The sequence below is a fragment of the Archocentrus centrarchus genome, chromosome 24 (genome assembly GCF_007364275.1).
Source record: "Archocentrus centrarchus isolate MPI-CPG fArcCen1 chromosome 24, fArcCen1, whole genome shotgun sequence".
NCBI classification, from domain to species: Eukaryota; Metazoa; Chordata; class Actinopteri; order Cichliformes; family Cichlidae; genus Archocentrus; species Archocentrus centrarchus.
The window spans coordinates 6052806-6341163 of record NC_044369.1 but is presented as its reverse complement, the minus strand read 5'-3'; the positions used below and the strand labels follow the sequence as shown (position 1 = coordinate 6341163).

Below are 288358 nucleotides of genomic sequence, written 5' to 3'. Positions count from 1 at the left end.
TGTAAAATTGATGGCCAACCATAATTGACCTCTGTAACCACTACAGGACTGAAAGCTGTTCTTTCACTTTCAGGGAAAAGAGGAGTTCTTCTCTTTTTTGACGTGGGGGGAGTGTTTGATTTATGTAACTCTGCTGCAGGTTGGCGTTTCAACATCGCACACTTTTGATGGATTTTTCTGCGGAAGCAAAAGGGAAAAAGATGGACGAGGAATAGATGAGAAAAGACAGAAGACGAGGGAGGAAGGGACAGGAAGGAAGAATAAATAGAGTCGAAATGGGGGGAGATAAAAGGAAAGGAGGACAAGGAGAGAAGAATGAGAAATCAAGAGAAATAGAACTGTGGAGAGCAGAGAAACAGTGAAAATGGATGACAAGAGAGGAAAATATATTGAAAGGAGAAGTGCAAGATTCTGAGAAGAATAGAATGGGGAGGAGATGCAGGAAAATATATCTGCAGTAGCCAGAGGATATTTGTTAACATGCTAACCTCGCCAAGGTTACAACTATATGGGATAATCATATTGGATATGTTTCTTGGCCAAGATGTCAACCACTACTGCTCTGTGTGACTAGAATCCAGACCCTTACTGTCAACAAACTCAACTATATTATCATATTTTTCTCAATACTGTATATACTGTAGGGAAACACAGACATGCTCAGATTCCATTTTGTAGCAGAAGCTCCATACCTGAAACCTAGTTTTTAAAGAGCTGCATTTTGAAGAACTTCAACATTTTTTTTTTTTTTTTAGTGTGACAGTATCAGATAAATTCTTTATCTTTCACTGCTTGATTGAAGCTGCACCATTAAATCAAATGGATATGTTCCAGCTGTCTCGTGCATCATTTCTTGCACATTTTCTATTGTTTACCCTGACATATTTGGAAGCCCTAGCGTCTTGACAGTTGTAAATCACTTCATGTGAGTTTTCATCCGTGCTTTTCTGCACAACAGTTTACAAAAATAGTTATCTCTAAGAGCTTTATACTGTAAGGTAAATGCGTGTTACATGTTCTGAAACTGCAACTATGTTAAAACCCTTGGGCCCAAGTATCACCACCAGGCTCCGTATGGACATCCGCATAGCTGCCAGAGATACTACACTAAAACCACCAATTACGCATGCACCCTTCAGGCAGACTACAAAGTACAACAGGAATGACTACACGTTTGTGGTGTCTGCAGCTGTTCTCGTCTATGTCTGCAACAAAGATTAATTCCTGCCTTACAGAGAAAACCCCAAAGATATTACGATCCTCTATTGAGCAAACAACAGTGCAGAGGAAGGCCACCTTTTTAACAGCAATACACCTCCAGCAGAGCCACAGCCATGGGCCACAAATGGTTGGGCAATTAGGGAAAAGAGAAGGGAGAAGAAAGGAGCATACAGAGACCACAAACAGCAAACGGGATAAAACACAGCAACTGACCCGTCATGCTACAGGGGGGCATTTTGGTTTGGTGGTTTGGCTCCACTCAAAAGGTAAGGGTCACTTGAAATTATCACAAAATTGTTCTGAGTGATAACCTTCATCGTGTAATGAAACATTCCTATCCTAATGGGAGTAATTCCAGAGTGACAATGTCCTATTCATTGGGTATGGGGGGTGGGGGGTGTCACTGAATGGTTTGATGGTATGAAAATGATGTGAATCATATCATATTGTAGTCACACAAGAATGCCACCAGCAGATTTCCAGTAACATGCACCCTAAAACTACATAATGGCCATTCAGACACTTTAAGCACTTTATGGCTTTTCTAGTTTAGGATATTTTAGGTATAGGCCACCCAGGTAGTCATCAAGGGTGCCAAGGGTGAGGAAAAATATTTTGTAATTTCTCCTCATCTATTAACCAAAATGTGTCACTCACCCAGTGGATCTACTACAACTACTGACTGCAATGAACACCTGATACTATGAGGACACTACAGACAGATGGCAGAAGGACACACGGTCACATGACGTGCTGCCTGCCACTTTTCCAACCTTGTTGTTCATTTGCTCATGCCTGCCTTCTTGCCCCTGCTGGCAATGATGTGCAAATGATGTGTGGCTGTTTTTTCTACTCTCCCCTCAGGTGTTATCTGGTTCAGCCTATTAGAAATGAAGAGCAATACAAAGGAGGCAGAAGGCCAGTTCTCTATTCCCTCCACTTTTCGGCCACTGTAGCAGAAGTTTGCGTTTGATTGTTTCAGAGAGGCCTGTTAGTCCCATTTTCATGTCTTCCTTTCTGTGTGATTTAATTCTGATATTGGTTTAGCTGAGAAGGGAGAAGCCACATACATATACATCTTTGTAGGAAAAGTTGAGTGGCTTCCCTCCTTTTTTTAACTGTGGCCACCTCTAATGGAACCAGATTTCTTATGTTCAACACCATTATCCACACCAGGTTAAATCATAATCAGCATACAGATTACTACTGCTACTATACTGGTAATGCAGTAGCAATCAGTAATTTGAGAGGTTTAATAAAAGAATCCCTATAATAATGTCCATGATCTCACAAGGCAGGTAAATGCAGGCATTTTGATATCGGTAGCCTATGAGTGATGAATCCAGATGTCTGCTCCTGAAAAGGAAGCTGTTAGAATTGTCCATCTGTGCTCTATTAAACACTGAAGGCACGGCTTTGAGAACTAGTAACCCACTGAGCTAGAAATGCAGTGAAAGTGGTAGTTTCAGTTATATAACAGTGAGCAGCAGTGAGTACTGACAGCATGTGTTCATTCTGCATCTGCTTTAGTGCTAACAAGCGATTGAACACCCCCCCCAAAGTTGCTGCTGTTAAATCCTGCATGCAAATAGTTAATATGTAATAGATGTCTGTGAAAATGACAAATCTCTGCAGAATATCTACGCGTGTTACGTATGTGTTAGGTGAGAGCTGTAAAAACATACTGTTTGGTAGGGCAAATAGCATCACTGTGTCTTTATTTTTTTTTTTTAATACAATGTTTAAAACAGTTGCTGACTTCCTACATCTAATACTAAAAGCAGGAAGAAGCTAGTGCAAAATGAAATTTAATAACACAGCAGCAACAAACATATTGCCTGCTGTAGGCTAATTTATAATGAGAAACTGGTGGGGCTCAGCACGCTAACCTGACAGAGCTACTTTGTTGCCATGACAACATAGGAAGCCTTTTAGGTGTAGGCTAGGCTAAAGAAAATACAAGTAAACAGCAGGAAGATGTTACCATATACTGAAAATAAAGGCATACTGCCCAGGTGCACCTGCTCGTTTCAACCAAAAGTACTACCGTATACACAAAAGCCAGCTGTGTTGTACATAATGTAACTTTAGCTACAAATAATACTAATTGCACCATTTGGGTGCACCACAGCGAAATGTCAAATTCAGGTTCCTTAAAGGCCTCTGGGTCAGCTGTGGATCCGAGCCAACGTGTTCAGTCAGATGGAGTTTAACCAGAGCTGGCAGGGTGGAGGAGGTGTGTGCGCGCACACCTTTGTAATTTTCTGTTGGACGGTTGAACAGATGGCAGAAAGGTTGCTGCCTAATAATCTTGGACTCTATGTGTGGCGCTCTTCTCCTGAGCTGTTGTCGTGCTGAGCCGCAGTGTAAAAAGGAGGGTAAGCAAAGCTGCTCTGCAGTGAGATGAAAGTGTGTCAGGGCTGTACAGCTACTCCAACGTTTTCATTTGCATGAAGTTGATGTCGCTGATGTTGCACTCAAAAAAAGATTGTTTGTACTCGTAAACATGAAGCAATAATTTTGAGTAAATGCACCCTGAGATATATAAAATCAAAGGTTATTTATTCAAATAATTAATTTAATATGCTTGTTATAAACTCAGTGCACACCAATCAAGTAAATTTCATTTGACTAGATTCCATTCCCTGTTCTTCATTGTACTTATGTAACAAAATTAGATGGAAAATTTACATGTAGTTATATTACTTAAAGTCAGCATTTTGGGCATAAAGTTGAGTGTGGTTAATTATGGCAAAGAACTTCCTGATGTGCTTATGGTCACAGTGATAACATGTTTAATTTCAAATAAATAAAAATTTTAAAAAGTCAAGTCTGTATCAGAAATGTTTTGATTGTACCAGTTTTTGTAGAAGACTAATCCTGCTGCCAGTTTGGCACAGATGCACACATACAAAAAAAAAAAAAAATCTTGTTTACTAGAGTTAGTTGACTCTCTTGACTTTCATTGGAAATGAAAATAATAACGTTTTACTTTTACTTTGAAAATGACCAGCAGTTTCCTGTGTTAATGTCCCATGGTCTGTTGACCATAAAGTCACCCTGACCTCCTTACTACCCCTTTAGGAATTACCACTTACCACTGGCCCCTTACAGAGAGATTCTTTTCAAGCTGCTTGTTTGTTTTTTCTTGTTATCCAATTCTCTCCTTTGTGCCAAAAAACCAAGAAGTCTTTGTTATGAAAAATGCCTGGAACTGGCATTAAGGTCTAACATCATTTGACACGACAGCTAACATATGTCGCGACATGATCAGGTAATAAGGCGTATCCCATAATTGCTCAGTTCAAAAATATTCCACAAAATGTGGAATTGACTTGTCGAGCACAGTGAGGAGTCAGAACAGCCATGATTGGGATTTAATGGTAGATGTGGATGAAAGGGGATGAAGGACACCATCAGGAAGTGATCAAACACGAGAACAAAACAATAAAAATAATAATTTTATGCTACTAACAAAATTGGGATGGTGCACTGGTGATGAAAACCTGAAGCAAAAACCTGACAGCAGCCTCAGATCACCTTCAGACTCTTTGGCTGGTGTACAGAAATGAACCAAATGCAATCTGAAAACTGCTACGTAATATACACCAATATGTCTACAAGTGCAAAGTACAACCAAACTATTTTTATTTCATAATTATTTTTGTAAAGTAGAAATGATCTGCAACCCTGTGCCCCTAATGAAGCACCCCCCCCAGCAGGTGGGTGCAGAGTCCACATCAGCTTTGTTTGAGCAGAAACCAAACTACAAACACCATTCCCACTAAGTCCTGCAGATTAACTTCCCAGTGCTCCTTGCCCCACATGCTACTTGTTCTGTGTATGACATTCAGTCAGAGCCTCATCACAAATAGAGAGCAAATACACAGTTTTTCAGGCCTGATAACCTGCAGCTGGGTCCGTTCGTTGGTACGTGCGGCAGTGACTGTTCACCGGCTTAACACTAGAAACAAAAATAAACATGTGCTTCGGTGCTTTTGAACATACTGTTTTGTCACCTTTAACTGCAAAGTTTAATGCAAAAGGAAAAACAATATCTGCGTTTTTTTTTTTTTGTTTTTTTTTTACAATTACCCAAAGAAAAATGCCAAATCCTGTGTTTTCCATTACATTTTCATTTTACAGCAAAATTTAACAAGAACAATGCTCAATTCTCACCTGTGTGACCCACTCAGATTGTTTTCTCAGCTGGAGACAAAACAGAAATTTGTGTGTGATTTACAATAACACTGAAAACAACCAGATGTGGTGAGGAGAAATTACCTCCATAGCACTGATTGTTTTTCTTGCAACAGATTCTGAACAAAGCAGATGGTTAATCTAGGATTACCTTACCTTGTAAGAGAATTGTAAAATGATGACCTCCATACTACTAGTACTACTAGTAACAGCATCAACAGCAAAAGCAGCAGCATTACGGGACAGTTGCACTGCTTAGGATTGCAGCTGGACATCACAGGAATAGGCAGGGGGAAGGGAGGGCTGGGAAATGGCCGCGAGTGGAGGGAGGAGAGAGAGAGAGAGAGAGAGAGAGAGAGAGAGAGATAGAGAGAGATAGAGAGAAGAGAAGAGAAAGAGAGAGAAAAGAGAGAGAAGAGAAAGAGAGAGAGAGAGAGAGATAGAGAGAGAGATAGAGAGAGAGAGAAAATAGAGATGAAAGTATAGAGGAATATAGAATATAGATAGATATAGAGATAAGAGATATATAAATAGAGAAAATATATATATAGAATATATATATAGATATAAAAAATATATAAATATATATAAATATATATATATATATATTTTATATATCTCAAACTGCTTCACAATACAAGCCACATACATCAGTTTTCAGACATTTATACAGCACTTTTTATACATACAGCACTCTCTCTCTCTCTGTCACACACCAGTGATACGCTCTTCAATACGTAGGCGGGTTGGGAAGCAAACCACCACTGCTGCCCTTCTTGCTTTATTACATGGAAATGCTGAATGGATGTTAATTTTAGACAACAGCTTAGAAATTCCACAAATCTCACACTGCTTCTAAAAATTACAAGACATTCGGAGAGAACATTCGTCACCAAGGTTGTTCCAGTTTGTTTTAGAAGTAATTTTATCTTTATTAGTGATCTGGAGCCACAACAAAATTCACAGGGTTCTTCCTTTGCCCATGTCCCAGCTCTCCACCAGAAAAAATTTGGCATAGTGGTTTTCGCATAATGTTGTTGCCAGACAAGCGGAAATGATTGGGTCTTGCCTTAGCGGATGAACAAATGGCAGTAATGGCAGATAATTCAGCTCGCAAATAGAAAAATGTTGAATTTCAGGTGCTACAAAATGTGATTATAGCCTGAAAGCTGAAAGAAACCCTCTGTCACTTTGGCAGTCCTTTCAATAGTTTTCACAGCAACCACCAGTTATCCACCTGCTCCATGTTGGTTAAAATGGCCCTACCATCACCATCTGCAGTCCCAAACAGTCAAGCTGGAACACCTCCCACCACAGGACAAGAAACTCTCTGGAGAAACAGATGACTGAATTTTGAGGCCTGCCACAACAGAAATCTACCCAGCAAGCCTGCCAGTAAGGAACACACAAGATGGAAAGGACTGGATGAAATTAACTGTTTGTCACGGGTAGTACCCAGATATACTTTTTAAACTTGTCCCATTTTTCTTTTCCAGCAAAACCTTGCTTTTCTCCTTCAAGTCAAATACTCTATTACTGGTTCAGATTTGTGTCTTAGTGCAAAGTAGCGGTTTCAGAGGGAGAATATTGATGAAAGGATTATTGTTTGTGATGAAGGTGGACAAAGAAGGCAACGACCTGATAAACAAACATTAAAACGGGAGAAAACTGCCAGGTCGGAAGATGGTATGCTTCAACTGCATTTTCCTTTGAAAATACTTTGGTGTGGTGTGGTGCTGGCTTGAGTAAAGCAGGAGGTAGGATGACCACTCACTGGCTAAGTATACTGGACTCTGAACTTTATTTTAGAGTAGGGAGCTGGCAGATTAGGCCCCAGTCATGAAGGCCCACAGATTGGTCAGTGAACCCCTGATAAATGTGTATTCCCTGACCAGCTCCAAGTCATTGCTGGAGGTTGGTTGGTCTTACTGGATGAAACTGGTTGCAGAGAGGTATACATTGCTGCACAAAAACCTCTTTGTGATTGCTCTGGTTGCTGGCAGATTGCTCGTAGTCTGTATGGAAGAAGTTAATTTATCTGCAAAAATTTGCCAACTATGCACCGAGCATCAGTGAAACCCTGCCTCATGAACAACTTGGACTCAAACCTGCTGCTGACCTTCTACCCGCTCATCCATTGAGAGCCTGCTGACGTACTGTATCACAGTATGGTACGGCAGCTGCACTGAGGCAGACAGGGTCAGGCTTCAGAGGGTAGTCAAGACAGCACAAAGAATCGTGGCTGCCCTCTCCCCTCCATGATGGACATCTACACCTCCCGCTGCATCAGCAGAGCCAGGAACATCATCAAGGACAGCTCACAACCCTTGCTTTGACCTGTTTGACCTGCTGCCCTCTGGCAGGCGCTACAGGTGCATCAAAGCCAGAACAAACAGACTCAAGAAACAGTTTCTTCTTCGCCAGAGCAATCACCACCCTGAACTCACACACTCACCCACTGTAACTGTGCAATATTATATTATTCATACTGAACAATATCTGACATTCCTATATTGTGTAATATCCAGTATTCATTCACTAGTGCAATATTCATTCACCAAGTGCAATATTCATCATCTTCATTATTATATGTATACACATATTTACTTTTCTTACAATGTACAGATGCACCAATGTATGTATATATTTTTATACATTCTATTTTTTGTATATTTTACACATTGTTTTATTTCTGTATATCTCTTGATTATATTGATCATACTAGATTATAATATTTTCATAATATTTTTATTTTAGAGAGTTTGATTTTCTGTTACATGGCACGGAACAGGAGTGGCCCTCCAATCTCATTGTACATCCTGTATAATGACAATAAAGGCATTCTATTCTATTCTATTCTATGAATGTGTCGATTGCAGTGGTAAGACAACTTTTACTTTGAAAACCAACATTCTCCCAATTCTATGCTGTGTGACAGAGGCCTTAAAGATTGTTTGCACCTGATCAGACTGCACTTGACATCTGTATTAGCACACGCACCCGGTTCATTAGTGTCTGGAAATTTTTAGAGCTGCAGTGCATTTGAGCCTTGATCCCATTTTTCAAGTCGATTAATTAATTAAACATTTGTTCTTTAACGTAGACCACAAAACTGTGTGCTATCAACTTTTACTAAGGTAAACTGCAGAAACACACACACACACACCACTCTTCAACAAAACACCTATTGGGTATGCACTCCCAATCTGAATACTGCACCTCTAAATAAAAAACTGCTTTGTCAGCTCCATCTTGTCATTTCCATGCACGGATTTCGCTGGCGCAGTTTTAAAGTTCCTGTGCCCTTTGAATGTGACACAGTTTCACTGTCAGCGGCAGGTAGAGACTGGTAAGAGTTTAACATTCAATGTTTATTTAATAGAGTTGGTGAGTTTAAGACTGTGTCCTCTGACTTACGTCAAGGACACGCTTTTGAATTAGCTTGATCAGTCTGCTGGCACGCATACATGAGGCCGCCTCGTAGATTTAAAAGAGTTTGACTCACTTGAGGGAAACCTATTGTTCCTGCCAGTCAGAAATTAAATAGCTACACAATATACAGAAGGCAGCGAAGGTCACATTTGAGGTACTTTCAAAGGCTATATATTTTTTTTAATACTCTTAAGTCTTTACTGTTATAAACTAAATAAGGTCCTACATGCTAAATGTAAAGATCTCAACACAAGTCAAAACCATACATCTGCATTATAAAATAAAGGAACTATCAGCAGACATTATATAATAATATTTCTATCTATATTTTAAATTATAGTTACATGTCCATGCTACAGTATTTGGTCTGTTCATGCTTTTGACAAACTAATATACTTAATCACACTGAGAATGTCACGGTTTCTGTGATTCCTGGACCCAAATTCAAACTCAGACAGAATTAATAAGCAGAAAACAAACCTTTATTCAGGTGTAGCAGAAAGTCCAAGTGGCAGCTAAAAACAAAGGGGGAAACACACAAGCAGACAATCAGCACAACATAAATAGAAGATAAATATGGAAATAACTGAATAAAAATTAAACCATTTTGTGGGTCATTGCAATGCTGAAGTCCTGCTCAAAGGTTGATTGCTCAACTGTTGGGAGAGTTTGTAGTATTAGATTTAAAAACCTCACAGTGTGCATTTTGGATCTTAGTACTTTCTAAAACGCAGACTGAAATAAGTCACCGCCATCCAGTGCGAACACTTGTCTGATGAAGGTTTGCATCATATGCTTAGTTAGATTCATAAGGAGCTATTTTAGTGGCGGAACTCAAATTCAACCGTTGTTACAGCTTGTGAAAGTCAGGCGTGTCAAACTCATTTTAGTTCACAGTCCACATACAGTCCAATTTAATCACAAGCGAGCCGGATCATTAAAATCTGCATAATAACCTATAAATTATATGCCTTAAAATTGTTCTTTTTCTTTCGAGTGAGGAAAAGTACTAGAACTTTCCGAAAATCTTCTTATTTATTGAACTATCTGTTCACAAAACAGATGATGAATATCCTGGGATGTCTTAAGCAAGTGCCATTTCAAAAAGACGTCTTAATTTTTTGCACATTCAGTCAGCATGCTGTCGTAAATCAGAGAAACGCACCAGCATGGCTCCTTGGGTTTACAGTCTTTACTTTGGTGTAGTGGGTAATGTCTTTGTCAGTAAGAAGGCTATAAAACTGACAGTGATTAAGACCTCTGGCTCGGATTTAATTACCGGTTGTACAAACGCTCTCATGACGTGATTCATTCTGAACTCAAGTCTTACTGATGCAAATACTGTGAGAAGCCAGTGTATGCTCCTTCTCAAAGCCATTCAGTGGGCAGGATGGGACCATTTGGTGAGCCAGTTCCAGCCTATGGAAGTGCTCCTACCTGCACAGGCAAACAGGAAGTGAGAATTAGCTCAGTTAGAAAAACGCAGAGTTGAACACACCGGAGAACACACGGCACAATGAATGTGAGACAAAATTAGACTGCATTTTTTAAATAAACGGTGGCCATACAAGACAAAATAACCATGATTAACCAAAGATATTTTTGGTGTATTTGGTATATGTTCAAGATTATGAAAACTAGTGCTAGAACATGTATCAGTTGTAGCTAAATTATAGTCATTTTTATATTGATTGCTCAGATATATCTGCAAATATGTATTTTATATTTTAAGTGCAGCAAATTTCATCTCAGGCCACCTGTTTGCAGCCATTACAAACCTGTAGATTGATCAGGTTGGTGTATATATATATGAAAAAGGTTTGTGGAAGAACATTTAGACTGAAACTTGGGTAGTTTATCACACTGGCAGTGATATCAAAAATTCCTTTGTAGTTTTTCTGTGTAACACTACACACTACTTTCTTATCTGGTTGTTGCAGCTTCCCTTTAAAGTGATTTGGAAAAACATTTTCATGCTCCGAGAACACTTTTCACCCTGATGCTGGTTAATAAAACTTTTACATTTACTGTTTTTACCTCCCAGCTGTTCACTGGGCTCTAGGCTGAGATTTAGTTCTCTTCCTTCTATGCAAGGTCGTTTTGTAAGAACACTTTACATCATCTACCGTTTTTTGAAACAGTTGGCTTTTATTTTGTAAAGGCATCTCATTTGTGCTCATTTCACTGTGTGACTCTAAATCTCTACACAGGATCAAATCTGCATGTTCTGCATTGTTTTACCGCTCGATCATCAGCACAGTGAATCTTAATAGTTTCATATGAAGAGCAGCAAAAGTTGGACGTGCTCCAAAAAGTCTGAGCGTGGAAGACTTTAATGAAGTTTTCATAGTGAGTGAAGAGGCAGTCGCGAGCAGGACAAACAGATCTGAGATGAATCAAGTGGACCTGAAGCAAAAACAATTGTGAATTTGATGTGGAGATAACAGGATGAGCTGACACGCCAACGACCGCTGCTGCTGACTGGGAGAGTGAACAAATTTAATGAATAGAGGGAAGGAGTTTTTACTTGACAAGACTCCATTTTGTCAACACAATTGGTTTTTTTTGCAAATACATCTCGCCTCTAAGGAAGGTGTCAGGCAATTCTTTTTCATGGCAAATCTCACTTGAGGAAAGACAGCACGGAGAAATAAACGTAATACCTGGAGAAGCCTGGCAATGCCAAGGATAAGATATTGCAAGGGAAAACAGAGCTTAAAAATATCGGTGCAAAATTCAGATGTTGGAGTATTGTGGTGTTGTCAAAGACCTGCTGTTCATAGAGGTAGTCAGGGACTAATTATTCCAGTACATTTCCAGAAAAATCAGCTCAGCTGTTCTATGGCAGTATATTCATCCATTCATCCATCCATCCATCCATCCATTCGCTTCCGCTCATCCTGTTCAGGGCTGTCATAGGGCGAAAAGGCAGGGTACACCCTGAACAGGTCGCCAGCCTGTCACAGGGCCCACACAGAGAGACGAACAGCCACTCACACTCTCATTCACACCTATGGGCAATTTAGTGTAGCCAATTAACCTAACCCCAGTAAGTGCATGTCTTTGGAATGTGGGAGGAAACCGGAGTACCCGGAGGAAACCCACGCAAGCACGGGAGAACATGCAAACTCCACACAGAGAGAGGGAGAGGCCTGGGCCAAGGTGGAATCAAACCCAGGCCTTCCAGATGGTATTCTAACTGTGAGGCAGCAGTGCTAACCACTGCGCCACCTGCCATGAGAAAGTTTATCCAATTAGACCATAAACCATTTTTTCCTGTAGGCACACAGACGTTCACCAAGATAGGCTGAAGATGGGCGCCGGCCTTTAACCTCCTAACTAAAGGCATCTTTAATCACTCATTAAGGGATTGAATTACAAATCAGTGGACAAGATATGTTAAGAAGCTGTTGCATTGTATTGTGAAAACAAGTTACTGCAATAACAAGAAAACTGGAACAAAGGCAGTGATGTGCAGCATGTGGTTATTTATATTTGTCCTCATGCCAGGAAGAAAACCCGGTAGAATAGGTCCTCATAGGATACAGAATACAATACGATAATTAACATACCGTCCACAAGAGTACAAATACACAGCTGCTGAGTTATTCAGCTGTAATTTTTGCACCTATAAAACACAGCTCATTGCACACTGAGGGTCTGCTGCAGAAAATGTGTGCAGGATAAGTGGATAAATGTATATAATCTGTGTTCAGACACAACTCGCAAGCAATTTTAACAAAACAAAGCATAAACTAAAAGCCAATAGCTCCAGAAACACATGTCAACATGTGTGTGTGTGTGTGTGTGTGGTGTGTGTGTGTGTGTGTGTGTGTGTGTGTGTGTGTGGTGTGTGTGTGTGTGTGTGTTGTGTGTGTGTGTGTGTGTGTAGGAAACTTCTTCCTAGTTTCCTCCACCTTCCTTATATTACTTTTTCCCTGTGGATACAGTAACATTTCTTGAAACTATGGGTTTCAGCTTGCCAGAACTAACAGAAACTGATTTTTTTTTTTTTTTTTAAGTATCCAATGCGAGGATGAGTGTTGCATATAAATTCACCTCTTAACTAAATTTTCAGTTAGCTGCTTATTGTTGAAAATGCCCACATGACTTTGTTTGTAAAGAAAAAGAGAAAATTCTAAGAATTTGGAGATCTAGTATACTACACCACATTTAAACATCAGCAATTGTGTAAGCAGTGACTGCTATAGTGTTCTATTAAAACTAAAAGTATTCTCAGCTCAACCTTGCTTTAATCTAGGAGGCACATACAGAGTTCTTGTGAGGCCACTTATAAACTAAATGCCTGATGCAGTTTAAAAAAAAAAAAAAAAAAAAAAAAAAACTATCTGAGCATTTTGCAACATACAATATGTCAACCAAGGGGTATTAAGCAACACGTAGACAGGTAGAGGCCAGCAAACAGTGGTTGGTGTAAATAAAGTGAACCCAAATGCTTCAGTTTGATAGCAGTTGTGAAATTAGCCACAATAAGTCCTGTAAACTCAGATGCTGAAGAAAATAAGTGGCACAAACTGACAGGCAAGCTTGAATAAGCAGTGGTTTAGCTGTCCACCAATATTTGGGCAATACAGTTCCTGTGGATTGAGAAAGCGCTTAAAAATGACAGATTTAGATTCCATTCTCCCCACACATAAGAACAACCCTAAGTACTTGAACTTCTCCATTTTTATTTCTTTTGCTGATGACCTTAAGTATTACTCATTCTCCTGAGCAGAAAGCCTTAGGCCTCCACTTCTTGCCTCGCTGTTTATTTTTCCCTTCCAGTGATCTTGTCTGTTTGTTTCTCGTTCTCTCAGTTAAGTCTGATTCCACGGCTGATCGTCCATGCCTCGCCGGCACTTGTTTGCGTCCCGGCATCTTTGCCACTCTGTACAGCATGTCCTCATTACTAAAACATCAAGCGTGTTGCATTAACGCTCCCTGACAGCCCCGCCTTGCCTCCATTGATGTATGCTTAGCTTGACATTTCACGAGGTTCCCCAACCAAACACTCTCACATCTTCCCACTGGCCTTCTGCACCACGGGGTGAAATTGTTTGTTTTCATCTGTTTGTCTTTTTGCCAACATCTGTCTGGACTCTGTCCCCCTGTTCCTGTATGTGAAAGTCAACTTCCCAACACCCTTAATATCACAATAGCAGTTTTCCTTCGATGGATCTGTTGGCCTGCCATCTCCAAGATCACATGATTTTGCTAAAGCAATCTCTGAAATACGTCTGCCAGGTGTAATTTGATGCATCTTTAAGATTGGAGATGGTGTGAGAAAGTAAAGCACATTCAGTGGAACCCGGTGTTTCAATATTCTTTGAGAAAGCTGCACACAGCTGTGATCAACAGCATCCCTTACTTGGATAAACCAAAATTGTGGCGATCAAAGGCTGTTATCGGCTGCATACCTTGCTTTGGTCATACTGTAAGCTATCTACCGATGAATTTTAGTATAGTTCATTTCGGGCCACGGACTGGCCAAGGTCCCGTCACAAAACGGCCAGCCATTTTGAGTGGCTTTATCTGTAAGTGTAGGCTGAACGCTTCTCGAATTATTGAGCGGACACTTCAATGGACGCCCTCTGCCTGCCCACCATGGGTGTTCACATAATGTGTCGCATCTTCAGCGGGCGTTTAAAAAGAAAAAATTAAGTTTTTAAGACTAGTGCAAAAAAAACCAAAACAAAAACAAAACAAAACAAAAAACAATCAAATAGTCAAAACAGAGTTGATAAGGCAGGAGGCCACTGTTTCTGTCTACGTGATACTGCTTAATCTGGGACATTAAGGCAAACCTAACACTTTTTTTAGACACCAGTAATTAAGCTATTTGGATAACTCACTCAAATTTACTCATTAACAATAAATTGGGAATGAAAAAAAAGAGTTAGGTATTAATTTAATAATTTATCCTGGAGTCTCCGCAGATGCTCTGACCGGCATTTGTTTGTAGTAAGTGTAGCCTGTCAGATCGCCGTTTACCTCAGGCATTAAACTTCCGGGTCCTTGTGTCTAGGCTGGTGGGAGACGTACACTTTGTGAAAGTCAGTGACGCTCACCTGTGACCTGTGACCGAGCCCTGTTGTTTTTGCCAGTGTTGGCTGCTTTTAGCCGGTGTTACGGAAACTTTCTTTGAAGTGGCGCTAACATCGACAGAATCAGGCAGTTAGGCAATTAATTCTTGCATAATGAGGCATGAATTAATCAAACTGTTTATCACAGGGAAAGCGTGACTTCCTTCAACTTAGCTGTTGTTGCTGTAGCCGGCTGGTTGACAGCAGGGGAGGGTCACATGTCTAATCTGCTGATAGTAATTAACTGGTAACTAAATGTTCTTCTAAATAGTTGTTTGCATCATAGACATTTTTCATACAAAACAATACAGACATTCGACTGAGCATTTTTACTTGTATTTTTGATCTTTCAGACTAAATTACTGACTGAATGAAAATGGAAGATAATAAATGACATCCCTGAATATACGCAGAAGCAGGAAATTTGAATTCTTACTTCATGCTTGATAAATGGGGTCCAGAAAAACCACAAACATTTATCATTCCATTTGACTGAGACCTTCTTGTACATTCTGTACCGCTGCGATCGTCTGCTGTGCCGTTATTATCTATGTCAGTGTGCTGGTTGTTTACCTCTGCCAAACGCACCTGGTTACTAATTGCTTCAGTTACTGCCTGCTGTCTTTAAAACACATGATGGCATGATGAACAAAGCCTTGAGCCAAAATGTCTGTCATCCTCTTTCTCCTCTCTTTGGTAAAAACTGTTTAAAGGGATTTTGTGTAAATCATTTCCTTGCAAAATACTTTTTTTAAAATTAATTTTAAAAATGTAAACATTATTTGTGCTGTCAGAGAGGGGATGAGCCACTGTGCATTTCTTATATCTATACATTAACATTTTTATAAATGAAATCAAAGGAGTTATTTCGCATGTGGACAAACCGTTGCGACAAACATTTCCATATATTAAACTCAGACAGAAGGACAGAAACAAGAGTTCTGATAGTGCAGGTTTAGATTATTTACATGGAATTAAAGCACTGGCTGGAGATATGAATTTGAGATTTTTTACCAATAAGCGCAGAGACTAAAACCTCAGTTTCTGACTGACTTGCGCTATACACCATGATGATGTTGGTGTGCAATTCCAAGGTGCATGTGGTTGAGTGAAAAGCTCTGCTGCAGTGAAAAGAGAGATGAACACATGTACTCACTTCAATACTTCTATCTTGCTAGTATCAGTTTGAAACCCATTTTGCCTTCAGAGCTACCTTAATTATTTGTGGCATAAATTCAACAAGGTGCTGGAAACATTCCTCTGAGATTTTGCTCCATATTGACCGGAAAAAAACATTGCACAGTTGCTGCAGATTTGTTAGCAGCACATCCATTATGCGAATCTCCTTTCCCACCACATCCCAAAGGTGCTCTATTGGATTGAGATCTGGTGACTGTGGGGGCTATTTGAGTGCAGTGAACTCATTATCATATTCAAGAAGCCAGTTTAAGATGATCTGAGCTTTGTGACATGGCGAGTTATCCTGCTGGAAGCAGGTATCAGGAGATGGGTGCACTGTGGTCATAAAGCGATGAACTGTTAATACAGGGCAGGATGGATCCATGCTTTCATGTTTACATCCAATTCTGACCCTACCATCTGAATGTTACAGGAGAAATGGAGAGTGGTCAGTCTGCACAACAATTTTCCAATCTTCTATCATTCAATTTTGGTTTCCTGTTCTAGCTGACAGGAGTGGTACCAGGTGTGGTCTTCTGCTGCTATAGCTCATCAAGGATTGATGTGCTGTGCATTCAGGGATGCTCTTCCACACACCTTGGTTGTGTCAAGCGGTTATTTGAGTTACTGTTGTCTTCCTATCAACTCAAAGCAGTCTGGGTGAAAATACCTTGAAGATGTTAGAGGTCAGAAGAGAATGGCCACATGTTTTTCTCTTTTTCAGACCACTCTCTGTAAATCCAAGAGATGGCTGTGTGGGAAAGTTGCAGTAGATATTATATTCAGACCAAGTCGTGTGGCACCAACAGTCACTTAAATCACCTTTCTTTCCATTCTGATGCTCGATTTGAACTTCAGCAGGTCATCTTGATCATGTCTATGTGCCTAAATGCACTGAGTTGCTGCCATGTGATTGGCATATTTGCATTAACGTGCAGTTCGACATGTTTACCTAGTGAAGTGACCAGTGAGTGTAGAATTTGGCAATTTAACAAATGTAGCTGAACAAACTCATCACTGTAATTTGTATTTAGCAATTGGCAAGGTTATTTTTAACTCTTAAAAGGCCTGTGTGACACATTACAGTCACATTTCCTCCATTCTATTCACAGGAACTGGATTTTAATAGATATTCTCCTGGAAAGACACAAATCCCAAATGTTTTTAATTTCAAAGAGGCAACTGCGGATCTAAAAATAATTTCTCAGTTGGCTTAACAAATGTAATGTCGGGAAGCAGCTTCGAGCGACAACTAACGTAGCTGCCAACAACCATGGTTTTGTTTAGTTAGTTCTTTCTTTGTCATTTCTGTCAAAGAAATAAATCTTTATAATAAATACTGTCAAAATCTTTCAGGTCTTTATCACAGTATCTCTCAGCATTCATAAATTCATGTGGCATAACACAACTCTGACAGCAGACACATTTCAGCAGCACTGACAAATGTTGTGTGAGCCTGACGTGGCCTACAAGTCATTAAGAGGGCTTGACATGGATTATGGTGAATGTTACATGGTCCAGATGTGGATCAGATATCATGGTGCAATTGACATCTGCACACCAAAGTCTGAAGAAGGGTACTCTGGCCCGAAACGTCACTGTTTAACGTTATGATGGATTAAAACGTTTCAAGAGCTGTTTGGTATGCGGACCTCCTTTTTTGCAATTGACATGTGCCCCATAAAAGGTGGGCCTGTGACCGAGGCAGCCAGACTTGCAGTGAGTCAGTGCTGTCAGTTAAAGTCAAACGTGGCCCATAAAAGAACTCCAGGTGTAGGTTACTTCTGGGCCAAACTTAGCTTGCTCTCAGGAAAAACACTGGCCACTGCCAATAGGAAAGTTTAGCTTCTTTGATGAAAGGCTGATTGACATATCAATCCATAATTTAGAAATACTGTATTATTTGTAGACAAATAATATGATTAATAAAGAGGGGTTTTAAAGGAGGTTTTGATGCTACTGTGTTGTTTACCTCGTGTCCTCTAGCAGCCACAGTCATGTGCATCTTGCAGCTTTAATAGTCACTGTTATTTTCCCAAAAGCAATATGTGGCTCAACTAAAGTCAGTGACTCTACTAAATCACTCATATGTCTATTTAATACATCCATAGAAAAACAGCTGTATACCTCCAGCATATGCGTCCTGCCAGATCTCTGGAGCCATTGTTCCGCAGCTGGTAGGGAAATGTCATTGTTCACTGCAGTGCCTAGAGGAGGGATGTCATACACTATACCGATCTCTGTTTGTTTGGCTTATCCTGACAGGCCCAATTCATCACTGCTGGGCATGTTGGCTTAGCCTTCAGCACAACCACAGCAAGCACAGCAACTTTTCCACGGGATGAATGCTCATACGCTTAGCCCCATCTCCTTTGGCTCACTGCCGCTTTCTTTTTATGTGCCCTTCATGCTTTTTATTCTTCTATCTTGCTTCTCATTGTTCTGGTTCTTTGCTGGTCTTTTTTGTCGGTTGCCTTTCTCAGTTGTATTGTTTGGGTTTTTTTTGTTGTTGTTCCCCTTTTTCCTCAATTTTGTATAAATCTCCCTCCTTTGTTTCTCCTAATTTAGCACAGAACCGCAGTGCTGAGAATTTACAGACATTAGTAACAGCCACGATTTACCCTTGTGATTCAATGTCTCTTTACTAGCAACTGTAACCACGTTCATAAGAATAAATCTGATTACAGTAATCTAAACAAATGCAGCCTAAAATCTAGCCCCACCTGCTGCCACATTATATTGACATTCAAACACTGGGTAGCCAGGGAGACAAAACAGACATGATAAATCAATAATCATATGTATCTCAGGGTTTCTGCCACGCCTGGCCTAAGTTGACCAAAGCTGGAAAGATGGGTGGGTGTGCATACAATATTTATTACATATATTATGCACAAACACTAAAACTGTAGAGCTAGTCAATGTGTCATTATGCCATTAGTTTAGCGGTTTTCACACATCAAAACAGCTTTAGAAAACTATTAAAAAAACTATGAAATGCAATCAAGAACCAGGCAAGTGTTATTACTTTATACTGATATCAGCCCCCTTGTGTTCACTAATTACAATGGCAGGCTGTCGGTTTCTTTGGCATATGTGAATAATGTTGATCAGGATTCTGTGCTCTCTTGTATAGCCTGAAACTCCCTGATCTCTGTTTCTCTTTCTGTGTATTTCTCTCTCTAAACACTGTTCATTGTGTGCAGAGCTGCACCCAGGCCAACACAGCTCCACTGTTCCTTCTGTAGCTCACATTAACCCCACCGCCTGGGTTAACAACCTTTCTGCTGGAGACCCTGTATGTTTTATTACAAAGCAGAAAGCATGGTGAAAAACACCCCCCACCCCCCCTCGGCTCTCTCTCTTTAGTGTTATTGATGACCCCGCATTGAAAAACTGGTTTGAAAAAAGGTACATATTGCACTATAACAGGGACCGGTTGTATTTGTGAGTTTGTGCGTCATGTCAGCATTTAGGTGCCTGCATGTCTGTTTACCCACCGCCTGTATTTGATAACAGATTAATATTCTAAAGTATCAGTGCTTTCAAAGAAAAAAAAAGAAAAAAAGTCACAATAATCTTAAATTAATCTCTTGTCTATCACAGCCACTCTCATGTTCAGCACACTGTACTTTACAATGACAAGTAAATCTGTCCCTCAGCGCTGCACTGTGGCTTGAAAAGAAGGTCGTGAAGTTGTAACTTCACGTTTCAATTTTATGGTCTTTACAGTGGACCTACTATTCTTTTCCTTACTTTTTTGTCTCAAATATATCTTCACAATGATGGATCCTAATATTAAATGACCTAATAATCAAATAATAAGGTCAGCACTTGGTTTCAAACTTTTTTTTTTTATTCTCCAATCTGTATGACATCAAAGAGAGGAGACAGTCCTAATATGGTCATCTCAGGCACACAGTTCTGGCTGTGAGCATAACCCCGCCCACCTGATGTTCAAGCTTTCTGTTTAACAGGTGCAGCCAATCAGAACAAATTTTGCTTAAAGGAAGAGATATAGTCTTTTTTTTTTTTTTGCCCTGTGCAGAAAGTCAGTTCTTTGAAGACATTTACTTCTCATGATATACCCACATCTAAATGAAAGTTGTGTGTGCCAACCAGCAAAAGCAGCACTTGAATTTATTTATTAATTTATGAAGCTAATTGCATTGCGCTGTGTGACTTTTCTCACTAATACAATGTACATAAAATCGTCTCCTGCAAAAAAAATATCACTCTGAAAGTCCTTGAAAGCAGAAACCACATTTGCACCCCTCTATATTTATACTTTCAGTGCAAATCTTCAAGGTTGCCCCCTTGCTAATTAGTTCTTTGATAATGGAGGCATCTAACCATTATTAATGAGAAACATGCTGTAAATTTGTGTAGAAAAATCACAGTTCACAAATCAGCAGTTAGTAGCGCACTCTCCACTGTGTATGCACAATATTGTGTTGCTTTGTATTACTGAGCTTGCAAACCAGATAGTTTTTCTTGCTGTCAGTTTGCATTAAAGCCAAACAGAAAGTGTCAAACAAGAAAGAATGGCTTTAGCACTTGTTCAGTATAGCTGCAAAGAAAAGCCAGAGAAATAATTTGATACAAAACAACGGTTATGCAATAATGCTGGCAGTTACAATCACTTTACTGCAGCACTTCATTTAACGGTTTGATGCTTTTACAAGTAAGAAAGACCAAATAGTTGCTTGATGTGAGGATTTGCTGCTCTTCTTTCTAATATGTGGCAAATGTGGATCCATAATCCTTCATATGTGGAACACATGCATTTTTCATTTTTCAGAAATTCTCACCAGGTAATGAGTTTACTTTTACAGAACTGTTTGCTAACTAATCTTGAGGTACTGTTTCCTGTTATTCTTGTTTTATGTGATTCCTAAAATTCCTGATAACAGAGAGGTGTGTGAAGTCTTTGAATGTGCAGTAAGTTTCAAATATAATCAGAAATCTTGTTGAAACACAGAAACTGTTTGGATCTTTTTTAAATAGCTGAAAAAGAAAAAAAGAGGGCCAGCCTATTTTACATTTTCAGCGTGGAGCTTGGCAGCGCGTTTAAGTACTGACCTCATGCTCAGTGTAGCCACTTTCATTGATTATCATGACGGTGAAGCATCCACTCCATCCACTAACGCTACAGTGACACTAGGCTCAAGACTGCGACATGACCAAATCTGTAATAAACTTGCTATCTTGGTGCCTTTGAAACGGCTGCTTTGAAAACGGGGATCAGGTGTGTGACCACTCGCAGCCAGTTGCTGTCCTCAAAAGTTCATCAAGATGGTGATAAAACAACAATAAGCCTGCTGTCAGTTTGAAATTGAACAGACTGTGATTGCATGCAATGTGTTCATGATAAAATGGCAATTAACGGTGATAAATCAGCAAAATCCTTTTGTTGTCTGTTGCAAATTGTTACCATCTACATAAGCAGAAATTCGAATTAGCTACTTATGTTCAGAGTACAACCAGAACCACATAGATCTGAAACTGAATTGCCAGAAATAGGGATGTAGTTGCTGCAAACAGTGATTCAACTGCAAAATGACAGCAGCCCTGCTTTTATACAACTAGAATACAGCGGGTTGCTGAGTAGAGTCTCCTATTTTAAAGAGACATGTCACAGACGAGGTGTGCTCATCAGCGCAGAGTGACTCAAATTGATTGCAACATCTTGGCAATCTGTGTTTATAATTTAGACAGCAGTTATTTGCAAACCTTTGCCAATCTGAGAGTGACTGCAGCCCGTCCGAGTCGGACCACAATTACTCACCGGCCAACCACCAATTTTCCCCAGTTGAAAGAGGTTGCTATCCTAATTTTACTCTGGTGGGCCTGAGACATAAGAGTAAATGAACACGCATTTATCATTGAGTACTATCAAACGTCGCACAGCCTCATTAGATGATTTTGCAGATCTGTTGGTTTTACTTCAGCAAAGTTTGTCATTTCAGCTATTTCACCTCTGCCTTTCCAGCTCTTTTGGAGAAAAGTTGCTCAAACAGCACTTTCAGACATGTGCCTTGGAAAATCTTATCATATACCCACAAAAGAAAAAAAAAAATTATGAGAAAATTATTCTCTTCACAACTTTTATTTTCAAACATTTTTGCACCTGCAGGCCCTCTGTCACTGTTTAAGAAAGTTTTTTGACGAAGGTATTTTCAGCTGAAGTACTGCTTGTATAACTTCTTTTAAGACGCACAATGTTTTCCTTTTGGGAAAAGAACTTATCAGAAGTTTATATAAAGTGATATTTTGCTGTGCATGCTGCATTGTATTTGGCAGATACTTGACAGCACCAATGATGCTCACAATTCTCAACACAAAAACATAAAAACAATAAAAGCAGCAAGCAAGGAAAAAAAAAAACATAAAATCGAGAACAGGAACATCAAAGCAAAAGATAAAAAGAAAAAGAGACGTGAACAATTAATTAAAGATCATTACCTGAATGTTTTTCTATACCAGCGGGGTTTAAAAATCATTACACAGATTTAGCAGCCAGAGATGCTCAGACAGTTTCATTTAAAGTCTAGGCGCCCTGCTGGCACACAACCAATCACTGCTCGTTTCTAATCTAAACTTGGTGTCAACACTATATCGTGAAGAAAATCTGAAGCTAAAGCTGCGAAAATGCAGTGAGTGTAAACTATAAAATTATTTAAGTTTTAGATTGATGAATATTTGATGCACAGAGCAGTGTGTACAATGAAACCAGAATAAATTACCTGAGCTCTTTAATATTGATTATCTCTGATACTGAACCCGCTTCAGTGCTGTTTTCTTACTTGATGATTAAATATGAAGACGGGGGGGGGGGGGGGGGGGGGGGTGGGGGGCCAGCAGCGGTCGTCTACTAAATTAGACACGTTCTTCAAGAAGCTGCTAGAGAACATACTGAAGATGTGTTTAATACTAGTTAGCTGATGAGATTAAACATTTTATTTGAAATTTAAAAAAAAAAAAAAATCACAATCAGCTGGAGAGAACACATCTGTCTCGGGAGTCGAGAAACAGAGCTCGGTGACGCACAGTGTGACAATGTGATGCGTCTTTTACCTCGTTAAAGGTTGCTGGGAGTACGCACTTTGGCCCGTCATCAAGTTAGACATAGAATTAAGGATAATTAGCTACAGCTGATTGTTGACTAAACCTTTTTTTTTTTCCACATCCCCGCATTCTATGCAGTCTAATACTTAGATGCTTTGAAATGATGACAGAGCTCAGAGACATTATGGCGAGCAGTAATACAGTACCAGTGTCCAAACCTTTGACTGGTACTGTAGGTGGATTATACAGTTGGATAAAGTAAAGACAGGCTTAGATTTTAATTGGCTTTGTTTTATCTGATACTCATGTACAAAAACGTGTCTGGATCAGTGTGGGAGGCCATAAGAAACCATATGAAGCTACACTACTGACTGTGACTGAGATCTGTGAACAGTTTTTGTCTGTTGCCATCTTGGGTCCTTTTTTTTTTTTTTTTTTCACTGAGGGGTGAGCAATGAATCTGGCTAAGAAACAAGACAGTGTGTGTGCACCCAGTGACTTCACAACATATCCTACTTCATGATCCCTTTATGCTAATCCAAGCCATAATTTATAACACCGGCATCACTCTGTAATAAATAAGACTTAAACGTAGTGACTGAGAGCAGAAATTCATCAGGAATTTCTATCGAGGCAGACGTTGGGTCATTTTATTACAGATTTCAATACAGTCAGACTTTTCTTAAACCAGAGGGGTCACCCCCTTCTGGCCATTTGGTTTTGCAGTTTTGAAGTGCTTCTACATTGATTTTGCATTTCAGACATTCATCTTTTATTCTGTTTACAGTCTATGAGCTACAAAGAAAGTTGTTAGTCACATGTTAGGTTTGTAGCATTTTTTGTGTTACAACACGTAGCCCCTTAACTGGCAAGGGCCCGGTGACGGGCCGTTTGTAGTCCCTTTTATATGGCAGGCTAGACCCTCCCATTTTTATTGACACGTCATTCGGCCAATCATGTAACTGGCTGCACCAAATCACCTGACAAAGCTACGTGACGCCCTCTGAGTATTATTGGCTCTGGGAAACCCATTTCTTAACATTATTGGCCGAATGAGGTGTCAGTCAAAATGGGCGGGTCTAGCCTGCCATATAAATGCACTTCATTCGGCCCGCGGACCAGACGCAGCCGATTAATAGGCTATGAAATGGGTTGTTCAGAGCCAATAATAACCAGAGGGTGTTATGTAGTTGTTTCAGGTGATTTTATTTGCTGCCAGTTAAGGGGTTAAAGAATCTCAGTAGATTAAATTTTTTTTTTTATTTGACTCACGTTTTATTCTTTCATGCCCTCTCTTTGTCCAAGTCTCTCTTCATCTCAGCTGCTCACATGGCTATCCTTAAAATGCAGCTGGGCAAGAGGACCAGACAGGCAAGTCCCGCAGCATGTCACAGCCTGCCAAGGTTCATGTCTGCAGGACGGGTGCCAGCTTTACTCCTTGCCTTGTTCTCAACCCTTCTGGCTTCATCGTGCATAGAAAAAAAGCTTTGGTCTGGTCATTTTATTCATCTTTCTTCAAAATAAAATGTCTCTCTGTATTCTTAGAGCAGGTAGAAGGAAAATGGCAAAAAGAGATTTTTGTCCAGTTTCTGTTACGGCAAAGCCCAGACAGAGACTCTGATACAGACGAGTTTACTTTACCTGAATAAAATTAATCTAGGAGAAAATAAGTGCTGGCACATGAGCTGCTGCCACAGTTGGTGTTTGCAAAACATATGCTATTCAGCTGGAACATTTTTAGACCCCTTTGGTGACTTTTATGAAGCAGGGACCCATCACTGGTAACATTTATTATTTTTCCTGCTTAATCTCAATAGTTCTGAATCAGCAATTTTGAGACAACTTACTTTAGTTCAGTCAATCAGTTTCCAATATTAATGCAAATTAAATATAGCTGTACATAGCAATAAAGTCATGTTTTTTTTTTCTGTGTAGTCAAAGCCGTCTGTCATGCCGCCTCCTCACCTCTCACATCCATTTTCAGTCATCCATCCCTCCTGTCTTTTACACAGTCCACAGCATCATCAATTTGCTTGTTTTCTGCAGTCGACACAGCAGGTCAATCTGACAAGGACAAACAAGACACTGAATTCTGTGGCAGCTTGACAGTGTGTGTGTGTGTGTGTACTGTATGTATACCGAAATATACACGTTCAAAACCCAGTCTTCACTCAGTTTACTTCCTTTTGATAAACTCTGCATAGCCAAGGTTATGTATTACATTTTTTTTTTGCTACCAAAAATGCATTTCATTGTCATCATATTCCTCATCCTCATCAATAGACTGCATATAATTTTTCATCTGCCAATCAGGTGTTCTCAATTATGAAGTGTAAAAGCAATAATCCTGTCGGGCAGGGCAGAGCATTGCCATGCCAGCATGCACGTGTCAGAAATATGCTTAAGGTGCCCTTTGGTGTTTGCGCCTCGACAGGGACGCAGGATGTGTGGCGGTGGGGGAAAAATATCAAATTTGTTAACCAGGATTTGTGTTTTGTTCTTTTGTTGTCTCACCTTCAATATTTGGTTAGGTTTAACAAAAGATTATGATTATTATTTCTTGCACGTTAAAACATGATAAACTCCTGTGGGTCTAGAGCAAGCATCCATATGCAACAAGCCGGGTGTGTCTCACCATTGCAGCAGCTGTTGCACTGCAGCACCAATGCAAAAGGATTCCTTATGCACATCTCTCAGAGCTTTGATGAAACTGCAGCATGTTAACACCCCTGGTACGTGGTCTTGCAAAGTCAGCTGTCAAACTTTGTGTTAAATTCACTTGTGATGCACGTTTAGACAACAGCAGCTTTGAAATGAGCAGTTAAGTAAGACAACTATAAAAAAATAATAGAAAGCAAAGGCTCTGGTGAACACAAAAGGCACTACAAACCAACTCATCACTGTCTGACTCCACAATGTAACCGCTAAATTACCTGAAGAAATTATCTCAGCGGGCTACTACCCTGATATTTTCATTCCTCAACCAATGTTCAGCGAACTGGCATAAAAGTCCATTGTTCATTGCTTTGTAAATTTGGAGCTTTACTAAATCGGTAATTCTGATTAAAGGGCAAAAGATGCTTGTTTAATCTGGGGAGAGGGGGGGGGGGATCCATAATTCACAGCACTAAGATTCAACTGTTTTTTTGTTTTCTCCTGTTTAAAAGACACTGTTTAAACTTTTCACAATCAATTCTGCAGATACATTTCTGACAAATGAATCGCATCGCCAGCCTTCCTGGATCGTCAAAATGTCTCATCTATTTTTGCATGAGCTCACCCCCTATGTGACATTTTCTAGCTTCCAGAATAGTCAAAATCATTTCAAGTACTGCAGGTGTCTTCCTTGTTCTGTTTAATAACTGCAGGAGCTTTTCCTGAAATCACAGCAGCAGACTGATACTAACGCCAAAAGCTCCATGAAGTTCCATCTTTGTCTAAGTCCTATCCATCTGGCTGCAGGTGGAAACCAGGAGAACACAGACAGGCAATGTAAACACTTTCAAACTATGATTTGCACAGGCTGCAATGCTGCACTGCTGAACATTCAAGGCCCTGCTGGTCTGATGTTCATGAGATTCATGCAGAGACAGACTTCAATTTGATTCGAGCCGGGCTGGGATGGGAAGGGAAGGGAAGGGAAGAGCGAGCATATATGTTTACGTAGGTATGTGTGATTTCTTAATGAAATTTTTAAACAAAAGCCTGCAATTTTTCTGAAGGACAGAGAGGACACAATATAAATTGTTCAAAAATATGAACTATGTAACCCGTAAGAAAGGATTTGCATTTTTAATAACATCTAAAAGGTACTTAAGCAACTCAAAGCATGCTAAAAAGCCATTCACACACTGAATCAGAAATCAATAAAGAGGTGTGCAACAGGCCTTTCTGTGAAAGAGAGGAAATTATGAAGTGAGTTGAGAGGATGATGAATGGAGGGTGCTGAAATGGGTCCCAGGTGTACAGCTGTATGGCAGGTAAGGACAAAGGCAGACAGAATGATCTGTGATGATGGGAAACAGATGACGGAGCACCGCAAGGAGAGATATGACAAGCTGAAAGAAAGACGAAGGGAGCGATCTGATCACTGCTCGCATTGTTGCCAACGCAAGGCGTATTCTTATGTAAGATTCAGTATCATCAGCCGAGGCCAACGGGGGAAATGGCAACAGAGAGCTGCATGCTGGCGAAACAAATTGAGGTCCTCTAGGATTTGTTTTTCCCTCCCAAACAGAAAGTTATCTCCAAGATGGACAGCAAAGTCAAAAATCCCCACAACAACTGCTCTAAATAGGAAGAGTGTGTTCTTGATTTGCATGGTGACACCCCCCCCCCCCCAAAATAAAAGGATACAGTCAAGGTCGAGAGAAACAGTGCACAGCTAACACTGTAGGAAGGCATAATGAAATGTGGGTGAATTCCAAGGCACTGCTACAAGCCCATTATCATGTAGGACGCTCGGCTGATTATTTCTGCTCCTCACGGTGTCGCCACCTTTTCTTTAACTCTGAAAGCGTATATGTACACTTTACAGAAAACATGCTGTGGAATCTGAAACCAACAGCTGTGCAAATGGTAACTCAGTTTAAACTGGAGGAAAAGATACAAGGAGCTGGAAATGGAGATATTCTATGTGACTGATTGCAGGCAGACATCTGTGTGTTTATGCCTGCTATGTGCCCTGTGTGTCAGTGAGAGATATTGTGTCTATTGTTGCTATTTTGGTAGCACAGTCCAAACACGCAACAAACCGATTATTCAACTGACAAACGAATATTCGGATGAAATGTTCTTTTTCCTTATGAGCAGGAAAAGCCGAGCACAGAACAGATTTGAGTGTGAAATCCCAGAATTGAAATTTAATAGGAAAAACTCGACTTATTTGGGCAGCGAGTGTGTGCTGGAAATTGCGTGTTTACCCACTGTGTAAAAGTTTAATAGCAGGAGTATATTTGTGGAAAGTAACAAAGCCAAGACGCCATAAGAAAACACACTGGACCAGAAGAGAAAAGGAGGGAGAGCACAATGAACATCCATCCATACACATGCATGAATGAACAGATACAGAATATACTGCTTGTGAGAAAGACTGAGGTGAAGAGAGCTACAGTATAGGCAGGCAGAATCTCAGAGAGAGCGAGAGGTGGCAGTCGGGGATAGATAGGGGTGTATATCCCAAAAGACGGGCTTATTCTGTGAGGTAAAACAGCGCGGGCTGGTCATCCAGAAAATAGAAAGTGAAAGGTGTTTTAGAGAGAGACACTGGATAAAAGGTGATCCTCTCTCGCTCTCAATCCCCACTGGTCGCCCAAGCCAAAATAAAAGCTGAGTGCTGAGACAGGAGCAGGGCCTGCTGGAAAAAAAAAAAAAAAAAAAGAAAGGGAGGGAGGCTCAGTGCTAAAATGTGAGCACTGTTGACATGTAGACTTCCACGTATACTAGATAATTCCAAGAGTGGAGTTATGCTTCAGGATTACAAGGAAACTTGTGTAACTTGAAAATTTCATTTCAAGTTACACAGACTTGAAGCAGTTCTAGAAAGGTTGCTCTTTTTGGCAATAATGTGGAAAATGTACCAGATCTCAACAGACCTAAACCAGGATGCATAAACAACAGATTTTAGGAAACATTACATCACTTCCTTTAAGGTTAATGCAGTATACCGACAACATATAACACGTTTGATATTCAGGACTTCTTATCTAGCTATTCATATCTACAATATGACAGGAGTGGAAAATGAGGAGACTTGAAAGAGAAACCATGATATGACAAACTACTGCAGTGGTGCGTTTAAAGTTGAGATGGAGAAAAGGCTTTTCAACACGTGGTAGGAATACAGCTTCCTTTACAGCTACCAGTGTAGCTCAGCAACAATACACATTCTAGTGCTTGAAGATAATGTTAGTTTGCATGCTACTGATGACAAATACGGACGATCTGTAACCTCAGGATTTGTTTTTATTCCTCTCAATGACATGGGTCATTCTTACAGCTCCATTTTCTTTTTTACTCCCCGTACTGTCAAAATCACCTCATTCAACATGATGTCTCTCTATATATTTATAATCTGCCCACATTCTCTGAGCCACTCAGCCCCTACTTCCTGTTCTTTAAATTCATTATGATCTGCCACTCTTCCTTTCAGGTCTTCTATGGTGAAACCCTCCTCCTCTGCACCTCCAAGCTTGTGTGGGTTGTCCACGTCGTCTCATCCAAAGTTTCCGTCAACCATCTGCTCATTCTGCTTAACCTCTACGGGCTCAAGTTGCTGCCTCCTACATTCATTAGTGATTCTTCTCTGTGATGTCACATCTCTTTGTCTAACAAACAAAAACACATTTTTTTCCCCCTTCCAAATCATCCGTCCTTCGTGAAATTATATTCCATGATGTGTGCAGTGGTGTTATTTTCAAGCCTTGTAGTGTCCGCATGTTTGAGATTTGAGGGAGGAAAGGATGTGAAGTTTCTCCTCGTGTGTCTGATGGAACCCAATTTCAAAATTAGTCAGGATTTTAAGAATCCTGTAGTCTGAGCCGGCCATATAACAGATGTCTGGTTTGTTTTTTCTGCTCATCCTCTCTGCTTTTTTTGTTCGTCACCATTGTTCCTGTGTTTGCACCAGGTGGTTTACATGTAAAAAAACAAACAAACAAACAAAAAAAACATTTATTAGGTTGTACTGCATTACAGCAGGTTTCCATTGAGACTGTAAATTCTCAGCCAAAACACCCTCTCACCAGATGTTTTTATATCAGGACACTCAGGCTGTTACATATCTGAAAAACAGCACATGGACAATCATGACGCTATCAATTCTGCTTCCAGGCTAACAATTACCTTTTCTATTCACCAGAATCAAAACCCATTTGGTTGTTCAGACAGAGATTCAGACTGGGGACAAAAAGACTGGAAAGCCAGCAATGGGCAGAGAAACAAATGATGTAAGCCGGGGATTATAATTTAAATAACTGTGACCCTCAGTTGGTGTTTCTCATCGCCCGCTCGTCGATCTGGATCTCACAGAAACAATAAATAAGCATCAAAGTGCGACTCTGTGGACAGTTCTCTCGTTCACTCTCCCCTGAAATACCTAACTCTTCCCGCTTTGCTCACCATTATGACTGCTTCACAGTAAATCAGTGAAGCGAAGTGACTTTCCAATTCAAATCATTTCTAAAGCAACACGTTCAATTTTATGATTAAATAAGCCGGAAATATCCTCCCAGCGGGGATCCTGCAGAAATTAGATTTTTACAGAGCAAAGGTTTCCTATAAAGGAATAAAAAAGCTGCTGTTTGTCATCTCTGATTAGGACGGTGAGAGTTTGTCTTCTCCTGGTGTGACATGTTGTTATGTCAGGCAAAGCTGCGATCAGTGTTGTACATGTAAATACTGTCACATTGCAGAAGTGGAGAAGATGCTTCTTCAAAGGCGAGCAGCAATGCCTATGTCTAATGAATTATTTAAGACAACAAGGCAAACATGATGCGCGCAGCACTCAAATATAGGCACACTGAACGGGAGCGCGTGCACACCGACACATACGCAGAGAAGCATCAGAGTGCAGCCAGTCAAAAACCAGCGGGTGCATCACACATGTACTTAATCTGTACAACACGAGACACGCACCTTGTGTTGTACAGACTGCGAAGTGCAGCTGGCAATATAACATTCAAGACATGTGTAGGGAGTTTAATTGTCCCTGAAATGGCTCATTTGACAACATAATTGTAGTGTTTCCATAAATTCCTCACATTAAATAAAGAGATTTCCCACGGTGTGAGGCAACCACCGGTGGTGCTTATTGAGCTTACAAGGGAAGACTTAACTCCACTTGATTTTTGATTGACAGTAGTTTGACAAAGACTTGTTAGTTAGCACTCTCTTTTTCAGGATGTGGCAGACTTAATTATCTCTGACATACAATCACAACATATTCAATTTCAGCCTTAAAACCTCATATCGGGCTTTAATGCAAAGCATGAGAATGCTCAGTGTGACCCAAACAATTACAGCCAGTTTTATAAGACTATGCAGTCCTGTGCTGGAAGTTCTATAGCATAAATTAAACTCGCAGTGTTGTGGCAGTACATCGGTTCTTGTCTAGAGTATAGGATGAAAAAATTATTTCAAAAGCTCAAAAATTAGCAAAGGATTGAGCACAATGCACACACGTCCCAATATTGTGTGGGTATTTAAGAGTCATTTGAACTCATTAATCAAACAATTTTCAATAACCCAGTTTTATTTTATGTGGCACTTTTTATAAAAATGTCCTCATTATTTTGATGCAAGTGGTTAATATTAGCAATTAGCTACAGTAATCTTGCAGGTTAACATCCAACAAGGTTTTGACTTAAATAAAATGTTACAATACACACAAAATGTGTGTGTGTGTTTCTTTCTACAAGATCAGCAGTTTGGCACACAGGTACAGTATATAATATCCTTTGATTAAGTACATTAAAAATGTTCTCTTGTGTAATGAAGAAAAACTTGTTGCTTCATTATGCTGTAAAATGGGGGTGGGGGGTTTAACCCTAACCATGATTTTTTACATTTTTTTTATTATTTGTCATCCTACCCAAGTAGCATTGGTGCAAAAATGTAAGGTTCGAGTGGGGGTGACAGAAAAGACTCAAACTCCAGTCTCACAGTTGAATGTTGGGTCTATTTGCCTTCTAACAGACTGTCAGTCCTAGTACGTAGAAACACTGCTACCTTTTGTTTTCTGGAAGCTTATGTGGGTTGTTGCAGGTGGTAGCTGGAAGACTTTGCTGTTGTTTACACTCCAGCAGCCACCATGTGGAGCTCTGAGTGAACATAAGCACTACGCTCCTGCCCAATTTTGTCCAAAAAAAGTTTTAATAAACTTTCAGTGCTGACAGAAATTAAGAAAGGCAGCACTACTCTGTGCAGTTTTAAAGATTTATCAGCTCTCAAAGGCAAAATGTGTGTTAACATTACTGACCACAACTAATAATCCCTTTTTATAATTCCAAGCCCAATGACAAGTAATACTGATCGCTATTGATATAATAGCCAATTAGGTAATAGCTACCAGCTTACAAACAACAACGAGTTGATCTCATTCAATGATCCCATGCATGAATCCCTATAATAAACCTTACACTGACCCAAACCTGAAATAATCCCAAGAAGAAGTCAGATTCTTAACTGTGGCACATTTCTTTTTTAAATCTAATCAAAAGTAATAGCCATGGTATGAACTAAACCATCTGGTGCTGAGGGCACTTACTAATCAGGTTTTTCAGGATGAAAGATTAGGGCAGCACGGTGATTTTCTCTGAGTTATGAGAGAAGAGGCTGAGAAATGATTTTCCATACGCTGGAATACTCTATAATGATCCCAGATGATTTAAGCTAATCTAGCATCAGAAACGGGCCATGACAGAGACAGCAGGCAATCAGAGGCATTCAAACATAGATGACACAAAACTACTGAGGAGACATTTGTCACACAATTTTGACTTCTGGACTTTCAGCCCATCCCTAAAATGGAGCAGTCTGAAATTTCATCTTAAATGAATAATCCAGTTGTAACACAGGTACAGCTCCCAAGAAAGACATGATTGAAGCGTAGTCCTTAATGTAATTTAAGGCGCCACCAATTTTTGTTATATTGGTAATGAATCAAAACACTTCATGATATGACAGAGGATGAACTGAGTGACACTAATAATTCAGGTGAGTTGGTGAGAAGCTCACAGTACCCAGTCCATAAAAAAAAAAAAAAAAACTTAAACTATTAAGAAAAAAATTTTAGTTTTGGTGGATGGATGGAGAAAAAAATTTTATTTATTAATATTTTGGGGGTTTTTTTGTTTGTTTTGTTTTTTGAGCCAGAAGTAACAATGCTTGGGCTCAATGATGGTTCTAACCTGCAGCCATATCATTTGTCAAAAAGGTCCTGGTTCGAATCCACCACAGGGGCCCTTTCTGTGTGAAGTTTGCATGTTACTCTGGTTTCCTCTAACAGTCCAAAGACATGCAGTTGGAGGGGTTAGGTTAATTGGTGATTCTAAATTGGCCATAGGTGTGTGTGTGAATGGTTGTCTGGCTCTCTGTGTTAGCCCTCTGACAGGCTGTCCAGGGCGTACCCTGCCTCTCGCCCTATGACAGCTGGGATTGGCTCCAGCCTATGAATTATTTAATTCAGCTGTTATGAAGGGAGAAAATAGCTTCAGTGACCCAAACCATATTTTGTACAAGGGTGTAAAAATCTTACTTTTATGGCTGATGTTGAGCATTTTAAACATGTCAGTGTATAGGGATTGATTCACTTTTGGAGTGAGCCTCCAGTGGGCATCAAAGAAACTGCAGTTTTTGGTGCTTCCAGGTGCAAACAGATGCCTAACATTTTTATCCAACAACTTAATCCTTTCTTTTCCTCCCCTTCCTCACACAGAAACATGGGCTCAAATAACCCATGACATTGCTGTAATAAATCTGTGATCCACAGACACTTATTTTGTCTCATGAGACTTTCTGATCATACGAAAGCAGCTTAAAAACCTTACAGGCATTGCAGAATCTTCTTTGGACAAATTGAATTGCTCCTTATGTGGCCAACAGCGTGCACATTCTGCATAAAGATAAATCATTTCTTCCTCCACTTCCTGTGCACTTCAAGCAATGATTTCCCAGCATGCACTGAAAAGCTCACTTCATCATATAAAATTAATAGAGATGGAACTGGTCACTTGCTAGAATTTGTTGGTGTGGTTTCCCTCAAAATTGGGGCAGCCACGGATGGTTGCCAGTGCTCTGCCTGATTCATTTTGAAGACTGTGTAATTTGTGAAACCTCATCTTCAATCTCCAATGCTTGGACATGCATCATACTTTGAGTACTTTAAATAGCTGAGCATATGATAATGGCCCGAGGCTGTTGAACCTGTGTAAAACCACCTATGAATTGTAACCAGAGCCACAAGGACATTGAGTGCATTTAAGGGTAAAAATGAACAAGTTATATTCATCATCCAGTGGAACATAACTATCTCCCATTGCCAGGTAAAATATTCATGTATCCTCATCTGACATTTTCTTCACACAGACTCATACCAGCATCGAACTGATATGAACAAAACTGAGCCATTTAATATGTTATGTGCATGGATGCACTTTAAACAGAGTACAAAGTAAGAGGAGCTGATGTAAAGGTTTCAGTTTATTTATCTGTGTGTTACTGAGATAATGCTAAGGGGTGATTAGTAAGGAAATGTACACTGACATGATGAAGAAATAGCTCAGCCTTTAGTATAAGCTTCTTTGCTGCACAACAGTTTTATAATTCAAATGATGGTTAATTTATGACATGAAACTAACAGGTCAAAACCAACAGAATCTAGAATGCCTTTACATCCATTAAACACAGGATTAAATCCACTGCTGATTAGCTCCTTACAGCGATATGTTCTGATGGGAAACCTTCAGTGTTACTTTAGCATGTACCACCCACGTAAACTGTGCAGGTTGATTGGCATTTGGCAGAGAACACCAGAACTGGGATTGCCATTTTCTTCACAGATGACTCAGTACATGGGAAAGATGTGAAAATGTCTGGAGACACTGTGGCCAAAGTTATGGTGCCTGCAACATGATCCAGTATGACCAGTTTGGCACTGGGTCAGTGATGATCTGGGGAGGCAGGTGCTGGGATGTGAGCACAGGTAAAGGATGTCAGGACCTCATGCCACCCTCATGGAGTCTGTTTTTGACAGTGTGGTCAGACACATCTATGAGCAGCCTGCTGGAGGTTATTTAGTCCTCCTCTTGTTCCTCCTCACACAAAAGAGCAGATAGATACAACCAGTACAGATTTAATGCACTGGTTGAAACCCTTCTACTGCCCTATCCAGCTCTCCTCATGTAACAGTCCATTCCCCTGATCTCTCCTCCACACTTTTGAGACTGTGCCAGGAGACAGCAAACCTTCTAGTGATAGCATGTTAGATGTGCCATTTCAGAGGAACTGGACTAATTGTACATCCTGCAGGTTCCGTCTCATGCTACCAGCAGTGACGAGGACACTAACAAAAAGGATAAGGGATAAGGAGAGCGCAATGATCTATGGCCACCACCTGCAAAAACCACTCACTTTTTGGGGGTTGTCTTGTTGTTGCTTCTCCGGTGTGTCTGTTGTCACTTTCATTTGCAACCAAAACAGGTGTAATGCATTAACAATGGCTTATGTTTCCTAACTAAACAACTGATTTCCATGATGTCTACCTGATTTTATGTTATACTGTGATATCAAGTGTTCCCTTAATTTTTCTGGGTATATTGCATATTGGGATTATCATCAAGTATTTCTTTTATTTTGATCTACTAGCAGAACATTAAATAAATATAAATACCCACATTAGTATTAGGGTATTGTTGCCAAAATCATATAAAAAATTATAAATTTTAGTACTTTATATGTTTACATGGTCAGAAATCATGGCTGATGTATCATAAGCTCATATTTTACTCCCAAAAATCAAATAAATCAATATGGCCTCTAAATCTCCACTATCTGTATAGCTATCATAATAATCAACAGTATACGCTGTAAAGCTTTTCCATTTAAAGATTGAATCAATCATCTTTCAAGGGAATGTCAAATTAAAAAAGAAAAAATACCAGAAAAAAGCACTTAGCTTAGAGACCAATTTTCTTAAAAGATCACCAATCACAGCTTATGGCCATTTCATTTTTCACACATGGCTCGACATGTAGGAGCCGCAGATCTCTGTGGCTTAAAATGCTGCTGCACTGCCCTCTTTGGCCATTTTGCTACAATATTACAAATTTTTTAGTGCTTAGAGAAATATCAGTTTTTATGCATTTATTAGCATTTATCGAGTGCACAGGATTTCTTTGACTTACTACATGTCAGAACTTTTTGTGTTGAAGTTTTATTTGAGTTCTTTTTTTTGTATGTTTGTTTCTTTTTTGGGGGGGGGGGGGGGGGGGGGGGGGGGGGGGGATTTGGCCTGATTTTATCTGGCTCTGCTTTTGCTGCATCCTATGAAACAGTAATCATGTAATTGTCAAGTTGGATAAGCTGCCTTCTTTGCCAAGAATCCTGCACACTGAAAGATTGCTAGAAAGCAATGTGTACAGTATAAAGCTAAGCACAAGCGTGCAGTCATATCTGGTACACTGTAGATGCTATGCGTGTACACACAAATCTAGAGCTTGGCCAGTTGCCAAGCACAACTCCAAACCTGAGTGTGCATCAGTGTAGAGGTTAAAAAATCTTAATGGAGGGGGGAGCCATCAAACAGACTTCCTAATCGCCAACACAAAGGGCTTCTTTCTTGGTCTGCTGCCATCACATTTCACTTTGTGTATAATGTAATCTGTTTAATATCCCGGGTAGTCCTTTCCACCCCAGGAATGCTTAGACAGACGTTTTTACCATAATTGCCTCATAGATCAGGGTTGACTGCGGGAGGCCACGATATCCAGGTGCTGTACATCAGCTGATCACAGCTTCAGATAAGAGCTTATCCTGCCTCTCAAGGTGAGTCAGGGTGGCATGTGTGAGTGTGTGAAGCAGCGAGTGTGTCCACTTAAACTCAACAGGAATGATGCATAGAAAACTGCTGCTGCTCAATGTCAGGCACTCTTAAATCCTCCTGCTTGGTTTGAAAAAACATAAACGAGGGTGTCCTACATCTTTTATACCCAGGTCAGCCTCATCATGCTACTGAAGACTAGCGAGGTTAGGACCCTTTAAAAAAAAAAATTTTTAAAAAGAAGTTATATATACAAATATGTCTTTACTAGAGATTGTATGGTATTATATCAGCCAGTGTTAGATTACTCAGTACTGAGGCAAACGGTGCTGCTACCAATACTTACACAATGTTAGGCCTCCGTCACACAGGCACTGCACCAAAAGCCTCCTTGCGATTGCTTTGGTCACTAGCAGATTGCCACTGTCACCTCTTTGGCAGCACTGTGTACTTCTTTGTGGGCAATTTCACCTGACAACGTCAAACATCGTCCCAACCAACCACTCACCAACCAGTCAGGGAGTACAGATTTTTCCCTAGCAGCCAATAGTTACTATGGGGTCTCTGAATAACAGAAAAAAAGGCAAGTTTTTATTAAGAAACACAAAGTGTAGAAGGTGTCTCTGAAAATAAAAAAAAAAGGCAGAAAACCAGATGGCAAGCAGGAGCTCAAAGTGATCACTGACTGGAAAAGAAAGAAAACCACACACACACACACACACACACACACACACACACACACACACACACACACACACACCACACACACACACACACACACACACACACACACACAATAAGAACTGGACACAGGTGAAACTGAGGGCAGGACAAACAAAAGAAGTAAAAATACAGGGGACAAACAAAGAAAGCCACTACCAAAATAAAACAGGAAGTGGGAACAAGGGAGGCCAAGGAAAATGTGCCACTTATAAAACAAGTAAGAGTATCAATTAATCAACCAATCAATCAGGAATCAAAATTTTGATATTATTCAGAAAACCAAGACCATGATAGATACCTATATTGAATCTTTATGCTGCAAAATTTTGTGCAGAGTTAATTCTTTATTGTAGCAAAAATAAATGAGTTTGATCAATTTTGTTCATAAACTTTATGAACATTTAAATGCATATTTTAAAAATGCCGAGATAGAGCCAAAAAGAGCAGGTGGGCTGTTATGCTTAAAACACAAGAAGCAAATCCAAAGGATGTTCATTTTCCCTTGTTTCATTTCAGTTTTTGGCAACAAGCTCTCATTATTCATCACAGCGTTTCAGGACTTGTATGTCAATCAGTTGTTTTCTGTTGGTCAACATTCTTCCTGTGCTGCTCATTTGTTTGTACAGTGCAACAACAAATCAGCAGATTTAGCTTGCAGTCGTGCCTTGACATGACATTTAAAACAATATGAATCCAAATTGCTTGTACAATGAAAATTATTCTACTTATTTTATATATAATGGATCTTTACAGTTGATATAGCTTACTGTTTATGCTGTCAGACAGTCAGGGAAACTTGGGTTAGCATTGAAAGCTGAGGTGGACTGTATTTTGCAGTAGTATGTGGGGAAAAAATAGCAATGGTTTCAAATGCATAATAATCCAAGCATCATTACTCGGTCATCAGTCTTCCCCACAGGTCCTGTCTGTGTGACTTATAGTAACTGCTTTCTTTAAACCTCAGCATTTCATACTGCTCACTGGCACAGTCTAAAATGAAATTTAGTCCAGAGAGACATAACCCTGCCGGAACAGGGCTGTCTTGGGATTTCACAGGTTTCAAAACTGTATAAATCAGCTCGACTCAGCTGACTCCCCCTGCTAGGTTTTAAGAACAACCTTGAGCTGAGCTTATAGAGTAAGAGACATTTAGCTGAATCTATGCAGCTACAAATAAAAGTTAAGAGTAAGGATAAATAAAAGCACTTCAGCAAATGGTAAAACACTGCAGCCCTGACTATACACTGTAAAGCAGGGCTTTTTTTTTTTTTTTCCCCTCTTAAAGATTTCAATGACTCATTGCCAATTTACAGAGCCAGCATATGGTAAAGGATGTCAGGAAAAAAATGCATTAACCAAGAAGTTTGATCTCTGTCATTTGTGTGCTAACTGGATGTCAATGGATGCTGTAATTGTCATTGATAACTTCTAAATCTTTTTAGTTAAGTAGAAATTACATTTCTTGACATTAGCTGTTTATCAGTGGATTTCTTGGAAATGATAAATAGAGCCAAAGAGAAGTACACACACACATCCATGCCCCAAAAGGAGCCAGTGATGGGGCCATCAGTCATATGCTCCAGTCGCATAGTTGTAAAATTAGCACAAAACGTAAGGAAATTTGTGTTCAGTTGATCATTGCTTCTTGGCAATAAATTGTATTCTGCTAGAAAGCCTGTTTATTTCCCCTTAAATGGTGCCACATTTGTAAGGAAAGTTTATAGGTTGAGCAGCAGAGTTGAGTATGTGGGTTGTGCCCATAGAAAACTTGCCAAATCTTCTCTGCCAATGCCAAACAGCTTACTCTGCTATGGACTCTTCTTTTTTGTTTGCTGGACTGGATGACTGAAGGTTGAAGAAACAAGACATTTTGGCAATTTAGCAGTTTATTCATTTAATAAACAGGGCCCTCAGTAGCATGTGGAAGAACCATCCACAGCAACAACAGCCTGGCACCTCCTCATGCTGGTCATCAGCTAAGTGGGATGGTATCCAATTCCTCAACCCAACATTTGTCACAAGTCAGCCAGTGTGGTTGTGTTGGTCACTCTGGCACAAACAGCGCACCCAAGCTGATCCCACAAGTGTTCAATGGGGAGGTCATTCCATCCTCTCCACTTCCAAATTAGTAGTCTCTGATAAACCCCGCTCTGTGGGGGCGAGCGTGGTCATCTTGGAGCATAGACTTCAGTCCCAGAGTGTGGAGATATGGGATTGCCACTGTAGAGATTCCCTCCAGTAGTGACACTGCCTTGTTTTCCTATTGCAGGGGATGCCATCTCTTCTACGCAGAAACTGGACTCATCGCTGAACACAATGTTCCTCCACATGTTCAGGTTCGAGTGCACATGTTGCAGACATCAGTTCAAATGGGCCTGATAGTGAAGGGCAGTCCTCCTGGCAGCCAGGAGATTGGGTGTGTGCAGTCTGTTCTGGATTGTCTGCATATAGAGTGATCAGCCATTTTGTTCTGCAAACCTTGACTGCAAATCTCTAGAAGACTGCCCATGGTTCCTACAGTAAGTACTGACAGGGTGAGGAAACGTCTTCTTGGGAATCAGAATCAGAATCAGAATCAGAATCAGAAGGTTTTTATTGCCATATGGGTGAACAGGTTCACAGCATTAGGAAATTGCTGCGGTACTTCGTGCTTACAGAAAAAAAAAAACAAATAAGTATAAAAACTATAAGACAATATACAAGTATACAAATTGCAAATATACAGAGATATTAGAGCTTACAAAATATACAGTGCAGAGACTAATTAAAAGATAAAAGAATGTAAACTATATTCCACTAATATGTACATCAGTGCAATCAGACAGGTGCATAGACATAGGGTCATCAGCGTTTGTGGAGGGTGGTGGTAACAGTCTTAGGGTAATTGTTCATGAGTCCAACAGCAGAGGGGAAGAAACTGTTCTTATGGCGGGAGGTTCTGGTCTGTATGGACCGTAGCCTCCTGCCTGAGGGGAGAGGGTCAAAAAGTCTGTGCCCAGGGTGAGAGTGGTCGGCTGTGATCCGACCTGCACGCCCCAGTGTCCTGGAGGTGTACAGGTCCTGGAGAGATGGGAGGTTACAGCCAATCACCTTCTCAGCAGAGTGCACAACGCGCTGTAGTCTCTGTTTGTCCCTAGTGGTGGCTCCAGCGTACCACACAGTGATGGAGGAGGTAAGGATGGACTCAATGATGGCAGTATAGAACTGCACCATGGTCCTTGCTGGCAAGTTGAATTTCTTCAACTGCTGCAGGAAGTACATCCTCTGCTGGGCCTTTTTGACGACAGAGGTGATGGTGGGCTCCCACTTGAGGTCCTGGGTGATGGTAGTTCCCAGGAAGCGAAAAGAGTCCACTGTGGTGATGGGGGTGTCAGTCAGGATGATGGAGGGTAGAGGGGCTGTGTGCTTCCTAAAGTCCACTATAATCTCCACTGTCTTCTGGGCGTTCAGTACCAGGTTATTGTGGCTGCACCAGGACACCAGACGTTTGACCTCCATCCTGTAGGCCGACTCGTCCCCGTCTGAGATGAGTCCGATGAGAGTCATGTCGTCTGCAAACTTAATAAGCTTAACAGACTGGTGGTCAGAGGTGCAGCAGTTGGTATACAGGGAGAAGAGCAGAGGAGAGAGGACACAGCCCTGAGGAGTGCCAGTGCTGATGGTCCGGGAGTCCGAGACATTCTTCCCCAGCCTCACGTGCTGCTTCCTGTTCATCAGGAAGCAGCAACCCAAATGCATTTTCCTTACAAATGGCACCATTTAAGGGGAATTAAACAGACTTTCCAATGGTATAAGATTTATTGCCAAGAAACAACAAACTACAACAAAGAAATAATCAACCAAACAGAAATTTCCTTACTTTTTCTGCAAATTTTAGTTCCATATTTGACCACGAGGATTAAGAGGTAAATACATTCATCTTCCTAACTGACCTGAGATTGATTTATGTGATTCAAGATTGCACTTACAGTATGTGAAATTTTGTTTGATGCGGAACAGTCATACTTGAAACATAACATTTATTGTGGTGTAATAAAAAGGTAAAGATCCCTGTTGTGAGCCGTTAGTGTGAGCTATTGATCTTTTTCTTTTGTAGAACTGAAGATTTGATTTTTAGGAAAAAATGCTCCCTTGGTCATGTTCTGTGCCATTATATAATAGTTTGACATGTAATGAAAAGAGCCTCCAGCAGCTTGGGAGCTACATGTAACCCTGGTTACAATTAATCAATAAGAATAAGGAAGGTATCACTGGACCAATATCAGAAGTACTAGAAACAGCAGGAGCCCAGGGATCGAATATCAGTGAAACCAACACCAGTGAATTTTGCACAAAATGTGTATTTAAACACAATTTTTAATGCAGTAACATACTAAAATAATAAAATGCACACATTAAATAAACTGTATCTCTCAGTCAAGTGTGTATGTGAGTGTTTGTTTCAAAACAGATTCAAAGGAGTCTGGACAATCTCATCAAAACTCATATATATAATAAAAAAAATAGGCTGACTCGCCATCCAGTTAACTGGAACTGAGGAATCTCTGCTTTTCATTGGAGGCTTTGCACCGGACTGGATTTGTCCTTCAATCTGTTGTTTTACCAGAAGAAGAAAGCCTGACTTATCAACAGGTCACATAATCCATACAGTCACATAGACAGTAATGAAGCAGTCACACTCAGAACTGAAGTTCTGAACAATAACCCATACAACGGAGCCGCTTCCAACTTCAACACATACTTAACACAACCATTTGGTGAGCACATAGCGTTTCACATGAAAACAATGGCAACTGCAGTAAGTCACATGATCAAGGTCAACAGCAGGGATTGCTGGGAGCCAATTGATTCAGCAATTTCTTCACCATAGATTACTACTACTACTACTACTTCTTTTGATTGCTCCCTTTTGGGGTCACCACAATGAATCATCTAACTCCACCTCTCCTCATCCTCCTTTGGCACACCAACCTTCTGCATGTCCTTTTTCACTACATCTATGAATCTTCCTCTTTTCCTCCTGCCTGGCAGCTCAATCTTCAACAATATATATCAAAAATATATCCACTATCCCTCCTCTGCACATGTCCAAACCATCTCAGCCTTGCCTCTCTAACTTTGTCTCCAAACTGCTCAACCTGAGCTGTCCCTCTGATGTGCTCATTTCTAATCCTGTCCATTCTGGTTACTCCCAATGAAAATCAGTTTCAGCTCTGCACTATACATCATAGCAGGTCTCACTGCCATCTTGCAAACCTTCCCTTTCACTCTTGGTGCAATCCTTCTGTTACAAATCCCCCCTGACACTCGTCTCCACCCACTCCAACCTGCTTGCACTCTCTTGGGTACAGTCCATTGCTTTGGATGGTTGACCCCAGGTATTTAAACTCATCTATTTTCACTGCCTTTTTTCCTTGCAGCTTCACTATTGCACCCTCTCATTCACATGCATGTAGTCTGTTCATGTTCATGTTATTTAGACACATTAAAACATCAAACATGAATTACTACTGCTTTTTCTAGCCATGGTACATGCACCTTAAGAACGGTGTCCACACAAAGATCTGTGGACACAGAGTACTACAGTGATGTCCTGGGAAGGAGAACATTGAGAGGGAATGATCTGAGTTGTTCTGCATGCCAGCAGGCCATCTTGTGCCTGCTCACACATGAAAATGCTGGGTTTTTGTTTGTTTGTTTTGGAGTTCGTTTGGGGTTTTTTTTTTCATTTTTTGCACACATCCACACTGCACAGACTGCTCTCAAGGTTTTCCTCTTTGTATCTTTGTTTCCTGTAACTAAAAATCAAGTTAAAGGAGCATCGCTGGGACACACTAGAAGAGATCTAACACATCACAGAAGCTTAAGTATAAGGGAGCATCACAGTGTTTCCACTGAGAGATCTAAAAATAACAAAGACACTGAAAATGATCAAAGGGGCGCAAGAAGATGACCTTGAATTTTTTTTATTCATGTAGGGCTTTATACTTTTATGAACCTGTTCTCAGGATTTTATGATGATACCATTAATTGACAACCATCCAATGGGCAGGCTGGTTTTGGTTGCTGTTGTGACTGGGCTCAACTACTGTCACAAAGGCAATGCAATTCAATGGGAAACACTGGAATGTTATGCAAAGTGGAAATAAGTATGACAGTAGAAGCAGCAAAGCAATTTTTTAAATGTGGGCATTCATGAGTAATCAAGAGAAATATGGACAAAATAAGGAATAATGTAGAAAAAAAGAAAAACTAATGTCTGTGAAAGGGGAAGGAAGCAAAATAATCCTTGATTAATTACACACTTAAACTGAAGCAAAGCACTGGCCAACCATTGAACTCCTTGAGGGAGAAACAGATACAAACCTTTGTCTCTTTTGTTCTTCCTCATTTCTTTCTTATACATTTTTTTATTCCTCTCATTCTATAGCTATCATCATTGTGTGCTTTCCTTTAACTCTTCACTCACCGTTTTGCCTTTCTGTTCTGGACTCCTTCCCATTCATTTTCAGTCATTCTTTTCTTATACTTCTCTTAAAAGTCCTTCGTCCTCACTCATTTCTTTGTTCCTTTTGCCTCCTTGTCTTTCTCAATCCACTACTGAGAAGGTTAACCTGTTCTCAAAGCCCTGAGAACATCCTACACTAATACCAATACCCTCCCACTAACACACACAGACATGCATGTGCACTAGTACACACAGACAATTGTTAATTCCCCAAACCCTTGAGCTTTCCTTTTAAAGGCTACATCTACAAAGGCTCAAACTGAGGATGTTCCTGCACTGCAAACACTGCCTGATTGTATTGCCCTCACAGCAACCTTGAGAAAACTGGTTGTTGAAACATCAAGGTGAAAGAATCCATTGCTGAATTCTCAATGAAGCCAAGTCCAAGTCCCTGGACACGACAGCTGATCTGAGAGGATTCGAATGGATATTAGCCATAAAGAGGGGAACACGTTTGAAGAGTCCAACAGGTGAACCAAAAGGATGACGTGCAGTTGCACTGTCAAGGACTTTTAACTGTCAAGTGAAATCAATTTTTGTAGGTCCAGGCATGTCAGGTCAAAGAAAATTTAACACAGATGGCTCCACCGTGGCAGAAACTTACATACCTGCAGAATTTTGAGCTGTTGGTGTGAGAGCTGAAGAGGCATTAAGAAGTGAGCAGCATCCAGCTGTGAGCAATTTCAGTATCTTCAACTGTAAAGCTGACTCACAGCTCTCTGCTGGTTTTATACCAAATATTCAGATTAAGATGGTAATGTGCTGTAATCATTCCCATTGATATTTATGTGTTGAAAGCTTTTTCCACAGTAGGGAGATTCTCTGCTGGATTCTCATCAATTTCTGGTACAAAAATCAAAATGAAAGAAAGGTAAAGCTGATTATGCTTTCAGCAGATTTTGTTTGAGCCTTAAGGAGAAGCATTTAACATGAACATTTGTACCAAAATTGTCATGGTCCTGGGCCGTCTGCCCAGCATTTTGTGTTTAGTTCTGTCTTCCCTGAGTTTTGTTGTTTTTCAGTTGTTTTTGTTCCCCTCGTCCCTGTCTCCCCTGCTCCATGGTCTTGTCATGATGTCTTGTCCCTGACCTCCTGTGTTTTCATGTTGAGTTTATTCCTAGTGTTGTGACTAGTCTGTGTCTCTGCCCCGTGTCTGTGTGCCAGTCCCCCGTATGTAGTCTGCGTGCGCCTTGGTTAGTCACTTCCTGTATTATTTTGACAGTCGTATGTTCCCTGTGCTTTGTGTTTAGTTTTGCTTCCCATGTTAGTTTCATTTGCTTCACCTGTTTTGCCCTGCTGTTTCTTCTTGCCCTAATTACCTGCTGTGTATTTAAGCCCTCAGTGTTCGTCTGTTTCTTGTCGCGTCGTCTTCAGTGTTCCCTCGCTGTGTGTCTCCCTGCTCCTCCTCAGGTTTTGGTTTAGTCCCTTCCCAGTATAGGTTTGTTTTGTATTTTTCCAATAAATCCTGTTTTTTGAGTCTGCATCCTGGGGTCCAATTCTGCCTGCCACACACACACGCCATGACACAAAATCAATTCATTTCAACAAAAATCCCAAAATCAGCGGATTATCCTTTCTTGCCCTATGCAAATTTTCAGATGGCCAAAGTTGATCCACAGCAGACAGTTTTGACAGTGCTGACCGTGGTGCATTAGCTGTTCTGCACTCTTAGAGTGGAAGAGGTAGAGTGGTACATCTACATATCCTGAAATATTAGATACAGCATAGTTGGTTAGAGGCTTCCTTAGTTCAGAAGTCATTATGATCCAGCTGCTATTAGAAAAGTCTACTTGTTCATCACCAAAATGAAATCCCACATCACAAGGTCAGCTTGTATTTGTAGTTTTAGTTGTTCTTCCTCATCTAGAGTGTCCTCTCTCTCTTTTTTATCATCTTGTACAATGGTCTAAGTTAAACTACACACTTAAGTCCAGAATCTAATTTGTCACTACTCACACACTAGACAATGACCAGTGGTGATGGCTTGCAAGCTGCATCCACCGACTACAGTACTGTGCAAAAGTCTGAGTTGGAAAAAAGGCAATAGGTGCAGGGATTTAGTGAAATGTGCAAAGATACATGGAAATACAGTATATATGGAAACAACAGAGTTTGTCCAATTCTAACAAGCCTGAAAGACAATATTTGGCACGAATATCTTTATTCTTTAACACAGCCTGAACTCTTTTAGGCAGCTTTCTAGTCTTTAAGTAGTCTTCAGGAATGGTTCTCTTCTTGAAGGACACCCAAAGCTGCTCTTTGAATGTTGGCTGCCTTTCGCTCTTTCTCTGTCAGGATGATCTCACACTGCTTCAGTAATGTTGAGGTCCAGGGTCTGGGGAGGCCAATCCATGACTGATAATGTTCCACTGTGTGCTTTCCTATCCAGGTATGCTTTTACTGCACTGACAGTGTGTTTGTGGCCATTGTCATGCTGAAAAATGAAGCTATTGACAATGTACACATTGACAATGATTTGAACCAAAAACTTAAAATTTGGTTTAGTCACTACACAAGACCTGCTGTCACTGATTTTCAGTTCAGTTCTTGTGTGACTTAACATACCTCAGCCTCTTGCTTTTGCTTCATACATCAGTGTTAAGTGACTTAAACTAAAAAGCATTTCTTTGAAGATGATCAGGTGCAAGGACTGGACAGAAACTTAAGGTTAAAAAAAAAGCAGCAAATGAGATCATTAAGGTCTGCTTCCCAATCACTCTTGGCCATCCCACAGTCAAAGCTTATTTCAAAAGAGGGTTGTGCCTTTGCTGTTGTTGCACCAAGCCTCTGGGATGAGCTCCAAATGACCTCAAACGATCAGCAACTTTAAATCTAAGCTGAAAATGTACCTTTTTGTCAAGCCTTTGGAAGCTGCCGATCTGTGGAACTGTGACTGGAAGATAAAATAGTGTAAATGTGTATAACGTGAATTTTTAGAAACCCTTTTATGTTTATTTTATTTCTTATAAATGTGTTTAAAATGTACTTACTGCAAAGTAACCATCTATGTGTGAATGTAGTTTTGGATAGCTAGTGTGGCTGTATTAGCCATTGCTCTACATTAAGAAATCTAACATTGTCATGTATTAATGCTATTAATTTCAAGGCATTAAAGAGTTATATTTTCTGTTTGGGATTTTTTTTTTTTTTGGAAGGTTAAGAGAAACTGATTTAAATACTTTGTCCTGCACAGTGATGTGCAGTCAGGGTAGACCGGTGAGGCAGTGCCTCCCCTGTCTTCATGACAAGTAAAATACTAACAATGATAAGAAAAATACATTTGACCAATTGACTGTTCTATAAAACGCTTTTATAAAACTGTTTTCTGAATTATTTCAACACTTTAATGGTCAGAATCGCGGAATTTACGCATCGTGTGTTCAAATACATGGAAGAAATGCGGGGTGAGCCAGTGCAGTGCTGTGGCTCACCTCTGGTGGCGCTGTGTCACATACAACAAATGAAGCAGGCGGTTGGTGCATGCCCATTGCTGTCTCTCGCTATATCGCCAATATACAGATTGATTACATATGTGCTACACATGGTGAAAATACACAGGGGGAGGCAGAAAGTACCGTGCCCGCCAATAGGGGGCAGTGCTGCCCCCATCTTCAAACAAAGATAACTTTTTTTTTTTTTTTAATTTAAAGACCCCCCCCCCCCCCCCCCCCCCCAAAAAAAAAAAAAAAAGTTTGACCTTACATTAAATATTTGGTTTTTCTTTCCATCATTGTTGAACAGTATGGAGTTGATTAAAGCATAATTAATCATTAGTATAATTAAAATTGAAATCTAGGCTTCTATTTTGGGTTCATATATGTGAGCATCCAACTCCAGACGAGTCAGTGCCTCATCACATGTCACTGGTCCTGCATGTTATCCTGTTGAGGTGCTTATCATTTGCTCATTTTAAGGCATTACACCGACTGGGACATAAAATCTCTTGTAGTCAACATGATCTTAAAAGGATGCTGCCTGCAGCTTATTGAGATTCACATATCAGCCCCGCGGCCCTACCCTCTGACTTTCTGCTGCATACACAATACTTGGCCACCATTGTTTCTTTGACTTTGGCTAATACAATTCAGAGATCCGAGGGCACTGAAAACCTGATTATGCTGCTCCGGCTTTCCACAACACTGCCTGACAGTCTGATGCTAAGTAAGTAAAGTGATTTGCTGCTGAATTAATATAGTCGTTGAATAATCTAATTAGGATGCGGTTACAATGACTGTCAGACTCCGTTAGACTTTCCTCCTTGTGCTCCCAGAGGACAGGAGGTTGTAAGCTGCCATAAGACACAGTGAGAGAAGCAGCGGTATTAATCAAACACACACCTGCATTTCATCAACCTATATTTCGCTCTGAGGAGTGGATGTAAATCTAAATGCACTTTAAACCAGTTATTTACAGTGTGGTGTTACTATTACAGCATAGCTGAAAGGGTTCAAATACTCCACCATTTCTATAAATCACAGTGTTAATATCATGCATGAGTACATTTTTCACTGTTGGAAATGTGTGTATAAATTTAAAACATGATGCACTATTCCTTGACCTGTTGGGATTTACAGTGCGAAACCAAAATTAAATATAACTTCAGTAAATTTTGGATGTGAAAGTTATGATTTGTTATTATATCAAAGCACATTTACTATTTTTTTTTTCCTCCCTTTAACCTTTCAGATTTTTACTTGAATTTTTGTTTGCGGTATGCAGCTCGGCTGCCTGCACTACATTTATTGTAGAGGTCTTTCAAAGCTTTTTGATGGAAAAGCTAAAACCACTTTACTTAGAAAAAAACAGCATAAAATGATGCTTTTTGTTGTTTATCTATTGTAGCTGTTACAGAAAAATAAGAGAAACAGACTTTTTTAGTTTTTTTTTTTAGGTGTTTTCCACAGATTTAAATTCTATTTAAACATGTGTGCATACATGTGCAAGTGCAAACCACATTTTAATGCATTTTTTAAATAACTGCATTTACAAGTTTCTCCTACTTGGCAAATATTTATTTTGCCAAGTACTCTATAGTAAGTATCTGACCTATAAGGCAGCTTCAACACTAGTCAGCCTGTGGAGGGACTCCAACTAGATATCTATCCTACAAGTTTGAAGTCAATATGTTGCACGATTACTGGGATACTGAAAGCGTGATGTAGAGACAGCCCGACGACAGAAAAGTGAGCCATGCCTCTTTGCCTCTCAGCAGGTGACACAAAAACTTAACCTTTAACCTTCAACCTTCAGGTCAAGGTTGCAGAGATTTTTAGTAGCTACATCTATGGTGTGAATTTGAATCTACCCTCCAAGTTTGGAGTCAATATGATGCACAGTTACTGAGTTACTGAAAGCGTGACGGGCAGATGGATGACAGAAAAGTGATCCCCAAGTGTCTCCCTGCCTCGCGGCAAGAGGCAACCCACCCAAGTAAAACCTATGTGGAGACAACCTATATTTGATTGACAAAAAGTAATGTGGAGCTACATTTGTATTTATTTCTGTTTTGATAAACCAACAGTGTTATTTGCTTTTCATTCAAGCATTTGGCCTCATATTGAATTCATGTTTGTCACCTGCAAGCTAACCGCTGGTGCTAGCCACAGTCTGTGTGTAGTGTCACGCTTTCTAGCAGCATCTCATTTCTCACTGTTGTTTCTTTTCCCTTTAAAAATCAACGAGGGAATTAGCTGCAAAAATAACTTTAAGACTTCAAAGACCCTTTCAAGATTTTTTTTATCATGATTTTAATGAATGCAGACAAGCAGATGTGTAGGAAGATGCTCTCCCCTGTTCTTAATTCCACTTAATAAAATGCTGACTGTGTCACTGTTTCTTTAATTGAGGAAAACCATCAGCAGTGGGAAAACCATAAAACATACAGCAGAATTTTAAACAGCTGGAATTGCATGCGTTTAAATCAAATGTATGCATTAATTTTGGTGATGGGACATTTTTAAAATAGTGACATGTTAAACTTTATATTCAACACTGTAGGGACTATCAATAATAGGTGGTAAACTCTCTGAATTGCTTTGAATTACTTTGTCAGAACTCAAATTGGAAATATAAACAGAGAAAGCACCATTTCTGTGTAAAATTAATGACAGAAGGCTTGAAGGCTGAGGCAATCTTCAAATATCAAACTCAGATTCTCCTCAGCCACTCTGCACTTCATGCACTACACGCCACTAACACGTTGTTGTGATGAAGCACAACAACATTTTGTGCAGCAACGAGCTATTTTGTTGTCCTCTTAAAATAAATGCAGAGCTCTCAAAACACTGTTCAGAAATGTAGTACATTTCTGAACAGTTTTAGTTATTTCCACAATATAACACAAAGATAGGGAAAAACGCGCTCGCACGCAGAGGGTTCATAGATTGTTCAGTGTAGATAATAAAAAAGCCCAGAGGCAACAGTGGATTTCTCACTTCCAAGTAGTTCAAAACAAAGAAAAACTCCAGGATAGCAAAAACATGAGAGGAGTGCAGCAATCGGGAAAATATGTTTATATTACATCTACAGTATGTGCCACTCTTGCAAAGAACATCACCATGAATACTTAAAGAACTTTATGAAGAAAAAATGCCAAAAACTCCCCTAAAAGTCGAAGGTGGAGGAGGAAAAGCAACAATAACATTTTTCAGGAAAGGGAACAAAACTAAACTATATGTTATGCAACAAAGACTACATCAGATATTTACGTCTCTCTTTTTTTTAAGATTAGATTACGCATCGTCCATAATGCCCAGTAGTTTGTCCACAGTCCTCTTCTCTGCCACCATCAGAGAGTCCAGTTTCATTAGATGAGGCAACGTTTCTCTAATCTTCTACTGTTCAGTTTTGGTGAGTGTGTGTGAATTGTAGCCTCAGTTTCCCCATTCTTAGCTGACAGGAGTGGCACCCTGTGTGGTCTTCTGCAGCCATAGATCATCTTATTCTCAGCAGCTGGTTGTAACAAGTGGTTATCTGAGCTACTGCTGCCATCCTAACCACTTGAAGCAGGCTAGCCATTTTCCTCTGACCTTTGACATCAACAAGTCTTTTTCATGCAGAGGACTGCTGCTCACTAGATATTTTCTCCTCGCAGTTTTTAAAATACTCAGACCAGCCCGTCTGGCACCAATAACCTTGTCATGTTTAAAGTCACCTTAATCAGCTCGGTTTGATCTTCACCAGGTCATCTTGACCATGTCTATATGCCTCAGTGCAGTAGAGTTGCTGCCATGTGATTGACTGATTAGACATTTACATTAACAAGCAGTTGAACATGTGCATCTGATGAAATGGCCAGTGACTATATATTAGGTCACATATTGTATTGTTTTATCATCTTATTATGATAAGGTTATCTATATATTATGATATGGGTTATAGCATACAAATACTAAGTAAGGCTGAAAGGTTTCAAAAACAGACTTCTCACAATCAAATCTAGCAATCAAAAGGACAACTTCAGAAATACTGAAACTTAATTTAAAAAATAAAGTTTATGCAAAGAATATTTTACAAGCTTTATATACTCTTGTGCAAAAAATATTTAAGTTCATGCAGGATTTTTTTTTTTTTTGCGAGAGACACAGCTATCGTTGCTGCAGTCCTATTATTTAAATTAGTATTTTTACTTTTGACATTTGCAGATATTCTGCCTGTATCAATATGGGTGGGAGAACTACACAACAGTTCTGTGCTTGAATCCCAAGTAAAGACTGACAGAAGACTGAAGCTGTACTTTGCATGTTGACACAGCATTAAACACAATGAAAGTGACATTTATTTAATATGACTCAGTATTATATTCTACATGCAGATGACGCAGGCCATTAAAATATCTGAGTAGGTAGTAATCCTCTTAATGCAAACTCAGTTTTGAATGGACGTAACGTTAGCGGTTGTCAGTCTTTCTGCTTTGCATTTGGCTGCCACTGAGATTCGTGAAGCATTTAAGGTGAGAGGGATTTCTTTCCACCTGTCACTCAGCTCGAGAGACTGTCAAGAAGAAAAAAAACATAAAATAGGGAAGTTATTCTCCTCACAGACGAAGGAAACTTTTGCCTCCACTTCTGAAAAAAATGCAAGGACACCTCTCAAGGTGAGGGAGTGTCCGCGAGAAGAATTTCATTAAATGAAAAAAGCAATTACTGAGTGTAGGTAGCAGAGTGTTTTCAGCCCACTGCAACTGAGGTCAGACATCCTCATTATGACCCATCTTCTTCATTAGTGTCCATCAGGGAAGTTTGTATCACATACAACTTTGTTCTGTTTAAAATGCATAGATGGAAAGTAAGATGGAGTAATTGGTTGTCTATAGGGAAGGAATTTTTAAAGTAAACCACAAGGGTACTGAAACTCATTCACATTTATCCCATGTGCCAGCGTGGCTCCAGTGTCAATGCAGACACTGCTACATTTATCTGAAACCAGCTGCTAGCAAAAAATAAATAAATAAATAAATAAAGTTTTAAGGCATTCTTTTCTTGCTTAACATGCAATAACAGGATCTGCAACACGGCCTCCAGATCAATTTAATGTTAAACTCTCTTAACGCAGCGCTATCACACGACTTCAGCACTAATTGGTAACTGGGTGGTGGCACAGACAGAAGAGTGGGGCTGCTTATGTTGAGCCAATTAAGGAAGAGAAGAGTTTATTTGCCACTTTCAGCATGAAGAAAAAAATAACATGCATGTATGCTGGGAGCGTAACAAGATATATTTAACTTTGTTTTCAGTTGTGAATGTTTTAGCCAGCTTCAATAAGTGGACATAAGTGGATGAATATCAGCTGACCAGGTAAAAGTGTATTGTGTTATAATAGCTGGCTGACACATTTCTGTGTCAGCCAGCTATTATAATAAAATAACTAAATAACAATAAATAAATAATTGCCGGTGTTTTAGATCTGTGGGGAGGTCAATTTAAGGCCCAGTGGGCTGCTGGGCTTGTAATACACAGGCAGAAATCATGTATGGACAAAATGTGTCCAGTAATTATGTCACTGTAGAACAGATATATAAGCTACTGGACCAGTTCTGGGCTCGTATGAGTGCTTGAATAAAAAAAAACAGCACTTTTAACACACACACACACACACAAAAAAAAACATTCACCACCACCTTTAAGTAGGTTACACTTAGCTTTCTACAGCTCAAAATACTCAACCCGACTTTGTTTGGAATTCCACACCAAGGCTGTTTTTCTTTAAAGATTTAGTTCTTAGTTTAAGAATCAGATCTCATCTAAAAACTGTCTTTTCAGTTTCCAGAATCTATTTATCTCCAGTCCGGTCTGTCCCAGTCAGGGTTAATAAATTAACTCATACTACTAAACTGAGTTTATCTTATGTTCACAACTAATCACCCTGAACAGAGCATTTGTCTTTTCCTTGTATGAGCAATCAAATGTAATGAAAATCACCTTTTGGTGTACTGACCCTTTAACTTACGAGTTTCTATAGAACACCAACAAAATCCACTTTAGCTTGAAGCAAGAAAATAACATTAGAACATGACATCACTCAATATTATAGTCCAGAATATCACACATTCAGTTCAGCTCAGTGTCAGTCTGCTGGTTCAAACCAGACAAAAAAAAGAAAACCCAAAATCCTGCTGCAACAAAGCAGTGAAACAGCAGCGCACCAAAACCAAATTGTCTCTTTATGAGCAATATCAAACCGCATGCCCCTGCTGTGCCTTTAAGCTCGAGTCTCCTGGGCATTTGGTTACTCACGTTAACAGTTTACCATCAAAGCATTTAGTTTTCCAATTTTACAGATCAAAGTTGAACACTCTTATTTAATGCCATTTACTTTTGGGGTGGGGTGGGGGGGTCCATCCATGTTGCAGGGGCAGCAGTCCAACAGGCTACCTCCTCCTGATTTTCAGGGGGGGGGGGGGGGGGGGGGGGGGGGAATCCCTGGACCTCCCTCCAGTAGGACATGGGAGTAGGAGATATCCTAGGAGACATCCTAGGCAGATATCCAAACCAGCTCAAGTGGTTCCTTTTGATGTGAAAGATCTACTCTGAGTCCCTCACAAATGACCAAACTCCTCACTCCATCTCTAAGATAAAGCCCAGCCACCTTTCAAAGGAAGCTCATTTCTACCACTTACATCCGCCATCCCATTCATTCATTCATTCATTCATTCATTCTTTACCCAGTGCCCGTGACACTAGGTCAGAGCAGGAACATAGAGTGACTGGTAAATTGACAGCTTCTCTTTCACACTCGGCTCTCTCTTCACCACAATAGACCATTACAGCATGCTCATGACTGCTGTTGCTGTAACCCTCAGATACTTAAAATCCTCCAAATAAAAAAAAGAGAGAAATAATAATAATGATAATAAAACAAATCAGTCATTTTCCCTGATTGTTGTCAGTAGCTTTTAAGTAAAAAGCTGAATAAAACTGTCCAAATGACCCATGAACACAACCTGCAAGTAAGTGTCTCTTTCCAACAAGAAAGTTGTACAAGATGACTTGGAAAAACTTGCTGTGACTGGAAATAGAAAATATTAACATATTCTAACAGCTGCAGACACCCATGTCCCATCTCTTTTAGACAAGCTGATACAGTAAGAGTCACGGAGCAATCTACATCTGCAACTGCAGTCCGCTCACAATAACGCAAACCAATCTACTACACTGTTATTGCCTATATGGCTGGGATTGCCTATATGGCTCGGTAATTTATATATTCTGCAGACATGGGCATGAGCTCTTCACTGTATGACAGACCCAAATACACCACACAGATGCTGGAAAGAGTTGAAGCGATTTGTTTAGACAAACCATAGAAGCCAAATCTTAAAATTGCACTTTTCAGGAGAACATGCACATCCTCAGTTTGGAATTAGAGGATTTTCTTGCTCTCCTATTGGTCCAAACCGTTACCCTCAGCATCACCACTGTCCTCATACATCATTTGTGATAATAAAAAAAGATGGCTGGCTAAATTATTACTGCCATCTGTGTACAGCTGCAGATTTGACTGGGAATGCAACTGCTGTTTGTCATTCATAGGTGAACTTGCAGGAAGCTTTTGAAACTTCAACATCACATTACAGGTAAGTTCTTGAAAGCAGGATACTCTGAGAACCCAAATGTGTTCTGTGAAAGAAAAATGTTACTCAAGCTGCAGCTCTCTGCACTTCTAACAGCATTTGAAAACACTGACTCAAGAGGTTGAAGTGCTTTTTTTATTCAGTGACATAAAATCCAGTGCATGAAATGTCTGCAGAATTTTATTCCAACTAAACAGGTCATAGTAGCAGATTTCTCCAATTTTAGTTTCTCTAATATGAGCTGCTAATGCTTGATTATGCAATGTCTTCAAATTTCTGCTCAATATCAATCTACCACAAAGGTCCAATCAAAACTGAGATGTTTGTGAGGAAATGCCACCTCACATTTTTGCTCCTCTCTGCCTTTTCTTCAATTACTGATGCCTTTCAGGTTTTAAATAAATAACAAATGGTCTGTACTTACACATAGTGCTTTTATAGCACTCAAAAGGCTTTCTTACTACATTCACGCCTTGTTCAGACATTCACACAAGCACTTTTTTCTATGCCTAAATGCTTTTAAACTGACATTCATACACTCTCTCTCCAATGGATGCATCAGAGGCAATGCGGGGTTCAGTATCTCGCCCAAGGATACTTTGACATGCACACTTGAGGAGTCAGGGACCGAAGCACCGACCTTCCTATCGGTGGATGGCCCCCTCTACACCCTGAGCTGCCTCAGTAAATAGAGAATATTCACTGTAAATATAAAAAATTAACAGATCAAATGTAAAAGAAGTCAGACAATTCTATTAACACTTCGTTGCATGGCTTTGGAAGCAAAACATGGGCTAGAAAAGGGCTGCAAGCATCAGTATTTTTCATTTCCTTCTTGATAGAAAGAGAACACTGATTGGAGAGATTTTAACTGTGAAATCAGGGCTAAAAAATACAAAAACATGCCTAATGGAAATTGGCTTCAAATAATATGGCTGGTAAAAAGTAAACAAAATTTTGCTAATTTAAGTTTAATGCACATTTGTATTCTTTGTGATGAGGCCTGTGACAAAGAAAAGCCGGTGACACAAACATTGCTCAGTATTTGCTGGTTGGTTAAATGCAAAATGCTGCAAATGAAAATCATAATGAGCACCATTTCCTCAAAGAAGCCATTATACCGAGTATTAATCTTCGATGAGAGCCAACTATAATTCATGCGTTAGTAAAAAGAATCTGGCCAGCATTGCTCCACTGAAAGTTCACTTTACTCTGCAGTTTGAGGACTATTAGCTCAGAACTAATTATTTGCATTGGTTTTCACTTTCTTGGGTTCCCTGGCCTTTTCCCTAGGATCTGTTTCATCACAGTGAGTCTAGCCTCAGGCATTTCTTTTCTCCACTCAAGTGTATGAGAGACTAAGCAAGCATTTTATGCAGTGGAGTTTCAGAGGGGTAGAGAAGAGGGGGGGGGGGGTTTGCTGTTCAAAAAAAGAAGAAACTTTTTTCCTGTCAGAACATAATGCCTCAAAGCCTCCCAACCAATGTGCTCTAATGCCACCATTCACCTCGTGCAGAGCTGAAAGCAAAAGTTAAATAAATTATGACATTCATGAGATGCACACCTGTGAACCCCCAATATATTTGTCATTCAGAGACTAGAGAAATAAACATGCCACTGCCAAGGCTAGTATGTCTTCTTGAAACTAGAAAAATAATCACATTAGTCTTTTTCATTTGTCCTCCCACCACCTCCATCTCCGTCTTCTTCACCACAGTCATTATGTCTCAATGATCCCCTCTCAGTCCAATTCTCCCTCTTGTCTCACCCTCCCTGCCAAAGTGCCTCTCTCGGCAACAGTAATTCTCATTAATTATCACTGCAAGCATGTTCCAGTGCCAGAGAGCCCCAGGTGTCGAGCCTCGGTCAAATCTCCCCGTTCCTGTTAGGGGCAGTCGAGCTTTTCTGGACCAGGCAGGGGGTTAGACATCTTTACCACCCATCAGTGCAACAGAGCTTAACTTTATCTAAGAAATGGAGGCAGATTAATGAGCTGGCTTCACTGATTATACAACTAAAGTGTGATTGTGGAGGTCACGGTCAGTCCCCCCACCCCCACCCCACCCCCAATGGGAGATACATATAGAGATAGGGTTAGGAGCTCAGACATCCGGAAAAAACTGGCAGTAGAGTCGTTGCTCCTTCACATCAAAAGGAGCCAGCTGAGGTGGTTCAGGCAGAAAACTGGATTAAAACCAGAACTCACTGGAAAAATGATGCCATTTGTTTGCCCTGGGAGTACCTGGATCTGGAATTCCCTGCTCAGCCTGCTACCGCTGCATCCTGATTCCAGCTAAAAAAAAATGGGTGGATGGATGGAGTTTGAAGGGAATGCTCATTTCATCTTAAACTTTCTTTACAAATAGGTTATTTATTCAGTCAGTCCTCACAAATTTGACTAATACTTTGAGTCTCCACTGCATTTTGCTGGAAAAGCAACTTTCTCACCTCTCCTCTGCTGTCAGCTTCACTATGTGTATATATGTGTGTCCATGTGCAAAGGCCCCCTGTTTAGCCCACACCTAGCAGAAGCATGTCGACCTGAGGAGAGAACGGTGAAGTGAAACTAACTTTCCTTGAGTTCAATTCAACTTCTTGCCGTGTGTCGGGAGAATTTTCTTCACTTCGTTAACATGGTGTCCGTTTGGTGGCGAATCTGAATATATGACCAGTAAATGTAACATTAAGTAAGTTACACCTAGCAGTCTCCATCAGCTTGGGTTATCTCAAACATTCTGTTCCAGTCACAGTCCAACACAATGGATTCATCGAAAGCTGCTCGATTACACCATAAATCTTTATTGTCATTATTTTGGCCAGTTTTTCCTAAATGTAACATTTATTTAAATTTTAAAAAGCACCGACTAGTTGGTGTTTATGGCTATAAAGCCAGTGTCGCACAGGTACAGGGGTTGGACAATGAAACTGAAACACCTGGTTTTAGACCACAATAATTTATTAGTATGGTGTAGGGCCTCCTTTTGCGGCCAATACAGCGTCAATTCGTCTTGGGAATGACATATACAAGTCCTGCACAGTGGTCAGAGGGATTTTAAACCATTCTTCTTGCAATATTTTGAGCAAAACTGTGCTCTTACCCTGCTAATTGAACCTTCACACTCTGCTCTTACTGGTGCAATGTGCAATTAATGAAGATTGGCCACCAGGCTGGTCCAATTTAGCCATGAAACCTCCCACACTAAAATGACAGGTGTTTCAGTTTCATTGTCCAACCCCTGTAGCTGCTGGTCCTTTCTGGGTCAAAGAGAGCCCCAGGCTGCAGGCTGTCGCACACTACAGAAAACGTAACTCTGAGCACCTGAAAAGACAGCTGCAGGCCACCATTAATAATCCTTCCAAGGATTCACTGATGGAAACCTTGTGAATTTTAGATTCCTCTTGTTGACCATAGGGTCTCTTGTAGTCATTTGTCTCAAGCTGAACTAAACAGTGAGAGAGTGAGCTTTTAGAGACACTGCTGTAAAAACAAGAGGTCCACTTGATCTGTAACAAGAAAAAAAATGAGAGCTTCATACTGAATTATGCAAAAAAAATATATAATCAGTTTATACAGATTATTTTCATAATCACTGGAAACTAAAATCCTAATTGAAATTAAAATTTGATTAATCTCCCAGCCCAAGATTAATCCTGGAAGACTGTTGGAATTTCCTCTTATAAAAATAACCACAGATCCTTTATCAACCAGTCTAATCTGAGACTCCAAACCTGCTTTTGACAACTTATTTTTAAAAAATTTAAGCAAAAGGGTAAGATATTCTGCAGATTTGTTATCATATTTGTCTGAATGGCTGTCATAGTTTAAATTTTCTTGGTTCTTGATCCAACAGTAGTCCTAACACAGCATTTTTCAGGCAATTTGCAGTTATTGTGCGTTCTGCCTTTCCAACTGTTCCAATATAGTGTACCAAAATGAGACCTAAATACTGAAAAATATGAGGAACGCACTTGAACAACTACTACTATTGTCCTATTTTGATATTTTCTCATTTAAATGTGAATAGAAGATCTGTTTTTAGATATGATTAGTGATTTCTAAATGCTCATATAGTTTTATTTACCAAATGTGAGGTAAAGCTGCATGTCTTTGAAGTTCCTACTAAATCAAAATGGATTTAATATTACAGCTCTTGGTTGGTTTGCAGAACCAAAAGGTCGACAACCCAAACCATATAGATACACTTCATAAATAAGCATGTGTTTAAGAGTTCCAGCACTGATGAGTGTCCTTGTGTATTAATGTGCTTAAGAAGTCATTCTGCAGTATCAAATAAACTATCCCATATTAACTACATGTAGGTGTGTGTGCAAAACACCTCTGCAAGTGCATCATCCCAGACTAACACACTTGACTATAAAATAACCAGACTGGACGAGCACAAAGCCTCTCCCTGGGCCAAATAGTGTGACGGTGGATAGGAGTGCGACGACACAAACTACAAGGATCAGACAAACACTCCCTCTAGCCAAAATGGCAGATAACACAGAGGGGGGGGCAGCCTTGGAGGATTAGAAATGTCTACGGTCTCCTGGGAAAATGAGGAAGCTCTGGATAATAGAGTAATCCAATCTGCATCAGCACAGCTTTATAATCCTTCACCTTTTTGGCCTCTATCCCACCACGAGGGGATGTTTTTCTTCATCACTATGACAACACAGCGTCTTCCAAATACAATACGTGATTGAGAGGCCGCAGTGTCTCGTTAACGGTTAATGAAAAATGTGATGACATGAGGTGTTGTTTATCACATTTTTGCAAGATATACTTACGGCAACAGTGTGCTAAAGATTGTTCGGTTTTAACAAAAGTCGTTAGTCCGCTAACTTCACCCTGAAACGTCATTAGACACAGATTCAGAACCAGCTGTAGTGTAGCAAATACTCTGTTAGGGCTCTGCACAAGCCACAGTGTGGCCATTCCACCACATGTCACCTCCAGCATAGTGAAATTAGATGTATAAATCTAAACTCAGCACTCCAACATATATGCAGCAGAAGATAATTATTCCATTGTGCATATTTAAAAAAAAAATACATGGCTCAGAGCAGACAATCTCTTCTTGTGAGGCCTTATGTAGCATTGATAAGCAGAAGAGGACCATCAGTATGTGGATATGATCTTAAGGTGTGCGGCTGAGTGTAGCAACAGCAAATGGTAGAAAGGCAGCTCAGCAGTGTAGATGTAATTATGATATGCCATATAATCATACTGCTGAAATATCTTTTAAAGCATGACAAGAATGAATAATGAGCGTGAGCACAAACAAGAATGAGAATGAAATCATTTGTAGGCTGCATGCAACAAAAAAAAAAACAAAACAATGATATTGTCATTCTTGAAGCAAACATACAGTATCATGACCTGGGTGTAGTCTACATATTATCGCCTGTGCTGACTGATTGATGCTGCGTCCTGGGTCACTGACCAGACTCTTGGCCTGTGTGACGGGGACGTAAATGAAAGAAAAACCCAAACTACAATCAGCATTTCCCGGTCAGATCAGATGATTTCCTGAATCGGCATACCATCGGCCACTTTTGGATTTCGGCACTGCTGATAAGATTCTGCAACTTCTTATCTCAACTTGTTGATCTGCAGTCATGCACTGGAGTTACTGTCTGTGGCATCCTGCTACAAACCCTTGATATGCAGGTCATCTCTGATGAAATGTTTTGCTCACGGCTTGCTGGCTTTGTAACCTATGGCGCAGCTGTTATGATGAGCTGATACTGTGGAGCAGCCACACTCCTTCATGAAAAGAGCCTGTCCTCATTCACTGCATGAATAAGTTAGAACCAGAGATCCACGATCCTCTAAAACAGGAGTTTGCCTCCTTCTCTGTCTGGAGGTTTGCACAGATGTGGATAAAAGAGGAAACCAGAAAAAGAATATGTGGGAATACGCTGCTCTTTATACTTCAATTAAGTTGGAAAACATTGACAGATTTTAACTTCTGTTATTTATTTATTCAATTATTTGTTTAACAGGTTGTACTGTTGCATTTTGAGATTTCTCAATAAATATTGAAGTTAAGAGGCTGGTAAAGCCAAATGGTGCTAGGTGAAAGGGGGATATAATTCTGCCATGTTTAAATGTGTCCTCTGTGTCTCCAAGAGGGAAATGTGTTTGAAAATATTGTTCAGATTATGCAATTTGATTTTAACTAAAGATATTAAATGATTCTTGTAAATGCAGCACTTAGGTTTAGGTTCCCAACTATTTTTTTAGTTGAAATTCATAATTACCTATAAACACTGCACTGACCCCCCCCCCCCAAAAAAAAACCCTCAAAATAATGACAACAGTGAGCAGCAAGAGAACACCACGTGTCACAAGCTAAGCAGCCAGCAGAAGAAAAATGAGCCGAACAACTACAAGAGACTCATTCGCTATCAATAATAATATTCCACACAATGCACTTAGATTGGCAGCAGTATAATTTAGTGGAATATTAGCCATAAAACACATCAGAGAGTAGCAACAGCCAGCCAGCCATATCACCTGACACATAAATGATGAACACAGCCAATATCCATTCACAAAGTGCATTTAGAGGAAGCTGCAAACATTTACCTCCATACTCTGTATCCCAGTGGAGAATAAATGTGGTGACAACCTCCAACATCCACAAAAACAGCAGGCTTATTGCAAAAGCAGCCACAGTTCAGTTTTATATAAAACATGACTTCCTAAAGGCAAACAATCATTACACCTTACTTGCAGCCCAATAATAAATTCATTAAAACACACTTCGAGACGAAACACAGCACAGGCAAAAACAAACTGCCTTACCTGTATAGTATGTCGGATTTCGGCTTCTCCAGGAGTCCATTTCTCTGCAACCTGCTTCTCAAACTACGCTTTATAAACTTTCACAGACCACCTGTACTGGATGATGCTGTCCTGGTTCCGCTGGGGCTTATTACATTTTCTGAACTCCACGCATTTCCGGGTTTACGAGCATTTTAAAATGGAAAAAAATAAATTGTAAATGGTTATTTAAAAAAATAACTCCTTGTAGGTGAGTTTACTCCAGAGCGCAGGTACTGTGCAGGTTTTTTTTTTTAAGCTATATTTATCGTCTAAGTGTCACAGTAACAGTAGTCATGAAAGAACAGTGTACAATAATAAACAAGGACATAAAATGAAAGAGGAATATAGTCGTAAAATATAGAGATAGAAAACTGTCAAAACGGAACAGAAGGGGAAAAAAAAAAAAAAAAAAAGAAAAAGAAATTACACAAATAAATGCGAGTTACAACAATAAGTTATAGTCTTTCCAAATACTTATTGTTTTTATAGCCTTTTTGTTAACTGAGTTTGAGATTGAGTCAAGATACAATTTTACATCTGTTACGAAGAGGTCAAAAAGTGGTTTCCTGTGCATTATTTTACTTTTATGAATATGAAATTTAGCAAGCAACAATATTAGATTGATAAGGTATGTGGGAGAGGAATTTTTCACCTTGAAATCTGTGATACCAAGCAAAACATTTTCAAAAAAAAGGAGGAAATCTGGTTGAATATAGTTGGATATCAGAGTGACAATGTCCTTCCAAAACTTCTTCGAGCATGTACAGTTCCAAAACAGATGAAGAGAAGTTTCTGGGTAGAGCTTAGAAAAAGAGCAGGAAATATCAATATCAGCTTTGTATTTCTGAAGAAAGTGCTTAGTTGGATAAAATTTATGAATTAATTTAAAAGAAACTTCTTTGATTTTATTAGTGAGAAAAAACTTGTGTGGGAGAGACCAAACTTTTTTCCAATTAACATTCTGCACAAAGGAGTTCCAATAAGATACACAAGATGGGGATGAAACCAGATTTTCTTGGAAGGTACTGTGCAGGTTGACAAGCCAACGTTAATGACTTTTGCGTCACTTCCTGTCATGCAAACCAGCTAATGCTGTGAAAGGTAGCCTAGCAAGACTGGCAGCATATTCAGAGAAACAAAGAATCAAACAAAGATAAATTTGCTATAAAAAACAACTTTGTTCTTGTCTGCATGAAAGTTTGGTTCTCTGTAAGTCACAGTTTCAGGTTAATATCTTGAAATCTCAAGTTACTCAGAAGTAACTCAAAATTTTCTGAATTTTGACTTAGCGCTGCTGCGCGTTCAAATTTCTCTGACATTAAAGTGTTTAAAAAAATAGAAGAATTTAAGGAAGTTACATTTGTTGAGGAGCCATTTTAGATCATCATAAAGCTGTAAGTATATAAGAACAAGCTCAAATATTAAAGTGGCAAATATGAGGAAACTTACAAGATGAAAACAGAAGATTCTTTGACCTGTTTAGTCCTAAATTTGAAAGAAAAAATTGGAATTTTGAGACTAATTAAAAAATTAAAAAAAAAAAAAAAAAAAAAAAAATATATATATATATATATATATATATATATATATATATATATATATATATATATATGTGTGTGTGTGTGTGTGTGTGTGTGTGTGTGTGTGTGTGTGTGTGTGTGTGTATGTGTGTGTGTGTGTGTGTGTGTCAGGGTTTCCATAAATGTTTGCCCCATTGTCTTTTTTATGTCTAGAATAGCCCAAGTATCCATAGAAGTTACCAGCTTACTGCAAAAAAATAAACATCCACCAGTTGGTTTTCAAACAATGTAACCTATGTTTTTTGTTTCACACCAGCAGTTTTAGTGTCCTCCCCAAGCTTAGAGTTTGTCATACCGTGTAAAAAAGACCAAAGTTAAACCTTAAAATATGAAGTAAAAATCAAAGCAACCTTAAAGATCAGCCGATTTAAGTAGCGTTGTTCTGATTCTTGAAGACTCTTTAAATCGTGATTAATTATCAAGCTAGTGTGTAACAAGAGAGTTGAAAAAAAGCAGCATAAAATGAAGATTTTACAACTTCCATTTTTGTTGGGGAGTTTGTGTTGTGAGTTTGTTTCTTTAGTCACTGCTCTCCCTGTCCTTGTGTGGTAGTGTAATTGTGTGACTCCCAATCCAGTGCCCACTGCCTGAGCCCTGCTACCCATGGAAAGTGCCCAGAGGTGCCAATTTAAGTAATACACACTTATTTAGTCAACTATAAATGCACACACACATATTCATACACAGACTTGTGCATGCCCTGTATAAATGCTTTAAGCAGTTATTATTATGGGTCCTGGCACTGGTCTGGCAGGGACTAAGGTCGCCTCATGCAATCCGTCACCCTCACAGACTTTAAGTTATGGTGACAAGCGCTTCAGGCACATCACGCCTCCCATAATATGCTATATCTAAAGATTACCGTATTTTCCGGAGTATAAGTCGCACTTTTTTTCATAGTTTGGCTGGGGGTGCGACCTATACTCCGGAGCGACATATATGTGAAATTTATAACACATGAACCAAAATACTCCAGCCACTTGACATCTCCGTGAACTGCAGCTTTAAGGCAGTCTTGCGTAACCTGTGGGCACCATCTTGAATGTTTTTCAAGATGGCGGCGCGCATAGTCGCAGCGGCTCAGTGCTCTCCTTTTCGGTGCTCTGTGAAATTGTGTATGTTGTTATGTGTGCTTCAACTGTGGCTCAACACATCACCATTATGTCGGGCGGACATTATAACATACAGACGGCACGAACTCCTACATATAGGAGCACAAAGTGAGCAGGCGGTTATGGCTGACTTCCTCCACTCTCACAACATCCCGGTGGACATCGCCAGACCACCTGGCTCTTTGTGGTTCATCATCCCTGTGAGGGGGGGTCGCAGACGGAGACGGCGCAGAGAAAGGAGGCAGAAAAGAGGCGGCAGAGCTGGCGTTTTGGAGAGGCTACGTAAACGGCCTCATAGACCTCCGTTACCCAGTGTTTTCCTCGCCAATGTAAGATCACTCCCGAATAAAATGGATGAGTTGAGACTGCTGGTGGCTACAAACAGGACCGTGAAGGACTGCTGCGTTTTGCTCTTCACTGAGACCTGGCTTCATTCATCCATTCCTGATACAGCCATCGAGCTAGCCGGCAGGACAACGCACCGGCATGACAGAATGCGGACCTCCGGTAAGAGCAGAGGAGGGGGTGTGTGCTTGTATGTAAACAACAGCTGGTGTACAGACAGTATGACTGTGAACAGCCACTGCTCTCCGGACCTGGAGTACATGACTGTTAAATGCAGGCCCATCTATCTGCCCCGTGAGTTTACAGCTGTTTTGATCACTGTTGTTTATCTTCCCCCTGATGCTAATGCTAACTCGGCTGTTAGTCTCTTACATGACACGGTTTGCAGTCAACAGAGCAGATATCCTGAGGCTGTACACATCATTGCAGGAGACTTTAACCATGTCGATTTAAAGACTGTTCTACCCAAGTTCCATCAGCATGTTAAATGCCCTACAAGAGGGAACAGCACACTGGATAAAGTCTACTCTAACATCAAGCTGGGTTTCAGGGCTGTGCCACTGCCACATCTGGGCCAGTCAGACCATCTGTCCCTGCTTATGATTCCAGCATACACCCCCCTCAGCAAAACTGCTCTTTCTACATCTAAGACTGTTCAGACCTGGCCTGAAGGTGCCTCTCAACAGCTGCAGGACTGCTTTGAAACAACTGACTGGGACGTATTCAAGCACCAGGACCTGGAGCAGTACACCTCGGCTGTTCTGGACTACATCAAGTTCTGCACCGACACTGTAACTGTGGACAAGAATATCCGGGTTTTTCCAAATAGAAAGCCATGGATGAATGGAAAGGTGCAGAGCTTACTCAGAGAAAGGAACATCGCCTTCAGAGCTGGTGATGGGGCGCTTTACAGCGCTGCCAGAGCCAACCTGAAGAGGGGCATCAGGGAGGCCAAGGCTGTGTATAAGAGGAGGATTGAGGACTGTTTCCAGAGCCACGACTTCAGGCAGGTGTGGCAAGGGGTTCGGCATATTTTGAACTACAAACCCAGCCTGTTAGTTGATCAGCGTAACATCAATCTGGCAGAGGAGCTGAACAGCTTCTTTGCACGCTTTGAGGTACAGCAACCAGAGACAGCCATCCAACATCCCTCAGCAGGCAGCAGCAGCATCCTCAGGCTGCAAGAGCAAGAGGTGAGGCGTATGCTGGAAACTGTGAACCCCAGGAAAGCTGTGGGGCCCGATGGTGTCTCTGGACGGATACTGAAGGTCTGTGCGGCTCAGCTGGCTGGTATTTTTCCCAGCATTTTTAACCAGTCCCTGAGCCAGGCTGCTGTCCCTTCCTGCCTGAAGTCCTCCATTATCGTCCCCATCCCCAAGAAGAACACTATCAGAGGTTTGAATGACTACAGGCCAGTAGCACTAACACCAATTGTTATGAAGTGCTTTGAAAAGCTTGTCCGGGCTCACGTCATCTCCAGTCTCTCTCCCAGACTAGACCCCCACCAGTTTGCCTACAGAGCCAACCGGTCCACAGAGGACGCCATTGCCACGGCCCTCCACTCTGCCTTCTCTCACCTGGAGCAGGGGGGGAACTACGCTCGGCTGCTCTTTGTGGACTTCAGCTCGGCGTTTAACACCATCCTTCCTGGCAGACTGGTGACTAAAACTGTCAGATCTGGGGATACCACGCTCCACCTGTCTTTGGATCAAGGACTTCCTGACAGACCGTTCCCAGAGGGTAAGAGTAGGTCCCCACCTCTCTTCAGCCATCAGCCTCAGCACCGGCTCTCCACAGGGCTGTGTGCTGAGTCCCCTACTCTTCACCCTCTACACACATGACTGCACCTCCATACATGCCAGTAACTGCATCATTAAGTTTGCGGATGACACCACTGTGGTGGGGCTCATATCAGGCGGGGATGAGTCAGCATACCGGGACGAGGTGCAGCGGCTGTCAAGGTGGTGCAGTGAGAATAACTTGATCCTGAACACCACTAAGACAAAGGAGATGGTAGTAGACTTTAGGAGGACAACACATGTCATTCAACCTCTGTTCATCGAGGGGGATGAAGTGGAGCTGGTTTCAGATTTTAGGTTCCTGGGAGTACATCTGCAGGATGATTTGACCTGGAGTATCAATACGACCAGCATTGTCAGGAAGGCCCAACAGAGACTGCATTTCCTGAGGGTTCTTAGGAGCAACTATCTGACCCAGAATCTGCTGGTGTCCTTCTACCGTTGCTGTGTAGAGAGCATCCTGACCTACTGTCTGTGCGTGTGGTTCAACAGCTGCACAGCAGCAGACAGGAAAACACTCCAGCGAATCATCAACACGGCTCAAAAGATCATAGGCTGTCCCCTGCCCTCCCTCCAGGAACTGTTCAATGCCCGCTGCCAGAGGAGGGCACAGAACATCCTCCAGGACCCCTCACACCCTGGACACTCCTTGTTTCAGCTACTGCCATCAGGCAGACGTTTCAGGACAATGAAGGCCAGAACAAACAGACTGAGGAACAGCTTTTATGCCAGGGCTATCATTGAACTGAACTCTGTGTGGTTTGGACAGTGATGTGGGGTGGTAGTGCTGACTGTGTGCGTGCGTTGGTGTGTGTATTGGGGCTAGATTCATCTTAATTTACTATTGTGCACTGTATTTTAGTAATCATTTTTATCACTCGTATTTTTATTATTTTATTATTTATTGTCTGAGGCACCTAAAAGGAATGCATTTTAAATTTCGTTGTGCAACTTCTGTGTACAATGACAATAAAGATTCTGATTCTGATTCTGATTCTGATTCAGTGGATGATGGATGGAGAGCACAGCTTAACGGCAACTGGGAGAATGCGCCACCCAACTTTCCTGGAAGTCATTGGATGGATCAAGAAAACATGGGCTTCAGTAACAACCAAACCATCCTGTTGGGATTCAGAAAGGCTGGAATAATTGGAACTGCAGCTGACGACGAGTCTGACGAAAGCGACACAGAAGAGGAAGCGGCGCTTCGTCTACCTACGGAGTGTGTGGAGTTGTTTAGAAGTGACACCGAGGATGAAGAATTCAATGGATTGATGGTTTGGTTAACTTGTTAGCATGTTCTTTATGCTATGGTTATCTGAATAACTGTTAATGTTACGTTAACATACCAAACACGTACTCTGTTCGTTGTGCGTCATGTAGGTGAATGTGTTACGTTAGCATAACGTAGGCGTAACCGTGTTCACCCTGTTCTTTAATTCAATTCAATTCAATTCAATTCAATTCAATTTTATTTATATAGCGCCAAATCACAACAAACTGTCGCCTCAAGGCACTTTGTATTGTGGGTAAAGACCCTACAATAAAATCCATTATTATTTTAAATTGCCTTTCAAGATGGAATTTCTGCTCTGGGTCTCGGATTCTATCAAATAACCCCCCCCCCCCCCCCCCCAAAAAAAGTGCGACTTATGTATGTTTTTTTCTTCTTTATTATGCATTTTTTGGCTGGTGCGACCTATACTTAGGAGCGACTTATAGTCCGAAAAATACGGTATGTTTAGCAGTATATGAATCTGATCACGAGCCCAAAACTGGAAAGTTATACTTTCCATTTTTTTGTTTTGTTTTGTTTTTTTGAAAATGTTGCATTTTCATTACATCATATAAAGCTGAAACGAGAAGCAGGGTTATGCTTTCACAGCATAAATAACATCTCAAGCTGCAAAATCCACAGCAGGACCAGATAATTCTTACTTTGCATAAACCCCTCTTTAAGCAATAACACACTTGTTTATGTGCTCTCACAGAAATTATGCTTTTCACTGTCTCTCTAAAATCATGTTTGTTTTACAACTAGAGCCAGAATGGGACTGAAGATGAACAGCTTTTCTTCCTAAATCTTTCTTGTCTGGTGCATGAATTTTACTTTTTTTTTTTTGTTGTTGTTCTTGTTGAAATGTTGATTTTAAATTTAAATGAAGATTTAGTGAAATTATGAGGTGATAAATCAAGTAATTTACAAATCTGCATGTTGTAGGATCACTTGTATAACCTGCAGTATCAGTCCACTGGCTTTAATCATAAAAAGCAGATACCAGATTGAGTCACAATTGTAAGATCTTTGGCCACAGCAGATCACTCGTATCTCTAGCATCCTCCTCTGTCACACCAACCTTCTGCATGTCCTCCTTGACTACATCCATGAACTTCATCTGTGGTCTTCTTTTCCTCGTGTCTGGCTGCTCCACCTTCAACATCCTTTCTCTAGTATATCCACTATCCCTCCTCTGCACATGTCCAAAACATCTCAGCCTTGCCTCTCTAACTTTGTCTCCAAAGTGCTCGACCTGAGCTATGCCTCTGATATACTCATTTCTAATTTTTTTGATTCTGGTCACTCTTAATGAAAACCTTAACTGCAGGTTGGCCTTCTGTCTTTTTGTCAGTGCCACTGTTTCCAAACCATACTTTACTGCAGGTCTCACTAAACCTTCTCTTTCACTCTTGCTTCTATCCTTCTGTCACAAATCACCCCTGACACTCATCTCCATCCACGTCACTACTGATTGTGTTATTTTAACTTGTACTGCCACCAGTAGATAAATAGAAACTGCTCAAAAAAACTTAAAGGAACACTTTTCAATCAGAGTATAGTGTCAAGTCAGTTAAACTTCTGGGATATTGATCTGGTCACAGAGGGGGTTAATCATGATCAGCTGCTCAGCTCAGGATTAATGAAATTAACAACAGGTGCACTAGAGGGGCAACAATGAGACAACCCCCAAAACAGAAGTGGTTTACAGGTAGAGGCCACTGATATTTTTTTTCCCTCCTCATCTTTTCTGACTGGTTTTTCACTAGTTTTTCATTTGGCTAGGGTCACTGTCACTACTGGTAGCATGAGGTGATATCTGGATCTTATGGTAGTGCAACTCCTCCAGGATGGCACATCAATACGTGCCACTGCCAGAAGGTTTGCTGTGTGGAGATTACATGAGACAGGCAGTTACTCCAGAAGAGCTAGACAGGGCTGTAGTAGGTCCTTAACCCATCAGCAGGACCAGTATCTGCTCCTTTTTGCAAGGAGGAACATGATGAGCACTGCCAGAGCCCTACAAAATAACCTTGAGCAGACCGCTGGTGTGAATGTCTCTGGCCAAACAATAAGAAACAGACTTCATGAGGGTGGCCTGAGGGTCTGATGTCCTCTAGTGGCCCCTGTGCTCACTACCTGGCACTGTGGAACCCGATTGGCATTTGCCATAGAATACCAGAATTGGCAGGTCCACCACTGGCACCCTGTGCTTTTCACAGATGAGAGCAGGTTTACCCTGAGCACATGTGACAGATGTGAAACGGTCTGGAGAAGCTGGGGAGCACATGATGCTGCCTGTAAAATTGGTAAGCATGACTGGTTTGGTAGTGGATAAGTGATGGTCTGGGGAGGCATATTCATGGAGGGACGCACAGACCCCCACAGGCCAGGCAACGACACCCTGACTCCCATTAGATATTGGGATGAAATACTTGGACCCACTGTCAGATCCTGCAGCGGGTCCTGGGTTCCTCCTGGTGCACAACAATGCCCGGCCTGATGTAGCAATATACAGGCAGTTCCTGGAGGATGAAGGAATTGATACCATTGACTGGCCCCACGCTCATCTGACCTAAATCCAACAGAACATCTCTGGAACATTACGTTTTGGTCCATTCCACCACAAGTTTGCAACACAGACTGTCCAGGAGCTCAGTAATGCCCTGGTCCAGGTCTTGAGGAGATCCCCCAGGTTACCATCCTTCATCTCATTAAGAGCATGACCTGATGTTGTCAGGTATGCATGCAAGCATACGGGGGCCATACAAAGTACTGAATACCATTTTGAGTTGCTGCAATGAAATTTCAGCAGAATAAACTAGCTTTCTGCATCATTTTTGCAGTTTTCAGGGTATCTTTGAATTCAGCTTTCTACAGGTTGATAATTTTGATTACCTAGTCCATATCAGTATTCAGTACCAGCCAAAGGTTTGGACACACTGAATATGTCCAAACTTTTGGCTGGTACTGTAGATATCCAGCATTATTTTTTTTTCATATTGAGATAAAAAAAAAAAATTCCATTGAGATCCATTGTCTCAACACCTGGCCTGCAATTGCCGTGTTATCGTGGTGGATGAGTTTGTGTGTCCCAAGGATCCCAGTGACTATGTTGTCTTGGGGCTTTGGCCCCCTGGTAGGGTCTCCCAGGGCAAGTTGGTCCTGGGTGAGGGGCCAGATGAAGAGTGATTCAGACAGCCCTTATGAGAGGAAGAGCAAAGGGAACAGTTTACCCTGCCCGGGATAGGTTACCAAGACCCCATCCTGGGGCCATTCCTGGGAAGGGTGCTCAAGGGTGAACACCTGGGGGCCAGGCTTTAGCCCATGGGGACCAGCTGGGAGCAGCCTGAAGAGGAGACATGGGCTCACTCTCCTATATGCCCACCACCCATAGGAGGTGTCATAGGAGTCGGTGCAGTGTATGCCAGGAGGAGGCTCTGGTGGACTGATCCCCACCTATCAAGGCTGGTTATTGAGACATGGAATGGCATCTTTCTGGTGAGGAAGGAGTATGAGTTAGTGTATACGGTTGAGCGATACTGGCTAGATGCAGCTATAGCTCAAACCGTCTCCTGGAGAGGGGCTGGACTCTTTTCCAGTCTGGAGTTGCCCTCGACGACAGGTGGCGACCTTGGGTGGGTATCCTTGTATCCCCTTGGCTTGGTGACTGTACTTTGGAGTTTTCACCAGTGGACGAGAGGGTTGTTTCCCTGCACCTTCGGGCCGGGGAATGTGTTCTGACTGTCGTTTGCGTTTATGTGTCAAATGACAGTTCAGTCTACCCAGCCTTCTTGGAGTTGCTGGGTGGGATGCTCAAGGGTCCTCCATCCAGTGACTTTATCATCTTTCCATGTTTTTAAGCAGTGTAATTTTTAACTACAAAGCTGCATGGTCATACGAGCTTCATATAAAACGGCCCAGCCTAATAAACATTGAGATACATCATAATATAATCAGCAGCCATACACCCAAGGGATGCATTACTACAAAGGCTCATTAAAACCCTTGACAGCTACAGGAACATATTACCTCCATGAACTGCTGAATGTAATATTTTGGCAACATACTCTTTTTTGTTTTACAACTTCTAGTTGTGTGTGAATTTACTGCAAACAAAAATCAAAATTATGACACATTATGGCAGCAGAAGTTTTAAACTGGGTGTTTAGTGATGTTACTGATGTCAGTGATGAGAGATGATAGCTGTTGTTTCATAGCCATAGATCCTGTGTTTAGGAAATGGAAAGGGATCACATAGGGTTGTAGTAAATTTGTTTTCATGGCCCAAGCAGCGAGGTCACTCCACTGCTTTTGTGGATTGGAAATAAATTAATTTTAAGATGAAAGAAAGGAGCTTAAATGGTTGTTTAAGGTGGGCTGGGAGTCTGAATGTTTGCATCACAACCCAAAAAAAAAAAAAATCAGGTGACTTCAGGAGCTTATTGTTAAAATCACATGGTTTATAATCCATTTAATCCCTCATGGCCTCAAAAGGAAAATTCACCCCCAAGTCATTTGGATTTTTTTTTTGTTGCTTTTTTTTTTTTTTTGTCAATTTCTTCAAGATTTGTGTGTTTTGTGCTGGGAGAGAAAACCTCTGTTAACACAGGAATATGTGTTATGCACACATGCAGTCCAAAGACATCTGTTTCTAAATTGGCCTTATGTGGTTAGATAGAAGAAGCACTTAAAGTGCACAGGATATAATGATTTATGAATGTGTGTGCAAATGGGTTGATGTAAACCACTTTAAATTGCAAGACTACAAATATCAGTGCATTTAAATTTTTGAATACCAATAGAGTAAGAGCAGGCAGTTATAAGAATTCTGGTGCCAGGGACCTTCTTACAGAGGGGAAACTTATCCAAGAACCCTCTCGTAATAGCACTTCCAGTTTAGCTGGTTTGGCCTTAGTATCACACACAAAGCGTCCTCCCTTTCACCTTGTGTAAATTTAGAAATTTCATGACAGATTAACATGATGTGTCACATATCATATCTCACATTATATGAGAACATTGCCGAAAGTAGGGAAGTATTGGACACAGTTTACCTCTTCTGTTCATTTAAATAGTCACCATTTGATGGTAGCAATAAATAATAACCCTCAAGCAACTACACTGTTTTAGTGACTAAATGATGGAGTGGGGAAATTTATGACTGCATTTTAGTGTTGCTAGCTAAACAGTTTTCTTTATCCATGACAGAAATTCTAAAATATTCTTATCAACTAGTTTATGGTTTTCAATCATTGTTATGCAAAAAGACGTTTCAGCTCCACCAGAACTTCATGCCAAACTTGGCTGGTTTCAAAGGGATGTGTAAGCCTCAAACTGCATCTGCCTCTAAAAGCCACTAACTTTCATCTACACTGACATCACTACAAGGGATACTGTGTTTGTGTAACTGGGCTACAAACCTTGTCAAAATAGCCATTAAACTGCAGGTTTGTCCATGACCTGCCTGTCTCCTCTGATTGCTCATAAAATACTACAACAAGTTGTAGGAGAAGTAGTTTGACAAAGTCATGGTTAGAAGCATTGGCACAAATAAATATAGAGCTGGGGTCATAAATGGCTCTGCTTGGTCACTTTGAAGGTTAAAGACAGCACAATTTTATGAACCCCAGCAAATTATTTCAAGGAGCCCTTAGTTATGAGTTGTAGACTTCGTTCTGAGAACCACAGGTCTTGAGAGGAAACTGAAGGTGGAGAAACTGGCATCCTTCTATTTTCTTTGGTGAATTTAGCTCAGTGCAACTGCTGAAGATCAGTGTTTGATGGTTAACCAAGAGAGGAGGATGACAACAAACTCCAAAATTCAGCCTCAAGCCTTTGATCACCAGCACATACATTCTCTCATCGTACTCCAAAGTAGCTGCACTGCAAACATCTCAGGTTAGACTTGTCTGCAATGGACGTGGGAGCAAAGACAATGTAAAAATCGTCTGACAACAAATCAACCAAATCAACTCGTGAGATTTAGGGTGAACGGGTTGACCCTCGAAACTGCAGTCTGACAAAGAAAAAACTTTGACTCATGCTCTCCTGAGCTTCTTGTCTGATCTGGTGGAATTACAGCAGACATAACAAAGAGCTTTTATTTCTGAGTAAATGAACATGGAGGAAGAAAACCCTCAGACGTTTCCATGTTTCTTAGTAATTAGTAAAAAGATTTTTTCCTGCACCTCTGATACCAGAGGCTGTTTACACACCGAGAAGAACAAACTGCTGTTTGACTTGATTTCTAATCATGAATTTTAAAATCTTCACTGACCTTTTTAAGAGGACAAAAAAAAAAAAGTGCAGAACATTAAATTGCAGATAATCTGAATAATAAAACAATTTTGCAGTAAGTTTGCTTTACTTGTGTTGTCTCGAGGCTTTTTAAAAAAGATACGATTGCAGAAATGGACGATTATTGTGTTTGTGTTTTTAAGTCCTGAGAGGAGCTGTACATCAGTGAAGCCAATATTTAAGCTATGAGTCATTGCTGTGTCACTTTGACCTGGAAGACATTTGTTTATCCGTCTATTTTATCTGAATATCTAAATGAATAATAGCAGCAAACCTTCGCATGTCGACGGAAATCGTGTTAGCCCTGTAGAACTGGGAAGGAGGAAGTCTCACACGATACATGAAAGCAGAGATACTCAAGCGTGAGTCTGCCCGTGGACCGATGGTCACAGGTGCTCGTTGCGCTGCAGAGCTATAAAATTAGCATTCAGTTCCTTTTACTTGAAAGGAATATGTGTCCTGGCTTCAAATGCATCAATTTCAAATCCAACTCCAGAAGCTGTTTTTTTTTGCATTGTGCAATGAATTATCTGTCAGGCGTGTGAATATTGTTTACATCTAGGCCCTGAAATTGGCCCCTGAATTGGCCCTTTCTATCCGTAGAGGTCAGGTCCATTTTTTAAGACCAATAGATTCTCCTGTATTTTTAACCAACTCCCACATATTGTAACAAATAACATACTTGTTTTCTTCATGTGGTATACAAAGTTAGCATTTTAATCACTTGCACACAGTGTGTTGTTTTTTTTTTTTTCTGCAGGTTGATTAAGTTATGAAAAAAATGACCTTTCAGTTAAAGTTGGCACATTTAAATAACTACTGCTGTGGAAATGTTTATTAACGCTGAAGGTAATTTATCAGGCTCGGACGCCCTGTGCAGGAACATTTATGGCAATAAGTTCCATATTAGGGAAGCAAAGATGACCACGTGCCACCCAAACTGGAAGGATGACCTTTCGGTTCGTGTTTTTGTTCGGTCTCTACATCTGCAATCTGTTTGTGTCAACTTATCTATCCAGGAAAGTTCACGTCATTCTTCTTATCTCATTCCTAAAAATGAGATAAGAATTCCTAAAATTAGAAAAAGGAGGGTCTTGCCAGGCTTGGGGCTTGTGTAGAGCCAGTTTTAGTGATGCCCATGCTGAAGTCCTAGGTCATTTGCAGACACTGGATCATCCTGTTCTAGCTAGAGGCTCCGCTGTGCATGACTTTATGAGATTTTAGCAGAAAGAGAGAGAGAGGCAGTGACCTGCTCTAAACAGAAAACATGCTTTACAACAACATAGTCATAATCTGAATTAAATTTGTCTCTGTTGAAGGTGGGATTGATGATTGTCTATCATTATGCGTACTAGTGCAGTGTTTGTGTAGGGTAAGTATGACACTGGCAATTTTCTGTGGCTATAATTTACCAGTGTCCCCCAAACACCTCGTATGCAGGTAATTGGTTGCTATGAAAGCTAACGGACACACAGATAATAATGATACAACCATTAAACATTTGAGGATATTGCTGATATTAAACACAAAGCACATGAAGTGAGCCTGGGGAGCAGAGCTAACGGTAATGGATACAGGTAGGTGATACACAATCAAAGGGGAGGTCACCTTGAATGCATAATGTCAATAAATGTCTGCACAAAAACACGTATGCAGATGTGTAGTACTGTAGTAGTTGCTGGTAAAGTCCAAGTTGCATGTACAGTGTCCACACTGTGAAAAAAAACACACACAACATAATGAAATTCATAAACTTCTGCTGTATTCTGAAAGCAGTCACAGAACCAAATACGTAAAGATAGTGCCTCCTTTTTCCCAGCCTTTCCAGTAAGGCTAAATAAGAAAGGTTCTCAGGGGAATAAGACTCAAGAGTCAAATTTTGGCTAATTTGGTCCTTCGACTTTACTCAGGAGTGATTCTTTGTATAGCAGAAAGGGTGGAGGCCTCCCAGGATGTATGTTTGTGCTGATAAATAGTGAGTTTCTGGGTTTGGCCACGTGTTTAAGGATTACCAGGATGCCAGACTGAGTATGAGCATGGAAATGGCAATTTATTTCATCGTTTGACAGGCTGGCAACAGACAGTCAGACACATGTGTCCTTCCTCCCATGCAGAGCTGAGCAGGCAGCACTCATAAAGCTGGAAACACTGGGAAAGGAGAATAATTCTTTAGCCAAGATACAAGATCTGCCCATCTGAACAACCTTAAACTTGGCACTGTACTTACCGGAGTCCCCAGCAATATGGCCATCACACTTGAGGTGGATTGGATGAATGGCTGCAGACAAAGTCAAAGGCAAAGACCAGATGCACAGAGTCCAGATGCACAGACTCACACTCACATACCCAGATTCCTGGATTGATTAGTGAGATTTTGATGCAGGCCTTGATCCAAATACCGTCTAGGAGTCCACATGTGTGATTCACTGTAGCCATTTTAAAACCATCATGCTCTTATGTTGTGATTGCTGGCAGTATTATCACAGCAAGCAATGTCACTCCAGCTTAGACGCCTTGCAGGGAGCCCAGGTCATTGTGTAGCTGGATGGCATCATCCCTCTGCTGAGTGCACAGCAAGGTTATGTCATTCCAGCAGGCATGCACACCACAGAGGAGCGGTTTCTGCCAGGCTGCATCGCAGCATCCCCGCTCCTGTCTGAATGAACAAGGCTTATCCTCTCCACGGTCTCACTTTCTGCCTCACAATAGAGCTGCTTTCACATCACCCGGAGGCTGTCAGCAAGGCCACAGTCACCTCACTCTCAGCTTACCACACTGTAAATGAAACCGGTGACAGATAATTAGATTCCAAATTATCTAGTGTTTGCACACATCAAAAAGACTCGGCAGATGCAAAATAGGCTTGGAACAAAAGAAAATCAAATGTGGTCCTCATAACAGTCAGAGCTTTCTTGTTAACATGTAAGCTGTTTAATGGTATTGACTTAGGCTTTCTGTCTTGTTGACTTGTGCTGGTTAATTTACTGCTTCTCTCACTAGTTTTATTCTAGCTGTCGCTCCACATTCTTTTTCAGAAGCTATATGTTTGGAGAACAAAGAATTTCCCCATTTTTATATTCTCACATTGTTGAAGATTTTTCACAATGCATTACTGACTCTTTATCTTGTGTGATTGTTTATGATACATTGACTTGCCGTCTGTCCCAAAGGCAGAAACTTGAAAGCACTTAAAATTCACCATATTGTGTCCCTGCTTTTGCATTTTCCGTTGCATCGAGTAATATTTAAATGCCAAAGAAATCATCTCTGCCTAAAGGACTAACACGCATCTTTTGGCATTAGATAACTCTTGTTTCTAACAGCCAGCGGTGGATAGTTAAGCTGTTTAGTCATGATTAAAAGAGACGGGCATAAAATGGGGAGGAAAAGATTGTAGCTTTTAAATAATGAGATTCACAAGAAAATCCATATGTAGATGGATTAGCATGACACATCCTTTTAAAAGTCAAATCATCACAAGATCCTGACATTTTAAAGTTTCCAAACTTTCATTCAAATTACTTTCACCCCTCAGTTTGATTGAGGAAGGCCTGGCACCACAGAACTCATTAACAGCCAGTCTATTATTCAACCAATTGTTCTCTTGTTTTTCCAATGCTAATTCATCTACACAGGAAAGGAAATTACTTTGTCTTTGGTAGTTACTCATTAGAAGGGTGGTTCATTAAATTCTCTGACCTGACGTCACAGTAGATTTTTCTTGCCAGTGCAAAATAAAGGCATTCATTTATTGCAGTTAATGGCTTTTCCCATTTATATTTGACTAGTCCTTGCGGACTGTCGTGGTCCTGGGTCTAGTGTGTCTGATTTGGACTTTCAAGTTCTGTTTTGTCTCAGTTTGATTTTGCAGTTTTGGTACCTTTTATATTATAATTCTTGATTTGGTTCCTGGTATTTATGTCCTTAGGATTTGGGTTTGTTAGTTCTGTTTACAGATTCTAGAACTGCTTTCTTGCATTTTCTCAGTATTTCTAAAATTAGAAACATCCTGTCTCAGAGTGATGGTGAAAAATTCATTCATGCATTTATTACTTCTAAGCTGGACTATTACCCAGATGCAGGACACTTGACACACATGACATTCTTACATACAAAGTCTTGAATAATCAGGCTAAAAGACCTCATAGTACCATATCACCCCAATAGACTGCAGGGTTGTGGTTCCCATGGATCCAGAGCCTTCAGCTTTCAGGTCCCTCTTCTGTGGAACCAGCTCCCAGTTTGGATTTGACAGACACCCTCTCTACTTTTATGATTGGGCTTAAAACTTTCCTTTATGATCAAGCTTATAGTTAGGGTTGGATCAGCTGACCCTGAACCCTCACTTAGTTACATTGTAATAGACCTAGGGCACTGGGGGCTTCCCATGATGCACCAAGTGTTTCTTCTTCACACACCTCTTTTCACTCTTTGTGTTTATACACCACTCTGTATAAAAACATTATTCATTATTAATCTCTGGCTCTCTTCCACAGCGTGTCTTTTGTCCTGTCCCCATCCCCTCACCCCCAAACGGTCGTGGCAGATGGCTGCCCCTCCCTGAGTCAGATTCTGCCGGAGGTTTCCTCCTGATAAAAGTGTTTTTTTTTTAGGGACTTGACTCAGCTGCTTTCTAACTGGTTGTGTTCTGGTTCATTTCTCGATAAAAGCGAGGTTGCTGAGCCCATGTGATATTTTACAGTTAAATTTCCATCCCGCAGCAACTACGTCAATATTTGTGGAGGAATTTCTGATTCAAACCTTTGAGGTTATCACAAGCAGATTGAATGCAGTTGCCAACTTGAACCCATTTAATCACAAACTGATGGTAGACTGACCTTGTGTTATTACAGTTTTATTGCAGTTGTGAGGCACCAAAGTTGCTTTGAAACTGGCAACTGACAAACAGGCTGTAAGTGGTAACAGGTGTGATCCCTGTCTTCAAAGCATCCGCTTCAACTAGAAACTAGAAAGTGTTACCTTTCAAATGAGGTCTCTTACATTCTGGTTTTACATTTGCAAGATTTCCATTTGAATATCTCAAATAGATAAAGGATAAAACAGGTAACAGGCTGCCAGTAAAGGTGAGAATAAGAAAATGGCCACTGAGTGGTGAGACTTGTTTTATAAGGACGTGTGTATAATGAGAGCCAATCAGCAGAGAGCCTGTTCACCTCCAGTAAATGTCATTGTATCAGAATTGGCTGCTTTTCACCTAGAGGAGCCTGGGAATTTGTCCTCAATGAATGGGACTGAACTGAGTTAAAAGGCAAATCCAATTATTTACACCTGCTACTGCCTCAGTGGCACCCATTTCCAAACAATAACTACAAAAGATGTGGCTACTGCCATCGAGAGGCTGCTGAAATTCTCTGCTGCTGCTATCAAGTGGCCTGTGGTGCAAGACATCAATACATGGAGCTGTATCAGGTCATCATGAAAAAGTTCCTTTATTTTAATGCATTATAGCTTTTTGAGTCTAACTCCATATGGACCATTTATTCTGGACACTTAAGCAGGAAGCTCTAAGAATGGGAGTTCTCCCTGTTTTAAAAACTCACAAACTAACTAAAGTGAAACTGTTTAATTAAAAATATAAAATTTTAAAAAAGCAGATTTCCTTTCTCTTGCAGAATAACGCACAACCCCAAACAAAAATACATTTAATGGTGAATAAATAAGAGAACACAGTTGCAGCGCCTGTTATTTTCACATTTGTCAACCACATTTAGAACTATTGTTATTCCCTCCCATTACCCTCTGAAACTGAAAGGCACTGAAAAGCCTGACAGACGCTGAAGTTAAAGAAGTGAGCCAGTCTCTCTCAAAAAAAAAAAAAAAATGGAAAAAGCTACCTGGAGTGCCAGCAGCTGTGCCGAGCAGTGCTGTGCTGAAAGCATGATGAAAACAGGGCTGCACTTGACTACCAATGCACCACCCTTGGGAAAAGGGTGTAGATTTTGAATGAGCTTGATATCCACTGAATGAGAAATAAATGCCGCTCTTAAGTACCTGTCAGCAGTGTGAGCAGAGCAGCAGCTGTGTTACGCTTCACTCAAAGCTTTTTAAAGAATCTTTGGCTGAATACTTGGGATGTAGAGGTTACTGAATGAGCTAATAAAAAAAAAAATGGGAAATGCTCACATAAATGCGTGACAGATTACGTTTTCATTTGACCTTTCAGGCTTGGAGCTGACACTCCAACCTAGAGGAGTTTGAGGCGAGGGGAGAGGAAAAGCATATCATCATGATTTATTTTAAATTACAAATTAATATGATACACGTGGTAGCCTTTCAGTGGCAAAAAATAAAATTGAGGATAAAATAGCTGTCATTAGAAAGAAATACATGTAAATTCAAATGAAGGGTTTTAATTGTATTTGTTGGCTACACAGCTTCTATGTATTCCAGGAGAGGATGCTACAAGAATGTGGCTGTCTACGCTGACAGCATACTGAACTGGAAGATCAACACCAAGGCTATATATAAGGAGGGGATGAGCTGACTCTATTTCCTGAGGAAGATGAGATCCTTCAACATGTGCAGCAGACGGTGGAAATATTCTACCAGTGCAATGTACGTAGTCTGCTGAGGGAGCAGCATCGGTGCTGACGACACCGCCAGACTGAATAAACTGATCAAGAAGGCTGGGGCTGTAGCTCTGAAGCTGAGGTGGAGAGAAACACGCCAAGCAGACTGTAAGCCACTAGCCATTAACTAGTCAGTACACCAGTGAAAATTTTAGGCTTTGCTTCTTTTCATCTCTAATAATTATTGAGATATTCATGTTCAAACATTTCCTCAGATTTCAATGTGTGAACAAAAAACATGGCGTGAAAGTGGGTTGATGGATCATTTTTCAAAACAATAAATCTTGAAAAGTATTTGATACATGAAGACAAAATTTCACAGCAATTATTGTATGTGTCCAAACGTTGGGCTATAAAATTTTTAAGCAAATTGGAGCCAGTCAAGCAGAACTGATTTGAGATTGAATGTCCGTACAGCCAAGAGGTAAGCGTCGCTGCTGGAGGCTCCAGCTGGTGCTTTCCAGGTGGTGGTTTCTCGCTGACACTCACCTGCAGTATTTAACACTGACTCTCGTCCCCACTCAGTGCCACCATTCAGTGCAGTAGTATCGCGTTTTGTATGCTGCCTGCTTTACTTACCTGGCCTCTCCTCCTCTATTGCATATTCCCTCCAGGATGCCATCCTGCCTTCTTCTGGGAATCCCTGCCTGCCCCATTCTCACCTTTTTGAAGCAACCTATTTGTGTTTAAGCTCACAGAAATTTGAAAAACTTGTGGGAGCTGGCACCAAAACTAGAAGAAAAGATTGAGGAAACCTAGTTTGAAGTGAATCTTTGGACTTTGCTGCAGCTTGAATTTAAAGCCTGAACTTGCTGCAAATGCTGACCTGTTGTGCGTACCTGTGTTGCTCATTAAAACTGTTGAACCTTTTCGAGCCACATCCTGAAACTGAGTCATTTGGGTTTGCCTCAACAGGTATTGGTGTCATGATGCAATATCATTCCTTTGTTTTACTTGTTCTTTGGCTAGGCTTATAAAAAATAAGTGTTTTGGGTTCAAATTTGCCCCGTCACAGTATCAACTCTGCACACTGAATAAAGGATTGCATTAAAAACTGACTAAGTGTGCTGTAACCAGTGCAGCAGAGACTCTAATAAAGGCACCTTCAGCATGTCTTGGAGACTCCTGCAACTTTGACAAAATAGCAGTATTTGATGCCCTGGAAGGGAGGACATACTCCATGAACCAAAGCACTGCATGACATGAAAAGTCATGTTTCCTGGGTGCAAAACCACAAATACCTTTGAAATAGTAGTTTGATGAAATAACCCTGAAACGAAGTGCAGCACACTAGCTGTCTCTCTGCAGCTTTTAATCATATTTCATTCATTGTAGAATGGAGTGCTCTGGATGTCAATAAAATGATATTGCTATGGCATTGCTAACATTTCCTTTAAACTGAGTCTCTGCCTCTGAAACTCACAGGCTGCAACAGGTACAAGGTGCAATGTTTCAAAGCAAGTTTATAAAAAAAGCTACAAATTCTGTTGATAAAATGTCACTACTACATGAGCTAAATCACCTACTAGAATCACTTAATGCAGGTCTAATTTTAGCATGAAAGGAAAAAGGCAGAAGAGAGTGGGACCGGTGCCTGTACGTTGTGTTCAGAGTGTGGATGCCTCGTTGTCATTTCAAGAGTACTGACACAGTGCTCGCTATGAGCACTGTGTAATTTCTGGATACATGCTTGTCAGTCATCTTTGTGCCAAGTTCATGTTTTCTCCTGCTGAGGCTTTTTAAATGACACCTTACAGTTCTATTCTTTGCTGTTATTCTCTCTATTTTATATACATCTTGTGACACCCCCCCTTCCTCCCCCCATATTGGTATTCATGTTTTGTGGCCTAACTATCCTAATAAAATGCTGTTGCATTTAGAAATGTTACAGCGTCACAGCCCGGCCACCGCATTCCCGGCTAACTTTGCATCATTATGATGAACAATAACTGGAGCTTCCCTGGAGCCTCTGTGTGTGTGTGTGTGTGTGTGCATGCGTGTGTGTGTGTGTGTGTGTGTGTGTGTGTGTGTGTGTGTGTGTGTGTGTGTGTGTGTGTGTGTGTGTGTGTGTGTGTGTGTGTGTGTGTGTAAATGTTGCAGGTTTTGCCATAAGGTTAAAACAGAATGACAGCTATTAAATGCTGACCACATCTCACAGCATCATTGTATCATGAGGCTTCAATTTAATTTACATATTTTCAAACACAGACAGTGTGTGTGTGTCTGTGTGTGCGTGTGTGTGTGTGTGTGTGTGTATGCGTGTGTCTGCATCTCTGCATGTATTTTTGAGAGCATTGTGCTTCTTCCATTGTGTTTTTTCTTGACCCATAAAAATGGGTTTTGTTCACACCACTTGCAAATTAAACACCAAAAACAACACTGTGCTCAGAAGTCTTCATGTTAAATGTAAAATACTTTAATGTTAAGTTAAGAATACAACTTTTCAGTCACAGCAGATGGCTGCCCCTCCCTGAGCCTGGCTCTGCTGGAGGTTTCTTCCTGTTAAAAGGGAGTTTTTCCTTCCCACTGTTGCCATGTCCTTGCTTATAGGGGGTCATTTTGACTGTTGGGTTTTCTCTGTAATTATTGTAGGGTCTTTACCTTACAATATAAAGTGCATTGAGGTGACTGTTTGTTGTGATTTGGTGCTATAAAAATAAAATTGAATTGAATTGAACCTTTAATAATATAATAATAATAATAATAATTTTGAAATGAGGTTTTTGTTTGTTTTTTTTGCTTATTTGTTTGTTTTTCATCATCATTCCGGTCTGTAAGTCTCTAAATCTTCCAAATTATCAGAATGACCACAGGGAAAGATGAGTCAGTGTCATCAGTAACAGCCATGACCCTGGTAAGGTGGAAAAATGATAAGAATTCAAACATTACAAGGAAAAAATGGCAATAGTGATATCTTTAACTTCTTCTGAGTATGTTTATCTCCTCGCAGACTTCATGAAGTTTCTCTGGGTTTTCTTCCATGTTATGCTGCTACTGTGTGTTTCTCTGCAGCCTGTAGACTTCACACTGAAGGTGTCTCACTTTAAATAATGTTCCTAGATTCAAGGAAAATGTTTCAAAATATATAAATCTTGATAGATTGAAACTCCAGAATGTTAAGATGCAATAATTGGCCTTGTTACAACTTAGAGTTGTAATGCTAAAGTGTGTTTTCTTGGTTGTGCAGTAAATACAAATTAGCAAAAACATTAAAACCACTGTTCACTGAAGTGAATAACAGCATGGTTTCATTAGAGTGCAGTGTTTTTCTGTAGATCTTACTTTGATAGGTACCACACACAGGTTGCTGTTGTAGACCAAGTCCAGACAATGGCAACATCACTCCCCAATGACAGCGGTCTCCCACAGCAGGACGGTGCTGCAAAACCTGCTTAGGAATGTTTCAAGGAATAAAAAAAAAAACCAAGGCCTACAGACTTGTCAATTCCCAATCTAATAGAGCAACTGTGGGCTGCATCTGAGCAAGCCTGATCTGTAGAAGCCCCACTCCACAACCCAGGAACCCCCTGCCAGACACCACAAGGCACCACCAGAGGTATTGTGTCCATCCCTGATGGGTTAGAGCTCTTTTTGTGGTAGGACAGGGGCCTACATAATATTAACCAGATGGCGGAGCAGTGTTGACTCACAGGGTTGTTTGACTGGCTGCAGACTTTCAGATCTCGTTTCTCTGACAGTAACAGACCAATATATTATTGCTCCACTCACCAAGTGAGATATCACAGCTGCCCAGACATCTATTATGTACTGTCCATGGTAAGCTTGGTTGCAGTCAGTCTTCACAGGTCAGCAGCAATCAATAGGAAAAAAGCATAAACACGCACGCAGATGCACACACCTGCACTTTGTGATAGCACCGCTGAGTAGGCATTTGGGTTTTTTTTACAGCTTGTTTATTGCCTTTAGCCAGTGCTGACTTTACATTTTGTAGTCAAAATTGAATAACTGTGACACAATATGTACAATCTACAGCAATAGATTTCAGTGTACTGTATTGATGTCACAGTCCATATCCACAACCACTGCATAAGCTCCCCTGTCAATCTCAGAAAGAATAAAATACTTTATGGATTGTTTGTAATGAATGTGTACTGAAAAATCAAACTGCATTAATCACCTAAATTTATACCAATAATCCTCAAAGAGATTCCAGTCACTTTATAAGTATGGTCACTATTTGTTATCACAAGTTATGCATGGATCATTCTGAACAGGCCAACAACAGCCAATCTTTCAAATCATCATCCAATGTGACCTTGAACACCGTGTCAGGCTATTTCATCAGCTTTTGTACAAAGCCTCCAAAGGGTCCTTTACACTTGATTTAACTTGGATTTCACATCTGAGCTCAGACTGTGTGTGTATGTATTCTTTTTCTTCCATCTTTTGTACATACAGTGGTGTGAAAAAGTGTTTGCCCCCTGCCTCATTTCCTGTGTTTTTGCATGTTTGTCACACTTAAGTGTTTCGGAACATCAAACCAATTTAAACAATAGTCAAGGACAACACAAGTAAACACAAAATGCAAGTTGTAAATGAAGGTGTTTATTAGTAAAGGTGAAATAAAATCCAAACCATCATGGCCCTGTGTGAAAAAGTGATTGCCCCCTTGTTAAAACATACTATAACTGTGGTTTTTCACACCTGAGTTCAATTTCCCTAGCCACACCTAGGCCTGATTTTTGCCACACCCGTTCCCAATCAAGACATCACTTAAATAGGAGCTGCCTGACACAGTAAGGTCCACCAGAAGATCCTTGAAAGCTACACATCATGCCGAGATCCAAAGAAATTCAGGAGCAATTGAGAAAGAAAGTAATTGAGATCTATCAGTCTGGAAAGGGTTATAAAGCCATTTCCAAAGCTTTGGGAATCCAGCAAACCACAGTGAGAGCCATTATCCACAAATGGCGAAGACATGGAACAGTGGTGAACCTTCCCAGGAGTGGCCGGCCGCCCAAAATTACCCCAAGGGCGCAGCGACGACTCATCCAAGAGGTCACAAAAGACCCCACAACAACGTCCAAAGAACTGCAGGCCTCACTTGCCTCAGTTAAGGTCAGCGTTCATGCCTCCACCATCAGAAAAAGACTGAGCAAAAATGGCCTGCATGGCAGAGTTCCAAGAAGAAAACCACTGCTGAGCAAAAAGAACATTAAAGCTCATCTCAATTTTTCCAAAACGCATCTTGATGATCCCCAAGACTTTTGGGACAACATTCTGTGGACCGATGAGACAAAAGTGGAACTCTTTGGAAGGTGTGTGTCCCATTACATCTGGCGTAAAAGGAACACTGCATTTCAGAAAAAGAACATTATACCAACAGTAAAATATGGTGGTGGTAGTGTGATGGTCTGGGGCTGTTTTGCTGCGTCAGGACCTGGAAGACTTGCTGTGATAAATGGAACTATGAATTCTGCTGTCTACCAAGAGATCCTGAGGGAGAATGTCAGACCATCTGTTCGTGTACTCAAGCTTAAACGTACTTGGGTTCTGCAGTAGGACAATATCCTAAACACACCAGCAAGTCCACCACTGAATGGCTGAAGAAAAACAAAATGAAGACTTTGGAGTGGCCTAGCCAAAGTCCTGACCTGAATCCTATTGAGATGTTGTGGTATGACCTTAAAAAGGCCGTTCATGCTCGAAAACCCTCTAATGTAACTGAATTAGGACAATTCTGCAAAGATGAGTGGGCCAAAATTCCTCCAGAACGCTGTAAAAGCCTCATTGCAAGTTATCGCAGACGCTTGGTTGCAGTTGTTGCTGCTAAGGGTGGCCCAACCAGTTATTAGGTTTAGGGGGCAATCACTTTTTCACACAGGGCCATGATGGTTTGGATTTTTTTTCACCTTTACTAATAAACACCTTCATTTACAACTTGCATTTTGTGTTTACTTGTGTTGTCCTTGACTATTGTTTAAATTGGTTTGATGTTCCGAAACACTTAAGTGTGACAAACATGCAAAAAAACAGGAAATGAGGCAGGGGGCAAACACTTTTTCACACCACTGTATTCAATATGTGTTTCTATAGCTTCTAAAATCAAACCTGTATTTAAAGCCTGCGAATGGAATCGAAGCAATTTGTTGACTTACATATGAAAAATATGCATTATGAAATAAGATCAAATGAGAGTGAAATAGATCTCTATTGTGCTGGACAAGTTTGTATCATCAAGTTGAGCATGAAAAGTTCCTAATTTTGAAAAATGTGTTTAGTCTATAGCTAATCTTCATTCATATATATTGAAATGACCTCTCTTAAGCCCTGGATGGTTGCATGAATGGGGAAATTCTAGTGTTCCAAAACAGCAGGAAACCTCAGATTTGTTTAGCAAACGTTCGTGGTTGTGGTTATTCAGACTCTGATCACAGAGAACCTGAGAGTGGAACAATCTCTGAAGCACAAACTGAGGTTTGAGCCGTCCGTACATTTTCTCAGCTGACTCACAACAGTGGCTCTTTGTGAGCTTGGTGGTTTCTCCAAGCAGCAGAGGAAGATTTATCCACAGTGATATTCTTCTGAAGTTTTTTTGTTTAATGTTCGAGAGACCAACCAACCACCACTCTGCTTTAGACTGAAATATCTTAACAAACAATGGTTTATCAAAAAATGTGGTCCAGATGAATCCTGTTGATTTTGCTATTTGTAGTTATTTGCCAGATGTACCTCTTGAGAACCAGACGCTTCATAGCTTTACATCATTTTGATGAATAACAGGTGACAGATGCACTTTTTTTTTTTTAGGGGGGGGGTATCAGCTACCTGTCACGTAGTAATTTATTGATACATCATTAGACCTTTTTTGGTTTTTGGTTTTATGGTGTGTGTTTATGTGCATGTGCATGTGCATGTGCATGTGCGTGTGTGTGTGTGTGAGTGTGTGTGTGTGTGTGTGTGTCTGTGTGTGTGTAATCAAGTTCACCACTTTGGGAAAGATCATATGCATGTCCTCACATGTGCACAGATACACACACACACACACACAAACACCGCCTGTGACAGATACACTTTAGAACTCTGAAATTTTGAACTGGATACATTTAAACATTAGAGGATACTGACCCACAGCCTAATGAAGGACACTTGGAAGTCACTTCAGTTTGTCAGCAGATCAAAGTGAAATTGATTTTAGTGATTGAACAGATTTTCTTGGCGTGTTCTGTGTTCTCGCAGCTGCAATTCCAACAGTTAAAAAGATTTAGCAGCAGACTAGAACAAACTATAAAATAATTTATACATTTTCTGAATAATATACATGACAATGTTAGTTTGTGCCTCATTTTGGCAGTTTTAGTAAGGTACAGCTTAACATCCTGCACATATAAAACATATTCCCCCAGCAGAGAATCTATATTGCCCTTAAAACCTGGTGAAAGTGTTTCGCTTCCAGGTGATTTTAAACCAAAATTTGAAATATAACCTGCTCCTCACCAGGTTATGTGTTCAGCATCGGTTACTACGCTGAATTTGCCAGGTAAAAAGTCCTTTTGAAGTCCTTTTGGCTCAGCATAGCAATTTCACACTGGTGTCAAGAATCCAGGGCCAACATTAACCTTGCAAAATGCTCAGATCCAGGATCCTGTTGCTGTGAGGCAACCACCATGCTGCATTTTTTTTTGTTTCAGTAGAAACATGTGAAACTGGTTTCAGAAACAGCACTAGCAGAAAAGAAGTATACCTCTTTTCTAAGGTATTCTAAGGTGCCAAATTCCTGCCTCCCTGGTCTCATGCACATCTGCATCAACTCATCAAGGTCATCAGGTATTTAAAACTCAGCTTTTTGTGTCATTCTCTGCTAGACAATTCAGTTATCCAAAGTGGTAAACTGGCACTCACCTCTAAATTGAACTGTCCTTGTGTTGTTTTCTGTGCTTCTAGTAACTTTTATCCTCTGTGCTTCAACTCTGGTTCCTTCACTCGTCTTTGTGATTGTTGCCTGCCCCGGATTTTCACCTTCAACTAAGCCTGCACGAAACCTGAATCATTTCTTTGCTTTGCCATCCATTCAACTCCCATCACCCAAGCACACTCTTCTCTGTCAGCACCAGCCATAGTTGGTGTCTCAACCAGTTTCAGCCAGTCCTCGCCACACGCGCCTGCCACTCTCCTGCACAGGCCACCAACAGCTACTTTGTGCTCAGTGCATGTTAGCACAGAGACAACATATTTTAATAGCCTTACACCACTGTGTGTCAGCATGCTATCAGAAAGCTACCGCTGAGGCCTAAGCAGCCCCACTGAGCTGTGAGCATGGTGGTGGTCTCTGTTGGCATTTCCCCACAAATTAGCAAAGTAGATTCTAATTTTAATCAGGATTTTTGTATTAATTAGGTATATCTAAAAAAGGGCAGTCTATATTAAATAGTGGAAAGTTCTGACTGTGCAGCTGATGGATGTTCTCCCACAGTGCAAAGAATAAAGGAACTCCTCACAGCTTAAAGAAAGTGTAAATAAACTGCACAAGATAGTGAAATAGTTCCAGAAAGGCATTGGAAAACTAAACAAGCATTAAATCTTAAGTGTTTCTGTTTTGTTTTTGCTGTAATTATTATTAAAGTGTCATTGATGGGTGTCTGATGTTGACCATATTGCACATATCCATACAAATCCATATATATATTCAGTATGTATGAATTTTGGACCGGCAATGATCTTGTTTGCCATCATGTACCTGTCATCATGATCCACAATATATCACAAAGATGACATTGCTTAAGTCAGTGCAGTTAACTTAATGCTGCTTGACCAGACAAGTGTGAAAAGGTTTGCCTCGTGTCAGTGTAACTGCTGTCAGAAGGATGATGGATGATGTGGTCCATGAGGCTGAGTAGCTGGGCTGAAACTCATTTGCAAAGGGGACACAACAGACCTGGCTCTAGAGGTGTGCACGAGACCCTCCAATGAAAATTTGAATAGTTTTACTGAGCCTGTTAATTACAGTCAAAGGTGTCCAAATGGAGGATGTGAGACATACCAATCAGATTAAAAACTGGACAAAAACAGTTATTTAGTTTTATCCTTAACCGTATAAATGCACTGTCTAATTACACCACAAACTGCAGACACCCCTTTCACTTTCAGATCATTCAGTTCATTTATATGCATTTGCACTTCATGCCTTAGAAGAGGCAAATAAACTGTTGGGAGAGAGATCACTTTTAGAGTATACATTAATACACCCCCCTCTAATTTAGGCTGTTGCCAACAAGACAGCTGAGGGGCTGTGGCTCAGGAGGCAGAGTGGGGCATCTACTAATTGGAAGGTTGGCCAGTTTATCCCTGGTTTGATCCCTCTGGTTTGCATGTCAAAGTATCCTTAGGCAAGATATTAAATGCTGAGTTGCCCCCGATGCATTCGCTGGAGTGTGAATGTTAGACGCGGCTCTGAGTCATAGAAAAAAGCGCAGTGCGATTAGGTGAATGAGGCTTGTAGTAAAAAGCACTTTGAGAGCTCAATTACAATTAAAAAGTGCAACAGAAGTACCAGCCCATTTACTTCCTATTAAATATTTGAGTCCACCTGACTGGTACTGTAGTTGGTGCATTATATTATATTGTTTACACAAATGTGCACATTGCCTCTTGTTTCCCCTCTGATAAAATTAACATCACTGGGACAAAAATTGGCCCTCGCATATCCAGGAATGACCACATCTGTGATGTCGCTGGAATTTTAGTTAATATATCAGAAAATTGGTTTAAGAGCATTTTTAGCTCTGAAAGTGAAGCATATCTATTGTTACCTTAAAAGAAATACATAAAAGCTGATAAAACTTGGATCTCATAATTTTATTATTCTTTCTGCACAAATAAATCTCATATGTTTAATATAGTATAAAGAATTCAGACATGGGCATAAGGGGAAATGCATAATGAATTCATGCTTTATTTTAAATACATTACACTGTGAGCCCACTTACAGAGAGCAGCCTTGGACCCCCTGCCTCTGTGCCGATGGGAACCTTTTCAATTTGAATGTGCCCAGATAAACATAATTGCAGAATCATGTGTAAGCCCGCTCAGAGACATGGTAAATGTATCCGTGCCAGCCTGCAGCAAAAACAAACCATTTAAATGGAGTATTTCATAGGACTGTGACATGAACAGCGTTGGCTGATGCAGCAGAAGTCCTTGAGCATGAAGCAGGAGATGAGTGCACTCGGGGCTGCAGATGAATTGGTCTTTCTAGTTTATTTAATGCGAGTTTAGTTAGCACAGTTGCAGAGCACAAAGGAAAAATCAGCACTGTTAGGCCGTCTTAAATTTGACTAATTCCACACTGGTGCTGATTATAGATACAAGTGGAGGGGGAAAAAAAGCAACAACCCTGAAACATCAGAAATAGGTCCACATTGTTTGTTGCATTCACTGTTGCAACAACAGTCTACTAAAAATATACTAGGTACATAATGCGCTGATATAGAATATACTATATCCAGTAGCTTCCTATGAAGTATTGTAGTTAGCTACAGTAGTATTTTGGCTGTAATGGCTGCAATGGCTGTATCAGACATGCCGACAATAGTGGCTTGCACCAGACGAACAAAAATACTATGACATCCTGCTATGCCTCTTACATTTGTTGAGCTATGAATGCAATGCTGGAGCCTGTCCCAGCTGTCATAGGGCGAGAGGCAGGGTACACCCTGTACAGGTCGCCAACCTGTCACAGGGCTAACACAGAGAGACACACAACCCTTCACACTCACATTAACACCTATGGGCAACTTAGAATCACCAATTAACCTAACCCCTCATGTTCAGTCAAATGTAGAAGAAAGTGTGAAATAAAAGAGTGAGTGGATGGTGTGGAGTTTTCCTTCAGTGATGATGTGTAACCTGGTGCTAACTTTTTCCCTGTGATGTTATGTGATCGACTATAAATAAAACTTTCCTTCCCTCTGCTGCCGGTCATTTTTTAATGCACTGTTTGCAACAGCAACATTTCATCATTCTTATATCACAGATAAAATATTATTCAGTGATTACCAGTGATTACTGAAATTACAAATATGAACTTTTTTGTAATATTTGCATGCATTTTTTAAAAAGATGAAATCCAGATAATAATTAAGTATTCCAACGAACACTTTTCTAAACCCACATTTCTCAGTCACATGAAATATGTAAATCATTCCAAATATAAACTGTCTTTTGAAAAGGTCAGACATTAGGGATGCATCTTACTCCCACAACCGCACTTTAACCCCCATCAAAAATCAGCCACCACTGCTTGAAAGCTGTTGTTTTTGCAGTGAGGTTAGGCTGCAGTCTGCAAAACAAAAGCTACGCTGAAACTTGTAAACGTGAACACTGCCTTCCCGCGCACAGATTTGGCTTAATGAGCAACCAAATAGTCATTCGCTGAGGAAAAGTGCACTGCTACAAGTAGCATCTGCTGCTGAAGTTCACACAAATCGGAAAATTGTCCCAAATTGTAAACCCAAGGGGAGGAAATGAGGGAAATCTGATCATATTCTTGTTTCTGTAACTTCCTAAGAAAATGTAAAGAACGCATAAATGTTTATGTTTTCTAAAAAAATCAATAATTCAGTTGTTTTGGCTTGACTTATGAATCCAGGAAGACGAATTTGAGCTGTTTTCTTCTTTGTGTGTTAATGATTTAAACAATTCAGAGGCAGCTTAAAAGTGAGAAATTTCAACATTAATCTTTTTTCTTTTTTTTGTGTTTCTTAGTGGGATTACCAGAAGCTTGGATAAAAAGTGTTCCCTCCTGAAATACCTCGCTGTCATTTACAATCCCTGTCTTACGGTCATGATGCGTGGGGCGGTAATGGGAAGTGATGTTGCATTGTTAGCCGTGAATGTGTGCGTCTGCTAATCGCCTAATAATTGGATATGATGGCAGAATGTAGGCCCGTGATGATGAATTACCGGCAGCCAGGCAGTGAGCGCAGCAGGTAGGTGGCAGATGCTGCAGGTGCTGAGCCGGTGAGTCTTGTGGCTTCCTGCTGGTGTTACCCACCCACCCACACACAGACACACACACACACTGGCACATGCAAAGCTCACAACTGTGTCAAAGGCACATGCTACGGGTGAAGAATCTGCATACTGGCTTCACTGTGACAGTCACACACCTATAGGAAGACTTCAAACGTAGTGTAAGATGGAGGCAGATCAGTCGTAGCTCTGGGACACACACATACACACACACATACACTCACTTGCAAATCAGTCACATGGGAAATCCACTGAAAGAGAGCTTATGTAGAAGCTGCTCTCTGTGCTGAGGAGATCTATCTCATGTGGCTAGCTGCGCAGACTGCTGAAGAAAACTTGTCTAATCTACTCTCTCTGTGAAGTGGTGGAAGTCACACCAGTTCAATCACTGTTTCGGGGCTCTGAAGGAAAAAGGCTTCCTGCCATTTTCCTTTGTTTTTTCATTTCATTGTGAGTGCTGATTTCTGGCCTGCATCGAGTTGTCGTCCCACAGAGTCGAGCTCGATTAAACTGATGAGATTGGCACTTGACTTCCCACAGAACTGGAAGGATTTATTCCACCTAAATGTTTCAGTGACTTTCTAATCAAGGCTCATCCTTTTCATGTACATTCTAAGGAAAAATGACTGAAGAAGCAACATGCATCACTACAGGAAATTACGGTTCATAAAATAAAGAATATGCCTCACAATAATGGTTTAATGTAATCGAATTGTGTCGGGTTTGAGTTCAGCTGGTTTTTCATGTTTCCTGATGTATTTTGAAAGCATTTTTTTCCTCGTCTCTCTGAAGTTTTTTGCTTCCTGTCTTTGTCTTGTTTTCCTGACATTATAATTGTGTACGTATTTAGTGCTGTCTCTCCTTTTTTTCTGCCTTCCCTCCTGTTGTATTCCTCCCGTGTGCGTTTTCCCTTGTATTCCTTGTGCTTTCAGAGTTTTTGTATTATTCCACTCTTGTTGATATTTGTCTTGGCAATATTACAAAGTCTTTTTAATTAGTAAGTGTCATTAAAGATATCTTGTGTTTGTTCAACCTGCCTGACTCATGTATTCTCCATTTGAATCCTCATTTTGATATTCCATAACAGCTTAACTCATTTATACAGCTCTCCTCAGTCTCACTTGATTGGGCAGCGATTGTATTTTTTTTGTTATGCTGTGTAATATGCTGAAGCTCACTGAAGAGCAGAATTATTGGGCTTGGCTGCGAGGGTTTGTTTTCAGCCTAACACTTCTCTGCACTGTTTACAATGTCACCTCCCCTCATCGAGCAGTGCAGAGGACTGGAGTCCTGGTCCCAGCTGAGAGAAAGCTGTGATTGCGAGGCTTCTCCAGCAGCATTATGCTCTTTGGTTGAAGGATGACGTCTACGCTGACGATGGTAGACTTAAAAACTGGCTGCTCCGGTGTCCATGTGCTGTAGAATTTTAAAAAATAAAGAAAAGAAACAAAGCAAAAGCAGATGATTCAGACAGCAACCACTTCTACAGTAGCATATTCCACATGTTACACTTTTAAAAGAGTACTTGTGTCATGCGCCCAGTCATTGTTGACTTAATTTAAACTTAATCAGCCTCAGTCTAACCTTCAACCTTGAGAAGTCTTGACATAAAACATGCTGTTAATGATCATTTTATAGAAGCATCCATCCCTTAATTTTTTTCCCACTTATCCAATTCACAGTCACGGGGTGGCTGGAGCCTATCCCAGCTGCCACAGGGCAAGAGGAAGAGTACACCAATAAGTCAAGTCTACCACATATGAACCTAACCCCACTAACTGCATGTCTTTGGACTGTGGGAGGAAACCGGAGCACCCAGAGAGAACCCACGCAAACTCGGGGAGGAGATGCAAACTCCACACGAGAAGGTCCTGATCAAGGTGGATTCAAACTCAGGACCTCGCTGTGAGGCAGCAGTGCTAACCACCACTATTTCTGTGAGCTGATTCCTGAAGCTTTTTGATCACACCTTGTATACTCAGCCTTTACATTCAGACAATAAAGCATTAAAATTCCTTGGAGGACGGGGGTATAGAACCTCCAAACTAAAAGAGGGAGGCAGTGATAATGAGTAGGATACAATGCTTGATGATGTGCTTCACTTTTATTTACCTTTATTTCACACAAAATGTTCACTTCTTTCTGGTAGTCTTAATTATTTGTGTTTGTTGTGCAGTTTTTCTGCTGAAACAGAACCAACTGAACAGCTTTGCTAAAACAAATAAATGAATAAATTTCATTTGCTGGCATTCTCATATTATTTTCACAAAATTCCAGTAGACTAAGCTTAAATTAAATGTTTTTCTGACTTGCACTGCTGCAGAAATTGATTATTCTCCCTGTTAAGTGAAAGGGAACTCACATCTCTTTGCACTTTGCAGGTTTTTGCCATAGCTGCAGATGTGCTTGCTTGCTGTCATAGTGTACAAATGTTAAATGATTTAGAACCAGCCCCAGGACAAGATTTGGAAAAGAGTACATTTGAGCAATGACAGAAAAATAGAGAGAAGGATCCCTAAAGCCCAGGCAGAACTCGGTGCTCCACAGCAATCTTGTTGGATTGTCAAGGACCTCTCAACTTCATCCTGCTGTTCACAGTCAACAGCTTTGGAGAGCTGCAGTTTTCTCACCTCTTCCCTGGAGAGTCACCTGTTCAAAGGGTGCGTTTTCAGCAACACAGATGACTTTTTCAACCTGTTGTCTAGCACCTAGAGGTCCTCCATTATGGCCATTCACACACTTATTGGCATGTTCATGAGTCTAATAAAATGCATCCAGGTTGATTTTACCTGTATTCATTGAAAGATTTCAAAGGATATGTGTACGAATCTCCTGCAATAAAAATTTACTTTCACAACAGGTAAACATCAAAGTTAAATACGGTATAAGGAAACCAGTATCTGCTGTCTGCCAGAAAATGATCAGATATGTATTAAGCATCTGCTCAAAAACCGAAGAGGATCCCACATAAACTGAGGATGATTTGTTCTTCCTGAGATATGAGGGCAGATTCTTGTTGAGGCTTTTGACAAATTAAGAGAAAAAAACACACAAAATAAAGTTTGTGGCTTCAGTGTACCTGAAATCTCTGAAACTATTGGAGCAATGGAACGACATTTTTGCAGAATATTTGGTGTTTTGATGGTGGTAGAAAACAGTTTTAATGGACTAATCCAATATCTGCTTAGGTGCTCAAATGGGTTAAGTGTGACGGCCTTTGGCTTATGATCCACATCATTTTCATACTCATGAACCATTTAGTGGCCCCTCAATGACACTGTCATGCTGGAAAAGACCACTCCCATCCAAACATAAGTGTTTCATCACAGAGTAAAAGTGGTCACTTAAACTTGGTATTGATTTGCAGTTACCCTTTCCTCTAAGCAGACAAATGCACCCAATACATGCCAGCAAAGAGCTCCCCACAGCATACAGACACCTTTACTGGAGAGGCTGTGTCAAGGTTTTCCTTTCATTTGTATGAATAACATATTTTAGTAAGAGCTGGTTTGAGAAGGTTAATGTAGATATTTGTGGTTTGTTGATCTTGACTGATAATATTTTGACTTTCCTCGAAGGTGCACAAACACAATGAGTTTCTTTCCCTCCCTCAGCTTTATTGAGAGGTACCATTCATTAGCACCTTATTCCGGTCTTGAGATTTTTCGCAGTCTTGCTGTAATTTACCCTGCTTTATTTCTTGTTTTACACTAAATGTGATCAGAATTTACTAAACGAGTATCAGCTTGTATTGAAGAAGTCTTTGATCAAGCGGTAGAGGCTATAAAAGTCAAGAAAGTCGGGTGAGGCCACAGATCAAGTAAGAAGTTCGATCCTGTTCCCACAGACCTCTACATACTCTGTCTTCCTTTTGCCACTAGAGGAGTCTCCCCTGCTGGCCTTTACAAAGAATCCAGGAATAAGTCACTTCCACTTTTTCCACTTCATTGATGTCAGAAGTCAGAGGAGAAAGGTCAGACTGCTTTGAGTTGATTGGAAGGCAACTGAGCCTGCCACTCATTTCAACCAAGGTGTGCAGAAGAGCATGTTTGAATGCACAACACAACCAGCCTTGAAGCAGACGAGCTACATAGAGCAGCAGAAGACCACACTGGGCGCTTCTCCTGTCAGCTAAGAACAGGAAACTGCGGCTGCATTTCACACAGGTTCACTAAAATTGAACAACAGAAGGTTGGAAAAATGCTGCCTGGTCTGATGAGTCTTGATTTCTGCTTCGACATTCAGATGGTAGTTTCAGATTTGGCATAAACATGAAACCATGGGTCCATCCTGCTTTGTTCAGGCTGGTGGTTTTGGTTTAATGGTGTGGTGATATTTTCCTGGCTCACTTTGGACCACTGAGTAAGACAACAACCTACCTGAGTGTTGTTGCTGACCACATCCATCCCTTTATGACCACAGTGTGCCCATTTGCTTATCTCAAATCATCTCAAACTGGTTCCTTGAAGCATAACAGTGAGTTCACTGCACTCAAATTACAATCCATTAGAGCACCTCTGGGATGTGTTGGAACAGGATATTCACATCATGGATGTGAAGCTGAAAAAATATGCAGTAATTGTGTGATGCTCTCATGTCAACATGGGAAATGGACTAGTTCTTATATAGTGCTTTTCTACTCTAGATTAAGATTAAGATAGTGTTTATTTGTCACATGCACAGTTATACACAGTACAATGCACAGTGAAATGTATTTTGTACCTGCAACCATATATACACACACATATAAATAAGAAGAATAAAAATTTTAAAAAAAAGTAATTCACACTATACACTATACTCTATATACTATACACTATACACACTTTTATAAATTATAATATTTACATTGTGCAATAATGGTCCAGTTAGGGCTCAGAGTTGAGCAGACGGATGGCTTGTGGGTAAAAACTCTTCTTCAACCTTTCAGTCTTAGCCCTCAGGCAGCGGTAACGCCGGCCTGATGGGAGCAGGGAGAAGAGAGAGTGTCCGGGGTGGCTGGGCTGTTTTAGGATCTTCATGGCCCTCAGCCTGCACTGCTTGGTGTAAATGTCCTGCAGGTTGGGGAGGGTGGTTCTGATGGTCCGTTCAGCTGAACGAACCACCCTTTTTAGGGCCATGAAGTCCTGCTTGGTGCAGTTTCCCATCCAGGTGGTGATGCTCCCACGCACGATGCTCTCGATGGTGCAGGTGTAAAAGTTCCTGAGCACCTTGAGTGGGAGCTTGAAGTCTCTCAGCCGCCTGAGGAGGTAGAGACGCTGTCTGGCCTTCTTCACAGTGATGTTTATGTGATGAGTCCAGGACAGGTCCTGTGAGATGGTCACTCCCAGGTATTTGAAAGTGTCCACTCTTTCCACCTCAGCACCACTGATGACAAGTGGATGGTAGTCCCTCTGCTGCTTCCTGCTGAAGTCCACGATCAGTTCCTTTGTTTTGCTGACGTTGAGCAGGAGGTGGTTCTCCTGGCACCAGTTCTCCAGGTGGGAGACCTCTCTCCTGTAGGCTGTCTCCTCATTGTGAGAGATTAGTCCCACAACAGCAGTGTCGTCAGCAAACTTGATGATGACGTTGGACTCTGACGTGGCCTCGCAGTCATGGGTGTACAGTGAGTACAGCAGAGGGCTGAGCACACAGCCTTGGGGGGATCCAGTGTTGAGGGTGAGGGAGGATGAGGTGAGGTGACCCACTCATACCACCTGTGGTCTGCTGGTCAGGAAGCTGTGAACCCACCTGCACAGGGATGGGCCCAGGCCCAGGTCCAGCAGCTTAGAGACCAGTCTGGAGGGAACTATGGTGTTGAATGCTGAGCTGTAATCTACAAACAGCACTCTCACATAGTTCCCCTTACCAGTGTCTATGTGTGAAAGGGTCTTGTGGAGAAGGAAGGATATGGCGTCATCTGTGGATCTGTCTGGCCGGTATGCAAACTGTAGTGGGTCGAGGGTGGTGGGCAGTGAGGAGGTGATGAATGTCTTGATGAGTCTTTCAAAACACTTCATCACCACAGAGGTGAGTGCTATGGGCCTGAAGTCATTGGGGCTGCTGGGGTGTGGTTTCTTTGGGACAGGGACTATGATGGACTTTTTAAAGCAGGTGGGAATCTAGGTGAACACTCTCAAAGCACTTTATATGACATTTGCATTTACCCATTCATAGAAGCACTTCCTGCTAGAGCTAAGTGCTTACTATCTAACATTTACACACATTCATACTCCAACAGTTGCATTGGAGAGCAACTTGGGGTTCAGTATCTTGCCCAAGGATACTTTGGCATGCAGACTGGAGCAACCAGGAATCAAACCACCAACCTTCCAATTAGTAGATTTTAAGATTAGGCTTAAAACTTTCCTTTTTTTGGTGATAAAAGCAATATCTGAACAGGGTCGAGAAGAGCAGGGTTAACAGCACTCTGTACTCTTCCCAATCTTAACTTTGTCACATTCGAATTATCTAATAAAAGATTTTAAGGAACACACATCAGAGACTATATATTCCTGCCAGAGCTTTCATAAGTGTCTTAATACTGGACACTTGTTATTTTGTAATGTTCCCCTGTAATGTCATTCAGCCTCTTGTATTCTTCTCTGTGTAAATTAACATATTTCTTCTTGCTCTTATTAAAGACTTTCCAAAATAATTTGACTTCTGTCAGGAATGAGAGGAAGGGACTACTGGGGAGCTACAAGTCTCAACCCAATTAGTGACCTCGTTCACTGAGCACATCTCGTCCTTTTTTTTCCCCCCTCCTCCCTTCATTGCACTCTCTATTCACTGCCACCCTACATAACCCTCCATCCTCTAAAGCCATCCTTTTCTTCTCCACAGGACCTTCTGTACTCCCTCTTCTCTGCTTTCTCCTGTTTCTCCCTGCTCCTCTCTTTGCGCAAATGAGTCCATTTTGCCCCGGGGATGAGACCGCAGTGGTTAAATCAGATTGGGGTGAGGTTATATTTGGACTCTGGTGAGAGAGAGAGAGAGAGAGAGAGAGAGAGAGAGAGAGAGAGAGAGAGAGAGAGAGAGAGAGAGAGAGAGAGGCATCAAACAGCTGGGTGATGACTGCATGGCCTATTTTACATCAGTAAATTGGCTGACAGTGAATTCTCAGGGCACTTTGAGCTTACAATATTAGTAATATTAGTTTATTAAAAATCTCCAACTCATTTGAAGCTTCCTTGCCAATTATAATGAATACACATAGAGGAGATCCAGCCCTGAACCACAGTGATGACACGCTGGAAAATAAAGCTGAAGATCAAACTATGACCTTGAGCCAGAGTTGCGGAAATATTTGAAAATGACTAAGATACATTTGTTACACGTCTTGCTATGATGTAGACAACAGATCCAGATGAAATGTTTGCATGTTTCAGATGCTCTAGAAAATAAAGAATATAAAAACTTTAGTTCTCTCTTAGTCAAATTTCACAGCGACTTTCAGTGCCAAATGGAAACCACCAGCATCTCCGTGCCAACTACTGTGATTCATACTTATGTAATAACATGAGGTGTGTGGAGGCATTAAGAAAACAAGTGAAGGAACATGATTTCTACAGCAGCTTTCATCCTCCACCAGCTGTACCAAACTTTACTTTTGAGCCACAGATATAATAGTTTTATATTTTGGAATAGCTGGAGTTTTTTTTGTTAGTTTCTAGTGCAGGTTAGATTTTCTTAGTTTAGTTTTCATTAAAAAAAAATACTTTGGTTTACTTTTATCAGTTTCAGTTTAATTTTTGTTTAATAAGTATGTGTGGGCAAGATTTCAAAAGTTCAGAACAGGCGTTACAGTACAAAAGCAACCCTTTATGAAGCCATTTAACTTACAACTATATAGACATTCCAATAAACATATGATATGTGCCACTGTCTCGTGCTTTTTTGTACTGATATATATGTAATGGCTTAATTTAAAATAAAATGTTTTTGTCTTTTAATTTAGTGAGATTTGAAAGCACAAAATATTGCGTCAGTCAGTTTTATGTTTGTGTTTCTAAAGTCCAGGTTTTCCTTTAATGTCTGTTAATAACTAGAATTGGTGATAGATTGGCAAACTGTCCAGGGTGTACCCCACCTGACAACTACATGGCAGCTCAGGGTTGTGAGGTTTAGTTAACTTTCTCTGGGTCTCAACAAACCTTCCAGTCTAACCAAGTACTGTATATCATCAGCAGATGATGTTTAAAAAAGGCCGTTTACATTTGAGAAATCCTGATGAACTGGAGCGCCCACTGAGTGGGGAAGTCATTAAAGTCATTATCTAAAATGTGAACCAGCAGACAATTATGCGGCTCTACTTATCTTTTTAGTGTTGCCGCCCCCTTGTCCCCTTGTGCCGACCCAGTCTCTATGGTTTCTCCTTCTTGTTTTCTGTCTCTCCTCTCTGTTTGCATGAATGTGGCCTTTGTGTCTCATTGGGGGAGCGCTGCATCTTAGTGGTTCCTGCCTGGGCACACCTGTACTTCATCATTGTCCAATCCAGGTGCAGTCAGTCATCATTCAGCAGATCGTGCGCCACTCAGCTCTCTGGAAAAAATACAAAAATGTTGCTTGTGATTTTGATTTTGTGATGTTTGTACTTACCTGGCCTGCCTCCTTCCTAGAATCCCCCTCCTGAGTGTGCTAGCCTTTTGGGCTTTTCTGGCTCCCTCCTTGACCTCTGGAACAATACTCCCTCCTCGCTGCCAATATTTTGCTACTTCTGCATTTATTTAAGACTGTAAACTACAACATCTGAGTCTGCTTCAGGGTCTCCTTCTAAAGAAATGAAACATTTAGCCCCTTTTAGATCATTGTTTTGGCTTCAGTTCAGCAGACATATTTTCCTATGGGTCAGATGGATACCTGAAAAGAGATGTTAGAGCACTTCCACGTATGAATGTGAAGAAAACAGCAGCTGAATGATAACATAGGTGGTGCTAGACATCAAGTATGGGGGACCTAAATTAGGAGTGTAGTGATGGTGGTACATTTATGTACTGTACAGTGTGTCTACATGTAAATTATATTCTGGTCTCTCATTCTCATTTTTCTCATGTCACATGGGGACCTTGCTGTGCTGATCCTCTGGAGTGTCACAGTACACAGTGATGTGTACTGAGCTATATGGCAAATAGCTCAGTAGGTTAGGATGTGGTTTAAGTAAGCCTGATGTAAGTAACGTTAAGTAATGTTACCACTGTGGGTGTGAACGTTGTGCTCTTTTCTTTGTTGGCCCAACTGATGGCCAGATGGCACTCCCAAAGTTTCTATCGTTCTTCAAACCTGGTTTATGCTGGTTATAGAAAGTTGCAGCGTCTGCTGGGATACTGCCAGATAACAGTGACGTGGTTGATAACGGTTGCTTTGAACACATACTGCATGTATAACGTGAAGATTTCCCAGCATGACAATGTCTGAATTTAGTCAAAATTTCACTAATGGAAGCTAAAATGGCTTGAATATAACTCAGAGTGGGGGATACACTGTTGCAGAGCACAGGCTACAGCCAATGTCAATCATACATCTAGCTTTTTTCAGTGGAGATCTTTATTGATCCCCTTCCCCTATGATAGCCAGAATAGGCTTCAGCCCCCCCAGTGACACTAAATTGGATAAACCGAAGAAAATGGATGGGCGCGTGGATCAATGGATTATTTTTAGTAAGTATTTGTAAAAATTCACCCATGTACACAGTCATGAAATCTGTTTCCTATACCTTGATAACAAAAAAACAAACATGTTCTGGTCATATGACTTTCACGAAAATGCTCACTGGAAAAACTCAAAACGGTTATTTTTGGTTTTTTTTTAAAAAATGGCCTGAAAACATCAGACCAGATCCAACTTGTTTTGGATTTCTCTGCTCTACTTTGAAATGAAAAGAAGAAGTGTCACAACTGCGATGGAGAAGACACACAGGCGGTAATTGATGAGAGCAGAGTGCAAGTTTATTTACAGTGAGAATGTGTGAAGGGAAGCAGGTCCGGGGATCTTGTGGGAAACAGCTGGTGGCGAGCGGCGAGCAGAGAGGCCAAGGAGGGGAGGAGAGGCCAGGCAGGAGAGTGAGCAGGCAGGTGGAAAGGTCCCGAGGATCAGCGGTGGCACGGCGTGGAACGGCGTGGCGAGCGGAGAGCAGGATTTTCAGGGAGCGAAGGCAGGAGCCGACACGGAGATCTGGGGAAGGCGAACAGCGAAAAAACAGGTAAGCTTGGGAATACACGACAGGAAGTCACTGAAGGAGCCGACACTAACTTGGAAGTAGTCAATGATCCAGCGACGAGTGAATGTCCGCTGGCAGCTTAAGTAGTTCCACCTGATGCCTTGATCCATCACAGGTGTGGTGGAGCCACGCCCACGTATCTGCCCAGAGGTGGAGACGCCTGAAACCCCTCTCCATCTCTGCTGGACAGCCAACAACTCACACACACAAAAACACAGGCCGGCCCTCCCTGGGTTATGACAGTACCCCCCCCTCAACGGGAGCCTCCAGGCGACCGAAACTTCTCTGGATACCGTCTCCGGAAGTCCCGCACCATGCCTTTATCCAAGACGTTAGCCTGGGACACCCAGGACCGTTCCTCAGGACCGTAGCCCTCCCAGTCCACCAAAAACTGGTAACCGCGCCCACGGCGACGTGCGTCCATAAGGCGACGGATAGTGTAGACCTGCTGGCCGTCAATAATCCGAGCGGGGGGAGGAGAACCAGACGGGGGGCACAAAGGACTGGAGGAGACAGGTTTGAGTTGCGAAACATGAAAGACGTTGTGGATGCGCATGTTACGAGGCAACTTTAGACGGACAGACACAGGATTGACAATAGACTCAATCTCGAACGGCCCAAGGAAGGTTGGAGCGAGCTTCCGAGACTCCACACGCACTGGAACATTCTTAGTGGACAGCCATACCTGCTGACCCGGCTGGTAGTCTGGTGCAGGGGTCCGGTGGCGATCAGCAATCCGCTTGTTCCGCTCTTTGGTCCGGAGAAGAGCAGCGTGGGTGGCCTTCCATACCCGACGACAGCGACGAAGGTGATGTTGGACTGAGGGAATGGTGAGGTCCTCTTCGACGGCAGGAAGGAGAGGCGGTTGAAAACCCTGAGCAGCTTCAAACGGGGACATGCCCGTGCCGGTGGAAGAGAGAGAGTTGTGCGCGTACTCAATCCAAGGTAGATGAGAGCTCCAGGTGGCCTGATTGGAAGATGCCACGCACCGCAAAGCTGCCTCTAACTCCTGGTTGGCACGTTCGGTCTGGCCGTTGGTCTGTGGATGGTAACCAGAGGAGAGGCTCACCTTAGCTCCGAGGGATTCGCAGAACGCCTTCCACACCCGGGATGTGAATTGGGGCCCCCGATCGGACACTATATCTTCAGGAATTCCATGTAGTCGGAAGACATGGTTGGTCAGGAGTTGTGCTGTCTCCAGGGCGGAAGGAAGCTTGGGCAAGGCGATGAAGTGAGCTGCCTTGGAAAAACGGTCTATGATGGTCAGGACAACGGTATTCCCTTCTGAAGGAGGGAGGCCAGTGATAAAGTCCAGCGCTATGTGGGACCATGGTCGCTTGGGAGTAGGCAGCGGCCTAAGGAGACCAGAGGGAGAAGACAACAATGGTTTATTCTGTGCACAGACACTGCATGCTGCCACGTACTCACGGGTCTCCTTGATCAGCGTGGGCCACCAAAAATAGCGCTGGAGAAAGGAGACCATGCGATTAGCTCCGGGATGACAGGTGAATCTAGCTGTATGTGCCCACTGCAGAACCCGGGCCCGAACCTGGGAGGGCACATAGAGGCGATTGGGGGGTCCGGTGCCAGGGTCTGGTTCGGCCTGGAGAGCCGCTCGAACGGCGGACTCGATCTCCCAGGTGAGGGTGCCGACAACGCAGGAGGGAGGCACGATAAACTCCGGCTGGACAGAGTGGTCCGAAGAGCAGAATTGTCGAGATAAGGCGTCGGGCTTCACATTCCGTGACCCAGGCCTGTAGGAGATGGTGAAGTTGAAGCGAGTGAAAAACAAGGCCCACCTGGCTTGTCGCGCATTAAGGCGCTTAGCGGACCGGAGATATGCCAGATTCTTGTGGTCCGTCCACACCAGGAATGGATGGGTCGCGCCCTCCAGCCAGTGCCGCCATTCCTCCAAAGCCAACTTGATGGCCAACAGTTCCCGATCCCCCACATCGTAGTTCTGCTCAGCTGGCGAGAGGCGACGGGAAAAAAAAGCACAGGGTCGAAGGCCACCTGTGGCCTGTTGAGAAAGGACTGCCCCCACTCCCACGTCGGAAGCATCCACCTCCACCACGAAGGCCCTGGACAGGTCAGGCTGGATGAGAACCGGAGCGGAGGCGAACCGATTCTTCAGAAAAGAGAAAGCACCAGCCGCAGCCGAGGTCCACCTGAAAGGCAACTTGGGAGAGGTGAGAGAAGTAAGAGCATGGGTGATGGTGCTAAAGTCCTTAATGAAGCGGCGATAGAAATTAGCGAATCCGAGAAAACGCTGTAGCTGTTTCCGATCCGATGGCTCGGGCCAATCCAGAACCGCCTGTACCTTAACCGGGTCAGCTTCCAGTCGCCCCTTTCCAATGATGTAACCCAAAAAGGAGACAGACTCAACGTGAAATTCGCACTTCTCTCCTTTCACAAACAACCGGTTCTCCAACAGCCGCTGCAACACCAGCCGAACGTGCTTCCTGTGCTCCTGCAACGAGGGAGAGAAAATCAGGATGTCATCCAAGTAAACGAACACAAAGTGGTTAATGAAGTCCCTAAGGACGTCGTTAACGAGGGCCTGGAACACTGCCGGGGCATTGGTCAACCCGAAGGGCATCACGAGGTACTCGAAGTGACCGAGATGGGTGTTGAAAGCTGTTTTCCATTCATCTCCTTCTTGTATGCGAACGAGATGATAGGCGTTCCGGAGGTCCAGTTTAGTGAAGACGGTCGCCCCCTGTAGGAGCTCAAAAGCGGAGGTGAGGAGTGGCAGTGGATACTTATTACGAACAGTGATAGCATTGAGGCCCCGGTAGTCAATACAGGGGCGGAGAGACTTGTCTTTCTTTGACACGAAGAAGAATCCAGCGGCCATGGGAGAAGTGGACGGCCGAATGAGGCCAGCTGCCTGGGCTTCGGTAATATACCGGTCCATGGCGTCCCGTTCATGCTGAGAAAGGCTGTAGAGTCTGCTGGATGGATAGGGAGCCCCAGGCACGAGATTGATGGCGCAATCGTAGGGTCTGTGAGGAGGCAACGAGACGGCCCGGTCCTTACTTAACACCTCAGCCAGATCGTGATAGGCTGAGGGCACCCCAGACAGATCGGATTTTGTCTCCCCCCTGGGCGTGGACGAGCGGTTAACAGAGGGCGTGGCGGACCGGAGACAATGCTGGTGGCACCGCTCGCTCCACCCTGCGATGCTTCGAGTTGTCCAATTGATATGGGGGTTATGCAACTGTAACCACGGAAAGCCAAGGACGATGGGAGGCTGTTGTGAATCAAAATGAAAAAATGACAACTGTTCTGAATGGTTACCCGACAGGGTGAGGGAGAGTGGCTGGGTCTTGTGAGTGATAACAGAGAGAGCAGCGCCGTCCAGTGCCGAGACCCGGAGCGGAGTGGGCAAGGCTATGGATGGAACATCCCACTGCTGGGCGAGGGCGGAATCCATAAGATTTTGCTCAGCCCCAGAATCTATTAATGCCAACGCCGTGTGGGAACCGGAGGGAAGCACAAGCTTTGCCTGGAGCGTGAATCTCGGCAGGGAGGAACAAGAGTTAAGTTGGCCCGCCAGTACCCCCACCTTTACTGACGGACACGACCTTTTGGGCGAACAGGACAGGAAGCGATGAAGTGACCCATCTTGCCACAATACATGCATTCCCCTGCCTCCCATCTCCGTCGTCGTTCCAAAGCAGACAATCTGGCCCGTCCAAGCTGCATGGGTTGCTCCTCCGCGCCACCAGGAGTCGCCGTGCGCCTGGCGTCATCCTCCGGGGATCCTCTCCGGTCACCGGAAGCAGCGCGGTGAAAGGCATGCTGGGAGTCGTAGTTGCCCGGGGTCCGCCGAGCTCTCAGGCGATCGTCTAGCCGAATACACAGTGAAATTACCGCCTCCAGAGAAAGAGGTAAATCGCGGGTTGCAAGTTCATATTTGAGGTCGTCACTAATGCTATTCAAAAATACTCCTCTGAGCGCTCTCTCCTCCCAGCCGGCTTCCTCGGCGAGAATGCGGAAGTCCACGGAAAAATCCGCCATACGCTGTCTGCCCTGCCGCAGATTGACCAATCTCTGAGCCGCAGCCTCGGGGCAGGATCCCTTGTCAAAAACTTCCTTAAAGCGAGACAGGAAAGTGGGGAAAGACAGGTCGGGGTTACCTCGTAAAACAGCGTGCCCCCACTCCAACGCCCGTCCCCGGAACAGGTTGACCATAAATCCAATTTTTGCGCAGTCTGAAGCGTAGGCGAGTCTTTGCTGTCTGAAAACTAGTGAACACTGAGTTAGAAATCCTCCACACTTCCCTAGCTCACCATGGAATACCTCAGGAGTGGGCAGGGCTTTCTCCGGTGTTCCGGTGGCTTCGGATGCGGAGGCTGACACTACCGACGGTGCCGGCGGCGGGGCAGATGAATCGGGCTGGTGAGGCATGGCAGATAACACAGTGGGTTCCAACATACCCCGTAAGTCAGCCAGGTGTTGAGTGGTAGCACTGAGTTGGCTTGTGATCAGGCGAAGCATGTGGTCATGGCGCTGGAGGGTCTCTTCCTGGTTGGCCAAAGTCCTGCTGATGGGATCCGCCTCCGCGGTGTCCGATTGTGGCTGGATCATTCTGTCACAACTGCGATGGAGAAGACACACAGGCGGTAATTGATGAGAGCAGAGTGCAAGTTTATTTACAGTGAGAATGTGTGAAGGGAAGCAGGTCCGGGGATCTTGTGGGAAACAGCTGGTGGCGAGCGGCGAGCAGAGAGGCCAAGGAGGGGAGGAGAGGCCAGGCAGGAGAGTGAGCAGGCAGGTGGAAAGGTCCCGAGGATCAGCGGTGGCACGGCGTGGAACGGCGTGGCGAGCGGAGAGCAGGATTTTCAGGGAGCGAAGGCAGGAGCCGACACGGAGATCTGGGGAAGGCGAACAGCGAAAAAACAGGTAAGCTTGGGAATACACGACAGGAAGGCACTGAAGGAGCCGACACTAACTTGGAAGTAGTCAATGATCCAGCGACGAGTGAATGTCCGCTGGCAGCTTAAGTAGTTCCACCTGATGCCTTGATCCATCACAGGTGTGGTGGAGCCACGCCCACGTATCTGCCCAGAGGTGGAGACGCCTGAAACCCCTCTCCATCTCTGCTGGACAGCCAACAACTCACACACACAAAAACACAGGCCGGCCCTCCCTGGGTTATGACAAGAAGAGACACTACTGCTGCAACAATCCTAAGATGAACTATTACTGATATACTGTACCTTCGATTTCTGTGTTAATTTTTGCTGTTTGGTATTTTATCTTCTCGAACTGCAACACGGATGATGCCACATCACATCCGGATGGTTCCATTCCATCCTTGCAAATTTAGATAAATAGATTTTAATCACCCATCAACCACGATGAACGAGTGAGGGCCTCATTCCTGCATTAAAATTCAAAACTAATGTCTACAAAAGACGGTAATTTAGTGCAGCATAGAAAGAATCACATGCAGTTACTGTTGCTTTGAAGGCTTCGTGTGCTGCTCTCCGTTGAACTTGACTGGCCTGCACAGAGTCCTGACCTCAACCTGATAGAAGATCTAAATGAATGATGAATTAAAGCGGAGACTTTGAGCCACACCTTCTCATCCAACATCGGTGTCTGACCTCACAAATGTGCTTCTGGAAGAAAAATTTTTTAAATTCCCATGAACACACACCTAAATCTTGTGGAAGCCTTCCCAAAAGAGTTGAAGCTGTTAATAGCTGCAACGGGTGGACCGACATCATATTAAACCCCATGGATTAAGAGCTGGATGTCACTCAAGTTCATGTGCGCGTGAAGGCAGACAAGTGAATACTTTTGGCAGCATAGTGTATCTTATGAATTTAAAAAATGTATACTAGAGATTTCTCACTTTCTCTGAGTAGGGCTGTGGCTGATTATTTTTGATTTTTATTATGTGGGACTGCTGACATCAGTAGATTCAGTAGAGTGCTTGCCTCCAGTGTTGACGTGCTGTCACAATAGTTTATGATGCGAAATGAGAAATATTGCAGACTACAAAAAATGTCCCTTGTCCTATTTGTAATTGCCATGTAAAGGTCGACGTGAACAGCTTTTCCCACGGGGGTTAAAGGAAAATGAGAACAACAAGAACAACAGAAAAAAACTAAGTACAACTCTTCTTTTCTGAAATAACTCCTAGGGAGCTTTAAGATCTAATATTGTCGGAGTGCACAAAGGGGATTTTTCCTTTGAGTGAACCTTAAAAGTGGGTTTATCCTCCACTGCCTCTCTACAAGTTAAAGGAGTACAAAGGATTACTTGTTCCTCCTCACCTCGAAAACCACAACACCACTGGGAAGATGTTGTTTCTTTGATATATACATTATTGACTGCTTTTCAGGTTGAAAAAAAACCAACAAGTTTTCGCACAGCGACAGAGTAAAGACAGTCAGTTGTCAAAACTGTTTCCACGAGAGAGTCTTAGTTCAATATTGAGATGCCACGCATTTCATCTAAGATTTAATTTTCTGCTTGAATCTCAGAGTGAGAAAGTAATCATACGGACGTGTGTCATCATTTAGACAAGTTGTCATCCCAGAATTGGAATTTCAATATGGCAGCAAGCATCTGTCATCCCCAGATTAGACTTTCCATCTCTCCACAGGTGAAGTATGGTATACTAACAAAGATTTCAATCCAGACAGTTTTTCTCCTCTAAGCTCTGTGATTTCTATTGGTATGACAGTAATTTGTCAGATATGTATAGAAATGTAAGTGTTTATCAGGCAGCGAGTAGGTTTACATTAAGGAGATAAACTTTTCGCTTTTAAATCTGGTGCACGCTCTCATCAGTAACACAGAAGCAATCCAAAATGAATTATTTCCAGTCTCTCTTTTGTAAAAGTGACACATAGCTGCGCCTAATTCCAGTCTCCATTTAAGGTTAAATTGCATGTTTTATAACTGTCTGGTTCCTCGAGCCGTTACAAGTATGCAGTAGAGACAATTGAAATGATTGCCATTTATCTCCCACATTCAAAAACAGACTAACTAAGATCATCAGTAAAATATGTATGTGGGCATTCATGCATGTGTGCGTGTACTTGAGCATCATAGAACGGGGGTTTTGTCCAATTTGTTAAGCCTATGAATAATAATCAGTACCCTGCACAAATGTATTAGATGAGGTTTTCAATGGCTGTCAGCTGTGTATTATGAGAAGCATCAATTGCTGCACTTCTGCATAAACAGGTCTGGCATTTTTCTCTGTATAGCTGCAAGTTTCTAAAGCTCAGACCACATTTTATGAGCAATCAAGTCAGAAGACTTGTTAATCGCAAAAGTTTTGCATAGGTCACGATAACAGACCAAACAATATGACTGATTAACACACAAATGGTTGTACTTTTCATGTCTTTGTTAAAGACATTGAATAATCCATCACAGTGTGTAGGAAAAAGTAAGTCAGCTCTATGGACTGTATATAAAAGATGGATGTAGCCACAGTCTTAGTGAACTCTGCATTTTGAAGCCTCCATTTTTGATTTATGATGACCATCTTGATTTTCTGAAACCAAAACTGGTCATGTTTTGCATGCATGCTTTAAAATCCTCCAAAATGCACCAACATGACAATCGTGAACTGGACACAGCTCAACAAACAGCTCATGGCTTTCTGACAAGTCAGTCCACGTGGCCTATCTTGAAGCCTTGACACAATCCAAGAGAGTCAATTATCATACATAAAAAAAATTTTAAAAAATCAAGGGAGAAATGAGCTATAGAGGCCAAAAACATCATTGTACTAGGCTTTAAACATGTTGATTTTATGGGAACAAAAAAAAAACTGACCTTTTGGAAACACCATAAAGTGGCCATAAAGAGGAAGTGGAATTTAAAGCACTTGTAAATTGGCTTAATTTTTCAGAACTTAATTGCTCTTATATTTTGTTACCTTCCTCAGATGGGAACTGTGGACCACCACTTCTCCCAAAAGTGTTTTAATGCATCAGTATTTCAGGAAGGTTCTGTTTCAATAGCCTTGTTTGGGTCAAGCCACAGCAGCTCAAGGTCAGTACTTTTACTTCATTTTCCACTCCCTGCCTGCTGATTTACCTCTGTGCTCTGGGTCTTTCACCTAAACTACAAGTCACTGACTGAAGCTATGATATTTTCCTGGAAAATTACTTGATACAATTTTGAATTAATTGCTTTATTGATGATTAAAGGAGTGTCTGTGGCACGAAGTGGCAAAGCAGACCACGGCGCTCTCTCTAAAATACATTGTGCTGGAGTGCAATAAAAAGCATCGTGTTGTGCATTTTTGCTGCTGAACATCCAGGTGCTCTTTGGCAAACTGAAGACATGGTGAAATGTTTTCTTTATTAGAGAGCAGTTGGTTCCTTTGAGGTATCTTTCCATTAACACCACCCTGAGCAGCACCCTGTTTTTCCTATAGTGGACACATGCACAAAGATTTTAGCAGGTTGTAGACGTATCTCTAGGTGTTTTTCATGCTACCCTCGGGTTCCTTTTCACCTCTTTCACCTCTATCACATGTTGCATTCTTGGCTTGAACTTTACAAGACATCCACTCTTAATGAGAATAGCAGCAGTCCTTATCATACCTAAAAAACACACAGGCCCTGTGAAACTGTTATCATGGTTCAAGCCAGACAATTTTTCTTGAGAAGATGACTGTTGTCTTTGATGGCTTTGATTATAGATTCATTCGGCATGCGCAACGTGAGATTTTAAGGTTTTAATGATAACAGGCGATAAAGCTTTTTCCACATCATCTGGGCTGAAGCGAGCCTTGTCCAGCCCAATCCAGCAAAACCTTCAGAAATCACCAGATCACTGGACTGAAGGCCAGACAGAAAGACGCGTGACTCGGTTTTTTCATCTGTAGGAGAGGCTCTTTCACAAATGAGCCAGTGAGGAATGTAGCCTGTGGGAAAAGAAGTAATAACTTTACTGTGTAATGTGGACCTGTCAATACAGCACTAATAATTATCATTACAAATGTCCTCCATTCACATGAATGAACAAATAAAAGAACATATGAAAAGCATATACACTATTCTTTGTTTTGTTTAGTTTTGTATTTAATGTTAACTGATCATGCTTGCATTGCATTGTAATGGTAAGGAGGTAGGCGCGGGGTGCAGCGAGGCTCTCGGGCATTCTGTATTGCTTTCAGATAATTCTTAACATTCCTTATTCAGTGCCATACCTGCTGAGTCAACACGCATACAGGGATAGTTTCCTCATCTGTCTTCTTTTGTGTTTGCCTTCTTTTGTGGTTCCAGATATGAGAGATGTGGACAATTTTGTCTAATATGTGCTACTTTTGTGTCTTTTGTTTAGGAAACGTGACCTGCTTAAATGTTCATGTGTGTCACCTCTCACTCTTTTGGCATGGCTTCTGAGCTGGGTCATGACAGTGTAATTTGTTCATAATCAATCAACCGTTTAAAAGCTTTGAAAAAAGCTTTAAGAAGCAAAGCTCAGATATATTTTATCAAGATTTATGGATATGTTCAAAACGTTTCTGCCCATTCATAATATGTCACACTGAGAGAAAACAAGGAGGGCAACTCTACCTTAATATTTTTTCATATTGTTTTTTAATATAAAGAAAATGTCCTCACATCAGATCTTGCTCTTGTTAACAGAGGACAGGCTGTGCAGGTCCTCACAGCACCTTGTGTATGCATGTATGTGCTTGTGGGATAATTACAGTAACAAGAAAACATTGGCTGTATGAAATCAAAATGAAAATATTTTCGAAGAGAAAAAAAATACCTATATCAGAGGAACTCCTGGTTGAGTATTCCCCCGCCCCCCCTTTTTATTTTTCATGCTTTATTAATTAATTTATTATTTATTTATAATAACTTTCAGTTATTACTCTACATCAAATCCCATCTGCACCGCGGAAAGCATTGCTGGATCACTCCAGCTCCCTTTCTTCTCACGCTCTGTGAGAAACGAAGGGTTTAACGCGGCTGTCATAGCTTTTATACTAAGCCGTTAGTAGGACACGCCCTCCTCCGACATCCAACCACTCATAGGGAGGAACGTGATTAGGTCATCGCGCCCGTCAGTCACGCCCATTTACTGTGGCTTCCTGTGTGAGCCGTTCGACTTGCTCTGTCTGCAGCGAGTCTCCGATATGGACGCAAGCTCCACGGCTCAACTTTTTACAGGAGATTATACTGCTGTTACTTTACATCTGTCACGGCTTGAATCAGTTGGAAATGGATTTCTGAACGGAATAAGCCGAAGCTGAGCCCGACTTGAGTTAAATCTGCCGTTTGAAATCGTTTACTTGTGTTGTTTGAGTTGTTGAGGGAAGAGGAGAAAATGCCAGTTGCAACTCTTCTGCCTTTTACCGCGACCCCGAATAGGAAGTCTGCCAGCCCGACTTCTTTCAGGTTGACAGAGAAATTTATTTTGTTATTAGTGTTCAGCGCTTTTATAACCCTCTGTTTCGGGGCAATTTTCTTCCTGCCGGACTCGTCCAAGCTGCTCAGCGGAGTTTTCTTTCATTCCTCCCCGGTCGAGACGAACACCCGCACCGGTCCGGACATCAGCGACTCGGGTTCGGCTGGAAACGACGACAGACTCCTGGCCAAAATCAAGAAAGACCACGAAAAGGCTCTGTTAGAGGCTAAGGATACTCTACAAAAACTTCCCGACGTGATAAAAAATGACATTCTAGACGAGAAAGCTAGAGTAAAGGAGAGTATGGGTAAAGGTGGGAAGGATAGCAATAATTTACCTTTCATAGAGTACCACCGCCCACTGGGGGCGACAGGACACGAACCCCAGGACCCCGAAACCAGGGAGAGACGGGATAAAATCAAAGAGGTAAGGATCTGGAGAGGGTTTGCGTCAAACTAAGCTCCTTCTAAAACCTGACATTTTACATGTGCCTCAGCGTGGAGCTGTTAGGAGTCACGGAAGAGCGTGACTCAACGTGTAATAGGGATCATTCACAACCTCTCTGCAAATCGGCGCGCATATAAAACACAAAAAAGGAACTTGTGTGAATACAATTTGAACTTAAGCCACGATACTCTCATTATCTCGCTGACAAACCTCTCGCAGAGCGGTGGCAGGTAGTGAGCACCAGGTACACAATTTATAATTCTTACTCTATCCAAACAAACTATGGTGACGTTCTTGAAACCGAAATACAGAGGACATATATTGATATTTATATAAAGATATTTCCACATGTTAAGATCTTTGCACGCCCACCGGTGTACTTGACAGCTTAATTAGGGAGCTTTTTGAACGGAGTTAGTACGGTTTTGTCTTGCAGTTACACTTCGCAGCAGTCAGTTTCTGGGGGAAAAAAAAAAATCAGGAATGCTTGCGGGATCCAGTGCCCCCCTCCGGGCTGATCTACCTGTCTTTCAAGTTACCCGGTCTCAGGACAATAAGGGGGGCTGGTCCAAAACCAGTTGGTATTAGCTGGAATATTGTGGAATTTGGCTGGAAGAGGGGTAGAGCACACCTTTTGTTTCTTTTCATAGATGTTTGTGACCTAGATTTTCAGTGCACTCCATAATTCCTAATTTGAAGGCCCCCTTTTGCTTTTTTTTTTTTTTTTTTATGGAAATCCAGCATGTGCGTGCCCCTTACTAATAATATTCATTATTGCGAGCAGGAGCTTTAATTCATCCTGGTATTTATTTAAAGAGGTGGTGTCACAGTATCAGTGTGTTTTCCTTTCCTGAAAGGCTTTTGTCACAGTCAGTGGAAGCAAAACGTTAGCCTTGTAGCCTGCAGCAGGGTGAAAATACCAACAGGTAGCATGTCTGGTATTATTGTGTTATGTCAATGCACTTTGTGTGTGTGTGTGTGGAAGTAAGGGGAAATCCCAGCCTCACAGTCACAGAGGTGGTTTCAGGCAGCATCTTATGAAAGCAGCAAACCTGCTGCTTCATCTCTGATATTATGATCCTGCCGGCCCCTGACTGATACTCAGCCATCCTCACTGAAATATGAAATCAAATCTAGATAGACATGACAGTGATATGTATTGGTGTTATTTCAAAAATGCCATTACAGGTCATGATCCCAACCCTAATTCTGTGTTTTGAAGAAGAGCAAAAAAAGACATTCTGGATAAAAATACAAAAGGATTTTGAATATTTTTTTGTTTGCTTTTTATCCTCAGATTGCTGACTTGGGGGAACCATATAAAAATAAGAAATAAAAAAAAACATTGCAGCACAAAGTTTGGCTTAGGGACACCACAGATGATGACTTAGATCCCACAGCGTAAAAGCCACCTACCTAATATAGTGCCTGTCCCCTTGTGCTGCCAGACGTGCTCTAACCCATCGGGGCATGGGCAAGGGAGGTCTTGAACGTTGTCTTGTGGTATCCGGAGATACTGGCTTATTGAGCCAGTTCTGTAGATGCTCAGTTATACTGGGATGTGTACTTTTTCCCCTTTGTTTTATTCCTTGCACTTTTTGTGGTGTGGTTTGGAGGCCGCTACAATACCTGCCTGTTTTTTAGGCGACCAGTACATGTCAAATTAGCATCCACACGACGGCCAGGAGCCAAGACTTCCCTGCAGAGCATTGCCTTGTTAACAAATAAACTGATGTTATTCACTCTTCCTGATGGTTTAAATCTTGCAGCTGACCAGTCCAGTGGGAGGGGGGGGGGGGGGGGGGGGGGGGGGGCTTGATTTTCATTTACTCATTCAGGGCGTTTGCAGATAGACACATAGAAAGCTGCTGAGTAACTGAGCACATAAGGATTTAGTGTCCTGAATGAGTAAATGTGGCTGATAGATACACAGTCATGTGGGTTGATTTGAAAGTCACTTGTCAATCAGATATCTGTGAGTCATTGTGGCGGAGGTCAGGATATGACCCTGCTGCATGGCCTCCAGGATGTCTGCAGACCTGTGGTCAATACAACCAAAGTTAAAATTCAGCCAGTGGTTCATGCTGAATAGTTCAATGATGCAGTCACATTAGACCATGATTTTTCTACTTTGGATACAAAAAACACCCACCAAATCACCAGGATTGTTCTATATATATATTTTGAGGATTTAATTTTAATAAAATCTGAAATACATTTTTGGCAATGGCAGTAAAATGCACAGACTTTTGTTAAGAAAGAGAGCACTGACTCGGTGCTGTAACTGTATTGGGACCAATTGTGTAGTCACCCCCCAGAGGCCCGTTTCAAGCCAGGAAAAACCCTTTACATGTGAGGAAAATTATAGAAGGCAATAACTGGTAAAGACTTCTCAAATGTTAAGCTCCGGTAAGTTTATGAAACCACCCTGAAACGCAGCATGGCGTAGTTTCATATTACATTAAGATTTTATTGATACATCACTGTGCTGAAACCTTGTTCATAGGCTTTGCTATTAAGGACACACTGTTTAAATTGCAGATGGTTGACACGCCTAAGCTTAAGATGCCATCAGCCACCATTAAATAACTCAGAAACCCTGCGGTTATGCTGTCAACCACATGAACGTGGCATTAAATACATCATGCCAACAAGAGGCCGCTCTGTTTACAAATTAAGCCATGCCCACAGTGCATTTACATATACTAATACTCACCGTCTTACTTCACTAAGTATAATGGTTTTAGGCAAAATAACAGTGTTAATGTTTGTGTTGCATCACAGAGCCCATAAATCCCGAATTTCCAACATCCCAGTGTGATGTTTGTGCTTTAGAGTTCAACTCTGACTTTCAAAACAACATTAATAAGCTGGGAGGAAAAGTCAGCACAGCAGTGTCCCATTGAAAACACAATGGTTTTAAACCCTGTGGGGGTTTGAAGGCCGATTTTCATGTTAATAAAATACATTGGTAACACATTGCCTTGCTTTGGGCTGTTTTTTCCCCCCAAAAAACTGACCAGAAATTAAGTCATTCAGATCCTGTACACACAAGTTTGATTCAGGTCAGTACATTTATTTAGAGAATATTTTTCCTTCATCAGGAGATGAGCTGTAACAAACTGCAGCAGTAACACAAACAGATCCAGCAGTGCTTCAAGCAGTAAAAGCAACCTTTTTCTTGAGATCACCTGCTGTTTGCTTGGCAGTACGAGACTTTGAGCTGTGATCTTCTTTCAAAACAAATCAACTGTGTATTTTATTGTTAGATGAGTAGATTGAGGCTAAGGAGAGGTCACTTTAGATCTCACCCAGACATTCATGTTAATCTCCATTTCTGTAACTCAGTGTTGCAAAAATGGTCCAAGGCAGATAAACAAATGTGTTAGGCTTCCCAAACCCCAACTCTAATGAAGCAGCTAATAAACATATTGTAATCTTCAGGGAGAAGCCACAATGCTTTGAACTAGAAAATAACCAGACGTAGTAGCTGTTATATGTCTTCTCAGCATGATAAAGGATGTGGCTTACATAATAAAGGGTCATAGTTTGCTTTTATACTATAATCACACATTGCCTTAATCAGTTCTAAAATAAAACCAACCACACATGTTGGTAAAACAGAGATGTCACAATAAATCCAACAAGAAGAAGGCAAAAATATTTTTGACAAACTCTTATACTAAATTGGGAAAATATCACACCAGAATGTTTGTGTACACTTAGTACTCTTGTGTCACAGCGGATGAATAAAGAAAATGAGACAGGGAGAGGATGATGGTGATTAAAGGAAGTTCAGAGGATTAGTAAGGAGGAAGTGAGGGCAGCTATGAAGAGGATGAAAAGTAGAAAGGCAGTTGGTCCTGATGACATACCTTTGGAGGTATGGAGATGTCTAGGAGAGAGGGCAGTGGACTTTTTAATCAGATTGTGTAACACAATCTTGGAGAGTGAGAGGATACCTGAGGAATGGAGAAGTGTACTGGTACCATATCATGAAGCTATGGGAAAGAGTTATTGAAGCTAGGTTAAGAAGAGAGGTGATGATCAGTGACCAGCAGCATGGCTTCATGCTGAGAACGAGCACTACAGATGATGTGTTTGCTTTGGGAGTGTTGATGGCAAATCACAGAGGTCAGAAGGAGTTGCACTGTGTCTTTGTGGATCTTGAGAAAACATGAATGGGTGCCAAGAGAGGAACTGTGGTACTGCATGAGGAAGTCAGGAGTGGCAGAGAAGTATACGAGGGTGGTGCAAGACAAGACAGTGGTGAGGTGTGCGACAGGTGGTTTTGAGTTTGAGGTGGGGTTACGCCAGGGATCTGCTCTGAGCCCCTTCTTTTTTGTGGTGGTGATGGACCGGTTGACAGATGACATTAGACAGGAGTCTCAGTAGACTATGATGTTTGCAGACGACATTGTGATGTGTAGTGTGAATAGCGAGCAGGTGGAAGAGTCTGTACAGGTGGAGGCGTGCTCTAGAGCAGTGGTCCCCAACCTTTTTTGAGCCACGGACCGGTTTAGTGTTAGACTATCTCCACGGATCGGCCTTTAAGGTGTGGCGGATAAATGCGTCAAAATAAATGATACGACCATAATCAAATGTGTTTTTTTCTAAGTATCATAATAAATGTAAATCCACTGTGTATTCGTATGCAACTCTATCAGCAGCGTCCTCGTAACATCGCGCCATAGTAACATTTAAACATGCCTTCAAAATAAGATACACAATTACAGTAGAAATCGCCTCAGTTGGATTCAAATGGCTCTTGGAATTTCATCTGACTTGTAAAAAAATCTGTCTTATGTGTAGGTCAGATAATATCAGATCGTTCAAAATATCCGACAGTTTGGTGTTTAATATTGAATTTTGCTGCAATTGCTTCTGCTTCATTTGTGGATTTGCGTCTGCAAATTTTATAATCTCATATTTTTGCTCGTAAGTGCGAGTTTGTATCTTACGCTTGCCTCCCACACTTGCCATGATTGTCTCCAATGAAATGAATTGATATAGACACTAAGATGATCTCCAGGTGTTGTTGGTATGTGTAGTTGTGCATGAACAATCCGATGCATGGAAGTGGGAGGACGGGAGCTAAGGAGGACTTTAGTGCTCAACTCATCCGACTTATGGATGACACTTAATTGGAAATGCATTACAATGGGATTAGATTTTTCATCGGAGGTAGGCGAAAATCCGACTGATTTAGGTGATTATTTTATTGGAATTAACGTTAGGAAAAATTGGGACCTGCAGAAGCCATCCGACCAGAGCGAAAATCCGATTTGTGTGACTTCAACTTAGGCGATTTTTACTGTATAAAACGCATGAAAAATACAACTCACCATAACGTTGAATCGGTTTGAGCCTGGAGCTTGTTTCTCTGCAACTCATTTTTGCTAGCTTGTGGGTTGGCTGGGTTCGGCCTCACTAAGTATCAGTCGGCACACACAATACAAGCTTTGATTTTACATTGAGTGTGGCTGCAGAGCCGCAGTGTTGAGTGCTGGAGAGTGTCAGCTTGATGGCTGGGTCCACCTCACTGCTATCCCCCGGTGTTGCTAAATATAAATAGTAAATGGACTAGTTCTTATATGGCGCTTTTCTACTCTAGTTGAGCGGTCAAATATTTAAACGAGCGTTATGTAGGTCAACCAACCTATTTCATTAGACAGGCACAGGAACCAGTGAAGCTTGTGGGTTTAATTTTAGCGGTGACGCATCACGTGACCAAGACAAGAGGAAGTCATAGACGGATGTAACGGAGAAAATCCGCCCATTTTTCAAAAATAAAACATCGTTCAGACTCAGATAATAAGTAAAATGGAAATAATGTAAGTCATTTTTTCTTTAAGTACGGCCCGTTACCAAATGACCCACGGACCAATACCGGTCCGCGGCCCGGGGGTTGAAGACCTCTGCTCTAGAGAGGAGAGGGATGAAAGTGAGTAGAAGCAAAACAGAATATGAGTGAATGTGAATGAGAGGGGTTTAATAGTGAAGGCGGAGGAGTTTAAATACCTGGGGTCAAACCATCAGGTGAAGTGTTTTGGGGACCAAGTTAGAGAGGCAAGGTTGAGATGGTCTGGACATGTACAGAGGAGGGAACATGGATATAAGGATGTTGAATATGGAGGAAGACCACTGAGTAGGCCCACTTGGTATGACACTACATAAATGTTTTGATATGTATAGACTTTCCTGCTGCAAGGGCTCACAATGGTGCTTACCCATTAACCCTCACTGCTCACTGCTCCCACTAACAGGATGCCGTTAGATGCCCACAATCGTGCAGAAATAATAAGAACAAAGAAATTATAATTTAAGTGTTGCTTACTTAATCCACAACATTGTTCAAGTTAATCAAAAATGATCAGTTTAATTAATTCAAAAGGAAGAAAATGTCACAGAAACTTTAAGTATTCAGAGTTCAGATAAAGGAAGAATGGATTCAGTTTTGGTGTAGATGAGAATCATTTTAGTTAAAACTGCAAAATATTTCATTGTCCATGGTGGGTCATGTGCTTCATCAGTGCCCTTTTAGAGATTCCTGAGATGATTTCAGGCATTCAGTAAGAACAGTTGTAGCACACAGGTCTCCAGGCTTGTGTTGAATGCCTCTACACATCTTTTATTTTTCTGCCCTTTCTGCAAAGCCAATAACGTTGTGGACGAAACACACCCTAACATGCTCCCCATGATCTTCTGTGGCCTCCTGTTTTGTTTTGTTTTGTTTTTTTTTTTATGTGGAGGATTTTTAAATTATTTGAGGCCCAACTTCAGAGATGCCAGCTTCCAGCTAAACTTGACCTCCAACTGACCGAGTTATCCAGGGATCTGCCCTGCACTGTGCTGTGGTCTCAGCAGGCACATGTTGTGTTTGACATGGACGGAGGGCACGCTGAATGGGCCGCTCTGTAAAGGATAAATGGCTTGTTGTGAGTGACTGCCACAGTCCTACAATCAGCTGAATCTGTTTGTCTGAATCAAATCAGGCTCTCTGGAGTACCCCGCCTCCCCACTGGCAGCAGCCGGAGCTTTCACTCGCTCTAACAGGGGCTTTGGTGAGAGAGCAGTGGGGGGTAATGATGAAAACCTTTTCTGATAAATGGATGGGAACATCAAGGCTGATGAGGCTGCCACAGCAAGCTACATTTCTATTAGTAACCGTTTCCTCACCGAGCTTAGATTGGATTACATTTCAGTAACATTCACAGGAAATTCCCCTCCTGGAACGCCATGCCATTTAGGTATGAGGAACATATTTCACCATTTTTATTTTAACATAAATTTTGATTGCATGGAAGGATGTTGGTTACAAGTGATCCTGATTAAACCCTTGTTAGCGGTCGATTTAACAGGCTTATTGCTGACCTGTATCCTCCACGCTTCTTCTGACCTAGGCTAACCACAAGTCAGATGCTGCATGAAGCCTTGCTTATGCTCTCATGTGGACGCAGACAGCTGGAGACCCGATGGCTGAGTAGTCTTTCCTGTTAGACTTCTTTGAAGTCTGCCGTCTGGGGTGCATGCGCTGTTTGTGTTTTATGGTGTAAATTCTCCACTGAAGAGTCCACGCGCACATGAAAAAACAGGCAGGCACACGGTGTCTGGCGAGTGGACCCTAGTGGACCTGCGGAGCGAACGTGTAATCAAGGCTTGAGGGTATTTTTCTTATTCTATCATATTTTATCTTATGTGTTTTTTACTGTCAGCCTGTATATTGCATTATAATCCAGTGGAGTTGAATGTGTAAATGAATGGAGTGTTTTTAAGATTATCGTCAGCATTATCCTTTGTAGCTCACTTTTCAAGTTGTTTTCACACATGTACTGTATCCCTGAACTTTTCTAGGCAGAGGGGCCACATGTGAATGCAAATGTCTGACGCAGTTTGATTAAACATTAGCTAGTTTTTAACCTGGCAGCTCTCTAGTACAAAGTTTGTCTGATGTCCAGGATTCTGGTGCACTTGCTGCTTGAAAGTGGACATCATGCATACTGCCTCTTCCATCCAAGCAGCTCCTTAAACCACACAGAACATTTCCAGTTTTCCAAATGAGCCCAAAGTGGTTTATTTTCTTCTGTGAGCTACATGTGGTGAAAGGGTAACTTTGGAAATTTGGAAGTTGCTTGAAGTGCATGTCAGAAAACTGCTTTGATTGAAAGAAGTAGTTTGACCTGTTGGTTCTCAAAAACCAAACAAATGATGTTGGTAGTGGTAGAGGTGCCACTCGCTGTGCACAATCACCCGTATCACAGGACAGTTAAACTCTCCTAAAATTCATTATGAAGAAGCGGTTTACAGTCGGTTTCTCTTACTGTGTCATGTTAAATAGGCCCTTTCCCAGGATGCAGTGAACTGCATATTGTCCACAGCAATTGTTGGTAGGCAGCATTCTGTACACCATGCTGTGCCCTCCCCCATACAGTGTTATGCAAACACAAACATTAGGGAAAACAGTATCTCTTTCTCCTGAATTTTCAGAAAACAGGGAGAGCCAACTATTTGCATTTTTCCATTTTGTGCTGTGGAAATTTTACCCCTTGCACACTGTACTGTGCTTAAACCAGTGGTGAAAAACACAGGTGTTCTCTGGGATTTTGTGACAACCATACAATATTATTGAATATCATTAATGCAATATATAACTTTATTAAATGTTATGAATGTCTCAGTACTTTGTAGGCACCCCTTTCTGGTAACTAACCGTTGTCTTTTGGCTATAGCTGGACTGAGGACGTCAACAAGTCCAACGAGTAAGTCATCTGTCAGCAGAGGTTAGCTAATGTTAATAAGGTGATTCATTGCTTTGGTGAGACACTTATCTCAAAGGAGAGCTCAGTCTGAACCAGTTAACCAGACTGTTTGCTGGACAATGTGAAAGTGTGTAATAGTGCAGTGGAGTGTGTAACAATTAACCGTGTAATGGAGTGGCGACAGTCTTGCAAAAAAGCAAATTGCAGTCCCAAGTGGGCTGGCTCAAATATAATCAGAAGAACTGAACACGTCAGATGACATAAAAGCTGTGAGTCCATTTTGGCATGCTTTTGCTGTGCCTTGGGCACGAAAAGTTTGGAAACCACAGACTTAAAGAAACCTGAATCTTTCCAGTAATGCAGGTGAGCAAAGGTGACTACAGGCTCTGTTTCAAATTGACTCTCCCAACACTGTTCAGAGTTTGCGTGAGAACGTCTTAAAAAAGCAGGGACTGAGAGAGCATGTGAATATACTTTAAACTAAACTGAAATGTCTTTGGTTAATTTGTCTCATAATTCCACGGTTGGATACAGCTCACAGTTGGATTATGGAATTACAATTGCAGATCCAAGTGCATTTGAACAGTAACAGGCAGAAATTTACCTGCAGCATTATATGAATAGCTCAAGCTCATGTCACATGACTGTTTGAAGGATACATCGTCCTATTCACACAGCCGTGACCGAGGTATCGGGGCTGGGTTTCTGCCTTAGAGATTTTGAACCCAGGCTGTTCTCTGAATCTCTTGATTGGAGTAAATGTGTATATTTCGCTCTAATTTAGATATGAAAAACTGTGGGACAACAGCTCCCAGTTATATTTGTCCCCTGTATATATAGAAAACCCAGTGTAGTGGTAAACACATTATCTTGCCCATTCCCCATCTAATAATGTCTCATAATCCATATCTGAAGGCTTGCACATTTTCACTTTGGAAAAATGGGCCACTGTTCTCAGTTGAGACCTTGAGCTGAGGTGTTTAAGATTGTATAGGAAGACAAATGAGTTAGGGCTCTGCTAGTAAACTTATTTAGAGAGTTTAAAGTTATTGCCCCTTCATAGAGGCATGCCAGATCAGAGGAAAGGTACAAGTAGAAAGGACAAACATTGTTTCTGCTTATGGTTTGGATCTGAAGCCTGACTTAAAACACTAAAATTACACTGTAAAAATCTTCCCTTTCGCACTGGGGATCTCCTTCCTCAAGGACTCAACATGAAGGGCTGTATTTTGAGAGGGATTTTTAGTGCAATGAAAGAGTTGTTGCCATTTATCATGCTCACACTCACCTTTTCTGCGCTGAGCAACTGCTGCTGTCCAAACTGACTCATCATCTTCTTCCTTGGGTGTGTGTGTGTGTGTGTGTGTGTGTGTGTGTGTGTGTGTGTGTGTGAGAGAGAGGTGGAGCTTGTTGTTGTTGTTTTAGTATGCAGATGAAATGCAAATGAGTGTTTGGTTAGCAATAAGGACTGTGCGTTTGCAGTGTCTTAAAGAACACTCGGCTATCATCCGGTCAGTCCTGTTGCCTCTGTCAGCAACGACTCTTCTTTAAACTGCGCAGCAGAAACTCTGAGGAGGGGCTTTTGCAGCCACAGCCTGCTGTTGAGAAAGTGATAGATAAGACGCTGGTGGTTTGCGAAAGTTTAGGGTCACCGCCAAAGCCAACCGTCGAGCAAAGATGAAGCATCAGTCTTTGTCTTTCTCTTCTGTCATCAGTACAAGCCAGTCATTTCCTTCCCTTTTATTTTCTTTACTTCCCTCTGTTCTCCTCATCCCATCCTTGTTGTTACTCATCATCCACACTTCTTTTTGATGTGTTAAGGATTGAGTTCAGTAGTTTTTGCCCAGTTCCAACACAATTGTTCAGTCTTTTCCACTGTGTGTGTGTGTGTGTGTGTGTGTGTGTGTGTGTGTGTGTGTGTGTGTTTGTTTGTGACTGTCTCAGATAGTTACTGCCGTCCCCTCCAGGTGCTCTGTTTAATTGTCTAATGGCTATAATAGCTGAGGCCCACAAACAGCACCACAGCCTCCTGCATAGGTGTGTGTGTGTGTGTGTGTGTGTGTGTGTGTGTATAGAGTAAAGTACTTGTGTATTTGCCAATGCAGACAGAAATCCTGACAGTGGAGCCTCTCTTCAATACCAGTGCCATTATTTTTGCAAAGACATTAGTCATCAATAGCTGTGTTTACCTGGAATCTTTTATGTCAATAATCTGAACAATAACCCGATCGAAAGGAAAATGCCTGATGTAACACTTTAATCAGAAGAAATCGGCTCACTTGGAAAGTATTTTAATGCTTTAAACATTTTTATAATTTGATCTCCAAATGGAGATTTGTTGTGTAAAAGGCCCTTTGATTGCTCTGTTGTTGTATTTTAAGAATATCTAAACTGTCATAACGTACAATCCTTTTTAATTTAAATTCGACAAATGATAAATCTGCATTGTAGTTTAATAAAATTTAACCAAGCCCAGAAGAAATGGAAACCAGCATCTGGTTTACTTCCTGTCGATAGGGCTGTGCATTTAACCAATTATATTTTATGCTACAGTTTAGCTTCCACGCTTATTAAGATATGGTAATGATTACTGTGTCCCATCTTCTTGCCTTTCCTTAACTTTTGCGCCTCCATAAAAGCCTAAATTCACTCCCCACCAGGTTGTGACGTGTTTAGTCCAGTTTACATTTATTTATTTAGTTTATTTAGTTCAATTATTAATTATAGTTCATGGAAATTAACTTAATTTAAAAGGCAATTTTTCATTTTCTTTTTTTTTACTTAATAAATACACGATATTTCCACAGTATGTCAGTAGTGGAAGCAAACCTTTACAATTTAAGTATTTGCCAAACTAACTGACTGTAATTGTTTTCCATAATCAAGCAGCCCTCGTTGGGGAATATCTTGATTACATTTAAATTACATTGTACATTGAAAATACTTCTGGGTAGTTATCAGCTCAAAATGCAAACCTTAAAACCTGATTATATACATTCAGTTGCTGCACCTGTACTAGTAATTGGCATTTCAAATACTATGTTCTTATAAAGTGATTATAGTATTCAGTATTTACTTTGAAGATTATTCTAAACTCTGAACTGTACATAGTTGCAGCAGATTTGTGACATATTAGCCTCAGCTTATGGTGTCTACATCTGACCTAATTTTCATGTTAATTGTCCCAGACAGGATTTTTTGACAACTGTAATCATCTGTTCGAGTAATTGAGTGTTTATTCTGTTTCTACAGTAGAAGGCAGTTAGGCAGATATATGCTGTTTAATATTAAATGCCTTTTTTGAAGTTTGAGTTTGAAGGAAACTTTCATAGGCAACATTTGATTGTAAATCCTAATTGATAATTAAAAATGACCAAAGATCTAAGTGTGTTGTAATATATCAGGATGTCTACTTTCTACTGTGTGATATCAGATTCTGCTGCAGCTCTACCCTGAGGCCAGGACACTGGTTGGCAATATAAGGGCCAGAGAATGAATACTGTATTAGTGTAATAAAGTCGCTGTAAATATATAGTCCTAGTGGATAGCCCACAAGCCTTTGGATACTTTAAATCCAGTTATTAATATAGATCATTACTAGAAAGCTCCTAAAGCGTCAGTATGGATTGATTGGTGCAGTGGTCGGGTTTCTGCAATGAAATATATATATATATATATATATATATATATATATATATATATATATTTCATTGCAGCAACTCAAAATGGTACTCAGTAATTTGTATGGCCCCCACATGCTTGTATAAATGCCTGACATTGTCAGAGCATGCTCCTAATGAGAAAAACGACATTGGCCAGAAGTATTCATGTTCCATCCTGGAGGAGCTGGACTACCTGTTCAACCACCGTAGGCTCCAGATATCGCCTCGTGACACTGACCCTGGCCAAATGAGGGGAAAAAATGTCAGTGGCCTCCACTTGTAAAACCATTCCTGTTTTGGGGGTTGTCTCCTTGGTGTCCCTCTAGTGCACTTGTTGTTGTTGTTGTTATTATTATTATTATTATTATTAGTAATTGTATTATTATTAGTAATAGTAGTAATATTGGCTAGTATTTTTTCTATACGTCAAGGCCAGAGCAAGCCTTAAAGTGTGGATAGGAACCTGTACACCCAGGACTATAGGACTGCACATATAACATAGGAAAGAAAGTATATAGAATGCCTTTATTGTCATTATACAGGATGTACAATGAGAAAATATACATGTGCCTTTGGCAACGGAGCCACAGCTGCTGTGGATATAGAAGGTTGAGGCAAATTAACATGTATATAAGTAGCATAATGCTAAATGAAACATTAATATTATAAAGGCAGCTTTCAGGCTACTTTTAATCTTAATATGTTATAGCTTCAATAGTTGATCAATTTAAAAAATATTATAGGAATATTCCATTTTTATATATTTTATATATTTAAGCTAATATATTTGACTTTTTTAGATCTAATGAAAGAACGTCACTATCCGTCCTTTATTTACCTGCAAACCTTCCCCAGTTAGGTTGCTGTTTTGGTAGACATCAGTGTTTTTCCCAAAAAGAGGATCTCATCCCACTGTGGGATGTACACTGAGCAGAAGGACCGCTGACACCAGCTGCAGTCCGTGATGGTGGAGTCAGTCCATCCGCAGGGTGAGAGACTCACCGGATAGACAGCTGATAATATTGCTCAGTTATTTATTTGTCATAAAGTAGCCTTGGCAGAGAAAGTATTTGCAGAAGAGAAATTGTGGCCACAAATATTTCAAAATCTGTGGGGAAACACTGTCCTGTGACCAGTAATTTATAACATGGGTTTGGAATATGGTTGTAGAGGTTACACTGTATAGAGTGACGTCTGGGATATTGCTTATTGCAGATTTTGATTTACAAATCTAAGATGTTTTAATGAATTAAGATGTCAGGCAGTGCCACTTAATACCGCATATTTTTAAGCATTAAGTAACATTAAATGAATCCAGTTTGTTGCACAGAATAATGACCTCTTGTTCTGAGTCATACTGTGAATCTGGAGGTGTAAAATGTGCCTTCACTCATCCAACAAAAGTAAACTTGTCAGCCAGCTAATACTGCAGTGCCTTTAGCTTACACACAGCTAAGAAGCTAGTTAAATGAAATGTCAATAACAATTCATCAGTAACCCTTCACAGACCCTCCACAGATCACTCAGACCACCCCTGTCTCCTTCGGTCCTTTCTCCTCCACTTAAGTTTTATTTCTTTAAGCTTCCTGAGATCTTGTAGTCTAACCATCAACAACAAACTGGGTTTTTTAAAACTATCTAAAGGCACATGCAGTGTATTGGTAGTCCCACATAAAAAGACCTGAAATGGATTTGTAGGTTGAGAGAAAGGAAGTCTTGTGGTTTTTCAATTTGTACTTTTACACTAAGAACTCCAGTGTGCACTAGCTGACATTTTTACCTAAAGGTGAGCTTTGCTTCTCTTTGCCGAGTCCTATCAATACACCCCAGGCTTTAGCCGGTGGTAGGTAGTGAAACTGGTTTTTGGTATGGGTGTGTGCACATCAGCATGTGTACATGTGTGTTATCCTCATCTCCCTGCTGTGGGCAGTCACCTATTGACAGTTTTCAGTAACTCTACCGCTGGGACCATGATTTATCTGATTTAAGAGAGTGTTACATGTTGTTTCCGTTAGTTTCTCTTCCCTTTTCTTTCAGTCATTGTCTTTATGTTTCACTCACAACCTCACTGTCATTTAACAAATCATACATGACAGGGTTATTTTGCCATTTTGTTTTGTTAATTTGACTGTACTCTATGAGGAATTTGAGGTGAACTCCTACACGTTGCTACAAGGTTTTAATGTGAAACATTTAGAAGGGAGCGTGTTAACTGCAAGGTAAATCTGAAACAAAGAAAGGGATCAAACCTTGTCAATTAATTAATGAGCTACAACGACATTAATGTTGAAATGAGAAATTAGGAGTGCACTGGGGAATTCAGTATTTCATGAATTTCATTTAATTCGAGAACCATTATATGGATAATTAGTCCCTCTTTTCGAACCTGACTGTTGTTTGAATGCAAGCTTTTGTTGTGGAAATGAGAGTATTTGTAGACAGAAGCAGACAAAAGAGAATGTGAAAGAAAGGGAAAGATGCTACAGAGGTCCCAGGCTGGTTTCAGATGCTGCTTGCGTGCTGTGGATTTTGTTTTGGATCATTAGCTATCTGAAGTGGGAGTGCAGTGTTATTAGCATCCTTTATAGTGCAGTTGCATGGGACTTTGGGGGAACACACACATGTAAAACCTGTCGCCAGCGTTGCCATTAATGACCAATGACTGGATTAGTGGAGGCACAGTTTTTTTCCTGAGTGCTAACGCTGCTAGCTCATTATCAGAAGTAATAGACTACATTTAAAATCCCCTAAGTAACTAAATTGGAGAATGATCATATTTTATTCAAACCAAAAAAGACAATTGAAGCAGAAGAAGTGATTTAAGGCTGTTTAAGATGGGGAAGATACTGTATTTAAATGTAGAACACATCAATTCTATGGGTAAGATGCTTAAAGTTTAACCCATATTACTCTTTGTTCTAATGACTTTAATCTTCAGTCTAATCACTTTGTGTTTTAATAGCATTAGTTGTGTGAGAGGAACTCATGATTAGAGTATCTGAAAACACTTGGATGACAGAAAGTCGATATGAAAATGGTTTTCTTGAATCTTTATTTTTTAATATTGTGAACTATGACTGTGCAATCAAATCAAGTGTGTGTGAATCAGCTACATAAAAAATCATTATTTAAGATGGTGTGGAGATTGCCCCTGTGTGACTTTAAAAATGAAAATTTAATGTCATATGGACAGAGTCATACTGCTTCATATTTATTTGGTTTGTATTGTTTATTAATCTTTAAAATAATTGAATTTTTTTTTATAAGCCTGCAGGGGTACAGTTTTATCCCCCATGTATCAAATATTGCAGACCTTTCACTGTCTGCATGCCTGGTGGAAGAATCTTTGAAAGTAAACATGTGGATAATCCCACAACTGTTAATTAGCATGATAAAGATGAGCTTTTTTTCATTTAGCGTGTGAGTAAATGCAGTATGGGATGTGTATCGGGTAACTGTAACTATCCACACAGTAAAATCAACCTATAAATCTACATTTTAAAGCTGGCATTTTATAAGATTTTATGATGATGATGGATGAAAGCTGAGCTAATCTTGTTGTTAAGTTTCTGCCCCTTAGATAAGTCAATGAACTTCTATATTTTATATTATATATTTTATACATCAATCATTTGACACAGTGGGACACGGTTTTTATTTGTAAAAAATAAACTCTGTACACAACATATCAAAGAAAGGTATGAATAAGTTTCTTTGTATTCTAACAGCATTACTTGGGTTGTGAGACAAAGTTCAGACCATCATGCTCACATGCCATTTGATAGGGGCTCATGTTCAGCTGATCAGGTTTCAGGGTTAGGTTGCAGCGTACTCAGGTTCCCGCTTCATTCACTGATTAGCTCCATTGCCAGCCCACCTGTATACGATACTGAAGTTTGTGATAATCACAAAGATGAAGTCCAAGGACATAAATATGTCAATTCATCTCCTGTCAACAGCTTGCCTGCAAGCTTTAACAGGCTGGTACAAACAGGCTGGCTGCTTTCACATGCTTGAATTGGTTTGGATTTGAAACCCTTCAGGCTGTGTTCTCCAGAGGAAATATGGTATTTTGTGACCAAGCCTTGTAGCCCACTGATGGTGAATGCTCTTGGATATTCAATATTAACGCGTCTCAAGCACTCCAGGGGTTATGGCCGACTGATTCTCTTCTCGTAATCCAATTCAGACTAATACCCAGAATCACAGGCTGTCAGTCACATACTCCATTTATTTTTCCATCTCCCTTTCCTTCCTGCTCACCTTTTTTGTCTTTTTCCAGTGTGAAGGATAGCATTTTAAAACTGCAACCCCTGACTTCCTGCATATTCTATCAGCAAAAAGACCTGCTGGTCTCCTTTCACAGGAAGTGAACGGAAGAATCTTGTTTTGGGGGCTTTTGCAGGGAAAAGGGGTCTATGGCATATAGCGATTCAACAAGTGTGCGACCTTGTAGCCCACAGAAAAGGTCTCGTCTTGATTTGCACTCTTATTTCAAAGTAAGCTGCTGTGCTGTGGTTTTGGTTTGAATATTGAATCTTTGAGCTTTCATTCAGTCAGAATGCAAAAGCTGAGATGAGTTTTAAGGGGTCAAGTAGCATAATATCTTACATGTCTGACTGATTTCAATAGTCTTGGAAGTTGAGCCATGTCATTCACCAGCATCATTCATGTAATAAAACACAGATTTAAGATGTAGTTAATATATATTTTTCTTTAATATCTAGACTGAAGCATCAAAGTACCATAACTAAATAATACTTGCTGTCATCATTAGGCATTTAATCAGGATGCCTCATGGATGCCTTCTTTGGAGGTTTTCTGGGTACACCTAACTAGGAGGGAACCCTTGGGTGGACCCAGAACTTTCTAGAGAGATTATATACCCCATCAGGTCTTGGAGTGTCCAGGGATCACCCCATAGGAACTGGAAAAAGTTGTTGGTACATCCACCCATCCATCCATTATCCAAAGTCAGGTTGTGAGTAGCAGGGTATTCCAGACATTGTTCCCCTCAGCAATACTTTCTGCTACAAAAAGGAGGCACCCAGGAGGCTTCCCGACCACATGTTTAAACTGTCTTTCTATGCAAAGAAGTAGCAGCTCTACTCCAAGCTCTCTAAGGCTGAGCCCAGCTACCCCTGGGGTAGGGGAAAATGATGTCTGCAATTCCCTGTTTAGCCTGCAGCCACCATGATGTGACTTTGGATAGGCAGAAGAAAGTGGATTGATGGATAGAGGAAAATATTGCCTTATAAATTCAAAGCCAAACTGAACAACAGGACAGTGAAAGACTGAGACATTTCCTTTAGTTGCAGTGTTGATGTAATTATATGTAGCTTCTGATTCACCAAGGTTGCTGATAATTACAGTCAGCAAGTAGGACTGCCCCGTGGGCTTGCCCTTTAAGTGATGAAGAGCTGAAAATTTGCTGTTCAGTACTGGAATTAGTGTGAGATCAGCACCCTCAGATGTGAAGTCAAAATGCAGTTATGCTGAAATATTAAAGTACTAATGACAGCTAAAAACATTTAAGAAGACTGTTCAGTGCCTGCTGTGAAGGGGGAAAAAATACTGCTTGTAAAAATCTACACTGCCTCTTTATAAATGTCCAATAAAGAGAGCACACAGTGCCACAATTCCTCTGCTTCACAGTGAATGTCAGATTTAATGATGACATGGCCGTTACTCTGTTTGGTCATTAAACTTGTTTTCTCTTTGTTTTGGCATTATAAAAATGTTTATCAGGTAGTAATGGTCCTTTTCTCTTTGCAAGAAACTTGCCCAGTGCAGCTTTCGGGCACTTTATTGTGTTACATTCTCAGCAACTGCTGTCATTTTTATGCCATTATACTCACATTTTAGGCTACCCATTACAGTCTCCCTTTGCTTAAGACACAGAAAATTGTCCATGCAAAAATTTTTAATTGCTCTGAATCTTAGTAACTCAGCCAGACATCATCTCCATTGTATATGTGGTCATACTTTTCTACAGGAAGGTGCAGCATACTTTATAAATTGCCTCTCAGATGACTAAAACAAAAAAACAAAACCTGCTTGCAGTTTTTTATTCAACAGTAAAGTAAACTCAAAGGTAAAACCCCAATTTGTTCTGTAATGTGAAGGCAGACACACTAAGGCTAAGTAGTTTGCCTTCTGCCTACCTGCCTTCTCTTTATTTATGCCCTCTCTGCTTTTTCCCCAGTGGTTTGAACTTCAGTTCTTTTTTCTCCCTCTCAGACATTTACACTGGCTGTGTGCTGTAATGTGCCCAGTTCAGTGTGCTGTGGAGTGAGGCAAGGTAAATTATTCAGACCAGCAACACATAGGAGAAAGACAAGTCTTTTTATGTGTTATAATGGATAATGGTAATAGTTATGAAGTTGCATTCTGTGTTTTGAGAATAGGTCAAATAAATGGAATTAATGTAACTTGAGCACAGTGATGATTGTGGACATTTTGTAACTTTACTGGAAGTAATGTCAGACATGAAGTCATAAAATTAAATAGAAAAGACATTAAAAAAAAATCCATCCATCCATCCATCCATCCATCCATCCATCCATCCATCCATCCATCCATCCATCCATCCATCCATCCATCCATCCATCCATCCATCCATCCATCCATCCATCCATCCATCCATCCATCCATCCATCCACTCTAGCTTTCCTGGGAGGGACACTTAGACATTCCCAGGTCAATTGGTTCTTTTCATGTCATCATAGGGTTATAAAACTCAATTTTTTCTTTCAAATTAGTATATCTAAGAAAATATTTTCTTAGATATACTGGTTATAATATCTGAATAAACTAGTTACAGACTCGTGGCCTGTAGTAGACAGCCCTTTTTACTATTTGTTCATGTCACAGCAGAGATGAAGTGACTGCAACAGGTCATTATCACCAAATAACTGCATCCTTACAGCCATAATGATCTCAGCACCTGTTTTCATAGCCATGAGGTAAAACTCTTCTCACCTGATGTTGACTGTTGTGAGTGTGAATCCCAGTTTTTAAACACATCTACCAAACAGCAATAAATGAAGCCCTGTGGCACTAAACATCAAACTCCACACCTTTCTCTCCAGCTCATTATCTTTTTTTTCCCCCTTCTTTGTGGGTCTAGTTATGTTATAGGTTTTTCTCTTGGCAGACAGTGTCATGCCTGAAAAAATACAGGCATATCTAATAACATCTATAAAGGCTTTGTTTTGCCTTTTAAGTGAGCCACTAAGTCAAGCCGGTGAGTCAACATGCACAATACTGAGGCCGTGGTATTATGTCCTCCCACAGGTTAAATTCTCCAGCAGCAGGAGCCGGTGCCCTCACATTACCCTCACTGAATGGAGTCTTTACTTTAACGGTCACATAAATAAAGTCGGGGCATTTATGACCCATTGAGAACTACTGGAGAAGACTTGCACTGGTGTGTTTGTACCACAACAGAAAATGGTTTATATTCAAGAGACTGCTCACTCTTTGGATCTTTAGGTACACTAAAAATATTTGCTCGTATGCCTTCACACGTATATGAACTTGAGTGACATCCCATCCTTAATCCATGGGATTTTAATATGACATCGGGCCACCCTTTGCCGCTATAACAGTTTCAACTCTTCTGGGAAGGCTTTCCACAAGGTTGTGCAACGTGTTTATGGGAATTTTTGACGATTCTTCCAGAAGCGCTTCTGTGAGGTCAGACACTGATGTTGGCTAAGAAGGCCTGGCTCACAGCCTCCACTATATTCATTCCAAAGGTGTTCTTTTAGGTTGACGGCAGGACTCTGTGCAGGCCAGTCAAGTTCTTCCACACCAAACTTGCTCATCCATGTCTGGTGTGTAGTCATGTTGGAACAGGAAGGACCCATCCCCAAACTCTTCCCACAAAGTTGGGAGCATGAAATTGTCCAATATTTCTTGGTATACTAAAGCATTAAAAGTTCCTTTCACTAGAACTAAGGGGCTGAGCTCAACTCCTGAACCCCCCCCCCCCCCCCCCCCCCCCCCACCACACACACACACACACACTATACTGTACGTCTCAGCAGTCGGCAACCCCGCACTGTAACTTTATGTGGCCTGCCACTTCGTGGCTGAGCTGCTGTGGTTCCCAAATGCTTCCAGCTTGGAGCAATACCACTTATGGTTAATTGTGGAATATCTAGAAGGGAAGAAATTTCATGAACTGACTTGTTGCAATAATGGCGTCCAATTACAATACCACATTCATAATCAATGAGCTCTTTAGAACGACCCATTCACACAAGTGGTTGTAAAAGCAGACTGCATGGCTGTGTTTGATTTTATACAACTGTGGCAAGGGGACTGAAAATACCTGAATTCAGTGATTGAGAGGTTTGTCTAGATAATATATTTTTTTACTCTTATTGAGCACTCAACGCTTTTACAAGCCATATATACCTACATATACCCACTCATCCACACATTCATACAGTGTTTTAGTCTATGCTTTCACATGCTTTTTACCTGTTGCATGCACACTTACGTCGATGGATGAGTCAGGGGGAATTTATGGGTCATTATCTTAAGGTACCTTCTGAGCTACAGCTCAACTGGCTGCCTTTTCTGTAACCTCAGTAAACATTTTCCTGATGAGTTTGTGGGCTCATTCAGAAGGTTCAAGTCTTACGAAAGACACCAGTGATGTTGATTTTGTGAATTACGGTCCTTGCGCAGCGGCTACACCCTTCTTTTATAAGCAGTCTATGAAAACAACCAGGATCTGTATTTAATTTGCACACAAAATCCAACAAAAATTATATTCAGATTTCTACAAGTGGCTGAAATCCATTCATAGAAAGTGCTACAGTCCTGCATAAAAGCTGATTCACACAGCCACTTCTGCCATTCTGGGAGAGGAAAGATTAGGACAGAGATGTTTTACAGAAAAGGAAAAAAGGATTTGGGATGGTCATATCCCAGCACCGCTCTAATAGTTACAAATGGAAGACTTTTAAACCGTTTTAGCTGGCTAAAGAAAATGTATTGGATTACTGCCCAGATAGTGCAGTAGAGGGATTTGTGGGTTTCCTACTGGGACCTTTACTGGACAGTTTCTCCTGAAGTTTATCTTCATGTCGGGGCGAAAATGTATTCAGAGAAAAAGGCTTGTTGTTTTTTGTTGTGGGAATTAATAAATTGTTTCTGTTTTGAGTGCAGCACCTTTGCAACCACATTGTTTACAACCTCTGGAAAACTTTCAGTTCAAAACTACGCACATGTTTTACAAAGGGTCTGAACACTGCTAGGTTAATGTATCAGGTAGAAATAAGGTACCAGAACAGTGAAAATGAGCTGTTTTTACTTTAGTGGTTAAAGAAATAAAAGCTTCAGCTACAAGGTTGTATGAATTTTAAAAAGTAAAACCTATTTTCCTCACTCTTTTTAGGAAACTATGTACCACATCCAGCCTTTAATGGGATATTCAGTAGGCTCCACTTGAATGGTCAGGTTTTAATCATTGCATCTTACATAGTTGTAACTGTGCAGTAATTATGGCTGGGCCTTTCCAGGTAATTTCAGGTAATAAATTTGCCTAAAAGATTAGAAAATGCTATGGCAACCCCTTTTTAATGGGAAGTTTAATTGCTCTGGAGTGGTGCGGATTTAATTTGGTCTTCTTTATAGTGGAGGCATGGTCTAATTATTACATTATCACAAGTCTTAGTGAATGTAAGAAGAAGAACAGCATCAATTACATAAAATGGAATGAGTTTCGTTTAGGAGCTCAGAGCTCCTAAACGAAACTCACTGTCTTCAACCATCCCAATAAATTGCCCTCATTTATTGGGATGGTTGAAGACAGTGAGTCTCTACTGAGATGCATCAGAAATGCAAAATTGTAGTTTCCAGCTTCTCCAGTTTGAATATACAATGTTTGTATATTGTGATTGTGATGAGCTCCTTTGACTTTTTTTTTTTTTAATTTTAAACTGAATTAGGTAATCTATTGATAATTAAGATGTACAGTAGCTTCTGGCCTTGAAAGTGAAGCCAGTGCAGACACACCTCCAGCCTGCATTCTTTTTATTGGCCAGGTGGTGCTGACTGTCCTGTTTTCAAAACGACATCATATTCTGTGGAATTCTTTGGGAAAACAGCCCGCTCCTCCCTTGGCTTTATGACTTTAGTTGTTAGTTGCAAGTCTTGCTAAGCCCAGTATGATGTTCATTTTGTTATTGTTATCGTTGGCATTGGAGCCAAAAAAGGAGGATAAATCCAGATTTGCTTTAGGAGGGAGCCTACTTGTGGGGCCCTCGATTTCTCAGTCAGACCCACTCGTGTCTGGTTTCAAACACCAAGTTGGTGATGAGGAAAACACTTAGCTTGAGACTTCAACCCTTCAACCCTACAGTGAGAGTGGCTGCGTCATTCCACATCCGAGGTGATTGCACACACTCAGTCTAATGTCCCAGAAGCACCTCTCGCTTCATGATGCTAAAAATAGTGCCATGACCTTTTTTAAAAATATTTTTAATTATTATTTTATTAATTGAAGCTGCACAAAGCAGATTAGAATGGCAGGAAGTGAGACACAGGAACCTGGTCAATTTTCAATATAAAAGTCCCCATACAGACAACCCACTTCTGAGACACTCCCACAATGATTTGACACCTTGCAGCAGATGTACTCAGTGTATTCCTGGGAGCTCACAAACCAATAGGTAACATAATGATGGTTATGTCCATATTTTACAGCCCTGCACTGTGTGAGTGTACATGGAGTTAAGTGGAACGCATCGGTTTAAGAGTTGCAGTAATTTGTTCCCACTTCAACCCTAGTTACCAGTCCAGCTGATTAATTGTCCAGTGTCATTGTTGATGTCATAGAAGTGTTTGAAAGCGTGTTTAGTAAAAAGGTTAAAGCCATAATAATGTGGCAGAGGAGACGAAAAGCTTTTTAATTTGTTTCTGTCAAATGGCCAAAATGGTCCATTTCCAGATTTTCCCCTCAAATCAGCCAATTCGGTTTCCAAATGTTATTCTCCGTTCTGCTGGCCCAAGCCATTTCAATGAGTGTATTTTCTGGCGTCCTCTGTCGTTCAGTTCTCATCTCTGCCAACCTGTTAAACAGATGAGTGATGAGCTCAAACTCGGCTGCCTCCTGCCTTCTCTCCCGCCTGTTTGTGCTGAAGTGGGCAGTGGATATAATGGAGGGCAGCAGAGAAAAATCAATTTGCCTTTCACAAAGTCTTCATTAGTTTGCCTTTCATCACACCCTGGGTCAAACCCAGTTGGGCTGCTTCCTACAACCTAGAGAAAGGTTGAGTCAGACTCTATGTGCAGGTCTACTGATACAGCTACGCACAGCCAACCGCTCCACCGGGAGTTTTGAAAGGAAGTGTTTAGTGTCAGCGGTACGGTGGCAGAGTCGGTGAAATAAAAACTGTTTGATAATGCGCACATCTGAACATGTTACATTTTATTGTCTAGAAAAAAGTTGCCAGAATAGAAAATCTGGCATCTAGTTCAAATTCCTTTCCCATCCAACTCCGGATTATTCATGATACACGTTTTGAGCCGATGTGTTGTCCGTCTTCTCTCTTGATCAAATATATCAGGGTTATTCCTGCGTGTAAGGAGATGTTGGCCTTCTACCAAAAACACAGGGATTGTACTAAATATTTTTAAACCACTTTCTTGAATTGCAGCACAGCCAATAACTGTCACAGTAATTTTAAAAGTGGATACAAGCACCAAATTTTTGTCCCCATTATTTAAACACACACACACACACACACACACACACACACACACACACACACACACACATACACACACACACACACACACACACACAAAAAAAAAATTGGCCACTTAAATTTTCCAAGATGTTCATCATTTCCAGCTCATCAAACACATGTTTTAGTACAGAATTTCAGTCATTGATCAGTTTAAGAGGTTTTATTCTTGATTTTAGTGTTCTTGGAGTAGTCAAAAGTACAGGTTAAAAAAATCCTCGTGTTTAACAAATAAAAACCCCAAAAAGTATATTGTATGAATGCAGAAGGGTGAGTGCCAAGAGTCTACTTTGGAGATATGGCTGAATCAATAAAAATCAGTAAAATCATTCAAACAAGCAAATGTGTTTATCTAAAAAATAAATAAAAAAAAAAAATTCTGTTTTTTTACTGATAGTTGATGGCTATCTCAACAATGGAAATGACCATCTTGAATTTTCAGACAGCGGTTGAGATTTGTCAAAATATAGCCATAAAACTATTTATGTACCAATTCTGGTACCTGTATCCACTTTCCAAATATTTCCCTGAAGGATGAAGTCATCCAGTGTACTCGTAAGGCTTCATTTAATTGAACAGGAAAATGTTTGAACTTCTTTATATATATAACTCAGTTTGTCATGTAATCAGATCACCAAGACTTTAATGTTTATGTTTTATGGTAACATGTTTTGTTGGTGATAATTGTGCTTGCACTGTTATTTAATGTCAGATCCAGGTTTTTAACCAGTCAGTCACAGATATAGATTTTCTCCCTCTCCTCAATTTCATCCTCTCCCCTCTTCTGTGGACTGCCGTTGGCTAGTATTGATTAGTGTGTAATGTTGCTTTGTAGGTAGGCTTGGTCTGTTGGCCGTATTATCAGCACCGTTAACCGCCAATCAGGCTATTGGAAGCAATGCATTTATGGTCATGCTCCAAAGGTTTCAGGGGAAAAAACACAGGATATAGTTAAATATTTGATAAGCTGTCTGCAAATGGTACCAAATGTTGTGGGTTTTATTTGTTTAAGAACATCAATAATTGCTTTCAGTGAAAATAGCCATTAACAGGAGGAAAGTAGGAATTTTCTCACTTATATTAATGTTTGTGAAATGTCATTTATGTGGTGCTTGCAGGCCTGGCTTGAAGATTTAATTTTAACAACCATCAAATAACCCACTCAGATTTTCTCATTCTTCTTTTATTGTTTTGTTATTCAACCGGTATTGTTGTTTAGGATATATTTGTTAGTGCTGTTATTATTTTATTTTAACCCTCAGTTTTTTTAGAATAGCCGTGTGTTTGGTAGTATTTTGAAAAAAAAAATGACTCCTGATCACTGAAGTACTTCTTGAAAGAAGACCTGTTTTATTTTCCCGGGAAGATCTGACAGGATAATTTTTTTGTCTCTAACTGAGGAGCGTTTCTTTTAAAATGCAGAAAAAAACCCCTCTGAACCCTGACCCTGGGTTCTAGCTAGAAATTATTTTTAGCCCAGCTTGCATGTGTGTTGGGGGGGCTAATTAGCGTTAGCTTGCTAATGGTAAATACTGTGGCAGCTTGCTAATTCAGTGACTGTAAACAGTTGGATAATTTTATTTCCTTATTATTATTAATATTTCCTCTACTTCCCTCTTCAGTTGCTATTTTGCCCCACAAAATCAAGCGTGAACAGGATCTTTGCGTGCATATTGTGACTGAAACTAGCTGTGCCCAATGGTAGATTGCAAATTGCGGTGAAATAATACAATAGTGCAGCGATCTAGCCATCCATCCATCCATTCAGTGTGGTAGCAGCGACAGGGTGGTGTGTACGGAGTGTGTGGGGTGCTTGCCCGCTTGCTAATTGCAGTGATAGAACAGTTCCAATAGATGGCGAACCGATGAAAGTCTCAGCCCGGAGTACGGCGACCTCAGCATGGCGCAGCGCGGACGATCAACCGCTGGCTAGAACCCTGTTATCCATTCAACAGAGATGATTAGATACTGTGTCAGACTGTGCTGTTCATTACTGACAAAGGTTTTTTCTTTGTTTTGATATAGTAATATCACAAAAGTGTCTTACAGAAACATGAGTTTGACATGAAACTCCTCAGCGATGTTGTGGCTGCCTCTGCTTCATTTCAGCTCTGATGGTGCTTGTGATTGTGTTGGGAATAAAGTATTAAACCCAGCTTTTTGCCAGCAGACTGTGAGGAAGCGACACAAGACCCATACAGTATATAATACTTTGAAACTTAACTGCTTTGGAAATTCCCTCCTGATCGCTAAAGACCCAGGTCCCAAGAGAAGGATTTCATCCTGGGTTTCTGAGCGATGAGAACATGAGAGGAAATGGGGTGGAAAAATGGTGAGGTGGGGGCGACAGCAGTGTCAGGGATTTGTGGGCTGTATCGTCTGATAAACTCCATTGGCACAAAAGGAATTGTGGCTTTCAACTAAGTCAGCGAATGTGGGAATTGTCCTGGGAATAGTATGCTGATCTGAGTGACACAGCTCTCTTGTCCTTAGGGCTAATTGCATATGCATTTGTGCTTTGTTACTGCTATGAAACCAGAACTCTGACAACAAAAACCTGTCAAAGTCACGGTTACTGTCCTATATCTCAGGCTTAATTATGATACAGCAAATACAAGAGGGAAGCATCTCTCTTGTCATACTTAACGTTTACAATTTTTCGCTGCCAGCCGCTTCTTTGAAAATGCCAAATCATGCTCATTGTCAAGTCTGAGATGTGCACGAGTTGATATCAGCTGAAGTCATCGTAGTTCAGGGTGTTGGAGTTTTTTATGGCAGTGCTGGATTTTGGCTGCAAGAACTCTAACTGACATCTTTGCCCTGTGGTGGTGGTGAAAGTTAAATTGTTTTGATCGAGCATCCCAAGTTCTAAAAGTTTGGAACATGAAGTTCACTGTGTGTATAGATGTCCTTCTTATCACTGTGAGGGTTGAGCCAGAAAATCTCAGGGATTAATGATGCTGAGGGAGATGCTAATAGGTTGCCACTCAAGACAATATTTGGCTAGTGGAGGTGGTTTGTATTGTCTGAAGAATTTTAAGAAATATGAAGCTATCTATTGTTTTTTACCAAATGTTATACAGTACGTACGCTTGACGTCACTGTTCCTCCACTAATGCAGCCACTGATTTTTCAATCATTTCTGATAAACCAACCTGCATAAATTAACATGCTTTACAGCTTAAAACAGATTATCTTGCAAATGCATTTCTGTGAAATGATGGATAACTTTCATGACAATAAAAATGGCACGTTATGCTTACTGTGGACAAAACTACAGATAGAAGTGATGTTTTACAAATTGATTTTTTTTTAAGAATCAGTCATTGTCATAATAAAATTATATGCAGTCCCATCTAATAATAAATAAATAAATAAACAGTATAAAACTGTGTAATAAATAAATATGTGTGTGTTTGTGTGCTTGAGTCATTTCCATGGCATAGTGGAAGCAAATGTCTGCCTTGAAGGCAAGAACACATGCTGAAACAAAATCAAAAACACTGCAGCATGTTGGGAAATTGTCATCAGTTATATGAAAATATGATTTATAGGCAAAGAGTAGAACAATCCAAAAACACTTGAATGATCCTTCACGCCTTGAGGAACAAATGTCTAACTGCTACTTGTCACCATCTTTTACTACTTCACACAGAAGGCCAAATTTTGTTGCGTTCATGGCGCCTTTGTTTCCTTCGTGCTTGGTTCCTCATTAGCATTTTGTGTCACAGGCTTTCACTTTGGTTTGATTATTTTTTAGTTTCTCTGCCACACTGGAGTGAGAAGTCTGCTCCTGTATTTCACCTATTAAACTGCAGCTCTGTGAGGAAATTGCTGCACCTGGGTTACTGGCCATTATATTTGTGATGCTAATTAGTTCGTCTTGCATTCATTTCCATGTCATACATGCATAAATAAATATTGAAAACACACTGGTTGCACAAAAGGTAGCCTCAACTTCTTTTGTGCTGTGCCTGAATGACGGTGTTTAAATCATGGTCAGTGTGACCCACCAAACTATTAGCTGGGGTAATGGCTTCATTGTATTGTATTTAGGTGTGCTACTTGCATGGTCTTAGTGCTGTGAGCTTTACCAGCTCCATCTTTTATTCTGCCCCCCCCCCCCAGGTTCTTCGCCTCTTGAAATTTCTGTGGCCCTTTTTTCATGTTTCCAACATAATGATTTCCTTCACCAGCCTCTCTGTACGAGGGTACAATGGTTCATACAGGCCTACAACATCCTCTCTAATAAACAAGGTTTAATAAATAAATAAATAAAGTTCAGTGTGCAGATTCATAAAACGTGAAAGCCTTTTTGACCGATCTCCTGTTCGAGATAAGGTCATCTCCTCGTGCATGTCCAGTCAGCTTCAAGCAGGGCTGCTGTTTTTAGCTCGCTCCCTGGAAGGCCCTCTCTGACCTCTTGCTCCGTGCGCTCAAACAAGTGCAGAGTGCAAATATCAACCTTTGTTTCAAACCAACACAGATTCAATGCAGAGAATCATTGCTCATTGCTCGGTAGTTTCCAGAGTTTATTAGGAGAATCCACAGTTTCCTGCATGATGACAGCGTGTCAGGTGAAGGGCAGGATCTGGAGCATGCTCATCACTTACTTCAACATTCATCGGTCCCTCAGGGCACCATCGCAGACTTTGTGCCATTTGTGCCAGTGTGCAGTCTTGTGCCGACACAGAGTTGTTTTTTTAATTTATTTATTTTGCCACACTAAAACATTGCTTGCCTCACTCACCAGATTTTCCTCCTTTGACTTGAAGTTGAAGCATCACTGTTCACCCAGTGGAAGAGATGCAGCGCACATTGTAGAGACTTAAGTTCAAGGCATTTCGAAGCAGTGATCTTAAAATAGCCTTGCTGAGAATACCATCTAGAACACGAGATCAGCCAAGTTTATATAATTTTAAATACTTTTTAAATTTAGGTTCACTCCTCAGACCTTTTGGTCACACCTCATGTTTGCATCCTGGGAGTTGAGCATATATCAGATGCTTCACGTGTCTCTCTGTCCATCTTTCTCTGCCTCTGAAATTCATAAACACTCATGGTATGTGGCATGTTCTGCATCTCTTAATGTGACCTAGCTGCAGTGGCTGTCTGGGCTCAAAGATGGAGCTGAGAGAGAGATGCAGTAATTTTTTTGCACACAGTTTCTTATATCCTCAATCTGAGAGAGGGGGTGGATAACAAACAGATCCCCAGTAAACACCCCGTAGCCTGATGTGAAAAGCGAGTGTTTCAACAGCTCTGTAGTACTTGACCAAACTTTGATGTTCTTCTCTGCTTTTGTCTCGTTGCTTTTTGCGCTGTTTTTCGGAATTTATGCCGTTTTTCTTTTTCTTCTTTCTCATCTCATCCCCCTCACCTTGCATCCCTACATGCCTGTTAAGTCATAAATATTTGTTCTTATAAGCCCCCCCTGCACACTGAGGAGGAAAAAGAAACTGATAGATATCTGTTTCTGTGAGAGGTAAACAGGAAGTCACATATTTAATGTAACAAAAGGAAATTGTATCAGATTTCTGGGTAAGCGCACGTTCGTGCCTGCTTATGTATTCTGTGGCTATGATCGACTGCTACCAGTTGTCTGGCTTCCGCTCATATTTCCTGAAATTTGTTGGCTTGTAAAAGAGATAATTGGGCAGGAAATGTTGATCTGAAAATGCTCGTAGTAGCAGTTTCATGCCCACCCAAAGCAGCAAGGATTTATTGTGCTGTGATTAGAAAACAGCACAAATGCCATATAGTTTGGCAGCACCTAAAGCCAAGAGCCCAGCAATCTTAGATTTTTGGAGCAGGTGCTGATTGAGTTCAAGGAGTAGCAATACATAAATAACTAATAAAAATAAATAGTAAAAACAACTCTTATTTTTATCGTTTTTTGGTTATCAAGTCTGCGGCTCAAGCCTTTGCAGCAGTAAATCTTGCTGCTCTGCGTCTCTTAGCCATGGTTCACTGCAAAACATTGCAATATAGTGATTAGAGGTGGAAAATTACAATAAAATTAAAGCCTATAATGTTTTTTTAAAAAAACAAAAAACAGTTTGTATGGCTGCAACTTTAACCATGTCTCCATTGTAAAACAGATTTGATCCCAATGGGACTTCCTGATTAAATTAAGGCAAATAAAAACTATTTCCAAGGTCATAAATGACACCACTTAACTTTCAGTTACCCGTGCCACACTAATGACCCAAGTCTTTAAAAAAAAAAAAAAAACTATGAAAGGTTGTAGGAGAAGCATAAAGATTAATTCTGGACCCCACTTGGTCACTTGAAGCTTAGAAAAAAGTGTTGCGTTTTTTGCACTTTCTTTTCTTTCAGTCATTGTGTGAAGTATATTGTGTTATTCCTACAGTCAGCTATTCTCTCTCTGTGCTTGTTGTGTGAGACAATAAAAAGAAACGCTGTCATTATCTCTTTGGGATGGAAACGAGTAAACAGTCGAGCGTCTGCACGTCACCCCGTGCTCAGTGTTTGATAAGTTTGGAAGGGAGAATTTGTTTGTGTCCTCATACAGTGGGGTTTTCTGATGTCCTTATCTACCCAAGAACCATCACGTCACCTGGGTTTCTGTCTCTGAGCCCCTCTCTGATCTCACATACACACTCGCTCTCTTTTGAACGAGCCACCTGTTACAGGGCGTTGGCACAAGTGTCTCCACAGAGAGAGGCTGTCGGAGGATTCGGTTTCAGCTTCTTTTTCACCACAGCAGCCCGGTGGGAGCGCACACACGCACACACACGCACCCCTTTCACCTTCCTGTTTTACACACATTCCCTCGGTTACAGACTACTAAAGAGACCCTAGAGCAAAGAGGGTCATTAACCCCATATCGTTGCACAGCAGTTAATGATTTCCCACAAAGTGTGTGTACAAATAGATGTAAAATACACACACTGGTTCAATGCCAGGTTTTTATCTGGGGACATTTAAACAAGGCCTCCATGGACTTCTGCACCCCATTGCTCACCTGTAGCAGCCTGCCACACGGTTGTGTTATTATGACTTAATGCCAGTGAAATGCTGTTTGTCATGCTGCCCAGTAAGCACCTGTCACACTTGGAAAAAGCTCCTCTTTTAAGGTGTCACCCAAAGTCCAATTTTTCCATTAGAGAGTTCCTTTCGAGAACTTGGTGCCTACTTTGATGGGCTGTCCTTATTGCTCTTAAGGTGAGAGTCTTTCTGGTGAAGGACTTTTGGAAAATGCTTCCTTTTTACCTTTGAAGTTGTTAAACTTGAATTTAAAAAAAAATAACCAGAGATTGGTTTTAAAATATAAAAATTTAAAGTCTTCTAGCCGGTGAACTGAGATCTAGTCACATCATTTGTTTGCCTCAAATTGGACTTGAGTTGTTTAACTCGCCCAAAAGTTGTTTTCTATGTTGCTGTCATTGTTAAAAGCAATGTGAAAATCCCTTTGTAAAATTAGCTGTAAGAACTGCATTAGCAGGATTTAGCACACGTTTATACATGTGTTATTATGATGATGATGACGATGATGATGCTAACTCCAAATAGAATTTGAAGTTTGATTGATACGGTGCATCCCTACTTTAATCTCCATGCTTTCCTCTTATTGTCATGGTCATTCTTGTGAGCTTTGTATTTTTTTCGTAACCTTAGTTTCTGGTATTGCCTTCATGTTCCTCAGTATTTTTCCTCTTCTGTGTTCTTCCTGCCCTGTTTGCATCTTTCTGGTTGCCTGCATCGGTAGCTCTTTTGTGCCTCTTTCTGTTTATTTTGAAGGTTACTTGCTCATGTGGCTTTGTGTGTTATCACTTTCCACCTTTGTTCCTTTTCTAGCCCTCATTATGTTGTCTTATTTCCTTCCCCTGAAGCCTATTACGTCAGTCTGTGCCTTTGTCACATCTTCCTCTGGTTCCCATGTCTATTTTTGCAGTTTTCTCCTGTACTTTTTTGGTTTATACTTCTTTTCTTTAATTAGGTTATTTAGTGTTTTCCTGCCATCATGTTACGCTCCTTTTTATTATCAGGTGTTAGTGCCTTTTTGTTTGACTTCAGTGTGTGCAAATCAGATCCCAATCTGTTTGAAAGCCAAATGACCAGAAGAGAAAATGGCCACACGTCCTGTCGGCATTGCCTGACAATCCCCTGTAAATTTAAGTACTCATGAGTAAGTTTTTAGAAGGTTGAAGTGGAGAATGGGGAGTGGACGTTGAAGGAATTTAAATAATAAGTGTGTGTGCTGCTGCTTAAGCCTTTAGGTTTCTGCCTGTTCGTTTATCGACAGGAACGACACAAAACAGGAATAAGGAGTCCAATCATTAATTTAATAAAGCCATTTCAAACAGTTCAGATATCTGGGTCAGACTGCATGCCATGAGATGGCATGAAGTACTGGCACATTCTAATTCAACTTACAGTTTCATATAGTCACAGCATATCAGTCTTGATTACATCATTTACAAAACAGAATGTGGAAAACAGAAATTCAACAACAGGGTGACCTCGAAGTCTCCACTTCTATCATTGTGTAGTCTTCATCAGTGTGGCTCATTGTACAGTCAGAATACAAAGCTCACGATGACACGGAACATAATAAGCTTCTGTATTTTTAATCAGTTATGTTATTTTCCAGACAAATTTCTCAGGGAAGTAAATGTATGTAAGATATATATGTGGCATATACCATGAATAATACAACAACATTCAGCAGGGTGCCATAATGATAATAATTTGAAATAAAAGTCAGATCTTTTGAGCTCCTGGCAGAATTTAAGAATTGCACATAAAAATTGAGTTTGAACTTTGGAAAGCACAGGCAGTGACCGAATTATGTTCTGCACATGTACAAGAACCAGCGTTAAGTTTGGGGGAATCATTGCGTGTTTTGTGTTTGCAGTTCCTGCTGGTGGTGTTGTCATGCTGACACTAATTCTCCTTCATTAGTTGTCCTGCTGACAGGAAACCGTTAAAGAGGCAAGGTTCTGGCTCTGTGTGTGGCTCTGTGGATTTGTGCTTGTATTATATCAGTGAACACAGCACAAATATTGAGGCAAATCAATAGGCAGAGGGGGTGGGGGTGGGGGTGGGGTGGAGAATAAGAATGAATTGAGGAGCAAAAGAAAGAGGAGGTGATTGTTGGCACTTTTTTTTTTTTTTTTTTTTGTAGAAAACAGTCTCATTTTTGGTTGCTGTGTGTCTGTGTGTGTCTGTCTGTCTGCATACTCTCAACAAGACCAGGTGTGTTTATACTTCGGATCTTCTAACTAGATTGGACTTGATGTTATCCACAGAAAACCACTGCACCTTAAACACAGAGCAAATTAGCATGGAGCTGGTGTGTGTGTCTGAAATAGCTTCACCCACCAGATCCACCGGTCAGCCTCAAAAATCCCAGGCAGTTAATCCAATTAGACTCAACACATAGGGATCCTGGACATTTAATCCAATAAGAGTCAACACACAGGAATGTTTTAGTGTGAGCTACTATGTGAGGCACACGGTGATTTAGAGCACTGCTGGACTGTTAGTGGACTGTAGTTTGGCATTATTTGCCCAAATTTTACAGTCATGAGAGTTTATAGTCGTGATAATGTGGTTCCGGATGTCTCAATTTCACTTCAATCCCATCCTCTTTTCCTGCTTTTGTTATTACAGCAAATCTTCAGTTAAACAGCTCTTCCTTGTGTCAACACCAGCAAAAAGCAAAAACAGGGCGAGGGCATGCAGTCTTACTGGAACTCTTACTCACAAAGCTTTCCTTAAAGCACACTGTAAATAAAAACTGTGCATATTTTCTATAATAACATGCTTACAGTACAGACAAAAACTGGGAAAGTGCCAGAAGTCAACAAGTTTCCATTACTGCAGTGTGGTCTCTATACAAAATGCAGACCTTTGCGTGCAAGCAGATGTGTAGATATGTAGTTTTCTACTTTTAATGTACTTAACTGAAAGTTATTTATAGGAAATCAGGCAGAACCAGTACAGTTTTCAGCGGCTCAAACAAAAGCGACATTGGACTAAAGCTGTAATGTAAAGTAGACAAGCCTTTAATTCATAACAAATGGCCTGTCTGAGGTCATACACTTTGCATGCAGAGGACCAAAATGGCTATATCAGGTGTATTAACATACTGTGATCCTAATAACAAGAGCAAGGAAGGTTTCATCATAATGACACAGCCAGACTGACTGAAAGATGGCTGTAGTCACCGTGATGGTTTTTGCATTTTAAAGCCTCAGTGTTATCAGTTTGGCTGCCGCCATGTTAGTTTTGTGGAGCCAGGAGTTACAGTATTTGTATGAGAGAGAGAGTGGAGTGCTAAGTTAGCAGCTAACATCAAGCTTAGTTTAGCTTGGTTTGCTTAGCTGCATCCTTAATCCGCACAGGTGCAGCACGTAGACATGTTTATCTGCAAAGTAATAAACTAGAGATCACTTGATCTGTCTGTACTACATAGACAACCATGTTATTTTTCAGATGATTTTCTTAAAAGGATGTTTTTGCAATAGTGATGGTGATTCTTCTAGATTTGCCTTTATTTTCTGACAGCTACCAGAGTGACTGGATGCTTGTGAGTAGTTTAGGGCCAAACAAATCATGAAAGAGAATTGAACTAACCAAAATATTAGAATAGCATTTCAGTGCTGTGCTATATAGTGAATAAAACTGAAACAACAGCAAAAGAAGCCTTTGGTTATACGTTAGCTCACATAAAACCCTGGGATCAGTTCTAATACTGATCATGTGGCGAGAAACAAGTGTGTTTGAGTGGATCTTTTAATGTGACATGCATATAGGAGCAGTAATTAGCAGCTTCAGTAGCTTTAATTAGGGGGTTTAAATGGAGCACGGCTATCGCCGCACGTCCTTTAGATGTGCGTGGGAGATGGTATCAACATGAAGTGCCATTTGTTCTGTGTTTGTGTCTGCTTAAAAGAAGATGTGATAGATCATCATTTTCATGAGATAAGCTACCTATACTTGGACCAGCTTAAAATATATGATTAAATAAGACACTACGTGAATGTAGCATACTTGAGTGAGAGATGCACATGGAGCATATGAGACGAGATGAGTGTAACGCTAATTAGGCTGCCTCTATTCCAGCATACTATGGCATATTTTCCCATGCAGCGCTCTCTAATAACCAGTTGTTCTGTGGAAAAAGCTTTAAATCAGAGGCTATTCATGCACAAGCCTCTTCATCCTGCATGATGTAACCCGTCTAAGGCTCGAACTGAAACGTTGTCAGTCATCCTAACCATAATGCATAAAAGAATGAAAGCAGAGTTTTATTCCTCTTCTGCAGTGCCTCAGCTCTTGTGGTTGTGGGTATCAGTGTGCTTTTAAATCATCACAAAAGCACAGATGTTTGTTTTTTTGGAGGGGTGCGGGGGGGTAAACTGATGACAATAAGTAATTTTTGCTCATGTGACACTTAGTACTTTTCTGTAATACAGCATGGCATTAGCTAGTATGACCCTTAAAAAGGTATCAAGTTAAATGCTGTTTGATTCTAAAGTAGTTTTGGAAGGTCTTCATTTTTCAGAAAAGCTTCTTCGACTGCAATCTGTTAGAAGATACCAATTAGCAGGAGTGCTTTTTGCAGTATTTTCAGGCTTTTGACTGACAAAAACAGTAATTTAAAGGTTCCAAGAACTTATAATAAGCTCTTTCTCGCTTTTCTAGCCATGGTTGCATCAGCCCAATATATCTGCAATATATTGACTGACAAAGTGGCATTTACTGATGTCACTATCCAATATATATATATCCGTTTTGTCGCATCTGTTTTGCACTGTTTTACATTGCTTTTAATAAAAATGTTTTTTTTTACTTAAATATATAGATTGTAGTTAATCCATTAGTCAAAAGAGAAGTAAACAACTGTTATGAGAATTTGTTTTGAATAACAAAATGTCTGCATCGCTTAATGACAGCTGGAGTTGCTTGAATTTAAATGGCTGCTGGTTCTAGTGTTTTACTAAACAAAATGTACTTTAGACAAAGACTATAGTCTTTGTCTAAAGGTGACATATATGTCACCTTGGATCAAATGATTGATTAATTAATAATTGAGAAAGAACTTTTGTTCATTGATTGGTGGTTAAAATAAAATCTCTTGGAGCCCTATTCCCAACCCTTTTCATTCTGGAACTTATTAACCAGATGAAACTAGCAGACTGAAGACAGATTTGTCAGAAATATTCACATTTGTAGGTCTTGTCTTGCTTTTTTTAAAATGTAATGATGTATAATTTCCTGTGTTTTTCTGTTTTACAGAACTTTCTTAAGGCTTCTCTTGGTCTTATGCATGTGTGGGTGCTGGCCTTGAGATAGGTGGTTTTGTTGTAGTGCAGATATCCCTTTTTTTGGCTTCTAGTTTGAAGTCCTGCCTGACCGACTTCCTAAGTGGCTGTCTCGTTTTTTTGACTGTTTTAACGTTGGTTTCCCTGGCAGCCAGTCACACTGACCGAGTGCCTCGTTGACCTGTTGGTTTGCCGCCTGCTGTGGTCGTTTGTGCCCCGTCGTTAAAAGTGATCACACTTAATTGTTGTTACACTCGGTGAGTGTGTGTCCTTGAGTGAGCTAGCTGTCAGTGAGTCAGCAGCAGCAACAGAAGCAGCTCTGTCACGCAGCGCTGTTCACCACACACGCACATGCAAAATGAGTGCACTCATACGTGCGTGCTAGTGAAAGCAGGGTGTGTTGTACAGTAATGCGAAATGAGAGACGGTGCAGGCTGCGCTTCAGCTTCACTGAACCCAAAGTTTGCAGTGCACTATATTTAGGTGTACAAAGATGGCATTGTGCGTGTGGAAGGAGAGTGTGATGTATGCTGTAGATTACAACATAGTAGTGGCCTTTATGTGATGAGTAAATGCAACCACTGACGAGTGTGTATGTGCATGGGAGCAGATTTTCTGTTTCAAGGTGGAGGATAAACGGGGTTTAGTGTGTCTAATCTGGAGTCAGGTTCTAAAAAGATCCGGGACAACGCTGCATAACCTGGATTAGGTGAACAGGTACACGCAGAGCTGGAGGAGGAGCCACACGAGAGACTGAAATCAGTGTTTGGGTGTTAGATTGGAAAGCAGTGTTCATGTTGCTGTTGAGCCTTTCGGCCAGCACTAGATTATAATGAGATGAAACCTCAATGACTCCCGCAGGGGAATCGGGTGGTCTCAACAGCAGATAATGGGACTGAGCGGAGGAAGATGTCCCTTCTCACGGGGAATTGAGCAATGTGTGGATATAGCAGGGACAAGCCAATCAATCAGCCACCAGTCATAACTGGAAGAGAGAATAGCATTAAGTAAAAAGCTGCTTTTCCAGATGATTGATACATGTTTGACTTTGTACTGTTTCTGATTCAAATAAACACACTGTTATTAAAGATTAAATGAAATAAAAAAAAAACATTTAGATATTATGTATGGCATCATTTAACAAGTTATGTTAATACAAACTAATGAATAAGGTAAAAATGGTCTTATTGCTCCTTTAGGTCAGTTGAACACCACCCCTCATGTTGACAGAGTTCCTGCTGATCCTTAAAAGCTCTTGAAGTATAAAGTTTAATTAAAAAAAAAAAAAGTCTTATTTATTTATTTTTTTTAACTTGTGGGAGGTCTTAAATTTTTTGGGTGGCTCTAATAGTAGAGACATGTACAAATACTTTATTAAATATGCATTACTGCATGTAGTTTGTTGTTTTTATAACTGACCTGAGTCAAAAAGTATTGAACTTGGGACAAAGGGATTTAAAACAATGCCAACTTAAGCCTTTTGTGTGTGCTGCTACAGTACTAACAACATCAGGTCCTTTTTTACCACCAACTGATAATGTTGACAATAACAACATTAGTGTTAGTCTTAGTGTTTTGAAATTGGTGCCATTCCTATAAGTCAAACAGCAGCATCCATACTGTTTTAAGGTGTGGTTTCCTGACTAAACCAAAGGTGATGCAGCAGTGCTACAATTAAAATTGTCAAACTGTGGAAATAATATTACGTTTTATTTGTTTTGGTCTTACAGAGGTCATAGAAAAATTTTGATTGTTACAAAGTGTGCAGCTACTGTGGTTGTTTTTTTTTTTTTAGTGATGTGTTTCCTTAATGCATCTGAGATCCATCTAAAAGCATACATGATCATTTCAGATACTCCCTTTATTTAACAGGGGAAAGAGCATAAGTGAGCATCTTCAATAGATACATTGAACTTTGATGCCTACTCAGTCCATTAAGGTTGTAGTTAACCAAAGAAAATGTTGGTTGACTGAAATTGTGCCCACTCTCCAACTAAATTTTTGGTTGCAGGGGAAAATTGCCCATTTTGATGTGAGAGGAGACTTCACAGTTGGAGCCTGTGAAACTTTGGCTCAATATGATATAAAAGCGATATCTGGATATTGATGTGCATACAGTCAAAGTGTCAAAGACAAGCTTTGGCAGAATATCCAAACACACAAACAAGTTAGGATGCAGGAGACCGGTTTGACACTGACCATGATAAAGACAAACATACTTCATTTTATTTGAATGACATGTTCCTCCCTCCCCCACTGAGCAAAAACTCATGAAAGTCAGGTTTGTTTTTATGGCCATATGTAACAGTCTTGGTTCTTTTTCTGTCCTAGTTTACTCTTATTCCACCTGCATTTCTGCCTGGTAACCCGTTTTGTGTTTACATACATTTAATTTTGAGCCAGGTGCTTGTTTTTTTTTTTAGAGACTCACGTGACTAGGATCAATCAAAAAACATTATCTCAGATTGCTGGATGAGGACAAGGGATACAAATGCTGAAAAGTCCCCCATCAATACATCTATTGGTATTCCTTGCATGACTCAGATATCCGGGGACTTCAGAGGCAAAACCTTTCCCATCTGTGGATATCTTCACAGATGCAGCGTTCATTTCCCTTCACAGTGATGGGGAGATTAGACAGGCATAATGGTTGTGTTATGTTACTGACTGTTTCCTGGAAGGAAAGTCGATCTTTTGTGTTCTTTTCTGAAAATGTTATTTCTCAAAATCCTATGAGACATTTACCAGTACAGCAGACTCAGACGTCCGGAGCAGAAACGTTTACTGCAGCATGTTTGTCAAGAATAACAGCATGTGTTGACAAGACATACTATCGCCCTCCTCTGAAGTTTATTCCCTTCTGTATTTATACTCATTCTGCACGTCCAATCAGATAAGACCGACACCAGGTTCTGACACAAATCCCTGGCTGTCTTTTTAAAAATTGATAAAGGGGACACCTCAACAGATAACCTGGATCACCATGTTCTTGCAAGAGGCTCTTGACCTTTGAGACCTCACCAACTAGAAAGATTTGCCCTAAATACAAAAACCTTTTAGAAAGAGAGCCTGGTCAACAAGATCTGACTGAGAGGAAGTGAAGCTCTCAGGGCTTCTGTAGATGAACCTGTGGAAGAATCATTAAGGTTTGCCTGCAGCTGCCTTTGTCCCCTGACAAAGTGCTGTTCGCAGTGTGCAACAGTTTACTGCCGGCTTTGGCTCTCCGGTGCTGACCCTGTGGCTACAATGGACGAGAGGCTTCAAAGTCCAAAGCTCCCGAGTCAGGGAGTAAGTCACTGCCTGTCCCACACTAACCCAACATCCTTTTTTCTTTTATTTGCTTTTTTAAACTTTAGGGAAATCCCCCAAAATAAAAATATCTTCTTTTTTTTAAGTCCAATAAGTGCATGATGAATAATCACAGTAAACAACACACATTACAGTATTCAGCAAAACAACAGTGATTGGGAATTTTTTTTTTTTCCTCTATGTAATAATTTTCCCAGCCTTCAGTGACATTAAACTGAATAACTTGCTTTGTCAGCTTGAGCTTTGAAAATATTTTTGAACCTGGGTATTTGTTATCAGTTGGACTTATGTGCAGTATGTACTGTATATTTTTAGAGATCCAGTATTTACATATACTATATATTTTAGGGTAGTTTTAGAAATGCATATTTCACATACAGAGTGATTCACTGACTGGAAAAGCAAACCTCATCACAGTGTTAAAATGATTTGATTCTGTTGTTACAGCTCAGAGTTTATTGTCCCGTTTAACTTCATTTTCATTTCTCATCTTCTCCTCCCTCTTCCCACTCCTCCCCATCCTCTACTTCCATCCTGTCAGATGATGAAGCACGCGTGGGACAGCTACAAGCGCTACGCCTGGGGTTCCAATGAGCTCAGGCCTGTCTCCAAGCAAGGCCACTCTAGCAATCTATTTGGTGAGTGAGAGAGCACGCGCACACACAAACACGCACGATTGATCTCTTGTCCCTGCCACCAGCAGCCTTGGCCTTTAGATTAGCAGCCAAATTGGCCGTCAGTTAGAGTCATCCATCTACACATGCCTCTAAATGTCAGCTTTATCATATATTTATATTCTGTTTGTGCTTCTTGCCAGTTCTCTGTGTCTGTGCTCGTAATGAGTATGGTGATGCTGGGTGTTTTATTCTCTCTTTTTTTCCCTGTCTGTCTGCCTGTCGGTTTGGAAACTAGAATCGCTGCCTCTATGTTGGACGTTTCTCCACAGAGCTGTTTCAGTTTACATCCATGTCTGTCCACACTCGTAATGTATGCAGTGAAGACTATGAAGCAATTAAGTAGGTGGACACCAAAGATTAGTGTCACCAGGTCAGAAGCAGACTGAGTGTGAAATATGTTCAGTCCTCTCTTCTGTTCCACAGTGATAGCGGTAAATAACGGCAAAAATAATGTTTCACAGCGGTCTCTGACCTTTCTTGTGTTAGTCAGTTCAGTTCAGTTTTATTCATATGGCAGTAGTTCATAACAAACATTGTCTCAAGGTGCTTTATTCTAAAAATAAAGACCTAAAATAGAGAGAAAACTCCAACAATCAGATGATCACTTCAGCACTTGGTGACAGTGATTTAAAAAAGAAAAAAGGAAGAACCAGACTCACGGAGGGGCAGCTGTCTGCTTTGACATAAAACGTTATCACTGTACAAATTTATCCTATTAGAATTTGTGTAAAATTCTGTCACAATTAACATATGAGTTTTTGAGATATTGCAAAAATGTTAGATTCAACTCATTGTACGCACAAGGCACACAACAAAATGATCATTTCAGATCACTCATCCAGAGACGAGCTTCTGCAGTCATGCAGCCAGAGACCAGCGCTACCGTTAGGCAGTGTGGTTTAAGTGTCTTGCCCAAGGACACAACACAGCGCAGGGATAGGGGCTTGAACCTGCAACCTTCCAGCTGCAAGGCAAGCGCCTACCCACTGCGCCACTGCCACTCTAAAATGTATCTCTATCACTTTATTCCTGAGTCCAAATGAACACATAATAAAAAAATAGTAGTACCAGTAAATTTATTCATGTAGTGCCTTTCAAGGTGCTTCACCTCACCCCCCCCAAAAACACACACACACACACACACACACACACACACACACACACACACACACACACACACACACACACACACACACACACACGTACAAAACTAAGAAATAAGAATGAAGTGGAACAAAACGCTGCCCAAATGCCAGTTTAAAAAGATGAGTCTTCAGCTGCTTTTTGAATGAGTCCATTGAGCTCGAGGATCGTAGACTGGAGGGCAGAGATTCCCAAAGATTGCAAAGGCTCTGTAACCTTTAGATTCTAGTCTAGATTTGGGGATGGCTAACAAGCCCTGATTAGAAGACCTGAGAGTCCTGGGGGTGACATATCGCTGCAGTCACACAAGTGAAATCCTCGAGGTTTTGACTGTATTTAGCTGGACTCAGGGAAATGCTGCTAAAGTAAGCAAATTAGGTATAGTGGTGCACTCACCACAAATGCAAAGGGAAGTGTCACCTCATGTTACCGATGGTTGGAGATACCAGAATATTAGCCAACAGGTTGAGAGTACAAGAGTACAACTGGAATCAAGTTACAGGTTTTCACACCTTACTGGTCACTCATGTTTCTCCAAGCCCTCTTTTTTTTTGGCTTTCTTTAGGCCATGATACTCCTAGAGTGAAAATCTGATTTTGTGATGCTCTCATTTGCACTTCAGATACACACAAAGCTGGACATGATCTCATTAACAGCTGTGTGATTAATAAATATTTTCAGTGTTATTGTTATCAAGTGAAGGAGAGGCATATGTTGTTTCTGGAGGTGTTTGTACTCCAAGTGTCTGTACACATCATGATTACCTTAATTAATTGTGACTGATTGGATAAATAGGGTGTTTGTGTATTTTTTTTTTTTAAGCTGTACACGAGGCGTATGCCTGTTTATTGTGGGGCCGTTGTGAGCTTTTGAGATGACAGTCCCATGACGGCGGTAGGTGAGCCTGCTGTGCAGATAAGGGGATGACCTTATTTTAGGGCAGAGTCAGCAAATTCTTCAGGCTGTTCTTATCAGATTCGACTTGTGATTCTCTACATGACCTGCTGACAGCTGAAATAAACTAGCCTTAGATAAACCTAACCTGAAGTAACTACCACAATAATAGCCTGACATGGTTTATGATGGATTGTAAGGCTGTTTTAAAATACAGGGAAAAAATATTACCACTGTTAAAAATGAGATGTTTTAAAGAATTTTAGTTGCATTAAAGGCTTTTTCCATTTGCTTTAAATACACTTTCTAAAGAAATTCTATTTCAAATAGACTATTGTCATGAATAATATCACATCACTTGTCTCTAACTGTTTTATCATGTTACATTACAATCACAGGGACGGCGATTATTTCAGTTTTATGCAGAGGATAAAAAGTAAAGTACAATTTTTGGGTTTCTAGCAGTCTTAGTGCAGTTCTACCATCTATTCTTTACTGCATTAACATAAAAATAATTCATAATGTAGAGCTCTTTTTGATAATATCTCTTTCTTTCTGTAACCTAGAGGGAAAAATGAGGTTTCAGAAAGAGCAAAAAAAACAAAAACAATCCCCAGCAGTTAGCTAAAGATTTGTTATTTTGAGATTAATTTACTGCAGGACAGCAAAGATTTGTGTTTATTAAATGGTCAGAAATATCAGAAAAACTGCCTGTATTTCAGTTTAAAATGAGGTAAAACAGACTGAAGTGCCTTTAGTGTATGAGGACCTTTTTTTTTCAGCCAGAAAAAAAAAAATTAAATAAAAACTGAGCTAACATCAGTGGTAAGACAGAGTTGGAATTTGAGTTATTATTGGTAGAAAAAAAATTGATATCACAGCCTTGTTTTGATTTATTTAAGCGTAATTTGACATCTCTGATAGGTAGCCTCACCTTTCTCTCATGAGTGCTCTTTCTACGTTTATCTTCAGAAAGTTGATGGCCACCTTTTTGTGTTCTTTTAGGGAAAAAGGCGAGTTTGGCTTTTCTTTCAGTTTTTGGCTGGAAATCTAAGTCTGAGCATATCAAATGTCGACAGGGCCCTATGGTCTAAATTTTAGATAATATAACTTTAGTTTTTGCCTCAGAAATCTCTTCAAAGTTTTTTTAAGTCCACAGTCAGGAAGATTTGAAGCTAAGTTTTTAATGATTGCCTTCTTATGTTTGAGGAAATTCAATCAACTTTGTGTAAATTTCATCTACTGTTCCATTAACTGGAATTTATCAAATGTAAATGTAGGACTAGGGAGGAAGCTGCTGTGTGAATATTAATTGTTAGATTAGCCTGTTCTGTGCTCAGAGTTGCTCCTTCTATGTGTTTCTCTTTCTCTATCCATCCCTGTGTCTGTGTGATAGAAAAGTAAATAGGTTTTAGTTGGCTGCTCCAGCAGACCCACTTCCATCAGTAAATAAGACAGCTTGGCCCTGGGGCCTTGTCACTGCCTTTTCCAGCTCCTATAGAACATGATGTAGGACGATAATATTAGCCCGACCTGAAATATTATGTAATGAAGCCACACACCTGAGGCTGCTTCCGTGATATATACACTAACTTGGATTGCTGAGTAAAACTAGCCAGAAGAGGTGTCAATTAGAATGAGGACAATGCCCCGTCAATATCAACAAAATGAGCTCAATAAATATCACCGGACCTTTTCCATGTTTTCCTTGAGACAGGATTTAAAGGATTATAAATTACTCATGATTATTCTTTGCCTAATACAACTTAATGTTAATGTACTTTAGTGTGTTGCATAAGCAGGACAGCTGTCAGGGGATAAAAATGAAACTTCCAGTTGCCTGTTTTATTTTGGTGTTCTTCAACTTTCTGGCTCACAAATTGTCACAGCAGTTTTGAACCTAACGGTGGTTAAAACTTCCCAGATTGCCCCATTTATAATAAATAATAGGGTGTATATTAAAGTTTTTGTAATGCTGTTCTGCTCCCAAAATCCACATTAGCCCAACATTTAAAAAACAGTTGAACATTTCAGCTGTTATATTTTGCTCAGTGCTCTCAAATATATAATTCTTCAGCAGTTAAATATGTTCTCTTTAAAACAGTGCGAGCTGATTATGGACAAATAAAATGCTTGATCAGTTTTTGTGCGTTGGGCTCATTTGGGCTAAATGATGTATTTTCAAACAATGAGATTTCCTGGAAAAAGCACATCTTTCTGTGAGGCTGTTCAGTGGAGGAAGGCTGCAGATGGCTTGGTTCTGGGCAAAGTTGGATACGTCTCTTCTGCGGTCACTCCCTGAAGCAACAAAACGCCTTGGTCTCAGGCGCCAGCTGTGCTGTCAGCTGTTTCCTCCAGTTTGGCTAGACGTTGCACCACTTTTGGGATGTATCGCAGTGTTTCTGTCAGTCCCTCAAAAGTCTCCATGTCTAAAGTCTCCTAGTTGAAATTCGTGGCCTCAAATTCATTTCTAAGAAGTGTTTTCTTCACTCTGTAACAAAACTACAAAAGCAATATAAACCAATAACCGCTAATGGAAAATTCACTATTTATCAGAACACACCCAGCCCTCCTATTTCCAAGTGCATAATAAACATTGTTCATGTTATGTTGTTTGTACTGCAGCTCTTCACGTCACTGGAAAAAGCTGTCTCAACTCCTTTCCCTTAAAGGACACCCTGTCAATAAGCCAACTTTCCTTTGATTGGCTGTTTTTTTGCAAATCCCATGAACATCAGGTGGGTGAGCTTTTGTGCTCATATCTGCTCTTACTGACATTATCAAGAGTGGGAAAATTTAGCCTTTAGAACACTCTGTGGCACGAGCTTCTGTCTCAGAGGGATCGCGCGTTCATATGTTGACCTCATTATTTGAAATTTGGCCATGTTTGTTATGAGCCACCACAGTGTATATATGACAGGAAGAAAATAATCTATAATAGGTCCACTTTAAAGATGATTCAGGCAACAATAGATTACGGCATTGCTAAAACTGCCTTTTTTTTCCATCGTTGATGTAGAATAGTTCCTACATTGCATTCAGCATGGTTTTAAAACGTCTTAAATCAGAAGCTCTGGTATTAAAGTAATGCTGACCTTTTATTTTATTGTATAGCAATAACATGACTTTGTAACATGCAGGGGAAAATACGGCTTGGGGGCCTGACGTGGCCTGTGGACTATCTTAATCCTGTCCCCAGTGTCCTAAAACTTCCCACAAAATGAGCATGATTAAGTGATATTTAAAGTGCATACTCTGCTATTTAAAACCTAAAGCACAAGCAAATCAAGCACTCCCTATATTACCACGTGACTATGTGCCAATCACAGCTGCTTCCTCCATCATGCAGGGACCCGTCTGGATGAGTAACTCTACATTAGAAGACAGATGTACAACAAAATTCAAATGTGTGGCACAGCGAGGGAAGAGCTTGTCCCTCGAAGTGGATCATTGTTCATTGTTTGTAAAATAATTTGGATGTAGCAGGAGTGATATTAACCAAGAAGAAATCATATCCAGTGAGTGCTGTAGAATTGTCTGCACTGCAAAGCAACACAAATTAACTTATTCAATTGCCTAAAAAAACACCTCAGACTGCAGTGTAATTAATGAATGAAGGCCAAGAACAACAATGTAGTGATTGCTAATGTGAATTGCCCAACATCAGTCCATTCCATAAAAGCAAGCCTGCACAGCATATCAGCATATCCATTCAGGTCAAAGATGCACTGAAACCACCAACAAATCACATTCCTTTTAGCCAAAGATGTGCCCACTAAACAGTTGGCCAAAGGATATGTTCTTTTTCTTGGAATCTCTGTCCTTTTAGCAGCTGTATCCAAAATGTTTATAAGAATTGTATCATGCATGGAGTTGCTCGGAATAGACTGGGAATAAGCTGAATTCATTCCCAGGGTGGAAATTTACCAACAGCCGCATATCCTCCTAAAATATTGGCAGACTACTTTGTTTATATTCTAAACCCTCTACTTTGGCACGCAACCAACCATGATTTGGATATTCTTTATCAACCAACATTACTAAATCTTTCTTAACCCAAACGCTTTAACAAGAGAGAGCCAGGAATAATGAGCCGGATCAAGGCCGCTCTTGAGCTTGTATTAGCACTGACAGTCAGCATCTAATTAAATAGCCCTGACCGTGTCTTTCCATTATTGTAATACAGCTGTGCTGTCCACACAAAGAGTATTTTAATTTAGATAGTGTTAGAGGGAAGTTAGTGTTTAAAACATTTCTGAAAAGGTCAAAATGTTGATGTAGTGACTCAAAGTGTGTGGTAGGAAATGGCCCCTCCAATGGCCACCGTCCAGAGGATAATCATTAATTGATTTCATCTGATGCAGCAAATAAACTGCTTCAGTTTTGGTTTTCAATCAAAATGACTTTAAGTAAAAGTCTATTATTATCACATTTAAATACAGTTTTCCATCAGAATGATAATTGAATTGCACAGTGACTGTAAATGAAGGGCGAGGCTAATGTTTTCATCCAGTGTCTAGACTGGAGCAGCAGCTTTTCATCATGGCGCAACAATTTCAGTCACAAGCAATATATCAGCTGCCCACTCTTCAGCACTGATCAATAAATACAAATTGTACAGCTCACATATGATCTGCCTAGTTGTGTAGAGTCTGTCTGACAGTGGCATTTTGGATGCCATTTCAATACAACTATTCAGAGCCAAGTGATTAATTTAATAAACGCGTGCTGTCTCATCTGTCTCAGTGTAGGTAACAGTCGTGCGGCTCCATGGCAGGAATATCAAATCGCCCTCCTCGCCTTCATCTGTCTTCTCCAGATGTTTTTGAAGAACAAAACTGCAGATATCTTAAAACGTAGACGAGACTGTTTCAGCTCCTGTCCCTCGAGATGCTGTAGATTCAACGCGTTTGCTAAAATTAAATACAGCTCGAGGCACTGATGGCATCCATCTCTCTTCCTGTCATTTCCACTCCATCTCTTTACCTTGTAGCACTCACCTCCGCGGTCTATAACCAGCTTATTGCTGTTGAGTCACCCACAAAGAACTGTTTCCAAATCCATAGGGGGGGGGGTCCAATCATTTTGTGACTTTGGAGTTTGCTAAACCATGTGCAAAAAAAATTTTACATGTTGAGTTTCATGCAGTTAAAGTTACAGAAAGGATGCAGAATATTTAAAAAAGATGAATAAAAGGCCTTGAGTTTCTTAATTTCATCAGTAGGATGGTTTAACTATTGTTCGTTTTATGTACTTTTTCATTCCTGCCTTTATTTATCGTAAGTGAACTGAAACAAAATATTTTTTATTTTTATCTTTTTAAAATGTTAAATATATGCTTATATTGTAAAACAAATGCTGCTTATGTTTATGAAAAAATTAGATTGTTAAAAAAAAAGAAATCATTATTACTAACTTTTCGGTCCCAATTCCAATTACAGGATTATGCATATGAGGATTATTTTGAATAATTAAGACTCTGTTTTTTTTTTACACAGTCTTGTATCTGTCCTTTAAACTCCACCATTAAGAGGTTTTTCTTATCCTGATTCCAATGACCAGAATATGGAAAATGTCCCCTGGAAAATGAATTATCGCCTTATTAAGTTTCGCCAGATCATCTAGAGCTCATTTGGATCTGGATTTATCGACCCCAGCCTTCAGCTGTACCCTGACTCCTGTTAGACATCATTGAATTTAATTTAATCTCAGCCCCATTATAAGCCAATTATCCTGAGGTGAGTCTTGTACCAGGACATGACCTCAGTGTCTTCAGTGGTAGTAGAGAGCCCGCGTCTTATAGTCACAAATGCCATGTTATTATACTGAACAGTAAAAATCATTTTCTGTGATAGTGGACAGACACTGGTGGGTGGATACCACCTTTTTAGGCCATATCTACTCAAAAAAGGGAAAACAATCCCACACAGATGCCTCTGGTTTCTTTTGGAGTGTACAGCAGTCGCTGCAGTAATGATGTTTGTGTTGCTTTGTGTGGTTTCCACTCTTTAATTGACAGCGCTGACAAGCCACTGGTTGTGCTTCACAGCCACCAAACAAGCTAAAGTGAATTGTTTCCCTGTGGCTCGCCGCTCACTTCAGCCGAGGGCCAACACGGGAAGGCTCTCGTGTGTTCAACCAGCAAAAAACTCAAATGGGGGAGTGTGTGTGTGCGGGTGTGTGTTGTTGTGTTTTCGTTTCTGTTTTCCCTGTCTAAAATAAACTCATTTGACTGGGCCGCGTTAAAGCTCACCGCTACTGATGTGTGTTGCAGTAAAAGAGGAGAAATGTTTCTTTTGTTTGTTATCTGCTTGCATCTGTGTTGTTGGTTTAAACTTTGGGCCATTTCAGGAAAACACCATAATATACTAAAAATTCCACATGATGTTCAACGTAACGCAGTTGCTTTGTGATTTCAAAACATAACTGACACACGATACAGCAACAGATGACAGGTTTGGGTTTCTATTAAAAAGTAGTGAATAATATTAAACAGTTAGACCATATTAGAGCTCGTGCTGTATAGTTTCTTTTGTAGTTTCTGAAGTTTTATTTTATTCCATACTTTGATAGTGCAGTTGCTAAAAAGCCACAAAGTGGTGCCGCATTTTTTTTTTTTTGGAGTAATATATTTGAATTTGTAAGTATCTCTGTGTCTGTATTTTTGAGAGGTTTGCCAGCAGCATAAACCTATTGTGCAAAGTCTGCTGTGGTGTGCTGCCCTGAGCTCCAAGGTCAGTGTTCCTGATACAGTTGCTGTAAAATCAGCGCATGTTATCTACTGTTTGCAGGTGGAGCCATTAGACAAGAAGATATAAATCATGTTGTACGATATATTTTACAGTGAAGTTTTGATTTTTCTTTTTGTCCGCTCTCATTTTTTACCTCCTTCCCTTTTCTACTTGGGGCTAGCTAATTCACATTGTCCTCTGACAGCCTCTTAAGGCTGGCTATTTGCTGGACAGTTGGATGGATCCATAGCCACGGGCAGTGTGAGGAAGTAAAAGGCTTGTGTGTCTCCTCCTGAGACACACAGGCTTTGCAGTGGGGGTTATCTGCTTGGCCCTGCCTGCAGTGCTTTGAAAGCCCATTGGATGAATGGCAGGGTTTTCCACAGATGCTGCCAGGGTTTTGTGATGGTTGTTTTTCTTTATGTTTTTTCCTTCTTGTCTCCTGTGGCCCTCTACTCTGTGCCAGACCTCTCAATGGCTTCTTTGCTTCTTGTAGAGTGATGCTTCAGCTCCTCGTATCACTTACGTGGCAGTAGAAATACCCAGGTGGTATGAGCCTCATCCTTGATTCACTTAATCCTCAAATGCCAGGTTTATGTTGGATTGTAAACAATAATTATTAGCACTCAGTAGCACAATAATCCCAGAAAGATCAGTAGTACTTGTAGTCTCGGTTTCCCATGGATTAACACCTAGTCTTGGACTAAAACTTTCCTCAGTGGTGATTTGATTCTTTTAGTTCAGGACGAGGCTTAATCCACGTCTGAGTTAAGGCTGCAGTTATGGTTGAGTTTGTCATAACTCACACAAACTGTGGTATCATACCCATAACCCCTAGCCATTCATGCTGGCGCTCGAGTATTGTTAGACTTTCTTCAGTTTTGTCTTAAATGATGGTGCTGTTACCCCCCCAAAACAAAACACACACAAACAAACAAAAACACCCACTACATCAGCACTAGTATAAGAATAGAACAGATCAAACCAGGTAGCAAACACAGTGACTTATCATCTGAAACTTTGGCCCGTATATATCTTCTTCTTTTGGCTGCTCCTTTTAGGAGCTCCTTTATCACCACAGTGGATCTCCTGCCCCCATCTCACCCTATCCTTAGCATCCTCTTCTGTCACACAACCGTCTCCATGTCTGCCTTCACTACATCCATGAATCTTCTGTGATCTTCCTCTCTTTCTCCTGCCTGGCAGCTACATCTTCATTCTTTAGTATATCCCCTATCCCTTCTCCGCACATGTCCAAACCATCTCCACTTTGTCTCCAAACCTCTCAACCTGAGCTGTCCCCTCTGATATGCTCATGTCTAATCCTGCCCCATCCTGTTCCTTAGCACCTTCAACTCTGCCTCCTGTCTTTGTCTTTTGTTTTGTTTTGCTGTTAGTACCACCGTCTCCAAACCATACATCATAACAGGCCTCACTACCATTTTGTAAAGTTTCCCTTTTGCTCTTGCTGCTATCCTTCTGTCACAAATCACCCCCGACACTTGTCTCCACCCACTCCACACTGGCTGCACTCTCCTTCAAGTCTCTTGTGCACAGTGAATTGTTTTGGATGGTTGATCCCAGGTATTTAAACTCATCCACCTTGACAGAAAAGCACAATAGCTCTTCTTTGGTGGTTTAGTGGTTAACACAGTCACCTGACATGCAACAAATACCTGATTGGAGATCAGGAGGAGACACAAGCCCCTCAGAGGGTTGCGTCAGGAAAGGCATCCTGGGTAAAAATCTGTGCCAAATCAAATATGCAGATCCATCTGCTGTGGCGAACGCTTACAAATAAGGGAGCAGCCAAAAGAAACTTTTGTAATAGATCTTTATTTAGGTTTTACTATAGTCTCAACTACTCTGTATACAAGTACGTTTTGCTCACCTGGGCTTCATTATTATAGCTTGAAAGCAATTTTCTGTGCCTCTGTCGGATTTCTGCTACAGCTGATGTGCTGAGCAGTAGAGCTTCCTGTTTCTTTTCTGTGAACGTAATGTGAGATTGAACGAGGCTTTAGCTGCAATAAGCTTTCTGCCAGAAAAGCTGAGGGTTGGGTTGTTGGTTTAAATCCAGCACAGATGCCTGTTTAGCCCTGGTCTGTTGTTAAATGTCTTCCAGCTGGCTTTTCCACTGTTTTTTTTTTTTTTTTTTTATACTTTGCCCTTGACTTCAGTATGGCCTTTATTTATAGCACAGATGAGTCTAACCAATACAGCTAATTAAACTTCAAAATGATCTAAATAGCTCTTTGGCTGCTCTGCATATCTCATAATGCTTATTAGTATTTTCCTCTCTTTTGTAGATGAACAAGGACATGGTCTGTGGTTAAAATTTTATGGGTTCACACAGAGCATGGAAAAAGAAATATACCTGCAAGTGAGCACTGTGGCAGCATTTCTCTTCTCTTCAATTCAGTTCAGTTTTGTTTATATAGCACCAAATCACAACAAACAGTCATCTCAATGTACTTTATATTGCAAGGTAAAACCCTACAATAATTACAGAGAAAACCCAGCAGTCAAAACGACACCCTGTGAACAAGCACGTGGCGACAGTGGGAAGGAAAAACTCCCTTTAACAGGAAGAAACGTCCAGCAGAACCAGGCTCAGGGAGGGGCAGTCATCTGCCGTGACCAGTTGGGGAGGGGAGGGAGACAGGACAAAAGACATGCTGTGGAAGAGAGCCAGAGATTAATAATAATTAATGATTAAATGCAGAGTGGGATATAAACAGAGTAAAAAGAGGTGAACGAAAAAGAAATGCTCAGTATCCTAGGTCTATTGCAGCATAACTAAGGGATGGTTCAGGGTTACCTGATCCAGCCGTCATTATAAGCTTGATCAAAAAAGAAAGTTTTAAGCCTAATCTTAAAAATAGAGAGGGTGTCTGTCTCCCAAATCCTAATCAGAAGCTGGTTCCACAGAAGAGGGGCTTGAAAGAGGAAGGCTCTGCCTCCCATTCTACTCTTAATTATTCTAGGAACCACAAGTAAGCCAGCACTCTGAGAGCAAAGTGCTCTATTAGGGTGGTAGGGTACTATGAGGTATTTAAGATAAGGTGGGGCCTGATTATTCAAAGCCTTGTATGTAAACGAAGGATTTAAAATTAAATTCTGGATTTAACAGGGAGCCAATGAAGAGAAGCCAATAAAGAAGAGAGATGCTCTCTCTTTCTAGTCCCTGTTAGTACTCTAGCTGCAGCATTTTGAATCAGCTGAAGGCTTTTCAGGGAGCTTTTAGGACAGCCTGATAATAATGAATTACAATAGTCCAGCTTAGAAGTAATAAATGCATGAATTAGCTTTTCAGCATCACTCTGAGACAGGATGTTTCTAATTTTAGAAATATTGTGCAAATGCAAAAAAGCGGTCCTACATATTCGCGTAATATGTGCACTGAAGGACATATAATGGTCAAAAATGATTCCTCATTCCAGAGTAAGTATCTGGTTAGACACCATGATTCTAAAGTTTGTAGGGGCGAGTACAAGAACAATTATCTGCATAACAGTGAAAATATATACAGTGCTTTCTAATAATACTGCCAAAGGGAATGTATAGTGTAAATAGAATTGGTCCCAGCACAGAACCCTGTGGAACTCCATAATTAACCTTAGTTTCTGAAGAAGACTCCCCATTTACATGAACTAATTGGAGTCTATTAGACAACCGCACCACAATACCCTTAATGCCCTAATTTTTGTAATAAAATATTATGGTCAGCAGTATCGAATGCTGCACTGAGGTGTAGCAGGACAAGCAGGAACAGGAAGTGATACGATACCGCAGTGAGAGCCAACACCAAGTGACAGCGCCGCTCTTCATCTGTAACCATTAACAAAAAAGTGAGTAACTACTGTTTCTGTTTTCAGGTGAGCCCACAGCATGCAAACTGTCAGATGCAAAGTCAAACGCTAAGAAATATTTCTTTTTAGGATGAACTGAATAATTCCATCCATGTCGGATTAAGCAGAATGCTACACCACAATAGGGATGATTATATCAGTGCTGAAATAACTTGAAAGCAACAGCTTTGGTAAGAATAGATCTTGAAGATATTTTAAGGATTAGAAGCTCTGAAATATAAGAAGAGGCCAGTCTTTCAAGAGTTGGGATTTTAAACCAAATGTTTAGAGCTGGAAATCAGTTAAGTGAGGCCAATAGTGGACAATAGGAGAGAGGGGTTACTTTATTATATTATTTCCAACTTGACAGCCTATTCAGTGAGAGAACACCAATGATTAATGTAGGGCAAAAAACTTACTTTTCCTACAGTAGGCCATAATTAGTGGACAGAAAATGGGTGAAATGGTATTAAGTTATAACATTTGTCTGCTTTTTGTAGGTTTTTCAGGTCGTTCTATATGTTTAAAATGGATAATGGCAATTTTTTTTTTTATACTGCATTTGTAGTGGGGGGGGATCCCTTGTGTTTAGGCCTGGCGGTTCACTGGGCTCATAACACACCGACAGAAACCCTCAAAAGACCACAGAGACGGCTCCCCTTAGTGTCAGAGCGAAGTCGCACAGCAGCATTTCAAGTCACAGCTTTTAACAAACCTTTTGAAAGGTTATCTTAGCAGCACTGTTTGCTTTTCTCAGGTTTTATAATTAAATCCCCTTTTCTGGAGAGCACTTGTTATGCTTCATGACTCATAACATTAGTTTGCATGACAGAAAAGTGACTTAAATAATGCATAATTAAAAAAAGAAAAACATTTCGCTTGGGGGACAGTCTCACACATCAGATCCTCTGTCATGACATTTTTAATTACATGTGACACTATTTTGCAGGCTGTTGTTTTTGCAGGCTGTTTGGTGTGTATGTATCACAGCCATCGCTGTGCTGCTTCTAAAACCCAGCACTCTGGTTCCTGTTTCCTGCCACCCTTACAGCCCTGCTATGGTGCTCGCAAGGCTAAAAATAATGTCAAGTCATGAAGGTTTATGTTTTTGGTGTCTTTCTATTTCCAGACAAGTAATTTAGTTGGTTATATAGTTTGACATTGAGTCCTGGGCTGCAGCTTCAGCTCCCACACAGCACTGTGTGTGTGTCTAAATCAGATATTCAATCTCTATAATTGAAATGGATGGAGTAATTCTGCTGTGGCCTTCCCTCAGGTTTTTGGGGTGTGTGTGTGTGTGTGAGGAGGAGGAGGGAGTTGTATTTGGTGGTGTCTGAAATGATGTAAATCACACTCTGCACAGAGGTGGGTGGGGCACAGATAAGGGAGCACCGCTGCAGCTAAAGTCGGGGTATCCATCACGTCGATAGACACCCCTTCCAGCCCTGTGTTGTAAGAATTCATCTCCTGAGCCTTTGTTATAGAACCTTGAGCCTGTCTCCACATTAATTAATCACACACACGCTCATGCAGCTGAACAACAAGCCATCTCACCTGGGCTTTGAACGCCCGCAAGGCCTAGACAAGCATGCTGCAGCAGCACCGCCCATCTACCTGAAGGCTGTGAGCGAATTAAAAACACACCTCACAACACTTTCAAAGAGACAAACGCGCCGTCATGCACGTTGCCTCAAGTCTGTCTGGTCCCTGGAAGTTCTCAGCCCAGAGTTAAAGAAGCAGCCAAACAACATTTACTGCATTTAGTGCTGTTATCACAGCTTTCCTTTAAATCCCTCCTTTCTCTATCAGCATCACATTTTTAACACACACACACACACACACAGAGAAGTGAAGCGTGGAAATGCCTTTCACTGTAACCTTGACAAAATGTGTTGATGCTTGAGTATCTGGCAGTTGAAGTCAAGAGGTTAATGCACTTTGGGATATGTGTGTGGGGTGTGCAAGCGTGCTTTCTGCCTACGATAACACGATTAGCCAAAGGCTTAGCCATCACTTTTCCTCACCTCCCCTCTGTGACCACCCAGAAAACTCGGTGTAGACTCAACGTTGACATGCTAGTTGGGGCTAAATGGGATCACCAGCCGGGCTGAGAGTGTAGCGATCGGGATCAAATTGCAGGATTAGGGATCAGCCCTGGAGTTTGCATTGCATTAATATTAGGATATGGGACACATTGTATCTTGGAAACATTCTGTTACTGAAAAAAGGCAGTGAGCTGAGGAGAAAAATTCAGAATGGGACTTTTTTTTTTTTTTTTTTTAAAGACTGAATTTTTATAAGATGTGAGCAGCCTTCAGGTTTTTTTTTATTTAGTGTCTGTGACACTTTGGTTGCTGTCAGTCTGTAGAAGGCTGAGGCCGCTATTTCTGAGGTGAAGCTGCTGAGTCAGGGTGTTATTTCCAATATTCATTTATCTCTACTAGAAAAGCTGGAAAGGTTATGTTTGGAGCCCCGTGTGTTTTCTCCCGGCTGCTCATTTATTTGCATGAAAGGACATCTCGCAAAGTTGAGCGAATTTTACAAAACTAGATAATCTCACATTGATTTTTATAATGGAATAGAACTGATGCTTCTCATGTGAGATGAAGTCAATTTTACCTAAGGTTGCTGCTTGATCATGGCATAAATCATTATCAGCATTATTTCATATAATTGTGGATTTATTATGCTTTCAAGGCCCATGCAGCAATATAATAATTAGTAACCTTGTGTTGTAGATGGGCTCATCTCAGATGTTCTCCTGGCTGTAGTTTGGTCCATTTTCTTCTTCCTGCTATACTCTGTAGGATGGTGTTTGTTTCTACCCATCAGGGAGCCTCAATATGAACTTTTATTGAACTGTTTAACCCTGATCTTACAGCTTCCCTGTGCTAATGCGTTTATATTAGCCTAACCATAGCTTTGTAGTTAGCCACCAGGTTACCAGTCATTATGTCAAACCTTTAACAGCGGGCCATCATCGCCATTACACGTTACCTTTGTTTGATTTTTAACAAAAATTGTTATAATTTATACCTAAATTTCAAACAAAGTATAATTGTAAGAAAACATTTATTAAGGGACCACTGGGACAACATTTCTTTAAACGTGTCTAAGCTTGGATTTTGCAGGTGTGCAGTCCTGTGCAGGTAAATCCTAAGATTCAGATTTGCATCCACACTTCACTGCATGGTTCTTCAAGTATTCTGTGGTCAATCACCGCCTCACAGGACTAAGTATTACAGGCTGACACACCACTAACTGACTCAATTCCTTCGTTTAACCTTAACCCAGTGACTGGAGTGTATGTACAGTTGTAGTCAGAAGTTGGCATGCACCCATCATGGGTATGGATGTCATTTTGGGATTTTAATGATTTCTTTGAACTGTTCTTTTCCCAGTGTGGAATGACTGTACAGCATACATCTTTAATGACATGTTGGGCTAAAATTTGCCCGTAGCAGCTTTGATGCTCACTACAGTCAGTGCAAACAGGAGAGTCATACAGGAATGATGGTAAACATCATGATGTGGATGAAGCCAGAAGCAAAGTGTATTTTAGCGAAAAACATATTTCAGCCTTAAAAATGTGCAGAATTTTTCCTGTGGGTTGTAATCACAATGATCTTGCCCCTGAAGCTGCTGTCGGACGGCTCTTTCTGACGAGGAATTAGAGGCGCTCTCTTGGTCTCATAAAAACTACCAAACTCTGCTGAAAAAAATGGTTTGGATGGATAGATTTCTTGGAATTTTAATAATAATTCAACCTAAAAAACAAATAAATAAATATATATGAACTGAATTAAACATGCCTCGGTGGGCGGTGGGGAATGAATTTTGACTTTAATGAAGGTGGAAAACTAAGGGAAAGGAACGTGCTGGAAAGTGAAACAAGATAATTATTGCAAAACTTAATGAGGGAAAATCATTTTATCTCGATTATCTTGTTTTAATAATTGGTAATTGTGTAACACGCTGTTCCCTTGCAGTTCTCATTTACTTTGGATGAAAATGTAACTCATTAATTTATTTATCAGCAAATTTAAACCGGAAGGGGGTAATGTGCAGTGAAGCTTCGTGTTCCAGATTTGACCTGGGCTATTGCACTTATATTTGTGGTTGCTTGTATTGGATCATTGCATTAATAACTTACTTTGTGACTGCTCCGGGGTATTCATTAACCCTCTGCATGCACCATGAATTTAATTTTACTTGACGGGAAAAGTAATTGTTCCAGGCTCTCGAGATGTGGGCTCAGGTTGGGTTTTGTTCTCCTTGAATTATCAAAATGCAGCAAACTGTGACTTTAAAACGGCTCCATGTAGTGCATAAAGATTTATTCAAGAGAACTGTTTTCAGTCAGTCTTATTAAAAACTGAGTCTGCACCCATACTGTATTCATCATCAGTTTTATTTCTTTGCAGGAGCCTGTGGGGATGGCCAATTAATCAGATGGTAATTTCAGTTCTCATTTTGCCTTTTGAAAACAAGATAACTGGGTTAAAATAATTAGTTTTTTGGAATAATGTTTCTCAATTAACTTATTGGTTGTTCTTTGTTTCTTTTAATGCAACCATTTCCTTTACAGCAGTGGAAATTTTGCCATTTCTTAAAGGACCCTCCACCAATCTTGTTCCTCTCAATGTTTTTTAATTTGAATTATATTTAAAGCTTAACAAAATACCCAGCACGTCAGAATTTGATACCCTGTGAATGACAATGGGCTTGTTTTTCAATGCAATTCAAGGGGAAGTTGACATCAGGGAGTAGAAATCTTCAGGGCAAAGGGCGCCACAGATTGAGCCACATTTTATGTGACCTGTAGTTCCAGATCAGACTTTAGTTTGGGACACATTTGCCACACTGGCGTTGGACTGTGCACAGCAAAGAGCTCTGAATAATTGTGAAAGGCAAACGCGAAAGCTTCATCAAGGAGTTCAGTGTGACCCAGAGCTGGAGGGCACAGCTGGCTGTTGAGGTCACGCTCTGTTCATGTTAATGATGTAATCCACATGACATGTACTCTGTTCAGACTTTGCATCTTGCCATATATGTAGATACTGCATTATCCTTTTCACTTAAAATATAATAATTAGTTCAAGTGATTATTTTAAAAATTAGCGCATTGAGTGCCTAATGACTTGTTGCTAACACTTAATATAGCAGTATTAATTATGAATAAAACAGTCACTGTATATGGATAATTAGGCATAAGGACTCATAGTAGAACAGACTTTATATAAAAGGTGGACATAGCTAACAGCACAGCCTTCTTTAATGGTCTGTGCTTAACAGCAAACCATAATATTAACTCCATTTAAATACTCCAAAAGCAGCAAAGAGCACAAATACAGCCATGCGGTTCAGTTCAGTGATTCAGATTAGTGAAGGTGAGGACTAGCAGACAGCTATCAAACTTTGCAGAGCCTACAGCATAACCTACGCAAGTGGCCAATGTCTTTATGCTTGTGCTGGTGCGTTGTGTGTTAATTACCTTGTGGTCGTGTCCCAGCATTTTACATGCAGTGCCAGCCAATAGAAACAAATGAAATCAGTTTTCTTTGGGGCAAATAAATTTGTCCCTCAAGATCTTACTCTTCTCTGTACATTCCCTCACATCCATTCCAATAGTTTCAGCAGTCTCCCTCCAGGAATTTGCTGACATTTGTGAGTCCTTATATTTATGCTATGATTATTATTTTTTTATCTGGAGATGATGAATGTTATTCTCTCACTGATAAATTTAAAAACGGAGGCAACAAAGTAGCCGGAAATGCACAGGCGAAATGGACAATAGTTGGGGGCTGCTTGGACACGACATGTGGTTACATTTTTAGGGAGGTTCATGGCAGGTTAGAAGTTTTCCAGTTAAGATGTAGCTACAGTGTAGATTTCCCATTGAAGCATAAATCCCCAGCAAGCCTTCCAAGTATCCAAGTGGATGACTTGTATAGAAAACTTCACCCACTATTTAGAGTCCATAGGGATTGACTTGCCTCTGGAGCTACCCTCCACAAACTCCGGCAATGCCACTCTGCTTTTCAGCCCCAGATGTCACAAAACTAAATGTGACGTTGTGACTTTGGCCTGTTTTTCTCGGCTAGGATTACACTCCCTTGTAATCTGTACAAGTAGTCGTTTTGTTGTTTTAGCACATCCATAATTGTTGCATTGTAGCATGGACAAGCTTGCGCTGTCACTACAAGTTAAAGCCTGCGCGGACTTAGATGTTAGTAGGCAATCTTGGTTAGGCAGCCTAATTAGTTTTCTTTTAAACTGTTAGCCCATCTTATGGTTTTTGCCTTGTTTTCATCATTCTGACTTTCATGTTATCTCGCACAGATATATTTATAACATGGATCCGAAAAAAATACAAATTAGGAATATACTGTATGCACAAATATGGAAATAGGAATAGCTGCATGGGAGCGTGTGTACCTGCATTTATTAAAATGTGATGTAATGGGTTATAAATGTGTAAAGATATTGCAATATTTATTTATTTATTTTTATAATTTTGGGAAACGGATGCAAAGGGATTGATGTTGATCACTAACTGAATAAGCAGGCATTACGTTTTGACCTCTGTGTTACCTGCTTTCCCAAGAGTGTGTGTGTGTGTGTGTCTGTGTGTGAGAGAGAGAGAGAAAAAGAGAGAGAGAGAGAGAGTGAGCAACAACACATCTGTCAATCTCCCTAACTAGCTCAGTCACTCATGCACACACCCACATCACAGATTACAGCTCTGACTTTGTGGTTTGATTGCTTGAAGTGAAGGTTATTTTGTTTTGAATAAGCAAACAATGCATCACTCTCCTGTCCAACGCTCACTCACTCACTCACTCACTCAGTGTGACAGTGTAGGAAGTGGGGAGGCATTAAGTTGGTGGTGTTGGTGAGCTGTAATGCACATTCAAAGTTTTCAACTTGGGAATAATCACATTATTAACACTGAATTTCTCTTGCATGTGTGTGTCTGTGTGAGTGCAGGCTTAGTACAGCCTATGCAGGTGATGGATGATAATGCCTGCAAGGTGTGCTGCTTTCTTTTTTAATTCATCCATCACTCCTTTCTTTACTTATTTTCTGTTAGAGAGAAAAAGAAACTCAGAGGAGGAAAATGGGGGAAGTAGGGGGTGAATGAGGACACAAACAAAGGGGGGAAAAAACAAGGTGGTGAAACTCTTCAAAATGTGACATTAAACACATTGAAGAAGGAGAAAGGATTGATGGATACCTCAATAAAAGACAAGTGGATGTTGGAATAGGAGCAACTGGATGGATGATTCACAGGAACAGAAGGATACTGTTGGTTAATGACTTTTGGACCTTCAGTCTCCCATTTTTCTGTCATCTCGCTCCCATTTATTCTTATTCTCTGTCTGGGAACAGAAGGGAAATCATTCTTGTCTTCACAGGACGGCAGCTCTTTCATTTTTCATTTTTACTTTTGGTCAGCTTTATAGGTTGTGTCAAAAACGGGGGGTTGTTGTAGCCTCTTGTAGTCTTCTGGTAGCTTTTGACAGCATCAGCAGAAGTGAGAAGCAAGTTTCTCCTTAAATGCTGCTAGGCCTGCTCGATTATGGGAAAAAATCATAATCACGATTTTGGTCAATATTGAAATTATTACATTACATTATTATTATTACATGATTACTCACTGACGTTGTAAAGACTGCATTTATTGTACTTAAAGAACAGTGAATACCTTGAAATCTAGTGCACTTCTACAATCTCTTGAAAATAAATACTAAATTGAAAATAAAATACAGAATATATGAATAAAATATAAAAATATAAAGTATGAAAAATATATAAATAAATTGCATTTTATAAATACAAATAAATACATAAATTAAACATAAATAAGTACAAAGAAAAATAGATAAATAGAAAGGTAATGTCAGTTATGTTTAATACTAGGAAGAAATAAGACCAAGTTTTTTTGACCAAATAAATTTGCTCACATTTTAGTGCAATAAAGCCAGTGCTGCAGTTCTATTAATATCTGTCATTAGAATCTTTAGATTCTCAGTCATCTCAGTCTCATCTCCATCATCAAGGTCATGATAGTCTCAAGAACTTGAAAAAAGTGACTTCTTTGAGTTTCTTTGAAGACGTTTCACCGCTTGAGATCTAAACCAAAAGTTGAAGCGTCTCGGGTAATTAAACCCTAGTGGGGGCTGTCCCCCTTTGGAGGTGGTCTTTGACCCACTGTTGATCATGTGTGTCATCACATGAGCCAAGGTATGAAAAAGTGGCGTGGGCCATTACCACAATGAGCCTGCACCGTGAGACCTTGCCCCACCCAATCATGTGGACTTTTGAGGTCACCTGAAGTAGGATGGGAGTGGAGATTGAGGCACATGGGAAGAGATCTCAAGACTGCGTTGTAGGTGGCTGACAGCTGGTGTCGTAAGCCACCACCTCTGTTCAGTGATGGCCATTCACAGTGAACATACAGTAGATGGCTTCTTTTACTCCCTTTTGTCTTCCAGGTCCAAAATGTGTTGTTGGCATCCTCAAAAGAGTGCCCTTTATCCTTTAGGTGCAGAATTACAGTTGAATCTTCTCCTGTCAAGGTTCCTCTTCTATGTTGTGCCATGTGTTTGTGGAGTGGCTGTTTGGTTTCTCCAATGGAACGGTCCGAGTACTCCTCACTGCACTGCACAGCATACACTAGGTTGCGTAGCTTGTGTTTGGGAGTTTTGAGTGTGGCTGGGTCTGAAGCACACTGGGATGTCATGCTTGGAGAAAATACTCCTGAGTTTCTCTGACAGTCCTGCTACATAAGGGTTGACAGTGTTCCGTTTGTCATTCTCTTTTTTTTTCCGTAGTTGGTGTCTGTCCTTCTTTCTTGTGCATCTTCACTGATTTGATGAAGGTTTCATCTGGATTCAGCAAGTTTGTGGACCTTGTTGTGAAGTCCGTGGAGTTTTCAAGGTGATGAGATGCACCACCCACAAGCGGTGCTAAGATGGTGGCAAGGTGCTTGGAAATGTTGTAGTGGCTGAGTTTATACTTCTAATAATTGGTCCGAGTGGGACTCCTTTGTAGATCTTCGGAAGCCCATATATACACGGTGTAGCAACCCTGGAATAAAGGCGGTTCAATCAGTTCTATTAACGCCAATTTGTCGCTGGTCCCAAATGCAAGGCAATCACTCCCGTGGTAAAATGCCAAATTAAACATCATTAAAAAGCGTGGTTTAACACTCTTATATTGGTTTAATTTTTCAGTCTCAGAGATTACTGCTTGTTTAACTTGAATCTCCCAACAAACTGTTGAGTCTGTTTGCATTGTGCTGCATTAACCCCCCCCCCAAGTGCAAAACAAAGTTTCCCCTCTAACATGAAGATATAAGTTTAAAGACAAAAGCAAGACAGAAATGATATCCACAAAAATAAATAGATACTGTAGAGTCTGTAAATATAAAATATAAAACTGTAACGTCAAGTAGGCAAGAATGCTGACAGTATGGAAGTGGAACCTGTCCCTTTAAGTGCTGCAACGACCCTGCACCATAAAATATTTGAGACTGTAATATGCAGCAGTATCTGAAAACTTGCATGCTTACTTAGCTTGTTGCTCTGGGCAATAATAGCAACAAGCTCAGAACTGTTTGTGGATACGTGGAGAGAAATCTTTACTAATATAAGAATTCCCCCATGGCGACAAGCCTACTGCCTACAGCGAATATCAGAAGGCCTGCCCTCCCCCTATACTGCTCCATCTCTGTAGCAGCACTGCTGTGTTTCTCCTCCTCCTCCACTACCACTCATGTTTTACAGAGGCATCAAAGACTCTGCCCTCTGCTGAGCCATCTGCTTCCTCACCATGCTCACAGTCACTAACAAAAACAAAATCCTCAGCAGCGCACACATCACCTCTAAGATCATCAGACTTTGCTTTCTCAACCTCGTAGACCTCTGCCAGATCACATCACAGCCTTTTTTTTTTTTTTTTTTTTCTTTCAGCCATCCCATCTGGACATTGACACTGATCCTGGATCCAATAAAAGAAAAAAAAGAGAGAGAGCTGATTTTAGCAGATTCTTGCCATCATGACCCTGCACAAGCTGTCAAACTAACATCACAGATCTTTAACAGATCTGAAAACCACAATACTCTCTGAAAAGAACAAAAAGACAAGTGTTCTTTATATTATGAGCCATCAGTGGCCAGGAAGGCAGGGTTACAACTACCTGTTAACTACTGATTAATCTGCCAGTTATGTTGCTTAATGTTTGCAGGGTTTATCTCAGCTCAGAAAGAGCCTCTGGGAGTGACTTCAAGTGTCAGCATGATCAGACCTCATACAATAAAGGCCTTTTTGGGAGGGGGGACACTCTTGACATGTCACCGGTGTATGACAGTCACTTGAAACGCTTTCTTATAAATGCCATGAAGCTCTAGGTACAGTTACTTTCTTCACAAAGCCTTTCCATTTCTGCTTTTATATGTAGCATTAGTATTCTGGTCACTGTTTTGCCATCTGTATCTCTTACATCTTACACACACACACAGATATAAGATCAGTGAGGGGAAAGGAAGCACAGTGACAGGACAATGGACGACAGGAAAGTGTCTCGTCCTCTTTGTCGCTCTGAAGGCTTCAGTGAACAGAAAATATGAGATGGATGAAAAACAGGAAGGACAAGTGACTAAAACAGTAACTGGATCTGCTGACACTTCCAGTTACACGCTTCCTTTATCACTGCTGTTAGGGTTTGATAAAACAAAACATTACTGCTGCAAAACAGATGACCAAAAGACGACCTTATCAGTTCGGTGTTAATCTTTCATTACAAGTTGTATTTTTGGTCCAGTTCTGATTGCGTTAATGCTGATTTTCTGCCATTGTACATCTAAATCTGTTTATCTGGGTCTGCACAGCATTGTCCCACATTTTGATTGGATATAGTTTCCAATTACTGGAAGTCTGGCTTTTATGCAACGGATGTGAAGGAAGAAAGGAAGACTGTTATCATGGGTCAAACACAGGTTAGCATTTCGCTGTCTTTTGTTGGCTCCGCAAGGCCTAATTGGGGAAAATTGGGAGTCTGCACATTTTTACTCTATGACGACAATAAAACTTGCAGCCACAATAAAGCTGATGAAACAGCTTATAACTTGGTGAATGCAGGTGGAAGAGGTTTAGATTTTATTATTATTTTTCTCATTTTGCATTGGGGAGAATAGTTGATACATTATACGAGAGTCTCAAAAAAAAAGAAGTGTGGCTGTTCTGAACAAACGAGATGTACCAATCTATGTATGTGCCCTTACTGAAACCCAAAGATGATTACTTAACAGAACAGGCAGTTATTGAGGTGGAAAAAGGGAATACATGAGTGTGAGAAGACTTTCTTAATGCTTACTGTAATTTGCCTGCACAGTTGGGAAAGTTGCATTCAAATAAAGTATCAGATATTTGTACTTGTGAACAAATTCTCAGGCTAGTTCTCAGCATTAGTAATGTGTCCTACATTTAGCTTGTTGGGATCTGATCACCTCGCTGTTATGTATGTGTAGTATAACTGCAACTTGAGATCATGTGATTGATACTCAAACCTGAGGGGCCTTGGTTTAGTCCATCCATCCATTTTTTTCCCCCCATGTATCCTTTTCAGGGTCGCAGGGGGGCTGGAGCTTTACTCTATAGAGCCACTTTTTTAAACTGCTATTTAGATTGGTTACCTTTGGAGCTCCTTTTGTGTCACTGAGCTATTTTCTTATTTTATTTAGCTGTTCTACATTATTTAAGCTATTTTCTTATTGATTATGTTTCATATTTTGGCAGTTTTAACACAGTAAATTCCCAGCTTGGGGGTGAATCAAACATATACTTTATTATTTTGGATTAAACGTCCTTTATTTCTCCCAAAAAATGTTCCTAACCTAATCATCCATCGAGTTTTAGCTCTTCAAAGATATTTAAGCTAGCACAGAGCTCTCATTCATTCAGAGTCTGCATTTGAACCCAAAATGCTATTCAACCTAGGGATGTCTACATACCTGTAATATTTACAGTCTACTGTGGGGCTGACTCAAACTCCCTCCTCAGCTAACAGTTCTGATAAGATATGGATGTCAGCGGTTAGGTAAGGGAGATCAGTCCAACACAGGTCAGAAGAAGACAGGACGGCGGGGGGGGGGGGGGGGGGGGGGGGGGGGCGTAGAGCATCTGTTTACAAACATCCCGGAGACAATTTGATAAGCGGCAGTCCAAGGCTGCCAGGGAGCCAAATTCCTGATTCTGTGACTTGTTTTGGTACAGACTGTACTGATTAATTTGTTGACAGCCTTCAGTCTTACTGGCACCTCTCTGTAGCGAAAAAATCCACGTCATCCGAATCTTCTTGGTTCGTTCCTTCGCCGTGCAGAAACAGATACATACATCTCCAAGATCTTACCCCTCCGAATCAGCTCCAGATATACAGAGTCTGAGTTTGAGTCTGTACCCTTCCCGCGTTCCCGTCATAAGCAGCCTTACCAAGGCCAGACAGCTGCCTAGACTTCCTGAATTGCAACGACAAGCCAGGTATCTCCAGGTCCAATTCAGAGAAATCCCAGTGTCAATAAGCCAAATGTGTGTGTATTCCATTGACAATACGGCCAGGCACGTCATCTTCCACACCACACAGGAATCCATAATGTTGCCAGCTGGAATGTCAATTGATAAGATCTCCTCATGATGAAAATTTGATCAAAACAATGGCGTTGAGAGACCAGCTGACCAGATCCATAATTATAAATTCCAGATCGGAAGTTGTGTGAAGAGAGGCTCTAAGCAGCAAGCAGCAAAGCAGGGGAAAAAGGAAGGGCTGGGGAGAGAAGAAAAGTGCGACCGTCTCCGCTGAGAGCTGAAGGAAAAAAAAATAAATAAATTTGAGCTCATGTAATTTGCCAGAATATGTTGTACATGTCATCATACCATACCATTGCAGGGTATTTATGAATCGCTTCACCCAACCAATAACCACAAGTGAAAGAAAAATTTGTGTATTACTCATATTCTCTGAAAAATAGCCCAAAAATCACAAATTCCGCTGAGGGTACTTATGAGCACAACTGTAGAAGAAGACTATGTGTTTTCCTGTTGTTTTTGGACATTATATAGACAAAAAAATGTATTTTAAACTTGAATAAATTAAGCCCCACTTAAGAAAATAGCTAAAAATATTCTTATCATAGTCCTGGTGAATCTCCAGAGTGTCTTTAGTGAGTACCAACGTTTTCTGAATGCAGCAGAAACTTTGTAAATACATGTGGGTATCGAGGGCAAAGCCCTTCTGTGTAATTTCCAAAAGAGCTTTAGTATTAATGTCAGGAAATGAACGTGCTTGGTTATTATTCATGTATCTGAGAAACCTTTCCACAACTGGAAACGGTGCAAAACGGCTTCTCACAGTGATGACTGCAAAGAAATAATAGATATTTCTAGAAAGTGAGCACAGTAGTTGTGATAGACAACGGTGTCTCTGTGCCTCGGGCTGATTCAGCAATGTGTCTAATGGAAAGCTTTTAGCCGCTTTGAATCTTCCCACCACTCATAGAAGGACATAAACCAACACATCCACAAAAAAAAAAAAAAAAAAAATAAGAGCATCTCTCTCTGGTTTTCATCTTAACTCGAGTCACTCTGCTACTGCATCTTTTTCAAACTTGCTTTAATGACTTGGACTTTTTTTCTGTCCTTATTATTATTTCAGTATGTTCTCCACTCTTGCTGTTTTTCTTTCTACCTTTACTCCCTGCCCTTCTCTCCGTAGGTCAGCCTCCTGATGCTGATGTACTGTTGTTTCTGTTTCAGCTCTCTCTCTCTCACCCATCCTTTGCCTTTTCTTTCTCACCTTAAAAGTGCTTGGATACTGTAGCTCCTGATCTTGTGTTTATAGGAAGTATGGAAGGACTAAAAGCTTTACTGAAGGCTCTACTCTGCATGCATAATGATTTATTGAGGTATTGGGGGTTGGATAATGACGGCGCTGAAATTATGGTTTGTGTCTCTCTGTGTGTTTTCCCTCCCGCTATGAGGCTAATCACTGGAGATAAGCAATACTCCTGCCGTTTCATCAGTGCCGATAATCGCAACCTCTCACCATCTGTCGAGCAAAAATAATTTATTCAACCTCCATACATAACTCCTAGCTTCTGCTGTTTATTCACCACTTTTCTAGTGAGTCTGCCGCCAACACCTGTTGTCATTTGTGTTATAAAAGGAAGGGTTCGCTGACTAACAAGCTTTTAACATTTGAAAGAAATTCACGGGCGTTTTTGCTCATTTGAAAAGTTCAGTTTTGAGGATTTTTGTTAACAGCTTGCTTTCTGGCATTCCTGCTTTTTAAAATCAGGTGCTGTATGTAAAAGATGAAGGCCTGCATAACCATCTAATCTGTTTTTAACCTTTTGCCTTGTGTTCCTTCTAGGGAGTATAAAAGGAGCGACAATAGTGGATGCTCTGGATACTCTCTATATCATGGAGATGTTTGAAGAGTTTGATGCTGCTACTGACTGGGTGGAGAAGAGCCTTGACTTCAACGTGGTAAGGAGTGTGTGTGTGTGTCCGTTTTAATAGATAGATCGATAGATAGATTGGTGATGGATGGATGGATGGATCTTGTCCTTGTACGTACCATGCAGCGATACAGTATGTGATGACACTTTCAGTGCAGAAGTGGTAGAAGGACTTTAGGTTGTTTCTCTTCAGTGTTTGTAGAAAGCAGAGCCGTTGCTGTGTTTTCTTGACTGTGGTGGTGGTATAACTCTCCCATTTCAGGTCCTCTGAGAGCATAATCTCCCAGGAACTTAACAGATATTTGCCCTTCTTGTCCAGGTGCATCAGTGTTGTATGGACAATAGCATCCTCAGTAGACCAGTTTACCCTGTAAGCATACTGGTGCTGGTCCAGGCAGTGAGGGAGAGCAGCCTTAATGCACTTGGCAATGATGGGAGTCAGCACCACAGGTCTATAATCATTTAAAGTGCTGATGTTGCTTTGCTTGGGCCCTGGAATGATGGTTGTCGTTTTAAGACAGGTTGGTGCGGCCCTCTTGGCTAGAGACATATTAAACATGTCTGTGAAGACATCTGCGAGCTGGGATGCGCATTCTTTGAGCACTCGTCCTGGGATGGTGTCCGGTAACCACACGCAGCATTGTTTTAGGGAGCACTGAGCCGGTGTGATTAGGCATGCCGCCATCTTACCACCGACCAGAGTATATAGATTTAGTGCAATCTCTCTCATACGATCCATAATTCAGTCAATATAAACTGAGCTCGAAGGTTGAGAGAGGCCTCAAAAGAGAAGCTCCTGTTCAGCAACTTATATTCTCATGGATTCATGTAAACCAGGGAAGCACCGATCCAACTCTCTTCATTTCAGGTACGATAGCTTGGCTTGGATATCTGCTGAAGCAGAGTCTGGTGCTAAATTAATGAGCTGTATTCCTTACTGTGAGGAAGGGACTAGGCACCATCATAGCTTTGCAAATGGAACAAATAAATTCTAGCTTTGATTGGGCAAAAGGTGAACAGGTCACTGGTCTATCACAGGTACCTGTGGCCAGTTTATAATCTGTTAGTCTAACATGCCCGTCTTCAGACTGTGGAAGGAAGTGAGAGTTCCTGGAGAGAACGCAGTCAGGTTCAAGGGGTGCATGCATCAGCAGCTCTTTTTTTTGTGTATTTTTCTCTACAAAAATCATGTACATTCAACTGAGTTTCACTGAATATTTTCCCCTGATTATTCACACTCTCCTTGCAGCAGTTCTGTCCTCCCCACCTGAGAAAAACTGGATTAAAGTAATTAGCCAATGGGTGGATATCAGCTAAATATCTGAAGATAAAAACAGGGCAAAGTCTTAAGAATGTTTGGTTTCTTTATAAATGTATCCCTAACTCTCTTATATTATAAAGTCAGCTAATATTCCTTACTTAAATCTACAAAAGCCTCACTAACCCCCACTTTCCCTTCTATAAAATAAATGTGATGCACATGCTTGTTTTCAGCACAAAATCTGTTTCCATCTGTTTAATATTTTTGCAGCACAATGGTGGGGTGGTTAGCACCGTTGCCTCACAGCAAGAAGTTCCACTTTGGGGCCTTTCTGTGCACAAAAACTGTGGCGCTTCATTTGTTGAGGTCTTGAAAAAGGTTGCTTCATTAAAATGGGTCAGGAAGCCAACAACAAAGCACTGTTGGAGCATAGTTTGTGATATGAAAATCGTATCTGGCAATTAAATAGCTGCAGATATGAAATAAAACTCAAAAAGCACTTAGCAGCTTTGGTCAAGTGGTGCTTACACTCGATGTTTAGTTTGTGATCTGGAGTTGAGTTTCCTGCAAACAGCAAATGAAAGCAGGGCTGTTCACTCGCAGATTTCCTGAGTGCAACAGTTTCACTGAAAAAACTGAAGCCTATCACTGGCGCAAATCCCAAATTTAGATCACCACCTGTGTTCTGAGTTTCGAGCCAAATGGGTTTTCATTTTCAGATTTGTTTATAAATTCCCAAGAAGATGGGATGTTTACTGTCAGTCTTAAAGGGTATTACAAGAGGAGGTGCTGTGTATGCAGATATTTAATTAAAAGTAAGATAAATCACACTTGGAGGCCTGGTTTGTTTTTTCTCCATGTGTGTTGCACTGAGCCATCACTTAGAATAAAAAGGCCTTTATTCCATAACATGCTGAACTACAGAACTACAGGTCTCTACTCGGTATAGCGCACTTGAAGGAATGCTTCAAGTTAAAAGCACCTTGCCAAGGACATATGCTTTTACACAGCACTCCTGAGGGCTGTAAAGTTTTACTGTGAGCTTATGAAAAATAGCAAAAACATGTCATTACTTCCTGTAGGTCAGACAGTGCTACTTTCCAGCTTGAAAGTAATTTTTTTTTATTGGCAGTTTGAATAAATATGATCCAGCTTATAGCTTTTGCGTTCATGACCAAATGTATGAAATATAATATATATATAGATACATGAAAAGGTGATCAGTTGATGGATCCATGTCACTGTGTAAAGCTTGCTTTACTACTCCCTTAACTTGGATGTTACATGAACCCTGTTTGTGTATCATAGACTGTACATAAAAGATGGATGGGGCTTTTTTTTTTTTTTTTTAAGCCACAAATGACCATATTTGGAAGAAAGGGTGTTGTGCCACGTTATCAGCTGCAGACAGGCAGCAGGTTAGCGAGGCGCATCAAAAAGAAGACATGAACATCTACTAACTAATGGTAACGTTTAAATAAAAGAATACACAGACTTCTTGGACGGTCTGTATCGCAGCAGCCTGTGGTGCACATATCTAGTGACTTGAATTTGGCAGATGTGACACAACAGAGCAGCAGTGGCTATTGCTGCCTAATTCAGTACTCACGTGTTACCTGTTGAAGCTGAGGCCCATGATAATGTAAACTTATGATATTTAAATGGGTAAATTATTTTAAAAATATATATATATAAAAAAAAAGTTCTCACCCCATAAACTAATAAAGGGTGAAACTACGTGTATAGACCAAAAACAAATTTTTTGTAGTAGGCTGAGGGTTGAGTCGCTTTTAGGACCTGACCTCAAGTGATCATTGGAGGAACTGCAGCTTTTGGCTCTTTCTCACAAGTGGCAGCCTCTAAGGCTCGACAACAAACCGTATGATGACGTTCCTCTAATGCAGTGATTCTCAAATCCAGGCCTCGAGGTTCGGTGTCCTGCAGATTTTAGATGTCCCTGATCCAACACACCTGAATCAAATGGCCAAATTACCTCCTCAGTATGCAGTCAAGTTCTCCAGAGTCCTGCTAATGACTTCTATGTTTGATTCAGGTGTATTGGATCAGGAACATCTAAAACCTGCAGGACATGAGGCCTGGATTTGAGAATCACTGCTCTAATGACCAATTAACACTGGGTCCCAAATTTGCTAAAATCCCCAAATTTACAGCCTGATATGAAAAAGGGTTTTGACCTTTATGGATGGATTCCTCCTTCATCACAACTGTGAATAATTTCGTCCATTTGGATGCCATTAGGGGTTAAAGTTAAGAGTGACTTTGGCAGAATCTTATCGGAGAAAGTTGGGGTTCAATTTTGGTGAGTGAGTAAGTAAAGTAACATTCATTACTAGATAAATGTGTCTGTGTGTTGTACCCATACAATTCATAAATGCAGCTTCCTTGCTAAACAAGCCTCCTAGCATTAGCAGGTAACATAGCATGCCACCAGCCCGACGCTCTGCATTTGCATTATTATTTTTTTAAAGCCATAGATGCTATCACTTTGTATGCATGTGTGTTACACAGCTGCTGCAAGCAGCCCGTGAGCATGTCAACAAAAATAAGAATTTAAAGTGTTTCCATTTCTAATACATTACTCTTGATATTTCAGCACATCAGCTTGTGCTCATATTAAGCACAAGACACACATGATGATTATTATAATGAAGACACAATACAATAAACATACTAAGCTCTAAATTGCCTGCCATTCAATATTTAACACAGTAGATGTATCCTTAATGATATTGCACATAGGCTAATGTAATTTTCTGCTGTCTAGAAGATTAGAAACAATTACCCGGGCTTCCAAGGGGCTCTGCTGGTAATGGATTGCAATATATTAAATGTGTTACCAAAACTGTTGAAAATGATGCCAATTTGACTCCACTAAACATTCTGAGAGTCTGCCAGATACAGAAAAATATATGTAAACAAAGAATTTTGAGTGTGAGAGCAGGAAATTGGTGTATTGACTCTGCTTTCTCTTCCATAATGTTATCAATAAAACCCGGAGGCAGAGAGTCCGCAAAGAGGTATAATGTTTGATATGTTGCTCTTGTGTTTTCCAGGTTTATTATTCATCTGCTTGTAATCGTATGCTCATGGTCGAGGAGTTTACCACTAATGAGTGTGTGTGCATGGACAACGCAAACACTGAGTAATATAAAAGTGCTTTCAGAGCACTTTCCGCATGAGTTGCTCAGTATTTACATACATTTACACAAAACCACACGTTAAACTTCACTTTGTAGAAAGTTGCAAGCAAGCACACAGGATTGTAATTCCCACCTGGGGAATATTGATTCATCAGTTTTAAATTCTGTCCACTAAACCTTTCCGGCTTTTATGACCGCCTATGAAAGGGCTCATCATTATAGAAGTGATATCTTTAAAAATCAAATCTCACACTTAAAGGTTAAAAGTCTAGTGCAGATTTCTCACATAGTCTTAAATGGAGAATCTCGTTTATTGTGTGTAATTTCTGCCTTTGCTGATTAATTTTTTGGGCACATGTTAAAGAGTAAAACTCAAACATTTTCCCTCCTTTGATGTTTGCTGTCCTCATTATAGCACCCCTGCTAAGAGCTCCTCATTAGGGCGAAACAGGCAGTTTCTTTGTCTTTCTTTTAGCATGGCCGTGATGTCAGATATATGAAATCTGATTCTGAAAACCAAAACGTATATCCACCAAACATGATGTAAAAGCTCAAGTAGTGGAGTCAGTTATTCCTTCAGATCAGCTTTAATCCTCATTACTGTCTCCAAAACTGTGGATGTTTTACTCGTGGAAGTTGCCACGTCTGAATTTTTAGTACCACTGCTTTGTGCATAATCATTATGGATTTACAGTATTTGCCAGCAGTCGCCCTGTCAGTCAAACAGCATTGGAACAGCAGGAAGCCCATTGTTTTCTGATCATTTCCTGCGGTAGCATAATGTCGAGATGTAAAGCTGCCTTTGATATTCCACTAAAACACTTTTTAATGGGAAGGATTCTGTAGGCTGCTGTGAAACCACTCTTTGGAGTTGAAAATGTCAGCCAAGTTAGCTGATGTAAGTTTGAGTCATTTTTTTTCTTTTTAAGGCTCTCTAAAAAACAGATTTCACTGAAATTACTGAAATTACTGAAATTACTGTGGAATAATAAACAGGAATTATGTTTAACCCTTTAATACAGAACCTGTTGTCTCACTGTTTGCGGACTTCTGGCAGCAATTACCGTAATAACCCTATATCGGGGGTGAATTTTTCCGATAGGACAAACGGTTGCGTAGTTATGGTAATTCAAACTACCTTTGATCTGACGTCTCAGCTGTGATACGGACGTTGTTAACCAGCTGTTTACGGCAAGTAAGGGCAGGTAACAGGTGAATTGGCGGTGATTGCCCGGTTAGAGGGTTAATATTAAAGTGATGACACTAGCGATGAGAGTTTGCCATTGCGCTCTCTGCCAAGTCATGAAGTAAGTAAAACAAGGCCGAGATTATTATCCATCTGTCCATCCATTCATTTGTCTGTCTGCCTTACAAGTCACCAGACCATCACAAAGCTAACACAGAGGCAGACAGTCCTTAAGGAGTTCAGGGACTTTTTTTTAGGGAAGAGTCATAAGTTCCTCCCAAAACATACATACACTTAGTGTGTAATTTTACCAGAAGACAGAGCCTCCCCAGTTGTTTTCTATAGGAAGGATGGATGGATTGAAGGATTTCTACCAGCCCCCAGCTGAAGAGCACATGTCGGATCATCCGTTAGAGCTCTTCCCTCCTTTGTAAACTAATAGATTTTACTCTTGCCTGCGACTGGAATATTTTCCAAAGTTTGCCTGCACCACTAAACCTGAGAAAGCTTGACAACTCACCCAGTGTGTCTCCTAAAGTCTGAGACTTTAGGAAGTGAGTTGGAATTGTTACTCTCTTTGGACGGCTTGTTCATTATCAGCCAGTGAAACAACATTTCTTGTGAAGAAAAAAGGAATTGTAGATTGGTACAGTGATATTTTACAACTGGCTACACAAGATCTGTAGATACACGTGGATCTGACGGGTTGTAGCTGGGAACATTATCTCCTAGGCTCATCTTGTTTTAGCCCTTAATTAGTTCTCTGCCTGGAAAAGTCCGTGCTTAGTCAGTTTCCTGTGCGGTGTGTAATGGGCCGAATGTTGCAACATCAGGAGACTTGACTGTTTGCTTGCCAGCTCTGTCAGGAGTGAGATAATGTCACACAGCTGCTGACTCAGAGGGTCATTGTCCAGCCGTTTAAAGCAGTGTTGGCTGCTTCCAGCTGTCACAAAACACTGCAGGATGACTGCTGACTAGATGTTTCCTTGATCTTTAAAATTCAGTTTAAATATTTCCTCATTCCAACTTTGGTAGAAAACCAAAAACTTAATCTTTTAGCTTATTAAAGCTCCACTGCCAGCAGACATCAAGAAGTCAGACGAAGTATTTATTATACTTTTGGATTACAGCTGCCTAAGTGTTAGTAAAAAAAATAAATAATTAAATTTTAATTAGAGCGAATTAACTACACAATCTTTCTAATCAGTCACTCAGAGTCGGGGAAAAAAAGACAGGACACATTTTGTCGGCACATAATTTGTTTTTTTCCCCACCCCCCCACCTTGCACAGTCTGTTGTCCTATCTCTAGTCGACAGCAGTGACTTATGAGAGCTGTCAGTCAAGCACAAAAACTTCATCCGCCTTGGGAATCTGTTCATAAAGGATGGACGTGAGAGAGAAATGAAGCTTCATTGTTCAGCTACTGAGACAAATGGCTATACAAAGTTACAATTTTTGTTATTTTTCACTCCATTAATTCTGCCCAGAAATAGATGCATTGTATTTTTTTAAAGACAGCACACTTTATCCCTGTTTTAAAGACAGTTTTTGGTATCTAAAGATTTCTTTAAAAAACTTTGGAAGTCACTGCTATTTTACAGACTGCTGTACGTGTGCCCTTCAAGGTATGCGGTGCTTTATCAGCAATTTTTTTGTTTCTTTTCTGTCACTTAAAAATATGCTGATGAACCAAAGGTCAGAATAACTCAAATTCTGACACATACATTAATGGATGTCTGCCTTTCCATAAACCCTAACAGCCCCACAGAGGATTACACATTATTAACGAGATAGTTCTTTATACACTATAGGTTTTTAAAAAGTAATGCTTGCATGGTAAACTTTGTAGGTTGACCACATCTGTATTTATATCTTTAAAGCTGGTTTGTTTAAATTAAACATTAAGAGTTTTCAGCAGGCTGCTCGGAGAAGCTTTTCCTGATCACAGCAGCGCGTTAAGCTTCAAGAGACACATGACATGAAAGAGACATGGCACCCACACGATCTTTGGCGTCCAATGTTTGTTAATATTAAGAAAATGTCTTTGTGAGTCAATTCTGTGGATAGATTTCTCTTGAAGGTAGAGGAATCTAATGTTCATTCAAATCCAGAGATTTGCTGCTTGTTCTTCCACAGGAACAAAAACGATAAAACACAAAAGTAGTTAGAAAAAATAGACAAATGCTCACAGTAAAACTAAGTTATTCAAATATTTTGTTTCTAAACTGCTATGTCTACAAATAACGTGTGGAGGCGTTAGGATGAACGAGACGAGACCGTGCTGTGTTACGGCGGAACCCCAACAACTTTTCTTGCTCTGTATCCAATACACAGGATAATACCAATGCAGGCAACTCAATACTGCCCTCTACAGGCCAGGAGTGTATAACACCCGTCACATAAACCGTGTCAGAAGTCAGCTGGTCCATTTCTTGGACCTCCTGAACTATTTTTGTCCATTCAGTGATAATAAAAAATATTTACTCAACCATTTCTTAGTTATTGCTTTCCTAGTTGCAGTTTTTACGTATCTGTCTTGTTTTTGTTTTTTTAAGGTCAGTTGGCACATTCCCCAAATGCGTAACATTAAAATCAAAGTTAATCTGTGGGCTGACTATTGATGTTCTTTCTGTTACCACATCCAACCAGTAAAAGGAAACCATAAGAGTCCTAAAAAAACTTCGGGCACACTATGGTCTACACGTGTTAGTTTCTTTGTCCCATCTTGATATAATATACATAGATTTAATGTTCAGATCTCTGTCTGAATATGAAGTTAAATAGATGGGGAAAAAAAGCTTTGGGCAAAGTCAGCAATTTCTTTTCTTTTTTTTTTTTCTTTTTTTAAAATCAGGCTGGTGATTCTATACATGCAGTTTTTATGCCCCAGTGACTATTGCAATTAAAGGTAATTTGATACTTCAAAATAGCAGCTTAAATAATTGGGATACATTAATTGAACTGGAGCAATATCTTGGATGGGCTTCCACGTCGGGGCCCATACTGTTGGCCAGATCCTGTTAAAACGCTCCAAAACATGATGTAGAAGTCAAGTTACATGACTCTAATTTGGCTACTGGCTACATATTGGCACACCTGTCAGTCAGAGTGGCCACACCCCAAATTATAAGATGTAGCACTATCCAAATGGATGACATTCAAGAGTCATGAAGAAATTACTCGTAGAGATCAACAACATCTTTTGTACCAGGCTGTAAACATACCGTGGGGTTTGAGTTACCAGATTGCTGCTTGGGAAGCATATGATTCCAATAGTTTGGATAATATGGTATTGGTTCTTAACTGAAACCAGTTTGTAGATCCCCCGTTCTTAAGATAATATCCTCAGGCGTACACAAAGCATGTCTAAAATGGGTAATAATTCAAAACTGCTGAGGCTTCAAGTGAAGGAATTTCCTTTTTCCTGGGTCACAGAGGCTCACTCTGAGGACGGGTGCTTCAGAGATCATTTACCAGAGTCACTCTCCATCTGGAGAAACCAAGAGCGTCTCTTTTCTGAGCTTCCGTTGCATAGTTAACATCCCTTAACTCCCTTACAACAACTGCCACATACCTAATGTTGTGTATTCAGAGTGACACATGGAGAGGAACGTGTAGCGTGCATGAACGGCTTGTTTCAGTATAAACGCATCTTGTTATCGCAGCTTACATGTGACAACCCGTGTACGGTCTCCTTTTGTCCTCGGCCGAGCCTCCTGCGTAAGTTCCCCGAATGTCCTTCCTGCACGAATGAACCTGATCTCACAAGATTTCCACAACACTACTCGTGCAACATACTTGCACGCCTCCTAAACAGATGCTTTCAAACAAATGCCTTGTGGGATAAGCCACTTCCTCTTTCTTTCATCCCGCCTCAGTTCTAACACACTTATTTGGCTACTCGGTCATTCGTAGCAGCACGGAGTATTCAAATTTATTCAGCTGTTTTCTGCATCAAACCGAAATATCTGTCTAGACTGTGAAAAGCCCACCTCTGTCTAATCCTCCTCGAGGCCAAGAAGAATTCCAGGGATGTTTTGGTGTAGAGTTTTCTGCTATATTTAGCTTGCTGTTTGTGGAAGGAGAAATGTGTATTCATGAGTAATTAGCTGTTATATGTCGTCTCATATTTCGTTTCCTTTGTCTGTGCTGCAGAATGCAGAAGTGTCGGTGTTTGAGGTGAACATCAGGTTTGTCGGAGGTCTGCTGTCAGCCTACTACCTGTCTGGAAAAGAGGTAAGGACCAAAATAAGGCTTCCTGTTTTTCCTTTTTTTTCCCTTTTCTGTATCAAATTAAACTTTAGGGAATCTTTTGGGGAATCTGTAGTCTGATTGATGAAGCAGATGGTACATTGGAGATTGAATGAATTAATGCCCGTTTTCATATGGTTAAAGTCTCTAGCGTTATCCCCTTTTAATAGCTGGTGCAGTTAGAGGTCTCCCATATGGCAGGGTGAATTTAAGTTCTCCTTTTGAGTATCAGTTTTCCCTCATCTAGTTTGATTGATTTGCTTCCAACCTTCCTATGGGTGGGAGATTAACTTCTGTGTTGTTGTCCTAAGATCTAGTCTTTTGTGGTGACTTTGCGCCTGTTAGCAGCTTTATTTAATGTGCTTCAGAGACTGAAAACTGTTGCTTTATTTAAAGAGTTCAGCCACATTTTTCCACCACAAGAAGTTTCCTTAGAGACAAAGAACCTTTAGAGGAACTGAACACGCCTCTCCTGCAGGGACCGGGGCCTGAAATTAGTTCTGGAACAACCCCATAATAATCCGACTCGGATGCTGGTAATTGAGGTTCGTAGCTTGCACCACAGAAATTTGTGACTGTCTTCTGGACTGGACTGGAGTCCGGTAGCATTCTCATAGAAATCTATGAGAGTCTTCTTAATTCCTAAAGGTGGTGGGTTACATGCCCAAACTGAAAACTTCTCCCACTTGTTCAAAAATAAAGTTTAAGACAGCTGTCGACATCAGCAGACTAATTTCCCACTTCTTTACTGGTCTTTAGGTTGAAATGCAGCCAGTCTTGTGGTCTGAAGCAAGCTTTCATTTCTTCTATATTCTGAAACTAAAAAGGTCAGGACACTCCTACCTCCTAAGAGCCAGTCAGGTTTTCCCATACTGTCTACTATCAACCAATCAGGCTGTTATGCTGACACATTCGAATATTGCGGGTTCACAGCAGTTTTAGCTGTGTGGTGGCAGTCATGTTTCTCTACTCTTTATCATAGTAAAGGTGGAATTAAATATACTTTTTGACTTTTTTTTGGCTTATTAAATGCACAGTGTGAATTAGAATTGCATTTGTTCAGTGTTCTGGTTGGATAAGCAGAGAGCCTGTTGGCACTCTGGATTGGAGCCCTTAGTGAAACTGTAATGTTGTGAAACTGTATGCATGTGTAGTAGAAGTATAACCTTTATGAAAACTTCTTTTCTTACCTTATTTTGAGACAGTTATTAAACTTTGAAGGTCTTTTGAAATCAGATTTGGCTGGTGGTGCTACACATGCTATTTTATGTCTGTGTGACTGGAAATTATTGGTTCAGGCTCCTTCCTCGTTCATTTAGATAAGGGGTTCAAAATAGCTGCCTGGAAGCGTTTCAGAAATGCTGCTGAGTGGGAAGGCTCTCTTCTGGAACACACATGGGGAAAATATATGTGAGGGCTAAAACTGGGCGGCAGCCCATCTCAGTCATGCTTAGAGGGTCTTAACCCCCCCCCCCCAAAAAAAAGTCAGCAACAGGCAGGATTATGCAGTAATTCTGAATACTGATGCAATGAGCTGCTATTTATCTCTTTTCCTCTGCAGTGAGGTTCATCAGTGAACTTTGCAGTATTACATATCATACAGCAGGACATTGGGAGGATGTAGGCTAATTTAAACCTTGAATTGGGTGGATTTCTTTATGTTGTGATGTAATATTTTCATGGATACCTTGTAACATTTTTCTTAATTAAGTTTGTATCACAGTCCTCTGGGGGGGGGGAAAAGTTGCTCTGCCCTCTTTTAGATGGAGTTTGGCTGTGAACAAAATTGGTTCAAGTTTGCCTTTGATGCTTTCTGCCAGACAGGCTCTGTAAGATGTTAAAGATCCTGCCAGTGAGGTTACTTTTCCTGAAATTGCGTAATTTAACCCAAATCCTGAGATCTTTTCCCAGAGCTAACCAAGTTGTTTTGTTGCCAAACCAGCCCAAACTGAAAACTTCTCCCACTTGTTCAAAAATAAGATTTAAGGCAGCTGTTGCTTTGTCATGTGTCACCAGACCAATTTCCCACCTCTTTACTGGTCTTAAGGTTGAAATGCAGCCAGCTGTCTTGTGGTCTGAAGCAACCTTTCATTTCTTCTATATTCTGGGACTAAAAAGGTCAGGACACTTGGGGTGGGAGCACTGCTTTACTTGTTAGGTGAAAGGGAACCGAGCGGTGGTATTCCCTCCATCCTGAGGGACAGAATATGTCCTGAAGTGTGTGAGTGCTGAAAAATGATTTCAGCAGTCTTGTTTTATGCAGAAAAATGAGCGAGGAGAGATATTCCACAGGGCTTCTCACTTTACTCATAGTGCCAGACCTGTTGTGACTGTGTGCGTGTGTATAAATCTGCTCAGTGACAAGAGGCTGTGAAAATGACACCAGAAGGGTATTGCGCTACTCTGCCGATGCAGAAATTATCTTAAACTCAGTTTTTCTTGATGTCACGTCTTCTTCCTCTCTTCTTATTATAGGATTCAGTCTCTAAATGAATGATGAAGCCCCACTGAAGAACAGATAATTCTGCACATCATTACAGCCCCAAAAATCTGATACCAGCATAGAAAATAACTAAAAGACCTTCACAGTCGAGTTCTGTGGATCTAGACTGATGTCACCAAGTGGGATTTTCCTTTAAGTGGCTTCTTCATTACCACTGACACTTCAGCGGTAATCAGTTCTTTACATGCAGGTATACACACTAATCTACATCTTCATCCCGGCAGTGAATGAACGCAACTTGTGAGGCTAAGCGCTTCTTTATTAGCGGTGAGAGGCGGTGCGGTCAGGAGTCAGACTGGGGAGCAAAACCCATTTCCAAGTTCAGTGAGCATTTCCACGCCTCACCAAACACACAGAAAATCTGGAGGAATATTATTTTTTACTTGTCAAGTGTTAGATGCATGAATTGTGTTGTAAGACTAAACGGTAACACCAGTAAGAACAGCGAGCGCTACTTAAAGAGTGCAAAGTGGTGAAGTTGTAAGATAGGAGAATCTTTCCTGCTTTCACTCCCAAAGCTGATAACAAAGTGAGGCACTATAATACTAATCATAGTGTGAGCCTCTGTGTATGTGTGTGTATCTCCAAAGTAAGCCTTGCATAACCCTATGAGTTTTTTTTTCCTCCCCTCTCTATTTTTTGATTGCCACGTCCTCATAGTAGCTTTGGCTACTATGAGGCTGTGGTTCAGGAGGTAGAGCACAAGGTCAGTTTATTTCACCTGAAAAGCAAAATAACAAAGTTTTTTTTTGTTTGTTTTTTTTTTTTTAAGTTCAAAAAGCTGACACTGAGCTACCTGCATTAATCTTTATTGGCAGCCATAATAATGAGAAAAACAGAAGCTTTTGATATGTGAACTGATAATCCTCTCAACATGAGTGAGATAGTGGAGGCAAACTGACTCCCCATCACTTGCAGTCACTCTTAGATCCATTTCTTTTATGAGTGTCACTCAATGCAGCATCTTCTTCTATTTCATCAGAACCTCACAAGGTCCCAATCATTCAGCTCCAGGTCAGGGTCCTCTCTTCTCATGGATAGATGGCCAGTGGGTGCCCTTGGGGGACTGAAGGCTTGTGATGGAGAAGATTACTAAATGTGGGCAGTGGTTAGGTGATGAATGACTGTCTGTGCATGGCTAGAAAACTGCTGGGTAACAGTGATGGGACCAAAACTGCATATTGACTAATTTGAAAAAGATTAGTGGGAATTAATTGAGACTGATGGTGAAACTATTAGCACTCAAAAATATGTCAGCTTTTAAGCACACTGCAAATGTAAATAAGTCCAGTAAAAAAAACATTTTTCTCATCAGCCAGTCTGATGATGATTTTCCCAACCAAGTATTCATCAGATTAGATCCATAAAAATAGCAGAAGAAGTGCCTTCTCCCCTTCTTATGCTTTCAAACTGTCTTTTAAATAAAACTGGTCATTCAGTTTACAGTCTCATAAGTCAAAGAAGATGGTTGAATATATACTCACCACCACTTTATTAGGTATACCTGTTCATCTGCTCATAAATGCAAATATCTAATCAGCCAATCAGATGGCAGCAACTCAGTTCATTTAGTCATTCATACATGGGCTGAAGTTCAAACAGAGCATCAGAATGACAAAAAGTGATTAAGTGACTTTGACTGTGACATGGTTGTTGGTGTCTGAGTATTTCAGAAACTGCTGATCTGCTGGGATTTTCCCTTCACAGCTGTCTCGAGGGTTTACAGAGAATGGTCCGAAAAAGAGAAAACATCCAGTGAGTTAGTTCCCTGGGTGAAAACACTTTGTTGGTGTCAGAGGTCAGAGACTAGAGTGGCTAGACTGCTCAGAGCTGATAGGAAGACAGCTGTAACCCAAAATCACTCATTCAAAACAAGGTATGCAGAAGTGCATCTCTGAATGCACGACACATCGAACCTTGAAGCAGCAGCAGAAGACCACACCAGGAGCCACTCCTGTCAGCTGAGAACAGGAAGCTGAGGCTACAATTCATATGGGCTCAACAACATTGGGCAATAAAAAAATTGGAAAAACATTGCCTGCATTTTGGCATTTTATCTAAAAGTAACCCGTCTTAATAGACGAGTCCAGTGCTAAAAGGTTAAATCCCATCCCAAATAAATTTTTAGCAATAATAATTAATGTAAATAATAGTGGGTGGGAAAAAAAAAACTATAGTGTCTTGTATGTGAAGTCTGTGGCAGAAAAAACACAACTTTTCATTTTCATAACTGTTGAGAAATAGAATTTATACTTGAGTTGTAGGATTTCTACATTTTCACCTCATGCATTTGAGGTTTCTAGATGAATCCAGTTTTCCTCTCCCACAGGCTAAACTCCCACAACCCACATCCAGGTACATTATGTGGACAGATATTTTTATAACAATCGAGCACTTGATAGGCATTATGTAACTTCCAATTTAGAGTACCCAAAGAAGATTTTTTATTTTTTTTAAAGAGAGAGGTGGCCAACTGAATACAGAAAATAATACTGTAGATTAGATTGTGACCTTTGAAAGTATTGAGCCTCTTGACTTTGTCTGCATTTTGTAGTGTTGCTGTCTGAGTTGAAAATGGATTCATTAGAGATAGGAGGCCTTGTCAATAGCCCACTCCACATATTCAAAAATGATCCTTTCAATTAAACCAAAACCTCCCATAACTGCATTAAAGTGTCCGACTTTTGAATTCACCCTCAAGCCACTCACTTTGTTCACAAGTTCTTACTGCGTGTGGACGCGCTTCTCCAACCCCTTTTCGAACAAGCCGTGTGGGCAAATTGCACCAATCTCTTCTTTTCCACAGCAACTCAGATTGTCAGCGGTGGGTCATCTAAACTGACAATGGTGAGAATTTTGATTGGCTTAAGCTGTGAAGTTTATAATCCTGAAGTTTTTGCATCTCAGTCTTGATCTTATCTCAGTCTTGAACTCTTGACTCTTGTAAATGAAAATTTTAATCAAGAGTCTTATTGTCCTTATTAAGTAAAGTTTAAATTAAAAAAAAAAAGTCATTATCACTATGGACTATAATGACCCTGAAACTAATTAGTGATCTTAGATAGCTGGCTAACCTTAGCTAATTAGACCTCACAACTGCAATGATGACCATCCTGTCCTCCACCTCCCAAACAGCAGAATTATTGACCCACCTAGAGTGAAGATGCATAGAGCGGACAGTACTTCTATTCACTTTGACAGGATAGTGTGGAAGTCTTTGTCAAAGTGGAGCTCTGGTGGGGACTTTGCTCCTGTTAGTGACTGAATACAGCAGCGGGTGCTGTAAATGGATCACGTGTACATAAATCTGTGTTTTCCTTCTTTTAAGAGGGAGTTTACAAGTGCCTTTATTAGATGGTTACAGGTAGATGACAGGAAGGTGAGAGAAACAGGGGGTGAAATGCAGGAAATGGCCTGCATAATCGAACCCAGGACGCAGCCTCTGCACATGTGGCGTGCACTCCACCAGGTGAGCTGCAGGGTGTCTGATAATTGGCAGGGTTTTGCTGCAGTCATGTGGAGTGTCCAGCACTGGGCAGCACATGGCAACATTTTTTTCTCTTTTCTTTTTCCTATTTTTTTTTTTTTTTTTCATTTCAAGGCTATGTGACTTAACAAAATAAACTTGATTCAAATACTCCAAGAAAAAAAAAAAATTGCAAAAGCCTAGTTGCACTTTAAGAGCCAAGAACACCTGAAAGGTCAGTTTAAATGTTGAACTGTCTTTTATATCTCAAAGCCCAAAGCAGGAAAAACTGTTTGAATTGTAGCTGCTGAAAACATTTAAAATTTAAATCTCAGCCCTGTTGGCGATTGAGCTTCTGTGTGAAACCAGTTCGACTGTCTTTGAAAGCGTAAAAGATGAAAGTAAATGAACTTTGAGTTAAAGGTAAGGTGCCCGGGATGGTTTAGGAGCATGTGAATGGTTAAAAGAATTTAGCATTTAACAGCTTTTTTCCATTTTCTTGGTCTGTCACCCACCATCCTTGATATCACATCTTGACAGTGATCTGAACCGAAATACATTTTGCAGTTCTGTTTACAGACTAAATTTTGGGACAAAGGAGAGATTTTTGTCTTGACAAGTGTGATAAAACAGGAGAGCGTGGTGAGAAGTGCTAAAGACAGCCAGAAGAAGCAGCTAGAGGAGCGTGGGGACTATCGGTTTTTGGCTCTGGCTCAGAAAGGCCGGCTCTTTGATAAAAATTTGATCAGAAAAGTACAGCCGGTACCGTCCCTGCCTGCATACAGATGTTAGCGTATGACCTCATCCACTGACGAAAGGAGAAAAGCGGATGTGTAAACAATGTATCGAAAGGTGGACAAAATATAAGGCTTCCGGTCATCTTCATAATCAAAGCTAAGTGCTTCAAAGGGGGAAGGACAGAGAAAGGGCAAACTGAGTAATAAATTTAAGCAGGTAAGCCAGAGCGCGAGCGAATAGGGAGAAGGAAGCAGTGCATGAAGGAAGATGTTGTCTGGGAGAGACTTGAAAGAAGTGCCCAAGGAGGTGATGATGGATGGAGGAAAGGAACTGGAAGCAGTGATGGAAAAAGTTTGCAATTATACAAAATAGAAAATCAAGTGGCAGGCGCCTTATCCCAGTTTCATCCACACCAAAAAAGGCAAAGAAAGAAATTAGAATTGCAATGTGTAAAATGTAAATGACAGCATCTGAAGAATTAACACATTCTCACTATGAAAATCTAATTAAATGTTACATTATTCATTGTAAGAGGAGATTTTCATCCTCTCCAAACCTTTATTCCACAGTGATTAGGAGGAATTCAAATGATGAAGCCTGATTGTGATGAAAACTAATCCCAATCTCCTTTAGTTGTGTCTGACAGAGTAATCTGGTGATGGCAGGGATGAGTGTCCCAGCTGCGTACCTCATCCTTTAGAAAAACCCGGATTAAAGCAAAAAAAAAAAGCCTGTCACTGGATAACAAAATCAGACACTCGACACTCAGGTGTCTCATGGACCTCCTTTAAAGACAGCGATGCCAAGAAAAGTCTGTTATCAAAAAAAAGTAATCAGGTAATAATCCTGTTGTCTTCTCAGCTTTGTTTGTTGGAGGACTTGATAACTGGGGTTTTCTTACAGTGTGAAAACAGACATCCTAATGAAGGTTTAGGGCCAGGGTCCAAGCATCCACAGTTCATGCCACACTATTATAAAGCAGTGCAGAATAGAACTGACCCATCCTAACATTTACAGTATAGGTGATAGTAAAAAAAAGCCACCTTATTAACAGTTCAAATGGTTACAAGTTGACTAGCCAATTGAGTGTTGCTACTAGTCAGTTCCACTAATAAACCATATTTTATAAAGTAAAACACCAGTTAAATATTTCTGAGATATCGTTATGTTACTCGCCACTAGCCAGGGCTATGCAATGATGGCATTCAAGAGGGGGGATACATCGTGGTATCTGTGTGTAGGTATTTCCTTTGTCCTCTCTTCCACAGATGAATTATCATACCTGATTTAGTTTTCTGAAGTCCACCTGAAGAGGCCATGGATAGTTGGTGCATCGTCTTTGCAGTTGTTCACTTGCAGCTTCACGCTCGTGGACTAATGACGGAATTTATGTCACTCAGTCCCAAGTGGAAGCTACACCATTAATTTTGCCTGTGTGAGAATATTCACAAAGGGTTGATGCAGCAAATGGCTCCAAATAATTGGATATTTACCATGAATGTTTGGCATATTTTTTTTTATGCCGGAGACTCTTCCTGACACAACCTCAAAGGGATTTGTGTCTCCTCCTGGTCTCGAACCAGGGACCTTCTGCATGATAGGTGAATGTGTAAACCACTACTATGAAGCCACAATTGGGCCCATATGAGAAGAGGACACGTAATTCTCTGACAAACTCATATCGAGTACATCATCATCCTGTGGCTCTACTCAGGCATCACTCTCACATAAAGCTGAGTATTTCCAGCAGTGTGAATGCGTCTGAGCTAGACGGGCTCCTATTGTGTGCTCATGGAAGAAGGAACAGTTTTAGAGAACATGCTGACCTGATTCCCCAGATAATTTCTGGAGCCTCTGTGAAAACAGCTTGAGTAAGAAAATAAATTTGTAACATGTCAGATGATGATAAAACATGCAAGAAACAAACTGACTGCTTAAAGGCTTCTCATCCAGGTGATCTCAGTCTCAACCATAAGGTATGAGTGATTATTTGTGATTTGTGACAAAGTGCCACTCAGTACTTTCCTATAACTTGGACTGGAGTGCATTCTTGGAAACACTGCACAAATCTCTTTGACTGATTCGGGTTGGAAGCGTTCGGTTGTTTCGTGGATCTCGGTTCCACTGAACAACAGAAATTAGCTGAACGTTTGGTTCCTCTTGCCAGGCCTTGATTCATTTCCTGAAAGCTTTTATTGTCACTGATTGATTTGGTGGCACAAGACGCTGGGCAGGCTCGTTCAGGATAGCGCAAGACGCCTTCGCCAATTCCCTCAACTAATTTATAGGTCTCTTTTAAGACACGTTTTCCTCAAGTATATTCACAAATCTCAGCAACACCCTGATCTGCAGTTTTGTTCTCTGATACTCAGCCTTTGTGATCCATTCAAACAGTTAAAGACTGAGCTGAAATCACTAATAACTAATTTTGACTAAGTCTTGTCCATACTAGTGATACTAGTGTTACTTATCATGCAGTCTCAAAAAACACTATTACCAGGTTATTGTATGACAATAAATTGTGGTTTGTTTGTCAGTCTTCTTCCTTGTTTAATAAGGTGCAAACCAGGTTTAAACATGTCAGAATTAGTCTTTATCCTATAATTGTTGTAGGACTACACAGAAATATGTTTATCCTCAATGTTTATCTTGTTCTCTGGACTACCTCATGTTCAATTTCACTGCCTGTATTTAAACACTGTGGATCGTGATGACAAGTACAAGAGAGCGTACAAGTGCTGTTTTGCTTATAATAACATTTCTCCCAGCCAGTAGCTGATAGTCACAGGCCTTCTAATATGACATTAATGCAACATTACACAGAAAAAGAGACACGCCCAGAATAAGGCAGGGAAACAAGGAGGCACACTGGAACAGGCTCACAGAGGAGTCAGTGGCTCCTGAACAGAAGTTGAGAAACAGGAAATCTAGTCTAATGTGCGCTTTTTTTTTTTTTTTGCTTACATGGTGGTAAGTTGATCAGCCGCTTCCTTTAAAAAAAATAGAATATATATATATATTTTTCCCTTATAAATAACAAGCTTCCACAGAGGCTTTTTCACAAATAATAGTCCAGCATACAAAGACCAGAAGCAAATAAGAAGGGCTTTCACACTATGCTTAGCTCTGTGCAAACTCTTATTAACCTTGGGCTTGAAACACTCATGTGAATTGTAATAGCAGATAGTTATCCCAAAATTAAAATGACTAGGATTGCTAGTTTAACTATGGTGGGCAACAAAGCAATTGAATATTTATTGTCCGAGCAAAATTAATGTCTGCCATCAGCAGTCTTGACGATGCTCACTCAAGGCTCTAATGTTGAAGTGTGACTCATAATCCTTCATTTACTGGCAGCCCTGGATTAATAATGCCATATGAAATTGGCGTTCTTTTTAATCTGGGGTTTAGGTCAGCGTGGAGCTAAGCAATACGAGTGTGAAAAGTTTTACTTTGACACATTAAACTAAATGTTGTGTGAGACTTTGCTCCTACACTCCACTTTCTTGGGTGCTCACTTCCTGACCCCCACTGGTATTACCTAATAATGTACTTGGATGCGAGAACATGGCTAAACAAAAAATACACTACCTGCATAATAACCAGAAAGGCCTCAGGCATATTGTATCAAAGAAGGGGATAATTAATATTACAGGAACGAGTATTGTCTCTGACCTACTGAAATGTGTTCAGTCCTTTTCCTCATTTACTGCCAATGAGCGTGTGCTCAAGTACAGCAAATGGACTTGTTTTCCGGACAGACCACGTATCGAGGCGGCCGGGGAGACGGTCATGTCCAAACAGAAATGCCGTGTTGAAAACAGCAAATGAGATGACTGATGTGATGGCACAGAGAGAGACAAAAAAACGTGCTGCAGCTGTTAGTCAGAGGCTCAGACAGCAAAAAATGCATCTGGAAAAGAAGAAGAGCAAATACAGTGACGATGGGTGGCTGTCTGGCATGAGAAAATACATTGAGTGGAAGGACGAGTGGGACAAGGAATGCAACAGGAAACTGCGGGTAACAGGCTGGCTCTTTTTCTTAATCTGGTTTTTCAGGAAGAGAGTCATAAAGTCTGCATTTCACTTGCATTTTCTTGAACTATAACATTTAAAGGGGACCTGTTCTGCTCATTTCCTCCTCCACATTTTTACTCCTGGCCTCCAAAAGAGTAGCGTTGCACGATCCACAGATAAAACTAATCCTTATTTGTCTTATGCTGGGCTGACGGTGCAGCCTTTAAGTTCATCCTCTGTGTGAAACAAGCAGTTTTATCTCCTCTCCTTCAAGCCAATTTTCCTTTGATTGGCTGCCCCTCATAAGCTGAAAATTTTAACAACAGGTACTGTAGGTGAGGCCTCTGACATGACCATGTATGGATATCCTTTCACGTCGGCACCAATATGAGCCTTGAGACTTGCAGAGAAACTGTTTGAAAGTGAGCCTTTGGAGGTAGAGCAGGTCTGTTGATCAGAAGGTCGGTGATTGATTCCTGTCTCCTCAAGTCTGAATCCCATATTGCCCTGATGCATCCATTACTGAACGAGTATCTGCATGATAGTTAGAAAGCACTTAAAGGCAAAGAATAAAGCGCTGTATGAATGCCTGTGTGTGTGAAAAAGCACTTTGAGACAAACACCATTTAAGTACCAGCCCTATGTAGCAGAATATACAGCATATATCAGTAAATATGGAGAAACATAATAGCCCCCTTTTAAGGTCATATCTGAATGTTTAACCTATATAGAGCCTTTGATTTAAAAAAAAAAAAAAAAAAAAAAAAAATATATATATATATATATATATATATATATATATATATATATATATATATATATATATATATATATATATATATATATATATTAATCAGACATGAGAGAAAGCCAAATGCAGTGATCGAACCTAGACGGCAGAGAAACACTCAATTTATGGATTGAACTGGAAGCTGAGTGGATACCTACAGACAGGAACACACACACACACACACACACACGTAACAAAGCCAAAGCAATCCACATTGATAGACCGCCTCCTGAGACTGTGACTTCCCATCAAACTCCCATTGAGCGTGGCACACAAACGCACGCACACACATACAGGCACAACCACAGCTTTCCATTTAACTCATCTCACTTCATTGTGCTGCCACAAAACAGAGGGAAGAGAGAGATAGAAAAGCTGGCTGGATATCATTTTATTTCACATTTCATTCAATCAGTGTTTTATTTTTGTTGTGTGTTCAGTAAAGCTCTTAAACAGTCAAGGTTCAGGTTTGATTTCCATTGGGACCCACAATTCTAAAAATACAGGCAGGCATGGCACAGTAGGGCACTGTACCTAGACTTAAAAGCATCCAACAAATGGTGAAACCTTGTGTAATTGCTATAAATGTGAAAGTGTAGGGCTCTTCTCTAAATGGATTCATGCAACCCTGCAAAAAAGCACCACCTTTATAGCTTTGCATTTGTCTGTCTTTTTTTAAATTTTTTTTATGTTTTTTATGTAAAAACAAAGAGATTCGTGCACAGTGAGGAAGTTTTTATTCAGTTTATTAAAATGTGTTTTGTGTGTATGTGTTCCTCTGCATGTTCAGGACGGTGCCTTTCTCAGTTAGACATGACGTGAATTTGAATATGTTTGTCTTTGTTACAGTGACACCTGTAGCTCACCAGATATACAGAGAAGCCTAAAAATCTGACTAGAGGAGTAAATTTAAAGAACTGCAGGTTATGTGGATGAAATTTCTGACAGATTTCTGTAGATTGTTTTTGATAGAAACTCTCTACAACCTGTATGCTAATGACATTGTGTCCAGCTGAATTCTTAAAGGCTCCTCTAAAACTGATTCATTTACAATTGTTTTGAGAAATGCTGATTCTTTTAGAATGTTTGCTAAATATGAAACAACAACTTTTTAATGCCCTTTTTACATTTTGAGCTATTGAGGTCCTGGCTGTGTTCCTCCTGTTGACGGTCAACAGGTGCCTGCAGAGCTTGTAACCGTGCACCGAACAGCCAGATACTCCTCTTTCTATACAGGCTGCTGCTGCTCCTTTAGCTTAACCGGTGCACTGCAGGTGACAGAGCTCATAATAGAACAAAGAACTTGTGTTGCAGTGAAGTGAAACCAAGTGTTAAAAACAATGAGAAAGCTCCACTCTGGCCCTTGTTTGAAAAGCGTGCATGTCTGATCAGATTGATCGTTTCAGATCGATGTGATGAACTCCCCTATCATCATCAAGCTAAACCCAAGTGCATCCCTGCAGCCTCAGCATAGAAATGTCAATAAATAGAAAATAATCGTTGGGTTGTTCACTTTTGAAAATGATCTTTTGTGTGTCCACGTCTAGAGACAGTTAGTTTCTTGCTGCTCCTCATGTCTTCACGGAGCTGCTGTACTCCATCAGAGGTACTCGGAAATCATCTCTCAAACCTTTCTGATGACATCAGAGAATATTGTGTCCAATAATGTCTGTAACTCCCTCAAAAAAAAATGACAGTCTGACATTTATAGCCGTTTTGCTCCTTTGATAGCTGGATGTGGAGTATATACTGTAGGCTCGTGATCGCTACCTGACTGTGATGTACGCACACAGAAGCAGGCAGGGACAAGCTCACTGACACAAAGCCACCCAGGGTAATCCCATCTCTGACCTCTCGCCTTGCAGGTCAGCACACAGCGCTATTGACCAGTAACAGTTGAGACGTCCACAACACACACACACACACACACACACACACACACACACACACACACACACACACACACACACACAGGATAATGCATTGTGTTGGGTGGAGCCGGCAGACAGCTTCTATCTTCTGTCCTCAGGAAATCCATTTCACTCACTGAGAAAATTGGCTTTGCTGGAGGGATGGAAAGAGAAAAACAGCTCCCCCCTCATCCCTTTCCCCTTTTGGCCATCTCTGCTTTCCTCCCAAGTACATATCTACACACACACACACACACACACACACACACACACACACACACACACACACACAGAGCCAAGTAAAGGTTATTCACCAACCGTAGAGAATGAATCTTCTGGATATCTATCTTAATCTCTTTTTAGAGCGGTCTAATCTGCTCTGAGGAAAGAGAGCAGGGCTACAGATGGAGGGAGAAGGATTGAGGACACAGAAAGGAAAGAAAGGTGTCAGACCGGCGTGATACAACGTGTCCATTTCACAAGTAATGCTAGTCGACTTATCCCTTTCCTTGTTCTTAATCTGATCAATCTCTTTAATTTGCAGACTTGTGAATGGTACACATTTGAGTAACCACACTGAGGCCAGAGTGTTAAAGGTTTACCTGTCAAACATTTGCTGTTTTTTGTTTTAATTCTTCAAGAAAACTGAGCTGATGCTTCACACTACGATAAATGCTTTCATCTCTGAGTTGTACCAACCAAAAACATTTATATCACATAATGTTTGGCAGATCGTTTAACCTGTATTGTAGAAAATTTACAGGTAATTTCTTTTAAATTGAGCGTTTATGGTTGTATCACCGAGCTTCCATGTTATGCTACTTTGAAATGACTGCCGCAGTAACCAGCAACAATTTTATGATTAGACTCCTGACTGACAGCAATGGAAAGACAATTTGAACCACTTATTCTTGGATTGATGGCCATTTTTCTCTGGAGCACGATGTTCTTACTGGGGAGCACGTCAACAGTAATGTACACATTTTCAACAAGTCAGTTTGCTCTGTGTGTCTAATACAGAGCAAACAAAGAGCACGTGGAACAAGATGCAGATAAAGGAAAACATGCTGAAAAGTCTCTGATACCAGTATCATCTAGCTGGTTCTGGAGTTTTATTCTTTGGCTCGACTTCACTTACAGGTCAAAATCATCCTTGTTTACAATTACATGCAAATATTTTCTGTATGTAAGACAGGAAAAAAATGAAAAACATAATGGGTTGTGTTAATTATTGTCATCTATAAACAGCATCATACATTATCCCCATTTTAAGAGACTCACAAGTAATTGGACAATTGAGTGACAAGCAGGTTAATGGCCTAGTCAGTGTGGTTAAATGTGTGTATACTTTAATAATTTTAAACTGTATAATACTGTAATGCACAAATGTATACTGAGTAAACAACAATATTACCAGAAACAGCTTAAAGATACTCAGTTATAAAAGGAAAGGAGATAATCCGTACATTTGTGGAATTACTGTTTGGATTTTAGATTTTAAATTGTCTGTTTGATGAACACATTTGTTGAGGTTCAGCTTTCCGTTGACCCGCCAGCTGATAAAGTGAGTCATCCCAGCTCTACCTACCCAGTTATCAGCTTTAGTCATCATCCCTGCCTGGTGTCCCAGACCAGTTTTCCACTTGTCAGGACGCACTAATCACACCATAGCCTACAAGACTTGTATTGTCTCTATAGAGACTTGGTCAGCTGAGGCAGAAAACAAAGGTAGTGTTGTGTTTCTTTTTGTGTCTCTTGTTGTTTGGTTTAAGATTATACTTTCCATGTGGGAAACAGGAGCACTATTAATACCACAAATGGATGGGTATCAAACACACTCATCAGCTGTGATTAAAGGAGTAAAGGATGTGTGCCTCTCATGATGGATATAAACAAAAAAAAAAAAAAAAAAACAAAACTCGCACCGCAGTAACTACAAAGGGAAGAATACAGTCTAAAATAGAGCTCTTTACATGCTGTATTTGCAGAGCCAATGGAAAGTCAGTCTGCACAGGGAGACGTTAACTGTCGGGTTCATTCTCTGCAGTAACACAACTGAAGTTTAATAATGTATGCATAGTATTAAAAAAGGCACAGAAGTCCTGCAAAACATAGTTGGTGTTTTAGAATAAAGCTATATTTGTAAATGGGAAAGATAAAAATTAGTCGTGTGGTTGCTAAAATAATTTAGACCATAAAAATGCAATCGCACAATTTCTCACACATATTAAAGGTGCACCCTGTGGTAACACTTTCAAAAACATAAGCAAATGAAACAGATATTATCATGGCACCACAAGATTGACCAACAGAAGGCTGCAAAAAGCTGTGTGGGGTCATTTATGTATATTTAATATTATAAGTTGTTTTGTTGTAAGTTTCCACTTGTAGTCATTACATCGCATTGTTTTCCGTGGCTAACAGAGTAGAGTAGTAAGATTTCGTCCTGCAGCTAAATGCCAGCTCAGTTGATGAAGATGAGTCGGGTTAACTACTTTTCACATAAAAATGATTGAAAACCACATGTCGTTACATTATAACATTTTAGAATATCTGTTGTAGATAAAGACAACAGTATAGGTAAACACTGAAAAATGTCTTCCTGGGTCATAAATTTATTTAAATCTTTTTTTCTGTCTCCATCACTCTCTTGCATGCTCATGATATTTTACTGGCTGAACACTGAAGGCCCACTTTCTGTTATATTACAGCAGTAACTGGCAGATTTGTGTCTTTGGAACAGGAGAAGCGTGTGTGTATGTTGGCAGCGTCTATTTATTCGCTGTTATGGATTTGGAGTGAAGGATGTAAGAAATGTACCCTATGCTTTTGATATTAATGAACCACAAATGAATCCAAATCTGGAACAAGGTTAGTAGCATCATATCATCATATTGTTTCTGCTCCTGAAATACAGCAACCTATTTCTCACAGAAAATTCTTTAATTTTCTCTGTGAAGTTGTTTTTATTCAGTTGTTAAAAAAAAAAGTGCTGTTCTGAATTACAATATGTACCAAAGTACATTTTTATAAAATAAAAATGTAAATAAACATATTTTTTTCATGCTGAGTGATGAAGGGATACATTTTACTCCTGTTCTGCAAATTGTTTTCCTCAAGTGCAGTAAACACGACTGCGTTTAGATGTAAAAACAATAAGCCTGAACTCATATCTAATCTCAGTCCTTGTGTCTGTCTGCATGTTTAGTAATGGTGTAACATTTTCCACGCCTCTCCTGCAGTCGATGAGGCTCTCATCTTTTTAACGTGCTTCAGAGTTTCTCTCTTTTTTTTTTTTAATAGAAACGAACCTCCCAAAGTTCTTCATTTTTCTTTATCTGTGCTATGTGCACGTCTTTAAACTAAGTTATTAAAAACATGCTTAAGAAAGGAACCACTGTAGGGTCGACCTCAAGCTTAGGATTAGGACTTTTTCATAGCAAGTAATCCAAACCCGAAGCATCGTCATGTTATGACTAACCTCGCATTGCAGATGGGATCATCTCACGTGTTTTCTTGTTCTTTGTTGCTCTGGAGCGTCACATGTCTAATCTGCTGACAATAAGTAATTGCGACAATATCAGGAATAAAAAAATATGCTCATGCACGTTTTCGTGTGTTAGAGCCCTGACTTCAGTTCAGAAGATGAGGTTTGAGCGGAGGAGGAAGAGGGTTAAATTTTAGTAAGATGCCAGTGGTGTTGTCGCTTTCCTTCACATTTTCTCTTCTTTAGTGAAGGGACCCCTTCTCTGCTGATAAAACATAGGTGTGATCCTTCATATCTTGAGTCTGAAGGCACAGGCACGAATTTAAGTGTCCCTCCACAGCAGGCTATTGCCTTCGACTTCTCTTCAGCCTTCAGTGCATGTGGCCGGTCTCTCACCACGTGTAAAACGTGATTAGTCAGAAGAAAGGTGTCCTTCCTGGCGCCTGTATTCAAATATGTATGTGTGTGTGTGTGTGTGTGTGTGTGTGTGTGGTGGTGGTGGTGGGGGTGGGGGTTTCCTCAGATGTTGCTGACAGTTTTCCGTCTTTGTTTATATCGAAAGTTATATCAGTGCTTTACCTCAATGTTTTATTTAGAAATTTAGAAATCCTTACATGCTAACTGCTAACTTCTGATTCAGTCCTCTTTGTCATGGATGCCTGGATGTTACATTTTAATTGTAAAACTTGGCTGAGCAGCCACACTGATGTATTTGTTTATTTGAGCCGCTTTTAAAGCCCAGTGACGCCTCACTGGTTGTTTACTTACGGGAACTTAAGGAGCATTTGGACCTGGAAATGGTGGATAAAATCAGACTTAACAATCAGATACGGCTACGGCTGCAGTTCATTCAGCAGTCTGATGTAACAGGATTAGAAAGCTGAGCAGACAACAAACTAAAACTACGATAATCCGTGTTGCTACCCATGCAAACACACACACCTTTAATTTGGGGTTAACTGTGTGTGTGTGTGTGTGTGTGTGTGTGTGTGTGTGTGTGTGTGTGTGTGTGTGTGTGTGTGTGTGTGTGTGTGTGTGTGTGTGTGTAGGGCCTTGTATTATCAGCCTTGAATCAGCCTGTGGCTTAGTTCCCTCAGTACTTTATTAGTACACACTCTTAACTGCTTTCAGTTTGAGACACACACACACACAGCCTCTCACAGCAGTAGACTACTTGACAAGGGGAAAATTGGTTTGGTCAACAGGGTCACACATGGACTGAGTCTTCCCTCTTTCCCGTAGCTTACCAAAGCCTTTATCAGGTGTGTGTGTGTGTGTGTGTGTGTGACTGAGCACACATGTAATTCAGCCAGTTGTGAGGCATGACTTTGTAGCTGCATAACAACTACACACACACTTGAAGAGTGTGTCAGAAGAGGAACCAGGCCTTTCCTCCTGCAGTGCTTTGACAGACTGTGTAATTGCTACAGAACACTTTGCTTTATTTTCCCTTCACTCCCCTTTTGTCCTGTGCCTACACACACACACACACACACACACACACACACACACACACACACACACACACACACACACACTGTGAGCAGGAGGGCACATTGGTCTTTGCAAATCATTCATGCTGAGTAACACTTGAACTTCTACCATTTATAAAAATATATATACAGGAAAGGAGGAAGAAGTTCAGCTGTGGTTAGCTCAACCAAATGAGGGGATTTGCTTACAAGTGCAGTACAAACGTGCTGCTCTACAGCCTCCTCCTAACAGGCTGCAAGGAAGAACAAACATACAGGTTGTTCTGGTATCATACTGTCATTTTTCTTATATCCCCTCCTGTCCTGTATCTTTTGCCTGTTTTTAGAGTTTCATGCTTTTATTTTGCTGCTTTTATTTTTTCAGGTCTTTCCACAGTGCTATGTTTTCGTACTTTTTAAAATGTTTTTGATGGTGCTTTAACTCTATTCTATTTTATTTTTTTGACTCTGCTAGAGTAGCTTTGCACAGTTGAACATAATTCTTACTTACCTTATTTTGTGCTGGTAACCCTCAGCTTCTGCCCACTTTAAGTCAGTTTTGAACGGTTTGAACTGGAAGTGGGCGGGGCTTCTGTGCAGGAAGGAGTCCTAAATCTGAGAAATGAGTCTGCATTTTTTTGTGTTTCCGGTTCCTTTATCTCAAAGCCAACGGGTTTTGTGTTAGATGCCCAAAATCTGAATGCCGCTTTGAAAGTGGCAAAATGACACCAGAGAGGTTGTTTGTGATGTTCTTTTTAATGATTATATTTTGTCTTTTTAGGATTTTATTTGATATTGATAGTGTAGAATAGAGGGGAAAGTGAGGTGATAGGGAGGGGGGGGTTACCCTGGGGTGGTTTGAACACAGGCAGCTCCAGTGACAACTTCAGCCATCGGTACATGGGTTGCTACAGGGGAACCTGTCTGGGACATTTAACATCATCATGCCAGATAAATTTATCTGACTGTAGTGTAGTTCATCTAAGGCCTAAAGTGAGCTTTTCATCTACTTGTGATTGAATTAACACCTTAAAAAAAAACATAAAAGTGCTGTCAGCTATCTTGGAGATTATTTCAGTCTGATTAATCCTGGAGATTTTTTTTTGGGGGGGGGCCTAGATAAAAGAAACATCATCCCTGCAGTACTTTAGGCCCCATTGACTTCACACCGTCACAAGAGTAGAAAAAAGTCACACTGATCTTTTATTTTTATTTATTTTTTCCTAACAATTTTTCCACTAATTTTACTAATTTTTCCAAACTAATCTTTTAGAGCAGCCTAAGCCTGTGTTTGGCCATGTTAACTATGAGGATCCTCTACTGTAACAGTACATATATGACAGAGAATAAAGAGAAACACCTTTACGTTATGTTAACGCTTTGGCTTTCACCTTGGGTGTCCTGCTTTTCCTTTTTACACTCAGTAACTGTTTATGTAGTACCTTAAAACAAGTTTCTATAATCTTTCTTGGTGAGCATTAGAAACAAACAAACAAAAAAATCAATATTTATTACAGGACTGAGAGAAACTTTCTGCTGGATTGGAGGAGCAGCTGCGTGACTGCAAACTGACACTGCAGAGGGAAAGTGTATTAGAAAATGGACACGGAGACATGTTGATGGGTTTTCTCCATGAGGTTTAAAGAGTGATGTTTCTCTCCCTGCTTGCCCTAAGTAAACATTTGTCACACAGCCTCATTTCTGAGATTAAACTTTCCACCTGCATTGAAGTAGGAAGACTTGCCTGCCAAAAATAAGTTTTAGGAGTATATTTTCACCTGGATTAACACACAAGTTTGTGAAGTCACTTATATTTTCTTCTCTTTTTAAGCTTCCTCAGATTGTCCTGGGTTAGGCTGTTTAGACATCAGAGCAGCAATAAAAAAGGCACTGCTGCTGTACAGGTGAGAGATTTAAAATGGAAAAAATAATGAAACCAGCACAACCATAGTGTAGGCATGAGAGGGCAAATATGTTTCCACACTTAAACTATTACCAGAGAGCTCCAGTCTTAAAAGCAGGGGGGAAATATTTTCCAGCTCCAAAATAAAGTGTGTGCTGTAAAGGATTAAGGCAGAGTGAGTCTCACTCTAAAATACTGTCCAACATTAATGCTGCAGCAGTCTGGGGTGAAGGTGATAAACATTGCATAAGCTTAGCATTAGTATTCCTGCTTACAGAGTGAGATGCATATAAACTTTTTTTTTTTGATACCACAATGATGCAAGATCGAGCCTAATGGAGTAAAGACTCGTGTTTCCTGTCTCATGGTAACAGGAAGAGTTTAAATTTTTATTTACTCAGGACCTTAACATTTCCCCTTCCTTAAGCATACCTTTAAAGGGAAAGTCATATATGCAAGAGACTTTGTTTGCCTGGGGGTTGACTAGATTACTTTGACATTTTTAAATCTCTACAACAATTACAATATGCAAAGGTCTCGCTTCTGATGACGTAAGAAAAAAACACCAGTATATACTAGGGATGGCACGATACCACTTTTTTAGGACCGATACCGATATTTTATCTGCCGATACCGATACAAATCCGATCTTTTTAAGAAAACAAATAAAAAACAATTGATTTCAAATGCCTGGATACATTTTACATACATCAACAGTCTCACACACAACAAAATCAAAATCTTTTAGTTGTCCACGTACAAGACTAAGAACCAGGGAAGGGCAGAGTTTTTCAGGCAGTGGCACCAAAGCTCTGGAACTGTTTACCACTCCATCTCCATTTAGCTGACTCTGTGGAGTCTTAAACAAAAACAGCTGAAAACCTTTCTGGTTAACCAGGTTTCTTTACTTACTTACAACAATCGCTCTATCACCTGAGTCCTGCTGCTCCTACGTGAGAAGGTGATGCATTGGCTTATGCTATGTTGCAAATTTCATTAGGGCTGCAACTATTGATTATTTTAGCAATCGAGTATTCTATCAATTATACCATCAATAACCCGAGTAACTGGATAAGAAATACTTTTTTCATATTAACAGTTCATCTGCATTTTTGAACTTCCGTACTGCAGTTTTTCCCTGTGTGAAACAAACAGGGTGGATGGAGCAGCTACAAAGTTCTCTTTGCTTCACTTACTGATCAGTTGGTTGATGAAGGACCTCCAGCTGTTTCCCAGTAAAGGTTTAATGGTGGTTACAGGGAGAAAACTTTCTTCCGCTCCATCTGAGCTCACCGGCTCCACCTCTTTGGCTTGTGCAGACTGACTGCACGTAAATCAGCTGACTGCTGCTGTTGCGTCATCAGTGTTTATGTTGAAAAACTGGGGGCTGCGTGAGCGTAATCTTGTAATGCTTTATATTCACAAGCATTCTCCTAAATATGTTTCTACTGCAGGTCTATATTTAGTCACTAATCAGGGATTAAAGTATCAAAAATATTTTGATGGGGAAGGGGTCCTTCTGGTGCCGGACAATCACTAGCTCGCTAGCAGTATGTCCGGGAGCTGACGTAGAGAAAAAAAATAACAGCTGAAATTCTCAGCACAGCAAGCACAACACACGAACACACAGAGAGCGGTGGATGCGTGGAAAAACATGTCAGTGATGATCCACTCAGTGTTAAAGGGATGGCGGTAATGCAGCTCTAAGCTGGTTTGGTCAACCGCAAACCCACAAGAAGAAGAAGACGACGGAGAACTGTAATGTTGCTAATGTGGGTCAGATCGGATCGGATTGCATTTTTTATTTCTTTCCGATATCCGATCCAGTAATTTAGGCCAGGATCAGACCGATACCGATACTGAATATCGGATCGGCGCATCCCTAGTATATACTTCACTGTTCTTCTGGATTTTCTTCAACAAATAAACATGTGGTTGCTGCAAGATGGCAATTAACATGTTGGCAGTTTATAAATTAGACAGCAGTCATTTGCAAACCTTTTCCATTCTGTCCGAGTGTGATTGCAATCAATTTGAATCGGACTGGGGTTGTTTGGGGACAGGTTGCCTCCCACCAGGCAACCTGTGCAGTCACCCCTTGTGATTGAAAATAGGTCGACCAGAGGTTGAAGGCGTTGCACACTCAACCTCGGGGCAACAAACTGATTATAGCAACTACTTGCAGTCAGTTTCCAAATGTGAAAAAAATTCAAAGCAATCATTTGCTAACCATTTAGCCTAGGCACAAGAGGTTGCCATCCTATTTTGCTCTAGTGCAACCAAGCCATTAGGAGTTGTTTTTAAATGGGAAGTTACAGCTTTGGACATCAACATTTAGAGCATCAAAGCCAACAATGTTTCCTGTTTGAACACCTGATACAAGTTATGCTTAATTGCCTTCTGCCATCTTTGCATTTGCATAATTTGATCAACTCTAACAACAAACAACCAAAACAGTATTTACTGAATATATACATTCATTACAACCTTCATGCAGGAGGTACCACTGATTGGATCCAGGTTTTGATGAAAGACGGCTGCATAATCATGTTTACTTTTAGCATTTGTACAATAAAGGAATGCACTGATTGTGAAGTTCTTACCCAATATTTTACTGTTTTTGTTTTTGGCATTTCGTCTCCTGTTTCCTGTTAGGGGAAAAATCTTCTTTGTAAAAACTAACTGATTAGAATATGTCTGTGTAGATTCTCAGTCATCCAGGTCATAGTAGTCTCTGGAGCTTGATGGTTTGAAAGAGGAGTGAAAGAAGCCATCTATGTCCACTGTGAACAACCATCATTGAACAGAGGAGGTGGATTACGTCACCAACTTTCCCCCGCTTACAGTGCTGTCCTGAGCTCCCTTCCCAGACGTCTCAACCCCCATTCACACCTTTGTTCCAGTGACCTCAATAGGCCACAGGAAACAATGGAGCGGAGTCCTAAATTGGTTTCAACTGAAACCACTGATTAAATATGACCCACGCCCCCTTCACACCTGGGCACATGTGTTCACGCACATGATCAATAGAGGGTCATAACCACCTCCAGGGGACTATGCCCACAGGGGTTTAAATACCTGGGTCTCTCCACCATTTGGTTGAGAACTGAAGAAGCCTTTCGGATGAGAGGTGAAACGTCTTCAAGAAACAAAAAGAAGTCCAGTCGCCTTTTTCAAGCTCCAGAGACTAACTGATTAGAAGTATTTTAGCTCTTTAACACCATCTTTGAACATGTAGCCAGTGCAAAGCTGATGTGACACAACAGATAAACATTAGACAACACCATCATTAAATGTCATCATATAGTAAACTTAAACAAATGACAATGTTTTAGATTTTAGATTCTTCAAAGTCGGCACCTTTTGCTTTGATTACAGCTTTGCATACTCTTGACATGCTCTCAATCAGCTTCATGAGGTCATCACCTGAAATGGTTTTCCAACAGTCTTGAAGGAGTTCCCAGAGGTGCTGAGCACTTGTTGGCTGCTTTGCCTTCACTCTGTGGTCCAACTCATCTCAAACCATGCCAGTCGGGTTTAGATCAGGTGATTGTGGAGGCCAGGTCATCTGACGCAGCACTCCATCACCCTCTTTCTTGGTCAAATAGCCCTTACATACCCTAGAGGTGTGTTTGGGGTCACTGTCCTGTTGGAAAACAAATGATGGTCCCACTAAGCGCAAAGCAGACAGGACGGCATGTTGCTGCAGAATGCTGTGGTAGCCATGCTGGTTAAGTGTGCATTGTTGTTCTTCCTTAGAAGTGGCTTCTTGGCAGCAATTTGACTATAAATTCCAGATTCATGCAGTCTTCTCTGAACAGTTGATGTTGAGATGCCTCTGCTACTTGAACTCTGTGAAGTATTTAGGTGGGCTCTTATCTGGGGTGCTGTTAACTTGCGGTTTCTGAGGCTGATGAACTTATCCTGTGCAACAGAGGTAACTCTTGGTCTTCCTTTCCTGATGAGAGCCAGTTTCTTCATAACGTTTGATAGTTTGGATGGCTAATATTAATCTACAATGCAGACAATTTTTAAATAATGAAAAGCCACTGAATTAGAAGGTGTGTCCAAACTTTTGACTGGTGCTGTATACACATGTATGTCGATGTGTCCCTAAGGTCACTGACTGGCAGATCTGTAGCAGGTTATTGTTAGAAACCCTGAAATATCCCCCCAGTTTCTGTCTACCGTCTGGTTTCTTATTCCTGTCAGTTGGCCTGAAGGGAGCCCGGCTGCTTCCCAGACCTGCTCTCATTGGACCTTATCGCTTCCCCTGCAAGAAAGATAAAGCATGGAAGCTATTTGCCTTGTTAATATACTCGCATGCGCGCGCACACACTTGCACACACACACACACACACTTGCACACATACACATGCATCTTTGAGTGACAGAGGAAGCAGAAAAAGAGTCTATTCCTTTGCTCTCACATTTGAGTATTATCAAACTGAGGTGCTATCTAATCACAGATTAGCAGTTGACTCTGGCATGCCTATTGTTCAGCTTTCTCTCTCCACTCTTATCTCTGCCTTGTTCGCCTGTCATTCATTTTTTTGTCTTTTTTTTTTCATCGCTTTGTCTCTAATTTTTCTCTCTTTTGTCTTTCCTCTGCATGTACATGAATATATTAGGGAATGTTGACTTTTTGTTAAGTTTAGCGCTATCTTGCTTAATTTAGCCCTCAGAATGTGTGTCATTTCCACTGAGTTTTGTCCAATGGATAATTATATAGCATATAGCATTTTCATTATAAGCAGTTTATGGAAAACCCTGAAGTTTGCAGGTCCGTGCCAAAGAAGGTGGCTCCAGTAATGCGCTAAAGCTTGCTGAATGGCAACCTTTCTGTGGCCATAACACCTTTTAAACCAATGTAATTAACTAGCACGTATTGCCGAGTGCGGACCAGCTCACTGCAGCACAATATTTTAGGTCCAGCCTCAAGGCTTTTGCACTCATTTAGAAACAGTTCCAGCAAATGCTCTGATTAAAAAGCTATTGACCCAAGCAGTTTCACTTTTCCCCAGCACACACTGTGAAATACCAAGCATCTCAGCTTAGTGTACTCATTTTTATTTAATTACAGCTCTAGCAAGCGTGCTGTACCTAAATGTGGCATTAAAATGCAGCCGGCCTTTGCTCTGCTCAGCAGCGTGAAAAGACCAAGAGTTTCCTCTGGCAAGGCCGCGGGCCTGCAGGCTCATCCGTCAGGCTGCATCTCTGAGTCGAGCCCAAGATACAAGTAAAGGATAAGTGCGACGGTATTCTGTCTTTTTTTTTTTTTAAAACCCAAATCAACAAAGACCCGCCTAATAAAATATTGATTGTCTTCTGTCTTATTCTTCTGTGTCACAGAGCTTCATTGTTGCCTAAAAACTCTCACATAACTGCAGTGCTGCTTTCAGCTAGTGGTTCTCAAACTTTATGGTAAGTGCCATCGGTGAGCCATATAACTGCTGAAGATGGTGTGTGAGTGATGAAGGAAATAAAATAACATTTCACTTTCTTTTTATTGTTAATGATTTATAGAAATTAGTGGGTGTGGACTTATCAGAAAAAAGTCATGACAGATAATACCACCAATTATGTTCAGTGCCCATGAAGGCACCAAATGTGCATTAATTATAGACTGTATATAAAAGATGGACATCACCACGGGAACATCACCCATTGGTTTGTGATCGCCCATTTTAAAACCTCTACTTTAGCATTTTGGCTCTTGCAATTTTGGTTTTCTGTAGCCAGATGTGACCATATTTACATAGGAGGGCAGTGTTATCAAATAATACCAGCAAGCATGGTTTAGAAATAAGCCACATAGAAACAGATACCTGCTAATTTGTTTTAAGTAACAAAGTGGCCACATCACTAACTTTAAGCCTTAAAGGGGATTAGATGGGAGGCCAAAGCAGGTTGGCCTTGGGCCCAGCAGCGGGGGGAAGAAGACTGGTGGAAATTTGCATATCAAAAATGGTGGCTCCATCATGGATGTCAAATTATTAGCTGGTTGCCACCAGCCAAATTATTAGCTGGTTGCCACCAGCTAATAATTTGCTACTGGAAATGAGTCTGTAACTGAGCTTACTAACATATTCTAATGAACTGAAACAAACTAAACAGGAAAAATAAACTAAACAGAGATAACTGCAGCGTAATTGTGATTTGGGATCACTGACATTAAAAGAAAGGAGCAGCTAAAGTTGCAAAATATTAGGTAATATTAGGTGCATAGTGAAATGCATCTTTACATCATCATAAAGTATAGCTTGTTAAGGTTGTTTAGTGGAGTTAATGAACATGGTTTGAAGCTATATGCGAAAAGTTACATATGGTAAGCTATTTTTATGAAATCTACAGTGCATGTTGCTCCAGGCGCAAAGCTCTTGAGGTCAACTTTGACTCAAATATGACTGTGTCCATATTGTCTTGTCTGTGTAGCAAGGGGAGGAAAAGAAAAAAAAAGTCCAAATTTCAGTGGGCGAAAGTGCGCCATGCCCCGCGGCACTGTGCTCAATATTAATGCCCAGTGCCAGCTGCGTGCCTCTTAACTCTTCGCCAGGCAACTCGCTGCTCTATGGGACTTACAGTCCAATTACATCAGCTATCTCCCAGGCTTTGTTAGTAGGCCTCTGTGCATGTATGTGTAAATCTGTACATCTGTGCATGTGCAGCAGCTGAAGTCCCCTCTGATGCCTTTTTGATGTTATACTGGTGCTTTTAAAATCTAATACAGCACGCCTGTCTGTCTATCATGTCTAACCTGGCTTTGAAAAAGGAGGAAAAGTTAGTGCGTGGATGTGTCTCAGTATGTGTGTGCTGTCTCGCTGCGGAGATCTGAAGACTTTTTTTTTTTTCCTCTTGCAGACAGCGCTTTGACAGGTAGCTTTGTTTAACACTTGTGCTACACAATGCCTAAAAGATCTTTGTTCTCTGCTCATCCTGCCTGTCTAGCTTCCTCTCTTTTCTATTTTTTTCTTCACAACAACAGCAACAGCACTTCTTTGTTATTTTAACCAAACTTACCTGATTGATTGCCTCGCTGTCAGCTCATCTGACTGTTAAGGATGCATTTATTAAAATAAAAACTGTGCCTGCAACCATTGTGGATGCTAACAAGCTGTGCCAGCTTGACATTAAAGCTGCAGGAATCAATATTTTTAAAATTTGTGGTGAGTGAGAGGACTGTTAGTATCAGATTCAAGTTATGCGTCCCTCTTAGCTCCAAAGAGAATTTAAGCATCTTTCCCCTAATTGTTTTGTTTTTGTATATCAGCAGCTTTGGTTCATTCCCAGTACTCATCAATAAAACTCTGATGAACCCACAGTAATCTAGCTGTATAGGGTGCACTGTATCTAATAATAACTCAAAACATCCAACAAGGACCACAACCTGAGATTAGCATTCAGAGTGATTGTACTGCCCGCCTTTTTCTTCCCTATTTTTTTTATTGTCCTTTTAATCTCTGTGCTTGTTATTCATGACAAATAACAAAATGATTAGGGCAGTTCTGCTTCTTCATCCAATAGGCAGTCAGTCCCTGGTAAATGCACTCTAATACCATACTGTAAGGATAAAAGATATTCTGTTAAAGCACGCCTACCAGAGAGAAAAACATTGAGCCCCAACACTCTAATAAAACGGCCTGAATTAGATGAAAAACATTAGATTTTCCTTGTCACAGGATAATTTTAGTGCCCTTTGTCTATTTGGCTCTTTTAAGTGTGTTATTATATAAAAGACTCCACCCACTGGTTAGTCCCTTTAAAAGGACATGACAGGTGAGCTCTAAAACTGAAGATAAGAAACAAATGACACCGGACTCAAGCCCTGTGATTGATAGCCACTGAGCACACTCTGGATAAGCTTCCTTTCTGACTCTAATAATGACAATAAATTATAAAATGAACTTCATCATTTATTCATTGTGACCTGAAAGCTGAGATGGAGCCCGTAAAGTCATCAGAAAAGTGTTTTCTGAGGTTCCGCCGACTTCTAGACAGCCAGAAGTTTTTTTGCAATCAGAGCAACACAACACAACTGCACACTGACAGGTTACAGTCATAAAATAACCTAAAACTGACATTTGGATATTTGGCTTATTAGTGACAAAATGCTCGTTGCATACTGAGTGACAGGATCACAGCCTGACACACGTTTTATTGTTATTATCCAGCTTTGCCTCATTAAAGGCTCTATTTTTCATTTTAGCAGCTTATACAATTTTGTTCTGGGTTCTTTATCCTGTTGCTAACGCATCAAATCACAGTGCAGGATTTTTTTTCCCCAGTTTTTTTTGTTAACCAAAACTGAGAGACACTTTCACACAATCAAAAGTCAGTAGAGAACAATGTTTTCGACTCAGTGTGCACTCCCTCAGTTCATTTACCTGCACTCCATAAAAATGATTTCCACTGATAACATCTTTAGGGCCAATAAAATCTATATTTAGGCTTTTCTTCTTACATTGGACTTTCGTGTTGGTGCATTGAAGTTAAAAAATAAGTTTTGTGAAAGTGTCAGTTATCAAAAGTCGAGACAGTGTCCTGTTGGCTAGATTTAAAGTAAATTCCTCAGAGCTGTTGTGTTTTTAAAGGCCTGAAGTAAGAGATCGATTTTTGATGTTTTTTCCTGTGTCTAAATTTACCCGTTGTCTAAACAAACTGTTCTCTGTAGACTTTCAGTCTGTCACTTGTAAGAAACTCCTGTGAGCTTGCTATGTTTTTGGTAAAAAGGCAGAACTGACCAAGAACTGAGCAGTTTCATGTGCAGAACCTGAAAACATATAATAACCATTCCCTATAACATTTATGCGTTATTTCAATATATGGAAATAGCTTTTCTTTCTTTTATCAATCAAACCATCCAATAGGGCAGGCCTTTTGCTTGAAAGCCCAATTCTTTTATCACAGACCTTTAACAAGAAGGTCTTGGCCACAGACGTTTGCATTGACTGACATTTGCCAGAGACTCTGTGACATTTAGTCCTGCATGCGATCCATTTTAATACCTTCGATTTTTTTTTTTTTTAATAGCTTTTGAAAATCAGGTCTGTAGCTTATTTGTCACCACACTGAACAAACCTGTGGCACACCAGGTCACCTGATAACTTGTGGTTCACCACACTTCACAAGCTCCCTTTTCTGATATTAGAGGTGCCCAAACGCCCAAGAGGTTGGGTTACCATGTAGGTTCAAATCCCATCAGTGGTCAGACCTCTTCTGCATGACATTCTCCTCCTCTGCCCCCTTATTTTATGCAGTTTTCTAATACAGGCAAATATGCCCCCCAAAAATGAGCTTAAATAAATGAGTGCCAGATATTGCACGGGACAATGTGAAAGACCCACTGTAGGTGTTTGAACTGTTTGTCTTTCTTATGCCGGGGTGACTCAGATCACACAGTTTATGGTTTTTGGCCTTACTGAAGTGCATGAATGTATATTTGACATTTTCTATCAATTTTCTATCACACGAAAGCCTTCCAGGGTTTCAGCTCAGTCTTGTTTTCTGAGACTGTCCACACGGACGTTATAATGACACCTCACTTTACTCTACATTGAATGCACATTCATTCTGATTCTCAGTCTCTCTTTCATCTCTACATTTGGTCTTTGTGTTTGAGAATAATTTTTGTATGAATTATTTATCATTGTTTGCTTTAACTCATTTGACTCAATACTCTTCCTGAGGCTGGTGAATGGACCGTAATGGCAGGTTTGTTAATTTCCTGTTTCGTGGTGTGGTGCCATTTCTGACTCTGATGAATAAAAATGCTGTTTATCCTTAAGTTAAGAAAATCCCAATTAGGAAAACTAAGTTAAAAATGTATTGGACCACCAAAAGAGGTCAAGGTCTGTGTACTGAGGGTGTCCAAACTTTTGACTGGAACCGTAGGTAAATACATACCTACAAGGTAAAAGCTGTTTTATCAATCACACATTATTGTTACGCAGGTTAAGTAAATTTGACTGACTTTACTTATTCAAGTTCATAAGGCGACATAATGTAATTCCTGACCAATCTTGCAATCATAGACTATAAAATAAAACTTAATGTGTCTCTTCCTGGCATCAAACCAGGGATCTTTGATTGGTTAGGCAAATGTAAACCGGTCCATGACAGAGCCACCATTTTTAATATGCAAATTTCCACCAGTCTTCTTGCCCCCGCTGCTGGGCCCAACTATTTTCTGTTTGTCAGCAGTTGCATGCCCCCACCCACCCCACCAGCAGATAAAATCAAATGTGAGCAGGGAAGCAAAAATCCAATCACAAGTAGCCACTTGTGCATTTAAAATCAGAATATCAGGTGTGATCTGCAGGCTGTCTCAGCTGGATCCAGACACGAGCTGGATATGAGATATTCCGTCTGAACTGATTCCCGTCCTCCCACCAGACTAGACACTTCATTACTCTCCCAGAGTGATATAAAACTCTGCTGCCGACAAAAAAAAACGTGCAGTGTCCTCAGATTTTTTTCTTATGGTTCAAAATGAGCTGATTAATTTTAGACATTTGTTCCTAAAAAAATATACTAATACAGAAAATATCGATGCCAAATGCTTTATTGATTGCAGCATAATATTAAACTGAAATTGCTGCCTGTTGCTCACATTGCAGTTTTTATCCTTACAGCCCTTCCAATTGTGCACTCCTCCCCTGTAACTTTCCTACAGAGACGGCAATTTTCTATGTAAATTCACTTTCTCCTGATCGTCTTCATTTCCATAGCAGCGCCGTCAAAAGAGCTAACTGTCAAAAGTATGCCGAGTCAGCACCGAGTGCACCACAAGAGAGAGCAGAGGAAATAATAATGTCAGTTGATCCTCTTTGCATGGATGCATGCGTGTGTGTGTGTGTGTGTGTTTTTAATACACAAGGCGAGGATTGCTAATTTTGAGATGAAAGATAAAGGCAAAGCATTTTTCAGTTTTAGAAAGAGTTTCTGCTTCTCCTGTCACGCGTCAAACTCAGGAAAAGGCTTCCAGCGGTGAAGCCAGAGGTGATCCAAAAGCGCTCTGTCATCTTTGTTTGACTGACATGATCTCAGCAGGGCCTTGGCTTTCTCTTTTTTTCTGATTTAATGCTTAATGTTAACAGAGTGTATTCAAAATTTTAGTTTTCTCTCTATGAATTACACTAGATACTGTAAATAAGACTAGAAATTTTTTTTATGCAGTATGGATGCAGAGTATTGAAATTACAGCAGAAAAGATACGGAATAAAAATATTTGCTTAAACAAATGCTGCACCGCCTTTAAAAGTACTCGTGAATGGCATTGCTGTTATAGCCTGGAACCTGAGCCGTGATACTACAATCATAATTTGTTTAATGTAGTAAAAATTAACATCTCGGGTGGAGAATGTTACGGCAGCGGCCCTTCTTGCACAGTGGATACAATGAGCACTGTGCTAACTTTGTGTGCGGTTACAGTATATGCACCACATTCATCCAGCATGAAAAACAGACGCATGAGAAACACAAAGGCCATACTCATTACATGTTCTGTCAATTTGTGGTACCATTTTAGAATAAATTCAAGAAGCATGTAGTGACTTTAATTATTCTGAACATAGTGAGATGAAAGAAGGCAGGAGCCTTTAAAGGAACTGTAGCACGAAAGGCTAATTACCAAGTGAAGACCAGTCTGCTCTCAGCTGCCATACAGTACCTCCAGGGCTGACGTCTGGCCTGGGTTGTATTGAATTAGGGCAATGGATTAGTCGACAGTGTGCAGCATCTGTTTTGCTTTTGTTTTTGCAACAAAAAAAAAAAAAAGTTGTCTTTTAACTCAGAGTGGCATTCAGCTCCATCAGTGCACTTGGAGGTCATTAGTGCAGAGTGTGTTCAATAACGTCTCTCTGTACATTATTCTGCTGGATACAAAGCTGCACACAGGAGCTGAAAACCTAGAAGTGGAGTCTAGTCTAATTTGATTTGAAAAGTACGACATCTGAGAGCCTAAAAGCTCTGCTTTGTGTATACTAATGATTTGTTTTTAATGTATGTATATGTACTGGTCTGTAGTTAAGCCTTCAAATGTCTGCTGTCTGATCAGCTGTCCAGATTTTAGATTTAAATTGATATAAAACAGAGAAAAGCTGCAAATTCTTAATTAGCTGACTATCTGACACTCTATAATTATTTATTTTATAGATGTATCATAACAGATGTTTAATTAATTTAATTTCCATTACTCATTGTATCTTTTTTAATGCAATATGAAAGCCTTGCAGTCAGTTCATGCTCACCGTTGTTGCCCTTGCAACCGATGGCAGGTGCCAAAAGTCACAACTGCTGGTGTGCAGTACTCTGGTGTTTAGGCTTGTCTTGCACGTACCAATTTTTTTTTTTTGGTAACGTGGCCAAGGCACAAGTTTCCAAGTTTAAACTTGGAGACACAATTTTACTTGGTCTTCACTGCTGTTTCAATTATATATCACAGCAGGAGCACAGAGGTTCCAGGAAAACCTCAGTGATTGCTTTGGTTCCTGTTTTGACTTCTCGTATTCCCTTTTTTCCCCCCTGAGTTGTGCTAAAAATCATTAAGAAGACTGGAACAAATCCAACACACCTTTGATGATGATGCAGTTGTCATGCTCAGCAACCAGTGCAGGGACCATCAATGAGCCATTAGGTCCCAAAGAGCATGGCTGATCTTTAGCCTTGTCCCTTTCCCTAGAGTCTCTGAATCTTTAAATTGTATCACGTTCCATTGATGAAGTCCACAAATTCTTTGTAATCTGCAGTTGACTGAACTGTTCTCATGCAGTCCTTCAGAGTGGGGGACATCTTTTCTTCTGGAAGACTGAGCCTATTTTTTATACTCATCAAAGTTATGATTTAACCTCATTAATTATGAGATGTTTGATAAGGTGTTTAATTTTTTTGCCATTACAACACTTCCTGTCATGTCACTTGTCACATGTCACTGCTTCATGAAAAATACTGTGAACCTGTTTTCAGAAAAGACATTTCAGCATCTTTATACTTTTTAAACACATTTTAGGCTAAATTATTTGCAAATGATTGCATTCTGGGTTTTTTTTTTCTGTGTTTATTTTACACAGAGCCCCGGCTATTTTGGAAACAGGCTTGTTATTCCTTTACATTACAGTGTTTATTCTCACAATAACATAGAGATGTTCACTTTCAATGGGTGACATTTGGGACTTGGACCACAAAGTACAACTTACATACACTGTAGCTCGTGTCAACAATCTTTCTGTCAACATTTTTCATTATCCACCACCTTTTACACTAACAGCAGTCCCTCTGAACGAGGGGTTTGTATGCTCTTTTGTGTGTTATCATGGCTGACAGGTGGCCCCTGCTGCAACATCACAATAACGCCGGAGTTGCTCCCTTTCCATTTTCTCCATCCAGTCTAATTAGCATTCAAACAGCTTCACCTGCCGGGCTCTTTAGTAGCTCAGGTTGAGTCAGAGTTTAATTATTTTGGACAGTGAAAGGAATTTTTTGGATGTGTATTCTGGACCGATCCCCTTTTTAACAGCACGGTGACCCCGGGGAGAAAGGAAACACGCTGTAAGTGAAAATGGGTTCATGGGGTTAGGAAAATGCCAGCATATACCAGTGAACTGTAGTGCTGAAGTTCAGTTATCCTCTGTATTTCCATTAGGGCTGCAACTAATGATTATTTTAATAATTGATTAATCAGTCGATTTTTTTTTTTTTTTTTTTTGATTAAATGATGTATTGGATAAAAAAATATTCAGAAATAGAATACTTGGAATGACAGCAAATAAGTGCACAAACTGAGCTTCTTGAAATCTCAGAACTAGAACATTTCACCTGTGGTGTAATGGCAGGTAACACCAAAGTAGGCTTCATACTTGTCCATAGATCAGCAGTGAGTTTGTGTTAATTGCAGTCTTCGTAGTTTCGCTCCATGAGCTTTGTAATATGTGTTCTTGCGGGAAGAGTAACCTGGATTAAAGGTGCAGATCGTTTTCGTGAAGCTTCTGTCTTCAGCCATCGACAGAGGCCTCATGTCAGCGATGATCATGTTGAGAATGATTTCAGTCAAGACAGCTGCTCGCTGCCGTGTGCATGTCTTTCCCATCATGAAGCCTGTCACTGTTTGCTGTTTTTTTTTCTTTTCAGAATAAGAGACAGTATATGTATATGAGCATGTATTATAGCACAATAAACAGCTCAATAAATTCCATGTTTTATTTGCAATATTAGTTTAAGGCAAGTAAGTAGCGCAAAGAGCAATTAAACAGAAGATACACAAGTAAAAATCCCTGTCTAAATGCAGTTCATCCTGCTTCACTCCTCGCTCTCATACACCACACAGTCTCCACTCATACTTTCAGAAAATCAAAACTTAAAGCTTAATCATTTGTACCAACAGCCATCAGATTTTTCAGGTCGCATACAAATAGGAGATGAGCTATGTCAGACATATGAATTCTTTATCACTGAATTATTACCATTATTGTGTACAAGTTAGATTTATTTATAAAACACATTTAAACACTGCTTGAGCTAATTAAACTAAAACTAAAAAGTAGCAGAATTGTAAATCACATATGCAAAGCTGGCATGTTAAACATTTTTTTAGCTACGTGAAGCGCAAAGTGCTTCCAGGCTTTGAGGACATGCGTCGGTCATGTTTCATTTGTAGAATTTATTTACTTTTTAGTTTCCGTTGAAGTTGCCGCCTCCTCCTCACCTCATTTAGCTCGCATTGCAGGTTGAGTTTGTTTTGTTTTTTTACTTTATTAGCCATCATTTATAAAGCTCTGCAGGTGATGTAAGCGGCCCTGCGACGTGGCGAGTGACAAAACAAAATGATGATGAAATTTGTTGCCAGCAGTTTAAATAATTGATTTTTTATTTTATCAATTCATTGTTGTAGCTCTAATTTCCATATTATTTGGCAATATAGTGTACATCTAAAAGTTTTCACTCACCCATCCAAATCATTGAATTCAGGTGTTCCAATCACTTCCATGGCCACAGGTGTATAAATCCATGCACCTAGGCATGCAGACTGCTTCTGCAAACATTAGTGAAAGAATGGGTCGCTCTCAGGAGCTCAGTGAATTCCAGCATGGTACCGTGATAGGATGACACCTGTGCAACAAATCCAGTCGTAAAATTTCCTCACTACTAAATATTCCACAGTCAGCTGTTAGTGGGATTATAACAAAGAGGGAGCGACTGGTAAAGACAGCAACTCAGCCATGAAGTGGTAGGCCATGTAACATCACAGACTGGGGTCAGCAGGTGCTGAGGCGCATAGTGTGCAGAGGTCGCCAACTTTCTGCTGACTCACTCAATATAGACCTCCAAGCTTCATGTGGCCTTCAGAGTAGCTCCAGAACAGTGTGCAGAAAGGTTCATGGAATCAAGCGTAATAAAAAGTGTCAGATGCAATGGTAAAAAGCACGCCGCCACTGGACTCTAAAGCAGTGGAGACGTGTTCTCTGGAGTGATGAATCACGCTTCACCATCTGGCAATCTGATGGATGAGTCTGGGTTTGGTGGTTGCCAGGAGAACGGTACTTGTCTGACTGCATTGTGCCAAGTGTAAAGTTTGGTGGGGGGGGGGGGTTTCAGGAGTTGGGCTCGGCCCCTTAGTTCCAGTGAAAGGAACTCTTAATGCTTCTGCATACCAAGACATTTTGGACAATTTCATGCTCCCAACTTTGTGGGAACAGTTTGGGGATGGCCCCTTCCTGTTCCAACATGACTGTGCACCAGTGCACAAAGCAGCTCCATAAAGACATGGATGAGTGAGTTTGGTGTGGAAGATCTTGACTGGCCTGCAGCCTCAACCTGATACAACACCTTTGGGATGAATTAAAGCAGAGACTGTGAGCCAGGCCTTCTTGTCCAACATCAGTGTCTGACCTCACAAATGCACTTTTGGAAGAATGGTCAGAAATTCCCATGAACACTCCTTAACTTTGTAGAAAACCTTCCCAGAAGAGTTGAAGCTGTTATACCTGCAAAGGGTGGGCCGACATCATATTAATCCCTATGGATTAAGAGTGGGATTTCACTCAAGTTCATATGGGTCTGAAGGCAGATGAGTGAATACTTTTGGCAATATAGTGTATGTGGATGAGTCCCTTGTAAAAACCATCAGTTACCTTGGTTAATATTCCAACCTGAGGCGTCCTGCCGGGAAATATTTTTATACCTTGCAGGTATTTGCATTTTTCACCTTTGGGAATGCCAGCATTGCTTTCTCCAGCTCTAATTCAAGGTTATAAGTTCAGACTCTGCTCTGACCCACACAGAAAACTCAGTAAGTCGTATTGTATGCTTTTACTGAATTTATTTAATTTATTTGCATATCAGACAACATGTAAATCAATACTGGCATATATCTGTTTTCCTTTTTTTTTTTTTTTTTTTACTGTTCTCAGTTTCCTTCCCTTTCCTTTCCTATATGTTTTCCTTAAATTATTACAATTCCATCTCTTCCATCTCAGATCTGTGTTTATTTTTCTTCCCTCGATCATCCTACGTTTTTCCCCCTGAAGCAAGTTATTAAACCCGGAGTGAGTGAGCGAGCGAGAGAGACAGAGTGAGTGGGGAGGAGGACAAGAGCAACCATTCACACAACAGCAGGCTTCTTTACTACTGAAAGCTGTCACCTCCTCAGAGTGGTTTGTGTGTGAGTGTGTGTTGCCTAAGCCTCTCCAATACAGCTGTCAGGACAGCAGCCTCCAAACGGGCCTCCTTCAGCTGACACTCGGTCTTACTCTCGCTTACTTTTTCCATATTCATTCTGCTCTCACCATTGCATGGCTTAATGAATTCATGAAGTGAAACATAACACTTCCTTGTCCTTTTAACACTGCACTAGATAAAAAGATACAACTGCACTAGATGTGGAGCCCCACATACAGGGTAGTAAATACTGTCTAGCGCATGAAGACTTAAAAGGAGATATTTAATTATCACTTTGGCAAGAGAAAATATTTATGATACAGAGGTGAAAATTCAAGAGAGATACGTGGAGGTGAGGGTGTGCTGTTTAAAACCAGTGGCCTCACAGAAAGCTAAATGCCCTGGTGTGTTGCCGGGTTGGTCAGGTGATAGGCAGTCCTTACAGAGAAAATAACGGCTAATAGTGATATGAAACCAAAAAAAACTGTCCACTGTAGCCATTTTGTCTGCTTCTCATATGTACTTTTTTGATCTTTGTTGGGGTTTTGTTGTTTGTTTGTTTGTCTTTTGGTTTTCTTCCTCTTTGTGGTGAGCTCCACTGTCATTCCCTTTTCTGTTAAAGCCAACTTTTCAACCAATCAGTATTCATTCTTTTGGCTTTTTGGAGTACTTCAAACAAGACTGTTTCCATAGCCTCAGCATTGTTCGAATTTCAACAATTCCTCCCTCTTCTGATCCAGAAGAAGAACTGCGTAAACAGACACCAGTGTGGTACCACAAATCCTTCATTTATTTACACTATTTGGATTTTCTGATCAATTTTTCCACCAGATGTCAAAAAGTCGTTTAAGCCATCTCAATTCTATCCTTGCTGGACAGATTGGATTTTCATGCATTTAGCTCTAGTTTTCTGATCATTGTGTTCTTCAAACATTTAGACCTACCAGTAACATGAGTTTTGCCAGACTATGTTAATACTGGAAAGAAGTGGTATTCTATTTTTCCATTAGTTTATTAGCCTTTTAGAAATCTTTTTTTTTTTTTTGTGGTAAAACCACAACATAAAATAGTTATCACAATTATAAATATTACAAACATTAGTAACAATGGCAAATATGTCACCACAGACTACAAGCAGCACACACCTTATATAAGGGATGTCACTATATCAGAAATGTATTAGTTGGTGCCAGTACCAGTAGAATTGCACGACCCAGTTTGATACCAAAACAAAATGATTATCCCATTATTTAAAAAGTCATCTCTTCTTCAGGCCCACCACCCACAGGAGGCTTCTTAGAACTCTTCTATCACTGCAATTAACAAGCAAGCGCACCCGTACTCCGCCCCATTGCAAATACCACACTCATACTTTCTCCCGCTAGATCGCTGCACTATAGTATTATTTGACAGCAATTTGCAATCTACCATCGGGCACGGCCAGTTTCACTCACAATGTGCGGACACAATCTCGCAACGGTCCTGTTCACTGTGATTTTGCAGGGCTACAGAAAGCAAAATGACAACCAGTGTGAACGCAAGAAGGAAGGGGGAGCATAAAAGTACAATTCTGGGCTTCCTATTAAACATAAAACCCAGGAGCTGTGAGAGGCCTTGTCATGCTGACAATGTGACTGTCTTGGTTGACACGTCTCTGCAACATCGCGTGGAGATCTGGGGCAGTGCCACTGGATTGGAAGACTGGGGTGGTGGTCTCCATCTTTAAGAAAGGGGACTGGAGGGTGTGCTCGAACTATTGGTGGGGATCACACTCCTCAGCTTCCCCAGTAAGGTCTATGCCAGGGTGCTGGAAAGGGAGGATCTGTCCATTAGTTGAACCTCGGATTCAAGAGGAACAATGCGGTTCTTGTCCTGGTCGCGGGGACGCTGGACCAGCTCTTTATCTTCTCGAGAATATTTGAGTGTGTGTGGCGGGGTTGCCCATCCAGTCTACATGTGTTTTGAGGACTTGCAGAAAACATTTGATGCAGTATAACGTTAGTTACATTATTTTGACATAAGCATTTTTAACATTTTATTCTATGGAACGTAGTGGATTTCACAACAACAGTGCCAGCTTTCTCAAACAAAATGGTTCTGTGTATTTAAGGATAACGTACTTCCATACCCGATGCTGTCTGTCTTATGAATGAGTGGAGATGGAGCATCTATGTGTAGTTTTTGCTGTGTGTGTGGGTGTCCTCCTCCTTCAGCATCTAGACAAGAATGCTTGCAGGTGCATGCTGCCCCCATCAGTTCTGGAAGAATTGCAGCTAGTGAACAAGTACAATCGCATTTTCAGAGTTTTGGTATCATGAGTATTAGTATTAGTTCTGGTGACATCCCTACCTCATCACCTGGATTTGTTCAGCAGAGTTTCACTGGAACATATAGAAGACACCTGAGCATGAGAAGTTTGTACATGTGATTTCTTGTACCTCCATTCTGATGGTGGTAATTAATATTTTCCACAGAGGGGTTATAATGAACCCACCACTTAAAACTGTGGTCAAACATTGTTGTTGACCTGCAATAATACTCAACATATTTACAGCAATATTGAATTTGTTCTTATTAACTACAGACAGAAAGAAGGCAGAAAGAAACAAATAATAGAAATGAACCACAGCATAGTCTTGCAGCTTTGGGGGCCAGTGTTTTAAGCTATTTAATAACCAGTGACAAGTGGTTGTATAAAAACAAAAAGGAGTCTTTAAATAAATCATGAGCTGGTCATGTGTCTGGGTAAGCACGCTTTTCAGTTTTGTTTATGTGCAAGATCACAGAGCAGATATGGGGCAGGAAATGAAAGAGGGAAAAAAAAGAAACAAAATGCAAGTGTCATGAGTAGAAGTGGGAATTGAAGAAGGGAGGGGAAAATTAAAAAATCAATTTCAAGAGATGTTTAGGAGTGACGGCGACTGTCAGTGAATTGAGAAGGAACGGGGAGGAGGAGGTGAAGAAGGACAGAGGGGAGGAGAAGAGGGCAGCGTGTCAGGATCTGGAAGGAAGGGAGGTGTCGGCTCACGGCGTCCCCACAGACGCTGCTGTAATCTGGGCCACGTGTCCCAGAATGCCTGCTGGTCACCCAGAGGCTTGGCTGAGTGATTCATCTTAGTTAGGGAGCTGTCCAAGCCACTCTCTGCAGACTGCAACACATAATCGTACACACAAAATACACACACTGCCAACATATGTGGGTAGAGAAGTGGAGCCAGAGGCTTGATTGGCTGAACATGCATTCTTCAAATTTTAAGGAGGGCAATGTTAGTTATTCTCTACTTGGTGATTACTGATCAAAATGAGGTAAAATTAGACCCCTAAATCAGTAGCTTCAGGTTGGCGGGTGGGCCGTTACCTTCTCCAAACAGTCAATGCAGCTTGGATACAAACATGGCTGATGTCTCGGTCTAAATTTTGCATGTTCTACCATCTTACTAACAACTTTTTTAAAACTTTACTCATCACTCACATTGTTGAAGCAGAACAGCAACAGAAGCTGTAAAAGTTCATTCTTGATCTTCTCTTTATCCCATCTAGAGCTGTTAAAAATAAGTAAATAAAAAATTGTTTAATTATTGATAAATCCACCACTTATTTTCTTGGCCTAAAGGAATGCTAGAAAATAGTATATGTATGTTTATGTATAAGATACATCTCCTGCATGCGCTGGGGTGCATCATCAGTGATGTAACCTGGGGTCAATGGGTGTTGCAGCATCAGACACCCTCACCCAGGCGACCCAGCTGGGGTTGATCAGACCCCACCTTGCGTCCCAGCAACAACTGTCCACGGATCTGCCCTCTTTATCCACAGCAAACTTGTGGCTTTCTCTGCGGTTTCACTCACAGATTTAATGGCCTTCTTCTTAGCCGTTCCTATTAGGCCCAGACGCTTGAAGACTCTGCAGAGTGAGTGTCCTCCAAAGCCTCTACAGCCCACCTTCACTGGTTCATAATAAGTCTTCCAGCCCTGCTGCCGGCCCTTCTAAACCAATTCCTGGTACTTTGCACGCTTTCTCTTATTGGCCTCTTCTATTTGCTCTCCCCAGGGCACTGCGAGTTCCAGCATGATGAGTTGTTTTGTTCTGTCTGAGGTGGTGATCATGTCTAGTCGAAGTGAAACGTTGACAGTGTTCTAAGGAAACCTCAACTGCTTTCCCAGGTCTACCTGAAGCTGCCAGTCAGAGGCTGTGTGGAGAAGACCTGATCTTGTCTTATGCTGTTGGTGGGTTTCTTCTCCAGCTTTGACAAAAGTAATTTCCCTCTTCGAGGCAAGATGGTATTTGCTTGAGCTGATGGTGCTAGCTATGCTTTTTTTCAACTGCCTTGAGCACTTGGTCATGGCGCCAATGATAGTGACCTTCTGCAGGGGCCTTGGGGCAGCTACTCAACAGGTGTTCTAAGGATCCTTTTCCAGAGCATAATAGGCAGTCGGGAGTCTCCCTCTTGCCCCACACATGGAGGTTGGCTGGACTTGGCAGGACATAATAAGCAGCCTGGACAAGGAAGCAGAAGAAAGATTAGGAGCTTAGGGCTGGAGGGTCACCACCGATGACTTTGACCTGTTTTTCTCAGGGATAAAGGGATATTTTGCAGAATTATGGCATGGCCCAAGTGCAATTTGAATTTGTATCTCTTCAGCACCATACACAGACATAGCCATTGTTTCTTCACATTTAGTCGGAAGCTTTAGGTTGTCTTGGAATTATTTTTAAATACGTGAATTTACAATAAGTACATTACTTTTATCTTCACTTTCACTTTAATTGGTTTAGATAATTGGGGTATGCTGAACATTTGTTTGCAGCCTGCCTAATTAGTAGTTCTCTTGTTGTTGCTGTACTTGAGTCCTTTTTATTGATGTTGCCCAGCAATTAGGTTGGTAAACTCCAGATTAATTAAAATTCTTGTCAGTAATGTTGAGCTATTTTTGGTGTGAGCCTTTGTATTTCACTGCAGGACTCACTGACGTCATCTTTCTCTTTTTGTTTCCTTGGTGTTCCTGAGATCTAAATCTCCATTGTTCCAAAAAGGAAAACATGCATGTCAGTGTGAATGGCTGTGTTGTGTTTTGCACCTCGCTCTCAACTGGCCTCCTCATTTGTTGACAGTGGTGATAGTCAGTCTATACCCTGTGGGAATAAATCAGTCTTGTTTGTGTAAAAGGTGTATTGACGTACCTGATGTGCTGACATCCCCTGCCTCATTTAGTTAAACTTGATTTAGTGGTTCATGTTAAGTAAATGTCTCAGCGTGTCTTTCAGTAGGAGAACGTCACTGCTAGCCAATCACACTGAGCTCAAGAAATTTTAGCTGTTGTTTCTACTTCCTCTAATTTACCCTGACCAGAGCTCTGGATGTCGCACTTTTATCTCATATTTAGAGGAGCAAATTTTCCTCTTTTCTACCTCCTTTGTTTTTATTGCTAATATCATCATTTGCTAATGACTGACAGTTTCTTCAGTATATACATTTTTTTTAACTATTTGAAGCAGTCACACAGTATAATAGTCTGTAATTACTACAGGTATAATACATTGTTCAGATGAGCAAGCTTTGCGATGTACAGGTCGTAATACGCTGGAGATGTTTGGTATGCAGATTGCTCTATTTTCCAATCTCTAAAGCCGATGTGTCATGATGCATCTGTTTCATCCATTTTCAAGGGTTAACATATTGAAACAAACACACTGGTGTGTTTTCCTGAAGCCTTTGCTATCAGAAGCATCGAGGTGTGAAATGTGATTATCAACATCAGCTTTTACTACTGACATCAGCCACAAGTTTCCTGTGTGCTTTTTCCGATTCTGTAGCACTTATTAAAGCTTGTTGGCAGCTTGCTTGATGGCCTTGGACACGGGGTGTGTTTAATTCATTCTTCGGCACGTCCCTGGGAGTGTTTTTATTCTTCCCCTCAGTGTGCTTCTAGCATTATTAAAGGCATTAATCAGTGCAATCTGATGCCTTGTTACGACACAACTCTGCCCCCACTGTGCAGTGAGCAACACAACACACATACAGTGGTATCAAACATCTTAGCTTGAAAATACTGTATTGTGAAAGTCTCCCTGGAAATAAAGTATTGAATGCAGACAGAGCCTGTGTGATCAATGTTTTTACCTGCTAAATATTGTTTTTAATCATACCATGAAACATGCACAAGCATCATGATCGTTAAAGGGATTTTTTTTTTTTTTAAACGAAGAACGCGTTGACTTTTAGATCCGGCTCCTTTGCTGTTTCTCAAATCTTTGTTGATACACCTTTGAGCAAGGTGCACATCCTTGAACCTCACAAAGCAAACTAACACATTTGTCTATGGAGTGTGGGATGCTTTGCCATGCCCTTCCTTTCCCTCTCCATACTTTTTGTTTCCCATCATTCTGGTACAAGTTAATCTTCGTGTTATTGGTCCAAAGACTGTTAAAGAATTATTTTGCTCGTTTTGTTTTTTTAAGATGTTTTAATTTAATTCTTATTTGTCCTCTCTGTTCTTGAGTGGTATGTGTTGTTTGCATCTTGAGGCAAACCCACTGTTCAAACAGTTATGGCCCATTGTTTTGGCAAAATAGTTTGAAACTCTTTGAAACAGAAGACTGTGGGAAACCAACTTACGGAGTGTCTACTGAATACATTTCTTACAGGAGGTGATGACTTTAATTACTTAGCGCACACTGTAACAAAATGGCTTCAATCTTAGAGTGTGTGACGAGTTTCTGTATTAAAAAGAAAAAAAAATGTCTACTGCATTTTTTAGGGCTTGTAATTGGCATTTTCACACATCTCTGGTACTTAGTTGTTTGTTTTTTTTTAAAAGATACATTTTTCTGATGTTTCTGATCATTTGATGAACAAAAACTGATTCAATAAATCCCCACATAACAAAACAAGTAGCATCAAAATACATGTTTCAACTTGTGGTGGACTTCATGAGGTCTGATATATTGGAAATACTCTGGTGTAGTCTATCATCAATCTCTGTCTGCATGTCAGGTGGACAAAAATGTAATAGAAGCAACCAAAATCTGCAAGAATCATGACTCATCTTTACAGTGTGAAAGATATCGACGTGTTGCTCCATCTCTCGAGTGGTTATCTGACATTTATTCCCAGAATGCCATTCCAGCAGTTAATTTTACCATATGTAGGCCACATTTCTGTTACCTCTCTCCCTAGTTTAACTCACAGTAACCTTTCCTGCCCCTGAATTTTAAAGAGAAAGTCATAGAGGTGCCACATTGTTTTGACGAGTGGCCTCTTGAGCTTTTCTTCTACACAAATCTTTTTCTCCCTCCTGCCCCCCGCCTCTCAGACCCCGCTGAGTGGCTGATCCCTCGAGTACAGAGCTGCCAGCTCATGACACAGAGTGATACTGCCCTGCCTCTGTGTGTGTGTGTGTGTGTGTGTGTGTGTGTGTAAGAAAGCACAATACTACATGCAGTAGAATAATGCATGGATGATAACAGAAGAGATCATTAACAGTAGTTGGATTAAATGGCCAGTCCATTATTCGTGCTGATTAAATGCCATTTGGGGTGATCATCATCAGCCAATTATTTCAGTGTCGCTTGCTAATAATTGGGGACAAAAGGATCCAAATACATCTCCTTTAAGTACACGTCTTACTGTACACCGCTCATAACATCTGGTTTCAAAAACATCAAGCTGGTGATGGCTGGTGCGCTGTTACTTCTGACTGATTTAAATTAAAACCAATGAAAACTTGCAGTAGGTATTACATTTGGAGACAGTGTCTTTAACCCTTTAAGAGAGGGATTAAAAATAATTATTTTTGGAAATAAGTCTTTAAAGAAGTCTAAGTTTGAAAGTAAAATAATGTAATAATCTTTTTGTTTCTTTATTAAATTATTTTAGGATGCAGTTACATTGGCTGGCACCATAATAGAATAACCTTATGTCCTAAAAACTGAATTGTTGCTCTGTTGAATTCTTGTATCAAAGCCCAAGTTTAATACATGTAGGTGTTAAAAAGCAGGAGCCCTGTGACGGCTTAAATGGGCTTTGAATGGCAAAACTTTATAAACTTTGTCGCTGGTCGAAAGACTGTGAGCCACATAGCCTCGGGTTGGATCAAATAGTGCCGTGCAGTTCAGTCACACATTTCAACGAGAAACATCTCTGGTGTTTTCTCTCTCTCTTTACGAACTAAGACAGCTCCCACAAGTGGGAATAACTCTCACAAGTGTGAGTCATAAACAAGTCTGAAGTCTTAACCTTCAAATCCCATGTTACTGTGGGGAAACCAAGCAAGTCAAGTTCTATAAAATTCTGATGATCTACCCCAGTATTCACATTTTATATCTGGCACTGGTCATGAAAGCTTGAGTTATATTTGTAGCATTAACCTTATAAAGCTTTCCAATATTTGAGATTGTGTGGTATCAATAACATGCCTCCTAAAAGGAGAACCATGAAGAGGAATCAGGGGGAGCTTTCATGAGAAGTGTGGCAGGATATGATTTTTATTTTTTATTTTTCTGATTGGCTTGAATCTATGGGTCAGATGCCCTCCAATTCTACATCTAGAGTCAGGGATAAAGAGGCCAAGTCCGTGTGGGCTGCATTAACAGACATAAAGTCATTCTCACTTATGTCAGTGGGCAGCAGCAGCAGTAGTTTGAGTCAAGCCGCTGAAACCCTGGCAGCAGTGTCAAACTGTCCACTATGTCTTAGGCCAAATCCCATTTCATCTTTACTGCTTTAGTACGCTCACGCCAGCAGCCAAATATGGAAGTGCTTCACTCTTACAGCCAACAAAATCAGACACCTTGGAGACACTCAAAGCCCTCGGCGAGAACTGCTGCAAAGCTGTCGAGTCAGATTCACTAACACAAAAGATTAGACAAGGAATTTAAATTCACTTGATAAGAGATCACTGCTCAAGGAGAGAATTTCCTTTTGGATTGCAGCAGAAAACACCTTAACTGTAGCACATTAAGTAGAACCAATAGCATGATTAGCACGAGTATTAAAAAGGTCAAACGTCAAGTTTTGAATCAGCTTTTTAGTCTGTTACACAGTGCTGCCAACTGCCAAGAAGTGCCAGAAATCCACACCAGATATTAGCATATCAAGATTGGGGAGTATTCATTCACATGGAAATTAAGTGTCAAAAGTGCACAAATGCATTTTTATAGGACACCATTTCCCAATTTCCGTCAGGTCTTAGCTCCAGGTGTATTTGCTCTTGTTTTCCAGGTTGAATATTCATGACACTATTTAAAGCAAGGCAAGGCCTCTGTGGTGGGTCCAAATGAAGCTGAAGGTTACATGAGATGAAAATTCAACCCTAGCACTCCATAACTGTGTAAATTGATGTCAGTGCACTTAAATACACACCACAGGCTTGTGTTTACCAGCACAGCCTGTGATGTCTCGCCCTGAAAGATACCGAAGGGATGAGAAGAGATCAAAGATCCGTGAGTCCGGCTTTCTCTGGATGGAGAGCTGACTCACTGCTGTGGGCTTTTTTTCTTTTTTTTTGAGATGTGTTTTGCTCAAGTTTAAGCTAAAGTTTTGTTAACTTTAGTGAGTGGAGAATTGTTAAGGCATCAAAATTTGATTATTTTTCTTCAGGCATTTCTCTTTTAGCCTCAGAGATGATGATAGAGTTGTAAATCGTACTTTCTTTGGGCAGTCAGTTTGGGCAAAGCAGCAGGAACACATTAAATAGAGGGAAAGCAAAATGCTGCTGGATATATAGTCGCAGAATGGTGAATTAGATGTACGCTGAAAAACCATAAATCCATTTCAATGTAGTTAAAGTTAAGATATCTATATTGTGTCAGCAAGATTTGAAGCAACTAAATGGGTTAAAGTTTCCTCAAATGGCATATGGAAAACATCAGTACAGCTGCATGCAACAGTAAGGCAGGCAGGGAACGATCCTGGCAAAACTTTACAGGGATAAAAGGAAGCAGACAGGAAAGAGGAAAAGCCTGGAATAAAGGGATTAAGAGTGGAAGAAAGGAGGGAAGCACTGGGCTACAAGTGTAAGCCATGGACTTTTGACAAAGATGGAGATGTAGATTTGAAAATGTTGAGGTATATTTTCTGCTGTCTTCCTCAGGGAAAAGCTCATGAAAATTCAAGAAAATGTCAAAGCATCTTTCAGCTGCTAGAATCAACTTTAATGAGTTGTTTCTTTTTCTCCATTTCTTTCTCAGGTGTTTCGTAGAAAGGCAGTCGAGTTGGGCGAGAAGCTGCTGCCTGCATTCAAAACGCCCACCGGGATCCCCTGGGCTCTGCTTAACCTCAAGAGGTAAAACAAACAAACAAACAAACAAACAAACACACACACACACACACTTGTTTTTTGTCTCCCAGCAGTCCACTTTCAGGCAGCAGGTTTGTTTTGATGCCCTAATGCTTTAAGGAGCTCTGTGGTCTGCCCCTCTCTGTTCCACTCTCACAGACTGAGCTGAGATGCTTTAGCCTTACATGACAGAGCAGAGTTATCAGACAGAAACTGTTTGTTTTTTCATCCAGGGCTTCATCCTTGAAACCAAACTGGAAAAGACACACCTAAAGTTACCAAGTACCAAGGTCAGGATTATAGGCCAAAATTGGCCTTTAGTAATAGCCCGTCCCAGGAGGCTGCCCCTGGGTTCGACTACTACATAGCCCTCTTTCCTTTTGTTGAAAATCCTTCTCCACCAATATGTTGCAATGTGATCCGTACTGTAGTTCAGATGTTTCCTCCAGGTGAAGTCAAAGAAAAATTCTATATTTGAATTTTACTGGAAATTGTTTGATTATTCAGTCAGCGCCCCCGTTTAAACTGGACCTCGATTTTGTTGAGGCTTCAGAGCTTTTTGAGAGCTTTCTGCTTTTTGGCTCTTGTTGGCAGACAGCTTCTTGGTTTGTTACCACCTTCATGATGTTCTGTCACATACCACAATACTAGGACTCCTTAAAAATACGGAAGCCCTTCTAATGACGATTCAAAAATCAATACGTTCCACACTGTACTGTGTCCATTTATTACCTTAATTAGTGGGCACCAAAAGTAAAATGAGTGCTAAATTGTCAAGTATACTACCAAGACTCATTTTTTTCCATCATAGCATATTCATTTATATTTTATATTGAAATAATGCATATTTGTCCATAAATGGTTAAAAATAGTGTTTTCCCTGAATCAGAGGGCTTGAAAGAATCATTGATCCAGATGCAGTGAAGACAAGAAATATGTGTTAGTTTGTTCGGCAGAAATCGACGCATTTTCATGCTACAAAGCAAACTTTAATGTTTGAGTCTTTGGAAACAATCTTAAGAAAAATCCTTTCTGACAATCCTGTTGGTTTATTGTTTTCCCCCCTGGCTCCGACTTATTGTGGGGCACCAAAAATTCTCCATGCAAGGAAAAGCTAAAACCTTATTTAATTAAAAAATAAATTTCCTTGTTTGTTTTCTAACCAACAGTCATTGCTGCTTTGCTTTAATTTAAAAATAGCAGTCTTTTCCTTTCCAGTGTATATGTATATACATTAGTGTTATAGTGTTAAAATGGCAGATGCTCACATTAAAAGTGGACAGTGTGTCAAACACTAAAGTCAACATCTGTGCAAACAATCCCAGTGAGCCACAACAGACTTCAAATGGTGCCAAATCCTCAGTTTCAGACAGTTTTTCTTCTAATTTTGGCTCTTTGTGACTTCATTGATGCACATATTTTTTCCTAATACCATCAAGAACACAGACAACCGGTGCCTCACCCACCTGGTTAAAATAAACGAGTGTTATTTGAACTGTGAATCATGCAAAGCTACTCTAGCTGATTTCACAAATGAAAATAGGTCTGCTAGCAACACAGTTTCAGCTGCTGAAGCTGAACTATAGTGAATTTCTTTTTTTAATGTAATTATAAAGCAATAACAATAATTAGCTTTTTGGATTGATCGTACAAAAATATAAGTATCTGTGTGTAACAACAATTAGAGGTCTGCCACTATTTTTCGCTGTAGTCTCTGTCAGTCACGCATAATGAGGGGAGCACTATTTTCTTTCTATCTGCCGTTCCCCAAAGAGAGACACGACATTCGGGCTGTTTGTCAGCCGTTAATTAAAAGGCAGGTTGTCATGACGATAAACGTGCTGTAACAAATTAATTTTCTCTCTGTCTATATGGGTGAATGGACTCTGCCCGCCGTGTCCTCCTCCCTGAAGTGAGAAACACCTCGGGGAGAGTGAGTGTGTGTGTTCATGTCTGTGCACACGTATGTAGCTCTGCACACATGCGTGTTCCCCCAGAGGCCTGAGCAGATTGCTGTTGATGATGACTTTACCTGCATGACTGAGCTATGATAGCTTAGAAGCACATAAGCACAGCCCCACATTCCCACACACACACACACACACACACACACACACACACACACACACACACACACACACACACACACACACACACGCAGACAACTCTGTGACCAAATTATAAGAACACATGCACAGGGCAGCACAGAGCAGGGGTATGAACTGCTATTTTTTTAACTCAAAGATCACACTTATAAAGGAGCTTGGAAGTTTATTGCAAAGCTTGGGTTGTAACAATAATGGGATCCTTTTGTAGTGGAGAAAAGTTAAACAGTTTTCATCCCTGGAGAGTGCATCCTCCACTAAGATCATGGCTCCTTGCTTTTTGTATTGTAACAAGGTTGGTGCACTTGTAATGGCTCTTTCACATTTGGGTGAAAAAAGCTGCCAACCTCCTTGCGACAAGGAAAAATTGCTGGTTGCCAGCGATTGCATTAAATATTTTCGTCGTAGTTGCGGTGAACAACTGGTTGTCCACAGGTTGAGTGTGCAGCCTCCTAAACCTCTGGGAGACCACATGTGATTGTGCCTGGTGGGAGGGAGCCTGTCTCCAAACAATCACAGTCCGACTGCAGTCACTCTCAGGCAAACTGGCAAAAGTTTGCAAATAATTACAGTTTAATTTGCACCAATGAGCGCAGCTCGTCTGCGATATCGCTTTGCGGACAGGTACGTGACTCAAGTGGTTCCTGGCTGGTTGTTTTCTGGTTATAGTCCTATATAAAGGCAAAGTTGTCGAGCGCCTAGATCATTTGCAGTCAAATCGCATTACACATTGCAATCATTTCAGTTGTACCACTACGGTTTTCCCTAGTGTGACGGTATCAATAGCTAACTGTGTCCATAATATGAATTTGTATGGCATTTGTTAAAATGTCAGCTAGAGACAGTGATTATTGCAGCCATTTGCGATGTTGTGAATGCAAAAAACATATTAAAAGAGTGGTTGTGTAAGTGATTCTTTATTTTTTTTTTAAATAAGTGTTATATGGCTCCAAGTGAACACAACAGCTATAGAGATATTCCATCCATGAAGGGACTTACTTCTAGAAGAACTTTATATTCTTAGTCCTCTGGAATCAGCTAAAGCTGCGGCTATTGACGATGCATTGGCCACATAAACCATTTGAAATCACGACTGTGGCGCACTTGATTCACTGCAGTCTGCTGCTGAACATTAGGCGTCACTGCTCAGGAAGAAATTATGGCTTTATGGCTGGAATGGGAATAGAAGATGTCATAACAGGAAACAAAGCAATCAGAGTTTTGGGTTTGGGTTTTTTTTTTTAACTTAACTGTTGCAGTAATTCATATGCCATCTGGGAATCCCTATGCTCTTCACTGATTTATCATGGAAAGCTCAACAGCACCATACCCAGGGACCAGAATGGCAACCATAAAATGCCTGTGATCCAGCAGACAATGGATTCATGGTAGCTCTTCACTTTATAAATATTTGTTTTCTTTCCTTCCTGAATTTGGCAAAGAGCCAGAAGTCTAAAATCTAAACTCCCATACCAAAGGATACATCACAGACAAAATAATCTGTCTCTCATGATAAAACCGTTTTTTGAAAATTTTTGATTCACTATGGGCAGGTCAGACAGAAACGAAGCAAGAGGAGATCAAAAGATTCTAGAAATGAGAAGTTGAGAAGAAAAATTTGAAGTGCTTTTGAAGCAGGATGGTTTGGAGCTTAGAAGATCGCCTGTGCAACCTTGGCCCAGATCGAAATAAAACAATCTGTAAAACACATTTGCAAATGAGGCCCAATTACTGAACCATCTCTCCCTTTATCCCCATCGTCCTCCCTGCTCTGTTTTACTCTGAATTCCTTCATTCTTCTTTTTTCACATCCCAGTCTCTTATATTTCCGTCCTTGTTCAGGCCATCCATCTTATCTACAGTGACCCAGTATCTCCTTCTGTTTCAGGACGTGTACTCCAAGTCCACTCCACTCTATGGCCTTGTTCTTTGTATTCCCTGTCGGTAGCCTTTCATCGCTCCGCCCTGCAGCTATCTGCAGAGCCCAAGAGAGGCCATAAGAAATAAGGCCACAGTTGAAAACATCTTATTGCTTCTACACCAAGTGAACCTTGTTTGCTCAATGGGTCTGTGTTAATTTCAGAAAATGACATAAATGCCGTGTCCTCAGTCTGGAGAAGTCTTTGCTGCTTTTCCTACTGGAATTATGGCTTTGTTCAGAAAAAAATTAATACAAGACTGAAGTTCATTTCTAAAGATAAAACCTTTGGACTGAACACAGCACATGTTAACATTTCAAAGGACTGGGTTGTTTTTCTGCATTACTTACTTGTGAGTATTTTGAAAATGAAATATTTGAGTCGAATTTTATCTTATTAAATCTGCTGCTGGATGTTGCATCTCTAAAGAGAAGCAGGTTGAAATCACTGATTGGTGTGGTTGAGTGTGGTGAGTAATGTGTTAATATGAATACGCTGTCTTTAGCCTTTTATCCGTTTTCTTTTTTCCACTTTTTGTTTGCTTTTTGGTTTCTATCACAACCCGTCTTCACCTTCCTTTTATACCTGGCTCTTTTTTTTTTTTTCTTTTGCCTGCATGTAGAGTTTCCACAGCCACTCCTATTGTTCCCCCGTCTACCATTTCAGCTAACTGGGGAACAATACCAGTACCTACTGGGGAAAAAAAGTGTTATCCTTTTTCCCTGGAGATTTTGTACCAGTGGCAGACAGAACTGCAAATTGAAAGCAAACCCTAGAGGGAGCCAAATGAAATGGTGCCATTCAGTAGCTTTAACATTAGTTTCATGGCTATAAGTCTGTTTTCAGTTTAATGTTTTAAACCCTGAAATTAAAATAAACCATTTGAATATTTCATCTTAAAGTGTAAGATTTCTGTTTTTTTTTTTCTTCCGAAAACAAGTGAAATATCTGTCTGTTATTGACCTGATTACTCATCTGATCCTTTGAATGACAAGTTACCAGGAATAAAGGGAGATGGGTTTGAAGGCGGTCAGAATGAGTTGTAGAAATTCAAAACAGAATGTAAAGGAATTATTCATCAGGGTGGAAAATCTTGTCTTGATGTCCAGCTGATTTATCTTCAAAAGGCACTTGAAAGCGGATCAACGTGCTTGCAGCATCCAATAAATCAACAGTTCCTCATACAGAGGCAGAGGCTGGCCCGGCCTCCTTCTCTGACCTCCTCTGTCTTTTTGTTTATGCATAAACCCACTGATCGCAACTGAGTGGAAAATGCTGCTGAGATCCAATTGATTTATTTTATTTTATTTTCCACTTGATCTGTTGCAGATTCATGGCCCATTAGAGCAGGACAGCAGCCAGATGGACAGAGACATACATGTATTTGTCCCTGAAATAAGCTTTAAATATTAGAGAAGGTTAAGAGGTGCATCACTAAGAAGGCTGAAGGATTGTTCCCCTAAAACATTTTTTTGGATTAAGCATGATTATTTCTGTACTTTTTGATTTTCTGCTTTCTTCCACTGCTTAATGCAGTTTTTATCTGATGTTTTTAATCATAGGCTTAAGAAAAGAGAGTGCACATTAAACGCACAACAATCGTTAAGGATTAGATTACTTGAATTTTTATTCCTTAGAATGGCGCCACATGTCATCTGCTGATCTTCCATACCTAAAACACTGGCGCGTGTGCAAGCCAAAATATTTTAACCTAATGTAATTACTTTTCTTTGCATACACCGTGTCTCAGTGTGTGGGGAGAAAAAACAAAAACGTTTGCTTTAGCAGCTGACAACATATATCTGCACTTTACCAACCAACTTCTTTGCCTTTTCCTCTGACACTTTCTCTAACTTTTTTTTACACACACACGCACGCACACACACACACGTTACCCAGTCAGTTGTTATCTGCTTTGGCCAGTAAGTCCCATAGCTCTTCTATTAACATTCAGACTGATAAAGCCCTTGCAAATCACTCCCACTGCACTGCATACTGACTGGCCTTAATGGGATGAGGCATTGTGTAAATGTGTGTCAGTGTGTAAGTGTGTGTGTGTGTGTGTGTGTGTGTGTGTGTGTGTGTGTGTGTGTGTGTGTGTGTGTGTGTGTGTGTGTGTGTGTGTGTGTGTGTGTGTGTGTATGTATGTATTGAGTTTTGCTGAGGTGTCTGGATCCGTGCTCCACCCTGAAATTAGCTGCTCATTCCTCTCTGCAGGCATCACGGTGATGACTGCTTCCCACGCACGCACGCACACACACACACACACACACACACACACACACACACACACACACACACACACACACACCTCTGATTGGCAGTAAGACATTTAAAAAGTGCTCAAATCTGCATCGCCATTCTAACAAAAGACTTGGTTAAAATGACAAGTGGCAAAGAAATCATGCTGAAATGTTAAGTGGTGCCTCTGAACAGGTATTTATAGGTGAGGTCTGACACTGTGGGTTGGATTTATGGGAAGACTTGAATCTTTTTGCCGTCATCAAACTGAATTAAAGAGCTATATACGTCTCTGAATTGGCTCCACCATCACCCACCGTTACAAAATGCAGTAACTTGTGAGAAGTGTTTGCTTCCCAGCCAAACTGCTCCTTAAAGCAATGTCATCATCTTAATGACGTTGCAAAGTTAAAACTAGCCCTCTCGCCCTCACTCTGTTTCTTTATCTCATAGAGGAACGTATTTCTGAAAAACTGTCAGCTCGAGGCAAATTTGCTCCTTCAGCTTCTGGCTCGGAGACTGAAGCTATCAATCCCGAGCTCTTTGGGTCTTCGAGTTTGATTAATAGGTCTGCATTTGAGAACGGCTCTATTAGTGCAGCCTAGTGAGGTTGTCACACTGGGTGACCCTGTAGTGCTTCTCTGTCATGGAGCCTTTTCTTCTTGATGTGATAGGAAAATGAACTTGTTAATCCCGAGCATGTGTGCAAATTCTTTGCTTAGCAGAGACTGATGAATACTTATTAAAGTTTAAAGCAGCTGGCTCGTATTTTAATTTAAAGCTACAAGGGTTTGGGAAGATCCAAAGTGCTGAATGTCATCAGCATAGCAGTAGCAGAGGAACGTGTAAATAGCAGAGATCAAGAGATTGAGGGTAGGAAGAAGCAAGGGAATGTGTGCATAAAAGTGTCTGAAAATACAAATTTTCACATGCCAAAATTCCCTGCTGTGTCACATATCTGCTGGATTCAGTTGCAGGGTTCCTCCAGTGTGTTACAAGCCCAGTGGCTTGCCTTGCCTAAGGTAACCAAGGGGTTTATTTCTTTTTTAATATTGAAAATGAACAACTAATATATAGGTCTTGCCACTTCACACATATTAAATCAGATTTTTATAAAAAAAAGAAGAAGATTAGAAAAGAAACAAAGAACCAGGCAAATATTGAAACTTGCTGCTTTAACTGTTCAGCTGATATCTGTCCACTTATGTCCAGTAATTACGGATTATGTTCGGCTACATTGCTCTGTGCCGCATGTGAACAACAGCGATAACCCTGACTCATGGTCTCTCCCCGATATAAAGAGGGAAATAAATTCACCATGTCCATCTCTCTGTGTCATGTTACCCTGTGTGTGCAGAGGTGTACTTAGGCCAACACTGCTATTCCTGCTGTGTCTCACAATTAACATAGTAGTTTAGTAGGACTACTTTAACTGAGGGCAACATTAAATGTGGAAAAACCTGGCTAATAGGAACACGCTATGAGAAAGAGGCCAATCAGTACTGATCTTTGTGAGACAATACCAGTAGTAGTATGTTGAATTAATATCAAACAGTGTTGACAAGAATGCTAGATACCTGTTTACAGTATATGGTTAAAATGTTTGCTGTTGGGCGGCACTGTGGTGCAGTTATTCGGACAGTCTCCTCACAGCAAGAAGGTTGGTGTGACCGAGCAGGATGCTACGGATAGGACGACGTGAAGGCAGGTGATTTGCTGCGGAGACCCATAAAGGAAGCAGCCAAAAGAAGAAGAATCATCATTTCAGAATTAGTATCAAGATATTTAGATGTTATACCAAAGTTATAATTTTGGTAGTGTGACTAAACTAATTTTTATAGTGTAAGTAACTACTGCAACTTTTATTGTAAACTATTTTAGTTTACTTTCCGCAGCTGTCATTTTAAATTTTAGGGTTTGGTCTATGTGGATGAGCAAATAGCAGCACCTCTGTTTTGGCCTCAGTTATTAATACACACAAATATATGAAGCAGCAATGCAGTCTCACTGCCCTAAAGCACATTTTAAAGCAAAGAAAAGGCTGGCATTCGAGATGTACAGAGATTTCTTTAAAGAACAAACCACACAAAGGCACACATCCATTCTCAGTGTAGCTCTCCTCAGCTGTAACCTGAGGCAGTGGAAGCCAACTATGATTTAAGGCGTCTAATTAAGTTGCTAACTGTGAATCTATCGCAGTTCACATTTTCTCTTTGGCCAGAGGGGAAGTACGATAGATTTTAAGACACAGAGGAAGAGATGTACAGCGAAGGAAATCAGGAGGAAAAGAAGAGGTAAGAGAGGTCGTGGCACGGATGAGACAGAGGACAGTGAAAGGCTTTCCAGAGAGAACAAAAAAGAGAACTGGGCCAAAGTATAGGCTTCACCCAGCTACAGAGTACAAATGAATTGGAGTGCTTCCTGACATAATTTTAGAGGAGCGTAAGGGGGCACAGCCTGGTGTGACATGCTAATTTATGGAGATGCATTGCTTTTTCTGTTTTTTCCAGGTTATAGCTTGGCACCACAGAATTAAAACCTGTGTGTGTGTGTGTGTGTGTGTGTGTGTGTGTGTGTCTGTGTGTGTGTTGTGTTGTGTTTTGGCTTTACAGAATTCACTGGAGAATTTGAAAACTAGCAGGCTATGATTTGTTGTTTCGCAGCTAGCCAGGAAATGGCTGTGGGTGTTAGAGGTTGAATGATAAGAACATTGGACAAGATGCCAAGAGGACTGGAACGTGTCCTCCAATGCAGACTATTTTAAATCACAGTGGCATCAATCTGTAACGACCCAGTTATTTATTTTCTGGGCTGAGACTTTGGATCTGTATTTGTTGCACGGACCCCTTGAGTCCTCAGTTCCCCCTGCCGAACTGAGTGTAAAATGTGGTGAACTAAGTTATGCGTGGTGTTCTTGAAGCATGTAAGCATGATTACCACCAAAGGCAGGAAAGAGGTTTGTTTTTTTGAATATAACAAACCATTGGGTTTGTTCATGAGGGGAGAAATAGATTCAAAACCACAACTAGACTTTGAGGACAGACTGAAAAATTTGTTTGTAGAAAAACTGTACAGTGGGCTGTGGAGCTCATGGTTAGTTTTAGATTGAGTTGGAAAGTGGATAAAAGTAGGGTCAGAAAGTTTATTCTTGACCTCAGAAAAACAAGAATGGTTTGACCTCATCAAACTTTGCCCTGATGGTCAGTCAGCCTCAGATGTCCGGTCAAGGAAGGAGGTCTTTGTGTGTTGTTTTGGGGCTGGTTCTCATGATGTTTAACACAGGTTGGACATGGACAGGTTGGGAATAAGGATCCTTTTTATTATGCTGTGGTGTTTCGTCCACCGTTCAGTTATCCTCCTCTTTGAAGCTGTCCACACTGGTTATAATCACGGATTTTAACATTCACATTGATGATGACTCTGAGCTCTTTGCCAGAGATTTTATCAACTTCATGGATTCTTTTCATTTTATCCAGCATGTCTGGCCCCACACGTACCAAAGGACACACACAGGACCTCGTTTTTACTTTGAGTTTAAATATTGATTCTATTTGTTCTAAGGACATTTTTATTTTTAATCATCATTGTATTTCTTTTTAACTTGTCTTTTCACATCTCTCTGTCTCCTGTTTGCCATGTGGTTAGCTCTTGCATCTTAAATTCCTCAGCTGAGAAATTCTCTGATGGTTTTAATTTATTTCTATCCACCTGTAATGATAATGATCTGTCAACAGATCTTTTTAAGGATCATTGTTATTCCATTTTAGATGAAGTCTGTCCTGTTAAAATTAGATTAGCCTTGGATAAATGACGGTATTTGTTGTTTAAAGCGTTCCTGTCGAAAAGTTGAGCGCCTGTGGAGGAAAACTCATTTACATGTTCATCTGCTTCATTTAAAGGGTCTTTTAGCTTCTTACAACATATTCATTCAAAGATGGGAGGGCTGCCTATTTTTCAAACCTGGTTAAAAAGAGCAGCGGTAATCCTAAGGTGTTAATTGACACGATGAGTAATATTGTTACTCCTGCTCCACCAGCTGTCTCAGTGTTTTTTTAAATGAAGATTGTGATCATCGTTTCTTTCTTGGTAGAAAAAAATCAGTAATGTAAGAAATAATATTTCTCCATCAACATCTTCATTGTCTCTTCCTGCTCCAGCTCAGCCTGTTGTTATAGAACGTTTTTCACATTTCTTTACCTGAGCTGGTAAAATTAGTTGACTCAATGGAAAGCATCTTTCTGTTCTCCCAACATTTTACCTGCATCTTCTGTTCATAAAATGTCTTTCAGTGTATTAGCCCTTGTTTGCTTACTATAATTAACATGTCACTGGTCCCTGGTCAAGTCCCTGCTTATTTTAAGAATGCTGTCATTCACCCACTCTTAAAATAAACCCAAGCTCAGCCTTTCAATTTTCAGTAGCTACAGACCATATTGCTAATATTACAGAAAAGGTTGGAACTAAGCAGCTTACAGCCATCTTGGACAAATACAACCTTCTTTATAAATTTCAGTCTGGCTTTCATAGAGCTCATTCTGCTGAAACAGCTCTTGGGTCCAGTGACATTTTGATGTGAAATAATGCAGGAGAGTTTTTTTTTTTCTTTCTGATACCTTACTTCTGCTTTTGATACTGTTGACCATCGCATTCTGCTCAATAGACTGAGATACTGGGTGGGTGTATCTGGGTCTGCTTTGGAGTGGTTCATACCATATCTGTCTGAACAATGCTTTTCTATATATAGGTCCTCTTACACTTCTCTTACTATGGTGTGCCACAAGGTTCTGTTTTGGGGCCTTTATTTTTTTTTGTTATATCAGCTCCCTCTACAGCACATCTTGAGTACCTTTAAGGATATTCTAAAGGCATTCTATTCTATGTCCATTGCATCACGCTCTGAACTAGACATAACTAGAGTTATTTGTGCATTTATTTCATCACATTTGGATTACTGTAACTCACTGTTCACTTGTCCAAGCAAAAACTCCTTGGAAAGTCTCCAGGTTGTTCAGATCACTGCTGCGAACTGAATCTTCCAAGTACAGCTGTGTCAGCTATACTTGGAAGACTCCCCATTATATTCAGATTTCATTTTAAGATTCTGGTTTTGACTTTCAGAGCTCTTTATGGATAAGCACCAGCTTACATCTGTGAACTTTTACATCCCTACATCCTCATCAGGTCCCTGAGGTCATGTGATCATTAACCCAGGTGATCTGAAATTATAGGTTTTCTGAGCTTTTTTCACTTTCATTTTTGGCTTTTAACTGAATGATTATAGTCAAATGGATGTAGTGTGATTCAACCTGTTCTATATAAGAGAAAGATATTGCTACCAAAGGAAGATTACTGGGATTAAATTCTGCCTGGCCTGGTATAATATCTACCCGTTAAAAAGTTTAGAATGTGAGCCAAGAAAATTAATTAAAAATCTATCATAAACAAACTGCATCATATCACTACTATCAGAGGTGGATCATGTTGGCTCATCTTCTTAACTTATAATGAAAGTTCAATATCAGCTTTGATACACTGGTGTAAGCCTCATATAATCTCTAAAAGTCCTCTAGTTCAAGGTCACCGTAACAATTTGATTAACATTTACAGGCTGGTTTTCAAAGATAATAACTAAGTGTTTTTCAGTGTGCTGCTCTGTAATATTGCTGTTTGGTATAAAGCATAGCTCATCAGCGCAACATTTTATCAAAAGACAGCATGTCGATTAGAAGTGAGCGGCACTACTGTGACTGTTCGAGAACTGAATTCAATAAACCGAGGCTTTATATTCATCCAGAGTTTAATATGAACCTTCATACTCCTTGCTGTTGTGGAAATGAATCCAACTGAGATCACAGGAAAAAAAAACAAGCAGCAGAAGAAATCAGTTATCACTGTGGATTACACATGGGTAGAAAATTTCTGCAAATTAGGATGTAAACCCCTGCTGTAAAACTTTGACCAATTGTACCACATTTTTATAATACTGCAGTCTATTTAGTCTATACTGCAAAGACTTAATAAACTAAACAATGTCTTTTAAAGATTAGAGCTATTAAGTCTTATAACATGTCATGTGAGAAAAGGGATGTAGAGCATGCTGTTGTAAACAGGGCCTTGGAAACTGAGCTACAAGGACACTTGCATCAGTGGTCAAACACAACAGTAGACTTGAATAGAGTAAGACAGATGTATTGTTCTGGATGCCAATGGATGGATGGACGCCAGTTTCCAGTCCCAGTACAGGAGGGGACTGGAAGAATACAGCTTCCATTAGAATAGCTATAATGAGTGTCCCTCAACAGGTTAATTTAGTCCAAAATGGAGCAGAGGCGGGTCTCTGACCTCAAATTATTGGGTTACAAAGATTAATGCACATTTTATCCACAATTTTGCTCACTCTGAACCATTTCTGCAAGCAGCCAGAGTGAGGAGTAAGACTGTAGTCCTGTTCACACAGAAATAATCTCACCAGGAGACCTCACGTGGTTTAGAAAATAAATCACGTTTTTGTTCACATAAGATAAGCAGGTCTGTGTTTTACTTGATAGCATCTCATCTATCTCACTGGCCTTTGAGATTTCACTCTTCTAATGGATATGACCTCGATCTCTCAGTTGTTGGGTCTCCACTTTGTTTGGAAACAAGAGCACAAATTGTTGTCCAAGCTTTCATTTGTAATTACCAGAGCGGCCTCTTTTGTGTAAGAAAAAGGCAGAAGAAAAGTATTAAAAAATAAAACTTTGCAGAAGGAAAAAGTTAATCTGAAACTGTCTCTTGCTAATTCACACTAGACTATTTGTATCACAGTACATCTGGTCAAATGTGGAATCATTATGATTATTATTTTTTAATTATGCCAAATTTGCACAGGAGCAGTGTCATGTTATTATTATTATTATTATCATTATTATTTTTGGATTGTTTTTTGGGAACCCACAAATATTTGCTCACAACAGCCTGTTGGAACGAGAGTGCAATCAACAGCTGGACACAAGTTACTTGTAGTTATTTGTAGACCTTTCCAAGAAGTCCTGCTCTTTCACTCACATTTCTCCAAGCCCTCTCTCCTCCTTATTTCCCATCTTTGTGGAAAAGAGAGGTTGAATCACACTGCTCCGGCTCCCCACAAACAAAAAGAATAAGTTTCTCCTCCATTTCTGATTGTTGGCAGCCTCAGATTAACTCAGTCTTTGAATGAATCTCAACTGGAGGCATCTGTGTAAGCAAATTGCTTTTGCCATAGCTGAAATATTTTTAAGCTGATCCATAGAATTGCCTCTGTTCATGTCATTCAGTGCAAATTAGTTTAAGTTGGTATTTTCAAAACTATACATAGAGGACAAAACTCTTTATTTGTACTAGGCTGTAAATATGCTTTTTAATGCTGTAAGGTTGGACATTTTAACATGGGAGTCCGAGCATTGACTCCCAGTTGGAGTCAGCCTCAAATAGCTACTAGAGGAACTGCAGTGTTTGTCTTAGCTTTATTAGCTTTATTTTTCAGCTCTGGTGGTTGCTTTCTTTGTAATGTGTTGTGTGCTTTGCTGAGAATGAACAGACATGTTGGCCACGGTCAACAGCTGCTAAATCTTAGCAGCACAAAATGAGATGATTCATCCAGCCATGGGACTGATTCAGTAATACATGGCTTTGCTAACATTATTGCACTAAAACCTCCAGGCCACAGCAGTCCAGAGGGGTGTACTACGAAGTGAGATTAATGGCTTAGGCTTTAATGGACTTACCTGGCTAAATCAACTTATGTTGAACATATTACCTGGTCAGGAGAAGGTTATATTTGGAGTTTCAGTTCAAAGTTGTCTGGAAGTGCCACGTTTTCACTGATTCTTATATTTACAGCATGCTTTAGTGCAGTGTAGATTATCTGCACGAGGAATACGTTTTATGTGTGCAGGTTGTTACATACTAAAACCACTGAATGAAGAATAAATTGTGCGCTGCGTTGTGTGTGTATTAATGCTGAAAATCTATAAATGTTTTTCTACTTGATTCTAATCTGCTGCAAAGTTCCATTTACACAGCTGGAATGACTGTTACTAGAATGTAGGATGTACACCAAAAATATCTGTTCAATCAATCAAATAAATTTTACTTTACTGACAAACTAAAGCGATTCCCCTTCATTAGGCTGTGGGACAATGTAAATATATCCAGTTTAAAGTTTCAGAGATCTAATCTATATATTATGTAGTGTAGGGTCTTTACCCTACAAATTAAAATATGAAGCACCTTGAGTTGACAGTTTTTGGGGAGTCACATGACCCATGAAACACCCCTTTGTAATGTGAGCACGCTCAGAGCCTGAAAGCACCTTCATGATACCCGTTATCTCAACATGATGAGTTGGTGAACCAGCTAAGACAAAGAAAACATGGCTGTGTTGAACTTGGTTTGTAGTATATCCCTCTGGTAGCATTACATAAATCCACTAGTGTTTGGATTCAGGTGTGCATTAGCTAAACAGGAAGATTGTATTATTCTGTCAAAAGTTGCAGTTTTTTTTTTGTTTGTTTTTTTTTTACCCAAGTTATTTAATAACTTCAGTGACTGTTCAAACAAGCCAGCTGCCTCTGACAGATGTGGTTTTTCTAATCAAGTTCCATCTCAAACAGCCTAAGTTTGTCATTATAAAATGTTCAAACACCCTGCCTGGATTGATGATAGTCCAAACACGGCTTCCCCGATCTGTCTCCAGTGTTGTACGGTATATCAGCATTTCATTGGTTTGTGTCTGTTTGGTTTACACAGCAGCTTCCCCGGCTGACTTTTGTTTTGTTCTCCTTAAAAGGGATTTGGTGCTTCTTGCAGCAGGGCTTTAGGAGGGATTGGGGTAGACAGGGGCGAGCTGGAAAGGTGTGCGTTGTCTCTCAGCCCCACCCACACAACCGAAAAGATTTACTGTTCATCGCAGGGTTTATAAAAGGATTGAAGAATATGGAAAGAAAAATCAACTCTATGGTTGATTGAGAATCGATGGAGATTAAGGAATAGTGTTCAACAAAATAGTAGCTTAAAAATGTAAACACAGTATATTTTGGATTATACACAGTTACATCCATGTGACAATTACATTTTTGTTTAACGTTGACCCCAAATTAATCAGAGTGTGCAATGATGCACTACTATGGCCATTTCTGTTTTCTGACTCTTGCCGGTCTCTGTGCTCGCTGCCTGATGCGGCAGTGGTCGTCCCTGTGTTTGGTTGAGCTGATTAAATCCGTGGTGTAATGGGAAACAAATTATGGCTTATGCAACATGACGAGTTGAAGGAGGGGGGCATAATTAGTATGTTCATCCACCTCTCGAAAAAGGTTTGTGTGTGTGTGTACGCTTGTGCACACGCATGCACGTGTATGGCACATCTCCCAATCCACTCTCCTTCTCCCCTGCTTCTCATTTGTTGGATGTCTCCCCTTGCTTCAGAGTGTGTGTTTGTGTAGTACACGTGTCCACATGCAGTTGCTGTTGGGTCGACGTCCCGGTGTGTGCTTCCCAGTGTAGTGAATAGTTCATATGTATTCATGAGTAGTTACTTCAGGCATCGCCACCAGAGTCATCAGTCCTTGGCCTGGAAGTGATCTGTCAGTGGCTGTAATGATCCAGCACACACACACAAACACACACTCCCTGTTGCAAGGTCTTCTGTCCTTGTCAAGCATGCCAGGGTTGGTAACTCTCACATATGGCCTGAGGGCAGACGCACCTTTTTTTTTTCCCTTTTTCTTTTCTTTTTTTTTTTTTTTTTTGGCAGCAGATAGGATGGGCTCCAGCAAGTTCCTTTTGACTGACAGATAAACAGAAGGAATGATATGTGCTGCGGGAAGACTGGGAAAAACAGACATGTCTTTAAAAATAACAAAGAGTGTAAAGTTTAGTTTAATTTTAGTGTCATTAACATACCCCACTTTTTATCTATTTAAGGAATCTATTTGTAAATGCCTCCAGAGTAAAAATGGGACAAATACTAACTACTTTTTAAAATAACATCTAAATTTCAGGAACTGTTTACCAGTGTTCAAAATTTAAGGAATGACTGTTGGGTTTCTGTGAAAGAGTTTAAAGCTGGCTTTTTAAAGACTTCCTGCCAGTTTAGTAATGAGAATATGCGCTGTAAGCTAGTGGGTGTTGTGGGTATCTACACAATCAGTTAAAACATTTTTTATGTTACTTGTTTGTTCAGATTTGCGTCATTTTTGTCGTGTGTCTATTGTGCGTTCATCATTCATCCGTCGATTTTCTGCACCTTATCTGAGTCCAGGATGCGGGGGCAGCAGTCTAAGCACCACTCCCTGGCAACCACCTCCAGCTCTTTTGGGGCATGCCGAGGCATTTCCAAGCGAGCCGAGAAACGTAATCTGATCTTGTTCAAGAGGGAGTGAAGGAGGGAGCAGGAGATTGACAAGCAGATTAGTGCAGCATCAGCAGTGATTTGCATGCTGTACTGGTCTGCTGTGATGAAGAGAGAGCTGAGCGTGAAAGCGAACCTGTCGATTTACCGGTCCATCTACGCTCCTACCCTCACCTATGGCCAGGGCCAGGGCTACTGGGTAGTGACCAAAAGAATGAGACTATGGATACAAGCAGCAGAAATGAGCTTCCTCTGTAGGGTGTCTAGGCTCCATCTTAGATATAGAGTGAGCAACATGGTCAGTTGGGAGGGGCTCAGGGTAGAGCAGCTACTCATCCACATTAAAAAAGTCAGTTAAGGTGGTTTGGGTACCTGGGTGGGAAACCTTCTGGGCACCTCCTAGGTGAGGTGTCTTCATGGCAGATCCAGGACATGCTGGAGAGATGATCTTATACTTGTTTTTGTAATTTTTGTAATCTTGTAGAGGTGCACTTTCTTGGCCAGGTCTATCTTGAAAAAGAGGTCAATAGACTATCAGGTTAAATAAAGGTTAAAAAAAATTCAAAGTCCTGTGAGTGACTTAAATGGAATATGATGTAAAAGAAAAATTTCAAACACCAACATTTAATAAATGTATTGTTAACATACATTTCTATTTCCTGCTTCTGTCTCCGTGCAGTGGTATAGGTAGGAACTGGCCGTGGGCATCAGGTGGTAGCAGCATCCTGGCGGAGTATGGCACCCTGCATCTGGAGTTCATGCACCTCAGCAGACTCTCAGGAAATCCAGAGTTTGCTCAGAAGGTAACAGAAACAGAGATTTGGAAATGTGTTTTCCCACTTAATATAAAGACCTGTTTTCCATTTCGTTTTGTCTGGAATGTTAAGAGATGTTTTCTTGTAGTAAAAACATACCAAAACAATGAAAAATGCAGCAGAGCCTAAACTCTAGACCTACTTAAAGGTGCAGTATGTAAGAGTATTAGTTGTTTATTTACAGAATCACTTAAATTATGAAGAGGGTGTAAAAAAAAAAAAATCATATTTATGATGTTGTGTCAAATACGTCTTTGTGTTGTTTTGTAGAAATATTTACTGAAGTTAGCATGCTAACCAGCTTGCTGATCTCAGTCCCTTGTATAATACAATATATTGTGCATGATGTGTCGAGTATTTTAAGCAATGTGGTCTTTTTCTTTTAACATTAGGTAATGAACATCCGAAAAGTACTCAATCGCCTGGAAAAACCCCAGGGGCTGTACCCCAACTACCTGAACCCCAACAGCGGACAGTGGGGCCAACGTAAGTCCTGATTACCTCATCCCAGTTTCACGTCCTGTATTTTGTTCTTGCCTTTCGTCTGTATTCCTTACATGTGCACGGAAGTGCTTTAGATGAAATATACAGTACTTTTGAAAACCAGTTATAAAATACTTTACAAAAGCAAATAATGCACACAATAAAACATAGTTATACAGGCAGGAAAAAAGTTAATAAAATGTACTTTTTATCCATATGGAAGCCTTTAAAACATTTTAAATGTAAATAAATGCAATCTCTTCTAGCTTCTAAAAAAAATGGGGCAATTTTGCAGGTGGCCAAAACAAATCCAAACTTTGTCCAACTCAGTTTTTTTATTTATTTATTTTTTGATAGACAGTACTTTTTTTTTTTTTATTAAATCAAATTGTTCCTACCTACTTGTCCACTAGATGCTACATTTAGAGAGATGAAGTTTCATTGCAGAGTGTGCCATATGTTTCACCGATTGGATAACTGCAATCTGACCACTGACATCAACTGTGCGCATTCATTTGTCAACAATCAACAAACGCAGTTATGCTTCAGTCCCTGAAACATGATGAGTTCACATGTTGCTGCTTCCACTTCTCTTACAGGATTTGGACACCCCTCTGTACTCCCATTAAAGCTAGTTTGAGATATCAGTGTCTAGGTGTGTCTAGCTTTGAGTGCTGTGGCCCATCCTTATCATGTGGCAGATTAAAAAATGTGTTTAGCGTCTCTTGTTCCTTGGTTTTTCACTGATTAAAAAGAGTAAAAATCTCAGTGTGCCTCAAGCACCCTTGAGTTTGTCATTTTCTTGCTAGTTTATAGCTCTGCTTGTTATTATTAAAATATTTTAATCAATTGTTCTTGTTATGTTTGCACATTTTAAGATTTATCTCGGGCACAAATGCAAGACTGAGTCATAATTTCCTCCACAAAATAAAGGTGAAATGGATCAGTGTGCAATTAAAATGAAACTCCTAGGCTGAAATCTTTGGGTTAATAATTAGCTAGACTTTGAGTCTTATATCAGAAACATTAATAAAAGGTGCATTTATCTCTTGAAGAATGTCACCAAGGTTAGATCGTTTTTATCCAGGATGACAACGACATACTAATGCATGCAAATTACAGCTTGTCTAGATTACTGCAGTGCACTTTATGTCGATCTGTCAAAGAAAGGAGATCTGCACCTGCAATTTGCACTGACTAAAACCAAGCGACACCATCCTCTTATTGTAATTATTACTCTGTCTTGAGCTCAGATTGACACTTTTCTTTGAACTTGCCCCCATTTATTCTACATAAAGGATCCTTTACCACAATTTCTTGAGATAACTTTTCTTTCTGCCACCCCAGAGCATGAACGTCCTCACTTTCTGCTCCCTCATTGGTCTTCACTCACACTGCTCTTAACATTTCATGTACCTCTCAAGCAAAAATATGAGATTATAAAATTTGCAGAAGCAAATCCAGGGATGCAGCAGAAAGCCATTGCCACAAAATTTGAAATTAGACCCCAAACTGTCTGATATTTTGAAGAATTTTGAAGAATCAGATTTTATCCAACTTACACATAAGAGATTTTTTACAAGTCGTATAAAATTCCATGGGCCATTTTAATCTGACTTTGGCGATTTTTACTGTATTTAATGCAGCAGGCAGGAAGCTTTGGACACGAAAGAGGTGCTCCGGTTCATTGTCCTTTTGGACTCCAATGGGAACCAAAATTTACAAAATGAACATCATGGACTACAACAGATAGCTGGAATCAAGCTGCTGTAACACATTTTCACAACTTACCCATAAGTCCCACAAGTTCGCTCACTCTCCTGTTTTTATAAAAAGCATTATAAAAGCATTATAAAAAGCAAAGTTGAACCATACAGCTCCAGCAGGCCTAAGACAGTACCAATAAGCTTTTCCTCCATTTCAGAATCAGAATCAATTTATTGTCATTACATGAAACATGTAACAAAAAGAAGTTCCAGAACACCCATCCAAAAGACAAACAACCAACCATTTCCGATCTGGCATCAGGAAAATGCACACTGAGAGAATCCAAGCTGATGGGTTTTTGTGACGAAGCGTAAAGTTAATTTTTTGTAGAAGTTGAACTATTTAAACTTTTACCAGCACGGATTTGCCTCTAATCGCATCGCCCGGTGTGAATTTGCATCAGTTCGTCTCATTGCACAGACTTTGCATGTAATTGCAGCACGTTTGGTGTGAATGTAAGCAGTGGAATGCAAACTGAATTATTTTTGCAGGCATAGCAGTCACTCACTGCTCCCCATTCAAAAGTAGAAGTTTAAGGCACTTGCTATTTTATTACAGTGTATGGACCAAAACATTTAAATGTTTAAGCTGAGAAAAGAAACATCACAATAACCATTAATTAAAATAACTGCTGCCAGTTGATGCAGACATAATAGTTAAACCACGTTTAGTTTGGAACCATTTAGACTTTGGAGTATTGAGAAATTTAGGCTGTATGTCATCTTTGGATTTGCATTCATGTTATAACGATTGTCACTTTGTGTAACTTTGATTCAGATAGTCTCTCCTTTTTCACTTTTCATTTTATCCCTCATGTCTTACCCAGTTGTGTTTATTTTAAATTATTTCTATGCAAATTAATTTAATTAAAGTTTACTGAGTGAAAGTTTCATATAAATATTATAGTGTTAATATTTGTCCATTTAACTAAGTTGATATAAAAAGGTCAGCATGCTGTTTCAGTATCAGTGCAGTCTGAGTGGTTTGTGTTATTTCATGCAAAGAGAGACAGATGTTAAACAAAATGATTCAGCATTAGTTTAAGTTAATCTCATAAAATATATTAGGTTAAGTTGTACTGCTTGTGGCTGTTGTGGAGATTTTGAGACCAAGTTCACTCAAGCAGGAAGAACACTCAGGAGACTGGGATGATTTATGAAGAAATATTTTATGCAGTAATCTTGATATAGATGATTAATACATGTTGACACGTTGTCCCCCAGTTCTGAAGTTTGTTCCCGAGCAGGGCATCTTTAAACTAATTTGCCACGCCTCTCCCTCTATTATTATTCTATTAGATAAGTCTGACGCAGCTCTGTGACACATTTTCCTAAGTCCACATAGGAAAAACGTCATTTGAGGTTCAGATTAAGAGACTAATCTCAGAGGCCTTTGAATGAGTTTGACACTTTTAAGGTCATACTGAAATGGAGAGGCCCACTCTAAAGAGAAAATCCTTTACAGTAGCAGTAGAGGAAGTGTTTCTGCAAACAGGGTTAAAGTGTGATGTCCACTCCTCTTCCTCTCCTCTCACTGTCTACTTTCCATTTGAACCTAGTTGGCTTTCTTTGCATTACTGCAACCCACAATTTACCCTTGTCACTGTCAAGTATTTTCATACTCACACCACGCCACATTCATATCTTTAACATCTGTTTGTGCGCACATGTCCGTCCACATGCTCCGGCTTCTGACAAGGTGCAGGTAACAGGGTGTAATTTTAAAGCCATTATCGGACTCGTCTCACCGTGCAGCTGAACGGGTAATGATAATAATGATGGAGACGTGAGGCTGGAGGCTGGAGGAAGAGGAAATAATGGAAGTGTTGAGTACAAAGAGAGCAGGAAAAGGACAAGAACATAAAGATGTAAAATGTGGAGGTAATGTAACATATGGTTTGGGAGAGGAACCCAGCACTAAAAGCCTCTCTTTTCTAGCAGCAGTTGTCATATGTCGGAGGAAACGGCGAGTTGGGTATATATAATTAAAGTGACAGTGACAAGCGGAAAGAGTGGGCCTGCATATCAAAATCAGTTTTTCAGCCTATTCTTAAAGCTGGCTTATGTTTTTCTTTTTACCACTAGAAGGCAGAAATGGGTGGCCTGATCAATTTATCAAAAAAGATTTAAATTCAAGGATGGCCAGGAGCTGCAACCATGAGACAGAGGGATGTCCAAACAATTCTTAGTCACATTATTACAAGACTTGGAATTAAAAACAAGGGTTAAAAGGAGAGATTGTATTTCTCTCATATTAGTTTTTCACCGGCTCCCTGTTAAGTCATGAATTCTCCTTACATACAGCATCCTAAATAAGCAGGCTCCATCATATCTTAAAGACTTCGTAGCATCATATTATCCCAACAGAGCATGTCTGAGAGTGCAGGTTCACTTTTGGTTCTTAGAGTCTCTAAAAGTAGAATGGGAGGCAGAGCCTTCAGCTGTCAGCCTACTGTCTGCTAGAACCAGCTCCCAGTTTGGATTTTGGGGGGGGGGGGGGGGGGGGGCAGACAGTTTTTCTACTTTTAAGATTAACATTAAAGTTGTTCTTTTTCATAAAGCTTATAGTTTGGGCTGATCGGGTGACCCTGAAGTATCCCTTAGTTGAGGTTCAGGCTCCCCATGATGCGCTGAGTTCTTCTTCTTCAGTACCCTCATTCCACTCCTGATGCATTTATATGCCACTGCTGCATCTCTCTCTCCTAGTTTGTGTTTCGTCCTGTTTATCATTTATAGTGTCTCCAGAGTACATGTAACTGCAGTTTTATCTGCTTTCATCCTGGCAGCAAACAGCTTAAAGAAAGCTGCGTGTAGACAGAGTTTGTTGTTACTGTATATTTGTATTTTTCATATTTAGCGTTAGGTTTTTTATTTTGTTTAGTTTCAGTTTGCTTGTGTCAGTTCGGTATGTGTTAGTTTCAGTGGTAGTTAACTCTTTAGTGAACTATTATAACATTGGGACTCACTGATTGAAATTCCACGTTCTTTATGCGGATCCAAGTGTTCCACTGGCTTTCTTTCCCCTGTTTTAAGAATTTATGCAAATGTCCGTGACTTAAAACAAATATACGTTGTATATTTAGAGAATTCTCAGTCGTCTTTCTGCATTTTGACCAAATTTTGTCACAACTCTGGAGCCCCAGGAGTTAAACACAACATCAGGAGCGGCACCTAAATTGCCCTTTAGCCTGCTGCGTTCTCATTTTGGCCACCTGCCACGAACTGCAAAGATTAAGCAAATTAGATCAAGAAAGGATTATAAAGTGACTTTACTTGAAACATTGTTTTGCATACACAGTGCAGAAGGATCATGTGCTTTGTATGTTACTGCTGTTAGACTGTGGAGTGTGAACTGATAGGTAGCAGACACATGCAGGGAAGAAAAGGAAGACTGAAATTACTTTTAAAAACAGGGGGGGGGGGGGGGCAACCTGTGAGTATTTTGCATTTAAAATGAATGAGATTAATATTCCATTTTACTTTATGATTGTGTCATTTTTGTTCATCTGTTCTGCATATAATCTGATACATGTCTTTTGATTTCCACAAGAAATCAAATTAGAAATCCTTTAATCTAGTTTTATTATTTTGTTTTGTTTATTATATTCACTGATATGCTTTCAGCCTTTATTAGAGCTCTGTCAGGTATTGTTTTTACCTCCTCGTATTTTATTAAAAGGCCTGCTAGTATCCTAAATATGAATCTGTGCCTCTGGTTTACTTGCTTTTATTATGCGATGGACTGAAATATTGAGTAAAAACCACTGAGAAGCCCATCCTCGATTATAATGGTTGGCATTTAGCTGACACTCTTAACCAGAGCCAGCAACTGTGATTCCATCCAAGTATTTTATGCAAATGATGACATATTCAATTAGAATAGAAACTGAAAGTTCAAACAAAAGAAGAAAAAAAAATAGTCGCTTTTATGCCCGTCTTGGGTTTTTTTCATCTAGACAGAAATTATGCAACAGTGATGGGGAATGCATTTGTTGAATAAATTATAACTCGGGGATCTCTGCAGCCTTATGTTGTCTGAAAAAATATCTCCACACTGCAGCTCTCCAGAAAGGCTCTCTGTCTTACATATTAAGATTTGTAGTGTTTGTATTGGATTCAAACAGCTGCGACTTAACTTGTGGGGATTTGAGTCATAGTTTCCATCCTCTCTCTGTTTATAATAATATATTAAAAACATGTTTGCACACATTAATTCCAATCGCACAGCTGAAACGCTGTTTGGCAGATCACTGATGCTCCGTTTGAAGCGTCTGTCATCTCTCCCTGTTGGCTGGTGCTCTTGTTCCTGGTTTATATTACTGAACTTGAAGAAGGCCAGGTACCGTTATCAGCTCAGAAGCAAACTGTGTTCAGCCCCGGCCTCCTTTTCTCCTCACTTCAACATTATCACAGCTGACACTTAATCTCTGTACTCCACAAACAGCCTCAGACTCTGTTAATGATGCATGCATATGGATGAGGCTTTGCTGACCATCAGCAGGACAAATATAAAAATGCAGCTCAGCTGTGTGAAGGCTCACCAATAGAAACAACACACACACACACACACACACACACACACACACACACACACACACACACACACACACACACACACACACACACACACACACACACACAGAGTATTGTCATTTATCTTAGACTGCAGGTATGCTACATACACCAATGATCTGTGGATGGTGGTTGTGATCTAAGCCAGCAGACAGATAGGAGGCCTGTTTGTGTGTGAGGGAGTTTCACTCCTTTCTTTATCTGTGTGTTGCAGATCACGTGTCTGTGGGTGGCCTGGGCGACAGTTTCTATGAGTACCTGCTCAAGGCCTGGCTGATGTCTGACAAGACCGATGAGGAAGGCAAGAAGATGTACTACGATGCCTTGCAGGTACACACACACACACACACACACACACACACACAATAACGTGCTTTTCAGAATGAGCTGAGGCAACTTTGACTGTGAGTAAAACAGAAAGAAGAAGCATTCAGAGTTTCAGTCATAGACTTCACTGGAGCTGCAGCAGGTACTCAAATGAGCCATTAGTCAAATGATTGGTGAGTTGTATAAACAAATATCTGCAAATGAATATGAAAGGCGTGATCTTTTGTACCAGGAGTTTTCTCCTCATATTTCCTTTTTCTAGCTCAATAACTGGTAAAAGTGTTACCAGTTAGTTCAGCTGTGTTTTTGTGTGGTAAAACAAAGATATCTTTAGTAACAGTAACAATGAAGGCAAAAATAAATAGAAATATATGCAACTGGAAATAAATAAAACTTCTGAGAATTACCTTTCAAAATGTCAGTCTTGTTGCTGTGTTGCTCTAAAAGTGTCTGTCCTGCTTTGCTAACTTTTGTAAACTGGAGCCAGTCTAAATGTGGGGCATTGTCTCGTTATGTGGTACGAGGGGACAAGGGATAAAAATGATATGCAGTCTGACATAAACTGGGACACATGGTCACCCATTTGTAAAGAATGAGCAGCAGATGTAACATGAAGTTTTGGCCCAGATATCAGTTACTTGTGAAAGGAAAAAAAAAAAATGGCCGTCGCTGCCAGAGGCTGAGTCAGCAAACAAGCCGGTGGGTTCCCAGACTGAGCAACTTTGATAATCAGTCGATTATTTTTCAGGCAAAAATGTAGAAATACTGTCCGAGTTCAGCCTCCAACTTAGAAGGATGTGCTTCCTTTCTTTGATTAGTTCAATAGCAAACTGAATGTTTAAGTTGATCAAGATATTTGAGCATTTTTCAAATGTTCTCATTTCACCCTCATGTAACCTTTTTTTGTCCTTTAAAGGTTACATTCATCAGGCTTCGTGTCATTTCCTTTTGTGTCTAATAAATCCTGACTTTAATTAGTTACTGGCCCTGGTAAAGATATTTTCTGTTTATTTTATTGGTTTTTGAAGTTATTTTTCTTCCAGTGCATTAATAATACTATGTGTGGTACATATTAAAGAAATCAGTGCTAATACTGACTTTTATTAATCTAATAACGATTATATAACAAGTGAGCCTGTTAGGCATTTCCTTATTTTCTGTCACAGTGGTGTTAATACAAAAGATTCAGATAATGAGGTCATTGTATACAGGTAATACGCTCAGTTACAGACGTATTTTCTACTCTTGCGTCCTGTTTGTGAGGACATCCAATCAGAAGAAAGTCAGCTTAAAAGGGAAGGAGTTAAAGAGGATGAACTGAGGGGCTGCGCCACAGCCCAGTAAGAGATTAAAGAGGATTGTTTTGAACTGTGAATCATGCAAAGCTACTCTAGTAGAGTCCAAAAATATTACTAAGGAGCTGGAAATAGATCAATTTAATGCCCTTAAAAAATTCTATTTAGTCCTAATAAACTGTAAATTTTAGAAAGCACTTGTAGTTCTACTGAAATAGAAATGGTTTGGTTCTAGTTTCCAGTCTTTAGCACCTCTTAGCACTGAGAAAGTAAAGCAGACAGTGATGTGGCTGCAGTGTATTTTATTGTCAATATAGCTGGAATCCCGAGGTAACCTCTGTAAGGCTGAGTGTATTACATATACAGCCAGTGACCTCTAATTCGAGGCTGTCCTCGCTGAACTGACAGCACGGGGGTCTGTTTACAGATGGTGAACTGTGTGGATTTTCTCCAGGGTTTTGCGTCCTCCGTGCACTCTCTGAGTCATAATAAATGGTTTTTGGGTAACAGTGGAAAACAAGCACGAGGTCAGCTTTTGATATTCAAAAGTGGTCTTTTAGCCGTATTTATTTCTGTCTAGCTTTGAAGCTTTCCAAGTGTTGTTCATTGCCTCTGTTGTTTTATCCTAAAAGATGCTGCTGTACAGATTTAATTTTAGTCTTTTTTATCTCAACTGATATAATCTTCAGGAACTTGATGCAGAATTTGAGCAGATGGAAAAACGACACAGCTGACAGAACTCCTACTGAATAAAAAAAAAGACAAATCTACAGTAACACACGCACACAGCTTTCCTCTGTTAGAACAAATTGTCAACTTAAGTTGTGGTGACAAGCGACGGGTCTCAGCTGGAGGAAGCTGATTGTCCGTCTGTCTTTCTGTGGCACACTGGGAGCGAATATATTACACAGCGACTAAAATACAGACTTAAACACGTGGGGATACTTTACCCATAATCCCTCTTGATCTTTGAGGATTATAGGCATTCTTGTTTTATTTGTCAACGAGAGGCTCAGGAGGAGAGAAGCAGCAGGAGGTCTATCCAAGTCACAACAAGACAGAAAAGGAACAACTTTACTTTTTTTGTACAATTTGTGCTCCCTTAAAGGGTGTGTTTAAAAAAAAAAGTATATTTCCATTTTGCAGTGCTGCCTATCTGTCAGAGATAACAGTGGTGAATGTAATCAATTAAAAAATCAACAGACATGAATGAGCAAATGTTTTTCTGATAATATATTTGTTGCCATTTTTTTTAAATCATATTCAGCAGCATGTTTATTTATCTGTTGATTCTGCTGAATATGAGTATAAGGAGAACATTTTTATGGCATCATTGTAATTTTTTGGTAACATTTGTTACTGGAAAGAAATGTTGTGTGATGTGCACCGGTCATCACAGATGCCTGCTGGTATCAGTAGTAGCCTTGTCAACAGTAACAGGCTAATCCAGGGGTGGGCAATTAATTTTCCCAAGGGTCCACATGAGAAAATAGTACTGTTGTGGATGGCTGCATCAGTAAGCTGAACTCAATTAAGCTCAGTGTTAATTTTATCACTTTATGAGCTTATTGGTATATAAGGGTAAATTGCCAGACATTTGAATGACTGTTTTAGTGTTCTTAGCATCCACCTGTCAGTCAAAGTAACCAGACCAATAATAATACATAACTTTAAGCAATAGTATGATTTAAACTGGTATTTTATTTTTTATCACCTGTCTGTCTGTAGTGACTGTCTCAATTTTAGAGTCAGCCTCAAGTGGTTTCTTGAGGAACTGCAGCTTTAGCACTCCTGTGTAGGCTGCTAATGTCCTCTTGCTCATATTTTCATTTGTGACAAATAGTAACACATTTGTTAAAAACCTGCATTTCTTTCAGGCAATAGAAACCAACCTGATGAGGAAGTCGAGCAGTGGGCTGACCTACATAGCGGAGTGGAAGGGGGGGCTGCTGGAGCATAAGATGGGTCACCTGACCTGTTTTGCAGGCGGCATGATCGCTCTGGGTGCTGATGGGGCGCCCGGCGACAAGACGGGCCACCAGATGGAGCAGGCAGCAGAGATCGCTCGTACCTGTCACGAGTCTTACGCCAGGACAAGTAAATAGATGCTAAAGTTCATCTTCTCGGCCCAGTTTTGATTTGCACAAGTTTGATAATGTCCTTTACAGTATTCTCTAATTCTTTGAATCTGTTTCTATAACATGTATATAGTTGTGAATGTTGCTCAGTCCAAACACTTGCTGCTCCTCTAATCATTTTTCGTGTCAGGTTTTTGAATGCCGTCCATGCACTGGTCATTCTTTTAATCAAGACACTCAAATTAATGCTTGTTGAGAGGAAAGTGCTTTTAGACTCATTTAAAATTTTAATCAATGCCATATTTTAAGAGGATGCAGGTTTTTTTTTTTTTTCTTTTTCATCTTAAATCAGATAATTGTATTTTTCTCCCTCATTTAAATGCACCCACAAGTCGTGTTCTGAGTCATCGTGATTTGAATGCAGTTCTGGAGAAACTTCACCACTAGCAGTTGAATAGCATTATACTTTTGAGTGAACACTGACCTGAAGCTTGTGACACTGCTCTGCACCAGATCCACATACATTACTTATACTTTACATTATGTTAATATATGGATAAATAACAGATGGATAAATAAGAATGAAGTGAAAGGGAAGAAAATCAGGCATATTCACTAGTCTATAAGCCTTATGTCATATGGTTTTCCATACAAGTGTTATATTTACTGTACATAAATGAGCTAAAAGGCGCTGTGCTCGGCTTTATCTCTAAAAAGTTTCTTCTCGTCTTCTGTAGCTTTGAAACTCGGGCCAGAGGCATTTCGTTTTGATGGCGGCGTTGAGGCCATCGCTACCCGCCAGAACGAAAAGTATTTCATCCTCCGTCCGGAGGTCATCGAGACCTACATGTACATGTGGAGATTTACCCACGACCCCAAATACAGAGAATGGGGCTGGGAGGCTGTGCAGGTAAAATCCCTGTTCATCAAAATGAAGATTGCTTTTATTCAAGAAGAGCTGGAGAGAAAGGAAAGATTTTATTTTTTTATTATTATTTTTGATGTGGATTTTCATTGCAAGTTTGGTCTGGTGTAGCTATTAATGCCTGCAGAAACCATGTTAAAGACATCAAAACCACTTAGAGACCTGGCTCTGCACCATTGAAAATGATCCTATAACTAGCCAGAACCCAGTAGTTGGTCTGGGTGAAAGTAACTCAGCCCCGGTGAGCTCTCCAGGAGGAATAGTCCAAAACAGAAGACCCCCGGTGCACCACCAACTCGTTCACATTCAAGCAATGAAGATTGCTTTTATTTAAGAAGAGATGGAGTCAAAATTATATAAAAGAAAAGGTTTTTCCATTTAAAAGTTCATAAGTTTGCAGTAGAAAGCTAAATTCCTCTCCAAGGTTCAGTGATTTATGTTGCCAGTCACTGGTGGCCTTTTTTGTCTCCCTCTCCTTTCCTGCTGTCCGTCTCTATCACTGTCTGTCATTCAGGCCTTGGAGCAGCACTGCAGAGTCGAAGGAGGCTACAGCGGCGTCAGAGACGTCTACGCTTCATCTCCGAACTACGATGACGTGCAGCAAAGCTTCTACTTGGCCGAGACGCTCAAGTAAGACACAAACTGAACACCCTTCACTTCTGTCCTCTTATGATTGTGCTGTCATTGCTCTTCATGGTGCGACTGGGACCCTGCAGCCCCAAACTGACAGAGATGTCAAGCCCCACACACGCGCACGCGCACGCGCGCGCGCGCGCACACACACACGAGTTGTCATTCATTCATACTAAGCTCCAGAGGCGTATCACACACTTACTGGATATAAGGGACTTTTGCAGCCGTGTGAAGTATGTAAATAATATTTTGGTCCCAAAATTAAAGCATTAAAAAAAATTGCGTAAGTGTTTGACCACCTAAACACCCCAATATTTTAACCAGGGCATCTACATGTCCTTAATACACATTTATTATTAAAAGGCCTTAAAAGCGTCAAATATTCTTAATTAGTTTTATTGGGTCTAAATGTTTTTAGTCATGTCATGGACGGATATCAGCTGTAACATGGGGAAAACACACACACGTCCACACCGAAAAGTGGGGCAGGTGCTGGGCTGAAAAATGTGTCAGCACATGAAAAAAACCAACTCTCTCACACACTGCAGTGAGGGATATCAGCTGAAGATAAAATGCTGTTGGGTCAATATCTGCCTTTTTTTTTTCTTGTCTGTTTAAGTTTTCCAACTTTTAAAACAAGTCTTTCTTCTTTTCTTCTTTGGTTGGTTCTCTTTGTCCAATTTTTCTAAAGTATGGAAAGTGGGATGTGGTTAATTCCCAAAGCTTATAATGTGGATGGCTTACTGTTATTGTGCAGCCGTGGGGAGAGTTGACATTCCCAGTGAATGTCATATTTGTGCCCTCTCTCTTTGCTCTTCTGGAGTAAAAAAAACTCTGTCAATGTCAATGAGGAAACAGGTTTTTACGGCTGATGAAATGATTACTGGTGAACCAAAGTATGTTCGTCTTATTTCGCTTCAGCATCTGTTTTGCTCTCCTGAAACGTTCCAACGCTAAATGAGGATGATTCCTCCTCTGGGACGGGAACAGAATCGGATACAAATGTGCAGAACTTGTTTTGAATAGCAGACTATTTTGCACAATTATAAATAAATTTCCTTTTTACGACAGAAACAGTGCCTCGATGCATCACGTCTGAAATAGCAGAAAACTAGTAGAGAGAGCCAGAAGCTGTGAAAAGCACCACATGTCCTTACACACCACAGGCGGCATGCTCTCTCACTTCTTTTTAATAGTTGGCTGATATTTTTACTTAACTGCCCTCATGTGCGAGTCTGTGTGTGTGTGTGTGTGTGTGTGAGTGTTTGAGTGTGTAGCCACAAAATGGCTCTTTAAACGTGTTGTCAGCCACACAGTATGATGTCTGGTGGCTAATAGGGCTTTCTCTCAGACGCTCTCCAGCTGTGCTCAAGAAGACAAGTCTGTTTAAAGTACGAGGAAAAGTCTCGGCTACAGCTCAGCGCGGGTGGAAGTGTGTGTTTGTGTTTTTTGTGTGTGTGTGTCTGACCCTGCAAAGGACAATATTGAGCGTTAATATAATTTGGATAAAAATGTTCGGCTCAGGCGTAGTAACAGCTACGCACCGGTTAGTTCATTAGTTATTTGCAGGGGCTCTTAAAGTATTTGGCTCAAAGCTGCATTTTCTAGTTGATGTAGTTTTTTATATATATATATATATATATATATATATATATATATATATATATATATATATATATATATATATATATATATATATATATTAGTGTGTATATATAGTGTGTGTATATATATATATATATATATATATATATATATATATATATATATATATATATATATAGTGTGTATATATAGTGTGTGTATATATATATATATATATATATATATATATATATATATATATATATATATATATATATATATATAGTGTGTATATATAGTGTGTGTATATATATATATATATATATATATATATATATATATAGTGTGTATATATAGTGTATATATATATATATAGTGTGTATATAGTGTATATATATATATATATATATAAATGTAACCCAATTAACCGTTCACTGTGTAGAAGTAAGTTTAATAAAATTCAAGTTTGAAAGAACAGGGGATACAAGGCCAAAGATTCTGCTTCCATTGCTCCTGTTTAATTGAACCGTGGACAAAACACACAGATAAAGCCACACTTTATCTGCAGTATTTATAGCAGGGATGTGCAGATCCAAATCCTGATACGATATCAATACTTTGGCTTCAGACGTCTGCTGATGCCGAGTACCAGTCTGACACCAGTGTTAAGTTATGCCTCAGTCACACTAGAGTAAAAATAGGATGCCAGTCTCCTTAAATTGGTGGTTGCTGAGAGATTGCATAGAATCTTTTTTGCTTTTAGAGGTTGTGGCAACCAGCTGGTCACCCAGAGGTTGAATATGCAACACCCTCAGCCTCTGAGTGACCGGTTCTGTTGGTAGGGTACCTGGTGGGAGGCATCCTCCCTCCAAAGAATCCCCGTCCAACTCAGACTCTGTAATCACTCCCAGACAGACTGGTGAAGGTTTGCAAATAATTGCGGTCTAATTTATAAACACAGACAGATTTCCAAGTTGTTGCAATCAGTCAGCCTGTCTGTGTCAACGAGTGCAATTCATCTCTTTGTAACTGGCTGTATTCTGGTTATAGTTCCATACAAAAGCAATGTCATTTTGACATAGGCGTCGAATTTCTGTTTCAGATCTATGAAGCTTTGGACCCTGAATTAAGTAGTTAATGTAATTTTCTGTTTAATGATAATTTCTGTGTATGTAGATGGCAACAGATTTGCAGATTCTGCCAATCTGTCACAGTGAAGCTCCATATTACCACAAACAGGTTGCATGAAATTCCTAACTTGACTTTATTCAATCACAGACTCCGTCTCAAAGCCATTTATCACCAAAATTGCTTTAATGCTATCAGGTGACAGCAAGTAATCATAAACCAGTTCCCCGTCTTCAGAGCAACCATTTAAAAGGCAACACTGCACACATTCACAATCATTTTAGTTGTGCTGTTTTCCCTTGTGTGACCGTACCATGAAGCACTCAGACTCACCTTAAACATTAAACAACTGGGTAAAAAAAAACTCTAGCACGTAAACACATCCAAGATTATGAATGTAGTTAATTGTTGTTTATTAATAAAAGAATAAGCACCTTTCCTGCTCTTTGTGAACAACTGACCTGAATAGATCCACCCACTGTCGCCGATATCCAACCTAGATATCAGATTTTTGCATTCCTAGTATTCCCTGTATGAGGTGTGGTCATAAAGTTCTGGGACTGCAACCATAGAAATGAAAATCATACCTGATTTAAGTTTAGCTGATCTCCGATCTGCCCCCCTCGTGCACATCTGGACTGCTTTCAGCACAGCTGCGGTTTTTAGATAGCTCCCTTGATATCGCCCTTCTGACCCCAGGTCACGCACACGCTGCGACTTCATGACAAATCTCATATCTATGCAAAGAAACAACATGAAGTTGTTGGTGTGTTGAGGGTTTTCACTAGTTATGAGAATTTTGGCTCCTGCTACGACCAAAAGACCAGACATTAATTTTCAAATGAGGAGCCCGTAGGACGTATACGGGTGTGCCGATTAACACCCACCTGCCGCAAAGCAAATCTAAATCTGCGGTGCTGTGTGATGTGATTGTGTTTTAAATGCTGCTCAGAGTTGTTTTGAAGTGTTGCAGAAATTGTAATTGATTTTCTGAAGATTCACAGTGATCAATCAGATCCATTTTAATATTCATACAAGTACGGACAGAAGGACCCTTTGTGGTTGTTCTCTGAAGATCATTATAGCTGTTGATATTAATTTGTTTCTTTTTAATTATTATTGAACAATTCAGTTTGATAATTCCATTTTGTGTTTTTGTTGATCAGCACACTGATTTCCTACATTTAATGTTGTAATTTCTCAGTTACTGTTAGTGCCTTCATTGTTCATTTATGTATTTATTCATCAAATTATTGCTCAAATCATATCCTTAATCAATAAGAAAGAAAAGTTTAAAATGGACATCACACTTTTCCAGAGCTGAGTTTCATTCAGCCAGCATCCCAAAACTTCTGTGATATCATACTGTTTGATTATGTAAGAAATATATAATGACATGAGACTGTTTGCATGTAGTTTGCTCATAAAGTTAGGCGGTCATTACACAAACCCACTCACCAGTGGACTTCATTCATGGATGGATTGATTTAAGAGCAAAGGTTCTGCACTCCTCCTCCTCGAGCTTCCAGCAGATTTATAGTCCTCTCTGTTTCCTTTACTCCCTCAGAAATTGTATCAGCCACTCCTCCATCTCCTCTCTCCTTGCCTTCGTCGTCCTCCTCCTCCTTCTCCTCGTCTTCTATCATTTTTTTTCTTCCCCACACACCAGACAGCTGTTGACAGGAAGTCAAGGTTATCCTAACAGAGCCTTATGGGGGCGATGTGCCATCCCATCCAGCTTTTTTTTTTTTTTTTTTTTTTTTTAATAGGCTGTATATTTTAACAAGCATCACCTCCAGTCCTGATTAAAACACACACGAACACAGAAAGTGTCTGAATTCCTTTTCAGATCAATTTGTACAGATTTATTTTCTCTCTTCACTGACATGAAAGTGAGACTTGGGTGTTTTTGTAGGTATGATTAAAATCTTTCCAGGGCAAGTGGAACAAAAAAGAAAGTGTCTCCTAACGCAAATGTCTCATTAGCATTATCGCACATTAAAGGCCGCCCACAGACAACTGGAAGGCAAAATAACTGCATAACTGACCACCAGCCTGGACAGTAACATAATAATTACCCCATCAGTCAGGCAGCTGAAACAGACCTCAGCAGACACAGAAAATATCAATCCCATTTAGCAGCAAACCCGCAAGTCTAATCCTCCTAATGTGACTCGGGGACTCTGGCATCTTCCAGTATTCATCTTCCTACTGCTGCCAAGGACACAGCCGTACTTCACACTGCTGTCTGCCTTCAATCACTCGCTGCTTGTTTGGCTGGCAGGCAGGCAGAGGAGGACGGGGACTCGTTGTGGCGCTTGAAGGCTTCGTGGACAACCAGCTCCTCCACCGAATCATTATTTCATACTCAGCTCACACTTTTTTTTTTTCCTTTTTTCCTAGGCTTGCCCCTTTCTTTTAGCTGCATTGTCTGAATTTTCTTTTTGGAACCGTTGAAAACAAATTCTTACAGAAGGCTTTTGTTTTATTGATTTTTCTGCTTTTCACTCTGCATGATGAAATCTGATAAGACTCCTCAGGACCACCAGCTGTCCTGAAACTCTCCATTTGGTTATCACTCCTTTGATGGATTGTAATAATAATATTTCATGGCTGTATCATAAGATTTGTTGACAGTGGACCACAAAAATTGCGTCACTTCGAGCTTCAAACACAGGTCTGAAGCTGATTCGCACCCATACTTCGCTCTCAGTTCCACATCTGTTTCATCGCAGCTTTGCCAGCACCATCGATTAAATATGGGAAAAGCTGAAACACTCAGGAGTAAACAGTTTGTTTTCCACAAGTCGTGCTCATAAAGAAATGAAGAAAGGACATGAAGAAGAACATTTATGAATTCCAATCATTGCTTTCCCTCAAGATTAAACATTTTTACCTGCAGATATTCAGGTGGAACTGACAGCAGATTCATAAGTATGGCTTTATTTTAAATTCACCTGCAGATTGGTAGAAAATCTTAGCTTAAGCTCCACTTAGAGGCGTTCCCCAGAGTGTGGCCGTGTCACAGCTCACCTTCCTCAGAGTACTTAAAATAGTACTTCAAAATAGGCTGAAGTGGGAAAACAAGTCAGTCCCCATAAACTCTCGTGTTAGAATGCCTGAATTTACAGCAGGTATAAACGTGTACAAGGTATAAAGAGGGATTTTGTACTCTAGTTAATTGCACCCATTTCATGAAATCTCCACTCCTTGTGTTGGTTAATCCAGTTTACTACAGAACAGCTAGCCAGTCGTAGTTTTGGAAAGTAAAGCTTTCCTCTTCGTAGCGTTCCTACTCTGCCTGCAAATCCTGAAAAGAGATTTGTAGTCCAAATTTTACATTATCGAGTTAGTTATTGAACATAAGAAAAATGACCTGTTGAATCTAAATCATATGCTAAGAGAACACCTGATAGAGCAGCAAGATACCAGAGACCAATATACGTGTTTTTGGCTTAATTTCTGGGGAGCTGTCAGGTCGTCCATGCTTTCTGCAGTTATTTTGCACACCCATACACTCTTCTTAGCTGGGTTAGCAAACTGCAACTGGCTCATAACTGGACACTTTGCTCTCTTGCCCAAATATGATCACCTCAGGCTCCAAAAAGCCAAGAAGAACACATCAAGTCTTCCAAACAAGAGTCCATAAGACAATGGGTGACACTGCTGTAGCTATGCCCATCTTTTATATACAGTGTGTGGGTGATGGGAGTATATTTGTGTAGTCTTTAAACCTACTTTAATGCTTTTGAGTTTATCTCAAAAGGGTTAAAGTAGTTAGGGTTAAAGTTGCTCTTCAGAAACTTGGTTTCACCCAAGTAGATGTTGCAAAGGGTATGAACTGTGAACGTCCTGAGTGAAACCATAAGATCAGCACAGATAACTGCACCCATTTCCATCTTTGTCAAAGAGCCTTTTTATCCTTGTGATGTTTGCATTAGGTCTTGGATGGGAGCAGCAGTTGTGTATTGTGTATATGTGTATTTCAGATAAGAAGTTGGTTCTCCAACTTTTCATGATGATGATGACTCCAAGAAGTAATACTTTTGATTCGTTTATTCTCACTGTTGCTAATGAAGCCCTTGAAGTACTTGAGAGTCCAGAGGGAGCAAATGATAGAAAAATAATATGTCTCTGCTTTAGGGCACAGGCTCGAGTCTACATTAGCTGCTGTCTGCATAACAAAGCTGACTCTGTTAATTTGTCAGTTTGGCAGCTTGATCTGACTGCCTGAGAGGTCCACATTAATCCAGCTCTTTTCTCCCACAGGTATCTGTACCTGCTCTTTTCTGACGACGACCACCTACCGTTTGAACACTGGGTCTTCAACACCGAGGCTCACCCTCTGCCCGTCATGAGGAAGGATAAAACAGACAGACCCAACGAGGTGGAGTAAGGGACCCGCCTCCAACGACCCCCCCCAGAAACATGCGTGAGAACCTCTGATCCTGTATATCTGAGCCTCCAGCTGTCTGTCCGTCTGTCTGAAACTGTTGAGCCACTTGGAGCCCCGAGTGGTTGCAGATCAGACTTCACCTGATGTTGTTGTTGGGATAAAAACAGAACCCACTCATGTTGGAGTCGAGGTCTGACTGGAGACTCCCATTTTTGTTTGTTTTTTCTTTCCCTTGATTTATTTTTTTTTTAATTTTTTTTTTATTTATTTGCTTCTTCTTCCTCTCTGGTTGAGTCCAAAGGCTGACCCAAAGCAACATATTTATTGCTGAGTAACATGATAGCTCATCAAAATGTAGACGTGTCGAGATCTTTTCACGTTAAAAAAAATATCATTTCTTTCACTTTTAACTTTGACTTCTTTCATTTTTCTGTTCATTCAGAGGGACAGTTTGACCAGCTATCACTTTATTCATCAGTTTAATTGTTGTTAGTAGCCGTTTTGTTGAGGAGGAGGACTCTGACAGTCATGCACCACTGATACGAACACCATGGACCCCAAGTGCTGTGGGCACCACACCCAGAAAAAGCTCCCAACCGAGGATCACACGGCTGACTGGCCGAGCGAACGGACTCTCGGTTCCCCTCACATGCGTCGTCTTTTACCTGCTGCTCTACCGCGTCAACATCTGAGTACGAACTAGGAGCCGGATTTTCCCGCACCGGTGCCGCCGCCACCGCTCGATTTTCACAGTGTCGTCAGAGAAATGCTGCTTTTTTAAAACACACACGACGGAAAGACGCAGCACAAACTGAGCCTCTTTTTATAAACCCGCAGACCTTTTAGACCTCTGCTTCCTCCACCGCATCCTCCTTCCTTCCTTTCTCTGAGTTGGATGTGACACGTGACGACCAGCCACACCAACTCAACACCTGCCAGTAACTCCACTTTGTCCCCACAATGTTTACACAAAGCTATCCTCCTCATTCTCCTGCTGCGGTTATCTGTATCTTTGGCCTGTTTTTAGCTTTGTTTCTCTTTCTCACATGTGCACTGGGGTTCGACCAGCACAGGGATTTTAAAGCTGAATCCAAATCTGTTTTACAGTTTTCTTCATTTACTTTTTTTTCTTTGTTAGGAGGGAGCAAGCTCACAGCCTATGATTACAGGGTTTTAAACACTGAAAAGAGCATGGACCAAAAAAAAAAGAAAAAGAAAAAAAAAAGCAACATTTGCCTCAGTCTGATGGAGTGTTCAACCACTTTTCACAGTCTTACTCCAAAGATGAAGTCTGCTTGACTGTAATGGAGATCAGGTGGAGTGTGGATGAAAGCTGTAAAAAAAAAAGCTAGGTACCAATTTTTTTTTGTCTTGACATTCAACAGAAATCTTCTGAAAATGCTAATATCTTCACATTTGACCATGTGTATGCATTAATAACGTAAATTTCAGGCTCTGTAAAAGAGGAATCTGACTGATTAGAGTCCTCTGTAATCCTTGTGTGTTGGTCGAACCCTCGTCCCCTCCTTCACAGCGGTGTTGCTTCTTGTTTCCGTCCTCCAGGTCCACCTAGGGCAGCCTGTAGGATCTTCCCTCCTCTATGAGGAGATGCCGTCACTCGAGTGTTCTGTAATAATCCACTTTCACACACACACACACACACACACACACACACACACACACACACACACAAGAAGCCATACTGATGTAACACAGCTTTCCCATGCTGTCGATGAGTTTTTTTTTTGTTTGTTTTTTTTTTTGCGACCATATTTGCTTCTTTTGTGTCTTCAGAGTTGCCCTCACCTGGTTGTTTTAGCTTCATTTCACGGCAAAGATTTCTCCCGATGCCACACAGAACCAGATTTAATCCAGTTTAGTCTTCGATCTAGTGCCTTCGCTGGTGAGAAGGAGGGAGAAGCAGCAAACACAAAAAGCAGTTTCAAAGCAGTTTGGCAGCTTTAAGTAAAATCTCCCATGCCTCTGATGAGGATTATAATAAAACTAGACATGGATTAAAGGATAATAACTCCTTTTTAATTTGACGTTCAGAGTAAGTTGAGCTTGAAAGTGGCTCAAAAGTTGGTAAGAACTTGGGCTTTGTTGTGCTAAGAGGAAGATCAGAACACCAAAGTCCTGAGTTAAGAATTAAAATAGAAAATAAGTCCTATATGCTTTAGTTTTCTGTCTCTAGAGACTGCATCTGTTTTAGGAATCACTTTCTAATCATTTGAGAGCAGTGAAGAGCTCAGTCAATAGGTATTTCCTTGACTACACTGACATCTAGTGGTGAGAGCATCATATTACAGTTCATATGAGACCCAGGCTGAATAACTAAGATAAGAAAACTTTAATGATCCCACGACGGGGAAATTTGTGCATTACAGCAGCTCAATACAGAGAAAAAATGAAAAGGATGAGTAAGAACAAATAACTAAACTAAAAACTAAAACTAAAATTCAATAGAATAAAATAAAATAGCAAAAAACTATACACATATACATAAGCACTATATACATAAATATATATATCAGTGTCAATACCCACATTTACATATACACACACGTCAAACACTATATAAAGATATCAAAATATTATATACATAAACTGCAGTTACATATCCATATATAAACATAAGACTGAATATTTTCAGCTCACAAAAGAAAGGGAAATTGTCTAACTATCTGTATGTTTAATGGGGATGAGACTCAAAGAAGGTGTGGATCATAACACTGCACGTGTCCAGTTCTGCTGCTCCTTCAAATGAGTGTTAAACAGCCAGATGGTGAGTTATTGGAAAGTTCAGTGAACAACAGGATCGCCATCTGAGCTGATTTATTTATGCTGGCTGAGTGACAAGTGTCTGTGTGGTTTTTTTTTAGCAGGTTGAAGGACATTTGGCCCGGGTGTCTTAGATCAGGTACAGCCAACATTTTTTCAGTGTTTCAGAATCAGTACTTTTTGTTTTTCATCAGACATGAATCTTTATCTGCTGTTTTATCCATCTGGATTCTTTTGGTGTGAGTTCCCCACCTCTAGAGAACGTGCAGCAGGCTAATCATTGAAGCTCAGTTGAGGGGGGACACAAACGTTTACATCTTCATCATTGGTCGATGTGCACTTGTTTCTGCACGGTGATGCAGTTAATGAGTGCAGTTTGCTAGATAGGAAGTACATAAAACTGCTCACAAGACAGTTTGTGGTACATTTAATGACACAGTGTCCATACCACCCAGTTCTAGTAGCGTGACTTCTCTCCCTTTAAAAGGACCCATTTCTGCCTGATTTCTGTCTCCAAGCATTCAGATATTTTTTTTTTTTTAATTTCCTGCCATTTCAAAAATCACCTATTTACACGCAGTGATTGTTTCGCAGCAAGTGGAGCTTTTACAGACCATACCACAGTCTTGTGTTTGCTAAATGCTAAATTCCCAGATTTTTTAAAATCTGTTTGGAAAAGTAAAAACCAAAAAATGCACGAGCCCGTGTTTTTACCAGCGTTGGCATATCGTTCAGTTACTCAAGTTTCTTGTTCCCTGAGCTGTGACAAATCCCTCCACATTCTTTCTATCACTGTACAGATGACAGTGTTTACTGTTTGGTTGAGTTAGAGTGGCATTTATTACCCATGTGACGATGTATTGTTGTAATTCTGCTGATTGTGTTAATTTATTCTCTACTAGAAAATGTAGGAAACATTGGGTGCTTACCCCAAGGTGGCGCTGTGGGTTTAAATGAATTTGAGACAAAGACTGACAGGCAGAAAGCTTCACAGCCACATGCCGGTCTGTGTGATTGGTTTAAAAAACGTGGCACCTTTACAGAACAGCGGGGGGGAAAGGGGGCGACCTTTAGGGGAGGAGCCACATGAATGTACCATCCAATGTGAAGCGAAGAATATTTTGTATGCATTTTTGTCTTTGTTCGCTTCTGTGTGCTTTTTGTTTTTTGCTTTTCTGTTGTCTCGAGAGCACAGGGAGCAGAAACCACGTGTGCACGCACGGAGAGCGGCTGGATGCAGCCGTTAATGTGGGAAATGACCGAATCTGCCACATGAGGTTTATTTCTACTGTAGGAACTTTTTTTTCTCTCTCTCTCTTCTGCGCATGTGACCAATCAACATAGGAGAAATAACATGTTCGTTGTACAGTGCAGTGTTAGGATGCTCAGCAGCTTCATGAAATCAGAGAAACAAGTGATAACTGAAGATTTAAAGGACGGACACGTCTCCGTCTGATGGTTTCTGATTAAAGCAGCAAAATTCTGCCTCATCCATGTTTTGGGTTCAGCGTGACGGGAACGTGGAACCTCATCTGACAAGTTTAGGAATAGAAATTTTACTTTATTGAAACAGAACGCTTCTAATAAGGGAACATGTAATATTTTTGTTTGTTTTTGGTTTGGGTTTTTTTTTTTTTTTTTTTTTAAGAGTCTTATGTTGTCGCTTATGAAAAATGCAAATTAGAGAAAAGTTGTTCTTTACTGGTAGTAAATGTTAAGATGCTCATCAGTGAAGGTTATCAGCTGGCTGGTTAATTTGATACATTTGTATAGATTACCTTCATCTCTGCACACTGTTATGCCAGGCTCAGGCTACACAAGGATGTGTCAGATTAGGAGATTATATGCTCAAAATGAAAAGAAAAGAGGTGCGTAGAGAAGTATTTCTTTTGAAAGCGGAGAGTTTGCCCCCTGGTGGTCATAAGAAATTAGGCACGTTTAAGGAACTTCAAGATTGGCTTCACTTTTAAGATCCTGGTGCTTAACTCCATGTTTTATATATAGTCTGTGGTCAGGCTGCAGCGAGGCATTCCTTTGTCATTCTGTTGTGCGTGAAGTCAGTTTGTATTCCCAACCTAATATGACACCTGGTCATGTTGTGTAATTTGAACCTGGCACTGGTCATTCACACTGGTCCCAGTGGTTTTATATACTTTTATTTACGCTGTATTTAAGGTCTGCAACTAACAGTTCCAGCATTTTCTTTTTCTGCCCGTTTCCCCAGTTAATCGAGTTACTGAACCCACAAAAATGACCAGTGTGCACTAATATTAAAGAGAGGAAGGAGTCAAGGCTACATCAGCATTAAGGTACTGATGTTGTCCTGATATGAATTAAGTTATTTACAGTTTCTGATGATCTCTGTCCGGCTACAGATCAATATGTTTAGCAGTGTGTGAGTTTTTTTTTTTTTTTAAGCCTCAGGTAAATATGATTGTTAATAGAGATTTGAATGAGTGAGGTTTCCTGATTGTTTTGAGGAGTATAGTAAAATGTTAATTTGCTTTACAGGCAGTACTCCAAAACAGCATACATACGAATATAAAGGATTATAACGTGCTTACTATCTGTGTGCAGACCTTTATTTTGGAGGTGTGGAAACATTTGACCTGTTTAGACTTTAAGGGCTGATGTGCCGCTTTTTCTGCCCTGCATTTGGCTCAATTCTCCTCTGCAGGTGGTCACCTGGATTTATAAAATATACATTTTTTTCTCTCTCGTGCGACACTGAACTGGGAATCTCAACACCTGAAAAGGGAGAACTGGAGAATGTATTTGGTTGCTCGTGTTTGCTTTAGCTTTCACGCTGGTCAGGATTTTGTTCATTCTCACGTGCAGACTTGATTTTTTTTTTTTTTTTCCTCCATTGTTTTCATGGTTAAGCTGAACTGATTTTGGTGATTTTATGATCATTGTTTCAACAGTCGGTTGCGTTCCAATGCCTTTCTATTAGTAAATATTAAAGAAGAATGATGCCAGTTTTAGGAATTCAAAGCAGTCAGTCAGTCCTCTTTGGAAGTGCACCACTTTTCCTTAAACTTCTAATATAAACCAAACTGACATTTTTTTTCTTAAGTGGTGCACAACCACTAGAAGTGAGTGACACGTGGCGAGACTCTCGCGATTCTTAAATGGTTGTCGTTCTCTTTTAAAGGGTTTCAGTGTGTGAACCTCAGAAATGTATCTGTACAAAATGTTGCTGATAATCATTCCATTGCACATAGTTTACTTTGTATTAATATGCATTATTTTAATATTGTGGGGAAATTGGTTTTATTGCGTTAATATTATAATTATTGAATAAAAAATGTAAATATTCCATTCCGGCAAACTGGCCGCTCGACATTTATATAAAAATCTCCCGAGCTTATGGATTAAGATGATATTAATGAGCAGCAGACTTTTTAATGAACTATATTTGTTACAATTCTATTGTGAATAAAAAATCTTTTAATATGTGGTTTCTTTGGATTTGTGTTGTTATTTTAATCAACAGAACATCACCTCTTATAGAAATGTGCTCAATTTTTCCGGGATGTTAGACATTGCCTAATACTAGATTGAACTCGCTTTTGCCTTCATTCTTCATGTCATAGATTAAGTAAGGAGGTGAAAACATATCCTCTGATACCTATGGGCAATTAAGAATCACCAATTAACCTAACCCCACTGGTTGCATGTCTTTGGACTGTGGGAGGAAGCCAGAGTACCCAGAAAGAACCCACGCAGACACAGGGAGAACATGCAAACTCGACACAGAAAATCACCGGCGAGAGGGTGGATTTGGGCCCAGGACCTTCTTGCTGTGAGGCAACAGTGCTACCACTATGAGAAATCATTTTTGACCGGGATATGTCCTTCAGTGCACATGTTAAATAAATATGTAGAATCGCTTTTTTGCATTAATGCAATATTTCTAAGGTTAGAAACACCCTGTCTCAGAGAAAAGCTAATTCATGCATTTATTACTTCTAGGCTGGACTATTCTAATTTATTATTATCAGGCTGTCCTAAAAGCTCCCTGAAAAGCCTTCAGCTGATACAAAATGCTGCAGCTAGAGTACTGACAGGGACTAGAAAGAGAGAGCATAATAGAATTTAAAATCCTTCTTCTTACATACAAGGTAAAATCAATAATAATGAAGCCCCATCTTATCTTAAAGACCTCACAGTGCCACGTCACCCCAATAGAGCACTTCGCTCTCAGACTGCTGGCTTACTTGTGGTTCCTAGCATACTGAAGATTAGAATGAGAGGCAGAGCCTTCAGCTTTCAGGCCCCTCTTCTGTGGAACCAGCTCCCAGTTTGGATTCAGGAGATGAACACCATCTCTGTTTTTAAGATTAAAACTTTCCTTTTTGATCAAGCTTATAGTTAGGGCTGGATCAGGTGACCCTGAACCCTCCCCTAGTTATGCTTCAATAGTCCTCGGCTGCTGGGGGGGTTCTTTTCATTCAGCTGTTTTTACTCTATTTACCACTCTGTATTTAATCATTAGTTATTGTTAATTTCTGACTCTCTTCCACAGCATGTGTTTTGTCCTGTCTGGAAAAAAAAAAAAAATTATCACTATGTCTGAGACAGCGACTGAACAACAAGGAATAGGGGAGCCTAAAACTCAACATGATGAAGTCCACCTTATTGATTAGACTGTAACACTTTACCAAGATCTACATTATGCTCCGGGGAGGAGTGTGATGTATCTCTGCTTTTCACTCCTCAAAGCTCTTCAGGATGAGTGGTCCTTGGAGTGAAAGATAATGGTACATGTTCAAATATGCTTTGGGGAACTCTGTAGGATTGGGGTGGAGCTTTGAAGGAAAGATCTTTTGGCGAAGTTGGTCAGTACCTGGGGGGGTGTTAAAATTCACCTTACCTAATGGTGAGGTTAAGTGGTTTGCAGATAAAGAAGCGGAGGAGGTACCTGTGCCTTATAAATGTCTAAGACTGCATGTCTGCCCAGTAATGAGCTTTCTGGAAAGAAGTCATTTGGTATTTGAAAACAGTTGCCTCAAGCTGCTGGTTCTTTCATTGACACATCTGTGGAGAGGTCCTTAGAGTACTTTGTCCCAGAGTGTTTCAGTTCACACTGCAGGGTATTTAAGACCATGTCAGCCATACTGCTAGATGCTTGGGTAGAAAAGATGGACAAAGTTGCTGAAAATAAATTACATAATTTTTTCAAAGCTGTCACAGTTGGAAGAAGAGTCTAGCCACACCTCTACATCACCTATAAGGAGAGAGTTTCATCATGAGCTGGCCAGCTAGCCAACCAGTCAGCCATCTATTATGTTGAAAACAATGACAGGAAGTGGTTATTTTACCTGCAAGAAGACTGTCGTACATGTTTGGGAGGTCGGCAGCATAAATGCTAAGGTTTTATCCCTGACTTTAGACACCTTTCCTCAACCTGGCTCATCTCCCTTTAGCCCTACAGTGTCATACTCAAACTCCTTTCACGCAGGGGATATTCCTCTTTATTGCTACCTGACCTCATATGAGACCATGGTCGAGGACTCTCAGCTGCCATCAGGTCAAAGGTCCCCATCCCTCTTAGTAGATCCACCCAGTCCTCCATCTTCCTCTTCACCATTTTTACCTGTGGTAGAAGATCTTGCTGTAGCCCTCTCCTTTTCTATGATTGCAGCCCAACCAGAGCTTTAAGACACGTTCCAGAAAAGTGCACCTGATTGGGCCTCTTCATGCCGCTATACAGTTCAGTCTTATTAAAGTTTCTCTGTGAAAAACCACTCCATCCTTTAGAACTCCCACATTTGGAATTTTGAAAATCTCATTATCCTCTTTAAATGTGTGGTCCTCATTATGGTCCATCACAAGGTTTTCATGGGGGCCAGAGATGTGTTCAGTTTCATCCACGGGATTCTAGAGTACATTCTGCCAAGATGCCTACCAGATCCCAGTGAAGGTTTTTGTGAAGGGGATAAGAATAATGCTAATGGCCATCTGACCAGTTGCCATTATTGAACTGTACTTTTAGAATGCATCCAGCTGATTCGCCTGGAGAACACTGGTCATCTCTCACTCTGGAAGACAACGGCAAAGCTGCCTGTTTCAGTTCTTATGGATTTCTGTCAGCCTTCGCTCATTCTCCCTCAGCTATTCTGGAGTTGGAGTTGAGTTGGAAAACCGCTCTAAAATGATACTACACCACAACCATCAGTTTCAACATGTCCACTCTATAGTGTGTGATCAAAACTGCATTTGCAGTACCATCCAAAAGGTTGGACACACTCACCTATTCATATGAGTGGGTGAGTGTGTCCAAACTTTTGACTGATACTGTATCTGTTCCATTGTTCTTGTGGGTTGTTCTTTTAACAAATACTATGAGGATGTTTTAACAAATGATAGAATGGTATCTAACTTTGTGAAAAATATGAAAGCTGCCATGGAGAATGAAATTCAAAAATATTCTCACGATGAAACCTGCTCTTTACAAATGTTACAAGTTGCAATTTTCATCACCATGGACAGCTACATTACTGTAGGTTTGCGTTTTGGACAGCTAGATCTGTGACTCTGTTTCAGCACCATGGACAGCTAATGCTGTGTTTCTGCGGCAAAGTGTGTGCAAATGTTTTTGATGTTTTATTATATTACTAATACAAATAAAATATTAAGCAAACATTGTTTTGTGCAAGTGTAATGTGTGTTGTTTGTGTTGTATGTCGTCATTCAGAGGTGGTTTTTTGTTTTGCTTCGTGTTGTTTGCTTGTTTGTTTATTGTTTTGTTTTTACAAAACAATTATGGAGTAAAATTGATCCAAATTTTAAGAATTCTGTAATGTTTACAAGCTTCAGGGTTATTTACTGAGGATAAAGGGATGTTGAGTTCCATTAATGTGCTCAAAAAAGCTAAATTGGGATTTGAAAACAAACAAAACAAAAGAAGGATAAGAGAGGTGTTTGATTAAATCAGTCATATGAGACACTTTGATGACCTCCCCTTTGTACAAAAATTCTCCTTTTGACACCCACCCTCTGTTGCTCCTGGACAACTTTTTCATGATGTACTCTGCATTACAATTGTGTTTAGAAAGGCTTCACCCAGGCTCATTTCAGTATGGCTCTCATTTGACTATTCAAATATTCTTAATTTGCATGATAGAAGACTCGGGCGGAATCAAATGATTTAACTCATGATGTGAAACTAAATATGTCTTTTGCATCCTCAGAGACATATTGTTTTATATTCTCCTAACTGGTCCTGTGATCAGATCGCACACAGGGCCTGCAGGAAGTCTGGAGAACAGTGGTTCAGGATATCTTTCTGAGGGAAAATGTGGTACAGAGTTTGGAATCAAGGAGCATTCCTCTTTTTACATGCAGACATGATGATGACTTACTTTGATTTAGGAACACAGATGATCTGATGCTTCTGGGCAGAGTGGTGTGAGGTCAACAATTAAATAGCCGTGTGGGGCTTTTGTGGTGTCTTCAAGTTCTCCAATAAAAAAAGAAAAATGTGAAAAACTTTTGGGAGAGTTGGATTTAATGGGCTAATATACTACTATAGTTTATCCTCTGGGTTTTCATACAACACCAAATAATTAGAGTCAAGACTTATTGTGCAAGAATATTTTCCTTGAAAAAAATGTTCAGGAAGGATATGATGATGCTCATATTGTTATACACTATAGATGATGTGTGTACTGTGTAAAAAAAAAAGAACCACACTAGGATTATCAGAATCTTGGAAAATAACAATGACCGGATGTCTTTGATTTATTCTTCAAAAGAGGTGGGCACCAATAAGGTAACCAGTGTAATCTTTTTAAGTTTTTGTAGCTCAACATACATGGGTTTAGATGACATGTGAATCCAAAAAGTGTTTTCTGGTATCGAGTTCAATACATGTTCACAATTGTCTAAAACATTTTTGAAAAAATAAATATTTGCAAACCCACTGGGCACCATGATTAAACTTGGCATAGCCATCATAAATCCTCTTCTTAATATCCAGGCAATATCCTACTGCCTGCCAAGAAATGACGCTTATGAACTTACAGTTAGGGCTGGATCAGGTGAACCTGAACCTTTCCTATAGTTATGCTGCAATATTCCCAGTCTGCTGGCAGGTTTCCAATGATGCACTGAGTGTTTCTTCATCACTCACCTCTTTTCACTCTGGCTTTATAGACCACTCTGCATTTAATCATTAGCTATTATTAATCTCTGGCTGCTCTGTCTCCCTCCCCTCGTGCCCAGCTGGCCAGGGCAGATGACTGCCCCTTCCTGAGCCTGGTTCTGCTGGAGGTTTCTTCCCATTAAATGGGAGATTTTCCTTCCCAGTGTCACCAAGTGCTTGCTCATCCGATTGTCAGGGTTTTCTCTATATTATTGTAGGCTCTTTAGTTGGGCTCGGCCCCTTAGTTCCACTGAAAGGAACTCTTAATGCTGCAACATTCCAAGATATTTTAGACAATTTCATGCTCCCAACTTTGTGGGAACAATTTGGGGATGGCCACTTCCTGTTCCAACATGACTGCACACCAGTGCACAAAACAGGTCCATAAAGACATGGATGAACGAGTTTGGTGTGGAAGAACTTGACTGGCCTGCACAGAGTCCTGATTTCAACCCGATAGAACACCTTTGGGATGAATTAAAGCGGAGACTGTGAGCCAGGCCTTCCCGTCCAACATCAGTGTCTGACCTCACAAATGCACGTTTGGAAGAATGGTCAAATATTCCCAACCTTGTGGATGCTTGTGGAAAGCCTTCCCAGAAGAGTTGAAGCTGTTACAGCTGCACAGGGTGGGTCAACATCCATTAAGTTCATCTCAGTTGTTTATTTTGCTACTGTGACATAAATAAATCAGAATCAGCTTTACTGACCAAGTATGTTTATTTTTTTCTTTGCTTTCAATGTAAATGACAGAATAGTCAAACAGGTAATAGAAACAATAGAAAGATGTATAGCATATTCATATGTGCAATGGTGCAGAGTGCAAAGATCACTATGTATATATATATATATATATATATATATATATATATATAGAGTACCAGTTAGAAGTTTGGACACACTCACCTTTGACAGGTACTGTATAGTATATCGGTATGTACAACAAAGAACCTGTACAGATGTCTGCTTGTTTTGGCATACAGGGCTCGGTAACGCCTGCCAGAGGGGAGAAGTCGGAACACGTTGTGTCCAAAGTGTGATGTGTCTGCAACAATGTTGCCTGCCTGTTTCCTGAGTCTGTTTTTGTACAAGTCCTGAATGGAGGGCAATTAGATTTTTTTCTGCAGTCCTAACTGTCTGTAGCAGTCTGTTCTTGTCCTGTTTGGTGGCTGATCCAAAGAGAACTGACTGAATTATTGCAGTATAGAAATGGATCAACAGCTCCTGGGGCAGGTTGAACTTCCTGTGCTGGTGCAGGAAGAACATCCTGGCCTAGACCATCTTGATCAATTTGTCTGATTTAGATACCCACTTTAGATCCTGGGAGATTGTGGATCCCGGAAACCTGAAGGATTCCACAGCAGACACAGCGCTATTGAGTGAGGTGAGGGGCGACGACGCTCAAGGGCTCATGCTAACGTCCACTCTCATCTCCACAGTTTTGAGTATATTCAACTCGAGGTTGCTCTGACCACACTACAGAGCCAGCTGTTCAACCCCTATATCTGTATGCAGACCTTATTGCTGTCCATGATGAGTCTGATGACCATCATGTCATCTGCCAACTTCACAGTTTTAACAAGCAGGTCTTTTGAGGTGTAGTCATTTGTGTACAGGGACAAAATGTGTGATCCACTGACAGGTGAAGGCTGGAACAGCAAGTGGGTGAGTTTGGAGTGGAGGACTTCAGGCATGATGGTGTTGAATACCAAGTTGATGTCCACAAATAGGACCCCAGCATATGCTGCGGGGGAGCTGAAGTGTTGCAGGATGTAGTGTAGACTTATGTTAAGAAAAATAAACCTTGAACATCACCATACAATTTGCAATTATACAAAACAGCTGAGCAGACTTCAGGGAGGGAATAAAATAATAGAATATTCAAATGCATTAAAATATCTCTTCCTCCCCATCCAAGCTCAGCCACATACATTTTGAATAATAAAAAACATTTCATGATGTTATTTCACACACATTTCCTTGATCAGCTGTGTTATATTTTTCAAACATAGTTTCTACTCTAAAGACCGTTTCACACCGGATGTGTTGCGTAAAAACGACACGAAATTCCGAATCTTTCATTTGCGAACCTGTTGTGTAACCAACATACACACTGGACACTCACTGAACCTTTGTTGTAGGGCTGTACAAGTGTACACATACAGTAACAATGTGCACTGATTAAAACCTTCCCTAAACGCAATCTT

The 288358-nt window shown here is 40.5% G+C and overlaps 1 protein-coding gene across 1 annotated transcript; it reads left to right on the top strand.

Moving 5' to 3' along the window:
- The first annotated feature begins 113132 nt into the window (after positions 1-113132).
- man1a1 (mannosidase, alpha, class 1A, member 1) lies at positions 113133-276530 on the top strand. Its single transcript, XM_030721174.1, has 12 exons — positions 113133-113884; positions 154238-154334; positions 181424-181539; positions 191276-191356; positions 238497-238591; positions 255899-256022; positions 256427-256520; positions 263070-263185; positions 266355-266574; positions 267293-267465; positions 267995-268110; positions 275095-276530. The coding sequence occupies exons 1-12, from the start codon at positions 113378-113380 to the stop codon at positions 275219-275221; spliced, it is 1866 nt and encodes a 621-aa protein (XP_030577034.1). The 5' UTR covers positions 113133-113377; the 3' UTR covers positions 275222-276530.
- Positions 276531-288358: the final 11828 nt, after the last annotated feature.

Coding starts and splice junctions, on each gene's coding strand:
- man1a1 (XM_030721174.1), top strand. CDS start 113,378: ATGCCAGTTGCAACTCTTCTGCCTTTTACCGCGACCCCGAATAGGAAG. Junction 256,023..256,426: donor ATCCAGAGTTTGCTCAGAAG/GTAACAGAAACA, acceptor TTTTAACATTAG/GTAATGAACATCCGAAAAGT. Junction 268,111..275,094: donor TACTTGGCCGAGACGCTCAA/GTAAGACACAAA, acceptor TTTCTCCCACAG/GTATCTGTACCTGCTCTTTT.